This window comes from Eubalaena glacialis, chromosome 19 (genome assembly GCF_028564815.1).
Source record: "Eubalaena glacialis isolate mEubGla1 chromosome 19, mEubGla1.1.hap2.+ XY, whole genome shotgun sequence".
Classification (NCBI taxonomy): Eukaryota; Metazoa; Chordata; class Mammalia; order Artiodactyla; family Balaenidae; genus Eubalaena; species Eubalaena glacialis.
In genome coordinates, this window is record NC_083734.1 from 56,828,091 (window position 1) to 57,101,783 (window position 273,693).

Sequence of the window (273,693 nt, forward strand, 5' to 3'; positions counted from 1 at the left end):
TAGAGCTTTGAGGGCCACATCCAGGGGAGCCCAGGCAGGCAGCTGTGCGGAGCAGACAAGAGGGTGGACCCCTCAACCCTGGGGGCAGGTCAGACGGCGCCCACCACCTCCGCGTGTGCCTCTCCCCCACCTAGCCAGCCCTTGATATGCATTGTTTAAAAATGTATTCAATTAGTACAAAGTTACAGTAACCAGGACAGGCATAAGGGTAGACAAATAGATCGGTGGACTAGAATTGAGAATAAACCCTTACATTTACAGTCAGTTGATTTTCCGTTAAGTGTGCTGAGACGATCCGGGGTGGGAAGAATAGTGTTTTCAGCGAACAGTGCTGGATAGCTGCATGTAAAAGAAAGTGATTGTGGTTGGACTTCCACCTCACACCATTTAAAGAAAAAAAAAAAAAAGGATTACAGATAGAAATGTAAAAACTAAAACTGTGAACTTTTTTTAAAAGATTTTTTGATGTGGACAATTTTTAAAGTTCTTATCGAATTTGTTACAATACTGCTTCAGTTTTATGTTTTGGTTTTTTGGCCGGGAGGCAGATAGGATCTTAGCTCCCCCACCGGGATTGAACCTGCACCCTCTGAATTGGAAGGCAAAGTCTTAGCCACTGGACCACCAGAGAAATCACTGAATTCTGTCGAAGAAAGCACAGGAGTAACTCTTCATGACCTTGGAATTAGGCAATGGATTCTTAGTCACTACACCAAAAGCACAAGTGACAAAGGAAAAAACATAAATTGGATGTCATCAAAATTAAAAACTTTGGGGGAATTCCCTGGCGGTCCAGTGGTTAGGATTCCACGCTTTCACTGCCAAGGGCCCGGGGTCAATCCCTGGTCGGGGAAATAAGATCCTGCAAGCCACGTGGCATGGCCCCCCCCCCCAAAAAAAACCTAAAAACTTTTGTGCACTAAAGGACACCATCAGGAAAGTGAACAAATAACCCTCAGAATGGGAGAAAATATTTGCAAATCATATATCTGATAAGGGACTTGTATAGAGAATATATAAAGAACTCTCACAACTCAACAGTAAAAAGACAAATTAACCCCATTAAAAATGGGCAAAGGATATGAATAGATATTTCTCCAAAGAAGATATGCAAATGGCCAACAAGCACATGACAAGATATTCAACATCATTATTCATCGGGGAAATGCAAATCAAACCCACAATGATTTACCGCTTCCCACCCACTGGGATGGCTTAACTTCTGGATGAATGAGGTAGGAGATACCCTATCAAGTTGTGAGTCCATCTTAAACATAAGTCATTTTTGTGCCTGTGGTTCGTGTTCTTGCCAACAGTCACTGCGCTGGGTTGCCTCTTACTGGGGGCATATTCAGCTTAGCCTGAGGTTCCCTGGATACAAACTTTGGGAGGAGGGGATTAAGGTTTATCCCATGGTCCCATAGGGATGGTCCCAGGCCTTGAGAGGTCCAGTGTGGGGGACAACAGGGATCATACTCCAGGGTCTGCACCATCTCATCACCCCTTATCTCAGCCTGGCCCAGTACTGAGTGGCAGTAAGACAGGAGGGAAGGGGGCAGGGCACAACCATTAAAAGAATGACACAGCTGAGGATACAAAAAAACTGGTTAGAACCAACTAGGCCCAAGGACTTCTCGCAGACCTGGAGCCTCATTATACACTTACTGTAATACATTAGCAGGCTAAATGACACACATACCAGTACCATGACAGTTCCGAGGCTGACCATAAAAGGCCAAAAGTGGGCGGTGGCCCAATTCCTAGAAATCCCCACCCCTTCCCCAAAATAGCTGGAATAATCTTCCCACTTGTTAGCCCATGAAATTACCCAGCCCATAAAAACTAACAGCCCCATGCCCCAGGGCCCCTCTCACCTTCTGAGAGGGACCGCTTTCTGTCTATGGAATGTGTATTTTTCTAAATAAATTCGCTTCCACTTTACTATGGCTCGCTCTTGAATTCTTTCCTGCACGAAGCCAAGGACCCTCCCTTGGCGGCCCATCCCAGGAATTCGCCCGAGACCTGGGACTCGACTGTTCTCTTGTGCCGCATTCTCCTGCAACAGCAGTACCTGCCCCAGGTACTCAGAACAGGCTGGATGTAGCCCTCCACCCCATCCCTGGGTACTCTGGCAGGACCCAGGGGCTTAATGCCCAGGGACTTCCTGGAGGCTCTTACCCTCTCTGAAAAAATCAAACCAAGAGGTTTTCCAGGACCTCACTATTCCCTGGGGATCCCCACCCTAATCTTCGACCTCTACTCATCGAGATGAAATTGAGAGAGCTGTGGGGATACCCCCTCCACCATCCTGGACTCTGGGTACTTCTCCAGAATGAAGCCCCCACCGGGTTGGGGCATAGTCACTGTGGCTGCAGAGCTCAGAGCCAGGGTCTGTGGTTCCCACAGGCAGTCCCCACAGCCTTCCCCAGCCTTCCTCTGTGACTCTGTACCCTAAGTGTTGGTCTGAGTGCACAGCCTGGTCACCAGGCCCAGTTTTGTTAGGGCCCATGACAGCTGTCATGAGGGGTGGGTGACAAGGGACTCAGAGTTGGAAAGGTCCTCATCCACAGAGAAAGCAAACTGAGGCATCTTCTCAAAGAGAGAGGGAGGCACCTACTCAAAGTCGTAAATCTTTAAGAATTAATAGTAAGTAATTAGTAGTTAATAACACAATTGCCATACATCACTAAGAATAACAACCACTACATTCATTGCTCACCTGCCAACCCCCCTGAGATCTTTACACCTGCGTGGTTGTTCCCTTTCCCTGAAACACTCTGTCCTGATGATCCTTTTTTTTTTTTTTTAACCTGGTTGGCCCTTGGTTGGCCTGCAAGTGTCAGCTTAGAATCTCCTTCCTCCAGGATGGCCTCCCAGACCTCCCATGTTGAGGCATTAATCCTGCTGAGTGTTGGGCAGCTCCCCCACTAAGCTCCCTGAGGCTTAGGAGCTTTCTTGCCCAGTTGATCAACACTACCCCAGCACTTAGCACAGTGTGTAGCACAGGATAATAATAACTATAATAAGAAGGGTCAACATGTATGGATGGAGGTTCTCACTGCTGTCCAGATACTGCCTCATTGGCTGAATGAAGGAATGGAGTATTGCCCGTCCAAGTCACTCCCCCATTCCAGGATCTTATCACCCCCAGCCCAGGACCCGGCGTCCTTTAAAAATATTTTAATTACTGGAAAGCTCCAGGATGTGGTCCTGGTTCCTCTGCCCCTCTCTCCAGGTCTTGGCCTCTGGCAGTGACCCTGTGGTGTCCCTGGCATGGACAGAGTGCCGACTGCTGGGATAATGGGGACAGTCTGTCCAGGCTTTTCTGGATGCTGTTGGCTCTGGGCCCCTGGGTGCCTTCCTGTTCGAGGGCCCCTTTCCTTCTCCACCAGCTCTATCCTTTTTCTACCCTCTGCCTGTCACACCCCTCTGCCTGTCACACCCCTCTGCCTGTTTGTCCTACTCTGCCAGGGCATGCGGCAGCTTGTCAGCTGGCCCCAGAGGCCTAGGCCGTGCCACCCAGCTGGCTATTTCCCCAAAAGACCCCCTGAACTCAGATCTGAGGTGCACAGTCTCTCCCAGGGCTGGCCATGGCTGCGGGCCTAATGTTGGGGTACATAGTACCCTGGCCCCCTCCACTCCAGCCCCCACCTCCTGGGGGAGCAGAGATGCCCTGATGGCTCCCATCGAGGGGCAGCAGATCGCCCAATGCTGGGGCCAGTCTGGGGAGCAGGACAAGAGAAACCACAGGGTGACCTCCTGCCCCCTGATTTGGGATCATCACTGTGCTGAGCCTTGCCCTGATTTCGGGTGTGTGGGGAGGGGCAGTGGTCATCGGGCAGGCAGGCACTGCTAGAACCATCACCTGGGCACAGCCCTTGCTCCGAGACCCCCGTTGCTTTGGGCCACCCCTCACTCTGAGTCCCCTCTTCCTTCTCCCTCTTTCTCCTTTTACCTGTCTTACCCAGACTCTCTCCTCCGTGCCACCCTCCTCTCTGGAGCTCCAAGCCCTTCTCCTTGAGATTTTCTCACTGTCACCGGAACTGAGCCTGTCCCCACACTGCTCACACCATCTTCTCCTTAGACCAGGCCCCTCCTCTGTTCTCTGACTCGATCCCATCCAGGGCCTCCCTCCCTCCCCTTGGCCTTCATCTTCATATCCAGCTGATCACAATTCTACAGACTCTTCCCTTTGCGATTTTGCTCAGCTGTCGTCTCTCTTCCTGATGCTGGGGCCCCTTCAGGCCCACACTCAGCCTTGATAGATCTCTCTCCTCAGCCTCCCTGCCTGAAATACCAGATCCATCTTGCAAAAGCCTCCCCCACTTTTCAGGGCTGCATTCGAAGGCCTTCCGGCTCTGAGTTCACAGATCACTCTGCCAACACCCTGGCAGGCCTCCGCTCTGCACACTCGTTTCCCAATACGCCCAGCCCACGTGCCTGGCACCTCACCCTTGGGGTTCGTCTCCTCACCCATCCCTACCTCATGTGAATTTCTGCTCTTACACCATCCCCTCCCGAGTCCTCACTTCACCTCCAGCACACTTCCTCTCACTCCCACTCAGCCTGGCCCTGGTGCCCAGGCCACACATGGTTCTCCCCACCTGGGCTGCCCTGATACCCTCAAAACTGTCCATGTAAAAACAAGCTGGGGGGGACTTCCCTGGTGGCACAGTGGTTAAGACACCGTGCTCGCAATGCAGGGGGCCCGGGTTCGATCCCTGGTCAGGGAATTAGATCCCACATGCATGCCGCAACTAAGAGTTCACATGGCATTTAAACAAGCTCGAGTCTCTCCTAAAATGAAACAAGAACAAAAATCTACCCTCCCTCCCCTCACATCCCCCTCGGGTTCCCGCCCCCGCCCCTCCACATCCTGACTTGGTGGGAGCAGCATCTCCTCCCACTGGGTCCACACCTCCCCTCCCCCTCCGCCCTCTAAGGAAAACTTCTGCCCCTCTGGTCATTCCCATGTTGCACATCCAATCAGCATGTTTAGTCTTGATCTGCCTGAAGCATCGGACCACACTGATCCCTCCCTCCTGGAAATTTGCTCTTTCCTTGGCTTGCAGAACATCATTCTCTCCTGGGTTTCCTCCCATGTTTCTGGCCACTCGTGCTGTTTGCTCTTGACCTTCAAATGGCCGAGTCCCACAGGCTCTGACCTTCACCCTCTCCTCTTCTCACTCTCCATCTGTAGCTCCAACCACCACCTTTACACTGATCACTCCACATGTTCCATGTCCAGCCCATATATCCAAACTGGCACCTTCACGTGCGTGCCTCAACAACCCTAAAGCCCGACATCAGCCAGAACTTGCCATCAACGCTGGCCTCCACTGCCCCTGGTGTGGCCACAGGGCCCTCAAAGCCTGGCCCTTGCCCACCCTTCCAGCCCCAAGTAGCTCTCCCTCACTTGATGCCCTCCAGCCACCTGAGCTTTCTCTGCTTGTCATGTTCCCCCAGCTGAGGGGTCTTTGCCTCTGCTGTTTCCCCCTGCTTGGAGCCCCATCCTGACCCTCTGTGCCTGGCTAACCCCTGTCACCTCAGATCGAAGCTCAAGCGTCACTTCCTTCAGGAAGCCCTCCCTGGTCTCCCTGCTGGGGCTGGTGCTACTGGTTATTCCTTCTCCTCACACGTCTACTGCTCCGCCTGGCCCTGTCCACCAAGGTGTGTTTATATTGATTTAAATCAGGAGTTACACACTTTTTCAAGGCCAACAGGTAAATATTTTAGGCTTTGCAAGCCAGAGAGTCTCTGTCGAAACTACTCAACTTTGCCATCGTGGGCAAAAGCAGCCACAGACAATATGAAAACAATTGAGCATGGCTGTGTTCCAATAAAGCTTTATTTATGGACACTGAAATTTGAATGTCACCTATCTATCTATCTATCTTTTTTTTTTTTTAATTTGGCCGTGCTGCATGGCTTGCAGGATCTTAGTTCCCCAACCAGGGATCAAACCCGGGCCCCGGCAGTGAAAGTGCCGAGTCCTAACCACTGGACAGCCAGGGAATTCCCTGAATGTAATTTAATTTTCAGGTGTCACCAAATCTAATTCTTCTTTTGATTTTTTTCCCCATTAAAAAAATGTAACAACCTTTATTAGCTTACAAGCTGTACAGAAACAGGCGATGGGCCATAGTGTACTGACTCCGGATTTAAACAATTCTGTGATTAATCTCTCTCTTGCCATCACTAGATCATAGGCTCCGTGAGGGCAGGGACTGAGTCTGTCTCAGCGCATCCTTTTGTCCCCACTGTCTGACCTATGGGAAGAATATTCTTCCCTCTTTTTCTACCATCCCTCACCTCAGCTCAATGAGTATCTGTTGAATGAGTAAAAATAGCCAGGTATGTAGATTGACTCGCTAAATCCTCTTTGAGGTGGGTACTATTTTTTTTTTTTTCAAGTTGGGTGTTTATTATTTCACTCCATTGCTTATGTATATTTGACATCAATTACTCTGTACATATCAAATATTGCATCATTTTACAAAGTGAACTCAACACGCTGCCTGTAAACCTGCTGTCTCTGGGATTCCCCCGTCCTTGAGAATAGTTCTGCCTTCCACATAGAAGACTGGGGCCGCTGGGGCCCTTTCCCTCCCTTTGGCCCGCCCCCTCCAACCCCCCGCCCCCCACCCCCACCAACACACACACTTAATCAAATGCTGCCTCCTGGCCCTTCATACCTTCAGCATCCTCCTGGCCCTTCATACCTGCAGCATCTCCGTCCGCCCCGCCCAGCCCAGAGCGGGCTGTCTTTATCTCCCCCTGAGAGGCTGCATCAGCTTCCTGACCACTCTTCCCGCTCTAACTGATGCTCCCCTCCCTCCTCCAGGTCAGCGCTCTGTCCAGATCCGCTCAGCTACCTCCTGCTGAAACCCCGCAGTTTCTTCCCACTGATCCTGGATAAACCCTAAAGTCCAAAGAGGCTGTTTACAAGACCCTGCGCCATCTGGCTCCACCCACCTCCTCAGATTCATTTTCGGCCATTCTCAGCCTCTCTCCCCAAGCTCCAGTCATGCTGGGGTTCTCCTTGCTTCCTAAAATACAGAGGTAGGTACTATTGTTATTTTGCTTTTTTTCAGTTGATGGATCTAAGGCACAGAGAGGTTAAGTAACTTGTTCAGGGTCACACAGCTGTAAGTGGCAGAGCCAGGATTTGAACCCAGGACGTCTGGCTTTAGAGTCCAGATGCTTAACCAGCACATCATGTTTGCTGAGGACTGTCATGGTGCAAGCTCAGTAATGACGTGGCAATAAAACCGGTCTCCACCCTCCACCAGCCACCACCCCCCTTCCACCTGGCACACCCTCCCCATCTCAGGTCAACTTCTTTTCTTTAGGGACGCCTGGTGTGGGATGGCTCCTTGGTCATCTCTTCCCCTGAGGAGGCTTAATCTCAGTGTGTGGCTAGATACACTCACCACCATGACTGAATTTAGGGTCTGTCCCCTCTACCCCCCAAGCTGCGCCAGGGCAGAGACTGGGTCTATCTTGCTTCCCACCACCCCCTCCGCCCCTCTCCTCCCAGGAGCCCTGTGCCTGGCGCACAGGAGCCAAACAAGACAGATCTGTGGAGCACTGGAACAAACTGGGCAGAAACCTAACCATTGGTGTCATCTCCAATTGCATGTAAAACACAAAAGGCACCAAGGCTTGTACTCTCCAGGCAGGAAGAATCTGTAGCTGTAAATGAAGAAGATTCAGCTTTCAGAAACACTTGGCAGGGAACCAAAAGCCTTTTAATGGGTGTGCTTGGGCTTCTGACACTTTGTGATATTGGCAAGGCTGAGCAGCTAAGCAAACATTATTTAACTTATCATTTGAAGCATCGGTGTACATACACATTACTAACAACGGGGCATTACAGGCGTTTGCGGCATGACTGTTCTGAGCTTGCAGGACAGTTGGCATCCCTGACACCTCGCCCTGGTCCAGCTACTAAATTCCAGACATGTGACACCCCGTCTGGGGTGAGATGAGTGAAGCACTTGCCTGGAGCTCAGAATTTACTGGGACACCAGCAAAACTCAGTAATCAAGATAAATGATAACCTAATAATAATTTAAAGGTAACATTTCTAGAAAATCAGACCAATAAAGTATGGCCAATGGAGTGGTCACTTGGTTTCATGAGTACAGTTTTGTTGGAATCAGAGCTGGGATTAGTGCGAGGGGTATGGAGCAGGTAGTACAAGCAATGGGTCAGGTCATAAACGATGGGTCTTTTTCTTCTTCTTCTTTTTGGCCACGCTGTGCGGCTTGCGGGATCTTAGTTCCCTGACCAGGGACTGAACCACGCCCCTGGCGGTGAAAGAGCGGAGTCCTACCCACTAGATAACCAGGGAATTCCCAAAAGATGGGTCTTTATTTACAATTTTGATATTCTGTCTACCATGGATTTCTGCATTAATTTTGATGTTGCCATATGTCGCCTTCAAATATAATTTATTTTGATTTCTGAGTTTTTTGGCACCTGCTCTTAAATGTTGTGCCCTTGGTGAGGGTCTCACTTGCTTCACCCTAGGCCTGGCTCTACCTGAAACGCCCCCGTTCCCTAACCACCTGCTTTGAGAAGCCCTGGGAGTTGTATAAGCTTCAGCAAATATGGGTGATATCTCGATCCATGCTTTTTTAAAAAATCTGTTATTTTATTTATTTATTTATTCATTCATTTGGCCTTACTGCACAGCATGTGGGATCTTAGTTCCCTGACCAGGGATCAAACCTACGCCCCTTGCATTGGAAGCGCGGAGCCCTAACCACTGGACTGCCAGGGAAGTCCCAATCAATCCCTTTCTATAGATCAGGAAACAGAGGCTGGAGAGGTCTGTGTCTCTCCCCTCACACACCTGCTGAATGGTCCTCAGCCTCAAAGAACCTTCAGGTGGGACTTCCCTGGTGGCGCAGTGGTTAAGAATCCGCCTGCCAATGCAGGGGACATGGGTTCAAGCCTTGGTCTGGGAAGATCCCACATGCCGCAGAGCAACTAAGCCCGTGCACCACAACTACGGAGCCGGCGTGCCACAACTGCTGAAGCCCGCACAACAAGAGAAGCCACCGCAATGAGAAGCCCACGCACCACAACAAAGAGTAGCCCCCGCTCACCGCAACTAGAGAAAGCCCGTGCGCAGCAATGCAGACCCAACGCAGCCAAAAATAAATAAATTTATATATATATAAGAAAAGAAGAAACTTCAGGCTAGAGGGGAGATCGAGATGGAAACCCGGGAGGAATAGGCAGGTCCTTTGCATCTATCTGGATGCAGTGGGTGCGTGGACCTGGCTTCAGGAGGGAGCAAACGGATGGCAAAGGGAGAAGGAAGCAGGTGAGCAGCCATGCCTGGGCCACTTGCACCCAGCCTGGCCTGACCCAGGAATGGATCTGAGTGGCCTCCCACCCTCCAGGGGTTCCTTCAGTCCTTGGGTCAACGTCTATTAAGCACCTGCTATGTGGCAGGGATGTGTTAAGCAATGGAGACAGAGATGAAATACCTGGCCTGGCGCTGGTCTGATGGAGAATTCCCACATTAAACAAGGTGGGTGCGAGGAGGGATGCATGCAGAAGGTGATGGCAGGAGAGGGGGAAGCCCACCTGGCTTAGGGAGAGGAGGGTTCAAGAGTGGCTTTCTGTGACGCAGCACGTCTTAGCTGAGACTTAAGCACTAAGGAGGACAAAGTAATAAGTAATGAGGAGGAGTAAGGAAGGGGATGAGGGTGGAAGAGGTCTCCCAGCAGGGGCGATGGCAGGTGCAAAGGCCAGGAGGCAAGCGCTTTGGAGAGTAGAATGGAGTGGGGGCTGGTGATGAAGCCCATGAAAACTACTGAAGACTGATGTTTGGCAAGGAGCGGGGGTGGGGTGGGGTGGGATTGGGCTAGCAGGGAAGGCTGGAGAGTGTCCACCTCTCCTGAGCTGGTGGGACCTGGTCCAAGTTACCACCAGGTGCCTTCCTCACTGGAAGAGGGAGGAGTTGAGCATAAGCTCTCTTGGGTGAGATGCTCCTGACAGCCATCAGGTACCCACTGCATGCCAGGCAGGGCCTCTGCCAGAGGCTCCCACAAACATCCTCTCCCTTCCACCTCCAGCCTGAGCACACCCTCTCCTGGGGGAGGGAAGGGTTAAGGCTCCTTCCCAAGGCTCCTGCCATCTGATCCTGCTTCCCGCTCTGTCCTCACCTGTGGGATGGGATGGTGAGACGATGGGAACCGTTGCTGCTGCCAGCCTCCTTCAGCTCCGTACTTTAACCCTTCCCCTCCTGAGTCAAACTTGCGGTAACATCCAGGAAGCAACATCTGTGGCTTTGGCTGGGTTGCCACTTGCCACCCACCTCTAGAAGGAATCAGGGAAGGAGTTAAAGACAAAACAAAGATATAGGACAGATGTGTAGGATGTAATATTACGCAGCCAGTGAGTGAACAAGCCATTTTTGTATTTTGAAAGTAACTTTGGAAAATGCACGATACGAGTTGTAACTATCTTTTAGCTACCTACATCTTCAACATCTACATCTGCATTAGAAAAGAAGACTGCAAGGTGGAATTTCCTGGTGGTCCAGTGGTTAGGACTTGCACTGTCGGGTGCACAGGTTTGATCCCTGGTCTGGGAACTCAGATCCCACAAGCCGTAAAGCGTGGCCAAAAAAAAAAAAAAAAAAAGACTGCAAGGAAATTCTCCAGGAGAGGTTATCTCTGGGGGAAGGCAGTAGTGATCTCAGAGAGGCAGCAGTGAGTGGTGGCATGAAGCAAGATCTTAATTCCCTACCCAGGAATTGAACCTGGGTAGCCTGGATGAAAACTAGGAATCCCAGCCACCACACCTGCCCTGCCCTAGGACCCTCCCCAACATGCGTGCACAACTTTTTCCAAGATGGATTACAGCCCAGAGGCCTATGGGACGGCCTTAGCATCACATATTATGGGGTGGTGCTCCCTCCTCTTTGACCCCCAAGGAGCCTTTCTGCACATGTGCAATGTTTCCCTTGCCCCAAAGATGGGAAATATATGACCTCTTGATCTTTCAACAGGGTTTAGCCCCTCTCTGTCCCTGCCATAAAAGCGTCCAATGTCCGGTTATCTACCCTATTCCGGTTGTTTCTTTTTTTTTTTTTCCGGTTGTTTCTTATATCGAAGTGCAGATCTTGAAATACAGACAGGAGTCTGGTCATAAATATGTAGTCCTGGAGCCCGTTTGTCTCTTGCCTCAGGAAATGTAAACAGGGGGCTGGTAATGAATGTCTGGCCTGGAGCCCATCTTCTTCTCACCCCAAGAAGTGTGAACAGGAGGCCAGTTATAAATGTCTAGCTTGGGGCCCACCTATCTCCTGCCTCAGTAGGATCATGATAGGAATATTTTATTTTCTTTTGTGTTTCTATATTGTGTACATTTTCTATAATGAATGTGTTATAGAAGAGGTGGTATAGCATAGTGATTGAAAAAGAAGACTGTCTGGGTTCAAATCCTGGCTCTCCAATTTATGTACCTTCAAGACCTTGGGACAAGCCACTTAGCCTCTCATCCTCAGTTTCCTCCTGCATACAATGGGGAGAATTAATACCTATTTATAGGGTTGTTAGGATTAAATGAGTTCATATTTGCCATGAACATTTCATTTGCCATGAACAGGGCCTGGCACGTAGTAGGCACTATGTGTTTGTTAAATAAAAGCAAAGTTACTTTTGGAATTCCCTTGGTGGTCCAGTGGTTAAGAATCTGCCTTCTAATGCAGGGGACAGAGGTTCGATCCATGGTTGGGGAACTAAGATCCCACACACGGTGGGGCTACTAAGCTTGCATGCCACAACTAGCGAGAAGCAACGAAAGATTCTGCGGGCCACAACTAAGACCCGACATAGCCAAATATAAATATTAAAAAAAAATACAGATTATTCTTTAAAAAAAAGCAAAATTACTTTTATAGAATATGCAAAAAGTTTAATTTAAAAATTATCCAAGTAATACAGGAACACAGTCTTCTTGTAAGGAATAACATGGGAATTTTTTAAGTGAAATAATCCTTGGGGACAGATTAGTTTACAGCCTGTCTGGATTCACATTTTAAAAAAACTTTTTTTTTGAATTTTTTTTTTGTCTTCTTTGGGTCTTCATTGCTACACGTGGGCTTTCTCTAGTTGCGGCGAGCGGGGGCTGCTCTTCGTTGCAGTGCGCGGGCTTCTCAGTGCGGTGACTTCTCTTTTTGCCGAGCTCGGACTCTAGGCGCGTGGGCCTCAGTAGTTGCAGCACGCGGGCTTCAGTAGTTGTGGCTCGCAGGCTCAGTAGTTGTGGCTCGCGGGCTTAGTTGCTCCGCGGCATGTGGATCTTCCTGGACCAGGGAATCGAACTCGTGTCCCCTGCATTGGCAGGCGGGTTCATTAACCACTGCGCCACCAGGGAAGTCCCTAAAAAAACGTATTCGTTGAGTGCTAAGGCAGGAGCAGGAAGGCATGAGAAGTGTGTGGGTGGCATTCCAGGGACAGTCCCCTCCCTGCTCTCTCCACAATGGGGGAAAGGGCAAGGCCAGGATTCACCAATGTGGATTATCAGCACTGGCTGATCCTGCACCCCGAAGCTCCCGCTTTGATATTTTCCCCCAGGAGGCAAATGCTGAGCCAGGAACCCTGACATTTTGGTTTGCTGGCCAGCCTCACTGACATGCAGGCCTACTTGCCATTTGGCTTTTTGAAATATTGGCAAGTATCTGACGACCCCCAGAACTACCACTGTGGATCCCTACGGGCCTAGGAACTTCAAATCAGGAACTGTTTAAGAAAGCAAATGACATGCTTCTGATATGGATTTCACACCAATGTGTGCCTGAGGGCATCACCGTTCCAGCATCACACACCATGTGAAGTGTCTCTCAGACAGGAGGAACTGGCGAGGGTAGCCCCCCCTTGTCAGCTCCCTGATGGGGAAGGACTCAGATCCACGCAGCTACACAGTTACCTTCTTAGCATTTTTTTTTTTTTTTTAATATTTATTTGGTTGCACTGGGTCTTAAGTTGTGGCAGGCGGGCTCCTTAGTTGCGGCTTGCCGGGTCCTTAGTTGAGGCATGCGAAATCTTAGTTGCAGCATGCATATGGGATCTAGTTCGCTGACCAGGGATCGAACCCAGGCCCCCTGCTTTGGGAGCAAGGAGTCTTGTCCACTGCGCCACCAGGGAAGTCCCCTCAGCATTTCTTGACCTCAGCCCATAGATTAGGAAGTGTGCAGCCTCTTGCCCAGGAGGAACAGATTTTGGGGGCGAGGAGGCAAGATTTAAGCATTTTGGCGTGCAAGCTTTCTGTTGAACAAAGGGAAAAAGTTTAGATTTCATTCCTACCCATCCACACCAGTAGCAGCCTGTGAGGATGAAAGTGATAGGACTGGTGCTGAGCGGAGCCTCCAGGGAGGAAGGTCAACATGAGCCACAGCGCAGGCTCAAGGCAGCCAAAGGGCACCCCACCCTGCGAGGCCGTCAGAGCGCACCCAACACCTGCTGCGCGGCCACCCTGCCAGGCTCCACAATGACGGCCCCCCCAGTGAGAAACTAGGGTCACTAATTTCTCCGAGAACAGGCCAGGCGGGGATGGAATTCAGGCACACCCTGGTTCTGGATGACGTTGCCCCAGGGATTTTCTCCCCCCCCCCCCCCACCCCGTGACTTGTATCATTTCCTCTTCAGAGCCAATCATTAACCTTACTGAGGCCCTCACCTGAGAAGCTGCAGGAACAAGTAACTGGCTGAGGCTGGAAATGCCCAGGCTGCCTCCCCAGAGGGGCCGGGTCCCCAGTCACACTCCTGCCAGGGTCGCAGGGCAGGGGCCCAGCCCAGGCCCAGCCTCTCCTGCTGACTTCTACACACCCTGCTGGGCAGGTCAGATGGCAGAGGCCTGGATGTGGACGAAGCCCCTTTGCTTTCGGGCAGTGCTACCCACGGGAACTGAGTGCCGTCCGCTTAGGGATGGGGGCGAGGAAAACAGCTTTCAGGGACACTGGGGAGGGTGCAGGGCGGTTAAGGTTTCCCCGCCCGGACAGCCTCAGTTCCACACCCTCTCCATGCTGTAAAACACCTGCTGTGTGAGAAAGTCTGCTGGGCAGCAGGGTCAGGGACCCTAGCCCCGCCTGGACCTAGGCCCTCAGCCTTTTTTTGGGGGGGGTGTGGGGGTGTCTGGGATAGTCATGGATTCCTTGGCTTAACTTCCCAGCCTCCAATTAGGCCAGTAACACAGACAGAACACCTCTACCCCAGTGGGTCAGGTGCCAACTCTCAGTCTGGCCACCTGCGGGGGAGGAGCCGGAGAGAGGCCACCTGCGGGGGAGGAGCCGGAGAGAAGCCACCTGGTCCGAGCCCCGCCCATTCTCGGGCAACAAGGCCCTGGTGCTGAGTAGCCAGGACCAACCTGGAGAACCTCTGATGGGGTTTGGGAACTCAAGGGCGGGGGAGGCCGTGCATCCTGGTCAGGAACCACCGCCCCCCCCCCCCCGCCCCGGAGGCCACGGGGCCGTCCCCAGTCCCGGGGGCTCTCCATTCTGGTTCAGAGCCCTTCTCCCGTGATGGTGAGGCCAAAGGGGTCGGCCTGTTTTCTGGGATTCCCAGGACCTCCCGGGACCACTGGGCAGGCGCCGCAGGTCCAGTCCAGGCAGCGGGTCGGGAGGCAGGTTGGCCGCCCACCCCTCAGCCACGGGCCAGGGGTCCCCGCGGGCCGGCCACCCTCCCCGGCGCGCCCCTCCCAGCGGGCCAGCCAGCGCTCGAGTCCAGCTTTATTGGCCGCCGCCTACGCCTCCGGGCGCTGCTTTGAGCGTGACCGAGGCGCCGCTGCTGACCATGACCGCGGGGTAGAGCGGCTCCAGGAAGGAGGCCAGGAAGCGGTAGAGGAGGCTCACGCCGCCCGCCACGCCGTACAAGGAGAGGCAGCCGCGCCGCAGTCGAGCGCCACGCCGAGCGGGCGGTGGTGGCCGCCGTGCAGCACCGTCTGCCTGTTGCTGTGCCACACGGAGACCCTGAGCGAGTCCCACTCCAGGCACCACGAGTAGGGGTTGCGGCCCAGCAGGTAGATGATATTGCGGCGCGGGCGGCCGCCGGGCGGGGGGCTGCGGCGGTAGGTGACGCCCAGGCACACCCACGAGTTGGACACCTCGGCCCCCCAGTAGTGGCAGCCCTCCGCCAGGCCGCGCGAGCACAGCACCTGCGCCCACTGCTTGAAGCCGCCGGGACGGGGCCGCCGCGGCGCGGGGCTCCAGGAGGGTGCCCAGGTTCAGCACCGAGTGGGCCTCCTTGAGCAGGAACAGCTCTTCACTGGCCGCGGCGGGGTCGAGGTTCAGGCTGCAATAACCTGGGGCAAGGGGGACGGGAAAGGAGGCCAGGGCCATTGGCCCCGGGGGAGCACTAGAGGCCCGGAGGGGGGAGGGGCCGAAGCCGCATGGCTTCTGCACAGAAGTCACCGAATGCTTCCACCCCCAGCTCCCAGGAGTGGGCCCTCTATACCCGCCTCTTTAAGTCTCCAACTGTGGCCCCCTGGGGGTGCTGACATAGTCCGGAGGAATGATGAGTTGGGTGCTGTCCAAAGGTCTGCCTTCCTAGAGAAGTTGAGAACCAAGAGTCCTCCTATCTGCCACCCCCCACAAAACCCTAACATAATCTCCTTTTTTGTTTGTTCAGGACACAAGATTGAGTGGGACTGAGGGATAGTTAAGAGCTCCTGGAGGAGGTCGCTCAGAAGGGTTCATCAAAGGCAATGCAACCTTGACCCTGGAGATCTCAGAGAAATCACCAATGATTTCTTAGAGAATCACTTGGCCCCTAGCCCAGCCTGGGAGAGGGGCTGCAGGGACATTAAATGAAAAGGGAAATTGGCTGAGGAAGAAATGGACTGGGTCATCCAAGCTGGCTTGGCTAAAGTCCAGGGGAGGTCGGCAGGCACCTAGCTGAGGGCAGGGGTTGTACCATATCAGGGCCACGGGGGGCTGCAGAGCCGGCCTCTGGGTGGTAGGTGAGGCCTTGCCCACCCATGGGGCTGGGACAGGACAGCCTTCTCCCCTTCCTATCAGGGCCTTGGAGTCACGGGCCGAGTCCTTCCGAGGTCTCCAGTCCAGAGTGCGAGGTCAGGGCAGGAGAGGGCTGGCACCTCTCTGGAGCCCTGGCCTGAATGGAGGTAGGGCTGGGTAAGTCAAGGCATCCAAGGGCCCTGTTCCTTTCCTTCCCACCCCTGGGGCTGGACCCCAGTACTGAGGACTCACACTTGAGAAGTGTTTCCCTGTCCACAGCTGGGGGCAGCACCTCACAGGAGTTCATCTTGATGCCTGGGGAAGATGGAGGGGCTTTGCTGAGGACACTTTCACAGCCCAGCATCTTTCCAGAGAGAGGCATGGGCTTCCAGGAGGTTGAGTTACCTGGGGAAGGTGCACACAGACAGGCAGGGTTCTCTACAAGTGCCTGGAATCCCAACCACTGCCCTGTAGGGCCGTCCCACACCCAGAATGCAGGTGAGTCTCCAGGAGTCCCAGGCAACCAGGTACTAACTAACCCTTCAGGAAGAGCTGGTTGATGAAGCTGAGACCCACGTCCACCAGCCGGGTCTGGAGCTCTGCCAAGGTCTCTGGCAGCTGGAGGAAGCTCTGCTTCTCCACACAGTTGGTGCCCATCAGGGGTTCCACGCAGGCCGGGAAGTGCTTCAGCCTGGGGAACTCCTGCATGCAGGGCGGGGCTGGCGATACCACTTGTTAGCCAGGCCCCAAGCAGATTCCAGGAACTCCCGCTTACGCCAGGGGCTTAGCGGTCCCCAGAACCATGGGGCAGGTGGAAAAGCTGCCCATGTTCAAACCTGGACATCTTTCTCCCCTCCTCCTGGTTTTCTGGACATCTTAGGTTAGGGATGTCAAAGGCACAGCCACTGTGGCCTGGTGGAGGTTGTGATGGGCTTGGGGCAGAGATGGGGGTAGGGTGGGGCCTTGCCTGCAGAAATTGCTGGTCGCTCCGGTTGGCGAGCAGGGTGCGGAGCCAGATGCTGTCCCCCTCCAGCTTCAGGAGCCGGTTGTGGCTCTGCTGGATGGAGCCGCCCAGCTTCCCCAGGGCGGCCGCCTCCTCTTTCTCTATGAAATCCAAGACCTTCATCTGCATCTGTTTGATCTCCTGGATGATCTCCGAAAAGCAGGTGTTCACCTCATCCCGAGTTGTCTGGATCAATTTCTGGGGGGTGGAAGGGCGTATAGAGAGGCATCTCTGAGCCCCACGCCAGTACCGCCATTGTCGTCTACCTAGGCATCCCTTCTCTGTCTTCCTGGCCTCACCCCATTCCCTCCAAGCCCTGAGAGGTCCCCTCAGCCTGGGCCGGGGCTGGGGGTGGACCAACCTTACCGAGAGAAAAGCCACCTGGCCCCGGTGCTTTTGGCTGTCAGAGGTGATGATCAGCATCTGGTTCTCCACGTTGGCCTGGACCTTCCGAACCTCGATCTGGGGTGAGAGGGTGGGGTGGAAGAGGAGAGAGCCACTGATTCAGAGAGGTGCCCTAGCAGAAGCCCTTCTGTAAGCAGCCCCACATCAAGCCCAGAAGAGACGCACCTCTTACATTCTTTTTTTTTTTTTTAAAAGAATCAATTTTATTTATTTATTTATTTTTTGGCTGCGCTGGGTCTTCGTTGCTGCGCGCGGGCTTTCTCTAGTTGCGTCGAGCGGGAGCTACTCTTCATGGCGGTGCATGGGCTTCTCATTGCTGTGGCTTCTCTTGTTGCGGAGCATGGGCTCTAGGCACGCAGGCTTCAGTAGTTGTGGCTCGCGGGCTTAGTTGCTCCGCGGCATGTGGGATTTTCCCGGACGAGGGATCGATCCCATGTCCCCTGCATTGGCAGGTGAATTCTAAACCACTGTGCCACCAGGGAAGTCCTCACCTCTTACATTCTTAAGAGGTTTGAATGAGAATGAGGATGGGCAGAGCTAAAGGGTAGATGGCCCAGGGCCACCCCTCTTTTTTTTTTTTTTTTCTTGGCCATGTGGCATGGCATGCGAAATCTTAGTTCCCAGACCAGGGATCGAACCCGTGCCCCCTGCAATGGAATTGCGGAGTCTTAACCACTGGGCCACCAGGGAATTCCCTGAGGGCCACCCCTCTGCTCCTGTTCTCTCACTCCCTGAGAGACTCTCTCCTCGTTCTTAGGTATCAGGTTCTTTGTTCCTGACAGTGATGACCACTGGGTTTCAGATCACAAGAAGCTGCTGCGGAGGGTTCAGTGACTTGAGAAGCCTGAGAGGCAGTGGGGCGAGGATATGGAGCACTTGGCTCCCTGGGCAGCGCTGCCAGGCCCAGGCAGCATTATGTTTCCAAGTTCCACGTAAGCCTTTAGTCTCACCTATTCCAGAGGTGGGCATTGTCATGTTTTACAATCTACTAGAGGACAGTGCTATTCCAAGGGCCTGTCTATGAACTGTTGCTGACCCACAACAAAAGAAGCAGCTCCTGCCAGACTGTAAATCAACGCGCTGCTTCCTTTGTTGAGAAAGTCTTGCTATGAAAAAAGCATCAGCTGAACTGAAGAGTGTGATGAGTTGGCTTACATTCCGGCACAAGCTCCATTCTTGCCAGGGACCATCAACAGGTGGCTACGTTGGAATAGCACAGTTCTAGAATATACATGATAGAATGTCTAAAATATAAGTATTCCATTATAAAATCAACACAAATACAGTAAACAAAATTTGAAAATAGAAAAAAGGGGGCTTCCCTGGTGGCACAGTTGTTAAGAATCCACCTGCCAACGCAGGAGACATGGGTTCGAGCCCTGGTCTGGGAAGATTCCCACCTGCCGCGGAGCAACTAAGCCCGTGCGCCACAACTACTGAGCCTGCACTCTAGAGCCCATGAGCCACAACTATTGAGCCTGCGTGCCACAACTACTGAAGCCTGTGTGCCCTAGAGCCCGTGCTCCGCAACAAGAGAAGCCACCGCAATGAGAAGCCCGTGCACCGCTATGAAGAGTAGCTCCTGCTCGACACAACTAGAGAAAGCCCGCACGCAGCAACGAAGACGCAGCACAGCCAAAAAAATCAATCAATCAATCAATCAATAAATAAGAAAAAAGGGAGGGATTTGCCCAACTGAACATGACATGTTTGTATTTTGATATGTTCTCTTTCAGCCTTTCCTTTTTCTGTGCAAAAAAAATTTAAATAGGATCATCACAAATAATTTTGGATCCTTATTCATTCAACTTGCCAGCACTTTTCATGTCCTGGCAGGACCCTCGTGACCATCTTTTTTTTTTTTTTTTTTGGCCATGCAGCGCTGCATGTGGGGGCCTCGTTCGCAGACCAGGGGTGGAACCTGTGCCCCCTGCAGTGGAAGTGCGTAGTGTCAACCACTGGACCGCCAGGGAAGCCCCATCGTGACCATCGCTGTTAACGGCTGCATAACTTTCCTCCGAGGAAAGGTGTGCCCAGAGCTTCTGAGAGACTTTCACTTTCCGCGGAGGACTCCCGAGTGCCCTGGCTCCTCCCCTCCCCCTCCCCGCAGCCCCCCAGCTCCGGCCTCACCTCCTTGCTGGCACGCTCCTCCTCCAGGGGGATGGTGTCGTGGTTCTTGTGCTCCTTCAGCAGGCAGGCCCCGCACACGCAGCAGCCTTCCGTGCGGCAGTACAGCCTCTGTAGCTTGCGGTACTTCCGGCACAGCCGGCTCTTGAGGTCCCACACGGGCTCCAGCAGCTGGTGGCCCTGGAACACCTGGTCCTCGAAGTGGCTGCGCAGCTGCTTCTCGCACAGGGAGGCCATGCACTGCAGGCACAACTTGACTGACTTGAGCTTCTCTGGGGCACAGAAGTTGCAGGGCACGTCTCTGGGCCCGGCCAGGTTCTGTGAGGCCCCCAAGGCCTGGCCCTCGGTCTGGGTGAAACAGGTCACCATCTCCTCCAGGGTGACGTTCTCGCAGAGGCGAGGCCTGGAGGGGAAGCTCTCTCGGCACTGGGGGCAACAGAGCGTCTCTCCCACAGCTGCCTGGTGGTCCCAGAAGCCCTGGAGGCAGGTCCTGCAGAAGTTGTGCCCGCAGGCGGTAGTGACCGGGTTGCGGAACACCTCCAGGCAAATGGGGCAGAGGACTTGGTCCTCCAATGTGGGGAGATTGTTGTTGTCATTCATCAGGAACTGGCCTTGGGGAGGTCTTGAGGGCTGGGCAGGGGGCTGCAGGGCTGGGACTTGGTCCTGGACTGGCCCTGGGAAGACAGAGCAAAGCTGTGTTGAAGCCAAGGCAGGAGTTGAGGGGCCCTTTGAGAGATACACCAGTTCTTCTCTCGGAAGCAGCTGTCTGCCCATGGGGTACAGGGACTGTGCCATCGGTCAACCCACATGGCATAAATTGGGGCTTTTGTTCTCCTTGTCCCTGTTCTAATTCCTGGATGAGAAGGTGGATGGAAGAAGTCACATCGTGACAAGGGAAAGGAACCACTTCTTTGGCCCTTCAGAAGAAAGGTCAAAGCACAACTACTCACGTGAAACTCTCTGTATGTCAAGAAGAGCCAGAGGCTTGGCTGCCCTATGGAGGGAGAAAAAAGAACCCTTGGGCATTCAGGTGTAGGGGCCTTGCCCGCACTTCACCAGTGCGGGGAGGAGCCCCATCAGTCCAGTGTGCCCTCACCCCAGCCCTTTACATCTCTTGAGGTTTGATGACCACCTTCTCACCTTTCCCTTTGGCTGCTGTTTTGCGGTCTCCCCATCAAGTTGGCCCCCCTCCTGGAGACTGCCTGCAATTTTGCTCCCTGATGTCACAATTCAACCGTGACCAGCCCCAGCATTCTGCCTGTGATGTCAGCAGGGCAAAAGGTGTGCCACCGGACACGCTGCAGTGCTGATGCGTTCTGCCCCGCCCAAGAGATTCTTTGCTCCAGAGCCTTCATCCCAGGAGGCGGAGCCACTGCTGCACCTGGGGCCCCTTGCAGTGGACTTGGGGGACTCGCATTACCAACCAGAGAGGGAAGATGGCAACTAAGTGGCAGTGGGATCTTGGGCAACTGGTTTAATCTCTCGGGACCATGGTTCTCTTGTGAATCAACAGGGTTGTTGTAAAAGATACTTCAAGGCTCCTTAATCTGAAGCTGAGTGATCCAAACATTATCTGATTGGTCATCCTAAAGATTGTTGCTTCCCACTGTGGTTCTGACCCTGAGAAGGAAAAAAGGGATGAATGCAGCGGAAGACTCTTATCACTGTGATAGCTTCTTGTCAGTGTTTCTGTTTCCCAGTCCTTCCAGCCTGACAGGATACCTGCCCTGAAAAGTTTACAATATATCACTCTTTTCCTCCAAAAAGTTAGCTTGGTTCCGCTTATCGGATAGGAATGGTAAACAGAAGACATCCTTCTCTCATTTCCTTATCTCAGAGGAAACATTTTCAGCATTTTTCCATTAAGTATGATGTTTGCTGTTAAGTTTTTTGTAGGTACCTGTATCAGATTCTGTAGACTCCCTTTTCTTCCTGGTTTGCTAAGAGATTTTATCTGGAATGGTTGTTGACTTTTATCTAATTCTTCTTCTGCATCATTTGAGATGATTATAAGCTTTGCCTCTTTTATTCTGCTGATGTGGTGAATTTATATTTATTGATTTTCAATTATTAAACGAACCTTGCATTCTGGAATGAACACTTCTTGGCCATAACATGCTGTGCTTTTTATATATGCTGGATTCAGTTTGCTACTATTTTCTTAGGATCTTTGCAACTATGATCACGAATGAGATTGGCCTGTAATTTTCCTTTTATGTAATGTCCCTATCAAGTTTTGGTGTTAAGGTATGATAGCTTCATAAAACAAGTTGGGAAGTGTTCTTTATCACTTATGTGGAATAATAAGATTGATATTACTTCTAACTTAAATGTTTGGTAGAATATACTGGTAAAACCACCTAGGACTGAAGACTTCCCTGGTGGTCCCGTGGTTAAGACTCCACGCTTCCACTGCAGGGGACGCGGGTTTGATCCCTGGCCAGGGAACTAAGATCCCACATGCTGCTCAGACAAAAAAAAAACAAAAACAAAAAACCCCACCTAGGCCCAGAAAATCTTTTGTGGAAAGGTTATTAATTACATATTCAATTTCTTTCAGAAATTATGTTGTCTATTTCTTCTTGTGTCAATTTTGGTAAATGGTGTTTTCCTAGGAATTTGTCCATTTCCTCTAAATTTAAAAATTTGGGGGGTATAAAGTTGTTCATAATATCTACTTATTTTTTTTCTTTCTATTTTTTTTTTTTTGGCCGCACTGGGCAGCTTGTGGGATCCTAGTTCCCGACCAGGGATTGAACCCAGGCCCTCGGTAGTGAAAGTGCAGAGTCCTAACCACTGGACCACCAGGGAATCCCCTATCCACTTATAATTTTTAACATAACATGAAATTGGCATTTTAACCATTTTGGTGCACAGTTCAGTGGTATTGAGTACACTCACAATGTTGTGCCACCATCACCACTATCTATATCCAAAACTTTTTCATCACCCCAACAGAAACTTTGTAACCACTAAGCAATAATTTCCCATCCCCCCTCCCTCCAGCTCCTGGTAACCTCTAATCTACTTTCTATCTCTATGATATCTCTATCTTTCTATCTCTATTCTAGATATTTTGTATGAGTGAAATCATACCATATTTGTCCTTTTGAGTCTGGCTCATTTTACTTAATGTTTTCAGGTTCATCCATGTTATAGCATGTATCAGAATTTCATCCCTGTTGATGGCTGGATAATGTTCCTGCTGTCTCTATATAAACACATTTTGTTTATCCATTCTTCTGTTGATGGACATTTGGGTTGCCTCTACCTTTTAGCTATTGTGAGTAATGCTGCTATGAACATGGGTATACAAATATCTGTTTGAATCCCTGCTTTCAATTCCCTTGGCTATATTCCTAAGAGTGGCACTTATAATCCTTATAAAGACTGTAGGATTTGTAGTTGTGGCTCCCTTTCACATTCCAGATATCCTTTGTATTTTCTTTTTTCTTGATGAAATAAACTCTCTAGGAGTTTATCCATTTTACTAACCTTCTAAAAGAATCAGCTCTTGGTTTTGATGGTTGTATTGTACGTTTGTTTGTTTTTTATGTCATTGATTTCTGCTCTTCTCTTTATTATTGCTTTTACTTCTTTGGGTTATTCCTTCCTTTTACTTTCTTTATGTTGAATTTGCTTTTCTAAGTTCCTGAGATGGATGTTTATATAACAATTTTTAGCATTTCTTCCTTGCTAATACATATGTTTTCCCATTTAAGTACGACTCTTATTGCACCTTATACTAAAGAGTATTATCATTATCATTCAGTTCAAAATGTTTTCTGATTTCCATTGTGATGTCTTCTCTGACCCATGAGTTATTTAGAAGCATGTTGCTCAGTTTCCAAAAATACAGATATTTTCTAATTATCGTTTTTTATTATTGATTTCTAACTTGATTCCACTATAATCAGATGTTATGCTTGGATTTAAATCCTTTGACGTTTTTAAAGACTTGCTTTATGGATCAGGACGACATGGTCAATGTTGGTAACTTCCACATGCACTTAAAAATTCAGAATGTGGGACTTCCCTGGTGGTGTAGTGGTTAAGAATCCGCCTGCCAATGCAGGGGACACGGGTTCGAGCCCTGGTCCGGGAAGATCCCACGTGCCGTGGAACAACTAAGCCCGTGTGCCACAACTACTGAGCCTGCGCTCTAGAGCCCGCGAGCCACAACTACTGAGCCCACATGCCACAACTACTGAAGCCTGCACGCCTAGAGCCTGTGCTCCACAACAAGAGAAGCCACTGCAATGAGAAGCCAGCGCACCGCAACAAAGAGTAGCCCCCGCTCAATGCAACTAGAGAAAGCCCGCGCACAGCAACGAAGACCCAATGCAGCCAAAAAATGAATACATAAATAAATTAATTAAAAAAAAAATTCAGAATGTGTTCTGCAGTTTTTTGATGTAGCGTTCTACACATTTCAGTTATGACATTTGCCAATCATGTTGTTAAAAGCATCAGTATCCCTATTGGTTTTCTGGTCCTTTTAATAGTAAAAGATGTGACAAAATTCCTAGTATTATTATGGATTTGCCTATTTCTCCTTTTAGTTCTATCAATTTTGAGGCTAGAACATCAGATGCACACAAATTTATAATTATTATGTTTTCCTAGTGACTTGTTTTACCATTATTGATTTTTTATTATTCAATTTCCTCCTTCCTATTATCTGGGTAGTTATACTTCTATTATTTGGGGGGTAGTTACATGAGAAATTATAACATGCATCCATGGCTTATCAAAGTCTAATATTAAGCGTTACTTTAATCTTAAATAATGCAAACCCTTAGAATTCTTCAACTTCATTTACCTCATCCCAACTTTTACTATGGTTGTGTATTTTAATTCTCTTTATATATTTTAAAACTATAAAGTGCTAATAATGCTTAAATGGTCTCTGTGTGTAATCTATATATCTATATATATCAATCCATGTACTTACCATTTTAATTGCTCTCCATTTTTTCCTATGTCTCTAGCTTCTGGGGTCATTTCCTTCTTCCTGAGGAACACCTTTTAGTATTTCCTTTAGTACAAGGTCTGCTGGTGACAAATACTCTCAGGTTTTGGTTGTCAAAGTTGCTTTTATATCATCTTCATTCTTTTTTTTTTTTTTTTTAAACATCTTTATCGAAGTATAATTGCTTTACAATGGTGTGTTAGTTTCTGCTTTATAACAAAGTGAATCAGTTATACATATACATATGTTCCCATATCTCTTCCCTCTTGCATCTCCCTCCCTCCCACCCTCCCTATCCCACCCCTCTAGGTGGTCACAAAGCACCGAGCTGATCTCCCTGTGCTATGTGGCTGCTTCCCACTAGCTATCTATTTTACATTTGGTAGTGTATATATGTCCATGACACTCTCTCACCCTGTCACATCTCACCCCTCCCCCTCCCCATATCCTCAAGTCCATCCTCTAGTAGGTCTGTGTCTTAATTCCCGTCTTGCCACTGGGTTCTTCATGACCTTTTTTTTTTTTTTTTTTCCTTAGATTCCATATATATGTGTTAGCATACTGTATTTCTTTTTCTCTTTCTGACTTACTTCACTCTGTATATCATCTTCATTCTTAAAGGATATCTTCACTAAGGATAGAATTCTAGGTTGGCAGCTATATTCTTTTCAGCACTTTGGAGATTTAATTCCACTGTCTTCTGGTTTATATTTTTCTGTTGAGAAGATGACTGTCGGTCTTATTGCTGTTCCTTTGAAAGTAACCTCTTTTCCCCCCCTTCTGGTGACTTTTAAGATTTTCTCCATATTTTGTTTTCATCCATTTTGGTATTTCTATGTGTGTTTTTATTTATCCTGCTTAGGACTTGTAGTGATTCTTGAATACGTGGCTGCCTTTAAGTATCTCAAAGGGGCTTGATTCTGGCTCAGCATTTCCATCGCCCTGCCTCTGCCAGGTTCTTTTTTTTTCCCCTACTATTTATTTATTTATTAAAAAAAATTTATTTATTTATTTTTGGCTGCATTGGGTCTTCGCTGCTGCACGCGGGCTTTCTCTAGTTGTGGCTACTCTTCATTGAGGTGCGCAGGCTTCTCATTGTGGTGGCTTCTCTTGTTGCGGAGCATGGGCTCTAGGCCCGTGGGCTTCAGTAGTTGTGGCACACAGGTTCAGTAGTTGTGGCTTGTGGGCTCTAGAGTGCAGGCTCAGTAGTTGTGGCGCATGGGCTTAGTTGTTTCGTGGCATGTGGGATCTTCCCGGACCAGGGAATCGAACTCGTGTCCCCTGCATTGGCAGGCGTTTTCTTAACCACTGCGCCACCAGGGAAGCCCTCTACTATTTATTTATTTATTTATTTATTTATCTGGCTGTGCCAGGTCTTAGTTGAGGCACATGGGATCTAGTTCCCTGACCAGAGGTGGAACCCGGACCCCCTGCATTGGGAGTGCGGAGTCTTAGCCACTGGACCGCCAGGGAAGCCCCTCTGCCCAGGTTCTGATGAAGCTCCCTTGGCCACTACAGCAGCTGCTTGGCTGTTTCCTCCCTGCCTCCAGCATTCCCCTCTCTCTCACTGTTCCAGGCATGCAGTGGCTGTGCAGCACATGGCAGCAAGTAAGTGGACGTTTGCTCGAGCCCTGATAGAAGTGACAGAGCTGAGCATCACATCCTTTCTGCACCTGCCAACCACACCCTTCTCCAACTTCAGGGTCTAGTTCAAGAACTCTGTGGAGCCTTCCGAATCCTCCCCCCTCCAAACATCTGCTTACTATCCATCATAATTGCACAAAGCAGGCATATTTTGAGGCTGTTTAGCTCTTTGATTTGCCAACTGCGAGACGGTGCACGTGCAAAGGTTATCAGAATGAAATGTGAGTAGAAGCAATAGCCCAAACTTAGACATAAAGTGATCCAAGAATATCCAAGGGAACTTGCTCACAATTTCCTTACAAGAAAGCTAAGAAATACAAACTATTAGTCTTCTATCCATTTTGTGTCTTGTTAGAATTAACGGAAAACTGACCAGTTAAAAAATACTCAAATTTAGATATGAGTTAGATTTTGAGCTGCCAAATTTGACTTGGGGAAAATAAACACAGAGGAGGTAAGAGCCACAAAAGCAAGCCCACAAGGGCAAAAGGTACAACTCACAAGGGCAGAAGCTCGTGGAAAGCAATGATCTCAATGAAAATATTTTTAAGTGAAAATGAAAATAGAAGAACAATTGAATTGCATTGTATAGAAAACCGACCAAGGAATTAAACTGGCTAAATAGAGTAACAGTTCACTCCAGGGGAAAGCTTTACTGATGAAAATGCTTCTGTGTGGTGTGATTCTTATTAAAAATTTAGCTCTGGGCTGCCACCTGGGCTTTATGACTGAGCAGATTCAGTCAAACTCAAATAATCTGTTGTAAACAGCGCCGTATGGAGCCTCCAGCAAGCTCCAACGGGAGACTCACCATGCAGACTCCAGGGTGTTGGAACAGAACCATGACTCCTTTTACAGATAACTCTTCTTCTGTTGAGGAACAGCTCCAGCTACCGAATCAGGGGAATCAAGTGACCATGTGGCCTGAGCTGCCCATCACAACCCACCAAGCCAATCTGAGGAGTAATTAACACAGCCCAGCAGAAATGGATGTGACGGTCTCTCAGACCTGGGAACAATGACTGTTTGCAGTGTCTTGTGTTGGGGGGAGGGTAAGATCATCTTTGTGTAAAGAGTAGTTGCGTCTTGGGACTTCCCCGGCGGTCCAGTGGTTACGACTCTCCGCTTCCACTGCAGGGGGGCGCGGGTTCGATCCCTGGTCGGGGAACTAAGATCCCACATGCCTCGCGGCGCAGCCGAAAAATTATAAAAAAAAGAAGGAAAGAAAAGTAGTTGCGTCTTGTTACATGGAAGCATAAAGCTGTTCTTATGAAGTTCAAATATGCATAGAAGAGTGCTTATGAATGCGGAGCAGCCACAAAGGTGGCAGAGCTGTGGTTAACTCTCAGCCCCAACCCACCCAGACTGCCCTGTGCTGCTGGGGCCGGGAAGCTGCTGAAGGCAGCGTGAGAGGGAGACCACAAGGCTGGAGGGGGAAAAGGAGACGTGGCCCTTCCTGTTAGAGAAACCACAACAACGCAGCTTTGCTCTGGCAGCAACAGCTGGTCCCAGCAGTGCGGTTCATTTGCGGTTTTCCACACTCCCAGCTCACTGAGCCCTGAGATGGCAGCATCCCTCTCCAGGGCCCCTCCTCCAAGCCTCCAAGACCGTTTAATGCCAACCTCTTCCCTTTGCTCCCCAGTCCTGGAAGCGATAACTGTGTCCTGCGACCACTACAGCTGTGACACCTGAGTCCCCTGGGCCCTCTCCTTTCTCCACCACCTGTTAACGACGGCTGTGGCCTCCCGTCGGAGCTGTTACAGCCACACACCTTGCTCAGTACCTTCCTGTGTATATGCCACCTCCCCAACTGTAAGCGCCCCATAGGAGGGACGACCTAACGCCTTTTGAGGATCCCACACCCCGCCTGACGCCTTAGGGATCAATACTTAACTTGTTGGTGGCTTGATTCTCACCTCACGTTTCTTACTCATCCTCTTCCTTGCAGAGAAGATGGGCACCCAGTCACTTATTCTCTTCCAGGAAGACTTTTTTCCCTTAAAAACCACCTCATACCCCTCCCCCTGTCTCTTTCCGGCTCTCTGGTGGGAAGCCCATCTGTCCCCACCTTCTGTTTCTGGGCCCTCTCTGGGTCCTTTCAGATGCAGTAAAATGAAAGCCAGGAGGAAGAAGGCCCAACACCCCCTCAGGCAGTTTTAGCAGCAGGAGAAATCAGGGCTTTGTAAGAAGCCCTGCTAGAAAAAGGTGCAGTGAGATTCATCTCCTGAGGACAGCCTGAGAATCATCAATAGTGAGTGACAGCAGGAACCTGGGAGCTCGCAGTATCGGAAAACATACACCAAAGGTTTCAAGATTCAGAAGTTTGTTTCATGTCTTTATTGACCAGAGACAGAAAAAAAGGGTCACGGCATTTCAGACTTTATTCAAACACACAAATGGTAACAAAGGGCACCCACAAGTGACAGGCATGGTCCCTAAGGCCTGGCTCAAAGGCCATGCTGGAGGGTGTGGGTGACTTCTCAGCCCTACTCCCTCAGCATCTCTGTCCCTTCCTCCTCTGCACCTCACGGACACCCCTGAGATCAGTTAAAATTGTGCAGAAACTAAGTTACTCTAGAGGAGGTTGGGCCCTGCCTCACTGCCAAGAAAGAGGAACAGGTTCTGAGGAGAAGATGGAAGCGGGCTTCTGGGGTCGTCACTCAGGAGATGCCAGGCTGCTCCCTGGGTCTGGCCTGCATCACCCACGGCCTCGGACCTGGGCAGGGAAGGAAGCAGGGAGACACTCCCCACGTGGCAGCCCTGGGCAGCTGGAGAGTGTGGGTCACTGGTCATGTGATACCCCCAGCCAATGGCCAGACCTCTGCCTGAAGTTACTCTCCCGGAGGGAGAAGGCTTTCAAGAAAAAAACACCAACTAGGTTCATAAAGGGCTTGGGTAAAATACTTGTCCAGAAACCTTAAGAAACGAATCTCTCTCGGATTCCTGGAGCATTGGAACAACTGAAATTGTCATGGGGTTGCCGGGAGGAGGGAAACTTGGTGAAAGGCAGCCCTCTAGTTCCTCAGATCACTTAGCAAGGGGCTCAGCAGTCTTTTCGCAGGCTCCACGGTGGACCTCTGAGAAGCGTGAAGAAAGAAACAGTGCATCCTGAGGGGCTGGCCCACGCCTCCTCGCTCCTTCTCGCTGGCTTGGGACCAGAGGCTGATCATCAGGTGAGCCCCAGAAAGCAAATCTGATTGGGCACGAGGCCCCAGATGCAGCTGCTTTCCCTCCTTTCAGTCTGACGGTTCTCATTCAAATCGGCCAAAGAGCACCTCGCCCATAGTTCTGTCCTACTGAGGGCAGCTTTTCCTTGACTCACTCAAAATCTTTTTTTTTTTTTTTCCCTGAAAGATGACAGGATGGACATCTGTCACCTTTCTGAAGGGGTGACTGTTTTTATTGTAGGTAGAAGTTCCTCTAACATTTTACAACTGTAAAAATCCTGGGCTCGGGCCAGACTTCCGAGGTGCCGACGTGCACGTTCACGTTGGTGCGCAGACATGGCGTGTCAGCAGACGCCCTGGATACACACTTCTACCCTACTCTACACAGACACGTGAGGGCAACGTGTGAATCCTGGAGAAGAGTTAGGCCACCTGGGCAGGGGCAGGTCACAGGCTCAGAAGACATTTGGCATAGTCGATAGTCATTTCCAAAACACCATGACCCCAGACCCACGCAGTAAGCAGCTGAACTGTGGAGCAGAGAGAACCTCAGCTTTGAAGGTGCCCAGGAGCCTTGGGCTTGAGGGGGCTTTTATGGATGGAGCATTCCCCACGGGCACCTCCCCCTCCTCCAGACCATCTGCCACCCTAAGAAAGTCACCCGGGGAAAAGTCAGGATTATCTGGCCCCTTTGCGTTCCATGACTGCTCATCGAGACTCAAAAGCTTAGAGAGTCCAGTTACGAGCTCTGAGGGCACAGCCCAACGGAGGGCTTTCCTCCTCTGGGTCCAACAGCGTTTGATCCTCGACGCCTTGGCGCTCCACAGAAAGGAGTGGTGGTGAGGGCTAGGTCAGAGATGGCAGAGTCCGCAGACTGCCCAGCAAACGCACACACACTATGGGGGACGGTGGGGGATGCTCACTGACGCCGCCCAGGTCAGAAACCAAGAAGAGACACAAATATCGCACTTTTGGTCAAGGCATTTCCAAGAGACGATCACAAAAATGATACCACTTTTTTGGATACTACAACATAACACATTTGGCAACTTTCAAAGAAAACAGCCGTCCCCACCCCAAGCCATCGAGGGTCCAAAGTCCCTTTACCCTCAGCCCCAGTTTAAAAAGTCAGGGAAGGAAGATGGGCCAATGGAGGGCAAGAAAAGGCTGCAGAAGCAGTTACGCCAACTACCTAAAGCGCCCATCAGTCTGTCCGTCTCATTCGGCGCAGGATGCCGCCTGCCTCAAACCTCTTCTTGGGGAGAAAGCAAGCTATCTGGGGGGTCCAGGCTGCTGGAGACAAACGAGGCAAAGCTGAACATGGTAGTAGCTGGGTGTCCCGAATCCAGAGCTGCGATCCCCCGTCTCCAACCACAACCAAGGACACCCTATCCTCCCCCTCCTCCCAGAGGCTTTGTTCATAGGAATGTGGGGTACTCTGGCAACTCTATCGAAACCTCAGTTCAACAACCTGAAGCTAGAACCCTTTGCATCTGCTGCATTATTTTGGGGTGCATGGGCGGGGAAAGATGGTGTTACAAAGCGGCTGCCAACGTCCAACGTGGCCCACTCAGGTGGAAACATGGCACAGCGCAGGGAAAAACCTCTTCGTTTGCTCCAGCTTCCTTGAAGCACAGCATATGTGCAAAGACCTAGGCCTTCCTCTTCCCCTCCCCCTAGCCCTAGATCAGCTCCAGCTGGGAACCCGGCCCAGCTGCTCTTGTAAAGATTTGTTATAACACTGGCTAAGAAAACAGAAGCAGGTACTGAAAAGGTATTCTGCAGCCGGAAGCGGCCTCTGTCTTCCGGCTCCTGTGGGTGGGGCTGGGGTTCCTTTGGTTTTGACCAGAACACTTCTCCACCGGGGGGCCAGGCTCAGCTTTGCTTTGCAGTAGCTCAGTTACTGTACAGGAGCAAGATTTAACTTCACAGAGGTGCTCTGCTGGGTTGCTCTCTCGTCGGTTAGGACTCCGGACTTTACATCCGAGATCCTCTCTCCTGAAGAATCTGGAAGGGGAAGGTGGGGGAGAGGGCTGAGGCTTGGAGGCTGGATGCAGACTGCTTTTGGGCGGCGGTTGCTTACCAGACCGCCGAGGGAAGAGAAAGAGACCCGGAGCCGCTTTCCACTGGACCCCGCGGAGCAGCACGACAATCCCTGTTACCCCAGGAAGCCAGGCAACCGCCCCTGAAGCACTGCAGTTGTAAAAGACTTTTGCTGAACACGGTCAGGCCTAAGTTTATGTGCTGTTGGACCACTTCCCCTGTGAGAAAGGACACGGTCCGGGCTCACCACATGTTGATGATTTAGAAGCATGTATGTGTGTCTGTGTACGAGGGGGCACAGTGGAGGAAAAAAGATAACAGTGTGCAACCATTTTCCAGTAACTTCAGGGCGTCAGGGGGCAGGGGGAATCACAAAGGTAACCAAACACCTTTTCTCTTGAGATGGCAGAGAAAGAGAGAGAGAGAGAACAGTTTCAAAATATAAAGGTAAAATACTTTCCAATTTTGAGTTTCAGAATTCTCACCTTATAGTAATTAATGGTCATAAGCTTTTCTTTTTCATTGATTTGACAGAGGCTAGGAAAAGACTACCCTATTTTGGTTCACGTGTCCTAACTAAAAGCCTCTGTCACTGCTCCAAAAATCCTGATTTAATTTACAACAGTCAGGGGCTCCCCAGGTGGCGCAGTGGATAAGAATCCGCCTGCCAATGCAGGGGACACAGGTTCGAGCCCTGGTCTGGGAAGATCCCACGTGCCACGGAGCAACTAAGCCCGTGCGCTACAACTACTAAGCCTGCGCTCTAGGGCCCGCGAGCCACAACTACTGAAGCCCGTGCGCCTAGAGCCCATGCTCCGCAACAAGAGAAGCCACCGCAATGAGAAGCCCGCACACTGCAACAAAGAGTAGCCCCCGCTCGCCGCGACTAGAGAAAGCCCGCGTGCAGCAACAAAGACCCAACACAGCCAAAAAAAAAAAAAAAAATTACAACAGTCAAAAGGCCAAAATGAAGGGGAAATGCAAAGCTGGCTTGAGAAGGAAAGGGAAGAACCCGTGAGCAAGAGTTCAGGCAAGGCCTGCGCAGGGGCTGGGAGCAAACAGTCAGAGACAAAGTCGGGTGAAGCGACTTACCTTTGCCTTCTCGCTCGGCTCTATGACAATGCCATTGGTAGAATTATTTAATTCTCTGGAGACAACACAGAGGAATTCTGCCTGATCCTCATTTCCATAGTTATAGGAAGATCCGATGCTGATTAGCTGATAAAACAAGAATATGGTGAACATACAAATAGTGATCTTAAAATATTTAAGTGCCACACAAATCAAACCCTCCTCCTCACTCAACTTTTGTCGTTTTGCTTCTCAAAGGATGAAGAGTTCTCTGGGTCTATCAAGGCCCCAGGGGATAACTGGATCTCAGCTGTTCACCAGGCTTCCCCAAAGAAAAGTGTGAGTTCTGCCACTGTCCCCTCACCCAAGCACTTGAAACAGTGCCAAAGGCAGCAGCCAGGATTGATACGGTCACATTATTCCTTCTAGCAAACACTGAGGGGAAATAGAATGCTTCTGTGAATGAAAACGGACACTTGCTTCAGCCAAAACACCTACACGGAGCTGGCTCACCTTTAAGCAGAAGTCCTAGACAGGAGACTGGCGCTCGGGAGGCTCTGGAAAGCACCACGCGAGTCACTGGAGAGCTACTCTAAGCCAAATGCTGCTGGAACTTCTAACCTTTTTGGTGAACTGAACTCAGGCTCTAGTCTAAACAGGAAATACACATGCAGAGAGGGAGAAGCTGAGCCCGAGGGTGTGGTCATCCTGGCAAGTCGCAAGGCTTCAAGTCGGGAGACCATGACTGACTTGCTGTATGACCGGGCTGCGGACACCTCAGCCTTCCTGGGCCTTAACTTCCTCCTCCGTGTAATGGAGTCAAAGGGAGCAGACTTGGTCCTCCCACAGCACATCAATAAGATGAGAAAAAACAGGATAAATTATTCATTAGTTTCACAAAGAATAGTTTTAAAAAGTTGTTATAGGGACTTCCCTGGTGGCACAGTGGTTAAGGATCCACCTTCCAAGGCAGGGGACACGGGTTCGAGCCTGGGTCCGGGAAGATCCCACGTGCCACGGAGCAACTAAGCCCGTGCACCACAACTACTGAGCCTGCGCTCTAGAGCCTGCGAGCCACAACGAAGAGTAGCCCCCGCTCGCCGAAACTAGAGAAAGCCCGAGTGCAGCAACGAAGACCCAATGCAGCCAAAAATAAATAAATAAATTTATATTAAAAAAAAAAAAAAGTTGTTATAATATCCTTTGTCTTTGAAACTTTATACCAGGGAAAAAATACTTCTGGAGTGGAAGTATGGTGACATTTTGAACAAAAACACCTGAACGAGAACTAGGCTGACACATACAGGTAGCACTGATTCTGCAGTGGAAGCTAAGTGTGAGGAATCATCCAGTATTGGCTCTGAAGACAGAGACACCTGTGTGTTTGATCTATAACATAATACTGTTAACACATAGGGTAACTCTTATTTAAGAAGGTAAGCTTATGGTGACAGCTCAGCTGACCTCTTAAACTCTACCTAAAAACAGGCAGGATTCACTGAATTTATAACAGTCACTCTATTCATGCTCAGCCTCCCTGTGTTTTGAAGACAACAGATGAACAATTCTGCCATCTAATGGAAGAAAGCAGTAAAATCCTGGCTCTCAGACACTTTGTTTTGATGCCTCGGTCACAAGCACAAAGCTAAAGAACAGAAACCCACAGAGTGAATGGAAAGGACCTCGCCACCCTGCTTGATGTCTGATCCCTTCACATCACAGCTGTTCACTACGCATGGTGGATGGCGCACGTAGTCGGAATGATGAAGATCTGATCCTGGCATAAGCAAAGGGAGGGTTGTTGCTAAACCCTAGTCTTCTTTAGCTACTTATTCTAGAATGTGTCAACAAAGCACTTTTTTTTTTTTTTTAACATCTTTATTGGAGTATAATTGCTTTACAATGGTGTGTTAGTTTCTGCTTTATAAACACAGCACTTTTGAAAGGAATCCCTCTGAGGGAAAAAAGCCCAGAGAGGCACTTTCAAGCCTAAACAAGATGGCTGGCTCTCTCTGGGGAGAACCACGCAGAAACTCTGGATATGAAGCTGGGAGACACAAGCCTATCCTCAGTTCTCCCCAACTCATCACGTTCTACCGCGCAAAGAATCCACGCGGAGTGGCTCCTTCTCCGTTTTGGAACAGGATCACACCTGGCCCCCACCCAACTCCCAGGGTGATGAACTGGCTACAGACGGCGACTGGCTCCGAGGCTGAGATACAGGGCTGCTCCCACGTAAGAAACATTACCTGTTCGAATTTCCAACCGTCAGACATAGTGGACACCATCTGCGTGAGCTCCTCTTCTTGGCACTGCAGGACTCTGTACACGTGCTTCACGGGGCCCTGTGACAACCACACAGACTCTGAGGACCGGTTTCAAGGGCACAGCAGTTTGCAGCTGCCTCGGGGAGGCTCTCCAAAAAATAAAGACTGGAAAGGAGTTTGCTTGGAATTTTTTTCTTGGCGGCCACCCACTATCCCCTTTGCAAGCAGCACTGTAGTTTTTCAATAAAAACTTACCCAAGAAAGAAAATAAGGGGTCGAAGAACATGAATAAAATAAAATAATCCTGAACTCTGGAGGGATGAATTATGTGAGTGACCATGCTGATAAACTGAAGACTTCATCTATTTCCCAAAGTAGAAAATAAGAGTGAAACTGCTCTGGACAAGAAAGCCACAGTTTCTTCTTCAGTCACGATAGCTGACATGCATGCTGAAAATGCGGACCATATCTTGGTTTATTCAGAATGATACCTTATATATGGGAATAATACATTAAATAGGGACCCCATAATGTACACATGTTCAAGCTATTCTACCCTCTGCTGAAGCTACCTGGAAGTGTTTCAGTGGTACATGGTAACATTCCTGTTATAGATATGCGTATAATAAAAAACAAATATTTGGTCTTTGTTCCTGGTTCCTGGCACATACCTCCTAAAACCTTTGGAAACTCCTGAGTGACAGAAGTGTCTTTTGGGGACTTCCCTCGTGGTCCAGTGGGTAAGACCTCTCGCTCCCAATGTAGGGGGCCCGGGTTCGATCTCTGGTCAGGGAACTAGATCCCACATGCATGCCACAACTAAGAGTCCGCATGCCGCAACTAAAAGATCCCTCATGCTGCAACGAAGATCCAAGTGGCAGCCAAAACAAACAAACAAACAAACAAACAAACGGGGGGGGAGTGTCTTTTGTATGCTAATGAGCTGGTCACCAGAAAGACTGAGGGAGTTAGAGGATTAGAACTTTCAGCCCCATCCTGTGACCCTGGGGGAAGGGGGAGGGACTAGAGATTGAGTTCAATTACCAAAGGCCAATGATATAATCAACCTTCCCTACCACATGGAACGTCCTGAAAAACCCCTTAGCGATGGGGTTCAGGGAGCTTCCAGGTTGGCAAACACACCCGTGTGTTGCGCAGTTGGGGGGTGCCGCGTGCTGACTACACGGGGACAGAGGCTCCTGTGCTCAGGACCCTTTAGGACTTCACCCCATGAATCTCTTCATCTGGCTGTTCATTTGTATCCTTCATAATAAACTATAGTAAGTAGAGCATTTCCTGAGTTCCACGAGTTAGTCTAGTAAATTACTGAACGTGAAGGGGGCATTGTGGGGGCCCCCGAATTTGTCGCCAAGCCAGACAGAGTGCAGGCGGCTGGGGACCCAGACTTACGACTGGCGTCTGAGACCCGTGGAGTCTGACGCTGACTCTGGGTGGTCAGGGTAAGGACAGGATTGAACTGTTGGTCACCCAGTTGGTGTCAAAGATTCAGAGAAAGGCCATTTGCTGGCCAGACTCAACTCTCTAGAACATAAGTTAGAACCTAAAGCCAAAAGGCAGAGCAACTGAAATGGATGCCCCAGAGCCGTAGCACTAAGGCCCCTACACTTCACTGACACTTGTGATCTGGCCCAAGGGGGACGAGACGCCCAGTCACGAGAGAGCCAGGGTGGCTGCAGGGAGGCAAGCTCGCCAGATGGAAGTTCCAGTTCCCAGAAGGACAATTACAGGCGCACAGGAGGACTCGGTATTTAGCAATCTGGGACCATTCCGTGTTGGGTGCAAAGCTGCACACTCACTGCCCATCCCAGAGGGCATAAGGCACAAACAGCAACCCAGGTTCATAACGATGACTCCTGGTCATGGAGAGAGGGGTCAGTTATGTTCAATCGGATTTTAAGGAAATATGGACTGTTGCCTTAAGAATGATGAAAACTTAACACTTTTTCAAAAGGACAAGCTGGCTTCAGCTACCTGGAAAATTAGTTTTAGAACAACTTGGGGAATACTGGATAAATAAAAGCAGCTACTGATCACCGAGTGCTACAAGCCCCAAGTGTTACACCCTTCTCTTCTAGTCTTCGCTGCAGTCCTGGAAGGCAGGCGTTGGCTTCCTTCTACACGTGGGACACTGGTGTTCGCAGCGCAGTATCTTGCCCGAGCTGTACAGCGATTAATCAGATTGGAGGTAGGGCTGGGACTTGAGCCCAGGTCGGCCTGACAACACTACAATCTTTCTTGTACACTTTGTCCTTCTACATGAGGTACAGCTACCATTAAACAAGGTGCTAAGGTAAAAAAAATTTTCTTCCATGTAAAATATAGGACAAATCTTCCGACAATTTCAATTACTCTAGCCATGCATTTCGGAAACAACCAGATGTTTTATATTGTTAAGATGTAGAGCATCCAAAAGACCTGATAGTGGCCACAGCTGTCAAAGTCCCAGGTATTTAAGATATCTGTACTGCCTCTTTTTTATTCTTCTCTTCCAAAGTAAACCACTGGTGCTCTCAAATGCACCAAGATTAATCACCTAGCAAAAAATACTACCAGGGACAGCAGAGTAATAGAATGGTGGCAGCCACTAAAAGAGATGTGAGGTCACTGAGAAAAGGCAGAGTAGGTCCCCCACATCTTGGGCTTCGCCCTATTGTCTGCCATGTGTGTCTCCTTTCAATGCAGACAAGTTAAAGGAGATAACGTGTTTGAAGGGACAGCCATGGAAATCCACACTCAGCCTTAGAGCCACGTGGGACAAATGCAAAAGGGGACGTCATTGAACAACATCAAATCCATTGCCCAGAGTTCCACTAAATAAAGAGGACAGATGGAAAGATCAATTAACATCAAAAGGGTCTTGACATTCCTAGAATAAAAAAGCTTCCAACTGGGTATAAATCCACAAGCCTCAGAATCTAGAGAACTAATTAACTGCTGTCATCAAATAGATGAGCATCTAACGATGCTCTCAAGGAATGTGCTAATGGCAAAGAACTGAGAGTGTTCAGGGGCCATGATTCGAATGGTTTCAAATGACACACTCTACGGTACCATCAGTATTTATATTAAGTAATCAAAGGGGTTTTTTGGAATGTGGAAAACTGAGGATGAGGCAGTATTCTCAGAATGTCTGATCTACTAAGTATCTATAATAGTGAAAGATGCCATGTAAATATACTATGAGATGGCAGAGAGATTGGTGACACTAGATCATATTTCATATGGTAATCTGCAAACCAACTAAAAGTTCATCTTTGAACATTAAAAAGGAGCCTTTCAGCCATTGGGCAGATGTAAGAGAACTAAATGAATAAGCCCTTCTTTCCACCTTTGCAAAGTGCTGGAGATAAAATGTATAAAAGAGTTCATTTTTTATCATAGGTGTCTGTTATTCATCCAGATAATTCCATTTAGAGCCAGAAAAATTTTGATATATGAAGTCTAACAAAGAAAGAGCAAGGAACTATTTTTTACTTTTGAAAAGGAACATACTGCCTTCTTATTTCAAGGAAAATTCTATATTGCAATAGATTAGATCTCAAGAAAGCGACCACCACCGGTATCTGATGGGGTAAGAGGCAAGTCATGCTGGAGTCCAACTCTGCCCCGTTACTGCAGCTAAACTCTCTTAAAATAGAGCCTAAATACATGAAAGGGAGTGTCTGTGTTACTTGCTAGACTTTAAGCTTCTTGAAGGTGTGGACCTTCTATCAGTTGGGGTCCCCAGGGCCTAACAGAAGCTATTGTGGCCACTTACTTAAGACACATGATGGGTGATGCGACATGAAATGAGGTAAGAGTGCCTCACTGCCTTCCGTTCTGTTCTCAAACTATGTGGCAAATTCTGTTTGATTTTTGTTACCATATCTACTAAGTTAACATAAAAATCCAGACTTCATAATAAAAAGAGAAGCTTGATATTATTTTCTTAGAAGCATGATTCACAAACCACTTGCAAAGTCTACGCCATGACTGGTTTCAAGAGGCTGTCAGGAGCTGGATGTGGCATGGTCACAGGCTGAAGGCTGGTCCTAATAAACAGAAGCCAACAGGCGGAAGGAAGCAAGCCCTTGTTTGGCCTCCACGTGGACATGAAGGGAGGCAGATACTCTGCCGGAAAGAACAGGCTTTCAACCTCAAGGGCAGTGGCTCCTCCCACTGCCGAATGGAGAGCAGCCACAACCTCCCGCTCTTCTAAGGGGACACGGGGCTGTTTCGTCTTCTTTGTGATTTCTTCCCCTCTGTTTCCTTGTTCTGAACAAGTCTGGCAGAGTACACGCTGTCTGTCTGGCAGACAGACAGTGTTCTGCACAGAGACCTCCCGCTCTATGGGGAAAGGCAGGGCTCTGGCCAAGCAGCACATCATCCGTTTCAAATCACACCAAGACACGTGGACAAAGAGAGCCACTTGGGGTATTTTCCCCTTAAGAGTTCAAAACCCATTACCTGTGAAGTTCTGTTCTCGTTGTCCCGTATCCTTTCCTTAACAAGTCGCACGAGAGACGCAATGTTGTAAAACTCCGCTTCCTCCAGCACACCTAGAAGGACCAAACTGTAGTTAGATGTGTGTCAATTCCCCAGATAACGGCAGGAAGAGGCTGGAGTTCGTGAGCTTGCTAAGAACTCCATCTTTCAAATGCAAGTCTAGTCTAGCTCCTTCAGCCTGGCGAACGTTTCTTTGCGGTTTGGTGTGCACCCGTGACCTTTTCCCCAACGGCAGTGAGTCAACAGTGCTCTGTTTACTCCGTTTCACCCCTGCAGTTTCCCACCTGGCACCTTCCCCTGCTCTCCCTGCACCTGCCCGTTAGCTGCAGGACACCTTTACCATATGTCACTTAGTTCCTGGAACTAGTCCCACTGGACAACTCTTGAGCTTGCAATTTCTACCCAGTTTGTCCTAAAAATGACCAAAGGTCTGTGTGTATGTGTGTGTAAATTTATGTGGACCAAATTTAACAAGATGCTTATTATTTGAACAATATAAAAGGCAGTCATTGAAAGAATCCCATGCATAGGACTTCCCTGGCGGTCCAGTGGTTAGGACTCGGAGCTTTCACTGCCACGGCCCTGGGTTCAATCCAAAAAAAAGAATCCCATGCTAAACAAAATCAAAGGCCTGAGACAGGATAACTAAATGGGATGTGTGATCCTGCACCAGGAAAAAAATTTACTATGAATACCATTAATGGAACAACTGATAAAATTAGAATATAAGCTATAGTTAAGGTGTTTTATCAATATTAAATTTCCTGAATTTGATAACTGTATTGTGGTTATGTGAGAGAATGTCCTGTTCTTGAGAAATACACACTGCAGCATTAAGGGGTGAAGTCTGTAACCTAGTCTCAAATAGTTCTGAAATAAAAACTAGAAGAGGGAGAGGAAAAAGAGTGGGGAGGAGGAAACAGAGAATCAATTGTAACGCAAATATGACCAAAAAAATGTTAAAAATTGGTGAATCTGGGTAAACGGAGTTCTTTGTACTATTCTTGCCCTTTTCTCTAAATTTGAAATTATTTCAAAATGAATTTTTTTAAGGCATTAGAAAAGATGCTTCAGATTCCTCTTTTCAAGAAACAAGAGTACCCATGAGTTGGTAATTGCTGAAGCTGGATGGTGGGTGGAATTTACTGCACTATTCCCATTACTTTGTATGCATTTGAAATGTTAAGGAAAAAAAAAAGGGAGGGGGCATTTAAAAAAAAAAGAGAGAGTGATTCCTCTTTTGACTGGTTTTAACAGCAGTGTTTTGCAGCCACTTCATTAATTAGCACGGCCATTACAGCTTTCTCACGCAGAGCTAAAGCTCCCAGGTCAGGGTGCCCTGGCTCTAGGGACAGGCCGCAGTCTTCAACTGAATGCCTCAGTGAGACCAAGAGAGGCTTTTATTTTTTATTTTTTTATTTTTTTTATTTTTTAACATCTTTATTGGAGTATAACTGCTTTACAATGGTGTGTTAGTTTCTGCTTTATAACAGTGAATCAGCTATACATATACATATATCCCCATACCTCCTCCCTCTTCCGTCTCCCTCCCACCCTTCCTATCCCACCCCCAAGACAGCCTTTTAGAAAGATTTCTAGACCCACTTACAGTCCAAATGCTCTACAAACCAAAAAGATGAGTCAAATAACGATGCACCTGACAACGGGCTGGAGAATGAATTAGGTCAGATGCAAAAATTTACAAGGAAGCATGAGACCAGTCTTAAAAGAAATGAGGCCAAGCCTTTATTATTATTTTTTTTACAGCTGCAAGTTCAAACTAAAATTGAAAGTATGAATAGCTAAATGTCAGAGATTTGTTGCTTCAAGCTGTGGACATTCACTGCTAGTAATAAGTAAATGTAAAAAGGGGTCCTGACAATTCTGCAGGTTCAGAAAAAACTCCAAAGCTATCTCCAAAGCTGAGCTACGTAGCTTCCTTCTCCTGAAGGAGGCTGAAGCGAACCAAAAGGGGCTCCTTCAAGACCCTCTCAGACGAGACTAGGTAATTGGAGGCTCCCTATTTATTTTCGTAAAGCTTTCCTACACTATCTACTGCACATGAGCTTGATGAAAACCTCAAAATTCAAATCTCAGGACTTCCCTGGCGGTCCAGTGGTTAAGACTTCTCGCTCCCAATTCAGGGGGCACGGGTTCAATCCCTGGTTGGGGAACTAAGATCCCACATGCCGCATGGTGCGGCCAGAAAAATAAATAAATAAATAAAATCTGTGGGAAAAGAATTTTCAAATCTGTGAAACAGCTTTAAAGATTTGACCTGAACTTTGAAAACGCCCAATGCAAACATCGTTCTTACCTTCTTCTGCCAACTCCTTCGTAATGATGAGCTTCCCATGGCGGAGGTAGTTCAGGATAGGACCAAAGTAGGTAGGGTCCCTGTCAATCAGATAGGCCCCTGTCTCGTCCTGCCAACCAAACATAAGGGTATCATTGTGGAGCTTTCAGACTAAGTCAGGGCAGGGTTTCCACCTCTCTGTCACAATTCACGAGTGAGAGGGCAAGTTTTGCTAGATACTTATCACAAACTACTGGCAAGAAGCCTAGCTTTATGTATCTTGTACTTCAAGATAATTTCAAGGAGGGTGTTACAGATGTACAGTCATATTCATCATCTAGGCGTTAACTTGAACTTCTAAAATTTTTACTCTGACATAATTACCAACATTCTTCCTTTGGGATACTTGTTATAAAGAAACGGAGGAAGAAAATGCCATAGTTGCATGATCTAAATTTTTGCTTGAGATGGACATTCTGACTTCTCTATTGTCCCTGAATCACATTCCTAATTCTAAGAAAACCCCTGTTCAGGTGGCAATGCTCCAGAGCTCAGGGCCAACAACAGTGGGAGTCTGCATTGGCAGCTGTAACTCACACACTCCAGATCTGTGCCCACAGGAAGCTTGGCACAGCCAGGACTTGGCTCTGAGCAGTTTTAGTCCTACTCATCTTTACAGTAAAGGGAACAAGAAGAAACTGGCTTCTACTGCAACAAGGAAAATTTAGGGTAGATCAAATAATTCCTTTAGAATAAGCAAGGTTTTGGAAACTCTTTACAGTTAGGGCAGGACAGGTTTCCTTCAATCTGAGATTTATTACAGGAGAGGCAGGAAATGAATAAATGAAATCAACCAATGTTTACCCAACCCTAGCTCTGTTGCAAGGTAACTTAGCTCTGTTGCTAAGTGCTCTATGGGATATAAGGCGCTGTAAGCAATGATCAATGCTTTTAAGTCGGAAACTAAAACATGAACGTTTAAAGTTAAAAAAACAACTCAGACAACAGCCCAAACTGAAAACGGGTTAGGCGTCTTGTCACCTCTCAACTCTCTGCTTAGCAGCCATGCATCTTGCCCAACAGCACTCTTTGGGTTTCATTTTCCCTGGTCTTAACGGGTCAGCTTAGGTTTGCACTGGCAAATGACAACCTCTTTCCAAGGAACGTATCTGATCTCAAATATCGACCTAAAACAATGACAGTTACCAGATAGGAGCTCAGGGACCAGGACCACAGGAAAGAAGTGTGATATCATGAGAAGCACTTCCTGCAGCTGTCGAAGCCATCATCAGACCCAGGCTTTCACCCAACTTGGCAGAGGGGTCCGAGAGGAAGTCTGAGAAAGCTACAAAGATGCCTTAGCTCACCCTGACCCAGTTCTGGATGCATCTGGCACAGGCGGTGAGGGGCTGACGAGGAGCCAGGGGAAAACTCATGCAGACCTGAGGGGCTGGGATGAGAGGTGCAGAGAGGAATACGGAGAAGGGGTGTGGAGTGGGTTCTCGTGGGTGAAGGTGGGCACAGTATGGGGAAGGAGCCGCTGAGAACGAAGGGTGGCGTCAGAGAGAAAGCCCGCGTGCGCCTGAGGATGGGGGAGAATAGCCCCGGGGGTTAGCCTGGCGGGGAAAGAGGAGGAGGAGGGGGTCCCGGCCCGAGTTGCCCGCCAGTGAGAAGCGTGTTGCAGGAATCGGGGGACAAGCCTAGGAGGAACGAGGGGGTCCGAAGGCCGGGGGCGCGCCCGAGGGCGGGGCACACCTTGTCTGAGTCCAGCTCCGGGTCCTCCTGGCAGCAGAGGCGGCAGAGAAAAGACTTGGGCTCCCGGCCTAGGGTCTGCCTGGTGGTCACGAAGTAGGTGCCGCCCACGTTCAGCCGGACCCAGCGGGCGGCGCCACCGCCCCCTGCCCGCTCGGGCGGTCCGGGACCCGGCTCCAGCGGCTGCGCGGCGGCGGTGGGCTGGCGGCCGTGCCCGCGGGGCGTGGGGCCAGCGGGGCGAGGGCTGGGGGGCCCGCGACCCGGTCCGCCCCCGTCGCCCAGCCCACTCCCACCACCCCCTCCCAGCCCCGCCATCGCCGGGTCCAGTTGCAGCTCCGCCATCTTGGACCGCCGCCGCCGCCGCCGCTGCCCGCGCGCCGCCGGGCCGGCCCATCTCTTGGCAGGGAGAGCCGGGCCGGCCCATCGGCGGGGGAGGGGCCGGCGGAGAGGGACGGGAGCGCCCCCAACCAGCTCCCGGGGACCCTGGCAGTAGAGGCTAGGCGCCCGCCTTCGGGGACGGGACTTCCGGAACCAGCGCCCATCGCCATTGGCTGACCTGATAAATAGGGCCCGCCCCCTTGGCTTTGGGGCTGGCTGAGGGGAGGCTTTCCGGTGACCCACTTCCGTTCCTTGGTGCTGTGGACTGTGGGTCTCCGGGGTCGGTGAAGGTGAGTGGGGTTTGGGGCTTTGGGTCCGACCCCAGCGGGTTCCTCTGCTCTGCCGCCTGCAAACCTCGGCCCGACCCTTGTCGCGCCCCTACCGAGGACGCTGGGTCCTGCGGTTGTCCCGCTGGCAGAGTGTCCCGGCTGTAGCTGCTGCTCCGCGCTCCCTTCCTTTCCCCTCCCCCGAGCGCGAGGTCGCAGGGGCCAGTCTGTGACCTCGCCGCCTCTGACTTAGGCGCTTCCACTAACCTTGTCTCGTCCAGCCCGACCCCAGCCTGGCCGACTTCAGTAGTCCGGTTTGGAGGCTGCGGAAACGTTGCCGGGAGATAGTTTTAGCTTGCTGAGTGACACCCAGCAGGCTGGACGGCTGTGCCCTTCCCTCCTCCTGAAGGTTTCAGCATTCGAGCGTGTGGAGCTTTCAGAGCTTCTCAAGTGCAGGGTTCATTTACCGATTCAGCAAATATGCACTGAGCACCTCCTGTGTGCAAGATCTGTTCTAGGCGCTGGGGATTCAGCGGTAAATAAAAGACAACAATCCATTTATGAAGCCTGTCTTCTGTGCTTGGAATAGTCTCTGTAAGGGCACTTATTTCTCTGGTGTATTTAAAGGTCACCTGCCCCTCACCTCCACTCCAGGAGACATAAGCTATCCTGAGAGTGAAAGGAAGCGGCAGGTGTTGGACAAGTGTCTTGAGATCCTGGGGAAGATTTCTTCCATCTTCCTTGTGATCCACCCCATAGCTTGCAAAGACCTTTGACATTTCAGTCTTTTTCCTAATGTTTGACATTGATCTTATTTAGTTTAAGTTGACTATTTTCCCATATTCTATCCTGGTTTAAAAAAAGAATGGCTGTAATCACTTTCCATCTTCTCTCACATTCACACATGTATTGAATACCTCTTTTAAGCGTATTGCTAGTATACTCAGGGTATGTGCTAACACTGCAAGGGATCATCAGACATGGATAGGAAGGTGCAGGTGTATTACTAATCTAACAGGGAGGGGGTAGAGAGCCCCTTAAGTTTGTATAAGATTGTAGAGCAAATTGATGTGCACAATTAACATCTGATATTTTTAACAGCCTTCTTAGGTAAGCAGGGCTATTATCCCCATTTTTCAGATGAGGAAAGTCTGGTCGAGAGTCTGCCCTATTTAACTAAGCCTTGTTGAAATGGGGGTATGTGTCAGGTTCTGTGCACTGGAGAATCAGTGAATAAAACACAAACTGAGTGGAAATGCATTTAAATTATTTTATGTAATGCATGACTACTGCATTAGCAGTATTTCCAAAGGTACATGGAGTGCAAACACTAGAGAACTGGGCTTTGATAAGTTAGGAGTTGAGGAATAGAGGGAGGACCATCTAGGGGGGAGAGAATATATTTATATGCCAGGTTGCACACCTTGAATTTGAAAAGGTAAATTGTCCTCCTCTTCTGATTTAGTGATCCTAATTCCTTTAGTTGACAGATATACCCACTCATATGATGCTGAACTATTTCTTAAATACTTGAATATTTCTAAGATGCCCTTCAGACGATTCTCTCCAAGAGCCCTGTTTTGATCTGACCAGTTTTATTTTCTAGGATCTCTAGATGGCTGGACGGAAACTTGCTCTAAAAGCCATTGACTGGGTAGCTTTTGGGGAGATCATACCCCGCAACCAGAAGGCTGTTGCTAACTCCCTGAAATCCTGGAATGAGATCCTCACCTCCAGGTCAGTACCTTGCTGAGAGGGAGTGTCTTAACCTGTCACTTAATGTGGAAACAAAATGTGCTTTGGAATTGCACATGAATTTTTGATGTTCTTCCGGCAGAAAGTATAAAGAAATCCATGCATTTTCCAAATGCAAGTAATTTTTTTGCATTCCTTTGATCTCCCTCCAAGGGAAGAGTGTGATGATAGCCCCAGGCCATAGGAATAAGGAACAGGGAAATTGCTGTGTGAATTTTTTGTTGCTCATGGAACAATCTTAACTTTTGCTTTTCTACGTGATCAGGTTGGCCGCCCTGCCTGAGAAGCCACCTGCCATCGACTGGGCTTACTACAAGGCCAGTGTGGCAAAGGCTGGCTTGGTGGATGACTTCGAGAAGAAGGTGAGACTTCAGGCAACTAAAGCTCTGGTCTTGTAACACGTCCTACTTGGGGAGCAGGACGGTGGAGAATTACACATGCAGGATGACAGGGAGGAAAGAGGGGTGGAATTAACACCCAGAATCCAAAGGAGGCTCAGGAGAGATGGGTGTGGCCAAAGGTCTTGTGATGATAGATTTAAATGGTAAATAGGTGCAGAGACTTCAGGGTTTCTTCATGCAGCAGGTTTCTTATCCAAGGAAACAGTATGGCAGAGCCTTAACCCGGGAGCCAGAGGGCTCTTGAGTTGGACGTTTCTGCCCAACTCTGAGTTCCTTCTTAGCTCCCCACCTGTCTCCTTTTCGAACGAACGTAACATTTTTTTTCTACCCTTTTACTGTTTTCCTCTTTTCTCTGCTGTCTTTTTTACTGTCCCTTGTAGCTGTGATCTCTTGCTCACCTATCCTCTTCTGATGTTAAATTTCAACATCCATAGTTTGTTTGTTGTTTCGGCGGTTGCTTATTGAGGGCCCACTCTGTGCCAGGTGCAGTGCTACGTGCTGGGGCCACAACACTAAGCTGTCTTCGAAGGAGACCACCTCCTCCATCTCCATTATGCGAACGTGATTTACGCCAGTCCACTACGGTTTCTTTTAAAAGAGAAATCAAGGGACTTCCCTGGCGGTCCAGTGGTTCAGACTTTGTACTGCCACTGCAGGGGACACAGGTTCTAATCCCTGGTCAGGGAAGTAAGATCTTGCATGCCGTGTGGTGCAGCCAAAAAAAAATAAATAATAAATAAATTTTTTGAAAAAGATTAAAATCAAAGAGATTTTATATGTTTATCATTAGAGAGCATTGTTACACTGTAGTAAGTAATGCTGAACCATAGTGCAGTGAAACCCGAAGTAATACATTAGTAGAAAAACAATAATTTTCTAAAGCTGTGATCTGGGTAATACAGAGTTGCTACTCAAAATCTAATAAAGCTCTTACTTTGTATTGTGAATTACAGAACACTACTTTTTTTTCTTTTTTTTTTTTTTGGCTGCGTTGGGTCTTCGTTGCTGCACGCGGGCTTCCTCTAGTCGCGGCGAGCGGGGGCTACTCTTCATTGCGGTGCGCGGGCTTCTCATTGCGGTGGCTTCTCTTGTTGCGGAGCACGGGCTCTAGGCGTGGAGGCTTTAGTAGTTGTGGCATGCGGGCTCAGTAGTTGTGGCTCATGGGCTCTAGAGCGCAGGCTCATTAGTTGTGGCGCACCGGCTTAGTTGCTCCTTGGCATGTGGGATCTTTCCGGACCAGGGATCGAACCCATGTCCCCTGCATTGGCAGGCGGATTCTTAACCACTGCGCCACCAGGGAAGTCCTAGAACACTACTTTTTATAAAGCCATATTTTTTTAGGGAAACTTAGGAGTGACATAGAACTGATAAATGTGTAAAGTAAATTTTGCTGGATTTTTGTATATAATCATCTCTAGAACTCTGGACATTGAGGATTCCTTATGCTGTGGGCAACTTCAAATACTTTCCAATTCCAAATATCTCAATGAATGAGCCTTGTCTTTTACAAATATATGCCAAGCTGGGCAACATCAATGGATTTTCTAAAAATAACGTAAACGTCTTCTGTTCAATGTTATTTGAGTGCAATAAAATGCAGAATTCTTAAAAAAAAAAAATCAGAATTTCTTTAGAACTGCAGGGTTCTTTGAGGTCATCAAGTCCAACTCTCTTTATCAAGTGAAGAAACTGAAGCTCACGGTAATAAAGAATTGTCCAAGGTCTCCAGTTAGTTAGTGATGGGGCAGAGAAGAACCTTGAGCTTCCATTGGTAGTCTAGTACTCTTTCCACTACGACGCCCTAGATGCATGCTGGTTTCCTCCCCAAATGGAGAATGTGCTTTTATATGCTCTATTACGATTAACAGCTTTGAGCCCTTTTTGGGGGCTCTTGGTTATATTAACGACAACTCACTGTCACTGTTTTGTAGTTTAATGCCCTGAAGGTTCCTGTGCCGGAGGATAAATATACTGCCCAGGTGGATGCTGAAGAAAAAAAAGATGTAAGTATTTGAGGCTCTTATTTATTCTAAAATTCTCTTAATTCCTGACAGTTCTGTTTCTTCCTAGTAAGGTTAAGGTGGAGTGACTTTAAAGGATCAATAAAAAGGAATGAACTATTAATAAACGCAATAACATGGATGAACCTCAAAATAATTATGTGAGTGAAAGAAACCAGCAAAGGAGTACATACTGTATGATTACATTTCTGTAAACAGAATTTCTCCCTTCTCTTAAAAGGTGAAAATTTGTGCTGAGTTTTTGTCTCTCTCTAAGACCAGGATTGAGGAATACGAGAAAGAGGTAAGGATGAGCCTTGGCCTTTGCCTATATTTCCTCTCTTTCACGGCCACACATCTTTCACCTAGTGGGGGTAACCTGCCTTGGATTCTTTTTTGCATCTCTGCAGCCCTATTTATCTTAACACAGTTCCCGTCTTTTTCTAGCTGGAGAAGATGAAGAACATAATTCCATTTGATCAGATGACCGTTGAGGACTTGAATGAAGTCTTCCCAGACACCAAATTAGATAAGAAGAAGTATCCCTACTGGCCTCACCAGCCAATTGAGCAATTATAAACTTGAGTCTGGGAGAAAGCTCTGGCCCTTGAATTATAAACTCTGGACATTAAAAATAATTGTATAGTGCTGTGTGTGTCTGCTCCTTTGCGGTTGAGATAGTTAAACTCTGGAGTTACCTCACTGGGAGCGGAGTTTTTGTTAAAATGGAAAGGTATGCCCATAGGTGTGTGCTGTTGCCTAATGGTGAGGGCCTGTAGGAGCCAATTACTGAGCCCCCAGGGCTGCTGAAATCTTAACAAATAACAGTAGGGTTGATGACAGTGTTTTTCACTGGAATATGGTAAAGAGGAATCATTATCTACTGATTGCCTTGAACTTTCTCTTTGCTTTCAAACCACTGATTCCTAGGGAGTGCTTCCTTCTATGTGTCCATCAGTAAGTCACATGCAGATGTAACAGCAGGGCGAGTAGCAGCAGGGATCTACTTTTCTGTGCTTCAGCTCTTCAGTATAAATGTGGTATAAAAAGAAATTTTGTCACAAAGTTAAAACCTGTTATAGCTTTGTATATGAACACAGGAAATTATTTTAATTCCATCGTTTCATTAAAAAAAATCCTAGTATTGACTGTAGTTAGCAGGACTCCTGAGCAATGCCAGGAAATGTAGGTGGTTTAAAGTAAGATGAGGTGGTGGGAAAAGTTCTATTGCCCTTGAAGTCAGAGGACCTGGTATGCCTATTGCTTATGCCTGCCCTTGGCCATTTAGTTGCTGGTTCTAGACTAATCGTTTACCATCTCGGGACTTTCCTTTTCTCATTTACAAACATCACGATTGTAATGAGAATTAAATGAGATAACCTGGGAAGTTTCTTGGTAAGAAAGTGATCTAAGCAAAGGCATCTGGCTTGATATGGCTTAAATCCTGTAGGAAAAACCTACCGAGGGGCTTCCCTGATGGTACAGTGGTTAGAAATCCGCCTGCCAATGCAGGGGACACGGGTTTGAGCCCTGGTCCGGGAAGGTCCCACATGCCGCGGAGCAACAAAGCCCATGCGCTACAACTACTGAGCCTGCGCTCTAGAGCCCGCGAGCCATAACTACTGAGCCCGCACGCCTAGAGCCCGTGCTCTGCAACAAGGGAAGCCACCGCCTGCGCACCACAACAAAGAGTAGCCCCCGCTTGCCATAACTAGAGAAAGCCCATGCGCAGCAATGAAGACCAAAAAAAAAAAAAACCTACCAGGGGAAGGGTAATGTGCACAGGCCAACAATTTTGTGACACTTCCACCAGAGATTCCAGAATTTACTGGAGAAGATCAACAGTTGCTGATAACGCTCAAGAAAGTAATGTAGTCTTAAAGGACATAAGCAGAGGAAGCCTGGGGCACCATCACCCCTAATTTGTAGGGCAGGGGCTAGGCCGAAGGTAAACTGTAATTGAGGGGCAAGGCATGTTCCACTTAGAGCTGCTTTAGTCGTATTATAATCTGATGTTCAGCAGTAGTTCTGCCAGAAGGACTTTAATGCACAAAACGAGTACCATTCGCTCCCTCCCCCCAGGCTGTGAAACATTGAACTGGCAGCCAGCCATCCAGCTGAAGATCCAGGGATTCAGACAAGTGAAAACATGGGAATCTTAGAAAAGGCCATTGAGTTTGCTTTTGGAGTGTGGTTAGAACGTGTGTTCAAGGGAAGAACCAATATGAGTCCTATGAAAGTTTTGTATCATAAAGGGAGGGGTCCCTAGCACTTGAGGGAGAGCCTCTGGAAGACTCACAGGAAGAAACAACAGTGAAAAACTGACAACGTGCTTTCAGTCCAAGGCATTTAGGAAGGATTGGGGCACTTTTAAGTTTTATATCCTGAATCATTTGAAGTTTTTGCATTGAGCATGCATTGATTTTACATTAAAAATAATCACTAGTAAAATAGGATTATGGGGCTTCCCTGGTGGCGCAGTGGTTGGGAGTCTGCCTGCCAATGCAGGGGACACGGGTTCGAGCCCTGGTCTGGGAGGATCCCACATGCCGCGGAGCGGCTGGGCCCGTGAGCCACAATTACTGAGCCTGCGCGTCTGGAGCCTGTGCTCCGCAACAAGAGAGGCCGCGATAATGAGAGGCCCGCGCACCATGATGAAGAGTGGACCCCCACTTGCCGCAACTGGAGAAAGCCCTGGCGCAGAAACGAAGACCCAACACAGCCATAAATAAATAAATAAACCCAAAGTTTAAAAAAAAACAACAAAAAAAGAATTTCCTCTTTAAAAAAAAATAGGATTATGCTTTTCAAATCACAAGAGAGAAAAGTACATCCTATATGGCAAAAGTTAAAGAAATCAGCAAAAACATAAGCATAAATACAGAACCAAACATACTTAGGATGATTATGGATCAGTAAAGTCCACTATTAGAAGACAAAAATTCAAACTGGGTCAGCTAAAATCCAACTACAAGCTGTCCATCCTTTAAAAAAAAAAAGGTAATTCCCTGGTGGTCCAGTGGTTAGGACTCGGTGCTTTCACTGCTGGGCTGGGTTCAGTCCCTGGTGGGGGAACTAAGATCCCACAAGCAGAGGCGTGGCCAAAAAAAAAGTTAAAGAAGGATACATTGGCTATATCAAGGGTTCCAACTCCTTACTCTAAAAACTGGCATTGAAGGAAAAAAAATACGCATTTATCCTGCTTTAATTTAAACAATGGTATTTCAGGATAAACTAATAGACCTAGTTAATGATAGAAAGTTCTTTACAAACTATGTGGAAAGAAAGCAACATTGGAAAAAGCACTATTTTGTAATCCCTAATGAAATACAGTTGACCCTTGAACAACACGAGTTTGAACTGCATGGGTCCATTTATATGTGGATTTTTTTCAGTAAGTACATACTACAGAACTACACCATACAAGGTGGGTTGAACCAAGCTTGGTTGAATCTGTGGGTGGGTAGGGCCAACTGTAAACTTAGATTATTTGACAGAGGAGGGTCAGCAACCCTAATCCCCAAGTTGTTCAAGGGTCAACTGTAGTTTATTCAGGCAAAGATCATTAATGGATGAGACCATTATATGAAAGTTTGATGAAGCACTTGACAGTGATCAGGCTGTCACCTCCTGATGCCAAGCTCATATTATGTACCTTCTGACATACTATATTAAATACACAGCACAATTTGAAAGTATTTTTGCCAAAAAGTTGAACCTGAATTTAAAAATCAAGGCATTAAAAGTAACTTCCAATTTAGAAGAAATAGCTGGGATAGAGGAACAAGTTAAATGACACCACAAAGAAGATAAATCCAAAATGTGGGACATTTTACAGGAAATCTGACCTTTTGTTTTTCAACATGTCAATGGCATGGGGCAGGAGAGGAGGGAAGGAGGGGCAGCTTTAGGTTAAAAAGCGACCCAGGGAGGGGGAAGGGTAAGATGTGACAAAGTGAGAGAGTGGCATGGACGTATATACACTACCAAACGTAAAATAGATAGCTAGTGGGAAGCAACCGCATAGCACAGGGAGATCAGCTCTGTGCTTTGTGACCACCTAGAGGGGTGGGATAGGGAGGGTGGGAGGGAGGGAGATGCAAGAGGGAAGAGATACGGGAACATATGTATATGTATAACTGATTCACTTTGTTATAAAGCAGAAACTAACACACCATTGTAAAGCAATTATACTCCAATAAAGATGTTAAAAAAAAAAAGCGACCCAGCATCCAAATCCTGTGTGTTTGGACCTTATTTGGATCCTGATTTGTACCAATCAACTGTAAAAAGATAATTAAGAGATGATTATTGAAGTATGTAGGGATAAAATGATGTGATGTCTGGGATTGCTTTAAAATACTTTAAAAAGGGCTTCCCTGGTGGCGCAGTGGTTAAGAGTCCGCCTGCCAATGCAGGAGACATGGGTTCGAGCCCTGGTCCGGGCAGATCCCACATGCCGCGGAGCAACTAAGCCCGTGTGCCACAACTACTGAGCCTGTGCCCTAGATCCTTCGAGCCACAGCTACTGAAGCCTGCGCGCCTAGAGCCCGTGCTCCACAACAACAGAAGCCACCGCGATGAGAACCCGCGCACAGCAACGAAGACCCAACGCAGCCTTAAATAAATGATTTTTTAAAAAATACTTAAGAAAAAGAAAAGGATAAAAGGGATTAATGGAGTGAATGCAACAAAATCTTGATAACTGATGGATCTAGGTTGGTTCATTTACTATTCTCAGTTTCTGGGTATGTTTGAAATTTTTCATAATAAGAATTTTTAAAGCATGGGCAAAAATGTAGATTTATAATATTACTATCTAGCAAAGTAGAATTCGAGACAAAAACATGACATGGGTCAAACGCAGCTCTTAAATAATAAAGGAAACCATTCACATGAAAAAAATAGTGATTGGAACCTTGATGTACTGAAAAAAATAACATTAAAACCGTATAAAGCAAAAAAGTTAAAAAGAAATTTCTAGAAACAATTTGTAAAGATTTTAACATACCCTTCTATTTTTGACATTTGCAAGACAAGTGAGACTAGAGCAAACTATAATAAAGACTCATTTAATAGCTTATATACTAAATTCTATGTCATACGAACAGAATAACTGGAAACCGATAACATTAGACTATAAAGAAAGCTTCAAATTAAAAAAAAAAAAAGAATCTGCAGTATACATCGACTGCTCCCAGAGCAAACATTACATAAAACCAATAATTAATAGCCACAGTATAAACTACAATAACACAAAACAATACAGAAATGCAGCCACTTGGAAACTGAAACTCTCTCTCCTAAATCTTGGATCAATGAGAAATCAAATATGTAATTACAGAATGTTTGGAAGAAAAAATAACATGAACATTTCATATTAAAACAAAGCAAACTGATGGCATTAAATTGTGTTGTATAAAAACATTTCATTACACAATACATTTTGATTACAGAAAAAAAATCAGAAGATATAGATAAGAAAAATAGAAAATACTGAAAAAATTAATAAATTGGGTTATAAATTAATACTCTCATATTAAGTATCATAAAAAGCTAAAGAATAATTAGATCAATGGAAAAGAACAGAACGTTCAGGAAAAGTCCATACCGTATTAGGATTAAGTACAGTTTACCCCTGTACAACCAGTATTTGAATTGCAGCTCACTTTCACGCAGATATTTTGAACTGTAAACACTACAGGTCTACATGATCCGGGTTGGTTGAAGCTGAAGCTCGGCGCCCCTAACAACCCCCCACCCCACCTGCGTTATTCAAGGTATATGCATATAAGTATTTACTAAATAATCTAAGTAGCATTTTGAATCATTGAGGAAAGGCACTGATCTAAGTGTTTAAATATTTGTAAAACAGGAACAGATCCTTACTTGACACTTAAAAATAAATTCCAGTTACAGATGTAAACGTTAAAAAAAAAAAACTCACAAGAAACAACAGGAAAAATTGTAGGTGAATATTTATATAAACTTCAGGTGAGAGAATTTTTCAAACACCAAAGCAGAAACCAGAAACTACAATGAAAAAAATGGATAGATTTGGGCGGGGCAGGGCGGGGAGCGGGGATCAGGCACTTGGGGATCCTGCAGGCATCTTCAACTTGAGATAAGCAGCCCTGAACTCATCCCTTCCCCATCTGTCTTGGGGGGGGTGGCACCATTGTCCCCCCAAATCCTGGGCACCATCTTGGGCTGCTTGTCTCCCTCATCCCACAGCAGTTAGGAACCAGATCCACAGATTCCATTTCCTGAACATCTGTTTTATTTCCTTCCTCTTGGTATCCCTGCTATCGCCTCCATTCATGGTTTGCTTATTTCTTCCCTGAACCATACATCTTTCCCTAAGGGGTCTCTCTGCCTGCACCCTCACCTGCCTCTAATTCATTCTTTTTTTTTTTTTTTTTTAAATATTTATTGGAGTGTAGTTGATTTACAAGGTTGTCTCTAATTCATTCTTTTTTTAAAAAATAAATTTATTTTTGGCTGCGTTGGGTCTTCGATGTTGCTCGCGGGCTTTCTGTAGTTGCGGCGAGCGGGGGCTACTCTTCCTTGCGGTGCACGGGCTTCTCATTGCAGTGGCTTCTCTTGTTGCAGAGCATGGGGCGCGCAGGCTTCAGTAGTTGCATCACATGGGCTCAGTAGTTGTGGCTCACGGGCTCTAGAGCGCAGGCTCAGTAGTTGTTGTGCACGGGCTTAGTTGCCCCAGGGAATGTGGGATCTTCCTGGACCAGGGATCAAACCGGTGTCTCCTAGCATTGGCAAGCGGATTCTTAGCCACTGCGCCACCAGGGAAGTCCCTCTAATTCATTCTTTACCGTGCTGCCAAGGGGATCTTTTCAAAATGCAAGTATAGTTATTTTGCTCCTCTGCTTAAAACCCTCTGCCCGCAAGATCAAATGTAATTTCCTTACTCCAGGGTTCTCTCTTCGTACACTGTTCTCCTTCCTCCATTACAGCCGTAGCAGATTGCTAACTGCCCCTCTCACACGCCCCTTACCTTCAGACATTTGTGATTCCGGTTCCTAATCCTAGAAGGTTAGGAAAATCTAGAGGATTCTAGAAGATTCTCTGTTGAGTGCCAGTACTATACCTTAGTCATATTTATATTTCCCAGGGCTTAGCACTGTGCTTGGCATTTAGGAGAATCTTAATATGAATTCCTTATGAATGAAAGAGAAGAAATGTAAGATGAAATTTGAGCCTTCAGGGGTTCACGTCTGATAGGAAAGTATCACACAAAAACCTTGAATAATGGAGCAAACTAGTATCATAGTAAATGGTGATGACCATGACTTACAGAGCACACACTACGTTCCAGGGACTGTCCTAATCACTGAGCATAAATACTCCTCACAATAACCCCATGAAGTAGGTAGTGTGTCACCCAAGATATTAAAGAAGTCCTCTGAAGGTGACAAGATTACCAATGGTACCTTTGCCATTCTGTACCCAGAAGCCTTCTGACTACTCAACTAATAGTTTCCCATCACCCTCTTTATTTTGAAATCCTCCTGGTATTAGTTTACTGTCTTTTCTCTCACTTGAATGTAAGCTCCGTGGACGCAGGGCCTGGAGGATGGTTTTAGGAAGAAGTGAAGCCTGAAGGCCAGAAGGGAAGCAGTAGCCCCAGCTTTGCAGGCTAGGCCTGTGATGCTGCAGCCACGCGGCAGGGCTTGGGAGCCAGAGAGAGCTGGAAAGTAGCATCCCTAAAACTTGGAGGCTGGCTTAGAGCAGAGAGAACAGGAAGAATTCTGGATGACTCTGGAGAAGGGAGAGGGGGATTCTGTACTTCTAGTTTGTTATTTCTTTTTTCAAAAGTAAAAGGAATGGTGGTTTTTAAACTTTTTTGGGTCAAGGACTTATGAAAACCTGATGAACAATACAGCCTCTCCCCGAGTAAATACAGCATCCCCAAAGGGCACACAGTGCGCTGGTCAACTTGGATGCACACCCATAGCTCCTCAGGGCTTCAAGGTTAAAAAAAAAAGATCCGAGGAGGAATTCGGAGGAGGCGCGAGGCCCGGTGCTCGCGCCGCGCCCGGGAGCCCGGGAGCCCGGGAAAGAGGCCGCCGGCGGCGGCGGCGGCATGAGGCAGGCGACGCGGCGCCTGTGAGCAGCGCGCGGCGGCGGCGGGGAACCTCAGCGCGGGGAGAGCCGAGCGGCCGGGGGCTCCCCTCCCCCGCTGCCGGGCGGTGATTTGCCGGGCCTGCTGCGCCCCCCGCCCACCCCTCGCCCCAGCCGCCGCCTCGCCGCTTCCCTTCGTCGGAGCGGCCGCTCGTCCGCCCGCCCGCCCGGCGCGAGGCCCGCGGGGAGCGCGGCGCAGTCCGTTGGCCCGCGGGGGGGCGGCCTCCCGGCATCTTCGCGTCGCCCAAGGACGACCAGGAAGGGGAGCGGCCGGGATGGCGCGTCCGCGGCCCCGCGAGTACAAGGCGGGCGACCTGGTCTTCGCCAAGATGAAGGGCTACCCGCACTGGCCGGCCCGGATTGATGAACTCCCAGAGGGAGCTGTGAAGCCTCCAGCAAATAAGTATCCTATCTTCTTTTTTGGCACCCATGAAACTGCATTTCTAGGTCCCAAAGACCTTTTCCCTTATAAGGAATACAAAGACAAGTTTGGAAAGTCAAACAAACGGAAAGGATTTAATGAAGGATTGTGGGAAATAGAAAATAACCCAGGAGTAAAGTTTACTGGATACCAGGCAATTCAGCAACAGAGCTCTTCAGAAACCGAGGGAGAAGGCGGGAATACTGCAGATGCAAGCAGTGAGGAAGAAGGTGATAGAGTAGAAGAAGATGGAAAAGGCAAAAGAAAGAATGAAAAAGCAGGCTCAAAACGGAAAAAGTCATACACTTCAAAGAAATCCTCTAAACAGTCCCGGAAATCTCCAGGAGATGAAGATGACAAGGACTGCAAAGAAGAAGAAAATAAAAGCAGCTCTGAGGGTGGAGATGCCGGCAATGACACAAGAAACACAACTTCAGACTTGCAAAAAACCAGTGAAGGGACCTAACTACCATAATGAATGCTGCATATTAAGAAAACCACAAGAAGGTTATACGTTTGGTTGTCTAATATTCTTGGATTTGATATGAACCAACACATAGTCCTTGTTGTCATTGACAGAACCCCAGTTTGTATGTACATTATTCACATTCCTCTCTGTTGTGTTTGGGGGAAAAAAGACATTTTAGCCTTTTTTAAGGTTATTGATTTAATTTCATGTTATTTGGTTGCATGAAGTTGCCCTTAACCACTAAGGATTATCCAGATTTTTGCACAAGCTTATACAAGTCTAGGATCCTTTATCAAGGCAGTTATGTTCATCAGTCTCCTGCCTTTACTCCACCATCACCAAACACTCAGTTAAATATAAATTAGCATTTTTTAAAATGACCACTCAACATAATGCTTAAGGGATTTCCTCTCTGTGACAGAACCCAGGAACCAATTCCTAGATACACAATGTTGGCATATTGAAGATAAACTTAAAATTGTTCTTCAGTTTTGAGGCCATGTGTAAAGTTTAATCATATTGTAAAATATCTATTCCGTATTAGAAATAGCTAGTTGACAGCTTATACTTCTCAAAACTCATGTTGTTAACGTACACAAACTCAGTTTCTATATGTGAAGTTAGTGAGTCTTTTGTGTTACTCCAAAATAAAGGCAATGATTTATTTTTTCCCAGTCTCAATACAATTTGAGCTAATCACTCAAGCTGGATACTTTACATTTTAAAGCTGGAATCAGCAGTAGCCCTATGGGAAGTAAGACAAAGCATTGACTTTTAAATATAGACTTTTAAAATGATCTGTTGTTTTCTTTTGGAACTAGAATTAGAATAGTTAATACTCATCCACAAACCATTATTATGTGTACATTATTGTTGCAATTGTGATAATAGAAAATTTTATTTATTTTTATGCCAGCTTATATTGTGAGAACACATTTAGTCAGTTTGGGTTTTATCAATCCTGTTATGCTTGTCCTTGGAACATCTTTCGCGTATTCGAGGTTTGTAGTTGAAAAGTTTACTGTAAAAAAAAAATCAAAAACAAAAAAATGTATTGTTTTTACAGAATAAATTTATTGGAATGTGAAAAAAAAAAAAAAAAAAAAAAAAGATCATCCCTGGTCAGAAAAGTACAATTAAAACAAAAATTAAACATTTTACCAAAGGATAATTATATATATATATATATATATACACACACGCGCGCACACACACACACACACACAGGAGAGTGTGAAAATCATAAACGTACATCTCCCCGATAATCCCTTTTTATTTTTATTTATTTATTTTATTTATTTTTTATTGAAATATAGTCGATTTTAAATGTTGCGTTAATTTCTGCTATACGGCAAAGTGATTCAGGTATACATATTATATATACATGTTATATATATATACACACATACTTTTTAATATTCTTTTCCATTATGGTTTAATCACAGGATATTGAGTATGGTTCCCTATGCTATATAGTAGATAATCCCTTTTTATTTTTATTTATTTTTTATTGAAGTATAGTTGATTTTAAATGTGTTAATTTCTGCTGTACAGCAAAGTGATTCAGATATATATATATTATATATAGACACATTCTTTTTAATACTTTTCCATTATGGTTTAATCACAGGATATTGAATATAGTTCCCTGTGCTATACAGTAGGACCTTGTTTACCCACTAATCGCTTTTTAAATACACCTGGGATCACCCGATGTGAGCGTGCCATCTTTTCCCTGCGGGACTTGGGTATACTCAAGAGATTGGCAGTTATCCCCACTGTCCAATGCGCGTGCTGTACACACGAGCTTCCTTGCACCCCTCCTGGCCCCTTAGCACAGGGCAGCGTGGTGGGTGCCCTCTCAATGGAGACAGAGTCCACACCAGGACTGAGGACATGGAGGTGGGCGGCCCCACACCCCGCCTGCCCGTCTCCCGTGGCGGCTTTAGGGGGCAGGGAGGGACGGGCTAAGGTGTTGCCCGATTTTAACTTTATAGCGGTGGACTCACACAGAACACGCTCGCTTCTTTTGCACAGGGATTTGTAGCTTGCAGAGCCCTTTCACCACGTGTCTGTTTAGATGCCAGCCCAAAGAGGCAACAAGAAGTGGGGAACCATTTTCCCTCATACCGGTTTACCTTTAAAAGTATAGTCAGGCTCGATCAAAAAGAAAGGGCAAATTAATTGCTGCAGAGACATACACACACACCCACATACACACAAATGGTCTTAAAAAGAGAAAATGTGCAGCATGAGTTTTGTATCTTAAAAGGTAGATATAAAAGCAACGTTTAGTGGTTAAGCCGCCTCACCCCAGATGGGACTCGAACCCACAATCCCTGGCTTAGGAGGCCAGTGCCTTATCCATTAGGCCACTGGGGCTTCTCGCAAGCGGCGCCAGATCACATGCCTCTTGAACTATGAGGCCGCATGGCTGCGTAATGACGTCAGCCCGGAAGTTTCCAGGTGTAAAGCCCTATTGGACACGAGCCCTAACTACCAGGTCCAGGTGACGGAAGTAGCTGCCGGGAGAGGGTCCGGAGGGCTCTACGTGTCTAAAACAACGGCAAGGACTGGGATTTGGTTGCGGTACAAGCGTGCTATCCTCTTTTCAGGACTAAAACGTTTCGACCACGAAGGGGCTCAAACTGTTAATCCGAAGTCAGACATTTTATTCATTAGGGCACGCGGCCTCCTCGCGAAGTAGGAGTCATCCGTAGATTTATTTGGTGACCCAAGGCCGCACCAGCGCTGACGCCAGATGCAGGGACCGCACTGTGGTTCTTCCTCCGCCACACCTGGGACGGACCTTGTGGCCAAACGCGCACGGTCGTTTCTCGCGCCAACGCCACCTTCAAGGCGGGGTGCACTTAACTATCACATTGCGAGGTTGTGAGCGTGGTGACCGCGTGGCCTAACGGATAAGGCGTCTGACTTCGGATCAGAAGATTGAGGGTTCGAGTCCCTTCGTGGTCGGCTTAGTTTTGGACGAGGGGCTCCTGGCTTTGGTGGCTTAACAATCCTAACCCGCTTCGTTTGCGGTTTTATCGCCCTCTTCCCGCGTCCTTCGGACTTCTTGGCGCTCTCCTTCCTGCCCCCCGGCACTGCGCAGTCGCCTCACCTTGAACCTTAACTTTTCTCGTAGCCCCGCGGGTGTGCCCTCCGGTTGTCCTGCAGGCTCCCCAGGGCCGGCCCTCGTTCTTCGGGTCCACTGTGCGGCGCGCGTCATGGCGGGCCCGAGTGAGGCCTGTGCGCGTGCGGCTGCACGTTACCATGGACCACGTGGTGTACCCTTGTTATCGAGCCCCAGTGGCCTAATGGATAAGGCACTGGCCTCCTAAGCCAGGGATTGTGGGTTCGAGTCCCACCTGGGGTGGCGTCAGGGTGGGCCCAAAGTAACTTTTGTGCCTGCATTGCGCGGGCCTCCGAGCCTGCAGCCTAGGGATCTAGGGACCCAGGGGCTCCCCACCCGCCTGCTCTCTGCTCGCCTTCTGCCGTGCAGCTTACCAGGGCCTCATTTGCAGCCAAGTAGTTGGCGCGTCCCAGCCTCAGGCTCAGTGTCCGTCACTCCCCCTTCGTGTCCTGGTGACGTTACACCCTTACTCCGGCCCTTTATCCTCGGCCTGTGAGCTGTCCAAAAGTTGGGGGCTTCCAGAGGCGCAGGGGTGTAGTCACTGGCTTCGGGATCTCTTTTTGTGGAACCGGTTGTTCGGTCTTCCACCCGCGGGCCCGAACGCAGTGTATTCGGAGTATTCAATGCGGTGGAACCACAGCGTAGGAATTCGAGTCCTATACAGACGGAAGGAGCCAAAAAGGTACCCTTACCCCAGGTGGGACTCGAACCCACAATCCCTGGCTTAGGAGGCCAGTGCCTTATCCATTAGGCCACTGGGGCCTGCATTTCTTTCTTCCGGCATCTCTCCCCTTAGTAGGCGGTCCGACCCCGGGCCTTGCAAAGCACGACATAACGGGGTGCCGGGGCCGCGAGAGGGTAGGCTCTCAGGTGCTCACAGTCAACCGTTAGGAAGAAACCACGGTGGGAAGTGAACTCACCACCTTCTGCCACCCGCACCGGGAAGCACAGTGGGGCCTGGGAGGCCGGCGCTGAGGCTGCCGGACACCTGGACCATGGATGGCGGGTGAAGGCTGCCGTTTGTAGGCATTTCCAAATTTTACCCCCATGGCCATTTTGTCCACCTCTACAGAACTGACAGAAAATCCAAGAATTTTAGGAAAAGGTAGTGTAGGAAGGGAAGGAGAACAAACTAGTATCAATCACGAATACTGAAGCACAAACAGTGAAAATCCCCCATTATGAAACGATGTACAACGGGGAGGAACAAATCATTCCAGTCTTAATAGTAGAAATATATACGTACGCAAATATACAATATACAGGAAAGAAATGGATCACCCAACTGGATACTTCACTCTAATATTTTGTTACTTTAAACTGTTATACAAAAGGTAATACAAATACAGAAAAAGCACATTTTAAAATGTTACACACGTTTAAAATCCATTACTAAAATTCATGCGTATCTGAAAGATGTAACAGGAGAAGCTTTAGCCAAGAGCAGTGTTCACTCCCTGTGGTGCCTGCGTTGAGACCTTGCCTTCTAGGGACTTGGAGACATTCTTTTTTTCTCTCTCCCACGTATAGAGTCCGCACAAACCCTTAATACCAGCAAGAAAGAGGAATGTACCCCACCTGGCTCCAGTCTCCAGCCTTGAGAATGTCCTCCTTTCAGTTACTAATTGGTCTGTTTGCTGAGGTGTAACATCCACGCAGTAAGCTGTACAGATCTTAAGGTCATGGCTGGATGAGATACAGAACAGTTCCAGCGCCGCTGAAGGCTCTCTTATATCCCCTCCCCATCAGTCACCACTGCCTCCGAGTAAATACTTCCCTGACTCTCATTACCATAAAGCAGTAGTTTTGCCTGGTTTTGAACTTCATACAAATGGAATCATATTCTTTTATAATCTGGCCTCTATCACGTATCATTGTGTCTGTGAGTTCACCCATGTTCATTCTTTTGCCCTCAACCTTTTTTTTTTTTTTTTTTTTTTAAATGACAGGTCCTGCCCTTGTGCTCCACTCTTTGTCCCCTGGCTTGTTTTGTTTCTCTTTACCTCTCCTTCCCCTCCTCCGTATCTCAAATGCTTTTCCAGGTCCCTTCACATGCCACCAATGTCTTCTGAGGGCCTCACAGGTCCAGCACTAGGTTCCAGAGTTTAACCAGAGAGACGCCCTCTCTGGTTTCCCGCCACCATCATCTTACCAAGCGTCTCCCTGCCTTGCCTCATCTTCAACTGCTCCTCCGTTCCCAAGACTCTACTTGTGCCCTCTGTCCTGCATCTCCAGCTTTGACCTCACTCCCCAGCTCCAGCTCCGTTCCCTCTCCTGGGCATCTCCACCTAAGCATTCCTCCTCAGGCCCCACAAAGTCAACTCCTCGAAGGCAAAACCATATCCATCATCCAACCATCCTCCCAAGCCTGCTCCCTCGGTGACTTTCCTGGCTGAAAGCTCAGCACCACCCCCTTGTCACACACCAGCTCGCATTCCACCCAAGCCAATTTTCTGTCCCCGTAACCTTTTTGCATCTGCTATTTTCTCTCCATGCCAGTAGCCACTGCCCTAGTTCCAGGATGGGCCCCTAACTGCTCATGTGGGTCCGTCCACCAACCTGTGTCCACTTCCCTGCAGTCTTTTCTCATTCAATCACAGTCAGATTAATCTTCCCCTGACAGCCTCTGTACGGGTAGAGTCTAAGTGTCTTAGCTGTCACATTTAAGGCCTTTCTAGACCTGGCTCCCTCTCAAGGTGGCAGGTGTGTCTTCCACAGCGCCTCACCCCCTGGCTTCCAGCCAAACTGGAACTGTTTAATCATGGCTAAACTGTCAATCATGGCTAACATTCCCTGGGTACAGGCTCAGTGCCACTAACCACTACCACCCTACGAGGTAGACACTAATAACATCATCCCTAGTTTATAGATGGTGAAGCTAAGGTTCAGAGAGGCTGAGTAGTTTGCCCAAGGTTGCACAGCTGGGGGTGGTGGAAGTCAGGAGCTGATCCAGGGCAGCTGGCTTCACAGCCCATTCTCTCAATACTATGGTTTACTGTCCCGGCCACAGGCAGGGCCCTTGGCCATCACTGGAGCCTCCAGGTGACAAGCTCTTACCTTGCTCCCTTGGCCAGCCCCTCCCCTTCTTCCATCCCATCTCAAGCACATCAAGCACATCTTCACTGACTGTCCAGCTGGAATTAGTTCCTTCCCAAAATCTATTTAGACCTTTCTTGTGTTATTTACCATGTTTTAGGTCATGTTACCCTGACAGGAATCCATTTTTCTTCTCAGCTTTTATCATCCTCTGATCAAATGGAAGTTCTCTAGAAGAAAGGACTTTTGTTTTGTTCATTGCTGATTCCCCAGGACCTGGCCCTTTGCCCGGTATTCAGTAAGTATTTGTTGAATTAATGAACCAAAGAATGCTGCACTTCCTTGTATATGAGCCTCAGCTCCCTACTGGGCTGAGTCCCTTGAGGACAGGGACCCTGTCTCCACATCTTTTGTATTTCGTAAGAGTCATTTATCGGGACCTCCCTGGTGGCACGGTGGTTAAGACTCTGCCTGCTAAGGCAGGGGACACGCGTTCGAGCCCTGGTCCGGGAAGATCCCACATGCCATGGAGCAACTAACCCCGTGCGCCACAACTACTGAGCCTGTGCCCTACAGCCCGTGCTCCACAGCAAGAGAAGCTACCACAGTGAGAAGCCCGCGCACTGCAACGAAGACCCAACACAGCCAAAAATAAATAAATAAAAATAAAATTTAAAAAAAGAAAAAAAATCTAAATTCCTCAATTTGAACTCGAGACCCTGCACCTTGAACTTCTATCTCCCTCTCCAGACTCACCTCTCACAACGAGACCTGCACGAATTCCCCATTCAGATGGATTCCTCATCATTTCCTCCACCCCAGCCTTTTCTCTGGTCTCCTTTATTCACACTGTTCCTTTCAACTGGCATGTCCTCCCGGCTCTCTACTGATTAATATTCTACCCCTGTCTCCAGGCCCAGTTCTGATGCCCATGCACCTGTCTCAGCCCTTCTGCCCTTGTGTTCCTGAAGGGCTCATCCCTCTGTGCCCCGCCCCGGGCTGTACAGTCAGTGCCAGTCAATAATTCTTAGGCAGATTTCAACTGAGAGAAAAGGGAGGAATTCTGTTCTGAAGCATTCTGAGAAGCGGAAGCCCACTGAGTTTAGAACTTTATTGCAACAAATACATTAAATGGATAATAGAGGTTTGACAACACGGTAATTGCCTATAAAGACCTCTGCAACCAGTGCCTACAACCCTCATTCCAGATGAACATTCTTGAGATGGTTGCAATGTTACAGACAAGCACTGACAACAAACAACACACACGTCTCCTGATGGTGTTAGAGCTCCCTCGGTGGCAGCTGCCTGGAGGCCCTAAAGAGGGTCTTTGCCAGCTAGAGGGCATGATTTCAGTCCACATCTACCCTCCTGCTTGTCTTTATGGCAGAATTTATTCTCTTTTTTCTCAGCCTTTCCCGATTCATGTTTTCTACCCTGAAAACAAAGAAGAACATAATTATGCCCAGATGCCCAATCAGTGGTTCTCAAAGTGGTGAGAGGAGCTAGCAGCTGAGCGGGAAGCAGAGCAGCCGAAGCCGCAGGCGCCGGCCTGGGAGCCTCCACTCCGGGTCCGAGTTGCTCCCGTTCCTGGAGCTTGTCCACCTGCCTGCTGGCAGGTCGTGGGCTTCACCGTGCCTCCTTTCTTCCCTGGGTAGCCCCTTGTCCACACGAATTGGTTTACAGAAGCTCAGGGAATTTTCCAGTACCTGATTTTCTGAAGTACAGCATCTTCTCTGGATGGCTCCTTGGCTGGCTGGCTGGCCTCAGTAATCATGTCTCGAATTTTCTGTAGGCAATCTGCCAGATTTCGGAACTGATAGCGGCTGCATTCAGAGGTAAGGATCAACTCTCCTGCCCTGTTGATCTTATTTCTGTGCTGCGGAGAACAAAGGCAAAACCAGAGTTCTACAGAGTAAAGGCTTAAAAGTGACTGAGGGTTAAAGAGAAAGGAAGGGCCCGTGGTTACCGTGACCGCCATCTTCTGCCGTACAGGCTCTGCAATCCACTCGGCGCTGGCCAGGTGGAACCTGACTTCAGCCTTGGAATTCACTGTAAATAAAGGGAGCGGGCACGGGTCACTGAGACGCTCGGGCAGGCTTGGTGCCCGGGTGGCTGGTGACCACCGGATTCTGAACCACAGGGAGGTGAGACACCCACCCGGGGCTGTTTCTATCCTGTATGAACTCGGGGATGCAAACCGGGCTACGGAATGAGCCTGCAAAGACAGTGAGGCACATCCAGACAAAAATAAACTTCCAGGAACAAAATGCCTAGGGCTTTCTTTCTCTTACAATGTATTGGGTTCTGAAAAGAATGTGGGGAGGGGGGAGGGGGGGAGGTGGAGGAGCAGGGAGGGGGAGCTCCATAAGAATGAAGGAAACCTGTTCTTGGAACTGGCTGCCAACTCACAGTGTGACTTCCCTTTGCTTAGACTCCCAAGCCAATCCTAGTCCTAGCAACCCACAAGTGAGAGTCTGAGAATCAGACCACATTCAAAAGAGTAAAGAGGGTTATTATATAAACTGGCGGTATTTAAGCTTCTGAAAAAACAATCCCTTTATTGCCACATGAATGTAAACACAGAAGTCCTCAAGTCCATCTCTCAGCAAAGTTTCAAATTGAAAGAAAACAAGGCACTGTCGTACCTTTGTTAACATTCTGGCCCCCAGGACCACTACTCCGACAATAAGATATTGTCAAGCGATCTGAAAAACAGAACACACACCAACAAAATATTATCACAGGGCAAAACATGCAAACTGCTAATTTACCATCAACGTCAGTATCCCTATTCCTCTCTCTTTCAATGACGTAACATTCAGATCAGTAAAGTCAGAGATTATTTACAGATGTCAAAACTAAAATCAAGAGTCTCCCAAGGCCACACACAGAGCAGAGGAGGTAAAATTACAACCCAGGTTGTCTGCTTCTGGTCTAGTACATTCCAGTAGGTCTGACTGCCCTCGCTTTTTGCTGTTTGTTGGTTTTAAGGAAAGGACTCTTGGGCTTCCCTGGTGGCGCAGTGGTTAAGAATCCGCCTGCCAATGCAAGGGATGCAGGTTCGAACCCTGGTCCGGGAAGAAACCACATGCTGCGGAGCAACTAAGCCCGAGCGCCACAACTACTGAGCCTGCGCTCTAGAGTCCGTGAGCTACAACTACTGAGCCCGCGCACCTAGAGCCCGTGCTCCGCAACAGGAGAAGCCACCGCATCACTGCGCACGGCAACAAAGAGTGGCCCGCTCGCCGCAACTAGAGAAAGTCCGCGCGCAGCCACAAAAACCCAAAGCAGCCACACACACACAAAAAAGACTTATTAAAAAAAAAAAATAAAGCAAGGACTCTTTCAAAAGCTAAAGCTAAGGGACAAACTGAGTTCAATGTATTTTGAAATGCGGTGGATGTGGACTCCCCAGAGGGGAGGTGGGTCTCATTCCTCGTGAGTTGCGCGTGCACCCCCGGGCCTCGGTCGCGGTCAGTGGATGAAAACACCTGCTGGGTGAATGAGCGCTCCATTTGGAGCTGGGAGCCCCGTCTTCCAACACCAGCTCGGCACTGACTGACTTTGTGACCTCCACGAACTCCCACCGCTTCTCTGGGTCTTGGTTTTGTTGGTCTGTTTTGGATCTGTAAAATGAGGTTTCTTCCTTCTATTTTTGTAATTCATGAAAGGCAGCCTCGTAGTCTCTGAGGGAAGCCGGGAAGGCACAGCAGCAGGAAGGTTTCAGAAGACTGGATGGTGAGCTGCAGGAGCTTTGGGGGGCGAGGAAGTGCGGCCCCGTGGCGGCGGAGAGCGGGCCTCAGCGGGCAGCGGTGACCTCTCCAGATGGCTTCTGAGAGGCTTTCCTCCCTTTGAAAAATCAAATGAACTCATTTTTCTGAACAGGTGAGGAATACATGTGGTTCCGCGGGGGCGGAGGGGGGCGGTTCTACCCCGGGGCTGGTGGCCTTGTCTGCATCCGTACAGGCCAGCCAGGCACGGGGAGGCCTGGGACCCTCTCGGAGAACACGGGCAGAGGCAGGTGAGGAGCGGCCCCTCGGCCATTCCCACTGCCTGCCCGTCCCCCTGAGGCTGTCAGGAGACAGCCTCTCTTCTCTCTGGTTCTCGGCCTCCTCCCGCCTCAGGGCACAGCTGCCGGCCTCAGGACGCCGGCTCCTCTGCTTTAGACGGTGGTCACCTGGCCTCCTTGTTTCAGGGTCACCCTGAGCAGGGGCCACCGGGAGCCGGCACCTTTGGCTGCTCTTCTCTGTCTGTGGGCGCCAGAAACTCTCTGAATCTCAGGAGGGTTGCTTGTTTCTTTACAGGCCATGCCTTAGGCTTGATGGGCACAAAATTATGAAGTTAAGCAAATGGTTTACAGGGAGAAGTCCCCACTCCTGTTCCCCAGCCACCAAGTTCCCAAGTTTGTCCCTTCCCCTCCTCTCCCCATGGCAGTCCCTGTATCCAGGGTCCTCCACATCCTCTCAGATCTATGTGCACATCCAGAGATGTGTCTTTCAGATATATATATATATAAGTAAAACACAAATGGTAGCTCACTATATAGATGCTTCCGTACCTTACTTTTTTCAAATAACAATCAACTCATCTATCGTAAAGACTGTTCCACGTCACAAGACCATCAAGAGCTCTCTGTTCGTGCTGGGCGCCGCACAGCACTCTGGAGTGGCTGCCTCATCACTTCTTTTTTCCTTCCTAGTCTCAACAATGCTGAAAGGACTCTGCTTTTGTAACCCCAGACAGCTTCTTTACTTTCATTGGTTTGGAGAGACCCGGAAGGAACGCGTGAGGGGTAGAGAAAATGACTGATTTTTTATAAACCCAAACTACTCACCTATAGGAATGTCATTGTTGGCTTGCTCTGCATCATCCTGTAATGTAACATATACGGTGTCAAATAAATATTACCTACTGGGCGACTCCTGACTGGTCCAGGGCAACAAAACAGAAATGATGTACAGCCACGACATGAATGTAATACAACTATTTTCAGGTCTCCAGCAAAATTGTATCAGGATGACAGAAAAATCTTCCCCAGACTCCAGAGGTACCACCTCAGAAACACTCCTCCAGGAAAATGGAACTGACTTCTCCGGCCTCCCCTGCTGCTGCCCCCTGACTCCACTTAGCTAGTGTCGGGCACTACCAGCGCCCAGGGGAGGGAAGGTGCCACAGTACACGTGCATCAGGCAGACTCCAAAAGGAACACGCTCTGCCAACCTGGAGCAACAAACCCTGGGTCCCCTGTTCCTCCCCAGACCACGGCAGGCTCGCATGTGAGGCTGTCTGCCTTCAACAGTGATTAGCACATCTGCCTTGAGGGTCTGTGTCGAGCTGACCTACTCACCCCAGGACCTCTCACCTTCACGTCTCTCCCGAGTTGTTCTTCCGAAGCCTTAAATCCTCACATCCACAGGCCCGGTGCAAACAGTACCCACTCTGAGGCTCTTCTGGCCCCCCAAGCTCAAAGTGTCTTCATCTGTCCCCGCTCTGGCTGCCTTCATCACCCACCACCCTGTTTTTGCGGGGGGGAGGGGGGGCCCCTGGCCCCACCCCTGGCCCCACCCCTACCCCCCCGCTGCACCGCATGTGGGATCTTAGTTCCCCCACCAGGGATCGAACCCGCGCGCCCTGCACTGGAAGCTCGGAGTCTTAACCACTGGACCGCCAGGGAAGTCCCTTCATCCCTTTTCATCTTAGAATTATCTGGGGGTGAAATCCTCACCCTACTCCACCTCTGCATCGTAGAAGACCCTGGACTGCGCCCTCTTTGAAGCACGCTCCTCCCCCTCCTGCTGCGCTGGCCTCTCCAGTTTCCTCTTACCTCCCCGTGACTTTCTCACTCTCCTTTGCTTGCTCTTTGCAACCTTTAAACACTGAAATGTCCTGAAATCCTTCCTCTTCTCTCTTTCCCTAGAACATTCCATCCATCTCCTTTGAAAATACCACCTTTGGGAATTCCCTGGCGGTCCAGTGGTTAGGACTCAGTGCTTTCACCGCTGGGGACCCTGGTTCGATCCCCGGTGCGGGAACTAAAATCTCACAAGCTGGGCGCCACCAAATTAAAAAAAAAAAAAAAAAAAAAAAAATCTTTGTTGATGACTCCCAACCTTCTGGCTCAAACTCAAACCTCTTTCTTGAGGTAAAGCCAACTGCTATTCGAGGTCTCTCTCGAGCCTCAAACCTCCTCACAGAGGACTTCCCTTCCTAACAACCTGAAGTAGCTCCCTGGCTATCACATCCAAGCACTCTGGTCTATTCATGACTTCTCGCTCTCTGGTATGTTTTCCCCATTTGTTTACTGTCTGCTCCTTGCGCTAGAACATAAGCTCCATGAAGTGGGAACTCTGTTTTATCGTGGTGGTATCTGCAGTGCTTGAAACAGTGTCTGACACAGTGGGTGCACGAGAAACTTTCTGTTGAATGAATGAACAGACAAACGAATGCTATTACCATTCTGTCGTCTCCATTAATGGCAACACAATCCTTCCATTACTCAAGGCCCTAGACCTCAATTCCTCTCTTAATCTCACTTCTCAGAGAAAATCCATTAGCAAATCCTGTAGGCTTTCCCTTCAAAATTTATCTAGGACCTGACCAATTCTCATGACTCCTATTGCTTCCACCCTGCTTATCATCTCTTGCCTATATTATTGCAATCTCCTCACTGGTCTTCCTGTTCTTGCCATTCTGCAATCTCTTCTCTAGAACAGTGATTTTTGTAAAACTAAGTTGGATCATTCCGCTCTTCTGCCTCCATCACATTCAGCGCAAAACTAAAGGCCTGTAAGCCCTATACAAAGGCCTCCCCTAGCCTTCTCCCCTTCAGCTTCATATCTGACCCCCCTGCTCAGCCACACTGGCCTGCTTGCTGTTCCTTGAACCAGCGGAACATGCTACTGCCTTGAGGGGGGTGGCACCTGCTGTTCCCTCCGCAGGGATGCTCCTCTCCCCGCTCTTCTCACGGCTCGCTGCTGCCTTGTTTCTCCCGAGTCTTTACTCAAGCATCACCTTCTCAGGGGCTTCCTCGAACCAGCCTACTTACAATTGTAACCCCACCCCCTACCTTAGCACTCCTTCTCCCTTCCGGACTTTATTTTCTCCGAAGTACTTATCACATACTCTATGTTACTGATTTTATTCATTGCCTGTCTCCCTCCATTAAGCAGATAAGCTCCACTAGCATTAGGATTTTTGTGTTTTGTTCACTACTCTGTCCCCATGCCTAGCATCGTGTATACACCATGCTTTCAACAGAAGTTTAAGTGAGTGAATGAATGAATAAGTGAATGAATGAATAAGTGAATGAATGAATAAATGAATGAACGCTCTCTTCCAATCCTGTAGGTGGAAACTCCATAGAACTGGGTGGGTCCAAACTCTCCAGCTCCGGGCCCTGATACAGCGCCTGCACACAGCGGGCTGTCAATAAAGGTATCCTGAGGCAACGAACCAGAAGCCCTGTTTCCTCAGGCGTGCCGGGGTTACTAGAGGCTAAGGACCACGTCACTTGCTAAAAGGCTCCAAAAGGGAGCTACTTGGCAGCTTCCTGCCTTAATTGTCCTCTGTGGAGGGCACTTTTCCCTTGGGACGAGCATTTGGGCCTGAGGGACGGGGAATGAATGCGGAAAAGCGGGTGGTCTTGTAAGAAGCATAGCCAGCATGCTCTCCCGGCGCCGGCACACCTCGAGCCACACGGGGTGCCGCCAACCGCCCAGCCGCCCCACTCCCCCGGTTGCTCGGGCAACCAGCCTCCTCCCGCGGCGACCGCCATGTTTCAGCGCGTCCGTCTCTTGGATTAGCAGCACGCCCGGCCAATGGGGCCCGGGCTGCCCGACGTCACCCAGCAGCGTCCAGGGAACGCCCCTTCCGTCCGGCCCTCCCGGCTCACCGGAACCCTCCAGGCGGTGTCCGAGCCCCGCGATTTGGGGTAGAGCTTGTCCAGGCTGTAGGTGCTCTGGAATTCGGTGCCCTCTACCTGTTTGTTCAGAGTCCGGTGGGGGCAGCGCGCGGGCGGCGGGAGCAGCCAGGATTCGGCTCGGTTCAGGCCCCAGCGCAACCACCGGACGGCCGCCATCTTCGGGTCTCGGGGCCGCTTCCGGTGGGCGCTTTCTTCCGCGGTCCGTGAGCTCGCTCTTCCCTCGAGACTTTGGTTCCGCTAGACCTTTAGCGCCTGCCATGGGGAGGAAGCGAGCAGAGCTCCCGGCGTTGCTCTCGCGCGGAGCTTATTAGAGGCTTCTGGTCGGCCGCCTTCAGGAGGCCTGGTTGGTGCTTTGAGGGCATCTGCTGCGATGGGGAAGACGTTGGCCAGACAGCGAGCTCTCAAGGGAGCCTCCTGGTGAAAAGAATCCGTGGATGCCGTGTCCCCCAGAAATACCACTTCTCTCCCTTTTGGTCTGTGCTTTCCTGGACCTATGTTCCCCCAAATCTCACAGCATCAACGAGGCATGCCCAGGTTCATCTCCATCCCCTTTACTCCTTGCCACTTTTTTTTTTTTTTTCTTTCACATCTCTCAATCTTATTTTTCTGTCTGTTGCCTGTTTCCCAGCCGGAATGTAATCTCCAGGAGGGCACTGGCTCATTGCTGGATCCCCAGTACCCAGAACCTGGCACGTCATGGGTACTCAATAAATATTGATAAAAGGGATCCTTTGGGAAGGTGTTTTTGAAAGTTGAGTTCCCCCGGAGCTGAGTTTTAGTAACTTAAGGCTCATTCACAAGGCAGCCTAAAAGCAAATCCCTGCTGAGCACCTGTGTGAAGGCTCTGTAGGACAAATACCAGGACGGAGGAGAGGCGGGCAGGTAGAGAAGGAAATACTTTAAAAAGTGGACATCCCCCCACCCCCCGCCCCAGCCCGCCTACTTTGTGGAGCTTGATGGCAGTTTCTCCAAGCCAGGAGATGAGGGGAGGATGGGCAAGTAGGTAGAGATTCAGACAGCCACAGACAGGCTAAGCAGAGCCCTTTTTACAGGATTGCTAAAAAATGAACTTGAAAACTGAGAAGTTCTAACTCTGAGAAAGGTTTAAAATAGAGCAAGCAGTGTTTGGAAACAGGTAAATGTTAGCTAAGTTGCTTTGTCGAGAGGCAGTGTGGTCAACGAAAACAGAGCTCAATACATGTTAGTGATTATTAGTAATCCTAGTGGTTATTTCTTAATGGCGGTTTCTATTTTTAGGAAAAGCACAATTACCTAGAAAAACATGCCCCTGGGAATGCGGCTGTTTGAAATAGGAGATTGTCATCAAGTCAAGGCTTTACCGTCTTAGCCTCATTGATAAAGGCAAATTCTTTAGGAGGGAAAACAATACTTCCCAAGCACTGGCTTTGCAAACCCGGACTAGGAAGGGAATGGCAATTGACATGCGCTTTTGGGGCTCTAGGCTTTAAGGGGAGTCTCCTGGGACCCTCCCTGTCTGACTTAATCCCAAGACCTCAGAGGGAACAGAGGCGTCTCCATGGTGACTGGAAAAAGCTGCTCAGGGGAGCAAAGCTAGGGACTTGCCCAGGTTGACGGCTCAGGGATTACGAATAATAAAACCACCATCCCATGGCATCACTGCTCTGAGGCTGGGCTCCAGCTTTGCGCCTGACCCAGAGTGATAGGAAAAGGAAGCTGCAGGTTTCCATGGCCCCAAATAAACACAGCCTGCTCAGGCCATCTGGTGGCCTGGATTCTGGGAGAGGAGGGGGTAGAGGAGAGAATGGAACAAGCTACCCTGTGGTGGATAGAGGAGCAGCTGGCAAGCTCCTTTCACCTGCTGCTGCCATGAACCATCCAGAATAGAGGCCCTTCTGGGAGAAACAGTCCTGAGAGGTGCCACCTGTTCCCTTAAAAAGGTGGCACTGAAGGCTGAGGCCAGCCTTCTTCCCTTCTCTGGTTCTCCATAGGTTGAGTGGGTGCTTCAGGAAGGGGACATGCATAGGGGCGAGAAGAGGGGAAGAAAAGATAAAGGATCATCAAGCCATTTCTAGTAGCTGAGGAGCTTGCAGACACCAGGCCTTCTCTATAGCTGTGAGTTGGGGTACCACCCCCATGTAGAGGGGGTCCACAGGATTTTCCTTTCTTCTTTTCTGGAGTGCCCTAGGTCAGACTGGCTCTTAAAACTCAACATTACGTGGAGGTAGGGAACGTGCAGTATCACACAGTGGGATTGATCAGGTCTGGGTTCGACTATTTCTATGTGATTTTGAATTACTAATTTAACCTCTAAGCCTCAGGATCCCCATCAGTAAAACAGAGATTTTACCACTGCCTCATGAGGTTGCTGAGGGCAAGGGTTATTTAAAAGGCAAAGGAAGGCTTCCCTGTTGGCGCAGTGGTTAAGAATCCACCTGCCAATGCAGGGGACACGGGTTCGAGCCCTGGTCCCGGAAGATCCCACATGCCGCAGAGCAACAAAGCTGGTGAACCACAAAGCAGGTGTGGGTTGGGAGGAGGGATTTCAAAATCAGTACAGCAAGGAGGGTCCACCCCACGGGGTACCCTGCAAGGCAACGTGACTGGCCTAGCTGGTACTCAACAAATATGGAAACTTCCAGGAGCCTGCTATTTAGAGCTGTTCGGCTGCCAATCACGGGGGTGGTGAAGCTCAGGCTGTGCCCCTCCCCCCCATAGATAGCTGTGTGATGGGAGGCGGGTGTAATGAGATGCACAGAGACAGGACCATGGCTCCATTTCTGGTTTTAGATTACTGGTGCGTTTTTTATTAAAGAAGAGAATAAAGCATTTGTAAATATATTTCTCTCATGTATACTTCAAAGATGACGCTGGTCAGCAGCTACAGAACTGGGGAGCAAACAGGCAGAAGCCCTTCCCCCACCCGTTCCATCCCACCCCACCCGCTCCACCCTAGATGCCGGAGACACACGGATGGCTGGGAGCTGCCCAGCTCCAACGGACGAAAGGTTCCAAGATGTGTGAATGGAAGGACCAGCTGACAGCTCTCATCACAGTGCCGCCCGGAAAGCAGGGTGGTGCCTCCAGGGAGGTTGGGCAGGCTTGTTAAGAAAACCCCTTTACCCCTTAGAAACAAATAAGGCATGAAGGTTCCCCACTGGGCTCCCAGCACAGAGGCCAGGGCTACCGACTTCCACTGCGTTGTATGGCTCCTCTGATTTCTAGGGTCTCAGGAAGAAGGAACTGGGAGCCCTGAAGAATTTCTCAGGGCAAGCTGGGGACCTGGGCATCTCTTAGCTGAAGCTCTTAGCTGAAGCTGGACCTTCTGAAGCCTTAACAAAAGATTAAACCCCTGACCCAGGTGGGTCCTCAAAGGCAGGCATTGTATGGGAAGGAGGAGACATGTTCCCCATCTGGTCCCATTTCAATACCGCCCAGTGTGGGGTGAGACTCTTGGGCTGGCCCCAGTAAAGGGGGGCAGGGGAGGATGCTGGGACCATGGGCTGGTGGCACACATCCAGGACATTCTGGGGGTGGCAGGCATGACCTGCGGTGGGGTGGGCCTGGGGGGAGCATGGGAGTGAATGAGACGCATCATGGTCCCTGAGATGGGGACAGGCAGAGGCCAAGCTCGGTGAGTCAGAGGAGGCATGCAGAGATAGGGGGCTCCCACTGCCCAGACCCCTGGAAGGCTTGATACCCAGAAGGCATTTCCGGGGCTGGAACCCGGGGAGGCTGGCTCTGAGCTGATTGGCTACAGATCTGCAGTGGGCTGAGGATGTCCAGGGAGAAGCCCGCCCTCACCAGGGCTGGAGTCGGGGCTGCTCGGGCCTGGTTCAGGCTTTCTTCTCTGCATGGCAGGGGCCGTCTCTGACCTGGTCAGGACCCTCGAGGTGGGACAGCTGGTGCTAAGGGAATGACAGCACGTCACAGCTGGAGAAGCAGTGGGTGGTCCAGGAGACCCCTGGAACCTGCAACAGCTGGCTCTGGGGTCCCCCTTCAAGTGTTTCCAGTTGTGGTGAGGGGTCAGGGAGACCCTGCCTTGCAAAAAAAAACTTGCAAAAAAAAAAAAATAAATAAATAAAGAGAACTTTGGGAAAAAAAGCCAACTGGTCCAGAATGGCTTTCAGAAGCCTGGCCACAAATCTGAGAGCAAGGCCCAGGATCAGGGAGTGGGGGCTGGGAGAGCGGGGAGTGGGGACATTTGGCTTGCAGACTCTTGGCTGCGCCTTTGGGCTGGCGCGGGGTGGTGGAGGGTTCTGGGAGGCAAGAGGTGTTGACAGCCTCCCCCCGTCAGCAGGGAACGGGTGTCCCCCACGTGCTCCCTGGGTCAGAGAGCAGCCTCCCTCTGGGGTGTATTGCTGCTAAAGGGCTCCCTCTCTCACCAGAGGCTGCACAGCCCAGGTAAGAGGGACCCCACGGCCTGATCCTGGGGGAGGCCACTGGCCGGGGAACCTTCACTTGCTGCTGTGTGTCTTGACTTTGGTGGCGTTGATGTCGGCCTTGGTCTTCTGGATCCTGGAGAAGATCTCCTTGAAGAGCGCCTTGTACTCGGGCTGGCTCTGCTCCAGCCGCTTGTCCACGGCCTCCACGTGCTGGCTCAGGCTCTTCTCGCCCGCCTTGGCCTCCCCCTGGCCCTCCTCGCTGCCCCGCAGGTCCCTCCAGGAGCTGTCCCGGGAGACGGGCCGCGAGGTCTGCACGCCCGCGTGCCGCACCCCCGCCCCGTGCTGCCGGCACTTGCTCAGCAGCTCCTCGTACTTCTCCAGCAGCGCGTGGTACTGTTCATCCACCTCGCGCAGGATGGACATGCCCCGCTTGCGCACGCTGTTGGCGTGCAGCGTGAGATGGCCCACGTGCCGGCTGGCCGGGTCTTTGGCCACGATGGCGTTGAGCGCCGTGTCGCTGCAGCTCTTGCGCACGGTGTGGCCCGGGGACGCGGCCGGAGAGGAGAGCCCGTCCTGGGTGCCCGAGTCGTCCCCGCTGCCCGGCTGGGGGTCGTCGGCTTCGGGCGCCTGGGTGAGGGGCGCCAGCAGGGCCTCGGCCAGGTGGTCCTCCCGGCCCAGCAGGTAGGTCTTCGCCTGCTTCATCTGCTGCAGCTCCAGCAGCTCGGCCTCCAGCTCCTGCACGCGGAGGCGGCAGCCCTCCAGCTCGCACAGCTGCCGCTCCAGCTCCGCGTACTCCCGCAGCACCGCCGCGAACTCGCGCTCCGCCCGCTCTCTGCGCTGCCGCTCCTGGCTCACCTGGGAGCGCAGCACGCCCACCAAGGTCTGCAGCCGCTCGTTCTCCTGCTCCAGGGGCCGCGGGCCCAGCTCCAGGGAGGAACTGTGCAGGCGGAAGGCATCCTCGCACCTGGGAGGGAGCAGGGCCAGGTGGGCAGAGGGCGGTGGGCACGGCCAAGGCCCCGGGAGCCCAGCCGCATCTCTTTCCCCGACGGGGTTGGATAGTCTGCCCCCCTAGAGTCGCTCTCGGCCTTTCTCCCCCTGCTCTCTGCCCTGGGAGGTTGCCCTTAGCTTCCGCCAGGTGTCCTGGCTCTCTCTTGGGTTCAGCCAATGGGAGGCACGGGCAGGAGGGCCAGGGGGATGGGGGCAGAGGGAAGTCATGGGGAATGTCTCCCCCTGGGCTCCTTCCCTGGTCACTGCAGGCCAGACAGCGCTCTCCCTGCCTTCTAGGTTCCAGTAACCTCCCTTCTCCTGGTCCCTTCAGGCCTCAGGATGGTTAACAGCTCCTTGCTATTGCAACCCCAGGGTGCTGCAGTGTCCCCCTGGTTTCCCCGCACCTTGCCCACACCTCTTTATTAAGCACTCCTCAGTTACTCTGGGCGGAGGCTATCTGTCTTCCTGCCAGGACCTTTATTGAAACACCCACTAAATACACCGTGTGTACAGTATTCTTACATTAGGAAGTCATCCTATTCAAAAGACTTAATGAGAACTGAAAGGTATAGTTGTTAACCCCTCCTGGGTGAGAATTCTGGCTTACTAAACAAACAGGTGACCTTGGATAAGACACATGGTCTCGGAGTCGCGATTTCCCCCTCTGAGTAGTGGGGACGAGAAACCACACCTTGCGGTCCTGCCGTGAGAATTAAATCACTTAGCAGAGTGGTGGGCACACGGCCAGTGCTCACAAGTGCCATCAGCTGCTGACTGTCGTCAGCGACGGGAGCAGCCTCTCCGATAGCCTGGACAACGCGGCAGCTCTCGTCCCCACCTGCTGCCTGGCGCCTACCCGCCCTTCCCTGCCATCGTTGGCAGCCCCGGGCACTCGGAGACGCGGTCCAGGGTCCGGGCTGCTGCCCTCGAGGGGCACCCTCACCTACCGGGGGCTGGCGCACAGCTCCTTGAGGCAGGGGAAGGTGTGGATGGTGCGCCGGCGCTCCCACTTCTCCCGCCGCACTCGCAGGTGCTCCAGGTCCCGCAGCTGCTCCACCTGGGCCTGCAGCTCCTCAACCTGGGTCTGCAGGCGCTCGATGGTCTCCGTCAGCCTGGGGATGGGGTGGGGGACACACACATGGGAGGGACTTTAAGGGGACGGGGCCAGCCCTCCTCACTGCAGCCCTAGGGGGACTTGGGGGTTGGGGACAAACAGGTGACCTTGAGCCATGCTGCCTGGTGCTGAGGTCAGACAGGGAACTCCTTGTATGCCCAAGGACCCACTCTTTTCCCCCACCTCCCAGGCCAAGCTGACGATTTCTCCTCCGTGTCTCCTCAGTTCCTTGTACACCCATCTAATCACTCATCACCCTGCACTACAATAAAATATTTACATGTCTGCCTTCCCTCCCAGAGGGCGGGACAGTGTCTTTGCATCCCCATCACTGTATTCCCCAGTGCCTAAAACAGAGCCTGGTGTGTAGCTGGTGCTTAAAGAAGGTTTGTGTCCTGAATGTTAAGCCAGCCCAAATCGACAAGGGCAAACTCACTACCATCCCAGGTTCCCAGACCTGGGCTTCTGAAAGAAGGAGCCTGAGTCATACCCACTGGTCAATATGCACACATGTACCCCCAGCCCTGGGCCCCTCCTTGGCCATCCCCAGCCCCCGGCTCCCAGCCCTCCACCCGGCCCTCACCCATGGATCTTCTGCTGGGCAGCCTTACTCTCCAGCACCAGCTTCTGGTTGGTCAGCTCCAGGTCTCGGGCCGCCAGGTCCAGCTGTTCGTACACTTTGGCGTGCTGCTCATTCACGTGCCGCAGCGTGTCCAGCTGTTTGGTCAGGTACTGGGGGTGGGGGTGGATGAGTAACCTTTCAGAACTGTGTTGGGGAAAACGTCTCCGCCTGGGCCCTCCTCCCACTTCTAGGAACGGGTTTGCTTTGGGGTATTCGTCTGCAGCAGAGGGAGGGGTCAAGATGGTAGTGCAATAGGGCTGCCTGGGACGGTTGTGTAGGTTGTGAACTGCACAAGGCTGTTGGGCCAAGGCTGGGTCTGCTAAGAGGGCACCTTTTCCTAAGCTGCACAAAGGTACACACGGGCCAAGGGGTCCTTGACGGGTGGCGGAGCCTGTGCAGGGCCCGTGTGGCCCCTCACCTCAATCTCCTGCACTTGCTCCTCGTTGGTGGAGTACACCTGCTGCAGAGACTCCTCCAGCTCCTTGTTCCTCTCCAGCAGCGTCTTCCCCAGCTCCGCAGCTAAGTGCAAGTCTGGGGGGGAGGGGGCAGAGGGTGGGAGGAATATGAGCAGCTGAGAATGAAGTTGGAGGACCCCCCCCGCCATTCCTGTTCTGAGCATTCATTCTGGGCTGGGCCTCTGGGGACCCTGAGAGAACCAGGACCCAGGGGCCGCCCTTGGGGAGACTCCAGGCCTGGAAGGGGATGTAAGCCACAAGCTAAGCCTGTGCATTGGCTGTCACTTCTGCCTGGAATGTCCTCTCCCCAGACACTCCCAGGGTTCACCCCTCTCTGCCTTTAACGTCACCTTCTCCAGGAGGCCTTCCTCAGACATTGACCTCACTGACCTCAAAATTGCACCCTCCCCCATGCCCCACTCCCTCCCTGCTTCATTTTTCTCCTGAGCTCATATCACCACCTAATTTACCAAACAATTTGTACACTTATCTTGTTCATCTCCCTTGACTAAATCGTAAGCTTACAGGGCAGGGATTTAGCCTGTTTCGGTCACTGATGTTCCTAGGACCTAGAACAATACCTGGCACAGAGCAGGTGAATAAGAAATCTTTTTTGAAAGAATGAGTGAGTGGAATGTGATAAGAGCATCAGCAGACATAGAGGCAAAGTGCCCTGGGATGATAGGTAAGGGAGAGTTCACACAGGGGACAGTGGGAATCTCAGGCAATGAGCAGCCTTGGAGTTGGGTTTGGAAGGGCGGCTGGAGCTCACTGAGAGGGGGAGGGGCAGAAGGGCTTGCTGGGTGTTACAACTGGACAAGGCTTCAAGGCTCTTTGGCCCAGGACTTCCCGGGTGGCACAGTGGTTAATCCGCCTGCCAATGCAGGGGACACGTGTTCGATCCCTTGTCTGGGAAGATCCCACATGCCCCGGAGCAACTAAGCCCACGCGCCACAACTACTGAGCCCACGTGCCACAACTACTGAAGCCTGCGCACCTAGAGCCTGTGTTCCGCAGCAAGAGAAGCCACCGCAATGAGAAGCCCGCGCACCGCAACAAAGAGCAGCCCCGGCTCGCAGCTGGAGAAAGCTTGTGCGCAGCAACGAAGACCCAACGCAGCCAATAAATAAATAAATTAATTAATTTAAAAAAAAAAAAAGAGAGAAAACAGGAAAGTAAAAAATGGTGCAATAAAAATAAATATTAAAAAAAAAAAAAAAAAAGCTCTGGCCCAACCTCCTTATTCTATGGATGACAGGTTGGAGAGGAAAGAAGAATAACCTACCCAAGGTTTCATTACCTGGGTTATAGCCACAATGGAAGCAGAATTCACATCTCCTCACCCCAGGTGGGTACCATTTGGTCCTAGTGACACACGCCCCTCTCCAAAACCTTCTCCTTTCCCTGGGCAGCAAAACCAACCTCTTCCCCCAGTAGCCCCGATTCTTGTACCCCGTGGGACCAGAACCTCCTCTCCCCAATCCCAGCCAAAGGTAAATGAACACCTATCAGAGAGGTCGGGAGAGAATCTGGCCTGTCTTTAGGGGGCTGTATGGTGGGAAGGGGGAGGGGTTAGAAGGGAATGGTAGGTGCTGGAATCCCTAAAAATTCTCTCGGTGGGTCTGAAGCTGGGTGAGGGTACCTAGACATTTGGGGTGGATATTTCCCCATATATAGGCCTAACTCCTTTTAGAAGCAAAGGGTAATATATAAAATAGATAACTAATAAGGACCTACTGTATAGCACAGGGAACTCTACGCAATACTCTGTAATGACCTATATGGGAAAAGAATCTAAAAGAGTAGATATACATACATGTATAACTGAGTCACTTTGTTGTAGAGCAGAAACTAACACAACATTGTAAATCAACTATACGCCAATAAAAATTTAAAAAAGAAACAAAAGTTAATATGTTTGTAAATATAGTATTATTTATATTTAAATATATAAATATATGTCTAAGGGAAGCCTAGGATCAGACTGTGGTCTCAAAGAGGAGGTCAGATCAATTTATGTTGTGTGCTTGGTGGAAATTCAGCAAGACCACCCCTAGTTCGTGACGAGGGAGGCACGCCAGCTTCCTGCTCTCTGTAATGGGATGGCGGACATTTGGCTCATCCACAAACGCTATCAAGTAATTCATGTATACATGAAAAAAAACAGAAGGTCACACTCATTAACTTTTTTTTTTCCCCTTGGGAACTGTCAGGTCGTCTGTGACGAGGCCACTGCTAGGGATGCTACCTCCTGCACTGGCGTGGGAGGACAGGCTCTGTGGGTGGCCTGCATGAAGCCCCTGAAACTTAACCTTGAGTCCAAGGTCAGAGGCAGAGTGAGGAAAGGCCAAGAACAACTGCACTTTATGTTCTTCCTTCCAGGTGAGCATCTGAGCTGTGTGTGTATTCCTACTGCCAGTGGGGTGGGCTGGGGCAGCTGCCAAGTCATACTGTAAACCGGGGATATTGAAGGCAGCGAATGTGACCCGGGCCGCTTAGCGATTCCGAGATGGGGAGGAAGGGAACACAATAGAAGCGGCTTGGGGAGAATCTCAGAGACTGTCTCAGGGAAACGGGATCACAATGCAAGCTAAGCTGGTCCGAGCTGCCAGGAGGGATCATGAGAGAAGTCTAGAAGCTGCAGGGCAGGGCGCTGAGTGGAGCCAAGTGCTGGGGAAAGGACACCAGCTAGATGAGGGCTGGGCACGGCTTCGGGGAGGGTGCAGCTCCCCCTGGGCCAGAGGGGGAGGGAGTCCTGGGAGTGGGAGAACGGGGGAGCTGGCTAAGCCAGAAGTGGAATGTGGAGTAATAAACAGCCTGTCACAGCCAGATTAATGGTTACACTGGACCAGGCCAAGGAAGGTACTGAGTCTGAACTGGCATCTCCCCTGCGTGGACCCCAGCATTTTCTGGGGTCTCCTGCGGTAGGCTGCAGCAGTTTTGCCCTCTGAATGCCAGCAGAGGTGTTGCCCAGGGGCAATGCCCCAGAGCCCTAGAGAGAATGGCTGGGAGCCAAGGGGATGTCTTTGAAAAGAAATCCTGAAATACTACTGTCCCTCCTGGTTGGGGTCACGGTGGGACCCCCTAGACTCCAGAGAAGAGAGGTAGGAAAAGGACAGAGGACAGACATAGGGAAGAAAAGACAAAGATAAAGGGGGCAGAAGGAGGCCAGCTACCACCTGGCAGGGCTGCAGGGGTCCTGTTCACAACCTCCGGGGCACCAATGTCAGGAACCCTGGGTCCGCAGAATTGGGGTCCGGTCACCTCCCTCCCCTCGCCATGTCAGAGCTCTCCCCTGAGGCTGAGACTCAAGGTCAGGAGCCCAGGACCTCAATTCTGTGACTCAGCAGCCATCTCTCAGCCTGGAAAGAGGTACCCACAGGGCCGGCCACACCTCGTCCAAGGTGGGGGAGGGAGGCAGGCAGAGAGAGAGTGCCAGCGCTTAATAATTAATGGTTTTTTCTATTTTTACAGGTGCTCGTGGCAGTGGGCAGAGGGAACACAGTGAGAAAGGAGGACCCTGTTTGTCCCAGATGCCTGCCTCCACTGGGGCGGAACAGCATCAAAGTCAAACAGGAGCTTGATGGCCAAGCATCTGAAAGTAAAGTTGGGGCCCGTCCTCAGGGGAGTTGGGGCTAGCTGAGAAAAACCATGTCCTGGGACACTCAGAGGCAACTTGGGGGCAGCTGGGTGGGAGAGAATTTGGGGAGCGGGTGTGCGGAAGGGGGGGAAGGAACAGGCACGCGATCCCCCACGTGTCTGGCCTTCGGCCCGCGCTCACCCGACCATCCAGCCCTCCGTGCCGGTCCCCGTGGGGTGCCGCAGCAGCTGTGCCTGGGACTTCCTCCGACCCCCACCCCGGCACTCCAGATAATTCCTACTTTGCAGTCATGCGTGGTCTTTTCACATGGCTCTGTGCCTCGGTACAAGCACCCCCTCCACCTAGACTGCCGGCCTGCCTTCCTCTGCCGGGGCGGGGCAGGAGGGCCCTCTTCACCCTCCAGCTCAGAGGGGTGTGTAAACCTTTACGCGTCTCACAGCAGAAGGCCCTCACGTCTGTTCTCACTGTCCGCAGGGGCTCACTGCTGCAGAACCCCTGTCGCTCCATCACAGGTGCTAGTCTGATCCCATTTCTGCCTCCTCTGCCGGACTGTGGAGACTGCGAGGGTGAAGATCACGTCCCAGGCTCAGCACAGCACCTGGCCCACGGCAAGCAGACGTTTGGCTTCTGGCGGAAAGCTCCAGTTTCTTCTGAGACTGTCTCATTTCTGGTTTCCCTCCTCGTTCCTTGGCTCTGGCTGCTACTCAGGCTACAAGGCAAGGCTGACTGCTGCAGACCAGTAAGGCCAGAAAAGCAGGGGCCTGTGGGGCCCATTCCCGACCCCGGACCCAGAGCATGGCTGCCCGGCCCAGCTGGAGTCTCGACATCTCTCTCCCTCTCCGGATGCAGCACATCTCCCACCCCTATTCCCTAGCTCCTTCCTCCCACATCTGGGCCGGGCACAGTGCCAGAGACTTCTTTAGGGGTGCGGGAATGAAATGAGACAGCAACAACATCAGCACCTGCCTCCAAGGAGGTCATCTTCCCAGGCACGCAGCTTCCAATCTTTCCTTCTAGGCCCTCCTCTTCCATGAAGCCCTCGCACTGCATCCTATCATCCCCACTCAGTTACAAGCCCAACTCCACCTACTCAGATGCACACAGGAGGCCAGGGCTGGGACTACTCCCAGCTCCCAGGCTAGTGTCCGACACTTAAGTGGAGCCTGATACGTGTTTGTGTAATGTGAGGTTTTGGGGGTAGTTGCCCAGGATGGGGAAGGGGGTTGTTGCAGCCAGGACTGGCCATTTCACTCCAGGCAGGGAGGCTGAGGGTAGCCTCCAGGACACAGAGGCGCGGTCCAGCCCAGCACCACCCCCCCGTCCTACACTGGTCCCCCAGAGGCTCTGATTAACCCACGGTCCTGAACACAAGGGCAGCGCCTCATCTACCAGCAAATGTGGCCACGTGGGGATGTGGGTCAGGGCCGGAAAACAAAGGCTCCAGGATCTGGCTAGATGCCTCACATGAGGGCAAAGGCAGGCGTCTGGGCCCCATGGATGGAGACCCAGAGCAGAGGGTGTCTGCACACACTGAACCAGATTGTGTCCACACCCACCAGGCTTGCTGGGTGACTGTGGTCACTTCTAGAACATGTTTCCTAGCCCCTCCAATTCTGACCATCCAAGAAAGAGGCACTTTTCTTGGGAGGAGAGGTTGGATTTGATCTCACTCCAGCAGGCCCTGGCCCTGACCCTCTTAGGCCTCCTCCTCCTTCCTGTCCTAACAGCCCCGCCCCCTACTTGGAGTGACGTCACCTCGGCCACCTCATCAACCCCCTTCCAGTCGCCCTCTCTGCCCTCATATGGGAGAGAGGGGAAAGTGACTCCCTGTTTACTCAGGCTCTGATCTGGGGCATTGCTCAGAATTCCCAGATCTGATCCCCTCCAAACCTTGAGCCATTTGGGAGAAGGCCAGCAGGGGAAAGGACCAGGGGACTCCTCCCTCTGGAAGGCAGATTGGACTCCTAGTAGCCTCCGCTTCTCCATCGGCAAGGTGCCGGCATCCCCATCACCTCCCTGGGTAGAGGGGAACGGAGTTGGGGAAACTTTCTAGGAGCTCAGGAATCCTGGCAGGGAAGTGTGCCGCTGGATTTGGAATGGGGATAACTTCCTCCCCCCTCGGCCCCCCAAAACCCCTCTCAGCAAAACATAACCAAGGAGCCACCTCCTGACCTCCAAAGACTTCCAGCCAGTACTCTCAGACCCCCCCAACAATATCCGGGGCGCCTGGGCAGTTCCTGCCTCTAAGATGGGGTGGGCGAACTGGGTAAAGTATGCCCCTGTTGTTCGGGGAAAGAGGAAGACCGCTCCCCCCATTTTTGCAGGTCTCCACGGGTCTGGTTCGGGTCTTCCCGGGCAGCGCCTTCTCTCTCCACGTCCCTATTCTCCAGACGCATCTCCTCTCTCAGTCCGGCACGCCGGGTGCAGCCCAGCCCTCCCCGGGGTGATACCGCCCGACAATGGAGAAGCGGACAGGGGTCGCGGGGCGCACCCCGCTTTCCCGCCCCCTTTGCTCACCCTGCTCCAGGTCCTGCTGGTCGTACCAGGGCTCCTCTTCCTCTGCGGTGAAGTCCTCCATCCTGGCGGCCCTCCGCATGGCCCCGCAGGCGGCGGGCTGCAATTGGGCGCTGCGGCGGCGCGGCTCAGGGCCGGGGCGCGGGGCCTGGGACAATGCGGCGGAGGCAGGCCGAGCCTCCCGCGTCGCGGACTCGGGCTGCAGTGCCCCCGCCCGCGCCGCGCCCCCTCGCCATCGGCCGCCGGCCTGGCGCCCGCACGGGGCTGGCTCGCTGCCGCCGTCTGGCCCGGCTGGGGTCCTGCGGAGCCTGGGGCACCGGGCGGCGGCTGCACAAAGGGTGGAGGGGCGGGGACGGCGGGCGGGACGGCGGCAAGGAGGGCCCAGGCCCGGCCGGCAGGTCTGGGGCGCTAGGAGCGAGCGGGTGCCGCGGCAGGCGCCCCCTGCCCGACTCCGGCCCGCGCAACCCACAGCCCGCCCGGCGACACCCCGAGCCGCCGCTGCATCTTCGCGGGGTCCGCCCCGCGCTTCCCGAGCCGCCCACTCCGCGGGGTGGGGCCAGCCGCCGATGGCCAATCAGGAGACGTATGCAAAACTGGAGGCGGGGCCGAGGGCGGTATCTCCGCAGCGTCGAGGTTCGGCTTTTGCTGAATCAACCCCACCTTCCCTTCACAGCCGACTCCAGTTTACATCTCAATGCCTAAAATCATTTTATTTTGTTTACCTATTGTTGTCTCTCTCTCCCCGTAGATCTCCTGAAAACAAGGATCTTGTCGCTCTTGTTCACAGCTGGCTCTTCAGTGCCTAGAGCAGGCTGACCTACTGCTACCTTCCATGGACATTCTTTGAATGAATGAAAATTAATCAAAAATTACCTTTAAGAAATTGTGTTTAAATGCCTGTGGCCTGAAACCTCACGCCAGGAGTAGTGAACTTTGACTGTTACCTGCATTCTGGGCCTTTCCCTTTAAGGTCCTGTTTCCCTCTCCCTGGGATTCATATCCTATACCCAACTATACCCATTAAACTATATACAGTGTCACTTATCCGAGCATTCTTTCCTTAAAGGAGTTTTCAGACTCAAGTATACATGTAACTCATTTTTATTAGGCCCCATCGTGTGCTGGTACTGTTGAAGCACCCTGAGTATAACCGACTCTGAATATATGTGGCAAATACATCAAACAAAGGACTTGTATCCAGAATATAGAAAGAACACCTGCGAATCCACAAGAAAAAGAAAAACAGCCCAGTAGAAAAGTGGGTAAAAGACTTGACCAAGCACTTCACAAATGACCAAAATGACCCAATAAACATGTGACAAGTTGTTGAACTTCTTGAGAAGGAGCCACGGTTGTTTCTGTAACAAATTACCCCAAATTTAGTGGCTTGAAACAATACAAACTTATTATCTTACAGTTCTGTAAGTTAGAAGATTGACATGGCTCTCGAAGACTGAAATCTAGTTGTCTGCAAGGCTTTGTTCCCTTCTGGAGGCTCCAGGGAAGGGCCTCTTTCCTTGCCTCTTCCAACTTCTAGAGAGGCTGCCCACGTTGCATGGCTCATGACTCCCTTTTTCTATCTTGAACGCCATCAACAGCAGGTGATCCTTCTCACACTGGATCACTCTGACTTGTCCTACCTCCTTCTTCCACTTTTAAAGACCCTGTGATTACATTGGGCCCACCTGGATAATACAGCATAATTTCCACATCTCAAGATCCTTAATTTAACCATATCTGCAAAATTCTTTTTGCCATGCGAAGTAACGTACTCAAAGATTCTGGGGATTAGGTTGTGGCTATTTTTGGGGGTCAGGATTCCATTTACATAAAGTTCAAAATTGGCAAAACAAATCTAATCAGGATAGTATTTGGCCTTGGGGAGACATGTGGGGGAACTCTGAGGGACCAGGAGTGTTTTACTTCCTGATCTGGGTGTTGGTTACACACAAGTGTGTTCATTTGTGAAAATCATTGACCTGTATACTTATGTGCACTTCTCTGAATGTTATACTTTAATAGAATAGTTTACTCAAGAAGAAGGAAAAAAACACCCTATGGCTAAGACACACGCAGTTTCTGCTCTGGTGTAGCTTACATTCTAGTGGGGATAAATAAATGATTACAACCTGCAATGTGCTGTGAAGGAAATGAACAGGCTTCTGTGAGAGAGTCTGGGGGAAGGTTCAGGAAAGACTTCCCTTAGAAGGTGACATCTAAGCTGATACCTAAAGGATAAGATGGTGCCAGCCATGCCAAGCTCTGGGGGGAGATTGTTCCAGGCAGAGGAGACAGCAAGATCAAAGGCTCTAAGAGCTCGACATATATTAGAAACTGATGGAAGCCCAGCATAGCTGGCGTGGAGAGGATAGAAGACAGATGAATTGGAGTTAGGGCCATGGGAAGGAGTTGGGATTTTTTTTTTTGTTCCCAAGTAGACAGAGAGAACCAATAAAAGGCTTCTCGTTTTCAGTTGTGAAATATCACTAGCAAGTTTGGAGCATGGATTGGAGGGGAGCAAGAGTGGAAGCAAGAAGGCCAGTTTGGAGGCTTTTGCAATCATCTAGAAGGGAGGTAACGGTGGGATGGGCAAGGCTGGTGGTAGTGGAAATGGAGCGAGATGAGAAATATTTGAGTTGTAGAACTAAGATGTGCAGATGAATTGACTGAAGAATCAGAGTGATGCTTAGACGTCTGGCTTCAGTAACTGGGCGACAGTGATGCCATTTATTGAGATGGGGACAAAATGAATCTAAGGGACAAGCAGGTTGGGTGGCTGTTCCACAGGGATCTGGTCACATTCCAAAACCACCAAATCCCTTCCCATGTGTTCATTTCTTCATTCTGCAGCTGTGTGGAAATGGACCCACAGGAGCCAGGGAGTTTAAGGAGTCCCCAGAGGAGAACAGGGGCAAAGGGCTGAGGGCCACGTCCTGTGCAGTGAGAATGCTAGCAATGAAAGGCAACCCCTCAACCTGAAAAGTCACCGCCAACCCCTGCAGCTAAGGTTGGTTTCAGCGATGACTTAGAAGACCCCCATGTTTGAAAACATCCAGCTCCTGGGTCATCTCTCAGCTTTTGGCCTTTACCACGCTGACCACACCCTTAGCATGACCCAAATACCCTCCCTTCCTGTGGACACCCTCTACCTGCCCCAACCACAGAAGCATTGCCTGGCAAGGATAAATAAATGTCACAAAGGCTGAATTCTTATTGCTGCCTGAGCACGGGGTGGAGTGATTCAGGCTGGAGTCCCTGGATCTCATGGGGCTGGTGTGGGGTGGGAGTGAGCTGAAGCTGGGCAACCAACTCTGCCAGGTTGGTGGAGCCTCCCTGTCCCCTCTGCAGGGGACAGAGGGTAGAGGCTGGGGTGGCTGAGGGGTGTGGTGCCTGCTGCCTGCCAGGCTTGTGCTGGGCCCTTTGCCTGGGTTGGTTCATTTGAACCCCCTGGGTTGGTTCATCAGTGGTGCCCAGTTGGACCACTCCCGGTGCCTTCGGGGCAGACTTGGTATTTTCTAAACTATGCCCTGAGGAGGAAAATCAGATCTACCTTTGAAGAAGGAAATTCCTCAGCTTCCCTGAGCTACCAGCCAACAAGCCCTGGGATCCATTTCTGGCCTTTCCTCTAAGCAGGGCAGAGTCAAGCCCAGGGGTGGGAAGTATAAACTACCCGACCTTGGTAACCCCCAGAGCCTGGTACCTCATCTGCGTGTCAGGCAGACCTATCTCGTGGTGTTCCTTGTCAGGGGCCTCAAGACTCGATGCTGATGGTCAGAGCCTCGGTGGATTCGATGTCCCCTCAGCCTTGGGCACTATGATTCCCCTGGGGTCAGTTTCACACTCGGGCGACCAAGAGCGCTCCCCGAGCTCTCACACGAGCTCCCGAGAAATGCAAGCCCAGATGCTGGATTTGGGACCAGAGCACAGATACGGAAGCCCGGGAGAGCTAGGATCCGGGATTTGAAGATGTAACCGCCCTCCCCGAAGAGCGTGAGCGCTGCCCCCTCCGCCCCCAGTCCAGCCCAGCCCACCGGAAATGACGGCGCATGCGCAGGCAGCACTGACGTTAGAGGGTCCCGGCGCTCCCAGGAGTCACCCTCGGGGAGGGGCAGGGTGCCCAGCCCGCGCCTCTGCGCCGTCGGGCTATCCACTGACACCACACGCTGCGCATCTTGGGTGCTCCCACCCCTGCAGGCCGCGCTACCCTCCCTGTCCCCAGACCGGTGATTTTAGCGCTGGGCTTACATTGCACTGACTGATCTCGCCCCATCTGTCCCCTCCACCATTCTGAGGTCAGCGCCTGGCGGGGAAAGGCACTCAGTACATTTCAATGAGTGAGGTCATCTGGTGTCCAACCCCTCTTCCCCCGTACACCATCGGAGTGTGTCCCAGACAACTGTCTGTTCTGAAAGGGGAATTATGTTAGAGTCTCCCAAGTCCTCGTGGTCCGGAAGTGCTTCTGTGTGTCTACCCCAAATCCCTGCAGTTTAAACCCTCCAGGCCTGTCATCAGCAGTGACCTTTAGGATGCTTATGCTGAGGGTGTCCCTCCTGTGGGGTCATTCTTACTTTTCCTCCTTTGATACCTCCTCATGGGGTTGTTGGGAGGGGCTATAAACTCTTGGTCTGAGTTAACACAGGCCAAGGGCTTAGAACAGTGACTGGGCCATATGAACACTATTCAGTGTTTGTTCTTAGGATCAGTATTATTGCAACTTTTTTTACCTGGAGGATCCACTCCTTGCCCATCACTACCCCTCTTCTGGCGGGGCTCCTGACGGGGGGGCTGGGGAGACTGTCCAGGGACTTTACCTTCCTGGTGGGGGGTCACGGGGGCAGGTCAGGCCTGCAGTCAAGGCCTGAGACACAGGCCTAAGAGAACTGTGGAGAAGCTCCAGGCACATTTGCTCACTGCTGGCTGCCTGGGCTCCCACTGCAACACAGCACTCGGTCCCCTGTATGGGATCCATCTGGCTCCCAGCAGACTAAAAGCTCCTTGAGGGCAGGGACTCCAGCTGGCACAGAGCAGGTACCTGATGAAGGAACAAATGGATGCTCTAAAACCAGTGGCAGAACCATATTCCTTGGCCCTCCTTCTTTATCCATCTCCACCCCAGAACAGATCCACTTGCCCTACCTGAAAGGCTCCTAAAGGCACTAAAAAATGAATCTGAAAAACAGTGGGTGAAAATGTGCCTTTCCTATTGACTGAAGTGGATTCCCAAAGTGGCTCCATCTTCTGGGATCGCCCAGGAGTTCTCTTCATTCAGTTATCCACTGTGTGCTAGGCCAGTGCTAGGTGCTGGGGATGTAGAGAACAAGACAGACCCAGCCCCGGCTCTCATGAAACTTGCATCTCAGTAGGAGAGGCAGACCTAAATCAAGCAAAAAGGCAAAAACATTTAAGATGGTGGCAAAAGTTTTAGGAAACACACTGAAGGATGAACTAACAACAGGTGGGGATGGGAAATCTCTCAGGGAAAGAGACTTTTAAGATAGGACCCTAAAGCATGAGAAGGGGACAGCCGCGTGAAGAGTGGGAGGAGGGATGTCTCAGTCAGAAGGAACAATTTGCACAGAGATCCCGGGAAGAAAGAGCTTAGAGGGTCTGAGCAAATAAAAGAAGACCAGTGTGGGTGGAACCTGGGGGTTCGGGGGAGGGGGAGCAGGGCCCAGATCATGCAGGGCCTTGGAGGTCACAGTGGGACCCAGAGAGAATTGACCCTAACAATGGGCTCCCAGGTGTTTTCAGTGGGGGAGCGTTGTGAGCTGCAGTTTACAATTCCTCAGGCTGTTCTGCAGAGAATAGATTAGGGGAGGCAGGAGTGGTGGTTGTGGTAGACAGGAGATGGTGGGAGCCCTGGTAAAGGTGGGGGCGGCAGAGATGAGGGAGGTAGAACTTATAATATATACGTCTGGGGGATGACATCATCGGGTCTTGGTGATGGACTGGAGGAGGGGTTGACAAGAGGAGAAGCATCAGGCTGACAATGGATTTCTCGTTTGAGAACCTGGGAGATGCCATTTACTGAGATGAGAAGACTTAAAGACAAACGTTAGGAGAGAGATGGATTGGGCTTGGGAGGAGGAAGTGTGGAGGATAGAATTGCCCACAATGTGGCAGTTTCAAACATGGCGCCAACTTCTTTGACACGTCTTCCATGGGGAGGTGGATCCCCTCCCCTTGAATCTGGAGGGCTTGTGATTGCTTTACCAATAGGTATGGTAGAAGTGACTATATGTATTATTCCCAGGCTGGGTACCAAATGGCCATGCAGCTTCCTCCTCTTTCTCGAGGGACACCCTTGAAAATTATTTATTTATTTATTTATTGGCTGTGCCACACAACATATGGGATCTCAGTTCCCCGACCAGGGATCGAACCCATGCCCCTGCAGTGGAAGCACAGAGTCCTAACCACTGGACACCAGGGAATTCCCTAAATCACCCCTTGATTAAACTCAATTTGGCTAATCTGTCCACTTGTCCATGGGTGACCAATAATATCTCGGTGCCACCTGGAGTTCCTGGTTGCAAACCACAGGAATGGCTCGGAACAATGGGCAAGACCAAAGCGTTCACAATTAATCCCTTGGAATGGCCGGTTAGCACCTGCTCTTGGTGTTTGTATTTTTTATTGAAGTGTAATTTACATACAGTAAAATTCATCCCTTTTAGGTGTATAGTTACATGAACTTGACAAACATATACAGTCATGGAACCACCACCACAATCAAACCATAGAATGTTTTCATCAATCCAAAAAGTCTCCTCATACCCTTTCAACGGTCAGTCCCCTCATCCTGCTCCAGCCCACGGCAACCACTGATCTGTTCTCTGTCCCTATATTTTGCCTTTTCCAGAATATCATATAAATGATATAACACAGTATGTTGCCTTCTGTGTCTGACACAGCGCTTTTGAGATTCATCCACATTGTTGCTGCCTGTACCAGTAGTTTGTTTCTTTTCATTGCTGAGTACTAGTCCCATCGTATGGATGAACCACAATCTGTTGATTCACCAGATGATGGACATTTGGGTTGTTTCCAGGTTTTGGTGATTATGAATGAAATTGTTATATGCATTATGCAGGCTTTTTGTGTGGATATATGTTTTCATTTCTCCTGGGGAGATACCAAAAGTGGGATTATTGGGTTGTATAGTAATTGTATATTTAACTTTATTTTTATTTTTGGCCGCGCAGCATGCGGGATCTTAGTTCCCCGACCGGGGTTCGAACCCATGCCCCCTGCATTTGAAAGGTGGAGTCTTAACCACTGGACTGTCTGGGAAGTCCCTATATTTAACTTTATAAGAAAATATAAATGCTCCCCATCCTCACCAGTATTTGTATCCTCAGGTTTTGTTTTGGTTTTTAACCTATTCTAATAGGTATGTAATAGTTATTGTATTGTGGTTTCAGTTTGCATCTCCCTAATGAATAAGATTCAGAGTTTTTAATGTCACTCTGGCCTGGACTGGGGCTGGGTGATTTGTAGGGTGGACTTGATTTTTTTTTTTTTTAACGCCAAATAAAGGTACTATTCATTTGTTATCTTGAAGTGATTAGAAAAGCCATGGAGCCTGTCCAAGATTTCATCCAGGGCAGGGAAAACCCACCTCTGGAGCAAGGACAGAGCTATCCTGTCCAGTCTGCTCATTCAGTGACATGGTGACATCCCCGTCTCCCTCCTCCCTACCTCCACACCTGTCCTACCCTGCCTTTGTACCTAGACGGTGCACCCTTCATTTTTTACTCGTGGAGTTCCAGTTTAAACTAAATGTCACCTCCTTTTGAAGAAGCTAGGATTTCTAGAAGCTTCCAGACACACCATGCAAGACGATATTATTGAAAAAATGCAGCCTCTTTTGGGGCCAGAATTGAATTTGCTTTTTTGGCTTTGTTCCTTACCAGTTATGTGACTTTGGACAACTTAACTGCTTTGAGCCTCAGTTTCCCCTAGTGTAAAATGGCTATAATACCTATCTCAGAGGTAGGTTTTTGTTATGTAAGAGATGCTGTTGTCACTATTATTATTATTATTAATTTGCCTCTATCAAAGCCTCACTGGGCTGAACCATGGCTAATTCTTTCCTTGTTTCTCTCCCTAGCTAATTGCTCTTAAAGGGCAGACCCTGTTACTTAAGCCCCCTCTGCCCCCGCCCCTGACACAGTGTTGGTAAATACTAGTCCCTCAACCTATTTGTTGAAATGGATGAACCTAAAAGGATTCTCAGGGAAGGCAGGTGGCCAGAAGGGAGTTGTGGGACTCGGAGGGACCTCTCGCTCTCATTAGACCGCGGAGCTGCTTTCTTGGAGCAGGGGCACTGAATCAGGGCTTCTCTTCCACAGAACGCAAGGCTGAGGGCTTGTGACTGCAGTAACAGCGGGGCCGTCTGGACATGTGGGTTTGACAGGTCAGAAAAAGGGGAACTAAAAGAAAGGATGCTCAGAATGCGAGTACAGGGACTGACAAGGAAGAAACTGGAGAGGGCTGGCTTTGAAAGTGTGGGCCCAGTGATGGCGTGGGGACCAATGGTGAGGATGGGGGCAGGGGACGGGAGGCTGGGAGGGTTGCGGGCCCTGGGGGCTGGGTGGAAATGGGAGAGACCGAGGGAGAATAACGCTGCCACGCAGAAGAAAGGGCGCAGAGGCAACCAGTCCGGCTGGGAAGGACCCGGGGAGTGGGGCAGCAGTGGATCGGAGGGGCAGACCCCGGGAGCCGGGAATGGGCGGTGCGCGGAGCGGCAGGTGCGGGGGGCGGAGCCCGGAGAGGAGGAGCCAGGAGGGGGCGGGGTCGACGCCGGGCGAGCAGGCGGGGTGCGCCGGTCCGCTCCTGCGAGAGCAGCTGGGCCCGCGGAGCTGGAGCTGGATACCGAGCCGGGGCCCGGGCGGGAGTCGGGGCCAGGGCCGGGCCGGAGCGGGCTCCAGCGATATGGGGTCGGCCGACTCCAAGCTGAACTTCCGAAAGGCGGTGATCCAGCTCACCACCAAGACGCAGGTGCGCCCGGGGCCCCGGCCTCCCCACCCACCTGCCGGGCTGGGGGCTGGGCAGGGCTGGGGGACTGCAAGAACTTGGCTTGCCGGGAGATAGGGGGACCAGATGGCCAGGAGGGTGACGCTGAGGCCAGGGCCGGAGCGAGACCCCTTGGCCTGTATCCCAGGGCTCCATCCCCTAGCCCCCACCCCCAGCCTTCTCTCCCGGGAACATCCCTTTTCCCGCAGCTGCTGCTGCCACCTTAGGCTGACGTGTGCGTACTCTCCAAGCTGGCGTCGCCGCTGTCCGCCCCTCTGTCCACCCCCCCAAGCCCCTCCAGCCTCGCATCTCCAGCCTCCTCCCCCCCCAAAACACCTCCCTGCTCTCCTCCCTGCCCCTCGGTGCCCGCGTGTCCCGGAGGCACAGACCCGGCTGACTCAATGCAAACAAAGCCGGCCGGCGCCCTCCCGGATCCGCGAAACAGCTGGTGCGCGGCAGCGGCAGCGGCCTCGCTGGGCCCAGGTCGATGCCCACGGCCAGGGAAGGCCCAGGTCTTGCTGGGAACACACAGAGTGGCGGGCACCGCTGCAGCCTGGCAAGGGGACCTGTTCCCAGGTCTATGGAATCCAGGTTCCCAGCTGGGGACCACTGCTCCAGGGGGCTCCCCCTTTGAGGCCCAGCGGTGGGGTTGGCTGTGTTTGCAGGTACCCTCTGTTCTCTGGGTCAGGGCTAAGAACCGTCCAGGCTGCCCTTGATACCTGAGGGTATCTTTCACCCTAGGCCATGCTTGCACACTCCCCTGAGTCCACAAGTGGCACAGAGGCCACCTCCTTGCCCCCAGCACAAGGACCTGGCCCCAGCAAGGCTTCTTCCCTGCCCACCCCTCTCTCCTCACTCTTTGAGCCAGGCTGCTCTGGCCACAAAGATGCCCAGCTCTCACTCCTCAGATACCCCGCTTTCAAGGGAGTCAGGATCTGCTGCCATCTAGGACTTTCCTCCTACCCCCACCCCCAGGGCTCTCTCTGGCTCTAGGCAATTAGAGTGGGTTCAGGGGAGCCATTTCCCCACAGCCAGCTGGTCACAGCTCCAGAGGCCAGACCTATGGTCCCACACTCTCTCGATCCCACAAGAGAAAGGTCAGGAGCCCGGCAAACACCCACGGCCTCTGGAGAGTCCAGCCCCAGCTGAGAGGCGTTTGATAGAAACCAGGCCTTGCTTCTCGCCACTTCCCCCATGGCTCCTGGTTATTTCTGGCGCTTGGCTTTCTTGGCATGGGGCTTCTAGATCTGAGGGTGGCAGGTGGGCCAGCCTCTCAGTGCGGGGCCATAGGGAGAGGAAGGGAGGGAGGCCTCCATGTTTACCTACCTCGGGAGGGAACACCTTGTTGGAGGAACGAAATATGGGCTGTAGCCTCAGCAGCCAGGGTCCTTTGCCAGGCCTACAGGGCCAGCTCGGCCACGTCGCAAAGGATCTGCGTGGACAAGATTCCTACATGCTTCGGTCCCCTCCCCGAAATACAGTGTGCCTCCATCTTTCCCTGGCTGTGGCCCTATGACAGGGCTGACTGAGACGGTGCTGTCTCGTTTCCCAGTTGGGGACAGTGAGTTGGCTTGGGACAGGACTGGAGCCAGAGACCAGCCTGGGTCTCCCTCTGGAGGGCCCTGGGCCCTGCAGGTGGGAGGGGGCCTGGGCTGCTTGGAGGGAGAGACCCTCAGGAATGAGGCCACCTGCCCTGTGTAGTGACCTGGCTCGGGCAGCTCAAGAGTCGGGACCAGATCCCAGATGGTGTTTCCAGACCTTGCTACTCGGTGTCCCCAAGGAGATTCAGGCCAGCTGTGTCCACAAGGTGTCCTCCTGTCCCAGGCCCTCAGAGGCTGTGCTGTGAACACAGATTTTTGCTCTGGGCAGCAGACAAACCGACCCAGCACCGTTTCCCGTGGCCTGGGCCGGAGCTGCCACCGCTCGGCCTTCCCTGCCTTCCTGTGCTGCATCCTGTTTTCTTCCTGCCTCGGGCTAGGCCTGACCCTGGTCCTGAGGGCCAGCAGCTTTGGCTGTGTTTCCAGAGCCTTTCCTGGTGTGGGTGGGGCCCTGGAGGGGGCACATTCCTGGACCTGGGACCCTCTCCTAGATCCTGCCCATTTGGAGATTGTTTGCCGTAGGTCAGATGATACTGGGTGGGTCCATGTTTACATGTGTGCAGATGTATGTGTGTGTGAATGCCGTTGTGACATGGTCCTCTGGTACAGGTCACCCTTAGCAGGCTAGAGCACTGCTGGTCCTTCCCTTCTCCCCGCCACCAGAGAGGTTCAAAAGATGCAGCTGGTCCCCCAGGCTGGCGGGGGCTTTGGCCTGAGCAGGTCCTGGTAAAGCTATGCTAAGAATATCTGGTTTCCCACCAGGGTAGCTCAGTGTCCCTGGCAGCATGGGCCTGCCCACCCCCAGCAAAGAAACTGGCTTGGATTTTAGAAGCTTCCTTGTGTTGGGTGGAGCCCAGCTCGGGTAACTGAAGCAGGGGCTAAGCCATGTCCCCCTTCCAACAAAAGTTCCAGTGACCCTGGCAGTACCTGTAGCATCAGGTTAGCCTGGTATGGTCAGGTAATGGTCACCAAACTGATGTCTGAGCCACAGCTGGGACCAGGTGGGGAGGCCCAAGTTGGGGATGGGGGAGGTGAAAGTCTTCTCTCCTGAAGTTCAAGGCCAGCTCCCAGAGCTGGGACTTTCCTCTGCTTCAGGTCTGGGCTGCCCTGGGGCCTCCCAAGTTCCGTCCTAAGGCTCTCTCCTCATTTTGAATTCAATCCCCAGGTGACACTTACCTAATGAACTAGGTCAGAGGTCAACTCCACTTGATGAGTGTCTGCCCCTTTAAGGGGGTAGTGGCTACGTGGGAGGTGGGGAAGGTGGCTTCCCAGAGGTGTTCCCAGATGGTGGGGGGCTCTGCACATTTTCTGGGATGTTCCTTACCCACTCCCACCCCGGCCACCCACACGGGGATGTGCTTCCCCTGGATCCCAGTGAGTGTCAGAGAGCTGTCTGGACTGAGGGCATGAGGGCCAGCAAACCCCAGCCCCAGTGACCCTCCTTTGGTCTTTGTTCCTCTCCCCCAGCTAACTCGCTCTACCAGTTCTGGAACTGAGCACGTCCTGGTGCCAGGCCTGCCCTGAAGGCCATGGCCACATGCTGCCCTGTACCTCAGAGGGGGGCATTGTTTGGGGGGTGGGCTAGGGTAAACCTGGACCTTGGGGAGGCTTGTGGCCAGGCCTGAGTTTGGGCAGCCCCACTGGCGCTCAGCTCTGCCCCGTGACGGGGCTGAAGGGATCTCTCTCTAGGACTAATTACAGCCTTTGGCTGAACAAATATTGGCTGAGTGTCTGCCATATGCCTCAAGTGCATGGTCAGGGGAGAAGGTCTGATGGCCTAATGGGGCCTCCAGGCGAGCGCACCCAGACCTGTTGGGAACTATGATGGGTGACTGAGGGGGGTTCCAAGGTGGGAGGGAGCCCGCTGGTCAAAGCTCTGGGAGACTTCTTGGAAGAAGCGGCTTCAGAGAACAGAATTATTTTTTAACAAGATTCATATTTTTTTCTGATGGTAAGACTGATGCATATTGCATGCGGGTTTGTGGTGGGGTAGCAGGGCTCCATTATTAGCCCTTTCAGAGAAGGCAAAAGTCTAGGTTGATTGGAGCAACCCAGGAAGATCTCTTGCAGGAAGTGCTATTCAGAAGGGTAAGAGTGTCTTGGACGCCCCTCAAACAGATGAACATTCAAAAGGAAAAAATAGTAATACGTGCGCTTACAGAAAAATATAAAGAAAATAATAACCACCCCATGAGATAATTGCTGTTGACATTCTGTCATTTTCTTCTAGGCTTTTATTCCTGTATAATTTAACACAAAATTGTGATCATCCTATAGTTAGTTTTATATCTTGCCTTTTTCACATAATGTTGTACTGTGAGCATTTTCCATTCATTCATATTCTTTGAAGACGTGATTCCGATGGCTGTGTAATATTCCACTGTATGCGGGTGCCTTAACTTTTCAAGCATTTCCCCAATTGTTGGTTATTTAGGTTGATTCCAACTTTTCACTGTTATCAACTCTTCAGTAAACATCCTCATACCTGCACTTCTCAGATCATTTCCTTAGGAAAGATTTCTAGAAGTGGAGTTCATGATTCAAATTGGTTGTCTATATGACTGACTATATAACTTAAAAGGCATACGTGTGTTGAAGGCATGTTACCTTGATAGGACCGGTGGGACTTTGGGATGTGTTAGAAGGGGCCGGCGCGCTGGGAAGAGGGGGCAGTCTGAGCAAAGGCAAAGAGAAAATATGGCAGGGTTGTGTTGTTGGGATAGTAAATACAGGTGTGTGTGCACACACATACATGTGCACACTTGTGTATGTACATGTGTCCGTGTATGTGTACGTGCACGTGTGTGGCTTGTATGTGTGTTCAGGTGTGAACTTGGCTGACTCTCTGGCCGAGGTCTGGACTCTGCAGGCAGTGGGGAGCCCTAAAGATCTTTGTTGAGGGGACAATGCCTTTGGTGCTGTGTTTTGAATTCGTGTTGGGGGCAGCGTGGAGGCGGGATTGAGGGGGTGAATTTGGAGGTGGGGCCCTGGCAAGAGTGGCCTGAACTGCAGCACAGGTGGTGGGTACTGAGAGGAGCAGGTGTTGTCAGAGAGCCGTGGGATGACTCCTTTAGATTTGGCATCTGTTGGGTATACCAGCAGAGGGTGGAGGCTGGGGCCGAGGGGGCAGCCTGGGTGAATGGAAAATGAGCATATGTCCCCTTGTCTTCTTCCTAGGGCGAGGGGCACAGCCTGGCTCTGGTCCCTGGGCGCTTGACTTAGGGGTGTGGCCTGGGGAGGCCCCCAGGTAGGGAGGGCCTGCCAGAGGGGGATGGTGAGTTACTCAGGGTCACACAGTCCCTCAGGGACTGGGCTGGGCTTTGGCTACTGGATTCAGTGTCCGGCTGGCCCCTGACCATCTGTGTCAAGTGTCCCCAGCCTGCCTGTGCCAGCCGGGGCTCATGGTGGCTGAAGGATGTCTCCCATGTGGGAAGGCTCCTGGCACCAGCAGGGATGGAGTAGGGGGGCTTCCCTTTCGGGGGCTCCCTTGGCTACAGGGTAGGCAAACTGTGGACCTGCTGGCAAGAGACCGTACGGCTCTGGACACTGCATCTCCCTACAGCCCGTGGAAGCCACTGATGATGCTTTTTGGGACCAGTTCTGGGCGGACACGGCCACCTCGGTGCAGGATGTCTTTGCACTGGTGCCGGCAGCAGAGATCCGGGCAGTGCGAGAGGAGTCACCCTCCAACCTGGCCACTCTGTGCTACAAGGTGAAGGGTGCCCGGCCCCTCACTACCACTCCTACCTGAACCATTTCCCACCCTCCCAGGGAGGCTGGAGCTGGCCCAGCCCTGTGGTCCAAGAGGACAGGCACCCAGGATATCCTCCACCCAGGTTGGAGTGGTCCCAAGTCTTCACCCACTTCTCCCCCTGGCTGGGCTCTGGGGGAAGTGATGGTGGCAGTGCCACCTGTGAGGGCTGCCTGTGGGTGACACTTTCCATAGGTCAGCTCATGTAGCTCACCTGTGCGGTTGGTACTGTCAATGTCGCCATTTTACAGATGAGGAAACTGAGGCCCAGATGGCTGGTCACTTAGCAAGGTCTCAGCCAGTGAGTGGTGGGCTGGATCTCGCTCCCAGGATGCTCTAGGCTGCTCCCTGGCCCACGTCCCATCCTCCTGGGCTGGCTGACCCTGTCTGGAGAGGCGGTCCGGTAGGGTGGCCCCACTGTCTCTCCCCCTCTGAAGCCTGGGGTGCCCAGCCTGACCCCAAGTGCCAGGGCCCCACTCCCCACCCTGCCAGCGTGCCTCTCTGCCCATCCTCGCAGGCTGTTGAGAAGCTGGTGCAGGGAGCCGAGAGCGGCTGCCACTCGGAGAAGGAGAAGCAGATAGTCCTGAACTGCAGCCGGCTGCTCACCCGCGTGCTGCCCTACATCTTCGAGGACCCTGACTGGAGGGGCTTCTTCTGGTCCACAGTGCCCGGGGCCGGGCGAGGAGCGGTCCGTGGACCTGGCCGGGGCTGGGCGGGAGGTGGAGTTGTGGTGACAGGGAAGGAACCCCTTCAGGGCCGGCCACATTCCTCCAGACCTCTTCTGGGGTTTGGGAAGGGCAGATGTAGGGGCAGTGCGGGTGCTGCTGAGGAGGGGGGCCAGCTCTTCCTCCTTGAGCCCTCGGTTTCTCTCCCGTGGGGGTCTCTGCCTCTGCAGCTGGGCAGAGATGGGGGCAGGGCAGCTGGGCCCTCCGCCCCCGCCGCCCCACCCCCTCCCTGGGTTTCTGTCCAAGTAACCGGCAGGGGGGTGGGGAGGTGGGCGGTGATTCCCAGCAGGGCTGAGGCTCTAGGGTTTAGGGGACTCACCTGTCCCCTCCCAGTCAGTGGGGAGGTCTCACTGGTCCCAGCTCCGCTCCCCACTCTGTCCTGCTTCTGCCTTGGGAGGTTTGGGGTGATTAGGGGTCTACTTCCTGTTCCTTCTCCCACCTCTTCCTCCATCCCTCTGCCCACGAGTGTCTGCCTGGGCCCAGACCCCATCCTCCTCCCATCCCCCCTCCAAGTCCTGGGGCCACCTCTCCTTAGCCAGCTACGACTGAGGGGGCCTATAGGTGCTGTGTCCCAAGCAGGGAGAGGACGATGACGAGAACGCCCGGCCCCTGGCCGAGTCCCTGCTCCTGGCCATCGCTGACCTGCTCTTCTGCCCAGATTTCACCGTCCAGAGCCATCGGAGGAGCACCGTGGTGAGAGCCCCCCAATCCCCGCCCCTGGGCCGGGGAGGGCTCTGGTCCCAGGTTGGGGCTGGTTGAAATTCCCGTGGGCAGGGGCTGCTCCAGGAAGGCTGGGCTGCCTGGCACGCATGGTCCCGGGGAGGGGGTGGTGGCTGGCACGGCTGGAGGGGAGCCAGCTGGTGCCCGGCCCTGCCCCCTGCATCCAGGAGGTCGGGCACAAGCACCCATTGTCTTCGCCTGGGCCGTGGGTGGAGAAGTGGGGCTTACACACAGGAGCCCTGGCCCTCTCACTGCCCTTGGACCCGTGGATTGGACCTTGACTGTTCTCCGTCCCCCCACTCCCACGCACCACCAGGGGCACCTGATTCCGTTCTGCTCCCTCCCTGTCTCTCTCTCCCTGTCTCAAACTGGATTGAGCAAGTACCAGACTGAAGGAAAAGGAGCTTTCAAGAGGTTGAGAACATTCATTTCTTCCCGTGTGCATTAGCACCTGGGGCATTTTGAGGGTCTGTCTTTAGGAGAATATGAGGGTCTTTGCCCCCAAGGATAGCGGGGGGCTTGGGTTGGCCTGATCTCTCCCTGACCCTGTCCCCAGGACTCGGCGGAGGACATCCACTCTCTGGACAGCTGTGAATACATCTGGGAGGCTGGTGTGGGCTTTGCTCACTCCCCCCAGCCCAACTACAACCACGACATGAACCGGTGAGCTTGCTCAGGATGTAGCTGGACCCCAGACCTGGCCCCCTGAACAGTTCAGAGCGGGAACCATGCGTGGGGTCTTCCAAGGAGACACTGCCCACTCGTGACCCAACTTCAGCCTCCCAGGGATAAAATGGAGTCATTTCTTTTCATGGACCTGAGCTGGGGCCGGGCAGGGTGGGCGCGCCCTCCTACAGGAGAACTGGGATCCTCAGGTACTGAACCCTCTCCTCTATCCTCCCTGCCCAAGGATGGAGCTGCTGAAACTGCTGTTGACGTGCTTCTCTGAGGCCATGTACCTGCCCCCAGCTCCAGACAGCAGCAGCATCAATCCATGGGTGCAGTTTTTTTGTTCCACAGAGAACAGGTGAGGGGCCCCTGGCCTTTCTTTCCATTTCTCCTCCTCTTGGTTCTAGGCAGCCCAGCGCTGAGGCCCTTTGCCAGCCCTGTGAATCTTATTTGAGGGGATGTGCTGCCCCCTCGTGGTGGTGACCTATAAGAACAGTCACACCTTACGCCAGCTCTGTCCCATGTCCCATTGGGGGGCCCTGGATGACCCATGCCTGGGTCCTCCATCTAGAGCCCTGCTATCCAGCAGAAATATAATGTGAACCACACAAGCAACTTAAACATTTCTAGTAGCGACCTTTAAAAATAAAAAAGAAATAGGTGAAATTAATTTTAATAATGTATTTCGTTTAACCCAATATATCTGAAATATTAGCATTTAACATGTAATCACTATACAAAATTATTGAAATGTTTTGCATTCCCTTTTCATAGTAAGTTTTCAAAATCAAGTGTTTAGTTTACATTCACAGCACATCTCACTTCAGACCAGCCACATTTTAAGCTCTCCATAGCTACGTGTAGCTTGTATTGGGCAGTGCAGTTTATTTTATTTTATTTTTATTGGCCACACTGCGGGGCTTGCGGGATCTTAGTTCCCCAACCGGGGTTGAATCCGGGCCCTCGGCAGTGAAAGCACCGAGTCTTAACCGCTGGGCCGCCAGGGAATTCCCTGAGCAGTGCAGTTTATTCAGTGGGTGGGGAGGGGGCGTGATAAATACCCCGAAGGGTGGGGAAGCCCCGCCCACATGGGGGCACTTATGGGCAGTGGGGGGCATAGGAGCCCATGGAGGTGTCCCATGACTGGATTGAGTATTTAGAGCAGGTACACATGCTCCAGCTGTGCAGCTCCAGCTGTGCCCACGGCTGCGCTGGCTGCACAGGGGTTAGTGCCCCTCAGTGTCATGGTTCACCCTCTTCTAGACTCTGATTCCCACATGGCAGGCCTCATCCTTCAGGTTTTGCTGGCTGCCTGCCTGACCTTTCCCCCACCCCCGCCCCCAACTCCCAGAAGGAACGAGAACCCAGGCGACTCCCTCCACCAGGCACAGTCAGAAGCTGGCCAGAGTTTTCTTTCTCACCAGCCTTATGGGGCAAATGGCCACCTTTGCCACTTGATTAACCTCCTTGGGTCTCAGCTTCCTCATCTGTAAGATGAGGAGCTTGACCTCTGATGTCTTACGAATCTCGGAACGGAGTCATTCTGTGGCCTGGGAGCTTGGGGATGGGGCACATGCTTTGCCTCCCAAGGGGAAGCCCGCCTTCCCTGTGGGCCCTCCAACCCTTCTCTGAAGCCCCAAGGAAGGGTACCTGCCCCTCAGAAACGTCAGGGGCATGTCCTTTATACATTTGCCCAACGCTGTAGATCATACAGCGTCAAGAGTGAACCCTGGGGACTTCCCTGGCGGTCCAGTGGTTAGGACTCAGTGCTTTCACTGCTGAGGGCCCAGGTTCGATCCCTGATCGGGGAACTAAGATCCCACAAGCTGTGGCATGGCCAAAAAAAAAAAAAAGAGTGAATCCTGATGTAAGCTGTGGACTTTGATCTGTGAAAATGATATGTCGATGTAGGGTCTACTGTTGTAACAAGTGTGCCACCCTGGTGGGGGATGTCGATAGTGGGGAAGACTGTGCACGTGTTGGGGCAGAGGGTACACGGGAAATCTCTGTGCCTTCCTCTCAATTTTGCTGTGAACCTAAAACGGCTCTAAAAAATATTTTAAAAAATAATTAAAGGGCTTCCCTGGTGGCGCAGTGGTTAAGAATCTGCCTGCCAATGCAAGGGACAGGGGTTCGAGCCCTGGCCCGGGAAGATCCCACATGCCGCAGAGCAGCTAAGCCCATGTGCCACAACTACTGAGCCCACACGCCACAACTACTGAAGCCTGCGCGCCTAGAGCCCGTGCTCTGCAACAAGAGAAGCCACGACAATGAGAAGCCCGCGCACCGCAATGAAGAGTAGCCCCCGCTCACCGCAACTAGAGAGAGCCTGCGCGCAGCAACGAAGACCCAACACAGCCATAAATAAATAAATAATCAATAAATTTTAAAATTAATTTAAAAAAAACAATAGGCTTCAACCCCTGGGGGTGAAAATCTAAGGGGTGTGTGCACGCTATCCTACAAAGAGCCCCTCAGGACTGGCCATCCCTCTCTTGGTAATAAATTCCTTCTGGCCTCGGCCCAGCCTGGCCTGGGTCCCAGATGCAGGCAAGGATGAGGAGGGGGTCTCTCCTACGGGGGAAGGGATGAACTCCTGGTTCTGCTTCCTGGCCCGAAGATGGGGGCCTGGCACTGAAACCCTTGTGGAATGAGGGGGCTGGCCTGGCTGACCCTCCCACCTAGCCACGGCTGGGGGCGGATGGAGGGCTGGGCTGGTGGGTGGTGTCTCTGAAGCCCCGCCCCTCCTCTCCTGCCGCAGACACGCCCTGCCCCTCTTCACCTCCCTCCTCAACACCGTGTGTGCCTATGACCCTGTGGGCTACGGGATCCCCTACAACCACCTGCTCTTCTCTGACTACCGGGAACCCCTGGTGGAGGAAGCTGCTCAGGTGCTCATTGTCACCTTGGACCATGACGGCGCCACCCCCACCGTGGACGGTACCACCACAGGCACAGCCATGGATGATGCTGATGTAAGGACGGGAGAGGGAGGGCAGCCAGCCCTGCCAGGCTGTGGGCGGGTGGCACCCCCTCTAGCGGAGCTGGGCAAAGGATATCCAGTGGGCACCTCGTGGGGGTATCTGGGGTCAGAGGGGGTACTGCTGCACTGCCTAGGCCTAGGATAGGGGCAGGGGGTGAAGGCACCTGCTCACGCCAGGCTCTGCCCTCCGCAGCCTCCAGGGCCCGAGAATCTGTTTGTGAACTACCTGTCCCGCATCCATCGTGAGGAGGTGAGTCCAACGATGCTCTTGCTCTTGTGGGTTCTTGATGCCCACCCTCCACAAAGCTTGTGGCCTTGCAGGGTGTGAGGGGATGCAGATGAGATGTGGGTAGGGAGAGTCCTGACCCCTACATGAAGGAACCACGGTCCCCGTGGACTCAGGCCACCGCGGGTGAAGTAGTGATGGCAGGACCGCGAGGGTCTTGAGACTCAGAAAAGGGCTGATGGCCTCAACTGTGTGAGGGTAGCCGGGAAGACTTCCAGGAGGAGGTGTCTCTGATGTCAGGTTTGGTGGGGGAATGACAGTGGACGGAAAGGCCAGTCAGACCTGAGTTCCTGTGTCTTGTGACCTTTGGGGAGGTTCTTGGCTCCCAGAGCTCTAACCTCTGCAGCTATGACATGGGGACAGTAATTGTGCCCTTGCCTTGTAGTGAGGATTAGCTGAGAGCACAGTTCAGCAGGCAGCAGGTGCTCAGTGAATGACAGCTCTTTGAGGACAGAATGCTCCTCACGTGTCACAGGGCGATGGGGAGGGGTGGAAGGATGTCACCTGGCAACAAGGAGTCCAGGTGGGCAGGAGTCCAGTGTGCATGTGAGGAGGTCACTAGGAGCAGATGTGGACCCTGTGGTCTGGCGGAGGGGCAGGGTCCTCTCTAGACCTGCCCTGGACCCAGCTTCTGAGGGGCTGCCCCCAGGACAGCTGTTGATGACACTGGCATCTGGGCCCCTCCGGCTCTAGAGGTGGGATCAGGCCCTGGGGGGCTCGGAGGCATTTGTGGGAGGCCTGGCCAGGAAGCCTGGATTGTAGGGAGCCGGACTGAACAGGCCCCTGCCCTTCCCCCACCCAGGACTTCCAGTTCATCCTCAAGGGCATAGCCCGGCTGCTCTCCAACCCCCTGCTCCAGACCTACCTGCCCAACTCCACCAAGAAGATCCAGTTCCACCAGGAGTTGCTGGTCCTCTTCTGGAAGCTCTGCGACTTCAACAAGGTGGGCCGGCCTCGGGGGCCCAGGCTGGCGGGCAGTGGTCTGCCTCAGGGATAGGGACAGCGTCTGGGGAGACTCCCAGGAGAGGGAGAGGGTGGGGCAGAGCTGCCCCTCCCCCTGACTCTGCCCACCTGTCTCCGCCTCCCCCCAGAAATTCCTCTTCTTTGTGCTGAAGACCAGTGATGTGCTGGATATCCTGGTGCCCATCCTCTACTTCCTCAACGATGCCCGAGCAGATCAGTGTAAGGCTGGGGTGGGCTGAGGATCCCTGGGGGGTTCCTCGCGGAGGGGCAGTTTCGGCCAGTCTGTCCTGCCTCCCAGCAGCTCAGGCCTGGTGCCCCGACCTCCAGGGAAGGGCTTCTCCCTTTACCCCCAAGATGGATCCCTGCCCTAGGCTCCCTTCCTCCCCTCCCCGCCCAGCGTGGTGACCCCTCCCATGCCACGTGCCGCAGCTCGGGTGGGCCTGATGCACATCGGCGTCTTCATCCTGCTGCTTCTGAGCGGCGAACGGAACTTCGGGGTGCGGCTGAACAAGCCCTACTCAGTGCGCGTGCCCATGGACATCCCGGTCTTCACCGGCACCCACGCCGACCTGCTCATTGTGGTGAGGGAGCTCCCGCCAGGACCTGGGGGTACGGTGTAACGTCCCCTCGGCTGAGTCTGGAGGCGGCAGGGACCCCATGGCTGCTCCTCTGCCTCCACGCACAGGTTTTCCACAAGATCATCACCAGCGGGCACCAGCGGCTGCAGCCCCTCTTCGATTGTCTGCTCACCATCGTCGTCAACGGTAGGGGGGCCCAGAGCCCGCCTTCCCCATGCTCACCACCAGGGGGCGCCAGGCCACAGGCTGACCTGCCGCTGGCTCCCTGGTTCAAACCGGCTGGGTACAATAGAAATATTAGGGCAGCCAAGTATGTACGGGTCAGTTTTCTAGTAGCCACATTAAAAAGGAAGAAGGAAAGAAAGAGAGAGGTGACAATAATTTTATTATATATTTAATTTAATCTGTTGTATCCAAAATACCATCATCTCAATATGTAACCAGAATACAAAATTATTGAGATGTTCTACATTCGTTTTTGAATCCAGTCTTCCAAATCTTGTGTGTGTTTCATGCGTGCAGCACACATCCATTAGGACTACGTTTCTAGCACTTAATGGCCACACGTGGCTTGTGGCTGAGGTATTGGACTGCGCAGGTTTGGATGAGGGCCCCGCCCACCAGCAAGGGCTGTAGACGGCTGCCTCCGAGCTGGGAGGGGCCTCAGGCTGACGGGGGCGCTGGACCCAGCAAGGTGGGGGCCCAGGGCTGGGGCAGCGTGACTTCCGCGCGGCTGCTTTTTGGAGAGGAAGGTCCTGAATGGGAGGGGCTGACTTCTCCGTGGTCCGGTTTGGACTCCAGGGTGGGTGGGATGTTGTAGGGCCTTGGTGACCTCTAGCTGCATTGTTGGACTGTGAGTTCTGGGGCCAGAACCTCACCTTCCATCACTGGCTCCACCCCACAAATCTTCACCGAGAATGCATTTGTGAACAAGATAGCCACCAACCCTGCCCCATCCCGAGGGAGAAAGACACAGGGCAAGGAAGCACACAGATCAATCTGTGACTTCAAGCCGTGTGCAGCCTCGCATTTCCGACTCCCCCTTCACAGGCTGTGCAGAAAATCTCTATCTAATTATACGTGGAATATCAGCTTGATATTCTATTAAAAATTTTTTAAATAATATTTTTAGTTTTTGGCTGCACTGTGCAGCTTGTGGGATCTTAGTTCCCTGACCAGGGATCGAACCTGGGCCCCCAGCAGTGGAAGCTCGGAGTCCTAACCACTGGATCACCAAGGAATTCCCAGCTTGATGTTCTAGAAAGAGTTAAAGATCCTGTGTTTGTATCGCTGCCCAATCATTTTATAACTGGAGAACTTTGGACAAGTTTATGAACCTCTCTGAGCCTCAGTTTCCTCATCTGTAAAATGGGGATGATTTCCTCTCTGTCCACCTCCCTCTCAGATGCGGGGAGGAGTGGGGGAGATGAAGTGTGTCAGTGGCTTTGTAAACGGCGCGGCTGTCCACAGGGGAGGGGCCAGGGTGGAGCCCTGGGGCTCTGCAGGAGGCATGGCCAGTGTGGCCTTAGCCTCTGGCGCTTGGTCTTCCTGACTTTTCCGGGGACTTCACAGGCAGGGGGCAGGGAGGGTGTGGGAGCAGGAGCATCGTGTCCCACCCAGGCCCAGGTTATGCTGGGGTGGTTGGTGGGGGCCCCAGGAGTGAGCTGACCCCTCCCCTGCAGTGTCCCCTTACCTCAAGAGCCTGTCCATGGTGGCCGCCAACAAGCTGCTTCACCTGCTGGAGGCCTTCTCCACCACCTGGTTCCTCTTCTCTGCCGCCCAGAACCACCACCTGGTCTTCTTCCTCCTGGAGGTCTTCAACAACATCATCCAGTACCAGTTTGACGGTGAGGCACTGGTCCAAGACCCTGGCCTGGCCTCGGGGGCAGGAACCAGAGTGGGCAGTGGGCGAGGACACCTCCCCATCTGAGGAGGGCACGGCCCTCCACCCCCCTGTTTGTTTGTCCAGCGTGCATTTATTGAGCACCTACTGCATACCAAACCCTGTGCCAGGTGCAGGGGATTCACTGGGGAACAAAGCAGAGTGCTCCCTGCCCCGTGGAGCTCATAGCTGGGGAGGGGGCACGGAGGGGGACTGTAAACAGATGGTCACCCAGACAAACAGCATCTTAAATCTGTTGAGAGGGAAGTGCAGAGTGGCATGGTCCTGTTGGGTGTCACAGATGCTGGGCTGCCTGGTGTCAGTTAGGGTCTTGCCACTTAGCTCTGTGACTGTGTGCACGTAACCTCTCTGAGCCTCAGTTTCTTCGTCTGTAAGATGGTCATAACGATAATTCCAGGAGTCCGCATCTCAGAGGGTATTGAGAAGATTAAGTAAAATAATCCCAAAAAAGCACTTAGCACTTGCCTGGTGAACTAAATATTAGCAGTTATTATTATTTCCCAAATAATTAATATCTGTACTGATCTATGAGGGATGAATGGGGGTGGGGAGGGGTAGAAAAACGTGAGGGGAGCACAATATATGCAAAGGCCCTGGGGTGAGATGTGTTGAAGTGGAAGCAGAGCAGGGTGGTGAGAGGCAGGGACCAGAGCGGTGGATGGGGCACTGAAGGCCCAGAAAGCGTCTGTTACCTCCCCGGGAGCCAAGGGTGTTCAGCGTGGGCGACAGAGCACAGGCACACGCCATATCGTCCTTCTTCCCGGTGACCTGACTTGGGGGACAGTCAAAATACTGAACAGCTGGCTTGGTGGGACACTGACACGCTGGGCCCGCCCCACTGTGCCAGCTGTTACCCCTTAGTGCTGGGTGGTGAGAGGGTCCGGAAGGTACCAGGGAGGGGCAGGGGCGGAGCTCAGCCCAGAAGCTCTTTTACCGAAAGGTAGCATCCCGGTGTAGCCTCAGACCACACATGCTGCCTGATGCCAGCCCTGCCCAGCTCCCTCTCTTCTGTGCCCTGTGCTGTCGCCTCCCCCTGGGGTAGACACTCTCCTGTCCTCCAAACTCCCCCTCCCAGGAAGACACCCAGGTGAAGGGGGTGGCAAGGGGGCCTCCCCGAGACACGCTTCCTCCCCACAGGCAACTCCAACCTGGTCTACGCCATCATCCGAAAGCGCAGTGTCTTCCACCAGCTGGCCAACCTGCCCACTGACCCGCCCACCATCCACAAGGCGCTGCAGCGGCGCCGCAGGGCGCCCGAGGCCTTGTCCCGCACCAGCTCACAGGAGGGCGTCTCCATGGAGGGCTCCCACCCCGCTGCCCCCGCCGAGCCGGGCACCCTCAAGACCAGCCTGGTGGCCACCCCAGGTCCGGTGCTGGCGAGGGGCAGGGTGCTGTGCAGAGTGGCAGCAAGGGTGGGGGTGGAGGTACGGGGGGCCCAGGAGGGGCAGCTTGGTGGGGGGACCGGGCCTCGGGGCTGAGCGTGGGGAGATCAGGCACAGCATCTGTGAAGTGGGGGGAAGTTGGAGACTCTCGGGGCTGGCCCCAGGCAGAGGCTTTCTAGGAGGAGCACTGTGGCAGGAGTCCTCACCGCTCCCCACCCCACCCCCCAGGCATTGAGAAGCTGACGGAGAAGTCCCAGGTGTCAGAAGATGGCACCTTGCGATCTCTGGAGCCTGCACCCCAGCAGAACTCGGCAGAGGGCAGCCCAGCCTCGGAGGTACGTGTGGGGGACTCTTGGCAGGGCTGGGGGGCGAGGCTGGGTGTTCCCTTTCTCCCTGGCCTCCGAGGTGTAGGCCGGGCTAGAGCACTCTGCAGCAGAGGGGCAGGTACCCAGTGCCCAGGGCATCAGGATTGGCACTGATGACTCTCTGGGGGTGGGGGTCCTTTCACAGACCCCTCCCTTGTTTATTGGTCATGGGCTCAATCCCCTGGCCTTGAGATTCCTCATCCATCAGCCTTATCTAGGCTGGGCTAGCCTTTACCCGGTCTGCTCAGTCAGCTCCTGGCCCTAAACCTGTCACTGGGCTGGGCAGGGTCAGGCAGGGCCTGGGACCCAGGGCAAAGGTGCTAGGCTGGGCTATCCTCTCCTTTGGGAATGAGCCCCCTCCCTGCAACATGGGCCAATGGGGAGACCTCATTGCCCTCCCGGTTCCAGACTGTGGGAGGAACTGGGAAGAGGAGCTGCCCTCCCGCCCCCCACCCACCCCCGCACCCTCTCCCCACATCCCTCTCTCTTATTCCTTCCCTGGGACCAGGAGCCCAGCCAGGCGTGGCGGGAGCAGCGGCGACTGTCCAGCGCATCAGCCGGTGGGCAGTGGAGCCCAACGTCGGAGTGGGTGAGGGTGGGGCAGACGGTACGAGGTGCGGGGGTGGGTCCGGGGCTCCTGGCCCTGGGAACAGCTCAGGAGAAGCTTGGATGGGAATGGGTCCAAATCCAAGGACTGGCCCGGGTCAGGTTAGGGGTCAGTCCTGTCTCATGACCTTGGCCTCTCTGGCTTGGTTGCTTCCTCTGTCTACACTGTCCCAGAGTTTGTTCCCCAGCAGGGTTAAGCTTCAGTTGTCCACAGCCCTTTCTTAGTAAATCACCCTTTCCAGCTTCCTTCCCCAAATCACTTGCCCACCCCGTTATATGATTCCTGAGATCACCACTAATTGCCTTTGCACGGGGATAATAAATGTCCCTACCTCATCACGCCACTGTGAGGATCAAAGGGGATACTTTCTGGCACATAGTACATGCTCAGTGAGAGGCCCCCACTCTTCCCATGAATAGCAGTCACTGTGTACGGGCACTGCGCTGTGCCAGGCCCTTGCTGTGATGAGCGGGGATGCCTTCTGCCTTGGGGAGTCCATGGTTTCAGGTCAGGGGTCAAGCCTACGCCACAGCCTCTGGGGGCTGTTTTGCCAGCCCAGGAACCCCAGTCCCTCCCCCAGGTCGTCTCCTGGAAGTCGAAGCTGCCGCTGCAAACCATCATGAGGCTTCTCCAGGTGCTGGTTCCCCAGGTGGAGAAGATCTGCATTGACAAGTGAGGCTGGGGACGGGGCTGGGCGGCTGGGCCCTGCGGGGCCCGCCCAGGCTGCGCTGGGGGTGTGGCCGGGAGTATGGGCCTCGGGGGTCCAGGGTGAGTCCTCTGCTCCCCTTGACCTTCAGAGTGGGCACATTGGAGACCCTCCTCTCCCTGGCAGGGGCCTGACGGACGAGTCGGAGATCCTGCGGTTCCTGCAACATGGCACCCTGGTGGGGCTGCTGCCCGTGCCCCACCCCATCCTCATCCGCAAGTACCAGGCCAACTCGGGCACGGCCATGTGGTTCCGCACCTACATGTGGGGCGTCATCTATCTGAGGTGGGCCCCTTGGGGGTGGGGCGGTTACCGGCCTGGGTGGGTCTGGCATCCACCCGAGGGTCAGCTCAGTGCGGCTGTGCCCCACTAGGGTAGTGGGGTTAATGTTAAGACAGTCAACCAGGGTGGTCTTGTCTGGTGGAGGGTGGACACCCACTTCCCCAGGGGAAGGGGGCAGAGAACATCAGGGTGGGAGGACGACAGCCTCGTTCCTCCCCAGTCTTTCCTGCAAGGCCTCCCGGCACCTGGGTGACAGCCCACTCCCTCTGCAGGAACGTGGACCCACCTGTCTGGTACGACACAGACGTGAAGCTGTTTGAGATCCAGCGGGTGTGAAGATGGAAGCCTGCAAGGGGCAGGGACCAGGGGAAGGCGGGGACCCCGGTCCCCCGATGTTCCCGCCGACCCACCATTCTGAGCTTTAAATTACAACGATCAGGGCTGGGGGCTTGAGTGGCTGAGTCCTGAGTGGCAGACCCCAGAGGCCCCTTGTGGCTGGGACGGTGGGGACCGGCCCTGCCCCCTGCCTCCAGGCTGGACTGAGAGGAACCTTCTGTCTCCAGGGCTGCAGCCCGCCACCAGGGCCCCACCTCACTCTGGCTCCCCTTCGGGACCCGTTTCTGTGCTGACCCTCAGTGCCCGCCTGGCTCCTGAGCTGCCCAGCCCTGGAGGCCACCAGGTCACTGTGCCCTAGTGGGCTGCCCAAGAGGGGGTCTTGGGTGGCCCCTTGAGGCACCTGGGCAGGGTGAGGGGACCCTTTCCAAGCCTCCTAACCTGAAACCACCTGGTCCAGGCCCGGCTCGCTGCCAGGACCCCGGGAAGAAGGAGGGTGACCAGACTGCTTGTGGAGGAGGCTGGGGGCTGACAGACACCGAAAGCCAGACGAGGGGACCTCGTGCATTTTAGGGATTTGGAGTGGGGTGTTGAGGGTCTCCTGCTATATTTTTCTGGGTCAATGAATATAGCCTGGCTGGCTCTTATACAGTAATAGGGACGAGGGAATGGGGGCGGGGGAACAGCTGATCAGTCCTCCCTGCCCCTGCCCACCGCCTGATGACTTGCGGGGAGGGGGACCAGGATACCAACGCCCCATCCTCCTGATTCTGGCCTCTTGGTCTCCCTCACCCCACCTGTGTCAGTACAATCTTTGCTCTGTACAATCGGCCTCTTTACACAATAAAACCCCCTCTCCATGCCCTGCCCCTTTGTGCTTGGAGGGGAGGGGGTCAGGCCATGGCTCTTGTTTTCAGGGAAGCTGGGGACTCTGCCTCCCAGAATCAGGCCCCAGAGGGCCATCGGTGCACACCTGGGAACCAGCGTTTGTCATTTTCTTGGGTGGGGGAGCGGAGGGTTGGACGCCCCAGGCTGTGGTCCCCCTGAGAGAAAGAGTCCACACAGGAGAGGCAAGGGGCCTGCCTCCCAGCCTTCCGCACGGCCCCCAGGCAGCCACTGAGACAGCGCCGGGGGTCCAGCACCCAGCTGCAAGGGGTACAAGCCTGGCCTGCAGGGTCGGGGGCTGCCGTCCCTGGGCCTCACCCTGGGCCTCACCCTGGGCACAGTTCACTGTTTGCGCTGGGCACAGGGAGATGGATGGGCTGTCAGTGCCTGCCCTCCCCACCCGATGGCTCAGAGGATCGGCAGGCCTGGGGTGAGCGGCTACAGAAAGTCACCGGGGGCTCCGTCCTGGGGAGAAGGTGTGCTGGCGAGGGGTGGGGGGATGCGAGAGCCCTGGCTCCTCTCTTCCCACCTCCTCCCATGGATCAGACAAGGGGAGGACCAGACAAAGGGTTGAGACCCCTCGTGGCCCAGAAATAGGATTGTCCCAGCCCCACAGCCCCGCCCAGGAGGACTGTCCCTTCCCACCATATACACAGAGTGCCTTCTCTGTCCCCGGGAACAAAATGCCACGAAGCCCGAACGTAATCGATCAAACAAACAGGGTTTATGTCAGCGGGAGAGAGCTGTTGAACCCTGCCTGGCAGCTAATTAACCAGCTCATTAGGAGACAGGGTGTGTGGGGAGAGAAGGGCAGGGCTGCCTGCCGAGCTGCGAGCTTCCAGATGTCCTGGGCTGAGCTTGGACCATGCAGGAGGCAGACCCGCAAGGCCTGGCTGGGTAGGGGTGCCCCTCCCCAGACTCCCCGGAATCATTTAGGGCTGACCGTCCCCGAGAGTAGCTGTGTGGGCTTCCTGGGGCTGCGCTGATGGTGGTGGTGAGCGGGGGCAGGTACGTGCTCAGTCCTGGGTGTGGGCCTTAAGAGCTCCGTGTCCAGGCCCTGCCCTTGGCCTTGGGCTGCGGTGACCACCCACCCCAGTGAGGTTCTGGGGAGGAGGAGGCTTTGCGGAATCCAGGCTGGTCTAGGTCCCCCTGGAATGGGGCATCTGGGTTACATTCTCCCCAGCCTTGGCACTTTGGGGGTGTGCAGGGGGTGGGTTTCTTGGGCACTCTCAGGCCCCCAAGTAGACCTCCACCAGCACCCCGACAGAGTGCATGCGGTAGAAGACCCCCAGAGGCAGGCCGAAGTTGACGATGGTGAACCATGTCTGGTAGCCATAGAAATCCTTCTCCAGCCCGTTCTCAAACTCCGGGTGTATGCCAAAAGCGGGCATCATCCACAGCTGGGGGGGAGAGGAGGTTGATGAGTGGGGGAGGGGCTCTCCCATCCCCCAAGGCCCTCAGCTCAGGGGCGGCCCCAGAACCTGCAGCTCCTCCAGCATACCCCCCACCCTAGCAGCCCCTCACCCTTAGGCTTTCAGAACCAGCCCCTCTCCCCCTATATCCCCCTCACCCCATCCCACAGAAGATCTCAGCCCCCTCCTTGGCCTGCCTGGGGCCAGCCTAAACTCCAGCTGGATCCTGAGACCCCAGGCTGCCACCACCACGGTACAACCTGCTCCACCCGGGCTCCCCTGGGCCCTCATTTCCATCACCTTTTTCTGCTCTGGGTTCATTCTTCCGCTGTCATGACTCTCTGCCCGCTCCACGCTGACCCTGCCTCCTGTCCTCTCAAGGCCCAGATCAAACTTTCACAAAGCCTTCCTTGGCCACTTGGGCCCACACTTACTTCTCTGAGCTCCGACCACACTTTAGGGCCAATTTATTACTTATGATGCTCTGTCTGGACCAGAGGTTTCACCCTCTGAGGTGTTTCCAGCACAGCTATTACCAGCATGGGCTAAAACAACCTGGAGTTGTCCCGGGACTGCCACTTGCAGGCTGTGGGAACACGGCAGGTCAAACAGCCTAAGCCTCAGTTTGCTCATCTGTTAAATAGGGACAGTAATAGTGCCTGTTGCATGGAGTTAGTGTGATGATTCAGAGAGATGCACGGAAAGGTGGACTTGGAACTTAGCAGCTGCCGGGCACTGAGCAGTCATTGTCAATACCTCCCCCTAGAGATTCTTTAGAAAAACAGGCACCTTCTGATCTCTTCCTTTGACTCAAGTCAGTGGACAATTAATTATTTGGTAATTCTCTAACTGGTCCCCCTGTGTCTCCTCAGCTAAGCAGTAAGCTCCCCGAGGGTAGAAATCCTATATGTATGTTTGTAAATAGCACTTAGCTACATGCTTGGCACATTCATTCATGCCAGGCACCTGGCAGGGAGCTGGGGGACACTCCCTACTCTCAAGCAGCATCAAGCTAGTTGGAAAGGGGCCTGTGTCCTTGACAATCAAAGGGACAAGCCAGTCGCCCTCGGGACAGTCAATGCACCATGAATGCACCTTGATCCATTCCTTCCTGAGTGAGGCTTTCTGGGGCCTCCTTGCCAGCTCCACTCCCATGCCTCCCGGCCCCGCCACTCACTGTGATATTGCAGAGGATGAGGAAGAGTGAGATCTCCTTGAGGGCCCGCCGCTTCCAGTTGAGGTGGCTGTAGGAGTGGATGTAGGCCAGCGACGCCTGCCGCAGGTCCTGGCCCAGCTCCAGCAGGGAGCCCCTGCGGGGAGGCTCAGCCTCCCACTTCCCCGCCAGGCTCTCAGGAGCTGTCTCCCAGAGCGGGCGCCGGTGCAGGCCCTCGATGATGAAGAGGTTCTGGGCTATGTGCTGCAGGATGAGCAGCAGCGAATAGGCCAGGATGAGGTGATTGAGTAGCTCGTGGGGGCGAGTGGCCACGATGGCCACGATGGAGAAGTAGGAGATGCCCATCTGGCCCAGCGCCGCGCCCATCAGCAGCACCACGTCCAGGCTGCGGGTGGGGTTCTTGAGCGTGTCTAGCTCTCGCTCCTCCAGCCCATGGATGGCCGTGCCCGCCAGGCACGCCAGGCTCATGGTGGGCAGTGCGGCTGCATAGAAGGCGTAGTAGATGATGAAGTACTGGCGCGCGATGGCAGGGCCACTTGCTTGGATCTGGAAGAGCACGAAGACGCACGTGCCTGCCACCAGGACCAGCAGGCCCAGCAGGGGTCCTAAGATGGCCCCGTGCAGGTGGAAGGGCGGGGTGCTGGGGTGGGAGCCCGGGTGGGGTGCCAGGCGGCGGCCCACGTTCTTCCACATGACGAAGAGCATGCCACAGCAGATGAGGGAGTACTCGGTGCTGAAGGGGTAGAGCATCAGGTAGCCCTTCTGGAAGACCTCACACATGGTGACATTGAGGCACAGACAGGTGTTGGTGGTGTTGCCTGGGAGGGGGCAGGGCAGGAGGGGACAGACGTTCAGGTGGGCCTTGCTCTGAGGAAACCAGATGCACAAATCAATCTGTTCACCTCCTGGATTATGGCAGGAGGTGGAAGGGACCCAGCCACCCATTTTACAGATGTGGAAACTGAGGCCAAGACAGAGACGTCAGAAGGAGAGAGAAGTCAGAAATCACAGGATGGTCATTCTTTTTTTTTTTTTTTTTTTTTGCGGGACCTTAGTTCCCTGACCAGGGATCGAATCCGTGCCCCCTGCAGTGGAAGCGTGGAGTCTTAACCACTGGACCGCCAGGGAAGTCCCCAGGATGGTCATTCCTTGACAAAGGGATTCTAGACCTCAGGTGCCAAGCTTAGGCAGAGCATTTGACACATGATGTCTTTGGTGCCAAATGTCACCTCTACAGATTACTTGCTGAGCACAAGGGGAAGCCTGTAACCTTATACTGGGAGGATCTGGCTGATACACCTGGACCATCAGCAGCATCCCCTGTGGGGCAGACATCTTGCCTTGTGATGAGGTGCCCTGCAAAGCACACAGTATCCGCTGTGGAATGTTGGTGTCCAAAATGCTTAACCCAAATCTAATCAACACTTTGGTCCATACTTCCTGTTTCTAGGAAAAGCAGGGGATTTGGGAACAAGTCAAATGCCACCTCGAGGAAGCAACCTGACAAATCTCAATGTCATTAGGGGAAAAGAGACTTAACTGAGCCACCAAATGTACTGCATGTTTGAACAAACCATCTTTAAAAGACATTTCATGGGCTGATTGGAGAAAGTCGAATATAGATTGATACAGAGGATGGAGATGATGTTAAGGCATTTTGTTAGAAATTACAATGGCATTGTGCTAATGTAGGGAAATACATTATTTTAAAGACATGCATACTGAAATATTCTGAGATGAAATGCCAGTATTTCTGTAACGTAAGTAATTCAGCAAAAATATTGGAATAAATATGGCAAAATGTTAATAATTATTACATCTAGGTGATGGGTATGTCCTGTCCTTCTACTCATCTGTATGCTTGAATTGTTTAATAATAAACAATCCATGATGTCATTTGCCGAAAATTCTCCTCGCACAGGTCTTCTGAAAAATGGATCTGGAGCATAAAGAATGCCCACGGTATACAGGCGTGCTGAGATTTATGCAATGGATGTGTGAATACGTGAGTCTGCTGGGAAGGCTTGGCTGTACACAGGTCAGGATGGTGATGCCACCCGGGGCGGGGGGAGGTGTATACATACAGGTGTGGCTGAATCCCACAGACAGCAATGTTCCCATGTAGGTTTACGGGACATGGCCTCTAAGGGCAGACTGACAGGTAGGGCACTGGGTACATGGAACAATCCAGGGAGTTCTTTCTGCCCAGGAATCTTCTGTTCTTCCTTATATGTCCAGGTACCTACAACTGTGTTAGGAAGACATTCCTTTCAGTCTTGAAGGCTTTTTAGTTTCTTGCAAGTAAAATGCAAATACCAGGGGTAGAGTGCATACCTGGACTTATCAGTGAATAGCTCAACCAGGATTAGTGGTTAGCTTACTGATGGCTAGATGGATGCCTGGAGCGGGCTTGCAGAGTGCCAGCACCTGATGGGGCAGGCCCAGAATGGGGGCAGGATGGGTACCATTGGCAAATGTCAGTTTCCGTTTAGTCGTGATCTGGCCTCTAGAGCTTGCTCCCAACTCTGCAGAGTCATTGAGCCTCACCTGTTTGAGGGAGTGTAGCGTGCACGCACGTGTGTGTGTGTGTGTGTGTGTGCGTGTGTGTACATTCAGGGATCGGGGGGCAGTCACGGTCTCCTCTGTACCTGAGAACTTATCCATGAGGGCGCTGAGCTCAGTCTCGATCTCATGGTGCATGGAGTCGTTGGTGACAGCCAGAAGCCACAGCAGCAGATTCGTGGCCAGCGTCAGCATCAGGCCACACCTGGAGGAGGTGCTACACTCTGCCACACAGCCTAGCCGGCTTCCCGGGTGCCCCACGTTCACCATCACTGCCTTTGGGGTGACCACTCTCTCCCAAAGCCAGATGCCATCTGCCATTAGAACTTCAGGAGGGGCAGCCCTAGGGGCTACCCGGGACCCATTCCCAGACTAACCAATAGCCCCAGGGCCACGCTGTCCAGGGAAGCTGTTGGGGGGCCAGCATGAGTGGGGGACAGGGGTATCCCAGGAGTTGTTGGAAGGAGAGAAGGTGCCGCATCTTACCTAGTGAAGTTGGTCTGGATCTGAACGCAGTCCTTAGAGTGTTTCCAGAGCACCCAGGTCTGAAAGAGAAAGGGCCTTGAGCCCAGGGGCTAGGGGTGGGGCAAAGGTTGGTGGTGGGACTATGGGGCATGTGTTCCAGTTGCATGTGTGTATTTACAGTGGAAGGGACAGTGAGGAAGCCTGGGTTGGATTCGTGGCTCCAGTGTTTCCTCGCTGTGTGGTCTTGGGCCAGTGGAAAAACATCTCTGAGCCTTAGTCTCCTCAGCTCTAAAATAGGACTAAAATGTCTATCAGGGGTATGCCTACTTATTGGGGCAATAAAAAGGATGATGCAAACAAAACACATAGCACAATGCCTGCAGATCAGGAACTCAGGAGGGAGTTGGAGATTCATTAAGAGTAGCTCTGGGGACTTCCCAGGTGGCATTAAGAATCCACCTGCCAATGCAGGGGACACAGGTTTGAGTCCTGGTCCAGGAAGATCCCACATGCTGCAGAGCAACTAAGCCCGTGCGCCACAACCACTGAGCCTGCGCTCTAGAGCCTGCGAGCCACAACTACTGAGCCCATATGCCACAACTACTGAAGCCCGCGCGCCTAGAGCCCGTGCTCCGCAAGAGAAGCCACCGCAATGAGAAGCCCGTGCACCGCAACAAACAGTAGCCCCCGCTCGCCACAACTAGAGAAAGCCCGTGCGCAGCAACGAAGACCCAATGCAGCCAAAAATAAATAAATTAATTAATTAATTAAAAAAAAACCCCTTCTTTAAAAAAAAAAAAGTAGCTCTGTAGGGCTTCCCTGGTGGTCCAGTGATTAAGACTCCATGCTTCCAATACAGGGGGGGGCCCCTTGGTCAGGGAACTAAGATTCCACATGCCGCTCGACCAAAAATATAAATAAATAAATTGTATTTAAAAAAAAAAAGGAGAGTAGCACAGTATATCCGGGGGATGTAGATTTAGGTACACACGGGTACGTACAGGCAAATGTATCCATAGGTGCCGGCGTTTCAGTGACACAGTGTGTGTGCTGATGCTGACACATGTAGGTAGCATGGGTGTGGGCACACAGAGGCAGGCATGTGGAGGGGCGCTGTGGTATGTGTGCACATACTCTGGGCCGTGTAGGTATTTGCTGACGTGGCTGTTTCTAGGCATAGGCTGGGGTGTGTATGCATGCGGCGAGGGGGTGCGAGAGGCGGGTCACCTGGATGCCGATGAAGATGATCTCGATGGCTGGGAAGATGAGTTCCAGCTGTGACTTACAGTGGATGTGGCTCATGCCGTAGCCCACGCGGAAGACGTTGAGGCAGACGGTGCAGCTGCCAAAGAGCACCAGGGAGCCTGGCCGGGCCAGGGCGCCGTTGGCACCTCCCCTGGAAAGAGCCCTCCCTCCCCACTCCTCTGCATCCACCCAGGCGCCCCGACACTCACCCCGCACCCAGGCGGGTCCTGCGTGCAGGTCCTGGTGGAGCACGGCTTGCGGCCGGCAGGTGGTCCTGGTGGTGTAGTAGAGAAGCCAAAGGAGGGCCAGGGCCTTCAGCGCGGCCAGCAGGATCCACACGTCCCCCAGCGTGATGGCCACGTTGTTGAAGATCATGCTGCAGATGAAGGCTCCGCCCAGGAACACCATGTTGAGGGCCAGGAGCCCCGAGAAGAGCTGCCCGGCCTTCTGGGCCTGCCGGTCCCGGCGCAGCAGCAGTGAGAAGTGCCGCACCAGCCAGGACCTCTTGAGGGGCGAGGCGGGGGCCCTTGTCTGCTCGGCACCCATGGCCACTTGGTTCTCCTTGGCCGGGGTCTCTCCAGTCTCCTGTGCTTCTGGAGAGGCCATGGGTGGAGCCTCAGTAGGGGCTGGGGAGGGAGACAGGGTTCTGGTTGGCTGCCAAGCCGTCCTGGGCTCAGTTCCGCTTCTGCCTCTAACCGCTGTGGGACCTAGGGCAAGCTAAGCAACCTCTCTGGTCAGGACATTGGAAATAATAGCAGCTGCCCCATCTGCCTTACAGGACCCGAGAAGATTCAGACAGACCAGGGGATATGGAAGCCCTTTGTGCTCCACATAAACATAGGGTTTATTTCGACTGGCTTGAGGATCACCTTCCCCCCACCCCTATCCTCCTGCATCAGTGCTTGATCTTAAGGTGGAATAATGATGTCTGTCAAGGCAGCCAGGGGTATCTGCACAGTGCTTGGCCACTGGGCAGTTTCCAAGGCTGTGACTTTTCACCACCAAAAGGCAGTTTGTGCCCTCTGTCTTCTGGAAGGAAATTCACTCCTCAAGTCAGGGAGAGCAAGTAGGTGTCCTCACTTGTTCTGACTCTGATTAGTTGGGCAGTGGTTGCTTAGAGTGTTGGGTTGAGAAGGATCCTGAGGCTGAGCGTGGGCTTGGTGGGAAAGAATGCTGTGATCTGAGATAATACTCTATTTTGGGTACATATGGGTGTATATAAAATTACTTTTTAAAAAAGTCTTTTTATTGACCTTGTTACAATATTGCTTCTGTTTTATGTTTTTTGGTTTTTTGGCTGCGGGGCATGTGGGATCTTAGCTCCCTGACTAGGGGTCGAACCCACACCCCCTGCATTGGAAGGCAAAGTCTTAAGCACTGGACTGCCAGGGAAGTCCCTAAAATTACTTTTAAAAGATCTAGAAGACACCCATCAAGTTCACAATAGAAGTTTCTTCTGGGGAAAGGAGGAGGGCACTAGCATTGGGAGAGGTTTAATGTTCTAGTTTTTTTTTGTTTGTTAAAAAAATTTATTTATTTATTTATTTATTTTTGGCTGCATTGGGTCTTTGTTGCGGTGTGCGGGCTTCTCATTGTGGTGGCTTCTCTTTGTTGTGGAGCACGGGCTCTAGGCATGCGGGCTTCAGTAGTTGTGGCTCGCGGGCTCTAGAGCGCAAGCTCATTAGTTGTGGTGCACGGGCTTAGTTGCTCCGCGGCATGTGGGATCTTCCCGGACCAGGGCTCGAACCCGCGTGCCCTGCATTGGCAGGCGGATTCTTAACCACTGTGCCACCAGGGAAGTCCCTAGCTTTTTTTTTTTTTTTTTTTTTTAAAAAAAAAAGCACATTACTGGGATTTCCCTGGTGGCGCAGTGGTTAAGAATCCGCCTGCCAATTCAGGGGACGCGGGTTCGAGCCCTGGTCCGGGAAGATCCCACATGCCGTGGAGCAACTAAGCCCGTGCGCCACAACTGCTGAGCCTGTGCTCTAGAGCCCGTGACCAACAACTACTGAGCCCGCGTGCCACAACTACTGAAGCCCGAGTGCCTAGAGCCCGTGCTCCTCAACAAGAGAAGCCACTGCAATGAGAAGCCGGCGCACCTCAACGAAGAGTAGCCCCTGCTCTCTGCAACTAGAGAAAGCCCACGTACAGCAATGAAGACACAATGCAGCCAAAAAATAAACAAACAAACATTACTTACGTAATTAAAGTTAATTTTAAAGCACATTAAAGGCTTAAGGAAAAAGTTCTGAGATTGATTGGCAATGTCTGCCATGAGCATGGGACACATTGGGATGAGCATGAATGCCATGCCCTTGACTTTCTTTTTTTTGGCTGTGACGCACAGCTTGTGGGATCTTAATTCCCTGACCAGGGATTGAACCCGTGCCCTCGTCAGTGAAAGCGCAGAGTCCTAACCACTGGACTGCCAGGGAAGTCCCACGCCCTTGACTTTGATAGAACTGACTTCCATCTGTACCCTCCCTCAACTCCTTGAAGTCTCATGAATGTACAGCTCAACATGGGGAACACCATCCTGACCCTTCTCTTTCCCTGAGTGTCTCCTGCTACTTTCTCACTTGCCCCAAGCTTTCACTCAGGCCGACCCCTTTGTTACCCTTCACTTGGACCCAGATCTTGGGTCACCCCATACCTGCAGCTCAGGACCCCTTCCTGGAGTCCAGCACACTTCCCCCATGGGCCCTTTGAGTACTCATAAAGCTGCACTGGAGTGCAGGGATGCCCCACTGGTTCTGGGTGCTGTCCTGGTGGGAAGGTTCCTTCACCACCCCCTGCTGTCCCAGGTGCTCTCCCTTGGTCCTGCTGCTGCCCTGGCATCCCTGGTGCTCTGGGCTCAGGGTCCTAAGTGCACACTGTCCCCATTGTTCAGGCTGCAGGAGGCCTGCTTTCTAATTCACTGTCTCAGCAAGCGGAGTCTCCATCCCCATGTCTCCCAGCAGGGAACCACGTGTCTGCCTTGCCTCTCCCCTCACCCCTGTGCATTCCAGCTCAAGGACTGCTCTGAGATTTTTCTTTACCACAAGCACTACCCTGGTCCACGGCTCCCTCGTCTCTCTCCTGGACTGGTCTCCCTGCCCACTGTACCTCTCCCCTCCTTCCCCTGCAAAGGCAACCAACTGTCCTCACTGTAGAGTCCAAACTATCTAGCATGGTCTGCATGGCCTTTCAGAATGAAACAAGGCAGTGTACGTTTAGTATGGGCTTGGGGTACACAAGGTGATCAAGGCAGGGTAGCCGCTGTTGCTTCCTGGTCTGGCCTTAACTTTCCTCTCCAGCCCTGTCTTCAGACCCCCACTCCCTTGCCCATGGACCATGCCATCCTGTTGCCTAGTTCCCAGAATGCTCCTGCTTTTGCTCACTTCCCTGTCTTTGCCCACACCCTACCCTTTGCCCGTCATGCCCACCCACTTGGCACTTGGATGACTGCGGTGTGCCCTCAGGACTCAGTGGAGCCCCACCTCCTCTAGGAAGCCTCCCCTGAACCCCTTCGCCAAGGCTGGACTAGGTGCCCCTCTTGGTACCCCCACTGCACCCATGCTTGTTGCTGAAGCATCACCTATCATGCTCTATTTTATGTTATTTTTTTTGTTTACTTCTTTTTTAATTAATGAATTAATTAATTAGGCTGCGCCAGGTCCTTAGTTGCAGCATGGGGGATCTTTTTTTTTTTTTAATTGCGGCACGCATACTCTTAGTTGCGGCACGTGGGATCTAGTTCCCTGACCAGGGATCGAACCTGGGTCTCCTGAATTCAGAGTGTGGAGCCTTAGCCACTGGACCACCAGGGAAGTCCCATATCATGCTCTATTTTATTTTATTTTATTTATTTTTAAAAATTTTTGAATTTTATTTTATTTTTATTTATTTATTTATTTATTTTTGGCTGCGTTGGGTCTTAGTTTCTGTGCGAGGGCTTTCTCTAGTTGCGGCGAGCGGGGGCCACTCTTCATCGCAGTGCGCGGGCCTCTCACTATCGTGGCCTCTCCTGTTGCGGAGCACAGGCTCCAGACGCGCAGGCTCAGTAGTTGTGGCTCACGGGTCCAGTTGCTCCGCGGCATGTGGGATCCTCCCAGACCAGGGCTCGAACCAGTGTCCCCTGCATTGGCAGGCGGATTCTCAACCACTGCACCACCAGGGAAGCCCCTATTTTTTTTTTATACAGCAGGTTCTTATTAGTCATCAATTTTATACACATCAGTGTTCATGCTCTATTTTAATTAGCTGAGCTTTGCTCTGTCTCTCCCCTTGGACTCTGACCTTTAGACTATCCCCCTGTGTAACTACCAGAAGACCCTCAGCACATTTGGCTCTAAAATGCAGCCTCTTCAGGCCCTCATTCTCCAAAGTGCAACCTGCCCAATATTTATACCTCCTAAGGTCCTCTTCTGGGGCAAATAGAATAATAAAACTTGGTACTCTTTTAAAGATTCTACCAATGCTTCCCCTCTTCCCAGTCCTCCACGTCATTCTTGCTCCAGTTCTGCCCCCTCCTTGTCCAGCCCCCTTGTCACACTCTAGGCACCTGCTCCCCGCATTCATCCAGGCCCAGCCAGAGGCCTCCCCATTTCTCATGTAGTCTCAGGCCCCCTCCATCACTCCTGGAGCCTGCTCTTCCTTCTGCCTCTCCTGCTACCCTCCACCAACGGCTCTTGCCCATCCTCACCACCCATCTTAAGCGCTTCTCCTGGGAAGACTTCTCCCGGGAAGACTTCTCCCTTTGCCCTAACATCTATCGAGAGCGGGTGTGCACTGCTGTGGGTGTGCCTGGTGGGCAGCGACCAGCTCCTGCTTACCTCATCCCCCGTATATGGCACAGGCAGGACACTAAACCAATGTTAGCTGACTGACTCTGGCATTTTCTGGGGAAATTTCAGCACCAGAGCCATGGACAGAAACCCTTCCCATCAAACCCTTTGCATCCTGGTCCAGTGGAGGCGACTTTCCAGATGATCTTTGTCTTTCTTCCCAGGCTCCCCCACCCAGGTTGAGCACATCTGAAGCTTACAGGGACACCCCCCTGCTCCTTTTCTCCCAAACCTGACTGCCCCATCTCGCCTTCCCAGAATCTACCCCAAGGCAGGAGGATAGCCTAGTGCCGAATTCTGGCACTTACTACCTGTGTGATGTTGGTCAAGCTACTTAGACTCTCGGTGCTTCAGTTTCCTCATCTGTAAACAGATACACGACTATAGAATAGTACCTGTTACATAGTAGGTGTTCAATAAAGAGTTCTTGAATGAGTAAATGAAGGAGTTAAGTCATAATACCTACCTGATGGGGATTTTTCAAAATTAAATGATTTAACACATGTAAATGCATGTAGAGACATGCCTGGCATAGAGAACGCTCTCAGTGTTAGCTGTTTATGCATTTCCTTCCTGTTCTGTCCAGGTCCTGGAGAGGCCGGAAGGGTCGGGATTATTGGTGAATTACAGGGCCAGGTTTTGATTGGACTGCAGGCCTAGAGAGGACGCTGGAGGACAAGGTCCTGTCCTCCAGGGTCCTCACCTTGACTATCTTCCCCGCCCCCACCCCCGGGTCCAACCCTCCATCGGCCGCTAGAGGGAGCGCTCAAAGTGGAGGATTGGGTCCTCCGCTGGGAAGGGTGCGGGGATGCGCAAGCAGGGGTCGTGGGAAGAGGGTGAGGGCTCCCTGAGTGACAAGGAGGAATCCGCCACCCTCTGGCTCGCCCGTCCTCGCGACGCCAGTTCAGGGGAGGGCCCGGACACCAAACTGGTTTGTGGGTCGCGATTAGAGCCAGTGATGAAAGCTGCAGAGCCGTCGGGGCGCGGCGCCTGGCCGGATCCGACGGATGCTGCTGAGCACTGGTCGCGGAGCTACGGGATTTCTTTCCGAGCCACTCGAGGGACTGCGAGGCCTGGGACAGGCACCACACGGGTGCCTCTGACTGGGCATCCCAGCAACCCAGCCCCACACCCCTTTTTCCAGCCGTGCGGGCTTTTAGCTTCTTCCCGGCTTCGGCGCCCCCTTTCCGCTGTGCGCGCTCGGACCCAGCTAAGGCGGGGGGTGCCCTGCTGACCCCTGCGCGCCCCCCGCCCGCGGAAAGGAGACGGGGTGCGGAGCCGGGGTGGGGGCAGAGGGGGGCCGCCGTTCGGGTCACCAAGGGTTGACCTTCCTCCCGTCATCTCGCCCTCCCGCCCCAGTCCCTGCAGCCCCCGGTCTCTGACCCTCGCTTTGGGAGCGGAGTAGGTGTGAGTGTCGAGGGTGGGCTCTCGGGAATGTTCCTCCAGGGGTCAGAGGGCGCTCCCGGCCCTAACGGCGCCGCCGGGGAGCCTTACCTGAGGCCTGGGCAGGCATCGCCGCCGGCTGACCACCGCAGCGCGGATCGTCTGCCCGGGTGAGGCCCCTGGGCCGGACCAATGCCCCCGACGCCCTGCCTCCGCGGGACTGCGCAGCCGCCTCTCGGGCTCCGCGGCCCATTGATTTTTCTGTTGACTTTGGGGCTCTCATTAATCCTTCGTTAATTACCCCGCCGGGGTCTCCCCGGGCAGCTCAGCCAATAGCGAGGCGGCTGGACAGGCGGGCGGGGCCGGAGGCGGTGCAGGCGCGGGGCGCTGGGTCAGGGGACCCACGAGCAGGCCCGCTTCCGGGGTAGGTCGGGGTGCAATGTCCTTAGGCCGCAATAGAGGCCGTGTAGGGTTCAGGCCACACTTGCCTCTGGCGGCCCAGCAGGGAATGGACCCTCCCCCACAGATCCGGGGTCACCTTCTCTTGTACCCCACGTAGCACCAGGCCCGGCCCTGCCGCAAGCTCTCTCTCCCTAAGGCAAACGTGAACTTGGGGCCAAAGAGACCCGGTTCTGACACGGCAGGAGGCGCCCCCTGCGGCCCTCCTCAGTTCTTCCTGCAGCCTCTTGAGACCTGCCCACCTCATCCTGCTGGTGGGGTCCTGGCACATTTTCCTCTAAAGTGCCCTGTGCTCCAGGTGCGGCTGATCCCACACTCCCGCACAAAATGCCATCTCCTCCCACCCCAGGCCCCACCCCAGCCTGTGCCCCTTCACCTGACTCGCTGGCCACCAATTCCGCCTCCCCTTCTAGCTGTTGGTGCCTCCTTTTCAATCTCTCTCTGCACCGTCTGACTTCCTCAGTCTCTCTGAGTCCATCTCTATATCCCCCCTCCCCACCTTCTTTTGGATCAAACCATTTTATTGAGGGGCTCCGGAGAGGGTCGAAGGGCTGGGAAAACAGTGACATCCCACACCCTCTGCCCTGCCAGGATCTCCCCAGCTTCACAGTCGCCCCGTCTCTGTATCTCTTGTAGAGTAGAAGCCAGAGGGCTTTGGAAAGGAACCTCAGGGACCGCAGGGAGTGGGGTTGTGGGTAAGAGGAGGCCCAGGGGGTGAGAATCTGTGCCACCCAAGCCCTGTTTAGCTATAACAGCCCTGTTATAAATTATAACAGCCTATGAATTGAAGTTGCGTTCCTGAAATGTTTCATTTGAGGGGAAAACAAAAGCTCTGATGCATGAAGAAAGTTTGAAAATTATTATTCTTAGTAGAAAGGTACTGGCTCCCTTTCGCTGTGTGACTGTGGGCAAGTCACTTTACCTCTCTGGGCCTCAGTTTTCTTCTTTGTAAAATCGTAGTTGGATTAGGTGAGTCCTTCCTAACCTTTCATGTGTCATGGAATACATTAAAAAATGTATATGTCACTTGAGGATAAAGCGAAGAGGAAGGTGGCAGCCTGGGTACTCCGCCCAGCCCCTCCCAGCCACCCAGGTACGAGTCTGTAACTAGTCTGTGACTCAGACTTGGCTAACCCACAGAAAAGCCTGAGACCTGAATATCTCCAGGGGCCCTTGCAGCTCCGACCCCAAGACCCCCTCCTGTGATCATCTTAGATGTGGCTGCTGGACACGAAGTGGTCACAGGGTGGGGCAGGGAGAACATCAGGTTTATTGGTTTCCAGCTCCAGGCGACAGCACTGGCCAGGACACGGGGCTGGGGTAGGGGTGGAGCTAGAGCCTAGGACACTTCCAGATCTTGCCTGATCCTAGAAAGGGTGCAGGGAGAGGTCCTCCTCCCCCGCTTGCTCCATGCTCCAGGGATATGCATGTCCTGATTGTGATTTAAAAACTATCCTGGAAAAATAACTTCTGTGAAAATTCCACTCTGGGGCTGGCGGGGGAATGGGTAGTTACGTGGCATAGTGACTGCCAGCCTGGGGTTCATTCCCCGGGGGTCTCTGGGTGGGTGCATGAGCTGAGCCCCTCCTCCCCATGTCTCTAGTGGGGCTTCAGGACAGTATGTAGACCTCCAGCAGGCTGGAGACAGCATGCATGCGGTAGAAGATGCCGAAGGGCAGGCAGATGTTGACGATGGCTGCCCAGAGGGAGTAGCCATAGAAGTCCACCTCCACGGTGTTGCTGAAGTGAGGGCGGGCCCCGAAGGCGGGCATGATCCACAGCTGTGGGGACAAAGGGGTGTCAGGACCTGGCCCGGACTCGTGGGCTTTGGGCTTTTCCGTGGGCTTTGCTGGGTGGGGTGGGGGCAGGATGGGGGTCCCAGCCCTCTGGTTTTGTGGACAGCGAGGGCTGGGTGTTGCTGAGTGGGGACCTCCAGCATCTTGGGCAGGGCCTGGCACTCACTAAGGAGCTCAATAAATGTGCCCAACTGAACCTGCCTACCCCCCCAGCCTAGGGCTCCGCCTGTGATCACATCTCCCACCCTCAGAATGGCCCACTTGTGGGACTGGGGAAGGGGAGAAGAAGTCTCAATAGATGCTGTGAGAATTTGGAATAAATGGCTAAATCAGTAGCTCTCTCCTGGAGAGATGTGTGCAGGGTGGTGATGGTAGAATCACACAGGCCCAGGGCAGGGGTTCCGGATCCTGCCAGAAGGCTCCCCCAGCCCGGCCCTCTATGAGCTCTGCTCTCCAGCTCTGGCCCAGCACCCCACCCCCTTCCCGGGTCTGGGAGGAGGTTGAAGCTGGAATCCTGCTTCATCCCTGGCTATGAGCTCAGATAGTTCACATATGGGGTGTGAGGCAAAGAATAAAGGCTTCTAGGTAACGCCCCTCCCCCCACCGCAAATGTATCACATCCTTGGGCACAGCACAGCCCAAATCTGAGCCTGCTTCTATCCTATAAAATGAAGGAGTTGGAGATGATGCCCTCAGAGTGGATCCAGGCTCAGACACCTGGAGCAAAAGCGGCCTCCCAAGTGACTCCCAGCCTGTAGGCTCGGCCTTGGGAGAAGGTGAGGGGGTGCCAAGGCTGGGGGCCGCACCAAAAGTGGCCCAAGACAGGAGGAGGATTTGAGCTTTATTGCTTCTACTGGTAGGTCAGAGATGGGTGACGACTCTTTTTTTTTTTTTAAATAGGTTACCTGTAGGAGGGGCAATATTGGCAGTGGGGACTTCACCAAGGATGCACCTCAATTAGGGCGTGTATTTCATGTAGACCCCACTGGGGTGGAATCCCTCTGGGGATGTGTTCTATATTGGGATATACCCACATTAAGGCTGTTTTCTATATTAGGGGTATTTTTCTATCAGAGGTTATAGCTAAAAGGACTGACTTTACATTGAGCAAAACTTCACTGAGGTGTGCTCTCTCTTTCGGATGTACTCACAGGGCTCCATGTTTCTCTGTTAGAGATTTCCCTCCTGGGGATTATATCTACACTGGGGCCTTTCTCTGTTAGGTTGGAGCTACACTAGGAGTATTTCTCTGTTGGGATGCACCTTCACAAAGAGTGTTCTCGTACAGGGTGTATATTTGTATTGGGTGAAGTCTGCTGCTATACAGAGGAGTTTCTCTTGGAAAGGGGCTTTGCTGAATCGCCGGGGAGGGGGCGACTGCTGTGGATGCCTCCCTCCCAGCCAGCCCACCACTGTACTCTGCTGACAGACCCCTCACGCTTATGCTGGTCTCTGCCACTTCCTGTCGCTGCTCCGATTATTCTAAGAAGCAGGCTGGTCACAAGGTCCCGGGAAAAGTCACACCTCCCACCCAGGAGCAAGGGCCCCCACTCAGCTCCGTCTCGCCTCCTCCCAGCCTGCACGTCAGCATTCCCTAAGACCCCTCCAGCTCTGCCTAGATGCCAGAATGCCGGGATCTCATTCTCCCTGTGCGCCCTGAGCTGCTGTTCGCCCCCGGGGCTGCACCTGACTCTCCCTGAACCTGCTCCTTTCCTAGAGAGCCAGATGACGCTCGAGTGGGCTGGGGGCAAGACAGAGAGGGCCAAGTGAACAAACCTGAAAGAGCATCTTTCCTCGGCCTTCTCTTCCCCTCAGCCCACCCCCTTGTCTGCCCAGTTACTCACGATGATGTTGCAGAGCAGGAGAAACAGAGAAATGTCCTTCAAGCACCGGCATCTCCAGTGGCCCCTGGGGGCCGAGATGATGCTCACTGCTCCCTGAGGTCCTGCTGGGCTGGGGCCAACCAGCCTGGGGGTGGGTGGGAAGGCAGGCAAGGTGTGGAGGGTGTCCAGGCTGGCAAAGGTGAGGCCGTGGCAGGGCTCCTTGGGGGGAGTACCATGAGGCTCAGCCCCGGGGGGAGCCCGGTGGAGGCTCTCAACGATGAAAATGTTCTGGAAGGTGTGCTGGGCAATCACGAGCAGAGCGTGGGCCAGGCTGAGCCCCGCCAGCAGCTCCCTGGGTGTGCCCGCCACTGCAGCCACGATAGAGTAGTAGGAGATGGCGTACTGGCCCAGGGCGGCACCCACCAGCAGAGCCACGTCCAGGCTGCGCGTGGGGTTCTTACGGTGGTCCATGGCCCGGCGGTCAAAACGGTAGATGACTGAGCCACTCAGGCTGACCAAGGTCATGAGCCCCAGACAGACGATGTTGAAGCCGTAGTAGATGACCAGGGCCTGCTGGGCGCGGCCTCTCTCCCCACTCACTTGGACCTCGTAGACGATGAAGACGGCCAGCCCCACCACAAAGAGCATCAGGCCCAGGATCGGGCCGGCAAAAAAGGTCTCCCGGAAGAGGCTGAGCAGGGACGGTGTGTGGCTGTGGCCATGGGCAGAGGAGGCCAGCAGCCTGCCCACGTTCTTCCACATGACGTAGAGCATGGTGGAAGCAAAGAGGCTGTACTCGATGTTGAAGGGGTACAGGTAGAAGTAGCCCTGCTGGAAGATCTGGCAGACGGCCGTGTTGCAGGAGCAGACTTCTCCGACTGGGCTGCCCGCACGCGCCACTGTGGAGAGGGGGATGCGGAGCTGCACTGCCCTCCCACCTTCCTGGAGGCCCCCACCTGAAGAACCTCACCCCTAGACTGTGACCTTTAGAAGGGCAGGGCTGCTATCCGTCACCACCATGTTCCAAATGCCTACACAGGGCCTGGCACGTTTGTTCATGCCACAGGTATTTATTGAGCACCTACTACGTGCCAGAAACTGTGGGACACACCGGTAAACCCTAGCCAGGACTCGATTAAGAAAAATAAAATCTGAACTGCAGAGTTGCCCGCTTCATCCTGTCCCATTCCTGCAGAAAAACACTCCCAACCCTTCCCCACCAGTAATGACCCCTGGCTGCCCAAGATAGGCAAGGCTCTGGTCCTAATAGAAGGTGGCCTGCTTGGCAACCCTTAAAATTCAAGCTGCCTCGCAGCTCTCCCCAGCATCTGCTTCAGCCAGAAAGCAGCTGCTGTGCCCAGGTCTCAACCGTGACCTCCTGTCACTTCGGTTTGTACCATACTGATAGGAATCTCATCCTGCATCCAGAGTGTGCTCTGCTCTGTAAGATTCCTCGGGCCTTGGCAGACAGCTCTTTTGATCCCCAGAACTATCTCAGCTGGTTTTGCAGAAGAAGGAACTGAGCCTCACTCAGAGAAAGTGGCTTGTGATGGCAGAGCTGACACAAATGACGTGACTCTCACCCCTGAGGCAGGTACCTCTCTGCATGTAGGGTCGTGCAGCCCTAGCACATAAGGTCGCCCACCTCCCTGGGCTGGGTTTAACCATCCTCAGGAACCCTCTGTATGTGGAGAGTGGCCCTTTTCAGTTCCGCTGGGCTGGGATCTCCTGTAGGCCTGGATCCATGCTTTCCATTCCTGGACCCTCCCATACTGGGTGTGCGTGTGTATTCAGGCAAGGTCCACGTGGACTTGGTCATCTAGTCTGATCCTGGCTGGTGGCGGGGGGGAGAGGGGGCTAGAGAAGTCCAGAGAACCAGGACCAGGGGGACTGTGGGCTCATTCTTCTTCAGCATAGCATATTGGTTCAAAGCAAAGATGGATCTCAACCCTAGTTCTCCAATTTCAAGCTCTGTGACCTCGGGTAAGCTACTTAACCTCTCTATGCCTTAGTTTCTGCATCCATAACATGGGAATACTAATAGTACCCATCTCATAGGGAGGTTGCAAGGGTTAAGTAAGATGGTGCTTAAGACACTTGGCACAGTGCCTGACATATAGAGCTCAGTGAATTGTCACTGTTGTTATCGCGATTATTACTTCTACCTTCTCCTCCTTGTCAGGCACTCCCTTCTGATCCCACGCTTCCACCATTGAGCCACCCTGCCTCCCTTCCCCTCTTTCTACCTTGATCACTCTTGCCCTTTCTTCCTGGAGCATGAATCCCTTCTTTGGTGGGATGGAGACCTGGATAGTGGGACCAAGGCTGTACTGTCCAGGATGAAAAAATGCTCCCCTACACTCTTCCTCCTGGGTCACCCACATCTAAACTTCTCCAGAGGCATAGCCTGGAGCAGGAGGAGGTCCCTGGCCTCCACCTTTGCCTCCGTGCCCTCTACAAGCCCACAAAGCACCCAGCCCGAGGCCTGGCTGCCACGGGACCAGGGTTAGTCTGAAGTGAGCACTCACCGTCCAGAACGCGGCGGGTATGGCTGGTGTTGCCGTGAGAACTGCTGAGGGAATGGGCCTGGTGCACCGATTCGTCCACCACGGCTGCCATCCAGATGGCCAGGTTGGTGGTGAGTGTGAACATGAGACCACATCTGTTTGGGGAGGGAGAGCAAAGAGGCCAGTGAGAGTCTTTGGCTCATGTTGGGTCCCCGGCGTGGTGGAGAGCTGGGGATGCTCTCCTGGGAGATGGTGCTGAGAAGCAAGAAAGCAGGCAGACCCCTGTGTGAACAGGGAAGCTGAGTTTGGAAGGAACACTTAGCCTGGCTGAGATGCCTCCCAAAAGAGGGCTGGGGGTGTCATGGGGTTCAGCACGCCATCTCACCAAGCACATCCCCCATACCCCCAGCAGAGGGTGGTGGAAATCAGGCCGACAAAGCCAGGGGGGCTTGGCTGAAACCCCACCTGGGGGCAGAAGGAGGACCCATGCCCCAGGTTGGGAAGCGCTCATCTTATGCCAGGTGAGCCCAGCCCCTGGGCACGGACATTGAGCCACGGACATGGAGCAGGCACTCACCGAGTCAGGTCCAGGTGGGTGTGAACACAGTCTTTAGCGGAGATGCAGAGAAAATAAGTCTGTGTTGAGAGAGAGTGGTGGGGTCATCTACTCTGCAGACGGGCTCAAGCCGGAGCGCCCGGGTCCATGCCCAGCACTATGTTCTTACCACCTCAAGAGCCCTCTTACTACGTGATCGAGTTTATTTCAGCTTTACAAAGTGAGATGTGAGCTTTTCTCTCTTTCTATTCTCTGGAGCGATTTGTACAAAATAGTTCTCTGTTCTTTAAAAGTTTGCAAAATGCCACCTGTAAACTCTCTGGGCTTGGTGTTTGTTTTCTGTTTCTTTGTAGGGTGGAGTTTTGACTGCCTAGTTATTTATTCCTGGGAGCGAGGCCAGCCTCAGAAAGAATCTAAGGGACTTCTCAGCTCTCTCTGGCAGTATCCCTGCCTCACCCTCATTCTTTGTTGCCCTGCAAGTCCTCGCTCTCACCTGGCTGCCCACAAATCCTTGCTGTGGTGTTTATTGATGTTGGGGTGTCTGTATGTCCATTTTGCCTGAGTATTCTTTAAAGTCATAAAATGTAAAATTAAAACTATATAAATGCCAAAGTCATAAACGTGTTAAATTGTGGAAACCTGGGCAGTAGGGGTGATGTTTCAAGAGAGGGAACCATACACGTGGTCATTCTGGGCTGGGGAGGGTTCGGGTCCCACGTAAGACCAGTCCTGCCTCAGCTCAATCAGAAGATCTTTTCAAGTGTTATTCATGCAACAAATAAAAACGTGAACTTGTTTGAAAAATCCCATATACAGGATACCCTATTTCCTGAAAAAATACAGAATATAGGGAACATGGCTGGGGCCAAACTGGCCATGCCCACAGCAGGACGCTGAGCTGAGACTGATGCCCTCTATGGGCACCCAAGGAGGGCAGGTCAGGTTCCAGGAGACAGAGCAGCTGCCACAACTGACACCTCCTAGGTGTTAACTACTGGCACTGCTTAAGTTGAAATGAAATCGCAGGGCCCCTAAGTAGGCACTCACATTTGCATATTACTTCATTACCAAGTGCTTCCAGATTTATGGACTCATGTGATCTGCACTACAGTCCTATCCCCACCCTAATCGATTGCGCAGCGTAGAAGCGGAGTGGAGCTCAGATCGCCTAACTCCAAGCCCCGTGTTGGCTCTTTTCCACCACACTCAGGGACACTCCTCCCACCCACCTGGACAATGACAAACACGGCCTGGGTCAGAGGGTACAGGATTTTGATGGCTGACTGGCACTCAAAGGAACTGGAGTAGTAGCCGGTCTTGAAGACATCCATGACGAGAGTGCAGATCCCAAACAGCACCAGCCCACCTGGGAATGAGGGGTGGGGGGTGGATCAGAGAGGCAGGAGAAAATGATTACAGATTTGAGGATGGACGGCCAAAGAGTTGGATGATTGGGTGGATGGATGGATGAATGGGGTAAGTGAGAAGATGGATGGAAGGATGGATGGAAGGATAGGTGGATGATGAATGGGTGGATGGAAGGATGGATGGAAGGACAGGTGGATGGTGAATGGGTGGATGGAAGGATGGATGGAAGGACAGGTGGATGGTGAATGGGTGGATGGAAGGATGAGTGTGTGATTGAGTGGGTGGATGGATGGATGTCCTATTGAGCCCCCATCCCTTTGGGGCTGCATAGATAAAGGGAAGGGCCCTAGAGAGGCTCTTTCAACTGCAGCTGTCATCTGTTTTCTGCTCTCCATCAAAGTCTCTCCCATGGCTACCCTCTTTCAATCTTTAGGAAGGGCAGAGAAGTTCCATTCCATCCCTCTCTTCATCCCTCTTCCAGGACTCTTTCCCTTTCTCTTCTCCCTCAGTCACAGCCCACCTCACTCTCAGACACATCTAGCCTTGGGGGGTGGGGACTTCTCACCGGTCTACCTCGAAGGGCACCCAGCAATTCCTGCGGGAGCCCCAGCCTCCAGCTCCCCGCCTGGGCCACCCCACCTCCGCCCACACCTCCCCTGGCACCTCGGAGCCAGATGGGGCCCGCGTGCGCGTCCCGGTGGGGGATGGCGTCGGTGTCGGGGCAGCGCACGGTGCGAAGGAGGTAGAAGAGGATCCAGAGCACAGCCAGCAGCATCATGGTGGTGAGCAGGGCGAACACGTCGGTGTCATACACCGCCACCTTGTTGAAGGCGCCGCCGCTGATGAGCGTGCAGGCGAGGAGCAGCACGTTCACGGCCAGCAGCACGGACAGCAGGCGGCCGCCCTTCTTCCACACCTCGCGGCGGGCTGCCCGCGGTGCCGGCGGGCTCTCCTTGGGGCCCGTGGGCGGCTCCTCGGACATGGCAGAGGCGACTGGAGGAGGTTGGAGGGGTCACTGTCGGGGAGGAGCGGACAGGACCCCAGGTCAGCCTCGAGGGCTCTCCTTCCTCCATCTTATCCCTAGATTTGGGGACCCGAGGGGCGGGGGCTGCGGGTGGTGAAGGAAGCGCTGGGAAGGGGAAGAGAAAAGCCGACTGTGCCGGTCTCGCGCTCGACGGGAGGAAAAGAGAAACGGCTGCAGCCCCGTCGGACCCCGTCCAAGGTTCCCACTCCCCAAATCCGTCGGCCGGCTAGCCAGGGGCACCCACCTGGCTGGGCCGGGAGCCCGCGCTGAGCTGGGGGTCAGGGGGCGGCGAGTGCGTCCTCTCTCTAACGCCGGGATGGACGGGCGCTTTATACCGGGGAGGGCAGGATGATTTACAGCCGCGGGAGCTCAGCTCCATAAACCTCTCAGTCTCACTCACATGATCCATCTTTTTCCCGGGCTGAATTTAGGGAAGAGCGTGCGGAGGCAGACAAGGTGAGATTTATATTTACCCGTTAAGAGGCGCCCCCTCCCCCGCCGCCCTGTCACCTCGGCGCAGCCAGCCTCGGGCGCGGCCCGGCACTGCGGCACCCAGCGGGCACCCCGCCCCCGGCGCCCAGCGCGCCCTGGCGCCCCGCTCTCCTGACGCCCAGAGCCCTGAGAGCTGACGCTCAAGAGACGCCCCCCCAAGGGCCCGCAGGCACCCCGACGCCCTCCCAGCCCCCGCGGCCCTGTACCTTTGTGCTCCTCTGTTGCTGCCCCAAGATCGGGACCCTAATGCCCCTTCCCCGACACCCTCACAGTGATCGAAGTTCCCTCTTCCGCTGTCCCTTCCCCTGGTTCCTGCTGCGCTGGATGCTGCCGAGTCGGACTTGCGTACGAAGTTCTCGGCCAGTCTTCTAGCGCCTCCTGCTGGAGCGCGGCTGGCCCACCTCGCGCGAGACTGTGGCAGCCGGGACAGCCGTGTCCCGATCGCTGACGGTCTGGCTGTCGGTCCGCATAACCCTCTTAGGCCCATTGTCCAAGGGGTCAGGACTGCCCTCAGACATCCCTCTCCAGCCCTTGGCCCGTTCCCTTGACGCTTAGAGACATCGGGGGCCGCAGCGCCGCGGCTCTAGTGAAGACAGACCTCGGATTGTCCCCAGACCGGGCCTCACGGGGCGGGACGCTGGGATGGGCACTTTTGGAGAGAGGCTGGGCCCGGTGTGCTCGGGAGCAGGGAGTTTAGGACCCAGGGGCAGCCCGGGGCGGCCCTCTGGGCAGCGGGAGATCCTCCCCCAACCTTCCCCGCCGGCTGAGCGGCTCAGATGTCCGAGTAGCGGCGGCTCTGGCGCTCCGCATCCTCTGTCTGCGGCGGCGGGGGCTGGCGGCCTCGGCCCCTGCCCGGCCCCCTCCCCCAACCCCATGCCTCAGCTCTAACCCCGCCGCCCTCCCCCGCGGGGGGCATTTCCCCGGGTCCCCTGCCCGCCCCGTCCAAGTCAGGCGCCATGAACGACCAGTACCACCGGGCGGCTCGGGACGGCTACCTGGAACTCCTCAAGGAGGCCACCAGGAAGGAGCTGAACGCCCCCGACGAGGATGGCATGACCCCCACCCTCTGGGCTGCTTACCACGGCAACCTGGAGTCACTGCGCCTCATCGTGAGTCGAGGGTGAGCACCCCCCTGTCCCCGCCCAAGCCCCGCCGGGGAGGACTGAGAGTCTCAGGGCCGCTCTAGGCCCCTGAGACGCCACCCCCCAACTCCATGGCATCTCCCCCCCCCCACCCTCTGCTGAGCCACCCTCTTCCCTAGGACAGACCCTAAGGTGGAACCTTGGAGATTGGCAGTCGTGGGAGGAGGAAACAAACGGAGGCCTGTGACATTTGTGACCTGGATGTGGGGCTAGGAGGAGAGGGACTGGGCCTTGGGGGTCCATGATTGTGGGAGGGGCTTCAGAGTGAGGAGAAGGTGGGAGGGATCTCCTGGGTGGGTAGCACCAGGAAGCAAGAGTGAAGGGCATAGTGAGACTGGGAGAGAAAGAGCAGACGCCTCAGAGGGGCCGGAAGGGGGGCTGGTAAAGGAGAAGCTCTTCACTGCCCACCCCCAGCCTGTGGTCCAAGGGGTCCAGCCGGCGCCCACACCTCCCCACACACTGGATTTCACACAGCTCTCTCCCTGCTCATTCCTGGGATTTGCGGGCACTGTCCACAGTACCAAATGTCACTCGGTTCAGCCACCCCATTAACTCCCTCTGTGCCCCTCCCCCACCACGGGCTCCATCACCCTCCCTTTGGAGTTGTCTGGGGGGAGGAGTGGGCATTGAATCCAGGTGTCAGGGCCAGGGAAGGGGTTCGGAAGTAGCAGCTGAGGAACGTGGCGTCCAGGGCCACTGACATGGGCTCCCTACGGCTGAATGACCCTGTGGACAGCTTGCCAGCCCCAGCGGTTTAATAAAGAGAAGTCAGGTTGACCTGGGGACCACGGCGGCCTGGACAAGGAAAAGGGATGTACGAGATGCCCCAGGAGGGTTAACGTGAACATCTCAGGCCCTGGGAAATCATGGTGGAGGGAAAGGGGCCCAGCTGGCCTGGTGCCAGGAGCTGGCCTGTGGTTTGAGCATGGGGTAGGTGGGGAACCCCCCTTTGCCCTCCCTCCACAGCTGCTCCCCGGGCCCAGCAACAGGTGGAAGCAGCCCCTAAGATCAGGCAGCTGAACCATGTTCCAAGACGCCGAGACTGGCCGCTATCCACGCGAAGAGGGCACACAGTGATCTGCCATCCTGCTCCCCCCTTGGAGAGATTCGTGGGAGGAGGGGACTAGGGGGCCCCCCTTGGTGCACCAAACACCCCAGCTCCTACAGAGGGTGAGGGTTGGCGCTTGATGGGGTGTGGGCCAGATGCCCAGTAGCTCCTGTCTCGAAGGACTTGAAGACCAGTAAGGGAAGTGGGGAGGGGAATGCGGGGGTGGGGGGCTGGGGAGTGTGGGCAGGAGCTGTTGAGACAATGAAGTGATTCTTCCTTCAGCCCTGCGGGGTGGCCTCCTCATTAGAGTGGGGCAGAGGGCCTGAGCTAGGTCCCTGAGGGAGGGGCAAGCTTGGAGGAGCCAGGGCGAGGGTGCCCAAGGGGGGCACAGTCTGGCGCGGAGGGTGTTGGAGGGGGCTGCATGGGTCCCTCGGACCTGCCCGAGCCAGCCGCCTCACAGGGCTCCCAAAGATGGGGCCGCCCCGGGAGGGGAGGGCAGCTGGGCCCAGGCTGCAGGCTGCCCTTCCCCTCCCCTCCAGTCCTGGCTGCCCCCATGCTCCCCTCCTGGCCCAGGCCAAGACCCGACACCTGCTCTCACACGCGGCCTTGCCAGGCCTGGCCCTGCTCCCTGCAGACGTGGCCGTGCCCGGCGACATGCAGGCGTGCACCCTCACACACTCCCCCAGGGCTCAGGCCCAGCACACACAACCCTCTCGTCCTCTTTTTCGGTCACTCCTGCACAGGCAGCCACACTCGCCGCCGTGCCTGCCTAGAGACCCAGACTCGGCCCTGGCCCACCACCTCTCTGGACCAGCTCCCCGCCGGGCCCCATGAATAATTCACTCCTTTCTCTCTGGGCATTAAATATTTATCCCCTGAGATTCCCAGCCCTCAGTTCTCTTGGGGAAGGCCCCGCCCCGGCCCCGCCTTCTCTGTCGCCCCACCCACTGCGAGCCCGGAGCCATCTTTAACCCTGGGCTCGCTCGAGCTGCGTCCGGTGGCTCCGGGCTGCGTGTCTCGCGGAGTCAGAGGAGAGATCTCAGGCCGTCGAGTCCCTCTGGTGTGCCTGTGGGGAAGCTCATCCAGGCTGGGCGCTCCCCGCCACCGGCAGCCGCTGCCGACTGCCTGCCTGAGCTTGCGATGGCTCATCACCCCTCCCCGCGTGTCCTCCCTGCAGGGGTGACCCGGACAAGTGTGACATCTGGGGCAACACGCCCCTGCACCTGGCAGCTTCCAATGGCCACCTGCACTGCCTCTCCTTCCTGGTGTCCTTCGGGGCCAACATCTGGTGCCTGGATAACGACCTCCACACGCCGCTGGACATGGCGGCCATGAAGGGCCACCTGGAGTGCGTGCGCTACCTGGACTCCATCGCGGCCAAGCAGAGCAGCCTCAACCCCAAGCTGGTGGGCAAGCTGAAGGACAAGGCCTTCCGCGAGGCGGAGCGGCGCATCCGCGAGTGCGCCAAGATGCAGCGCAAGCACCACGAGCGCATGGAACGGCGCTACCGGCGCGAGCTGGCCGAGCGCTCGGACGCGCTCAGCTTCTCCAGCCTCACGTCCAGCACCCTGAGCCGCCGGCTGCAGCATCTGGCGCTCGGCAGCCACCTGCCCTACTCGCAGGCCACGCTGCACGGCACCGCCAAGGGCAAGACCAAGATCCAGAAGAAGCTGGAGCGGCGCAAGCAGGGCGGCGAAGGCACCTTCAAGATCTCCGAGGACGGCCGCAAGAGCGTGCGCTCGCTCTCGGGCCTGCAGCTGGGCAGTGACGTGATGTTTGTGCGCCAGGGCACCTACGCCAACCCCAAGGAGTGGGGCCGCGCCCCGCTCCGGGACATGTTCCTCTCCGACGAGGACAGCGTCTCCCGTGCCACACTGGCGGCCGAGCCTGCGCGCTCGGAGGTCAGCACCGACTCAGGCCACGACTCCCTGTTTACCCGCCCGGGCCTGGGCACCATGGTGTTCCGCAGGAACTACCTGAGCAGCGGGCTGCACGGCCTGGGTCGCGAGGACGCGGCCCTGGACGGCGCGGGCACGCCGCGGGGTCGGCTTCAGAGCTCCCCCAGCCTCGACGACGACAGCCTGGGCAGTGCCAACAGCCTGCAGGATCGCAGCTGCGGGGAGGAGCTGCCCTGGGACGAGCTGGACTTGGGCCTGGATGAGGACCTGGAGCCCGAGACGAGCCCGCTGGAGACGTTCCTGGCCTCCCTGCACATGGAGGACTTCACCTCCATCCTGCGGCAGGAGAAGATCGACCTCGAGGCGCTCATGCTGTGCTCGGACCTCGACCTCCGCAGCATTAGCGTCCCCCTGGGACCCCGCAAGAAGATCATGGGGGCCGTGCGGAGGCGAAGGCAGGCGCTGGAGCGCCCGCCGGCCCTGGAGGACACAGAGTTGTGAGTGCCCAGAGCCTCGGCGGGGATGGGAAGATAGGGCTTGTAAGGCCCTGGGGTGGGCGTGGATCTGTCTGCCTTTTCGGGTGGGGGATAATTAGGTCGCCGTCAGTTCCAAGAGGCCCCACTTATTTACCCCCAATTCGGAAAAAGAAGCTGCCAATTTACATTGCTGATGTCAAATGCACCTCGATTTTGAAGAAGTCAAAATGCAGGAAAATGGGTGTCTTTGTATGGATGAGACACAGTAGTCATAGTGATCACAGCCGGGACGTTTTGAGCCCTCCCATCTCCTAGGTACTGGAGTTGCCCTTGCACAAGTCCTCTCATGTGCAGGGACTATATCATCCCCATTTTACAGGTGAGCAAGTGGAGGTTCAGAGGCTTAGAGTAGCTCACCCAAGGTCCTGCTGCTGCTCAGTGCAGAGCTGGGCCTGATCCCTGGTCTGTGTGGCTCTAGAGCCTAGGGAGGACAAGGTGACTCCCGTGGGATGGAGGGTGTGGCAGCCAGTCATCTCACCAAATGCCCAAGCCCTCAAGGCAGATATTTTACCTACTGGTCCCTGAACCTTGTAACCAGAAACATGAGCAGATGCTCTCAACAGGGCCAACAGTGGCCTTGAGGGCAGAGTTGTCAGGTTCAAAAAGCCATCATGGGGAGCCCAAGGCTGCTGTCAAACTGGCAATGCTGTTGGCCCATCCCTGCCCTGACTCTCCATCCTGGCATCCCACAAGCCCAGCAAACACTGCCGCCCCCTTTTGGTATCTATGGCCTTTACCCTGCATGGCTGGGCAGGGGTGGGTTTGGGAGGAAGTCTGGTTTAGAGTTTGGGGCCAGCGTCCCCATCCCTGATCATCAGTCTGCCTAGAGAGGGTAAGTGGTCAGAATATTTGGTCCTGGCTTAAAATGCTGTCTCCAAAGGCCCTTATCTGAGGTCCATTTCTGTTTCTCTCTCCACAGATAACAGGGGCTCCTATCCCCATACCAAAAAGAGTTGCAAGTTGCCACAACCCACGGTGGGACCGCGAGGTCCTCACAGTTGCCAGCCCTGCGGTTCCCCAGCCGCTTCCCGGGAGCAGGGACCATGCGGCTCATCTCCCTTGAAAGCCTGTCCCCACTCTGCCGCAGAGGGTATGGCCTGGAGGCACTTGGAAGGCCAAGAGAGTGACTCAGAACATCAATACTGAGGGGTCCTGGGGCCCCTAAGCCACCTCTCTCTGAGTGGCTCTAAAGCACGCGTGCATTCGTGGAAGGCCAGCCCCAGTGCCAGGGCAGGGGCCACTAGATGACCAGCCCATCAGAGCTGGATGGGAGCGTGTGGTGCGAGTGGGCATGGCTTGTCCTGGGGCCGTTGTCTGTCCCCACCCCTCCTCTAAGGGTCCTGTGGTCTGCTCAGTCTGGAGACTCCCCTCCTACATTTTTGTGCAGGAAGCGTTTGGGCTGCCTCCCCTCCCCCTGTACACCCCAGAGGGGAGGTTCCCAGCTAGACTCTTCAGCCAAATGCCCCAGCTTTAGTCCCCACCCCGCCCCAAGCACGGCCGGTCCCCTTCTCCTTCTCCCACTGGCCATGCTGGGGAGGTGGAGTGCCAGGCTGGGCTGGGGTGGGGGTGACCGGTGCCCTTCCAGCCTACCCCAGGGTGGGGCCCAGCCTGACTCCGCCCTCCCCGCCCTATCCTTCTCCACTCACTCGCTCCTTGGTTGTGCAGCCCGGTGCCCCCAACCCCAGGGACCCCAGAGGGTCAGGGCAATAGATCCAAGGTGCTAGAGCGACTGGCTACAGTATTATGGCCTCGAGGCTCGGCGGGCATCTCTGGGCTGGGGAAAGGCATCTGCCAACTGGCTCAGTCTCCCAGGCCCAAACCAGGCAGAGACTGGTTGTGGCTGGGTGTCCAGCCTCATGTGGGCAAGTCCTGCCATGTGGACACGGGAGCCTGAGGATGTGGACAGTCTAAACTGCTGATTGTCCCCAGGTCCCCAGGGCTCTGGGCAAGGTCTGGAAGCAGCTGGGTGGCTGCCTGATTCTGCGTGGGTAGCGGGTAGGGGGGAGTTCTGCACGGGTCCCTGCTCTGTGATGCTGGTGAGACCAGGGGAAAGGCCAGCCTCAGAGGGTCCTCAGACCAAGGTCACGGATGTGGGAGGGTCACTCAGGAGCCCACACTGTGTGCACATATACACCGCATGCAGATGTGCACTTCCTCCTCTGTCAACAATGGTGCCCCCGTCCCTGACCTTCAGCTTGGGAAGCAGCTCCTACCGGGAGCATTGCCACAGCCCCCAGCTCCTTCCTGGGCCCCCCTTGGCTGGTGCAGGGGAGAGAGAACCCCCCCCAAAACGCCACAGGCCTCCCTCTGGTGTGTCTGTCTGAGCGTGGGTCCCCGGGCACACACCTGCTCAGAGCTGGGGGCGTGATGGAGGTGGTCCCTGTCCCCACACTGAAGGCTTGGTCACCTGCCACTGCCACCCTGAGCCCACCGCAGTCCTTCCCCCCGTCCTCTGGGCCTGGGGCCACCCCCAAGTGCCGACTTGACTTTCCCGGAGCCCCAGGTGCTGCCCGTTCTCTCCTGTTCCTTGTCCGTGTATGGCCTCAGCCCCTCCCTGTTCTCTCAGTGCTGGGGTGGGGCGGGCTCCCCGATTCCCACCACTGTACAAAGTACCCCTCCCTCAGGCTCATTATAATTTTTGTAGAGAATGTCTCCATCCTTGTCATGCCTGTGTCTTGTTTTAATCATTTGGGGGTGGGAGACGGGTAGGGTGAAGAAAGCAAGAGGGTGGAGGCAGGAGAGGGAGAGGGTCTTTTTGTGCCTATGAGGACTTGGTCCTCTTCCCTGGAGGGGGTCCTGGGATAGATGGTAGGGCACTCCCCCACCCCATGCATCTCTGCAGGGCCCTCCCTCATCCCCGAGTCTTCACCTTGCTCTCTCTCTGGACCCAGAATTTAGACCTGAGGGAGAGGGAGGGTTCAGAAGAACTGGGACAGGAGACCCCCCCAGCAGCTGAGTGAGGAGGATGGTCCAGGCCTGTCCGCTGCAGCTGCTGAGGGCAGGTCAACACTTCCTGCCTTCCCACCAGGTCCGCCTGAGCTTCTCCAGACATGGGCAGACGCTGTACACTAGGAGTCTGTCACCTATCACCAAGGTCCCATAAGCCCTGATCTCAAGGCCCCAGCCCACCCCTGGGAGGCCTCCAGTGGGGTCTTCATGTCCCTCATCACCCCAGGCAGCTCATGTGGCAGCCCTATTTAGAGCCCTCCTTTCTCCCAGGGGTAACGCTTCCCCTTATGCTGCAGGACAATGGGCTCTGTTTTCTTAGTCAAGTCTGGGAAGGGGCCCTGGAGTCATTTTGTTTCATTCCCTAAGGCTGCTGGGTCAAGTGCTTCTGCCAAGGGCACTTCAAGACAGCCTGTTCCCTCCAGCATCATCAGAAAGGTCCACAGGACGTTAGTGCAGCAAGATGGCCTAGCAACCATCCAGTGATTCTAGGCCACCTCCCTCCACTTTACAGATGGAAAACCTGAGCCCTATGGAGGGGAAAGCCCAGACCCAGAACGCAGGCCTCCTGACTGCTGCCATGCCCTCCTTACCCCCAGGCTGCCAAGGGGGCCAATAAAGACGCGAGATTCTTCCCTCGGATGCTCCTCGTGGTTCCTCCGCCCTGCGACCCCTACTGGCCGTCCTGGTCACTGCACCTACCTCACGAAAGACCAGCCTCCTGGCGCCGGTGGTCCAGGGAAGGACATGGGGGTGAGGACTCGCAAAGACAAGATAGAGGAGGTCGGAGCTTCAGCGTGGAGGCAGAGACTAACCGGAAGCAGTGGGGGCTGGAGCTTCCATGGGTCAGTGTAGCTGGAGGGTAGAAGACTGGGGTGCAGGAGCAGGTGTGGCTCCAGGAAGCCTGAGGGTACTTTAAACACAGTGAAGGGAAGAACTTTACTCGGTAGGGACTCAGCTTTCTCTACTCGTCCCCCTAAAAATTTAGATGGAGGTTAGGGAAATTCTAAAAAGCTAGAATAATCAATGATTCTTCGCTTTTGGGGATTAGAATCTGGTGCCAATATGGACACTTGCCCTGGGAAAATGCACGTTGAAATACATATACACTCATATACAACTTTCCTCGTAATTCCAGACAGCTCCTGAAGTGCGGAGAGGTCCGGGGACCCCAGGTCAAGAAGCATTAGTTAGACTGCTGTGAAGTTACATCATAAATGAGATTACCGATTTGTTGGAGGTGGGAGTGGTGGAATGAATCAGAGGCAGGAAGGACCTCTGGGTATGTGGCACGGACTTCTCTCTCTCTCTCTCTTTTTTTTTGGCTGCTCCGGGCAGCATGCGGGATCTTAGTTCCCTGGCCAGGGATCGAACTCCTGCCCCCTGCAGTGGAAGCACGGAGTCTTAACCACTGGACTGCCAGGGAATTCCCACAGACTTCTCATTTTACAGATGAAGTAACCGGGGCCGCATGGCAAGGGGCTGGCCAAAGATCACAGAGCAGTCAAGTGGGCAAAGTGACACTAGGTCTCATGATGTTTCCCATGGTGCCAGCTGCCTCCTGTCCCCAAGTTAGACCAGTCCTGGACAGCACCATACCCCTGTCCTCCCAGCATGTGCCTGTGTCACCTTCTCTGAGACAAGCCTGGGTTGTACCGGAGGTGGCCATACTCAGGAGACAGCCTGATCTGGGCAGCAAAACTGGCTCTGCCCCTTTTTAGTTGTGTTGCCTTGGGCAAGTTACCCAGTCTCTCGGAGTCTGTTTCCTCATCTGCAAAATAGGTATTACAGTTTATTATAATATATCAATAAGTGTTAACCCCACAGGTCATTAGGAGGGTGAAATGATGATGCACGGAAAGCTCTTAACATGCTGCCCGATATTTACTGCACATCAATTACTAATGATCACAGTTATTGGTGGTCTGAAACAGGCCCATGGGACACTCCTTGCATCTGTGGTCCCAGCCACCCAGTAGGTGAGTCCTAGGCAGTTCCAGGGAGCAGTCCTGCTTTTCTGACCCCTGTATAAGAGTGAACCCCAGCCGCACCAATCACACTAGCTTCTGGAGACGGCTCTGCGGGCATCCTCATCTGACCAGCAGGGGGCGTTGACAATCCAGCCAGCGGTTAAGAAATGGCTAGCCCCCATCTAGTGGAAGGACCCAGCGAGAAGCCAGAGCTGTTCCTGAGGTGCCCAAGGAGCTGGGTATCTTTTATGGAGGGGGAGTCGCATACCCACTGGCCTGGGCCCACATCATGCTACTGTCTGAACTTTACCAAGGCAGGTGAGGGGTTTTAGCCTTCATAGGTGAAGATATTGAGTATCAGAAAGGTTTTCTGATGTGCCCAAGGTCCCAGTAAATTAAGAAAAGTTCAGGATCCCTGACCTTTGTCCCTTCTGCCACCCCTATGCCCAGAGGTAAGCTTTCAAGTTTTTACTATCAATTGTTGAGAGCTTGTAAGGTGTCAGGTGCTTATGTTAAGCACTTTATATACATTTACCCCTCACAATAAAATCACAACCCTATAAAACAAGGACCATATTATGATTATTATCCCCTTTGACAGGTGGGGAAACAGAGGGTCAGAGCAGTGATATGACTTGCCCAAAGTCACAGAGCTATTAGGTGGTGAACTAGGCCTCAAGGACAAATGTCCGTGATACTGAAACCTGCGGGCCTAAGCCTGCGGACCTGACCACGGTGCTGTAGGCCCCCATGCACTTGTACTGTACCCTTTGGTGGGGGTTGTCCTTGATCTTGGGTCCCCTTGACCTGGGCATGCCTGGTCCTGAGCAGGTGCCAGACTCAGCCTGAGGTGGGGTGGGGACATGCTGGCAGCTCCAGCAGCACAAGCACATGGTCCGAGACAGCGCTCACCTGCCCTGGGGGGAGCTGGGCTGAGAGAGGGCAGGTTGGGTCATGGGGCCACCGGACGGGATACTGCAGGACAGTGTGGGAGGGTAAAAGCTTTGTGTCTCAAGCCTGCCGAGATGGGGGAACAGGCCTGCAGAAGTACTTCCTTCCAAACAGAGAGTCTGCCTGCTTTCTTTTTGTCCTCTTGTCTCTTCGTCCCATTTCTCCCTGAGACACTGGGACTCCTGGTGTTATCCTCTCTCCCCCTCTTTCTATTATCTCATCTCTCCAGGCCTCAGTCTCTCTTGGTGTCTGTGACATAATCAGAAATAGATAACTGGTCTCTGCTCCTGGCTCCTGACACAGAGCTCCTAAATCCCTTGGAATTTCCTGGGATGACAGGAGCATCTTTTGGTCCAATGGGGTGACTCTGGGTGGGCTCTTTGATGGCTTCAGGATGGGGCTGGTCACCAGAAAGACCAGGCCACGATTAGAAGCTTGAAACTTTCAGCGCCACCCCCCATCCTTTGTGGGGAGGGGAGAGGGGCTGGAGGTTGAGTTAATAATTGATCATGATGAAACCTCCATAAAAATCCCTAAACGACAGGGTTCGGAGAGCTTCTGAGTTGGTGAACGCATCCACGTGCCGACTCCACGTGGAGTTGGGTGCAGAGGCTCCTGAACTTGGGACCCTCCTGTACCCTATGTACCTCTTCATCTGGCTGTTCACGCATAGCCTTTATAATAAACCAGTAAATGTAAGTAAAGTGCTTTTCTAAGCTCTGTGAGCTGTTCTAGAAAATTATCGAACCTGAGGTGGTGGGTTGTGGGAACCCCCGAATTTGTAACCAAGCTGTCTCAAGCCGAGTCAGGCTGGCTCCCGCTGTGCCGTGTCTCATCACGATGGAGGGCATTTACTGAGCGCCTGCTGTATATCAGCACTTGACATCTGTGATTTCGCTGAATCCTCATGACAGCCTCATTTAATAATGACAGGGGATTATTAAACCCATTTGACAGAGGAGAAAACCGAGACTCCAAGACACCAAGTCGTTGCTCAGGTCACATAGCCAGTTAGAGCACAAACAGGGCCTGACTCGTCGTCTGTGTGACCCTGGACTGGCTACCTCTCATCACCCCCTTTCCTCCAGGAAGGTTGAGGGCAGTGAGCCCTCCCTGGGTTTCTATCGCTGAATGACTAAGTTCTATGGGATTTGGAGCCCGAGGTGGGGAAACTTCTGGCAAGTCCATTCAGAGCCCCGAATGCTTGGTCTTTCGAGAAAGCTCTTGGGGCATGCAGTGTGGTGAGCCCTGGAAAGCTGCAAATGCCCCGGGCACTATTTCTACCTTCATCTACTCTGACTTCTTTATTCCACAGACCCGGGAAGGTCTGCATGGGCAAGTGTTCTGAGGGCTGCGGGACCCTCTCCCTGCTCTGGATGTACACACATCTGGAAGGTTGCCCCACTGGATCCTGAACAGTAACGGGTGGGCAGGGGAGGGGGCTTTCTCCGGGGCAACAGCAGCTACCAGTGGAGGCTGGCCCCTGACCTCACTGTCCCACGGGGGCTCTCTTTATCCCACAGAATCAAACTGCCCCTCACAGCACTGTCTCTTCAAGTCTCACCACAGCCATCTGAGCAGGGCAAGGGCAGGAAGGCATTATTTACAAGCCCCATTTTCTAGATGTGGCCACTGAGGTTCAGGGGGGCAATGACCTGCTAGGAACTGCGTAAGCCAGGATGGCTAGTCTGGGCCATTCGCACTGCTGCACGCGGCCAGCTGCCTTCTCAGAACACGTATCTAGCACTTTCTACATACCGGGCACAGCAAACCCATGAGAACGGTACCACTGCCCTGCCTCACGGGTAAGGAAACCGGGGCTCAGGCAGGTTAAGTCATTTCTCCAAGCCTCTGAGTGCAGAAGTGTCAGGGCTGTGGGATTCACACCCCAAACTCTGGCTCTTTCCGTGGCGGCCCCAGCCTCCCCCATTCACTGTGCCGCCTCCCCCGGCGCTCACCCTGCACGAGGGCGGCTCAGGGGCTCCCCAGGTCAGAACAGGGGCTCAGCTGGCCAGGTCTGGGGAGGTGGGATGGGGGACAGGTGGCTCTCACTGCCTCTTCTTCCTCCGTTCCTGTTGTCTCCTCCTGCTCAGCCTCTCAGCTGTACCACGGATTGCTCTGTACCCATGTGTGTGCGTGTGTGTGCATGTGTGTGTGTGTGTGTGTGTGACGTGGCGAGGACCCTGATGTGGACCCATGCATGCATGGGGTGGGTGTAGTGGACCCAAAGCTTCCCCTGAAGATTGTATGTATTTGTGAGCCTGAGTGTGCTTGTGTGTCTCTGTAGTTTTGCTCATTTATCTTTACTTCGGGGTTTCCAAGATTCCCAGAGGAGAGGTGTGTGCACGTGTGTGTGCATGTGAGTGTGTGAGCACACACTCACAGAGGCTCCATGACTTTGTCTAGAGTCTATTTTAGACTCCTCCTCCCACCTATTATCTGCTTTTAGGGCCCCAGCTCCTTTAGACTGGAAGTTTGAAGCTCTGGCCGCCCACCTCCCCGGCCCCATCCCTCACCTTGAACTGAGGGTTCCCGCAAAGCTCCCTCCAGGCTCCCTCTCGGTGACAGGCTTGTTGGGGTCAGAGCCCCAGGGAGGGGGTGGGCGGGAGGGGCAGAAGGACCAGTGGTCCAGAAGGCAGGGAATGGGGTCGAGACAAATCTACCTTTTGGGGCAGTCAAGGTACCGAGGGGCCTGGTGGGCCCTTCCCCTGGGTTGCGGTACCCAGATTGGGCTCACAGCTCCGATACTTGCTGGGAAGGCCAATTTGTTATTCCAAGCCTCGATGTTTTTCGTCTGTAAGTGGGGATAATTATACCCCACATCATAGGCCAGTTGTGTGGATAAACTACATAGAGCACTTATCGGAGCCTTGACACCCAGTAGGTAGAGGACCAGCCCGGGGACCTGGTGGAAGGGAATCTGGAGATGGGGGAGGGCTCAGTGGGCACCAGCCAGGCCTGGGCATCCCTGAGCTGGTGGCAGAGAGAACTGTCATGCTGGGTTGTCCCCCAAATGCCCCTTTTCATGCTCGTCACACCTGAACAGTATTGCAGAGCAGAAGTGGGAGGAGTCATCACACTCCTGAAGCCCAGCCCTCTACACACACACACACACACACAAAATGTGGGCAAGGAGGAGAATAGAGGGAGTGAGCATGTTCAAGCCCTTTTCTCACTGGAAATGGAAGCCATTTATGAGTATCATTACTGATACCAATATATGTTAGATTTAAACCATAACAATAGCTAACGTAACAATAATGTTATAATTACAATAGCCCAAGAAATGGCATTACCTTGGTGATAATGCATCTACCTTGAGCATTTGCCCTTTTATTACCTACCTGGTAAAGTACATAGTATCACCTTCATCCACTCCGAATCACCCTCTCGGAAAATTGAGGCCCAGAGAAGCCAAGTGATTTACCTAAGGTCACACAGCAAGGACGGGAACCTGGGGGTGTCTGTGTCCAGAGCCCCCCTTCAGACACTGTTCTCATCTGCCTCCACACTGTGCAAGAGTCTCGGCCCTTACTCCCCCGTCCAGCCCTGGCACTCACCCCACCAGGACCCCAGACCCCCTTCGGGCTGCTGCATACCCCAGAGTCACTCACACACACCGGACTGTGGTGTTGCCCTGATGCAGGGGGAGGGACCAGATGACCCTTGGAAAACCTCATGAGGCGGCAGTCTGTGTGGCTGAGCTCCAGCCTTGGGTTTTCTATTACCTAAGTTGCTGAGGAAGCCTGGGCCTCAGTTCCTGTAAGGTGGGGACAGACGGATGGCCCCAGAGCCTCAGCAGCACCCCCGCCAGCTCAAGGTCGGGCCCTTTTCCCTCACCCCTCTCGCTCCCTGACCTGCCTCTGGGCCATCACCAACCTGGCTGTGTCCCCGCAGAATGGCGAGATAGAGGCCGCAGGTAACTACGGAAGCCTGGGGGAGGGTCCTTGAAGGTGAGGCTGTTGCTGAGACACCCTGTCTATGTGGCCCAGCCCTGCTGGAGCCAGAAGCACTTGGGGGGCTAGTCCCACTCTCGGCTGACCAAGATTTGAGCCAGAGGCCAGGCCACTTCTCCCCTAGCTCACTCAGCCCCACCCCTGTGAATAATGCCACTTGCCCCACGGAGCTGGGCCTCCCTGGGTTTTGATGATTTGGGGGGTGGCATCCATGGGTGGAAGACAAGAAAGGGTTAAAGATCCATTCACCTAGACTTAGAGCACAGAAATGGCTATATTGCTGGCAGGAGGTGCCTTTCTAATCCACCATGTGCTCCCCAGCCTCCCAGTCCTGACCCTCCAAGTCTCCAAATCCATCCCTGACTCTCAGGATCCCCCCTCCAGGCCCTGGGGCCAGGGCTGGTCTCCCTCCCACCCTACACCAACCACAACAATAATTAACCCCAATGAACCCCAGCAAATAGAGATCTGGATCGCAGAAGGGAGGACTCATCACTGCCCCGGGGTGGGGAACTCCGGAGGTCCCAGGAAGGCCAAACCCAGCATCATCTAACACCACAGCCCCCATGCTATTGATGCCTGGGTAGGTCCATGAGCACCCAGCCTCTTGGGGTCAGAGAGGAGGGCTCACTTGTCTCAGGCTTGGACTGGAGTCTTCTCCACCATCTATTTTTTTAAAAAAGATTTATTTATTTATTTAGGCTGTGCTGGGTCTTAGTTGTGGCATACGGGATCTTTTTTTTTTTTTTAGTTGCAGCATGAGGACTTCTTAGTTGAGGCATGCATGTGGGATCTAGTTCCCCGACCAGGGATTGAACCCGGGCCCCCTGCATTGGGAGCATGGAGTCTTACCCACTGGACCACCAGGGAAGTCCCTACCATCCATTCTTTTTTTTTTTTTTTTTTAATTTATTTATTTTTAATTTTGGCTGTGTTGGGTCTTCGTTTCTGTGCGAGGGCTTTCTCTAGTTGCGGCGAGCGTGGGCCACTCTTCATCGCGGTGCGCGGGCCTCTCACTATCGCGGCCTTTCTTGTTGCGGAGCACAGGCTCCAGACACGCAGGCTCAGTAGTTTTGGCTCACGGGCCCAGTTGCTCCGCGGCATGTGGGATCCTCCCAGACCAGGGCTCGAACCCGTGTCCCCTGCATTGGCAGGCAGACTCTCAACTGCTGCGCCACCAGGGAAGCCCCCCATCCATTCTTTTTAAAAAACTTTTTTATCTCTTCCTTCTATTCTCTTGAGTCAGGTTTCCTAATCTTTCCACGCAACCATCTAATCATTTATTCAACAAATGTTTACTGAGAACCTACTATGTGCCACTCACTGTGCGAGGCCCCAGGGAAGCAGTGCCGTCCAAAGAACAGGAAGGACCTGTCTCTCCACCAAGTCCCATCCCCTTCTCCTTCAGGCAGCCTGTTTTGACTCACACGAGCCTGTCCATCAGCTAGTAAATGTTGAGCTCTGGTACAAGACACTGTGCTGGGCCCGATGGGTGTGTGAGTATGTGTTGGGGGGCAGGCAGGTTAGAAGTTATGGAGGAGGTTCAGGGAAACATAAGGAAGATGTGTGCAGGGTTGGTGCCCTCGGGAAGCTCCCAGTGCAGTTGGCGATGGGACCAAGACTGGCTGCGTGGCTGTTGATACCACTTGCTCTTCCTGGGCACATAGGAAGGCTACAGTCCCAAGTCTATCTGTAGTTATACAGTAAATCCTTGTTGCCTATCTATTTTATGTATAGTAATTTGTATCTGTTAATCCCATAACACAGGGAACTATATTCAATATTTTGTAATAACCTATAATGGAAAATAATCTGAAATGTATATATGTGTATATATATATATACACACATATATATAACTGAATCACTTTGTTGTACACCTGAAACTAACACAATATTGTAAATCAACTAGTACTTCAAGCTTTTTTTTGATTTTTAATTTGCATTTCCCTAGAGACTAATGACATGGAGCATCTTTTCATGTGCTTATTGGCCATTTGTACATTTTCTTTGGTGAACTGTCTATTCAAGTCTTTCGGATTTTTGTTTTTCCCCCCATCTCCCAACCCACAGCCCCTCCCCCTGCCATCTACACCCAAAGTACCCTCTTGTTCTAACTCTGTTCTAAATTAAGTCTGCTTCTCTCCAAGGAGGCTACCAGTCAGCCCCAGTCCACGGGGATTCTTTGCTCCTCTGAGCTCCTCTAATACTTGTCTGCCTCTGCTCCTGTTCGACACAGCATTTGCCTCCTTCCAGCACCACTTAGATGTCCAGAGGGCAGCCCAGGTCTGGAGAGGGGCTTCCTGGTACCAGGACGTTCCCCAGTCTATAGAATAAAAGCAGTAGGATTCTGCCCTTATAGAATTACAATGTTGCATGTTAATATCGAATATCCTTTTAAAAATTGTAGGTATCGGGCTTCCCTGCTGGCGCAGTGGTTAAGAATCTGCCTGCCAATGCAGGGAACACGGGTTCTAGCCCTGGTCCGGGAAGATCCCACATGCCGCGGAGCAACTAAGCCCGTGTGCCACAACTACTGAGCCCGTGTGCCACAACTACTGAGCCCACGTGCCACAACTACTGAGCCTGCACACTGCAACTACTGAAGCCCGTGCGCCTAGAGCCCGTGCTCCACAACAAGAGAAGCCACCGCAATGAGAAGCCTGCGCACCACAACGAAGAGTAGCCCCTGCTCGCCGCAACTAGAGAAAGCCCATGCGCAGCAATAAAGACCCAATGCAGCCAAAAATAAATAAATAAAATTAATTAATTAAAAAAAAAAATTGTAGGTATCCCCTCCCTGAAAATGCTAGTATGTTTGAGAAGGAAGAATCTCTGATAAAAACAAAAGATGATTGGATTTAGAGGAGACTTCGTGGATTTGAGTTCTAGTTTTGCCATTTAATAACTGTGGGGTGACTGTGGGCAGATCTGGGCCCCCATCAATTACATGGGGATGATGTCGTCCTCACAGGGTTGTGGGGAATACACCAAACCTAAGAAGTACCTGGAAGTCAGTGGTAAACTGTAAGGAGCCAGACGTGTGTGTGGTGAGAATTGGCCTATTAAATTGTTAGCCCTTTTGAATACCGACCTGGTAAAGAAATCTTGCCCTTTTATAAAAAATTGGAGGGATAAACTCATAAGAAATCGTGAAGGAAAACGCCAAGGAAGACAGAAGAATCAAAGTCTTAAGTGTTCCTGACCCTCTTTCACAGACTTCTCCTCCATCTCTTCCCTCCCGCCACCTTCCCCTCTTCCTCCTCCTCCCCCTCCCCCTCTCCAAAGGTGTCCTGAGGCCGGCGCTGCTGCCCTCACCATCCCAGACCTCATTTTTAAAGGGACTTCAATATAAAACCAGGGGGAAAGTTAAACAAAAAAGAAAAAGGAGAAAGGACCCTCAGAAGCCGAGAAGGGTGTTTGCGGAACACAGTGGCTTGTGCTCCTGGGGCCAAGGCCAGCCTCCAGCAGCGCTGGGTCAGGGCCTGGGCTGATGGGAAGGGCTAGAACGGGTGCTGCTCCCAAGTCTTGGCCCGAGTGAGCGGCACTGCAGAGGGACCCCACCTGGAATGGTGAGCTCTGAACGTGTTTTCTCTATAGCTATCCCTTCTCACCCCCAAAGCCACTGGGCTGGGGAGCCAACCCTCCACGGGTCACCGCTGCTAAAGCCGGATTCAAAGGGGTGCCCCCACTACCCCACTGGTCTGGGCAGAGTGAGGCCTTGAATTTTCTGTCTCATGAATTCAAAAGTATTTTCGTGCACTGTTTAAGGTACTGAAGATACAGCTTGAGCAAAATCGGCACAGTGAGGCCTGTCGGCACCAGCGTCCAGTCTGTCGGTGGAGACAGGGGACAAATGTCTGTGTCTTGTGTGGGAGAGTCCGCTAAGTGCTACTGAGAAAAATACTTAAGCTATGGGATAAAAATGGTACCACAAACCCGAGCGGGGTGCGGGGTCCGGGAGAACGCGAGGGAGTTATTTGAGATCAGGCAATCAGGGAAGGCCCTCGGGGGTCTCCCCTGGGGTCTCTGTGCCCCCGCCTCGTCCCGCCCCGCCCCCGCCGGGGCCCCTGGACCGCGAGCTGCTTCTGGCTCCGGCTGGCCTCCCCACCCCCGCGCATCTGCGCGCTCCTCCTGCGGCGATTCTGGTCCTGCCCGCCAGGAGGGTGGCCCCGGGCCGGGTCGCCGCCGCCGCGCGCGTTAGGAGGAGCCCGGGCGCCCGGTACGCGCCCAGACACTGGGGGCGGGTGATCCCAGCCGCGCGCGTGACTCCGCCCCGGCCCGCCCCAGCTCGTGCTCTGCGCCTAGCCCGCCCGGCGCCGCAGACGCTCCGGGTCCTCCGAGTCCTCCGAGTCCTCCGCGGGCGCCGAGCCCGGCGCGCGGAGCCCATGGAACCGGCGCGGGGCGCGCTCCGTGCGAGCGGCGGGGCCGAGGCGCTGCTGGGCGAGCTGGAGGTGCGGGTCCAGGACGTGGTGAGGGTGAGCTCGTGGTGGGAGCGCCACGGCGTGGACTGCGCCATCCTCGCGCTCAGCCTCCTCGCCTTGCCACCCGGTGAGGGACACGGGGCCAGGGCGATCAGGGGCCCGGCTGGGATGGGGGCGGTGGGAGGCGGGGGAGGGAGACGGAGAGGGCTGGGGGGCGGCGGGGTGGGGTAGACGGCGCGTGCCCGGGACCCCAGGACAGAGGGTCAACCCCGAAAGTCTAGTTGGGGTGTCCTGCCTGTGTCCCCAGAGGAGCCCTGATGGCACAAAGGGCAGTGGAGGAGAAAGTTGAGCCGAGTCAAGGAGAGGCAGGGAGGGATGAGGTGGCCTGGGGAAGGAGAGGATGCTCCAAGGGGACACCAGGGATGGGGTGAGGGGAGTGAGAGGGAGGATGGGAGCGTTCCCTGGACTTCTCCTGGCCTGGACTCCCCACCATGCCCTCCACACCATCACTCCTCTGGCTGGGGCGCAGAATCAAGACTCCCAGCGTCTCCTTGGTGAGTCAGTGGGGCTGTTTTGTCCCAAATCCGGTAGAGAGAGCCAACCCTTGCCCCTCAGGCCATCATGGGACCTGCCTCACCGCTGTCTGTGGCAGTCCTCAGGACTGGGCCCGCTTTGGCCTGGGCTCCCAGGGGTGCGGGCTGGGTTGTTTGGGCCCAGATCTCCAGGAACCAGAGAAAGGCCCTGCCCTTACCGCTCCCCCTACACCAACTCTCCCTTCTCCATGCAGGGTTCCTGTGCCTGCGCTCTGAGAATCTCCTGGTCTTTGCCCTGGGCATCACCATCCTGGGTGTGTGCCACTACACGCTCACTGTCAAGGGCAGCCACCTTGCCACTCATGGTGCCCTCACCGAGTCCAAACGCTGGAGCAAGATCTGGGTGCTTTTCTTTGTGGAGGTGAGCCTGGGACTGGGTGGGAGCAGCTGCTGGTACTGTGTGTGAGAATCCAGGTGTGTGCAGCTGTGTGTGCCCTCGAGGGCCGGCAGCTGCAGCTGTGGTCTGTGGGCCCAAGTGTGCAGCCTTCACTGTGGTGGGTGTGTGTCTGTGTGTGTGCACGTCCCCAAGCCCTTGAGAGGGTAGAGGGCTGCATGAGGAATGATGAGTATTTAACTGTGACAGCCGATGTGCTCTGAGCACCCGTTTCTCCTGGGGGCACCGGCTCGCCTCTCTGCAGCCCTGGGCCAAGGGTGGTAGAGCTTCCTCCTCCCACCAGGACACCTGTGGTTGGCAGGTCCTGGCTACACCTTCGGGGCCTCCTGGTTTTGCAATCAGGGTTTAGGATGTGAACCACGGACCAAAGGGCAGGCAAGCAGGGGACTGGTGTCACAGCACCCCAGCTCTGCCATCTCCCGACACCTGGCAATGGCCAAGCCATCCTAGAAGCCCCCTGCTTCCCCAGGGCTGTACCAGGAAGGCGCCTCCTCTCTCCTGACCCTTGCCCCCCCTGCTTCCACCCCCTCCCCATGCTGCCTCAGCCTATAGGCACGGTCAGGAAGGCAAAGGTTTCTAGCCACGTTGCCCTTCTCTCTGGACTGGTCTCAGGCCTCCCAGTTCTTCTGAGAGCCCCTTCCCTCCTTTCCAGGCGGCCTCTCCCGTGGCCACCCAGGTCCCTTATGAACTAATATGAAAGCTGGTACCAGAAACAGCCCTTTTTTGCCAGGAACTGGTTACCATGACCAATTAACTCAATTATTAACTTTTTTAAAGAGCTTTTGTTTATTTATTGGCCGCGCCTCGTGGCATGCGGGATCTTAGTTCCCTGACTAAGGATCAAACCCGTGCCCCCTGCAGTGGAAGTGCGGAGTCTTAACCACTGGACTGCCAGGGAAGTCCCTCAGTTACTAACTTTTAATAAAGTTATATAACTTTATAAAACTCTACGTAACTGTACATACACACACACACGACGTTTTATAAAATTATACTGCATCGGTTGGGTGAGAGGAAGCATTTCCTACCCAGAACTCTCCATTGCCCTCATTTTCCCCAAACCCATCTCTCCCACCTGCACACATTTCTCTCTTTTTTTTTTTTTTAGTATTTATTTATTTACTTGGCTGCATGGGTCTTAGTTGCCGCTTGCAGGATTTTTTTTTTTTTTAGTTGGGGCGTGGGAACTCTTATTGCGGCGTGTGGGATCTAGTTCCCTGACCAGGGATCGAACCCAGGCCCCCTGCATTGGGAGCGCAGAGTCTTAGCCACTGAACCACCAGGGAAGTCCCTTGCACACATTTCTAAAGTGCCAAGGACATGGGGGAACCAATGGGTCCTCAGGGTCCATTTCAAGACACTCTCCTTAGCGGGGACCCCTGGGCACTGGTCCCAACCAGACTCTAAGGTGCAGGCCCAACCCTGGAGCCAGGGTCAGATGCCCCCTAAGTTTGTCATCACAGGCAGGGGAGGAACCGGGCATGTTAGGCAGTCACATGGGACACGAGAGGGAGGGTTAGCTCTCTGTGGATTTGACAAAGCCGTACTGAGTCCCAGGGGCCTGGGGGCAGCTGAGAAGGAGGAGTCTTCCCAGGCTCCCCAGCTGGAGGGCTCCAGGCGAACAGAGCGCGTGGCCCACCCTGAAGGACCCAGGCAGCCTGGTGGCTGCACCTCCTCTTGTCCCCTGGGACCCAGGGCAGTGGCCTCATCTTTGCCTCTTTGTCCCTTTAGCTCCTGGCACAGGGCTGAACTCAAAATTTGTTGACGATGACCCTGCAGGTGATGGGGGGACAAGGTCCAGGGAAGAGCCAGCTGCAGGAGGGTCACAGCCTAGAGGTGGGTGAGCCCCCCCACAGTGGGGGGTGGGCTTGGCTGCCACCCCCGTGTTGTGACAGAGGCTGCTATGCTGCAATCAGCTGCGGGCAGGTCACAAATTTCTCAGAAGGCCAACCTGAGTGGGAGGCCTCCACTTTTCCATGCCCCCATCAAGGCATGGCTCTGGCCACCCTCTGGGGAAGATCCAGCGCCCAGTGAGAAGGAGGGGTGGCTCCACCTCCTCAGCCCATGGCATGGGTGGGGCGAGTGGAGTCCTTGGTCTTGTCCGCCAGGCAGGGGACAGTGTCAGGAACACTTTGGACACAATGGCTGCCTTTGGACGAGCATCTAAGTGTTAGTTTCCTCACCTAATAAATGAGAATAATAACGTTACCTCCCGTGTGAAGCCAGCATGAGGATTAAACGAGACATCCTAGATCTTCATTTAGGGTTTGGGCCTGACTCTTCAATGTTTGCTTCGAAGTAACAAGTTTCTTTTTTTTTTTCCTCTGGAGGGAACACAGTCAACTGCAAGGAAAGGGTTAGTAATTTAAAAAATTTATTTATTTATTTATTTTGGCTGCGCGGGGTCTTAGTTGTGGCACTCGGGATCTTAGTTGAAGCATGCGGACTCTTAGTTGCGGCATGCAGGATCTAGTTCCCCGACCAGGGATCGAAGCCGGGCCCCCTGCATTGGGAGCGTGGAGTCTTACCCACCGGACCACCAGGCTAGTCCCAGGATTAGTGATTTTTGTTGTTATTTGTTTTGTTTTGTTTGTTAGCGGTTTATTTTTAACTGAAAGGTTGATCAACTTATGCAAAGCTCAGTGGAGCTGTGTGTGTGTGTGTGTGTGTGTGTGTGTGTGTGTGTGTGTTGACGGGGCTGTTTGTTGAGGCCCTGGACCACCACCTGTCCTTTGCATCACGCAAAGGACCAGCTCTCGACGTGCAGGATCTCAGTGGACGACCTGGGACCCTCGTGGATCCCTGGCTCTCCCCGTCTGCCACGTCCTGTTGTCTCTCTGTAATCCTCCTCTTGTTGGCTGCCTGTGCTCTTCCCAAACCGTGACCCTCAGGAGGCAGCATCACTATAGAAGAATCTAGTCCTCTAGTTGCAGCCTCAGGTGTCAGCTGAACGTCACTGGCTTTCCTGGGGCACCCAGCTTTTGCCTGGTTTGTCTGAAGGTCTGCTGTCAAGAGCTGGGGGTGAGACAGGTCACTCTGACCCATCAGATCTGAGGGGAGGAGCGGGCAGGATGGAGGGGGTGGCTGACATCCACGTGGCTGTTGTTTCTCTGCAGAAGTATCCAAAATCATACGCCAGGGAGTTCACCCACACCAGGATGGACCTCCCTCTGAAGACCCATTTCCAGTCTACCCCAGAATGTTCCATTTCCCCTACCAGTGTACTTCTGACCCTCTACCTTGCCCACTGATTACCCTGGCCTGGGCTATGTCATAGGGACTACTAGTTATATTCTTGGGGACTGCCAGTCAAAGGCCACAGGAATGTGGGGGGCAGGCTGGGGCGGGCAGGCCCCCATGGTTTAAGTGCTGAAGCTTGGGAAAGATTTTTTTAAAATTTATCTTATTGAAGTATAGTTGATTTACAATGTTGTGTTAATTTCTACTATACAGCAAAGTGATTCAGTTTTCCATATATATATATATATATGTATATATATGTATACACACACACATTCTTTTTCATATTCTTTTCCATTATGGTTTATCACAGGATATTGAATATAGTTCCCAGTGCTATACAGTAGGACCTTGTTGTTTATCCATGCTATGTATAATAGTTTGCATCTGTTAATCCCTAACTCCCAATCTATCCTTCCCTCATTCCCCCCTCCCCCTTGGCAACCACAAGTCTGTTCTCTACGTCTGTGAGTCTGTTTCTGTTTCGTAGGTAAGTTCATTTGTGTCACATTTTAGATTCCACATATAAGTGGTATCCTATGGTATTTGTCTTTCTCGTTCTGACTTCACTTAGTATGATAATCTCTAGGCCCATCCATGTGGCTGCAAATGGCATTATTTCATTCTTTTTTATGGCTGAGTAGCATTTCATAGTATATATATATACCACATCTTCTTTATCCATTCATGTGTCACTGGGCATTTAGGTTGTTACCCTGTTTTGACTATTGTAAATAGTGCTGCAATGAACATTGGAGTGCATGTATCTTTTTGAATTATAGTTTTCTCCAGACGCATGCCCAGGAATGGGATTGCAGGATCATATGACAACTCTATTTTTAGTTGGGAAAGATTAACTCCTGCAGTCAAGAGGGCTTTAGGGACTCCCTTGCAAGTCACTCACTATCAAGATGTTCCCCTGAGTAGGAGCGAACAGGCTGTACCAGTTACTAAGTTCCACTGTGTCTCAACTTCAAACCCTCCTTCTGAAGTCGGCTTTGTGCTACGGGGGTGGAGTCACAGATGGTCCACAGAGAGCACAGGCCAGCCCTGCCCAGGGGGAGGGGTGTCACCCAGGGAAATGCCGTCACCTTCGTTCCAGTCCCGTGTGGTGGTGGTGGAAACAGAGCCGAGAACCCCCAGCCTGGTCATGATGCTCGAATGCTCTCTTGCCACGAGTTCAGGGTGGCCGTTATCCTCTGGGCCGCCTCTGATCTTCTTTCTGTTCGGCCCCTCCCGCCCCCGAGGGGTGGTAATCTGAGTTTGCACCGCTGTGATTTTTAAGTTTTTTAATTAAAAGAATTATTTAGCAGGCAAGCTCAGATCTGCAGTACAAAATATACTTTAAAAAAAAATAAAACCTTTTTATTTTTGAAAAAATTATAGATTCATAGGACATTGCAAAAATAGATCAGAGAGGACAGAGGTCCAGTGGATCCTTCACCAGTTTCCCCCAATAGTTACATTTATGTAAATGTCATTCAACAGCAAACCCAGGACGTTGACATTGGTGTGTGTTTGTGCCATTTTATCACATGTGCAGATTTGCAAAATGTACTTTTAAGGGTTCTCGTGGTGATTCCAACTCCTGAGGGTCTCTAAAAGCCTGCCTCTGGGTGGGCTTGCCCACGGGCCCCCAGAGGCCGAGGACCCGGGAGCAGGATCAGGTGGTCGTCTGTGGGTGGCAGCACTTAGTCTGAGGAGTGTCCCTAGGGGGAGGGGCTTGGAGGGAAAAGGGTGGGGCTGCTCCCAGGGGCCCAGTGGCTGCCCAGTTGGGAGGGGAGATTGGAGGGAGGCTGGGTTTGCTGCGGAGCTTTGGGGGCCGAGACAGTGTTGGTCCCAAATGTCAATAGTGCCGAGAACCCCTGGTGAGAGTGTCCAGAGGAGACACTGCCAGGACAGGGCTCCTGCTTCCGGGCCCAGAAGCGGGAAGGTGGCTGCAGGGTGAGCAGAGGTACAGACAAAGGCACGGATCTGGGAAGAGCATAGTGCATGAGGGACCCACAGAAACCCGGAGTCACTAGAGTCTCATGGGGATTCTGGAGAAACGGGGACAAGGAGGCCCATGGGCCAAGCAGAGGAGCTGGGAGTTTCTAGGGACGAGGCCTGAAAAGGGAAAGAATTTCATGAGAGCCGCTTGATAGGATCGGCCCGACCACATCCAGGCCGCTCCCAGCAGGACGAGGCACTCCAGGCTCCTCTGGCTTCCGCCCTCACCGCTGCCCCTCTGTTATCCAAAGGTGCTAACACATCACTGTTAGCGGGAGAGCCTGCATGGTACCCGAGGACTCGCGCTCAGGGACTTGTGTTCTCACTGAGTAGGGCTGCCAGATGTAGCAAATAAAAATCCAGGATGCGGGACTTCCCTGGTGGCGCAGTGGTTAAGAATCCGCCTGCCAATGCAGGGGACCATGGGTTACAGCCCTGGTCCGGGAAGATCCCACATGCCGCGGAGCAACTAAGCCCGTGCGCCACAACTACTGAGCCTGCGCTCTAGAGCCCGCAAGACACAACTACTGAGCCCGCGGGCCACAACTACTGAGCCTGCGTGCCACAACTACTGAAGCCTGTGCGCCTAGAGCCCATGCTATGCAACAAAGAGAAGCCACCACAATGAGAAGCCTGTGCACCTCAACAAAGAGTAGCCCCCGTTCGCCACAACTACAGAAAGCCCGTGCACAGCAATGAAGACCCAACACAGCCAAAAAAAAAATCCAGGATGCCCAGTGAACTATGGTCTTCAGATAAACAAGAAATGCAGGCAGTGTTTGGGATATATGTCTATAAAAAATGACTGGTTGTTTATCTGAGATTCTAATTTATGTGGGTGCCCTATACTTTATCTGACAAACCAATTGCTGAGGCCTGTGGAGCCTCAGAAGCACCCCACCACCCCGCAAACTCTGAAGCCAGTGTGAAGGGGTTGCTCAGCCCCGGGATCAGTGAGAGAGGGTCTGGAGGGAGGAATGGAAGCTGGGCAGACTCCAGCCTGGAGTCCCTCCTGCCTGAGGGATGCTGCCGCTGCGACGACCCCCCAGCCCCTCTTTCTCACCTGGTCCATGCCTGTGGCCCTCTTCTCCTGCCCCATCTCTGGAGTGGCTCCACCATGCCCCAGGCCTTGAGCTGGAAACTTGGCCTTTGTCTTGATGCCTCCTCCTCCTCCCACTCCTCACCCTTCCCCCAGATCCCACCCTCCATCCCTGCTCTTCCACTCCTCACCTCTCTCAGTGGCCACACCTACAGCCTCTGGCCCATCACCTGCCTCGTCCTGCCCCTCTCCTTCCAATCCAGTAAAGTGACCTATTTGAAACCCAACTTTGTGTCATAATCTTATAATGATGGTGTTTAATCCTGCAAAGTATTGTTTGTTTAAAAAATAAAAGAGGAGAATATTAGATAACTACCTTTGGCTGCTGGCAGAGGTCTGAGCATGCTTAAGTGAAAAAACAACTAAATGAAAGAATGAGAGGTCTGGGGCCTCTGATTTTAGCTGAGGGGGGATGTCCAGAGGAATTATACTGACATCCGCCCCGCACACACTCTGGCCACTTGCAGAGCCTGAGTGCGGCTAAGAGGTCTAGGCTCTTAAGTCTTCCTGAGGGTACAGAGGGTAGCGATATCAACAAGCTTCTGGAACTTTCTCTGGGTCCGGATGGGAGAGCCTCTTGGGTGAGACCTGTTAGTAATCCTGTACGGCAGGATCGTCTGTAGCACGTGGCTACGTCCTCCCGCCCCCTGATGGGTGCAAGTGAGACACACCGCAGTCCACGTCCAATCTCTCCTTCTCCCAAACCCACCGCGTTCCTTCTTGTTCTGGAAAGAACATCTAGATGGGAGGGAGAATTCCAGTCTTATAGAAACAGCCTCAAATCTCTTCTTAGTTATACAAAAAGGCAAAGCGCACAGACTGTGGAAGCCTCTGCTGAGTCACAAATCATGTGTTACGTCGGACCACACAGGTGGCTCATCCCCGCCCCCGCCCCCCATTCCCGCGTCTGGGCACGTGGCTGAGCACCTGGCCCTACCAGGCCCTTGAGGGTCAAGTTCTTACCAGGCTTAGTAGGGTTCAGGCCCCAGGTCGTTTCTGGCCTTGCTACTCAAAGTGTGGTCAGCGAGGAGGTGTGGAGCTTGGGCCAGAAGGAAGAGCAGATCGCTGCATTCAGCTGACGTTTCTTGAAGAAAGAAGCAACGCAGACAGGATCGGCCCCCAGAGCAGAAGTACGAGGAAGGAGCAGTTAAAAACAGTCGCTTCTTCTGGTTACAGAACCATGAGATTCAAAACACACTTGCAGGCCTTGGACAGAGGCAGACCCCGGCGGAGGCCCCTTTGTTAAACCAACTGCCTGGCCCTCTTGAGCAGCAGGTCCTTCCAGACCAGCAGGCCTGGAAGAGACATCACTTTAATTGACAGGTTACCTGCCCACCTTCTGCAGCCTCCCCCAGGTTCTGTCCCTTTGCAAGGTTACGAAACCAGAGCGCAAACCCACCCCTCTGTGGGTTACATCATCTGAGAGCAAAGCACCTCTCCTGTTTTTGTGAACTCCACAGGCACACTGTCGCTGAATCAGCATTTACCTTCACATCCTCTGCCTTGAGAGGGCCCCGTACAGTGTTGGTTTGACTATCTTCCCCTGTCTGTTGTGAAACTGCCGTTGTGACATCATAGCCTACTTTTCGGCTTCATTTCGTTCCAAGGGAGAGAGTCTCTGCAGACAGTGGGAAGACAGTGTCGTTCCTTATCTGTCTTCTCGCGGTTTTGTCTCTGCTGCCTGGACTCCAAGCCTGGGTTCATGCTCTGTTGCAGTAAGTGACTCATCCCAGGGGTTTTATGCCTTATCTTGGATGGAACCAGGGTTCAAATCCCACTTCTGCCACCTACTTAGCTGAGTGAGCTGGGGTGGGCACGTGGCCTCTAGCTCAGCTTCTGCTCTGTCAGCTGTGAATAATAACAGCACTGATAATAATAATAATAATAATAATAACCCTCCCCTACCCTGCCAGGCTTAAGATTAATGAGTTACACGTGTAACGTGCAGAACGCTGAACACTCAGCTGAGTGTGTTCTGCCGTCTGTATGGGGCTCACAGTGACTGGCATTGGGAAGCCCTTCACGTCCTCCTGGAAACAGGCAGGCAGCATCTTCAATAAAATTAGCAACATCTTCTGGCTTGGATAAAATATTGGAAGAGGCTGATGGCTGCATGTTCATTTGCATATATTTGCATAAGAAACACCTTAGCGCCTCTTTTACATTCAGAATGACCTGCTCTTGGAGTCAGAGCTGCTGCTCACTGCCAGCTTCAGAGAATCCCACAGGGGGTCACGCCAGAGAAGAGTCACCCCTAGGAAGAAGTGGACTCTTGGCCCCCACCAGGGCACCCTCATGGACAGTTCAGAAGATGGCCTTTCTTCGCCCCCAGACCACTCCTGCACCCCTCCCCCCACTGCTGTGGGCCCAGAATGCAAAGCAGTGTTATGAAGGTACAGATGTTTCAAAGATAAACACTCACAAAGTAATTGGCAACACATGCCAGGAGCTTTACCTGCAGCGTGTCCAGTCCTCAGGCTTGCAGGCTGCAATCACGGGGGGCTGTGCACGCCAACTGCTTTGCACGCCAAGTGGACGCAGTTGCTTTGACTGGCTGCCACTCTGTGGTCGTGGATCCCTGAGAGTTGATGGTCAAGGCTGATGAGCTGTGGGTGGAAGGCAGGAAGGCCCTGGAAATGCGTGGTCTGGGGAGGGAGGGTGTTTTCAAGGCTCCGAAGAGCCTGCTTTGCTCGCCTGTGCCTGATACGGACCCCAGCGCCCTTTCTGGCTCCCTCCTCTAGGTATGCACGTCCTTCACTGCAGAGCACGCCAAGTACGCACACGTCAAGATGCACCATGGCTACACCAATGTGCTGGGCCTGGGGGACTCGAGCACGTGGAGGCTGCCCTGCCTCAACCGCTACGTCTACATGTTCCTCGCTCCTCTCTTGATCCCCATCATAACCCCGCTGGTGGCTGTCGGTGAGTATGCCAGGGCTGGGCCCTGCGAAGATCTGGTTCCCCCTTTCCTTCCTTCCTCTCCTGGCTTCATGGAAGAAGTGAGAAGCCCTGAGTTAAGACTGGACAGAAACTTTCTGAGACAGCCAGGCAGGGTGGAAAGAACCTTGGTCCTGGGGCCAAGTCTGGCTCTGCCACTTACTGGCTGGTGACCACAGGCAGGTAACTTAACCTCTCTCAACCTCAGGTTCTTACCTGCTCGTCAGAGATGGTGTGAAACAATTCCACTTATTATATGAGGTATCTAAAGTAGTCAAACTCATTGAAGCAAAGAATAGAATGGTGGTACCAGGGGCTGAGGGGAGGGGAAAATGGAAAGTCCCTGTTCAATGAGCATGAAGTTTCAGTTATGCAAAATGAATAAATTCTAGAGATTTGCTATATAACACTGCGCCCATAGACAACAGTACTGTATCGCACACTTTAAAACCTATGTGGATAAATCTCATGTTAAGTGTTCTTACCACAGTAAAATAAAATAAAAATTTAAAAAACTCTGTGGCTACCTGAGAAGACTAGAAAGTTGCATGGGAAGGCATCAAATGCCTAAATAAATAAATGAATAACCTTTACTCTTTGTATTTGATATACAAGCCTCATTTATCATCATCTTGTTGTCTGTTTAATAATCACTGATCATGTTATAAACATTCACTGGTGTTATTGTTTACTAAATACGTTTTTTTCTAAAAAAAAAAAAAGGATGGTGTGAAAGCATAATGAGGTCATAGATGTAAAAATGCTTTCTAAATGCCTCACACTCTATTGCATGTTATAATTTTTAGTGTCATAGGAGCAATATCATACGGTGGAAAGAGCAGGGGCTAGGGGACAGCCAGACCTGGGCTCAAGTCCCAGGCCACCACTTACTATCAGACTGACCTTGGTCAGGTTGCTAAATGCTCTGTTTTCTCATCCATTAAATGGGTGAACCAAAAAAAAACCCCAAAAAACAAAAGGGAATTCCCTGAATGTCCAGTGGTTAGGACTCGGTGCTTTCACCGCTGGGGCCTGAGTTTGATCCCTGGTCAGGGAACTAAGATCCTGCAAGCCGCGCGGCCAGAAAAAAAAAAAAGAAAATGGGCGAACCTACTTTTCAGGGCTGTGTATGGATGAACTGAACACCTCGGTCACCCTAGTTTGCACTATTGAGCCACCAGGGAGCCAACTCATGTTGGATCGGAAACTTGCCGACCCCTCCCTCTATTTCTCACCCCTTCTGGCAGAACGGCTGAGAGAGGTGGAGCTCAGGACGGCCCTGCGGACGCTTGGCCTGATTTCCCTGGGCCTTTATTCTCACTACTGGCTGCTCCTGAATGTGTCTGGCTTCCAGAGCCCCAGCTCAGCCCTGGCCTGCATGCTCATCACCAGATCCCTGCTGGCCCACCCTTACCTTCATGTCAACATCTTCCAGGTGAGGCCTCCCCCACCCTGAGTGCTGGGGGGCTACAGGGATCACTCTCCAGGGTGCCTGGCGCAGGCTGGACTCTAGGTTCTGCGGGAAGAGAGAGGCCACCTGAGGAAGCATCCCTCCACCTCCCGCGCCCACCCTCTCTCTTCCTTTCTCTCTGTGGGTCATCACAGAGAGTTTTGGTCCCAGGTAAGGAGCTTCTCTTCAACACTGGCTGCCATTCACACACAGATCAGAGATTTATTAAGAAGCTTCTATGTGTAGGTTACTTGATTAAGCTCTGTGGGGACACAAGTGAATAGGACCCCAGCTCCTACCTCCAGGGCTCTTACTGTGATAAGCCCAAGGGCCATCGCAGAGGTCCCAGCACACACGTGTCGAGGCAGGCAGATGGAGGAGCTGGAGACGAAGGTCTTCATGGGAGGCCAGCAGCTCAGCACTCAGTTCTGGGCCATGTCCAGGGATGGTCACCTCCCTGCTCCCGGGACCCGTGAAGACCCCGGGTTAGAGCATCCTGCATGTGACCATCCCAGCACTTACCACACTGCCATTAATGACTGAATCCCATGACATAATCCCATAGTTGTGTCCCATCTGCTTGTCCTGCTGGAGCAGAAGCTCCCGTTCGCTTCCGCATCCTCTAGACCGAGGACAGTGCCTGGCAGAGCAGGCGTTTATACATCTTTGTTGTTGTTGTTGTTTTTTAATACATTTATTTATTTATTTATTTTTGGCTGCGTTGGGTCCTCGTTGCTGTGCGCAGGCTTTCTCTAGTTGCGGTGAGCGGGGGCTACTCTTTGTTGTGGTGTGCGGGCCTTCTCATTGCGGTGGCTTCTCTTGTTACGGAGCACGGGCTCTAGGCACGCGGGCTCAGTAGTTGTGGCGCACGGGCTTAGTTGCTCTGCGGCATGTGGGATCATCCCGGACCAGGGCTAAAACCCGTGTCCCCTGCATTGGCAGGCGGATTCTTAACCACTGCGCCACCAGGGAAGCCCTATACATCCTTGTTGAATGAAAAAATACACAAGGATGCGCAAACTTGATCTTGAACCACGAGCAGGATTTTGACTGGTGAAAAAAAGCAGAGAAGGGTCTCTTTGGGATGCAGGCACAGGAACATGAGGGACAGCGGTGGGCAGTCGTGGGCTTAGAGGACCACGAGATCAGAGAGGCACCCAGGCCAAGCCCTTCACTGCACAGATAGGGAGAGGGACCCAGACACAGGCGAGACTCAGCGAGGGGCACAGACAGGGTCGCATCGGAGCTGGGTGGAGAACCTCAGCTTCCTCACGCCTCTACTGGGTCCTGCTGGAGTGGGAGGTGACGAAGGCAGAAGAACCCACGGGTCCCCGGGTGCTAGCTGAGGATGCCTGAGGCAGGGTGGGGAGGCACAGGGCTGCCCGGCCCAGCCCCAGGGCGTGACCCTTGTGTCTGTCACAGCACATCGGGCTGCCCATGTTCTCCCGGGACAAGAAGCCCCAACGGATTCACATGATGAGCCTGGGGGTGCTTAACCTGCCCCGGCTGCCCGTGCTGGACTGGGCGTTCGGCCACTCCCTCATCAGCTGCCACGTGGAGCACCACCTCTTCCCCAGGCTCTCCGACAACATGTGCCTGAAGGTAGATGAGGGTCGGGCTGCGGGGGGCTTGGATGAAGAAACTGTCTCAGGGTGGAGGGGGAGTCACCTTCGGAGTTCTCTAACCAACTGGCCTGGTCAGAGGTTCCCAGGAAGGTCAGTCCAGGGTACAGGCAGCAGTGTGGGTTTCTGATCAGAGACACCTGGTTTTCTTACTAGCCGTGTGGCTCTGGGCAAGTTAACTGAATGTCTCTGAGCCTCGGCTTCCTCATCTGTAAAATGGGACTAAGTAGTGACAGGCTTACGTTGACAGGCTTTGAGGATGAGATGAAGAAATGGATCTGAAATGTTGGGCCCACCGTAGGTGCTTGGTGAAAAGGAGCTGTGGTTTATCCCCCTGTGCAAAGGAGGACGCTCACAGATTCGGGAGCTCCAGAGAAGGGTGCTGGGGAGAAGCCCTCCCTTTCCCTTGCCTGCTGGAAATGGGAGGCGGGAATTCTCCAAGCCCCTCAGCTCCTCCGGAGCATCACGGGACACAGCAGACAGGAGCGGGGGGCTGGGCAGAGGAAGGGTCCCAGTGGGGATGGGCCTGCCCACAGTCCCGGCTCAGCGGCCCCTCCTCCCGCCCACCTTCTGGCAGGTGAAGCCCGTGGTGTCCCAGTTCCTCCGTGAGAAGCAGCTGCCGTACAACGAGGACTCCTACCTGGCTCGCTTCCGGCTGTTTCTCCACCACTACGAAGAGCTCATGGTGCAGACCCCTCCCATCACAGAGCTGGTGGGGCTGCAGTGAGGGGCGGCCGGCACAGTCACCCCGCTCTCCCTTCCGGGCCCACCCCCGGCTCTCCTGCCTCTGCTGGCCATCCCTGGGGCTGGGAGGGCGCAGGCCCTTGCCCAGTGGGTGTGGCTTGGTTACCTGGAGTGTGGAGGCGCGGGGTGGGCAGTGAGGCGGGGAGCTCATGCTGGGGGGCCTGGGGGTCACCTGCCCTGCTTGCTTTCCCGGGTCTTGAGGAATATCTGGAGGAAAGGAATAAAGGTGGCTGGGCGTTCTGGTCAATCTGGACCTCAGCCAGCTTCATCTCAGGGCTAAACAGCTGGATTCCTCCCCTGCTTGCTCTGAGCCTCGGTAGGGCTATAGGACCGGGGTAAGGAGGGGCCCTATGTAGGGGGCAGGCTAGGAGGGGACACCGAGAGAGAAGGGTCCGCTCCCTGGTGCCAGGGAGCCCCACACTTGGTTGGCCACTGCTTCTTCCTGTGCCCTTGAGGTTCTGGCCCCTAAGGAGCCCTCTTCCCAGGGACCACAGGGAGAGGTTACCTTTGGCAGACCTTCCTAATCTTTCAGCCCGTAAGCCTGTGCAAGACACTGGCTCAGCAGCTCCCAAGACCCACAGCATCTGTGAGATCAGAGTGTGTGTTTTGTGGGGAGGGCACTCCAGGCGAAATAAGGGGAGAAAGGGTATAAATAGCTTTGAGCGTGACCTTGGCTAGCTCTAGAAGTCTGCATTGTTCCATGATGTTTACAAGGGGTGGAAGAATTCACAATTGGAAGAGAGAGAAAATTACTGGGAGGGTCGCTGAGGCTGGAGAGGGGTTACGGGAACAGGGTCTGGAGGTCAGATGGCCTTAGAGAGGAGAGGAAGGAGGGGAAGGAGTGTGTGTGTGGGGTGCGGATACAAGAGCTGGGAGTCCAGGGCTAGGCTTGGCTGTGAAAGGATGGTCTGCAGCCTGGGAGCGAGGTGGGAATATAAGAGAACTACCGGTGCCAGCCGCAGGAAGAGGTCCAGGTACTGGGGACACCACTGAGATTCAGCCCAAAGCGGGCAGCCTTGAGAGAGGGCTGGGAGCTGCCCTGGCTGGAGGCTGGATTAGAGGGTGGGAGGAAGGCCCGGCTGGAGGCTGATGGAGGAACAGAGAGGGAGGCCCAGCCTGTGACAGGAGGCCAGAGCAGTTAGTTTAAAACACGGTTTCTCACCTCAGCACCATGACATTTTGGCCAGATAGTGCTTTGTCGCTGGGGGCCTGTCCTGTGCATTGTAGGGTGTTTAGCAGCATCCCCAGCTTCTATCCACTGGGTTCCAGGAACCCAAGTTGTGACCATCAAAAATGTCTGCAGACACTGCCAAATGTCCCCTGGGGGGCAAAAATCATCTCTGGTCGAGGACATGCAAGTCTCTTCTGAGCACACAATTGCCTTGTTTTTCAGTGAAGTCCTTGGATGAGGTGAAGGGTGTGGTGACCCTGATGATGGGGAGGCTAAATGCCAGCAAATGGGATGGGCTGAGGGGTCAGAGGGCATTCTCTGACCTCTGAGGGGTGAAGGCATTCTCTAAGCCGGGTCCTGTTAGGGAACCCATCTCTGGTGTGGCCTTAGGTGGCTCTGCTGGGTAGCTGCCACTGGCCCGTCCAGAGCCATTACCTTCACCTCCACCCTGCGCTCCTGTCCCGAAGCCCACACCTCCTGTCCGGCGCCCTCTCCTACAGCTACAGCTCTCACTACTTCTGAAACAGTCCCTCCTTTTGCTCCTTCCGGGCCTGGGGTGGTAGTGGCTTCCAGCTATTGCTAGCCCTAGAGGGGCTTCACCACAACCTGCATCCTGCTACACCTCTGCACAGAGTTCCTTCATTAAACTCTCTTCAGTCAGCCCCTCTGAGCACGCCGTCTGTTTCCTGCTGGGAGGCTGGCTGATAGAGCAGAGGTTTGGATCCAAGCAGCCCTCTTGGAACGAGGCAGGCTTGGCAGCCTCCCCCGCCTACTTTATATATATATATATACATATATATATATAAAGTATATATATATATACTATAACATATCGCTGCTCTTTTGAAATGCATTAGCGACTCAGACATGGCCTTAAGGACTGGGAATGTGATTAATCAAACTGCTTATTCTCCACATGAAAAATGCAACATCAGAAAAGGCCCCATTGCACACTCCTGGCTAATGATTAAAACCATCCTAGGGCTTCCCTGGTGGTGCAGTGGTTAAGAATCCACCTGCCAACGCAGGGGACACGGGTTCGAGCCCTGGTCTGGGAAGATCCCACATGCCACGGAGCAACTAAGCCCGTGCGCCACAACTACTGAGCCTGTGCTCTAGAGCCCGCGAGCCACAACTACTGAAGCCCGTGCGCCTAGAGCCCGTGCTCCACAACAAGAGAAGCCACCGCAATGAGAAGCCCGCGCACCGCAACAAAGAGTAGCCCCAGCTCTCAGCAACTAGAGAAAACCCGTGTGCAGCAGCAAAGACCCAATGCAGCCAAAAACTAAATAAATGAATAAATAAATAAATTTATTAAAAAAATAAAGATAAAAATAAAACCATCCTAATACAATCAGGGACTCATTGTCATTGATCTGGGCCTGAGTGGGGAATGGGCTGTACCTGGAGGCCCTGGTACCAGACTTGGCTGTACAGTAAGCACCCAAGAACACTCCATCACTTTGAAGCTTGATTTTCTGTTACGCTGGGATTGTGGCTGGGATTGCGTGGGGCTTAAGAAATGAGGGGAGATGACAGGAGTGAATGAAGCCCTTCTAGGGCTCTGCAGAGACCTAAGGTCTAATTAACAGAGGTGTATCGGAGGTGATAAAGTTTACAATGATGATGATGATAGCTAACATCAATTCAGAACTTACAGCACATTTTTACCTATGCTATCTAACTTTAATCTTTACAAGAAATTGGTACTATTTTCCCCTCACGTTACATATTGTGAAGATAAGCCTTAAAGAGATTAAACTTATCAATGTCATATAGCTAGCAAGTGGAGGAAGAAAGATTCAAAGCTGGTGTGTCCAACTCCAGAATTCCTGCTCTTAACCACCAGACATACTACCTCTGGGTGGGGAGCCCTTTGGGGCTTTCTGGGGTGTCAGATCCTGAATCTCCTTCTCTTCCTCCCGTCTTAATAAATGGATCATCAAGACAAACTCTTTATGAACATCCATTATGTGCCAGGCACTGTGCAAAGCTCTGGGGATAAAAGAGTGAGTGCGATTGGGCCCCAATCTCCTGGAGCTTACCGTCTAGTGCAGGAATTGACAAACTTTTTCAGTAAAAGGCAAGATGGTAAATATTTTGGGCTTTGTGGATGATACGGTCTCTGTCACAACTACTCAACTGTGCCATCAAAGTGCAAAAACAGCCAGAGACAATATGTAAAGAAATGAGCATCGCTGTGTTCTAAAAAAAAAAAAATTATTTTTTGGCCATGCCGCGTGGCTTGCAGGATCTTTGTTCCCCAACCAAGGATCAAACCCGGGCCCCGGCAGTGAAAGCGCCGAGTCCTAACCACTGGACCGCCAGGGAGGTCCCTAAAAGAATTTTGTTTAACTTTATGTAGTTTTCACATGTCGCAGAATATTATTCTCTACAGTTTTAGAAAAACTATTTAAGAATGTAACAGCCATGAACTTGTGGGTTATACAAAAACAGGTGGTGGGAAGGATTTGGGCTGCAAACAGTAGTTTGCCTACTCCTGGTCTAGTGGGATGAGCACAAAACACAATGACTTCTTAGAAATCAGAGCAGTATTTACCTCTGAGTACGAGGGAGGGGAAGTGACTAGAAGGGGCACAAGGCGCTCCTGGGGGTGCTGGCCATGTTCTACTTGATCTGAGTGGTGGTTACATGGTTATATTTCGTGGTGACTCATCAAATAGTACACTTATGGTTTGCGCACTTTTCTGTTCATTGTACTTTGTAAAGAAAAAAATGTTGCCTGCCATTCCAGTTCTGCAAGAATCAAGCCATTAGCTACTGCAGTCACCCACTGACAATGATCCCTAAGGGGAATTCAGGATGGGGAAAAACAGGAAGCATTCTGTGCTTTGGATATACTGGCCCCTAGATAGTTAATTTATATATCTAAGGAAAAATTTCAGTGACCCCATATTCTTGCATCTTACATGGAAAAGCACTAAAAGCAGTAACTCGAGATGTCTGTTCTTTGTGATTAGCAATAATCTTTTTTTGCTTGACTACATGTTTTTCCCAGCAAAAAAAGTTCATATATATCCTGGCTCCTCCCTTACCTCTTTGGAGCAGTTTCTCAGAGTAATCTGAGAGGCTGTCTCCTGGGCTACAGTCCTCAGTAAGGTCCTGGAATAAAACTGAACTCACGATGTGTACATTGTACATTTTTCTTTCAGTCGACAACTTCAATAAAAAAATAATAATTTAAGAATGATAGGGACTTCCCTGGTGGCGCAGTGGTTAAGAATCTGCCTGCCAATGAAGGGGACATGGGTTCGAGCCCTGGTCCAGGAAGATCCCACATGCCGCGGAGCAACTAAGCCCGTGCACCACAACTACTGAGTCTGAGCTCTAGAGCCCGCAAGCCACAACTACTGAGCCCGCGAGCCACAACTACTGAAGCCCGCGTGCCTAGAGCCCGTGCGCCGCAACAAGAGAAGCCACTTCAATGAGAAGCCCGTGCACCGCAACGAATAGTAGCCCCCGCTCGCCACAACTAGAGAAAGCCTGCGTGCAGCAACGAAGACCCAATGCAGCCAAAAATAAATAAATAAAATAAAAAAAATTTATTAAAAAAAAAAAGAATGATAAAGCAGTGTAATAGGTAATGATGGGCTGGAGTGTCGCAGGGACAAAAAGGGGCTCTAACCCAGCTTGGGAGAGGATGGGTCAGGAAAGGCTTCTCCAAGGATGTGCTTCACAAGAAGGCCCTTGGGGGGAAGGGTGTGGGAGGCAGCATCAGGATCACTGGGTCAGATGTGCCTACGGACCCGTCATTTAAAAATACATCTCGTATTACCATATGATCCAGCAATCCCACTACTGGGCATATACCCAGAGAAAACCATAATTCAAAAAGACACATGCACCCCAACGTTCACTGCAGCACTATTTACAATAGCCAGGTCACAGAAGCAACCTAAATGCCCATTGACAGACGAATGGATAAAGAAGATGTGGTACATATGTACAATGGAATATTACTCAGCCATAAAAAGGAACGAAATTGGGTCATTTGTAGAGTCGTGGATGGACCTAGACACTGTCATACAGAGTGAAGTAAGTCAGAAAGAGAAAAACAAATAACGTATATTAACGCATGTATGTGGAATCTAGAAAAATGGTACAGATGAACCAGTTTGCAAGGCAGAAATAGAGACGTAGATGTGGAGAACAAACGTATGGACACCAAGGGGGGAAAGTCGTGGGGGGGATGGTGGTGGTGGTGGGATGAATTGGGAGATTGGGATTGACATATATACACTGATATGTATAAAATAGATAACTAATAAGAACCTGCTGTATAAAAAATAAATAAAATTAAATTCTATAAAATAAATAAAAATACATTTTGTTCATTGTGGATTTTTTTGCCTTAATTTTGATCTTCTGAAACATTGCATTACAAGATTATTACTTTGATTACTGAGGTTTTTGGCGCCCCCTTAAATTTTGCACTCCAGGCCATTGCCTCATTCGCCTCACCTTATTCCAGCCTGCTGGACAGGAGTGGGAGATCTGGCTCTGCCCTTGGTACAGAGGGCAAGACGCTCCTCTCTGTTCCCTCACCTATGTAAAGGGGAGGACGATTAAGCAACAAAATCTCCAAGGTTTAAAATTCTCCCTGGCCCGACCTGGACAGCATCTTGTCGGGGTCAAACCTGTGTAACGCCCGGCGTCGGAGAAAGAAACGGCCACAGTCCCGCCTGGAGACCCTTTTTCCAGACTTCCGGACTCTGTGGTTATTACCCAATGGGCGGGGAGGCTCGCTTGAACCTGGCTTGTGATTGGCTGAGACGGAAACGAGCTGGGGTACGCTATCAAATGGGAAAGGCGTTGCGTCATCAGAGAGCGACGACAGCTTCCGGGGGTGGGGTAAGTAAAGTAAGCTCCTTTCTAATTGGCTCCTTCTTTCAGGCGGGATTGAAACAGCAATGGGGATTTGCTCTCCTCCAACTCTAGGCTCCAGATAATTGGCGGGAGGGTAAAGATTACGGAGCAATTTATTGAGTCACGTACGGCCCGGAAATCCTGGGGGGGCGGACCCTCAACGGAAGGGGGTGGACGGTGGGGGGGGGCAGGCTTTTCATTAGGGCGGCGGGATTCTTTCGGTTGTGGGAGTGGAGCCGCCACGCTGTGCTTTCCTGGAGCGGGGGAGGCGGGATTTGGGGCGGGACTGCGATTGTGGGCGGGGTCACAGGAAGGACGGGGGCGGAGCCGGAGCCGGCGCGGGAGATCAGGGCAGTCAGCGGGGTCGGGTCCGCTGGCTAGTTGCCATTTCCAGGCATGGCTCCGCGCTGTTGGCGCTGGTGGCCCTGGTTGGCATGGCCTCGGACCCGGCCGCCTCCTTCCGAGAGCACCCAGAGTAGGAGCAGGGCACCTCTAGGGCTGAATGGGAGCGCGGGGAGGCCTGCGAGCGCTAAGTATAGGAGTAGGAGCCGAGCTGGTTGCAGGGCTGGAGAGGGGAGAGAGAGGGGACCAGGGGCGAGACTGGAGGGGTCCATTCATGCAGATGAGATGGGGGTGGTGTACAGGGGCAGATGGCGGCCTGTGCGGTAATATGTGAGGCTCCTGCGGTGAGACAGGGGTCAACAAAAGTGAGAAGGGGAGACCATGATGTCCACAGAAGTGAGAAGGAGTGAATGGGGGTGATAAGGAGGTCTGTGGGGCAAGAGGGAAGTCTGAGGCGAAACAGGGGCCTATATGGGCAATAGAGGGCTCTGTGGAGAGAGAGGTAAGAAGAGGTAAAATGGGGCCTTGTGGGCAGATCCACAGGGGCGATATGGGGTCTGTTGGAAGGATGTGGTATTCTAGCTGGGTGGGTTGGGAACCCGGTGAGAAAAATTAAGAAGTGCTGAGCAGGGAAGCTTCAGGGGTGATGGGGATTGTCGAGTAGGCCATCTTCAGCGGCGTAGTAAGTTCATGGGTGAGATGAGGGCTCTGGATGGAGACACAGCCTTTGGGAATTCAGATGAAGTAAGGGACCCTGCAAACGCCAAAGCTTTGAGGAAAAAGAGAAGGAGGGCACAGATGAGGGTGAAGCCTGGGAAACTCCGTTTTCTGTTGGACACTGAAGTTGGGGTTTGGGATGGGGAGGGAGTCTTGAACTGACCTTCCTCGCCGGTCCCCCCTGCCCTAGGCTTCCGCCAGCAGTTCTCCACACAGGAGCAGACCCCCCAGATCTGTGTGGTGGGCAGTGGCCCAGCTGGCTTTTACACTGCCCAACACCTGCTAAAGGTAAGCCGCTTCCTCCTGGTTCCTTTTCCCATGATTCACCTGCTGCTCCAATCCTAAGGGCAAGCTCCACTCCTTTGGGTTTTAAAAGCACTCCTGGATCCCTGAAGGGGAAGGGGCTCCCAGCCCATCTAGACGGGACATTTCCTGCATGCTTTGTCACCTGGGGCTCCCCACTCTAGGTCCTCAGCTAGAAGAGAAGTGTGTTTGTCTCATGGGTGATGGTCAGTGGTCTGTGGCAAACGGTCAGCTATGCCTTCTTGGCCAAGTACTCCAGGGAGCTTATGCAGACCTGCATGATGACTTTGTCCTGCCCCTCATCTTCCCTTCTTTCTCCTCTGTCTCCACTCTGTCCCGAACATCCTGCATCTTGAGGCCACCCCCTCTTCTCAGGGATTTCTGTAACTTTAGGCACCTCACTGCACTCTCCTCGCCAATAGCTCCAGCCCTCCCCATGCCGTGCTGGTCTTCCGGCCTGCTCTCCACCCTCCATTCCACGCCTTCCCCTCACCCCATGGCCGGGGTCTCAAGGTTTATAGTATTAGCCTTGGCGGGCAGGGTCCCAAGGTTGCTGGTTACCCTTGAAACTTCGGCAGACCTTGGCGGGAGGGAGGAGGGAGGGAGAATCATGGGTTGGCGTGAGTTGGTGGGGGTGGGGTGGGGGAGGGGTGCGGGAGACCTAGGCTGACTGAGACGTAGGACAGTGACCTTGCCGTGGAGAGAGAGGAGAAAGGATGAATATATTCATTACATGCACACACATGCACACATATACAGATATTAATACTTAAAAAGTAGGGTGATCAACCTGCTCAGTTTGCCCAGGATGTAAGGCTTTCAGTGTTAAAACTGGGAGGGTCTTGGGGAGGCCAGGATGCGTCGGTCACCCTGCCAAAAAGTGACCTAAGCACAGCTTCCAAGCAGCACAGGGGAAAGAGCTAATTACGATGAAGTGACCAGCATGAGCCCAGTTGGGTGGGGTCAGTCAGAAAGTGCTTCCTGGAGAAGTGAGTTGAAGGAGGCCTCAGGCTCTGGAGAGGGCATCCCGCATGGGCGCTGGCAGGGAGACCAGGGATCTCCGAGAGGCTGGGGAGATCCTGGAGGGCTCTGTGTAAGGGGCACTGTGCGAGCTGAGCCTGAAATTCGGAGAGGGAGGAGGGTAGGCCTTCCAGGCAGGATTCTCAATGTCCCCAGTGTGAACAAAGGCTCTGGCCTGCACATACTTTCCCTGGGGGAGGTGCTGGGGGATGGGCACCGAGGCCAATTACAAGCTGGTCCTTGCCCACTGGGAGCTCCAAGCGACTGGCTGTGCTCCCGCGGCGGGAACACGCGCAGCACATTTGGGACAGTGGCACTTAGCCGAGTCAGGCACTGTCTGTACAGCATCTCATCGCATCCCCAAGACAAGTTGCGAAGCAGGTGGCATGACTCTTGCTTCACAGGTGAGAACTGAGCGAGGCTGCCCAAGGCCCCTCCTTTGAGCAGGGAAGGCCTGGGTTCTGAGCGTGGGCACTCCGATGGCAGAGCCCGCTCTTAAGCTCTGCGCTGGGCCATTCAGTAATCAACCACTGGACACTGACATGATCCAGGCACAGCTTGGCACGGGGAACATGGGTGTGAGCAGGACAGACGTGGTCCCCATGCTCAAGGACCTGACAGTCTACTGTGGGAGGTTGTGGAGTGGTGGGAAGAGGGTTTACGCAGTATTCTAGGGCTCTGATGCGGGTGGGGGGGGCAGTGGGCGTGTACAGGAGGGGCACCTAACCCAGCCTGGAGGAGGTGACGTCCAGATTGCTGTCTCAAGGACAGAAGGAGCAGCCCGGTGGGGCAGGGGGATGGGTAAGAGGCCAGAGGGCCCCAGGCACGGAGAACCGTGTGACAAAGACCCAGAGGAAAGAGAATGCGGCTTTGGGGACCGTTGAGTTCAGGAAGGTGGGCGTGTGCAGTGAGGGTGGAGGGGTGAGAGCAGAGCCTGGAGGAGGTAGGTGGGCCCAGATCCTGGTGGCTGGGAAGCCACTGACCAGCTTGGACTCAGGCAGTTTCTCTTGGTGCTGTCCACCCCTTCCCTCCATCAGAGTTCCCTGGGGGACTTGTGAAAATACACATTTCTGGGCCTAGTTCCCACCTAATCAAACTGTGGCTGGGGCCCAGGAATCAACATTTGAAAACAAACCCCTGCCTGCTGCTATAGGTGGTTGGCTTCAGTGAAGGGTTTTAGGCAAGGGACTGAAAGCACCCCGTTTTTGATCTGGAGCCCTCTCTCTGCCTGCAGGGCAGACAGCAGAGCGAGAGGCAGGGCTGGTGGCCGAAAGAGCAGTGGGGAGGATGGGGGTCTGATTGGACAGGGTAGAGGGGAGTCAGGGAGGAGCCCCAGCTTCTGACCCCGGAGCAGAGAGGGAGAGGTCTGGGGGAGGGGGGGACTGACTTTCATCCCAATGGGTGTGAGGTGTCTGGGGTGCGCTGTTCAGGGGTCTCAGGCTTGGTGGGAGGTCTGGGCAGAAGAGAGAGAGTAGAATGTCATCAGTAAGTCCAGGGGAGTTTGAGGTCACAGGAGGGAGCAGATGACAATTCCCCAGGGAATGTGTGCCGGGGCAAGGGAAGGGGGGTCTCAGATTGGAAGAACCTCAGAGAATATTCTTGTTAGAGGGGGGACAGAGGAAAAGGGGCCTGGAAAAGAACAGCCAGAGGGATTGGAGGGACCTGTGAGAGCTAGGGAGGAGGGGCGTCCTGGAAGATGAGGCCAGTCCTGTGAGAGAACCAGTAAATAGGTCCAGCGGGTTGAGCCTTATGGAGGTGGCCTTGGAGAGAGCCCTGTGAGCTGGAGGGAAGGCTCCACAGCTGGAAAGAAGGGAAGATAAGATGGAAAGGCGGATAGTGTCCGGTATTGACCTCCAGGCTCAGCAGTTTGAACTTTGTCCCACGGCAGGACAGCCAGGGAAGGTTTGTGAGCAAGGTGGTGACATACAACTACCACAAAAACCACAGTGGCGGTAATGACAGCTTTTGATTGAACACTCACAGCGGGTCACTCCCTGGGCTAAGGGTGTAAGCTTTGCTCATTTCATCCAGAACCCCACACCAGAAGGAATGTTCTGTGGTCCAGTAAGGAACATTCCAGCGGCACAGAGTCTGATAGCAGTGGGGCTGGGTTGGCCCTGCGGCTGTTGACTCCAAAGCTGCAGGCCTTCAAGGGCACAGCGATGTCAGCGGGGCTTGAGGGGGATGGGGAGAGTCGGGAGGCACGATGGGCGCGTGGGGGGCCGGGACTTGGGTGCAGGCAGTGGTATGTGGACAAAGGTGACGAGCTGAGTGTGAGGCTTTGTTGGGGTGAGGGCTGCTGAAGGGCGGGAGCTCATTTGCCTCGAGTCCCACTGAATCGGGAGGGCAGAATCGCGCAAGAGGCTGATGGGGGCGTGAGGCAGGGTAGTGTCATCCACGGGAGCCCCAACTGCTTGACCCTGAACCTGCTTGTGGCCCAGAGTCTCACCGTCCTGACCTCTGGGATGTTTCCCAACAACCCTGAGAGGGGCGTGTCATCCGTCCCAGTTTACAGAGGAAGAGACTGAGACCCAGGCAGACGCTGGGACTTGCCGGGGCCATGCGGCTGTTTGGTGGCAGAGCTACACCACACTTGTCTGCCCGACCCCCAAACCTGAGCCTTCCCCACAGCCCCTCTGGGTGCCCCGGGGTGGGGGGCAGGCAATGTGGAACCGACATATGAGTGAGATTGTTTTTTCTAAGACTAGGAGTAGGGCCACTTCCATCCCCCTGTGCTCCCCTCATGCCCCAGCTGTGCCTCTAAGTCTCTGTCCTGCTGGTCCGCTTTCCAACAGGACGGTCTTGGAGGCTAGAGCTAAAGCAGGTATGAGTTTCCAAGGGTGGTTCTCAGGTCATCTACGGGCTGGGCACTTCTAGAAGTGTCTGCGGGTTCTAGGGCAGGGCTGTGTGTCACGTCTGACCCAAGTAGACGAAGAAGCTCCCCTGATACAACTCCAGTTGAGGGAAAACTGCCGTCTTCCTTGGTTGACCAGAGTTCTCGCCATCTCAATGGGCTGGCAGTCCTTGAAGTCTGGCCTTGGCTGCCCTGGCGCTGTGCTGCCCACTCCTCTAGCCCGGCTCTCTAGGCAGATGGGGAGTCGTGGGCCTTTCTCTCTCCTTGCAGAGGGTCGAGGCCACCTTGTTAGCCCACTGAGCTGGGCCCTCCTGCTTTGTCCTGGGAAGGACAGGACCCACAGGGGCCTCCCTCGGCCCCACCAGCCATTGCCTTCTCCCCCAGCACCACTCCCGGGCCCACGTGGACATCTACGAGAAGCAGCTGGTGCCCTTCGGCCTGGTGCGCTTTGGCGTGGCGCCCGACCACCCCGAGGTGAAGGTGGGTCTCTCTGGGCTCGGAGCAGGGCTTTGGAGACTTTGGTCGAGGTGAGGAGGGAAGGGAGGCTCCCTGACAGCATGGAATGACCCCAGGCCCTCTGGGGGGATGCCACCCCGGACATTGTGGGGTGAGGGTGGCACAGCCGCAGGCCCTGGAGCTGCCCCGCCCTCTAACCCCTCCCACTCCGGGCCCCGGCAGAATGTCATCAACAGTTTTACCCGGACAGCCCACTCTGACCGCTGTGCCTTCCACGGCAACGTGGTAGTGGGCAGGGATGTGACTGTGCAGGAGCTGCGGGACGCCTACCACGCCGTGGTGCTGGTGAGCACAGACAGGGGGGGAGGGGCGAGGGGCAGGGCCACAGCAGTGGTTGGTGGCAGCGGGTGGAAGGCCTAGGGGTGAGGGCCACGGCGGAGGCTATGGAGGAGGAGCCGGAAGGAGGCCGCTGGGAGCCTGGCGGGGGCTGCCTGGCCCCTTAGCTGCTGCTGAGGCCTCTGGGTCTTTCCTCAGAGCTATGGGGCAGAGGACCATCAGACCCTGGAGATCCCCGGAGAGGAGCTGCCTGGCGTGTTCTCAGCCCGGGCCTTTGTGGGCTGGTACAATGGGCTTCCTGAGAACCGGGAGGTGAGTTTGGGGAGCACTCCCCCTGCCTCTTCCTCCCCACTCCTCACCGGGGCCAGGGGCAGCTCTTGGCTGCCACAGCTCGGGGAAGAGGGAGACACAGGCCTGGGAAGCTCGCAGTGAGATGAGATGCGAAACATCAGGCTGACCGAGGGGGGAGGCCTCTGGGAAGAGGGGCCGCCGGGTCGGGATGGAGGGACCTGAGCTGAAGCTCAGGGTGGGTGGACTTTCCGAGTGTAGGGGAGCCTGAGGGTGCGGCCGGGGACTGGGCATGAGGCTGAGATTAGCCTGACTGGGGCCGAGGTTAGGGGACCCGTATCCAGACCTCTGTCCTCCAGCTGGCGCCGGACCTGAGCTGTGACACGGCCGTGGTCCTGGGGCAGGGGAATGTGGCTCTGGATGTGGCCCGGATCCTGCTGACGCCACCTGAGCACCTGGAGGTGAGTGGGTAGGTCAAGGGCTGGAGGGGTGGAGGGGGGGTCACACCGAAGAGAGGGTGCCCCTGCCTGCAGGGTTTGGGCCTCGTCCCTCCATGCTGAGCCTCTGTCTCCCCTTGGTGCTGGGCAGAGGCCTTCTAAAAGGCAGCCTGTGAGCTTCGTCTCATACCATTTCCCCCTTCACTTTCTGCAGCTACATAGGCTTTTCTAGAAAAAGTTTTCAGTATACACACACCATTCCTCTTGCTCAGAACCCTCTCACCTCACCTCCTGCCCGTTAACCTGTTTGCATCTTTTAGTTCTTGGTTCAGTTGTCCCTTCCTCCAGGAAGCCTCCATGGACCTGAATAGGTCCATTTCCCTGTAATACTCTCCTCCCATAGACTTGGCTACTTCTGTTTCAAAGCATGTTGTCACCACTGCAATTTTATACTTTTTATTGAATATTCGATAAGTCTCTCCCTCCACCAGATCAGAAGCTCTGTGAAGGCCGGCACCACGTCTCTTTTGCTCACCATTCACACCCCCCCAACCCATGCCCTTTGCACAGTGCCTGGCACGTGGTAAACACTCAGTAAACACTTGTCGAATGAAGAGCGTGGGCCTGGTTTGCTACTAATTGGAGCCATTTGCAGAATTGGCAGCAGTGCTCCATCTGGCCACCGGGGGGGTGGGCAGTGGTACCATCTCAGGCTGCCAACCTTCTCACCGCCCAGCTAATGGAGAGGCCCCTTCTGCTGTCAGTGTCGAACGACTTTAAGGTCCTCCTTTTGTGCCAGAAAACGGATATCACGGAGGCTGCCCTGGGGGCACTGAGACAGAGTCAGGTGAAGACGGTGTGGATAGTGGGCCGACGTGGAGCCCTGCAAGTGGCCTTCACCATTAAGGTGCTGGGGCCTGAGGGAGAGGGGCCAGGGTCCCAAGTAGATGGTCTGCCCCTTGGGAGGTGTGGCAGGGCAGAGCTGCCTGGGGTGGAAGAGGGAGAGCCAGGCAGGCCCCCCTGGGGCCCAGTGCCTGCCTTCTGGCGGGAGCTGGTGGTGTCTCCCACCTGGGCTGGGTTCTGGGGTGGGCTCAAGAGTGGACAGCGCTCTGGGCCTGACTCCTCCCCCACTCCCCGCCCACACCTCCAAGGAGCTTCGGGAGATGATTCAGTTACCGGGAACTCGGCCCATTTTGGATCCTGCGGATTTCTTGGGCCTTCAGGACAGAATCAAGGGTGAGGGGCCCTGGCCTGGCCCCCCGGCTCACTAGGGAGGGGATGGTCTAGGTCAGAGAGGGCTCGGGGGAGGGCATTAGGGGAGAGGGCTGTAACCCGGACACCGCCCTGAGATGTTCTGTGTTGCTAACAGAGGTCCCTCGCCCAAGGAAGCGGCTGATGGAACTACTGCTTCGAGCAGCCACGGAGAAGCCAGGGGTGGCGGAGGCTGCCCGCTGGGCATCGGCCTCCCGCGCCTGGGGCCTCCGCTTTTTCCGAAGCCCGCAGCAGGTGCTGCCCTCGCCAGATGGGCGGCGAGCGGCAGGCATCCGCCTGGCAGTCACCAGACTGGAGGTGAGTCTTCTGTTACCCAAAGACACCCCCATTCTCAAATCTCCCCAGCCCCAGCCTGGTGTTGCCCACACTCTCCCCACAGGGTGTTGGTGAGGCCACCCGGGCAGTGCCCACTGGAGACGTGGAGGACCTCCCCTGTGGGCTGGTGCTGAGCAGCATTGGGTATAAGAGCCGCCCCATCGACCCCAGTGTGCCCTTTGACCCCAAACTCGGGGTCATCCCCAATACGGAGGGCCGGGTTGTGGATGTGCCAGGTGAGAGGGTGCAGTGGGGGACAGGGAGGCTGGTGTCTCCCGGGGCCATTCACATTCATTCATTCATCTGGTGACATGCATTGAGAACCTGCTATGAGCCAGGCCCTGTCCCAAGACCCTGGCCCTGCCCCAGCCTCCTCCTGGCCCTAGAGGAAGCTCCCAGTCTAGCTGAGATGCCCACATATATGTCTGGTTATTAAGTCATTCAATTTACTGAGGCCTGCTCTGGGCTAGGCCTAGTGCTGGGACTGGAGATGAAGGAGCAGCCCCTTGGCCTCAGCGAGCTTCCAGCCTGATTTAACATCCACATACCTGTCTAGTCATTAATTCATTCAGTCAGTGTTGACTGAGAGCCTGTTGAAACAAGGTGGGCAGGACCCAGCTCCTACAGGGAGCTCCTGGTCTACAGGGACACTGAGGTGTAAGGGGGGACGGCATGGTGAATACAGGTTGGGAAGCATTGAGGGCAGTGGGCCAGCGGCCAGAGTGGGCCCAGCTGATGGATGCTGGGAGGCCGTGGGGTGTATGGAGGCGTGTGCACATGTGTGTGTACTGAGGCCCAGGCTTGCCAGGGGTGTCCAGCCAACTCCCCATTGCTTACCCCTTTGTTACCCCTCTCCAAGGCCTCTACTGCAGCGGCTGGGTGAAGCGGGGGCCCACAGGTGTCATCACCACTACCATGACTGACAGCTTCGTCACCGGCCAGATTCTGCTGCAGGACCTGAAAGCGGGGCTGCTGCCGTCTGGCCCCAGGCCTGGCTATGCGGCCGTCAAGGCCCTGCTCAGCAGCCGAGGTCTGGGCCCTGTGTGAGCTCCTGGGAGGCGGGGTGGGGGGCTCCCTGGGCCTTTCACTGTTTGGAAGGGGGCTGCTCTGGGCTGGGGTAGAGGAGGAGGTGAAGGCAGTGACCCGTCTTCCCTCTGCCGCAGGGGTCTGGCCTGTGTCCTTCTCGGACTGGGAGAAGCTGGATGCCGAGGAGGTGTCCCGGGGCCAGGGTGTGGGGAAGCCCAGGGAGAAGCTGCTGGATCCTCAGGAGATGCTGCGGCTGCTGGGACGCTGAGACCAGATCCCAGGCGGGCACGGAGAGGAGGAGTGCTGTGCGGGGGAGAGGGGTCTGCACCACAGCTGCATCGCCTGGCCGTGCTGGCGTGGGGCCTTGGCTGCCCCTTTTCCAGGGGCCTCTGAGCGCTTCCTCGTGCCAGAAGGTCGCTCTTGCCACTGTGGGTAACTCTCAGCAAGGAGATAACCTTAGTTAGGGATGGGTGCAGGTGCAGGCTGACCTTCCTCCCTCCTGCCTATCTCCTGCTGGACTGTGGAGGGTCACCAGGTCAGAAATATGCTGGAAATAAAACACCCGCAACCGAGGGACAGTGGTTGATGTGCGACTTCTTCTGAGGCCCGGGGTCACCTTCCAGCTGCAGCTCCCCTCCAGTCACCAGGTGGCGCTGCAGAGCCAGCTCCCTGCTCAGGGGCCTCTCGGGGGCTTGAGGGGTTTTGGCAGCCAGTCCTGGCACCCACCGTCTTTTTCTCAGCTTGGCCCTGCTGCTGCGGCCTGCCTGCCTTCTGCCCACACGGCAGGCACCCTGTGACCCCAGCCTGCCTGCCCTGCTGGCCCTACTGCTGGGTCCCCTCCCTGGTTAGTCCCCAGTGCAACCCAAACAAGAAAAGTGAACAAGAGGGAGCTGGGCAGCAGCTTGCCGCATCTGCTCCCTGTGGCCCCTCTGTCTCGTGCGGGTCCCCCACTCTGTCCTTCCCGCCTTTGTTGGTTTCCAGCCAGATTGACAAGCCTTTAAAAAATAGTACCTCAATGTCCGTAGCCTGTTCACCATCTTTTACACCAGGCCCCAAGATGCTGGCCTCACTTCATAGACTGGGGGATTCTCGGAATTAACCGGCCCAAGGTCACACACCCAGTGAGCTTCGGGCTCGAACCCAGGGTTCCGGGCAGCCTGTTTTCTCCGAGGTTGCACTTGGCCCCGAGTGTCCTATCGGGTCTGGTCTGGGGACACAGTCGTGGGGAGGGGAGAAGGGACGCGAGGGCGGGCAACAAGAGTCCTAGAGCAGCTCGGGAGCGGGCGGCGGGGTGGGCCGGCCGAGGCGGGCCGGGGCGGGGCGGAGGCTGCGGGCCCGCGCGGGTGGCGGCGGCGGCAAGCGCTCCGCCACAGCCGGTTGGCGAGCCCTGGAAGCCTGGGAGCGGCGCGCAGCCCAGCCCGGGACGGAGCCGGGCGCCGAGCGGGCCACTAGAGGGGCGCGGGGGGCGGGCCCGGCCCAGCCCGCCAGGCCGCGCCACGGGCACCGGCCCCGCGGCGCCCTAGCTCAGGCGCCCGCCGGGCTAGGACAGCACACGCCAGCGCGCTGAGCCGAGGCGCGGGGACATGCAGCGCGCGGGAGGCGGCCGGCGCGGGCTCTGGGCGCGGGCGCAGCGCCCCTTCCCTCCGGTGAGTGGCGGGCGCCGAGCCGGGGGCGCCAACTTCGCCGCCAACTTGGGGCTGGGCTCAGGCGCCGCGCGGGCAAGGACGGCGTAGACAGATGGCGCGGCACCGGGGAGAGGCTGGTGGGCGCAGGGAACCCCAGGAAGGGGGCGCCGGGGGACCGGGACCCTCGGGGACCGGGCCTGGGGTTTGGACCCGGGCGGGCGGAGAGGAGGTGAGGAAGAGAGGCCGAGGTGACAGGCGCGCGGCGGGCGCGAGGGAAGGACGCGGGCGAGGCGCCCAAGACGTTCGTCTCCTGGGTCGCCGAGCCCTCCAGCTCTTTCGCCCGGCGCCGCGGCACCGCAGGGGAGGGTGCGGTGCGGGGACGTGGGAGTCTGGGCTGCGGGCCCCGAAACTGTTGCTGCTGGAAGCCGGGCGGGGGCTGGGGAGCGGGGCTGGGAGCTGGGGCCGCGGCTGGGTTCGGCCAGAGCGAAGGGGGCTGGAGAGGGCACGGAGCAGAGAGGACGAAAGGGGGCTGTCGGTGGCTCCAGGAGCCCGGCCCCCTGCTCCCGGAGGTCTGCTGAGCACCTACCGCGCGCAGCTGCCTTCACACCCCCGCCCCTTCACCGGCTGTAAGTCCCCCAGGTCCTCCCCTCCCAGCTCTCCTTCGGTAGAGCGCTCCCTCCTCTGACCTCAGGAAATCAGCGTGGGCTTCGCCGGGTGGTGGGCTCTTCCCAAATGCTGGCCCCGCGCCCGGCGGACCCAGGCTCCGAGGAGGGGAAAGGAAGGGTGGGCGAAGAGGACCTGGGAGAGCCGAGAGCCCGGGTGCGCTGGGCCCTGGCTGCCCCACCAGCGTGTTGCTCTGGCCCCCCGGGGCTTCGACCAGGATCCCCGACGGCGGGGAAGGGGAGCCACTGAGCCTCCTGCGGCAGAAGGCGGTTCGTGCCAGGCCTAGGTGGGCAGGGCCAGGGCCATAGGAAGGCAAAAGCACCCAGTGGCCAGAAAATCCCCAAGGGTGCGTCCCACGGCCCATCCAAGGTCCTGCTGGGTGAGCGAAGGGGGAATTGCCGCGGGGCCCTGACGCTCACCCCACTTGTCCTAGCCCTGCTCACCCGTCGGGACTTCGGGCTCAGTCCCCAGCCCTCTGATAGTGGCACCGCCCTGGCTCGATCCGACCCGGGCTATGGAGAAACTGAGGAAAGGAACTTGGGCGGGGGCGAGGAGCTCGTCTGCCCCGTCTCAGAGCCCGTCTAGTTTCTGGCTGCGCCAGTCCGTTTCCAACCTGCTCCTAAACCCCGGTAGGAATTCGAAGAGGAACGTGAAGGGGACTGCGTAGGTCGGGAACCGGACTCCTGGGTTCGCCCTAGGGCAGGGCTGGGCTGGTACCCGCCTACAGCCCCGCCTGCCAGGCGAAGTCGGCGCCCCCCACCCGCGGGGCTTGGGGTGGCGACCCAGCTTGGGGCAGTGGGGATGGGGGCCTGGGAGCCGGGACCCCCGCAGAGGGTAGCAGCGAGGCGGGGGGCGCGGAGTGCGTGGTGCCCAGTTTGGCCGCCAGGAGGCGTGGCGCGGATCCCCGCGCCCGGAGTTGCCGCCGCTGCTGCCGCCGCATCGCAAGTGTCCTTGAGCCGCGGGTGACGGTGGCTCTCGCCGCTCGCGCCCCCTCCTCCCGCGGGGGGAGCCCGATGCCACGTTCCCTATGAATTATTTATCGCTGGCCTAAAAATACCCCGAACTTCACAGCCCGAGTGTAAGAGATTCCCCCGGGGGTTCCGGGAGGAGTCAGCTGGGGGGGGGGGCGGGTTCGTCTCGGAGGAGGGACACGTCGGTGACCGCGCCAGTGGGGGCAAGGTGGAGGGGTGGTCTTCTCCCCTGGCGCCTGGGTTCAGGTCTTAGCTCGGCAAAATGGAGGGAGGGAAACCCGACGGCAACGCCGAGGCCGCTCACTCGGAGGGCAGTGGATCCAGAGGAGCCGCGCAGCCGGGGTCCCTGGGCTCCCGGGAAACAGCGCGGTTGGTGGGTTAGGCCGACTCCTGGGACCGAGGCTCCCGGCCTAGGAGAGGGGGCGGCCATCAGATGTCTGGAGCGTGGGTGCGTGTGCACGGCCGCGTGCGGGAGCCTGCCTGGGACTGGGCGAGCGGGGGAAGAGAAGAGCCCTAGGCTCGCGCAGGTGCTGAGGCCGCTCAAGGTGATGCTGAGTGTCCCGGAAGTGTCACCATTGCCGCTCTCCGCCGGGCTTTTTGGCGGTCCGGGTGTTCATCAGATATTAACAGCACGTTTGTGAAAGGTGCGGACGGCAAGTGGGTGGGCAGAGGTCCTTAGGACAACAGGCCAGCATGGGGCGGGGGCATCATGGAGTGGGCAAATTCCTGCAACAGGGGGCAAAATGACGGAGGGAGCCATCGCAGGGGCATAGCCAGGAGCTCCCCAACCCAGGAGGGGGGGCTGGGGGGTGGGGGAGAAGGGCAACTGGCTTAGAGCCAGACCCAGACCCTCTGTCTTCTCACCCGTGTTTCCAGAGCCGCCAGGCACTAAGGCAGGTGCTCTGTGGGAGAGGGATTTAGGTGGGGCTCTGAAAATTCTGGAATTTGTCCTGTAGACAAGAGAGAGGCAGTGGGAAGAGAACATTGTAGCCTGAGGGAACAGCAGAGCAAAGCCCTGGGGATGATGACAGCGGGAGCTGTCTGGCCACCAGACTGGAGGGAGTGTGGGGTGCACGGAGGGGAGGACAGTTGGGGTGCGTGGGGCTCTGTCCATGGGACCCAGGTGTCTGGACTTCATTTGTGGGCACCAGGGAGCAGCTGTGCTCTTTGAGGAGGGGTGCAGTGGCCAGAGGACTGTTTCAGGCCAGTGGGGCAGGCGGGGGTGGGTGGATGGGAGGCGGAGAGGTGGGAGGCCAGGGGGAGGCAAGTGGGAGATTGGATCAGGCCAGGGCTCGGGGATGACCTCCTGCCTTGCGGGGGAGGCTGGATGCCACGTGGTGCTGAGACTCTGGAGCCTGAATCTCTTGGAATCTGCCCATTGCTATTTGAAGCTCAGAGACTGGCCTGATTGGGGCCCCTCCCTCCAGGAGCATTCCGCAATCCCTCCTGGGGAGAGGCAAGACCTGCACCAACTTCCTCTCCTCCTCAACTCCAGTCCTGGAGGACACCTTCCCAGCAGAGAGAGTTTCTAGGGGCAGTTCCCCCCCTCGGAGTTGAGGGAGGACCTGGGTCCTTCATCTAGAGTCACGTGGTCCAAAAGAAACAAAACGAGAGCCACATGTAGGCACATTAGAAAAAGGAAAAAGAAAAGTGAAATGAATTCTAACACTATATTGTTTAACTCAATGTAGCTAAAATATTTCTTCAACATGTAATCCATATAAAAATATTAGTGAGAGATTTTCTTTTTGTAATACAAAGTCTTCACTCTCCAGCGTGCATATTACACTTCACAGCATACCTCAGTTTGGACGAGACACATTTAAGTGCCCAGTAGTCATACGTGACTGGTGGCTGCTGTATTTGACAGCACGGTTCTAGCGCTCAGAGCTGGGAGGCATAAGTGGGGGAAGCTTCGGGCTCCCCAGAGGACGGGGAACCTACAGAGGTGGGCAGAGATGAGCACAGAGAGGCCTTGCAAAGGAAGAAATGAGCCCGACTGTGCTCTTTGCAGGTGTGATTTGAAATCCCTGATTGGAGGTAGTGGTGGGCACGGCACGCTTAGGTTCCCACCCTAGAATCACACGCCTCCGGGCTGACGTTCTAAGTCAGTGTACCGGGAAACCATACACAGGGGGAGATTTCAAGGGCACAAAAATGAGCACTCCCCTGCCAAAAATCCTGTCTTCTCATTTTGAAATGAAACCAAGCCCAGCCTGGTCACCATTTGGCTCTCCCCTGTTCAGAAGTTTCACTGGGGATGTGATGGAGTTGGAGAGGGTGGCAAAGCTGTGGCCGATGGCCAGCTGGGAGGGAGAGCTGCATCCATGGGTACCATTCACCGGTGTGGCTGTTTGTCCAAAAGCAATGACGTTTGTTTCGCAGGGATACACGTCAGGCCCTTGGGGAAGGTTAAAAAATCCCTCACACCAGCGACGGCCTAGGGTGGCAGGTCATGTGTGAGATACCTCGGGGTTTCAGGTGACCCCGAGCCCTGAACAAATCAGTGGTGACACACTCCTGCTGTGGAAGAGCTGCTACTAATTGAGGCCACGGAGGGTAGAGTAGGGATATCCAGTGCCCAGGAGGAGGGGGCTTTGTGCCAAGTAGGATTATGAAGGGCGGGGCCCTTGGGGATGTTAGATTCAGTTTAGGATGGAGAAGGTGTGTGTGTGTGTGTGTGTGTGTGTGTGTGTGTGTGTGTGTGTTACAAGAGCTGCCTTCCTTTACCTGGCTGTGGGGCTGTCACCTATAGGATAAGGATACTGATAACAGTGGTTAGCCCTCCCACTGCTGTGAAGTAGGTCCTGTGATTACTGCAGGCAAGAAATCATGGCTCAGAGAGGCTAAGCAACTTCCCCAAGATCACACAGTTAGTAAGTGGCAGAACTGGGACTTGAACTCAGGTCTCTCTGACTCATATCCATGCACTTGGTACCAGGTTAGCATTTTTTTTTAAAAAATAAATTTATTTATTTATTTTTGGCTGCTCTGGGTTTTCCTTGCTGCGCCCGGGCTTTCTCTAGTTGTGGCGAGCGGGGGCTACTCTTTGTTGTGGTGCGCGGGCTTCTCATTGCGGTGGCTTCTCTTGTTGTGGAGCACAGGCTCTAGGCGCACGGGCTTCAGTAGTTGTGGCACGCAGGCTCAGTAGTTGTGGCTCGTGGGCTCTAGAGCGCAGGCTCAGTAGTTGTAGCGCACGGGCTTAGTTGCTTCGCGGCATGTGGGATCTTCCCTGACCAGGGCTTGAACCTGTGTCCCCTGCATTGGCAGGCGTACTCCCAACCACTGCGCCACCAGGGAAGTCCCACCAGATTAGCATTTGCTGTGAACCTTCCTGGGTCAGAACCCAGATGGATGAGTTTCCAAAGGTCTGGCCTTTCTAGCCAAGCCTGATGTTCAACAGTAGAATGGAAGTAGTGAGCACCTATTCTGGTCACGTTCTTCCCAGGTCCTGCCCTCTGGGCTGCGCTTGGACGCTCAGCTAACCTCTCTGTCTCTTTCTCTTTGTCTGTCTGTGTCTGTCTGTCTCTCTCCCCCTCTCTCTGCCTCTCTTTGTGGAGGGAGGTTTCTCCCTCTTCTCTTTCATCCTCTGGGTGTGTGTCCCTCTGACTCTGGCCTTTGCCTCCTCTCTGTCATTCATCTTTTCTCTCCGTGCCTCTGTCTCCCTCCCTGTGCCTATCCTGGTCTCTCCGCAGGACCCTCCAGTGGACATGGGTGGGGCCCTGGGGCCGGCCCTGCTGCTCACCTCCCTCCTCGGTGCCTGGGCAGGGCTGGGCCCGGGGCAGGGCGAGCAGGCTGTGACGGTGGCCGTGGTGTTTGGCAGCTCGGGGCCACCGCAGGCCCAGGCCCGTACCCGCCTCACCCCCCAGAGCTTCCTGGACCTGCCCCTGGAGATCCAGCCACTCACTGTGGGTGTCAACGACAGCAACCCCAGCAGTCTTCTCACCCAGATCTGCGGGCTCCTGGGCACTGCCCGGGTCCACGGCATCGTCTTTGAGGACAACGTGGACACCGAGGCCGTGGCCCAGATCCTCGACTTCATCTCCTTCCAGACCCACGTGCCTATCCTCAGCATCAGTGGGGGCTCTGCTGTGGTCCTCACCCCCAAGGTGCCCATTCAAAGTCATGTCCCTACATCCCATGAGCCTGGAGCCAGGCTGGGGCTGGGGGAGAGGGGCTGAGTCTGGGCCAGGGAGACACTTAGGTCCTGGGAAACTGGGATTGGGTGGGCCCAGCAAGGGGGTGAGGGCTGAGGGAGGCATGGGTGAGGGAGGAGAAGGCTGTGGGAATGATGTTCCTATGTTCTAGAAGATAAACTTTCTGAGCTGCTTTCACATTTGTGTCTGGATGAGGGATGGGCAGGTACCAAACCCACCTCTGGTTCTGGGGCAGCCCTCGCCCACCTTCTCCCTGTTTTTCTGGCCTTCCGTGGTCAGGCTCCAGGCCCAGAAGTGCAGGGCCAGGCTGGGTGTGGGATCTGATGTAGCTGGCCTGCAGGGGAGAGCATCCAAGGGCAGGTCACGCCCTTGCTGTCCTGTGGGGAGAAAGTTCTAAACACACATTCACCAGCAATCACAGCTGGGATCCTAGTCCTGAGGGAAAAACACAGGATGCCCCGAGGGAGTCCAGTGGGACCCCTTCTGGGTCTGGGGTTGGTCAGAGAAGGTCTCCTAAGAAATGACACCTAAGCCGAGACCTGGAGGATGAGGGGGGTTGACAAGGTATGTGTGTGGGGTGGACTGGGGGAGAGTGTCCCAGGCGGAGGGAGCAGGTGGTGTGAACACCCAGAGGTGAGAAGGAGCACAGAGTTTTTGAGGAACAGAGAGGAGCCTGGAGAGGGAGGTGAGGTCCCAACCACACGGGAAGACATTTGGGTTTTGCCCTAAGTACGTGAGGAACTGAAGAAGGTGTTGAGGGGAGACTGATCTGATTTGCCTTTCTTTTATGATTATATTTTTATTATGGGGAATTTCGAGCATACATAAAAGTAGAAGAGTATAATGACCCCATGTATCCCGTATCCAGCCCAGGCCAACCATGCCTCATCCTTACCCCCACCCACTTCTCCTCTTCTGTTTCATTGTGAAGCAAGGCCCAGACACAATATTTATTCCATCCATAAATACTTCAATACACATCTCTAGATGATAGGACTTTACAAAATAATAAAACCACCATACATCATCACATCTAAAAAATAATAAAAATTCCTTAACATCATAAAATATCCAGGCAGTGTTCAAATCTTCCTCATTGTCTCATAAATGTTTATTTTTATGTCTGTTGACTTGAATCAGGAGCCAAATTAGGTTCCCACGTGGCGATTGGTTGGTATGACTTAGGAGTCTTCCCTCTCAAGGCTCCTCCTCCATCTCTCTCTTTTTTCCTTGCAGATTTGTTTGTTGAAGGAACTGGGTTACTTGTCCTGTAGAGTTTTCTCGGAGTTGCTTTTTTAAAAGATTGGGACAGTCGCAGTGTGGTGAAATCTTGGAGGGGCTGCAGTGGCAGCAGGGAACCCACAGCTAGGAGAGGCTTGCGCTAGCCCAGGCTCGATCTTGCAGTGTCCTGGGCGTTTGTGGTGGCAGAGGCAGTAGAGAGGAAGAATATTCTCATCCCCAGGGCCCCACAGAGGATGGTGCTTTCCCAGTTACCTGTGGGCCTGACATTAGCTCTCGGCACGGTGGTTCTCCACCCTCACAGTGCTTTAGAAAAGTACAGACACCCAGTGTACCATTTCTAAGATTCCCATTCAGTTGGTCTGGACTAGCGGGCTCAAGAGTCACCTGAAGAGCTTGTTGAAATACAGATTCCCGGGCACCATCCTCAGGGATTCTGATCCAGCAGGTGTGCACTGGGCCCGAGAATTTGCATTTCCTACAAGCTCCCAGCTGCCGCTGCTGGTTTGCGGTCCAGCCTTGGTCAGGCACGAATATTTAAAAAATCTCTCCAGGCCATTCTAATGGGCGGCAAGGCCTGGGAACCACGTGCGGGGCGGGCGGGCGGGCGGGAGGTTATCGCGAGACTAGGGCTCCCGGGACGCCCAGCACCTTCCGACGCAAGGGCGTGTGGGGGTTGACGGAGGGGGTGGAAGTTGGGGCGGGGCGGGACTCGGCTCGCCCCGCCCCCCGCTCAGGCCCCACCCCTCCCCCTAGGAGCCGGGCTCCGCCTTCCTGCAGCTGGGCGTGTCCCTGGAGCAGCAACTGCAGGTGCTGTTCAAGGTGCTGGAGGAGTACGACTGGAGCGCGTTCGCCGTGATCACCAGCCTGCGCCCGGGCCACGCGCTCTTCCTCGAGAGCGTGCGCGCCGTCGCCGAGGCCAGCTACGTGGGCTGGCGGCTGCTGGACGTGCTCACGCTGGAGCTGGGCCCCGGCGGGACGCGCGCCCACACCCAGCGCCTGCTGCGCCAGCTCGACGCCCCGGTGCTGGTGGCCTACTGCTCGCGCGAGGAGGCCGAGGTGCTCTTCGCCGAGGCGGCCCAGGCCGGCCTGGTGGGGCCCGGGCACGTGTGGCTGGTGCCCAACCTGGCGCTGGGCAGCACCGACGCGCCCCCCGCCGCCTTCCCCGTGGGCCTCATCAGCGTCGTCACCGAGAGCTGGCGCCTCAGCCTGCGCCAGAAAGTCCGCGACGGCGTGGCCATCCTGGCCCTCGGCGCCCACGGCTACCGGCGCCAGCACGGCACCCTGCCCGCCCCGGCTGGGGAGTGCCGCGGCCACCCTGGGCCTGTCAGCCCTGCCCGGAAGGCCTTCTACAGGTGGGCACCTGCCCAGGGCATAGGATGGCCACGAGTGGCCGTGAGTTTGGGCTCACTGGTCACACCTCCCACTAGGTGTGTGCCTGGGGCCAAGTGACCTCACCTCTCTGGGCCATTGTTTCTTCATCTGAGAAAAGAGCGGGGTGTGAGGGTGTGGTGAGGATCTCGGGGGTCAACACAGGGAAACAGAACAATAATTACACAAATGCTACCTGTTGGTGGCGGTGATGAGGCAGAAGATGGGGGAGGGCACATCTGGTCCTGGTCAGGGCTAAGGGGACCCTGGCTTCTCCCCCCTCGCAGGCACCTGCTGAATGTCACCTGGGAGGGCCGGGACTTCTCCTTCAGCCCTGGTGGGTACCTGGTCCAGCCCACCATGGTGGTGATCGCCCTCAACCGGCACCGCCTCTGGGAGATGGTGAGAAGGGGGTGAGCCCAGGGGCCCTCGGTATCCTTTCATTTTATCCCCCCCTCTTGTCCCACAGCTGAGCAGAGAGTCCCTTCTGTCCCTCATCCAGCCCCTCATCCTTCAGGTCTCAGCTGAAACATTTCCACTGAGAAGCCTTCCAGGTCCCCCAGGGGGTCTGAGGCAGCCCTGCTCCGGGCTCCCACAACACCCTTCACTATAGAACTTATCAAGCACTCTTATTACACAGTCCTGCCCCTGGAGGAGTAACCCACAGCTGTGCTGGCTAGACGGACACGTAAACAAATAGAATCTGGGGAGGTCAGTGCTTAAGAAAAAATGTTTGCAAAGCATTATGGGAGTAGAGAGGAGGGGCAGAAATTAGTTCTGCCTTCAAAGGAGGAAACTAGGGAAGGCTTCACAGAAGTTGGGACATTTGGGCTGGGCTGTGGATGGTTGAGTAGGAGCCCATCGGGAAGGGATAGTAGCCTGGTATAGACTGAGGGGAAGGAGGGTTTAGAGTTTTTTTGTTTGGGTTTGGTTTTGGTTTTGGTTTTTGCCATGCCACGCAGCTTGTGGGATCTTAGTTCCCCGACCAGGGATTGAACCAGGGCCCATGGCAGTGAAAGCGCCGAGTCTTAACCACTGGACTGCCAGGGAACTCCCCTGGAGCATTTTTAAGTGATGCGTTTGGAGGTGTGGAGACTGGGGAAGAAGGGTAGGGTGATGGAGATAAATTGGACCCGTGAAGGGCCTTGAGTGCTGGGCTAAGGACTTTACGTGAAGCTTGGGGGAATGAGTGCGGTGTGACAGGCTCGGGTCTGGGCTTTAGGAAGATGCCGTGAGCCAGCAGCAGTGTGGAAGCTGGACGGGAAAGTGCGGGGACCAGAAGCCGGGGAGGCTGCAGGGATCCCTCCCCTTGCCCAGCCCCTTGCCCCGACTCTCCTGTTCTCCAGATGCTCCCGCCCCAGGCCCTGCTTCGTCCTGCCCCAAGTGACCTTAGGTGTGGTGGGGGGATTCTTGGTCCTGGCAGGCCTCGCCCAGAGGCCCCACCTATAGCGTGGGCTTAGTGGGGCTGAAGGTCCCGGGCTGAGGCCGGTCACCCTCTGCAGGTGGGGCGCTGGGACCATGGTGTCCTCCACATGAAGTACCCGGTGTGGCCTCGCTACAGTGCCTCCCTGCAGCCCGTGGTGGACAGCCGGCACCTGACGGTGGCCACGCTGGAAGAGCGACCCTTTGTCATCGTGGAGAGCCCCGACCCTGGCACAGGCGGCTGCGTGCCCAACACTGTGCCCTGCCGCCGGCATGGCAACCACACCTTCAGGTCCGCGAGAACACCCGGGAGGCCCAGTGTGAGCCGTGTGCCACCGTGTGATGGCGGGCGTTGTGTGTGTCTTATGCTTGGGTATAGGGGTGGGCGTCCACCCGCCAGGCTGGGAGGAGCTGCTGGCTCTGACCCCTGCTGGTCTCTTGGTGGCAGCAGTGGTGACACGGCCCCCTACACCAAGCTTTGCTGTAAGGGCTTCTGCATCGACATCCTCAAGAAGCTGGCCAAGGTGGTCAAGTTCTCCTACGACCTGTACCTGGTGACCAACGGCAAGCATGGCAAGAGGGTGCGCGGCGTGTGGAACGGCATGATCGGGGAGGTAGGCCCGCCCCCAGGCCACCTGAGCCTGCCCACCTGCCCACCTGCTGCCCTGGGCCCCATCCATCCGTCAGCCACCTCCCTATGTTCCTTAGGTATTTCCTCCTGTTCTGGGGATCAGTCAGGGTGGGACCCAGGCCCAGCTCCGAAGGGTCTCCGAACTGGCAGGGGCACTGTGCTGGCACCAATGATGACCCCTGGGGTCAGTACTGAAAGTGGAGCTCTGAGGACCCAAGTGGGAACAACTGAGTCAGCTGGTGGGTGCTGGATGCGGGGCTGGGAGGGGAGTGGGGGAGTCCTCCAGCCTGCGGGAGCCCCTCCTCTGATCCGGGCCTGACCCCCAGGTGTACTACAAGCGGGCAGACATGGCCATTGGCTCCCTCACCATCAATGAGGAGCGCTCCGAGATCGTGGACTTCTCTGTGCCCTTCGTGGAGACGGGCATCAGCGTGATGGTGGCTCGCAGCAACGGCACCGTCTCCCCCTCGGCCTTCCTGGGTGCGGCTCGGGGTGGGCAGGGATAGTGCAGAGGGGCCCACGAAGTGGATGTGTGGAGTATGGGTGGAGATGGGGAGCTTGGGGTGGACCCTCAGAGGGCAGCACTGCAGCCTTGGGTGCCTTGGAGGTTAGCCAGAGGCCTGAGCTATAATAGGTGAGTAGAACGGAGAGGGAAGAGGTGACGTCCAGGTTCAGTCCTGAGCCTGGGTGCTTGGTAAGGGCGGGGGATGGGGAGAACGGGGTAAAAGGTGGTGCCATCGTGAGGGACAGGAAAACCAGGAAGGCAGGCTGCCTTCAGGAGGTGCCTGGTGGGCTGGGACATTGTTTTTTGTTTTTTGTTTCATTTTTTGGCCTCATGGCTTGTGGGATCTTAGTTCCCTAACCAGGGATTGAACCCGCACCCTCAGCAGTGAAAGCGCAGAGTCCTAACCACTGGACCGCCAGGGAATTCCTGGGCTGGGACACTGGGACAAAGGGAGAAGATTCACGGGGAGTTGGAGGAGCCAACCCAGAGCATGGGAAGCCGGGCTAGTGTCTGACTTGATTAGGAATTCAGCATTTCTTGGGCAGCTCCCTTGTGCCAGGTCCCATGCTAGGTGCTGGGATCCGGCCATCGTCCTGGCCTTCCCAGAGCGCCCAGTCAGAAGTTCAGGTGGGACTTGCAGTGTGGGATGGTTCAAAGAGCCCTGAGGACAGGTGAGCCTCTCGACCAGGAGCAGAAGAGGGAATCCCAGGTCTGCCTCTTCCTGCTGTGTGGCCTTGGGCAAGTCACTGAACTTCTCTGAGCAGGGTTCCTCAGCCACAGGGAAGGCAACAAACTCCACTTCGCAGGATGGGCATTGTATCAAAGGAGCAAATGCTTTGGGCAGTAATGACTTCTCACTCAGGGAGACTGAAATGATTTTGTCAGAAACCTCAGGTCGGTCTCCCCAGCCCCTCAGGCCTCGGTTTCTGTGTCAGTAGGATGAGGGGTAAGACTTGGCTTCAGAGCTCTGATTCCAAGCAGCTCACCCATGCTGGGCCCGGGCGGGGGTGGGGGTGGGGGGAGTTCCAGACCCAGGAGCGTGGGCAGCGGTGCTGGCGGCGAGGAAGGAGAGGAGGAAAGCAGAGGGCCTGCCCCTGAGCTTGCTCCTGTGGCTTTGGGGGGCCACCCTCAGGGGCTGAGGGGTGGAAGAGGTTGCAGGCAGGGGCAGGGAGATGGGAGAGGAAAGGGAAAGAACATGGGGTGCTGGCCCTCTTTTGTGAAAGGAAATGGGGGGAAGAGGGAGAATGAGAGCCAGGGGAGATGTGGAATCAAAGGGAGGTTTCCTAGGTTGGGTGATGGGTGATGGGACCCTGGCCCAGGGCAGATGGAGGGGAGAGACCAAGAATGCTGGGGAGCCTGACCTCCCTGGGGGATGGCGTCTCTCCTGGGGCTCCACTGCTCTGAGAGTCAGAGACCCCTCAGCTCAGTCCACGGGGCTGATGACCACATGGCCCCACCTGTCTGCACCCAGAACTCCTGAGCTGTTGGGGGGAGAGACAGTGCCGACGCCTCTCAGCCTCCTCCCTCTGTTCCCAGAGCCCTACAGCCCTGCCGTGTGGGTAATGATGTTTGTCATGTGCCTCACCGTGGTGGCCATCACCGTCTTCATGTTCGAGTACTTCAGCCCCGTCAGCTACAACCGGAGCCTCACCAGCGGCAAGAGTCAGCTCCCACCTGGGCCTGGGAGCAGGGGCAGGGCTGGAACTTCCAGGAGGGGTGGGTTCAGGGCCAGGGGGGCATCTCAGAGAACGCCCCGTGGGGGAGGTCCCTGGCCTTCAGACAGTATGCAGGGGGCCAATCAGATACATGAGAGAGAGAGAAGCAAGGTGAGTTGACGTGCCCGGGGGTGGGGATGGCCGGGGATGGGGTCTCCACCCGGGACAGAGCGGAGCCAGGAGCCGTGGAGTCGGGTGGGCTGAACCTGATCCCCTCTGTGCCGGGCAAGAGGGGCACCAGTGTCCCCCCTTTCACCCCCAGAGTCTGGGGGCCCGTCCTTCACCATCGGCAAGTCTGTGTGGCTGCTCTGGGCACTGGTCTTCAACAACTCGGTGCCCATCGAGAACCCCCGGGGCACCACCAGCAAGATCATGGTCCTGGTCTGGGCTTTCTTCGCCGTCATCTTCCTTGCCAGCTACACTGCCAACTTGGCCGCCTTCATGATCCAGGAGCAGTACATCGACACTGTGTCTGGCCTCAGTGACAAGAAGGTTCTGGAGCCCCAGAGGGTGCTGTTGGAGGGTGGGGGGATGCCGCAGCCAGGGGCAGGCCTTGGGTGGGACACAGGACAGTTGGAATCAGTGGAATTTGAACTGGAGGCGGGAGCAGGAAGAAGCCGGGGAGCCTGGGGAGGAGGGGGCTGGGGACGGGGACGGGGAGAGACGGCTCAGGTCCATGGACTAAGTGGCCTTGAGTAAGTCTCTCCCTGTCCCGGCCTCAGTTTCCCCATTTGTAAAACACAGGCGTGGGCTGGACAGTCTCTAAGACCATGCTGCGCTCGCTATTCAAGTCCAGACTAGGGGGATGGGGTCGGGGCTGGGGGCGCCTGGAGGGTCGGAGGAGGGGTTATGAATGGCGGCTGCCCTCTGCGCGCAGTTCCAGCGGCCTCAGGATCAGTACCCGCCCTTCCGCTTCGGCACCGTACCCAACGGCAGCACGGAGCGGAACATCCGCAGCAACTACCGTGACATGCACACCCACATGGTCAAGTTCAACCAGCGCTCAGTGGAGGACGCGCTTAGCAGCCTCAAGATGGGGTGGGTCCGCAGTCCTGCACCCACCCTCTGACTGTCTCTACCCACGTGTCTCCCCGAGAGACCCCAGGTGGGACGGTGAGACTGGGTTGCCATGTAGGACCCCCGGGGAGCGGAGGAGGAGGTCTTGGGGCAGAGTGAAGCTTGAGGACGCCCACCAGAGCCCAGAGACGCAGCTGTGGTATTGACCAAGGTTCAGCCTTGCCCTCAGGTGTTGGTTGTGACCTTCTTAGGATCTTTAGGGGCCTGGAGGGCAGAGAGGGTGTGTCCTCTGGGGGCAGAGTGTCCCCTGGCCTCTCTGAGGAGGAGGGTAGGTGGGGTTCCAAAGCTGTGGGAGGGGGCTTCTCTGCACCAGGACCCCAGAGAACTAGAGAAGGCTCTGCCCATCCATCCCTCCTGGGTGGTGGTCAGTGGGCTCACGTGGCCCAGACCCCTGTCAGGCTCCAGGTTTGGTGCCCTGTACCCCACTTGATCCCTGGCCTGAGGGCTTAGCCTGTCCCCAGGAAGCTGGATGCCTTCATCTATGACGCTGCTGTCCTCAACTACATGGCGGGCAAGGACGAGGGCTGCAAGCTGGTCACCATCGGCTCTGGCAAGGTCTTTGCCACCACCGGCTATGGCATCGCCATGCAGAAGGACTCCCACTGGAAGCGGGCCATAGACCTGGCGCTCCTGCAGTTCCTGGGGGACGGTGGGTGCAGCCGCTGATGGGGGCTGGGGCGGGTCCCAGGTGGGCCACAGAGCCCGTGGTCGGGACAGCTGCCCGATGGCTGGTCAACATCTCCACCAGTGTCCTCTGAGTGCCCAGGGCCGGCGGGCACAGAGAGAGGTCTCTGGGGGTGAGAGGTGGGTGCAGTGGCTGGGTGCGGGGTATTAGGAGCAGCTGGATGGAGACGTGGGGAGGGATTGGTTTGCCGGGAGGGAGCAGGAAATAGCTGGGGAGTCCTTGCAGGATGGGAAGATGGGCCACACAGTGGAGGTTGGGGGCATCTGAACTCCTTTACTTTCCCCCAAGACCCCTCCCCTCCATTGCCATCTTGAGATGACCTGGGGTAGTGCCAACAGCCTGCCTAATCCCAGAGCCAGAACCCAGGTTTGCCTTGGTACCCCGGGGGCTCACATGTGTGAGCGGTCCGGCTGGGCTGCCCCAACACCCAGAGACAGCTTTGAATTTAGAGTCCCAACCCTATTAGATAAATAACTGTCTGGTTTTCCATCAGTGCCATAGAATAATGCGAGTGATAACAATGAAGGTGCTTGCAGCCTCCTTGGGGGCCTAGGCCTTTTGTCTCTGTATGCCCAGCTCCATGCCTGGCATGTAGGTGATCAATAAGTATTTGATGAATAAATAAATGATAAAATTTATGCAGTCAACAAGCCTTTGCTGGGCATGTGGAGTGTGGGCTTGTGGGAGGTGGGCATGTCAGAGGCTGGCATTCCCCCCCCAGCTCCCACTCTGCTCTCTTTCTTTCCTGCTCATGGACACCCCCTCCCCCCATCCTCCCCTGCTGGGCTGGATCCCTGTGTGGTCCTACAGGGGGGTGGTACCCTGGCCCCAGACCCCTCCTCACTCCAGGCTTGGGTGAGCACCGGAAGGGTCCTTCCTGAGCCAGGTGTGCCTCGCCCCCACCAGGGGAGACCCAGAAGCTGGAGACGGTGTGGCTCTCGGGGATCTGCCAGAATGAGAAGAACGAGGTGATGAGCAGCAAGCTGGACATCGACAACATGGCCGGCGTCTTCTACATGCTGCTCGTGGCCATGGGGCTCGCCCTGCTGGTCTTCGCCTGGGAGCACCTGGTCTACCGGAAGCTGCGCCACTCGGTGCCCAGCGCGTCCCGGCTGGACTTCCTGCTGGCCTTCAGCAGGGTGGGTGCCCACTCCACCCTAGACAGGCCCCAGCTTTAGGGGCAGCAACCCAGCTAAGTCAGAGCTGGCCATGGCCCCATTTACAGATGTAAAAACTGAGGTCTGGAGAGGTGGCATGGCCTGCCAGCATCACACAGCAGGTGAGAAGCAGAGCCCTTTTCCAACAGGCAGGGCAGGACTTTGGAGCCAGGCTCACCGGGGTTCGAGTCCTCACTGCCATTTACAAGCTGTGTGACTTTAGGAGGAGTTACCCTCTTGGTGCCTCAGAGAGCTCCACTGTAAACTCTCCCAGCAGCACACAGTAGGCGCTTAACAAATGTTAGTTACTTCCTGGGGCTTAGAGACACCTGGGTTGATGCTTCCCACCTGGGCGTGGGGCGTGGGGCGTGGGGCGCGGGGCGTGGGGCGGTCCCGGAAGGGCGGGCGCCGCTCACGCCGTGTCGGTCTCCTGCCTCCCGCCCAGGGCATCTACAGCTGCTTCAGCGGGGTGCAGAGCCTGGCCAGCCCCGCGCGGCCGCCCAGCCCGGACCTCACCGCCGGCTCGGCCCAGGTCAGCGTGCTCAAGATGCTGCAGGCGGCGCGCGACATGGTGACCACGGCGGGCGTGAGCAGCTCCCTGGACCGCGCCACGCGCACCATCGAGAGCTGGGGCGGCGGCCGCCGTGCGCCCCCGCCGCCCGCCTGCCCCAGTCCGCGGCCGCCCACCCCCGGCCCGTCCCCCGAGCCGAGCCCCACGGGCTGCGGGCCGCCGGGCGGGGGCCGCACCGCGCTGGGGCGTAGGGCCCCGCAGCCCCCGGGCCGCCCCCCGACGCCCGGGTCCTCCCTACCCGACGTCTCTCGGGTGTCTGGCCGGCCGGCCTGGGAGGCGCGGTGGCCGTTGGTGGCCGGGCGCGGCGGGCGGCACCTCTCGGCCTCCGAGCGGCGCGCGCTCCCGGAGCGCCCTCTGTCGCCCGAGCGCTGTCACTACAGCTCCTTCCCTCGAGCCGACCGGTCAGGGTGCCCCTTCCTTCCGCTCTTTCCGGAGCCCCCCGAGCCCGAGGACCTGTCGCTGCTCGGGCCGGAGCAGCTGGCCCGGCGGGAGGCTCTCCTGCGCGCGGCCTGGGCCCGAGGTTCGCGCCCGCGCCACGCTTCCCTGCTCAGCTCGGTGACCGAGGCCTTCGCCCGGCCCAGCTCGGAGCCCTCCCGGTGTGCCCGCCCGGCCTGCGGGCGCTGGACCCAGGCGCAGTCGATGCGGCTGCCGTCCTACCGGGAGGCCTGCCAGGAGGGGGTGTGGGCAGGGATCCCCCCCTGGCCGCACGGACAGCACGCCTGCCTCCACGCCCATGCCCACCTGCCGCTTTGCTGGGGGGCTGTCTGCCCTCACCTCCCACCCTGTGCCAGCCACGGCCCCTGGCTTCCTGGGGCTTGGGGGCCTCCGGGGCACAGGGGCAGGACCCTGGGGCTGAGCACAGAATACAGGGACACTGGGGGGCTGGAAGAGGTCAGCAGGGTGGCCTGTGGGGTGCACGGCTTCCCCCGACCTTGCACCTGGAGGCGGATCTCCAGCTTGGAGTCAGAAGTGTGAGGTGTCAGATATTCTGGTACCTGCTCAGCTGGATTCTCCGCCTGGCACTGCCAGCATTAGGGGGTAGGTGGGCTTGGGCTTTTCTGGCTTCTGCCATGAAATCCTGGCCATGGGAACCCAGTGACAGATGATGTCTTCCATGGTCAGCTCAGCGACCTCAGCAGCCTCAGGTCCTGGTGTGGGCTGGGCTTTTGCTGTCTTCTTATGCAAATCACTTCCCACCTGGCCTGGAGTCACGGGGAGCAGTGAGGTCTCCCTGCCCTGCTGTGAGCCAATCCCTGGTCATGGCTTCTGGGGGCTTGGTGTGGGAGCATGGAGGCTGGAGCTCGGGGTTGGGGCAGGGCGGTCCTGCTCCTGGCTCCAGCTGGCTGGAGTTTCTTCTCCTCAGAGTGCTGGGACATTAAACAAACCTTTTACAACCCACTGGTCCTGGCTGCCTCATTCTGCATCCCTGGAGGGGGCACACCAGAGCTGGTAGGCAATAGGAGCATCATGGGCGTATCCCAGATGGGGTGTCTGCCTAGAGCAGGTGGGCAGCTCCCTTTGTGGAGTATCCGGGAGGTAAGGCTGAGAGAGGGCTCCAGGCAGCAGAAGCCACTTGGTATTCAGTGCCAGCTCCCGCCCGCCCTGGTGCCAAATGAGACAAATGTGCTCAGCACGGGGGCTCTGGTGGTGATGGATGGAGCTCATCCTTCAATCTCCTTGAAAAGAAGGGCTCATGCCAGGGGCTCTGGGGGTTCTGCCCTGCCAGGGGCCCCCATGGGAGCCTGACAATGTTATGGTGGAAACGGCGGAGGGAGGTCTGTTGTGGGGAACCTGCTGGGCTCTCCTGGGCCCTGGCCAGCTGTGTTCACCCTGTGGTGGCTGTGCAGGGCTCGGACTGCCTGCTGGCTCTGGAAGCCTGGCATGGGTGGCTTCCGGGGTCAGGCACGGCTCAACCTTGGGAGGGAAAGATCTCCAGGTCAGAGAATCTGTCCCACATCTCAGTTCTCTGTCCTCCCTCTGGGGCTCTCAGCCCCACCTCCTTCCTCTGTCACATGTCACTGGCTGTGAACCATCTAAAAAGATGGCTCTTGCTTACCATTTTCAACGCTTTCACTTCTGTGATTACATTTAGCCCCACAATGACTAAAGCAAGCCAGCACTCCTTCCATCCGTTCCACAAACACGGTGAGCATAATTGGTACCGTTAGAGCCTTTTCTAACTGTGAGCCTGTGAAGTCCAAGGCCTTGTTGTCCCCGGCAATTTGGGTGAAGCAGGGCAGAAACTTAACTCCATGTAGTAGGGGAGGGGGCTGGGGAGGGCAGTGCTGGATGCCAGTACCACGTGCGGCCACGGCCCAGTGCCCTTACCCACACGGCTCCTTGCTGGCTCCCAGGAGGCTGGGTCCCCTCTCCAGTCTCCAAATATTCCACTGCTGGGGCTGGAGCCATGAAAACTGGAAGTTTTTTTGTTTGGTTTTAGGGGTGAGAGCCGCTGAAATGGTAGAGTGGCGGAAATTGCCAGTACCCCTCCGTTCCTGGCTGGAGGGCCTGACAACCGCAAGAATGGGTGCCCCCCCAGCCCATTATAGTCAATTTCACATTCTCTGCCCCATGGATTTTCACGGATCCAGGTCCAGGATCAGGGGGCTCAAAAACAGGTTGTGAGTGTGAGTCTAGGGGGATGCTAGAGGCCAGTGCCGCAGAAGGGAGCTTGACCTCGGTTGCAGCCACTGGAGGTGAGAGGGTTAACTGCTGGCCACCAGCCCCTGGACCTGAGCTCCCTGGGTCAGGGTCTGAGCACAGCGCTGGGTGGAAGGCTGCAGCAGGTGACGCCTGGAGGAGTTGTGAAGTCCAGGCTGCTCTCTGCTCACTCTCCAAGATCATTAATAACCAAGAACTGGAAAGATAATTAAGAGCCACGTGTGGAGCTGAGCCTGCTGCCGACTGGCTCTAAGGAGGGGCCAATCCTGCTCCTGGGGCCGGGCTCCTGGCCGCCTTGCTCCTTCTCTAAGAATGTATTCTGAGGAGAAGCGAGTCCCATGGGGAGTGCGGGCAGGAAGGATGCCTCCTGCCCCTCTGCGGGAGGATCGAGGAAGGGTCCTGCACTATCAAGGGGAGGACAGAAAGCCTGCAGGGGAGGAGGGAGCCGGCTGTGTGGGAGAGTGAAGCCACAGATGTTCAGTCATCACACACAAGGGTGTGACGGTGTACCACAGCCAGCTGAATCCAGACACCAGACACCCAAATGCTGGGTTTTTTTTTTATTTTGGTGGGACACAGGGAGAGGCCTTTGGTCACATCTCAGCAGAAGAAGTTCCTACTGTCTTCCCCCGTTCCCTCCTGCTGCTGCCATCGCTGTGTTTCTTCCTCTGTCTTTACTGAGTGGCTCATGGTCCACACCACCTCTTTCCTGGGGCCCATGTGTGGGGAGGGGGCACGATGCCCTCACTTAGGATACTTGAGCTTCAGTCTTGGCTCCAGCTTCAGTCTTGGCTCCAGAGCTCCACAGCCTGGCCTGAGTGTGGCTCTGTGACGGGGGAAGGCTGTCCTTCAGTTTCCTAGGGAAGTTGGGGGACCAGAGACCACCCCCTCCCCAAAGCCCTAAAGAATTCAAGTCCATTTCCCGCTTCTGAATGGTGGCAGGCGGTTGCTCGCAAGAAGCCTCTTGACTCATCAGGAGGCTATGAAACCGGTTAGGTGCCTGAGGACCCAAACCAGGGGTCTTCAACTAGTCTAGAGGTATGTGGTACACGTGCAGTATGGCTGGCAAGGGACAAGGGAGCTGGGCTCAGTACCTAAGAGCTTTATTGAACACTTCTGTGTCAGGTACTCAGAACTTTAGCCCCATGCGGGTCAGTGACGCAGGTACTATCCTCCCCATGTTACAAAGGACAGGAGGGGAGAGCACGGGGTTTGCTGCCTGCAAGTGGCAGGTCCGACTCCTCGGTCTACGCTCTTAATCCGCAAGTTATGCCACCACGGTCCACGTGGAAAGTGCCCAGCACCGTGCCCGCACACACCAGGCACTAGTAGATGTCACTTCCCCCTTTCTCCAATCGACACCATGAGCCCCAGGCCCCGGGGAGAAGGGATCGTGAAGCTCCCTCCTGCAGCTCTGGATCCTGGTTGCCGAAGAGCCAGGTGTCAGCCCTGATCAGGGACCCGGTCCCTAGACAGGCATGGCCTCAGCCTTCGCTGGCCCAGTGTCACACACACGCCAGGCTCTTCCCCTGGGCTGGTTCCCCATGAGGTAGGGGCAGCCCCTGCCCTCCCCCCACTCTGACTTTAGCCTCTGCCCATTGCTGAGGCCGCTCCTGGTCCCCATTTGGCGGGAACAGGTGTGTGTCTGAGGGCCTGGCGAGGTGCCCGCTGCCCACCTCCCACCGCTCAGCAGTGCCTCCTGGCCTGTCACCCGCCATCTGTCCCATCCATAAGCCCGCAGTCATCTCTCTGGCCTCAGGTGTGGGAACAGCCAGGAGCCGCTGGCGCGAGGGCACGAGGCTCCAGCGCTTCGGCAGGGAATGAGACAGAGAAGGCTGCCTCCCACCTTGACCTGGCCTGCCCTCGGGGCCAGTCTGGGGCAGTGCGGGTGAATGGCGTCGGGTGGAGCCTGCTGAGTTTATGTTCTCCTCCACAGCGACACTTGTACCTGGGCCAGGTTGGGCTGGCATCCTCTTCTGGCTTCCCCACCACAGACCACAGGGCCCATCGGCAGAACGGAAACCATGACCCAACTGGCCCACCTCCGCAAACTGATGTAAAAACTCACAGGCAAATGTGCTGCATGGGCAAGGTGAACAAGCATCACCTGGGAACGTCTAGCTGTCAGGGTCCTCGCGCCCCCTCCCCCAGGCCATGAGCAGTAGAGAGGAAGTTGACCCCATTTGACCTCTAGCACGACAGACAGCAGGCAAACACCAAGGAGCAAAGGAACCCAGTGACGTGGTCACCTCCGGCCAGTTCCTTCCAGGACTGTGGTTACCCAGCTCGGAGGTGGAGGGGAATGCAGCCATCCGGCTCCACTGCTGCGTGGCTCCAGACTGCCACATAAATCAAACTGGCTTTATCATGCTAGTAAATTTGTGTCCAAAATTTGGATTGGAGCCTGAGGCGGCGGGATGATTTAATTTGCTTTGTCCTTAAGCAAGAGGGGATGTAATTGGAGAAGGGTAAGTACAGATGTTTTAATTGAGTTTTCAGCAAACAGCCCGGCAGCTCCAGGCGGGGTCGAGCCACGGGGGGCGGGGCCTTGTGGAGGCCCCGCCCACCCCGCAAGGCCTCCTGGGAAGCAGCCACGATGGCAAATGGGGAAGAGGCGTCCTTCTTTCACGAGGATGGAAAATAACAATACGCCGGATGAGCTGTGAGAACTGAAGATGTGCGGCAAAAGAGAGACAGCAGATCGCGGCCGATTAGGACACGGGACTCTCACAGGCCGGGGCTGCCAGGGGGCCACAGGGGAGGGCTGGGGCCGCCTGCGGACTCCCCATGTTCTTGCAAATCCCATGTCCCCCTGCCCTGAGACTACCGTGGGCCCCAGGAGACCTGGCGTCCTCGCTCTGTCCAAAGTTCGATGACGGTGAGATGCAGGGGGGAGGCTGCAAGGGGTTCCCTGGAGAGCTGAGGAAGGCACTGAAATCAACGGAGGGAGGGGGAAGGGCCGAGACCCCATCCCAGAGGCTGCTCCTGGTCGAGCTGCTCTGGGCTCCAGGACAAGTGGGATTAGGCCCAGGGCCGGGGCCACACGAGGGAGGGTCAGGAGGAGCCCCCAGGCCCTGAAGCAGGAGAAGGCACATTGAAAATGCAGAGTTCTTTAGGGTCACCTGTGCCTCGAGGAAGGCGGGCCCAGCAGGTGCATGCATGATTGCTGGGGGGAGGGGAGTACGTGGAGCTGGTGAGGTGCCCGGGAACCTGGCCCTCCTTCCATGGGAATGGTGGCCGGGGCCCCGTCTCACCCCACAGCGCCCAAGGGACACGGAGAGTGTGAACGCTGAGCACCCACAGCTCGGCTCCGGAGGGAGCCACCGTTGGTGATGGAGCGGGGGCAGGGCCGGGGCACCCCCACAGCTGCGCTTTATTCAGACTGAAATGTAAATGGTTAGGGTTTTGCTGGAGTCTGTGTATGGGTTTCTCAGGGTTTTTTCTGTAAGGTAAGAACTTCTGCTCCATGTGCTGGGGGGCAGGCCCAACCTCTCTCACAGGCTGGGAACCACGGGCTCCATGCCCGGGGCGCTCCCAGGCCACTGCGGTGACAGCTGGGGGTAGCTCCCCTCTGGTGGCCCTTGTACGCTGCACCCCCCCCCCCCCCCACCGCCAAGAAGCCCGAGGCTCCCTTTCAGGAGTCGCGAGCTCTGGGCTTTAAACCCTGTGCGTGGACTGCTGTGCCCGTGTGGAAAGCCTGCTCCCACCCGCTGCTCCGGAGTCATCATGGGCTCCGGAGCCCAGGACAGGAGCTGGCGCCCACAGCAGGGCCCTCCCAGCTCTGGTCTGGGGGCCCTGGTGCCAATTAGCACTTACGGTCCTTGTCGTCAGCTGGCCAGGCACTCCCCTAGGAGAGGCACTCGGCACCTCCAGGCCCGGTGGGAAGGTGAGCCCTGCCAGGCCCAGTGGAGAGGAGGGGTAGGGCCTGGGGTTGCCCTAATGGAGATTTCCCAGACAAGGATGCAGGAGGGACTGGCAGAGCGGGGTAAGGGGTGGGAGGACACGTGTCTGGTATAAATAGTGGCAGTGCCAGCACTGCGTCTCCACCCTTCCGGGGGAAAGAGCCCGCCCTGGTGGTGGGGTGTGTGAAAGCAGAGGGCTCGATCCCAGTAACCAGTCCTAGAATCTGGGAGCAGCCGTGTGCCCCGGTTGTGGGACTCGGCTGGCTGGGGGCAGCCCCAGGCAGGAGGACCTGGAGGAGGGTGACCCCGGCGAGTGAGGCGAGGTGCAGACTGTGTGGAATCCTGGGTGGGGAGGAGCCCCCCAGCTGGAGGCGTGGAGGGTACCCTCCAAGAGCCCGCGCCTTGCCTGCCCCACGGAGACCTGGGAGGCAACTAGCACTTGGCCCTGCCAGCGGGGAGGGCGGGTGGCCCCCACCCCTCTCGTCACCAGACTTGTCCTGCCATCAGAGCTTAGTCTCGCTGAGGACGATGTTGGCGGTGACAAAGAAGAAGCAGGAGAAAGCCCAGAGCAGCACAAAGCCCACCCAAAAGGTGTGGCGGAAAGGGGACCCGTGCTTGTTGAGTGTCCCGTAGCCGAAGGCCAGCTGGGTGTCCTTGCGGCAGAGGTACACCAGGAAGGCGGGGATGACGTACTGGATGCCCGTGCCCGCGTAGGCCCCCGTGATGCCCACCAGGGACTCCAGGTCGTGGGTGCAGAAGGCCACCAGCACAGGGGGCAGCAGGGTGATGGTGGGGAACACCACGCGGTCCACCACCCAGGGGTATGTGCCCCCCTCTCGGTGGAAAAGCGTCTTCCAGTTGTTGCGCAGGGTCACGGCGATGATGGGGAAGTTGGTGCTGATGGTGAAGACGGGGAAGAGGCCCAGGAAGAAGCGCACGGCGGCCAGGCCCACGACATCGCAGCGCGCAAAGTTGAGGGTGTACATGTCCAGGAGGCTGTCCCCGCGGAAGCAGAAGATGGCGGTGAAGGAGAGGAGGCCGTAGAAGGCCAGGATCAGCACGTAGTCCAGGAAGACCAGGCGCGTGAGGTGGCGCTTGGAGGAGACGGGGGTGACGAGGGACGGCAGGGAGTGCTGGCACATGAAGGAGTAGACACACACGCCGAACAGGTTCCGGACCCCGGAGAAGTCGGCCAGCGGCGGGTGCCCCTCCCCACGCCCATGCCCGATGCGGACCAGGGCCAGCACGATCATGACGGTGAAAGCTGGAAAACAGGAGGGGAGTCAGCCAGGGAAGGAGGGGCAGCCCTACCTGGGACAGTCTCTGGTCTGGGGGCGCCTGCCGAGGGACCCGAGCCCCATGAGAGAGAACCATTAAATTCCTGTGGCCGTGAGGGTCACACTCTGGGGCAGGTCAGCAGTGGCTGCTGCTGCCAGGGACATGCCGTGCACGCCCCACGCCAGCAGGTGAGGGAAGGTGTCTGGAGGTGAGGGCCGGGCACGACAGGGGGGCTGCACGGGGGGGGGGGTGGTGTCAGCAGCGGAGCCACGCGCTGTCTTCTCAGAGGAGTGCAGGCTCCTGGCCAGGCACTTCCCGGCTCCCTTACCGGCCCCAGGGGTCTGGGGGTTGGGGGGTTTCCTGCCAGCTTCCTGATTCTCCTTTGGCTTAAAGAACGTGTGTCTGAGGAGCAGGGGTGGAGGGGTAAGGGGCACAGAGCACTTGGGAGGAGGTGTCCTCCTGGGCCAGGGCACCTGCTAGGGACAGCTAAGGGGCGACAGTGAAGAGTGCGGGCAGGCACTCAGGGGCCAACACCGGGAAGGAAGGTACCTGGGGTCACTCGAGGGAAGAAATGGCACCAAAGCTCAAGGCCGGTGGGAGCTGAGTCCAAGGCTGGAGGCCAAGGGCATGTGGCTCTGTTCTCCTGGGCCTGGTGGCACAGGCAGGAGGCACAGAATTACAGGGAGTAACTCTGACCCGGGTTTGCTGCAGAAGCGGTAGGGGACCCATGATCTATCTGTTCAGAGCAAACAGAGCTCCAGGCTGGCTGCACCTCTTACAGCGGCCCTCCTGTGGGTCTCATACCCAGAGCCGGGCTTCCCAGCCGGTGCTCCCAGAAGACAGACATACTTCCAGATCGAGCAGTCTCTCTCTGAGTCTCTGGCTTCTTGCATCTGTTATCCAGATCTCCCAGAACTGCCACCCGTAGCCACTCGGCACACCCAGGGCCCACCGGTGTCCCTGTCTCCAGTGTTGGGAGTCCATAAACCGCTGCTGTCTCTGTTCAGACCAGACCTGACAGCCCCTCCAGCCCGGGCACTCATCGCTCAGGTAGAGCCCACGATGACACCTGACATTTCTCGGGGAGTGACACAGGCGAGCGTGAAGGAACAGTGGCTGAAGAGACTGCCTGCCAGCTGCGCAGGTCCTGCCTGCCGGCCCGTCGGCAGCTCAGGGCTCCTCCCGAGTGGGAGGCTGGGGGTCTCCCCACTGTCCCCTCGGGCCACGTCATACCCTCCCCGCTCCCTGGAAGGAAGAGGCCTTTCTTCCAGGATTCACGGGGAGCCAGACCAATGTTTTCCCACAATGACACTTGGAAGTGGGCTCAACGGAAATGTCATCTGTTACTTTTCATCAGAGCTGCTGACACTGCTGGGGACAGGATGCGGGGAGGGGAGCCAGGGAACAGGCCTGTGAAAATTGCCAATAAAGACGATGATTTGTTTCTGATGCTCTCACCCGGCTCCGGCCCCGCCGCCCCTGATTCCCAGGGCCCCACGACTGAGGGGCATCCCAGATCCCGTCAGCTCTGGTCAGTCAACGGGCAAGCGGTGACCCAGTCCCTCCCTTGAGGTCTCAGTCCAGGAGCTGCCTCTGGCTGAACCCTCTCGGGGCTGGGACAGGACACCCCGTGAGGGCCTCCCTGTTTCCTCGGGGACACCCAGGGCCCCGGCAGCCTGGCTCGTCACATTTCTCAGGGTGGGTGCGGGAGGGGTGTGCGGGCCAGAGATCTGTGTGGCAGAACCGCACCCAGGAAGTGCACTGGGGCAGGATGTGAGGGGGGCACCCAGGGGAGAGGGTGGACGGGGTGAAGGCGGAGTCCCCCGTGTGCCAGGGGGTCTGTCCTGGGCCAGAAAGGGTTACGAAGCAGAGCTGAGCGGGTGGGGCGGCTACAGCTGGCCCCGGGCTGCCTGCTGATTAGCTGTTCACAAGGCTGCAGCTGACACTTCTGCCAGCAGAGGTGGGCCACCAGGGTCGGGGCAAAGGAGGCAGCTGCTGTAAGACAAGAGCTCAATCCTGTCGTGCCACTACCGGAGTGTCCCCCAGTGACCCGGCGCTACTCCTGGCCCAGGCTGAGGCCAGCACGGACTGGCGAAGAGGCAAGTGGGGAAATCCTCTGTTGCTCGGCCACGGGGCCCTGGGTCTGGTGGGCGTGGAGGAGGCAGGGAGAAGTTGGCTGTTGGGACGTGAGCTCATCACTGCTCCCTGCAGCTGGGATGCTGGCTGGTGCTTCTCTGCTCATCTTCCTCCTCAGCCCTACATCTCCAAGAGGCTGTAAGAAACGCAGGCAGAAACTGGCTCGCTGACTTCAAGGCGAGCTGTCTGGACAGCCCTGACCGGCGGCTCTGACCTTGAGGGGTCCTGGCACCAGGGCCGCGAGGACTAACTCCCCACGGCCGCCCGGCCCTGCCCTCTGGACCACACTCCTCTGCTCCCGGCCCTTCCCTCCCCTCATTGCCAGGGAAGCAGAGTTCAACAGCCATCTCCTAGATTGATCGTCCCGTCCCTGGGAGATAGCTGCTCCAAAAACTCATTAGGTCTGATAATAAATCAAGATGAAATGAGGATGACAGGTTGTGAGCGACAAACGCGGCCAGGAAGTTCGGCGGAGAGCAGGGCTCTCAGTGCACACAGGATGCCCAGGGCTCGGGCGCGGCCACTGGCAGCTCGCGCCACCTGGTCGCGGCCGTGTGGGAGGCGGGGGTGGCCGCTTGGGAGGGGGGGGCAGGGCGCGAGCGGTCCTGACGTCTGGGTGAGCAGGCCTCACAGTTCCCCGAGGGCAGGGCGGGCTGGGCTTCTCTCTGAGCCTCACAGGCCGTGCTCAGGGAGCCCACATGATGGACAGGGTAGCAGTCCGCGCCCACCTGCATCCACCCGCATCCCACACAGGAGTCCTGCTCCAAGGGGTGAGGAGGTGCGAGTTGCCGGGGAGGATGCTGTGGGGGGAGGAGGTGAGGGCCTGACACATGTCACCCGAGAAGTGGCTGACGGCCTCGGAAGATGCAGCTGCCGGGTGACGAGGGGGATCAGGAGACTTCTTTTTTAATACCTGCGGTAAAAGCCCATGTAAAAACAACTGCGCTTGTTTTGTGTGGCTCAAGGGGCTCACCAGGACCATTCATTCATTCATTCATTCGTTCATTCAGCAAAGATGTACTGAGGGCCCACTGTGCTGATACTATTCTGGGCATCTGGGGATGGTGCTCTGAGCCCGCAGTTATGGTCCTGGTCCTCTGGAGCCTACAGTCGAGGGGGCCCACCGGGTGGAACTTACAGGACACAAATTACTACAAAAGAAAGAACTGGCTAACAGCCACTTGAGCTGCAGAGGGGCAGGGGGGTAGATGGGGAGATCCCTGTCTCGGGACGTCCAAGCCCAGGGAAGAAGACCATCTGGGGGTCACAGGGGAACCGGACGCCAGAGCTGATGTGGAAGAACCTGTCGGCTGTCCCCCTCGCGGTGCAGGAGGGAAGGAGCAGCCTGGTGAGGGCAGCGACAGGGGGTCAGCACCCCGGGATTTCACTACTTCCGCCGCAGCGTTCCGCCCTCAGCATATTCATCCACCTGGAGCTGCTCCCCGCTCTCCCCACATGCGCTGCCTTGGGAGGGAGGGAGAGAGACAGGAGCGGGAGGCAAGTCCTAATCTCGGTACAAATCCTGAGCCCTGAGAGCACAGCTTAGAGAACACATCTTTCTGCCTCCTTTTCTGAGGAGGTCAGGTTAAAAGTAAAATTTACACCAGGAATGGCCCTCCAGCACAGGCACGTCCGGGGTGACAGTATCAGGATGGTGGCAGGTCAATGGGGTCATGTCAGTACTAGCTTTCTGTCCTGGGGACGCCAGCAGCCTCAAGTATGGAGGTCGAGGTAATACTTTACATCAAGATGCATTCTCACGACATTAACGAGTCATCCATGAGTTCCCTTGAGCGGTCAGAGGAGAAACGCCGCTGTCCACGGAGGCCTCCTGCTCCTCCCTTCTTCGTGAGCAAGAGTCAGATGAGGGGCCCCAGCTGGGAGCCGTCTTGCCTCACGGCTGTCTGTCTATCTGACCTCAGAGCCTCTCTCCTCGGCAGAGAGTTGGGCCGGTGAGCCGACACCCTCTGAACTCCTGCCAAAGGGTAAAGGTGGTCCAGACTTATAAGGGGATGAGAGTGAAAAAACAAACGACCCTGAATGTGGACTTCTCAGCCCCTCCTGGTTCCTCCCTTTGCTCTCCCGGATGCCCCTCCACCCTGGGGCCTCGGCGGCATAAAGAGGTGAACTGGCCCAGACCTCACAGGAGTCGGAGTTGACTCGTTCTTGGGGCCAAGTGGAGATAAGCAGGGGTCTGAGGTCTGGGTCCGGGGCTCTGGGAGTCCAACCAGCGGCCCCAGTATGCCTGTCTTGGGGCTGTGGGTCAAGGCAGAGATCAGAGTGGTCAGAAGCCAGTTCCAGCCTTTGTGCACTGGAACCCGCCCTTGGGTGGGTTGCGCTGGCGCTGGAGAGGGGAGAGTTCCTTCCGGGCCTCTGCCTTGGCCTCTGGGCCGTGGTGGGGCTCTCCCAGGCACTTGGAGTGGCAGTGAGGCTGTGCAGAGCTCCGCCTCCCTTACAGAATTCTGGGGTCTGTGTGGGGCTGGCATGAGCCGGGCCACCTGCCTGAGCATCACCGGAGTTGGGGAGCTCGGGCCAAGACTCTCCCTGCCTGGAGGAGGGCAGGGCAGAGCTCTCCCAGGAGCCCCCTGGCCCCCCCCCCCATTAGGCTGTCACTCTGAAAGTGTGATGATGGGACATGGGATCCCTCATGATGGTTTTACCATTCTGCTCCTTCTCCACGACTGGCTTTGGAATTATGCATGGGCTACCTCTGGGCATGCTGAATGCTTCTGAGGGCCCTCCTAGCAGGTGGCAGTAAAACCCTCGAGCTCTGAAGGAGAAGCACGTGCAGCTGTGCTGTCCGCCACGGCAGCCATGAGCCACAGGAGGCTCCCGAGCGCTTGAATGTGGCTGGCCCAAAATGAGCCATGCCGAAGTCTAAAACACACACTGGATTTCAAAGACTCAGTGTGAAAAAGGAATGTAAACTAGCTCATTCATCATTTTCGCATATTGGTTCCATGTTGAAAAGGTATTTCTGATATCTTAGGTTGGATAAGCATATTATTAAAATTAATTAAATATTCTGATGTGACTACCACAAAATTGAAAATTCCCCAGTTGGCTCGCATTATATTTTGATGGGGCCACGTGGGTTTACTGTGACCGTGTGCTCCGTGGCGGTGTGTGAGTGAAGCACCTGACCTGTTGGGAATCAGAAAGATCTCTGCCCCCTGCCCCCAACCTCGGCCCACGTCTCCTCACTGTAACCCTTGGTCACCTGCCCTGATTTGCACGAGACACTTTAAACCTAGGCCTGAGGTGTGATACTGGGCCAGTCTTTAAAAAGCTAAAGGAAAAATAGGCTATCAGTTCCCCAGGCTGTGCCCACCAGGGCGACCTGCCCTGCAGAGGGAAGGCACTGCTGGGTGGGGCTGGGGAAGTGGCCTGTGGTCCTGGGTCATCGAGTAAGACGGACATTCTGGTGGAAGTTCGAGCTGGAACAGAGCTTCTCTAGAACGCAGGAGGGCTCTGCCCAGTGGCCCGTGCCTGGCCCTGACCCCTGCTGTGTCCTCTGCAGGCAATGGAAGGAACACAGCTGTCACGGAGGAGAGGGACACATGTCCACTAAGGCCAGATCCCTCATCCTTAATCCCTGAGGGCCCCGGATCACACATATATGTGAAGCTGTGATTAAGAGCCAAGGGCGAAGCTGACGGACTCTTCCCAGCAGCGCCCCGGGGCCCGTGTCAGCAGCCCCGGGCCCTCCCCACAAGCCAGCCCTGCAGCGTGCCTCGCCCGGGTGGGCCTGCCTCCTGGGGAGCCGCCTAACCCCCTGAGCTCTGGACTGGCCCTGATGCTGCCCCCAGACACCTTGCTGTTCTCGGAGCCCTGTAAGTGGCTCTGCTCTGACACGTGCGAGGTGGAGGCCATCTGTCAAGGCGGCTGTCAGGGGGACGGCGCTCTCTTCTCCAAGAAGGGGATCAACATGCCAGGGCTGATGCTAATGAATGGCCGGGGGTGCCCATCCCAGCTCGGGCACTGGCGCTCCAGGCTGGGAGCTGGGTCCGGGGGAGGATCCGGCACCAGCTTCCTTCCTCACCACCGCCCTGCCCTCAGAGGTGCTGGGGCATGCATGTGTCTCTCCTTAGGCTGGGTCATCAGGCCGGGGCCCCCGAGATTCAGGAAAGCTGGGAGGAACTGACAGGGTAACGTCAGCCTGAGCTGAGAACCACTGAAGACCAAGCAGTTGCTCGGCCCTGAAAGTGGAAGCAGGCGGCTGGGTAACCGTTCCTTAAAGAACAGGACCGACTGCGAACAGAGAGCCACTGGGCAGGCTCACAAGACCCACAGGCCAGGGCTGTAGGTGGCAGCTCACCTTGCGAAGCTCTAACCCCTTGGAAAGAGCAGGAGAGAGGGAGAGAGGTGGCCGCTGCCCTTCTTCTAAACAAGCTTAAGTTCTCAAGTTACGCTGGGTTCAACTCCTGATTCTGCCACCGAACTGTGTGATCCCGGGGCAGTCACTTAACTTCTCAGTGCCTCTGTTCCATCACCTTTAAAAAGGGGGATGCTGGGCTTCCCTGGTGGCGCAGTGGTTGAGTCTGCCTGCTAATGCAGGGGACACGGGTTCGAGCCCTGGTCTGGGAAGATCCCACATGCCGCGGAGCAACTAAGCCCGTGTACCACAACTACTGAGCCTGCGCGTCTGGAGCCTGTGCTCCGCAACAAGAGAGGCCGCGATAGTGAGAGGCCCGCGCACCGCGATGAAGAGTGGCCCCCGCTTGCCACAACTAGAGAAAGCCCTTGCACAGAAACGAAGACCCAACACAGCCAAAACTAAATAAATAAACTAAAAATTAAAAAAATAAAATAAAATAACAAATGTTCAAGTACAATTGGTGTCTAAAAAAAAAAAAGAGAGAATTTCCCCACCCTTGGTATCAAATCAAGTTCCTTTCTACCTCCCCTTGATACCTAACCAAAAAAAAAAAAAAAAAAGAGGGATGCTCATGGGTGCTGGGAGGATGGAATAAGATGGTACAATGAAGAACAGGGGCAGGGCCTGGCCCACAGCAGTTGCTCAAAAACGTGTCAGTCCCTTTTATTGTCGCAAAAACCTGATTTCCCATCCAGAAAGCCCAGGCAAGCAGGAAAACTTGTCAATACCGAGTTCTCCCCTAATTTTCCTTTTGCTCCAAGGAGGGTACTGGGGTCATCCTCGTGACCCCAGCCGGGTCGAGCCACAGTCATGACCCTTCCCTGCTGAGCGTCTCTGGCCCAGGGGCCAGCTGATCTTTGGGGCTCTGGGGGTCAGGAGGACCCCGGGCTGCTCATATCTGCTCTGTGAATCAGAGACACCTCCCCTCCCTCCACTGAAGGCCACACAAGGCTAAGCTGTCCCCTCCACCTGTCATCTGGGGGGAGTCGACACGTGCTCTCTGTAGGGGGCTGGGCGAGGCTGGAAAGGAATTCTGTTAGGGTTCTTTGGCGCTTGTGTTGATCCATCCTTCCTGTGTCACCACCCTCCCACCTGAGCACAGGCTGTGGTCGGGGTGGGGCCTCCTTTCATGCTCCGAGAAGACAGGACACACTCTATCTCTGGCTGGGAGGGGTTCCCTCTGGGGAGAAGGGGAAGCTCCCCGTGCAGATGCACTCGGCTCCAGAAGCATCTTGGCCCTGCGTCGGATTTCACGGCAGGTCGATGAGACATTCTGTGATTGCTGCCCTTGCAAAAAAGTCACCTGGGTTTCCACTGAAGGGAAGAATTTAAAGCCAATCAGACTACCTTCCCATGCAGGATCAGCCCCCGTGGTTTCTGGAGGATTCTAGCTCTGTAGTTGTCATCGTCGTCATCATCATCATCATGGAGGCAGAAGAGAAGAATGTTTACATAATCAACTTATGGGACTGAGATTCTACTCCAGAAGGACTCAGGGCAAAGCCTCCCCGCCTCCAAGTGTGTCAGGAGGCACAGGTCGTTGATAAAGGGCAGGTATCTGAGTCTCTGAAGCAATCAAGTCTTAAGTACGAAATCAAGAGTTCTGGCCTTTTCATCCTTCAACTTTCCGCACTCTCAAGGCATGGCAAGTGGCGCCTGGGACGGCAGGCTCTCAATTCTTCATTCTTAAGCTGTCAGAGCCAGCTCCATTTGTAATCGCTGGGAAAGCGCAGCCGAGGGGCCTCTGGCTGCTCGTGGACTAATCTCCTTCCCAGAGACTGGAAATATAAAACTTCCACACCGCCACCTTTCCTGAAGGCCGCTCAGTCCTTTCTTAACCCTTTCTTCTTGCCACTGTTCCCCCTTCTGATTCGTATGTCGAAGCCCTAATCCTCAATGTGACTGTATTTGGGGACAGGGCCTCTAAAAAGGTATTACAGGTTAGATGAAGTCATAAGGGCGGACCCTAATCTGATGGGATACGTGCGCTTTTAAGAAGAGAAAGAGACACCAGAGTACGTGCTCTCTCTCTGCACACACAAAGGAAAAGCCATGTGAGGACACGGTGAGAAGGTGGCCGTCTACAAGCCAGGCAGGGAGGCCTCACCAGAAACCAACCCTGACAGCACCTTGATCTTGGGCTTCTAGCCCCCAGCACTGAAAAAATAAATTTCTGCTGTTTAAGCCGCCCAGCCCGTGGTATTGTTACAGTAGCCTGAGCTAAGACAGCTGTTAAGCAGTGGCTGGATGCAGAGAGAAAACAGGAAGGCAAGGAAGAGGAGAGGCAGTACTGTGACAAGGGCGTTGGGTTGCCCTGGTCTGAATGTAAACCCCGGAGCTCCAGGGTTGCCCTGGGCCACACCAGCTCTGTAGACGGATATGGCTGCCTGACCTGGTTGCCTGCCTGGGGTTTACCCTGGCTTGTGTGCAGCCTGATTCTGAGCAGAGGCGAGCCTGTAACCATCAGTGTCCGTCAGACACCTCGCCCCGCCTGGGCCTCACCCTCTCTTTCCTTGCCAGAGTCCAGGCAGCTGGCCTGCTAACCTCCTGGTGGAACAGGAGTCCCTGCCTGATGGCCAGGTCAGCACACGTGTCAGCCACACGCAGAGTAGAGCTACTGACAACAGAGGCCGCTCAGAGGGGAGGTGTGGCCGGGAGATCCATGGCCTCTGCTTGGGGCCAAGCGGAGCTCTCAGGTCAGTCCTGCCGCTAATGAAAGGGGTCATTCGGCGACACGTGGCTGGCCCTTCAGCAAACTTTGATTAAGTGTCCACTCTACCCTAAAACCCTTAAGACAGAACCCTTCAGTTCCTCTTCTTTCAACTGACCTTTGCATCTGCAGAGAGAACTTTTAGAAAACCAAGAATAAAATTAAGACTGAAATGAAATGTACATAAAAAAGGTTTCCTGGATTCCCTCCACTGGCTGTGTAACAAGGGAAAGCCGGACCCTTAATGGCCCAGGAGAGCCCTGGAGAGTGGCCTAGAGAGACGGTAGGCAGGGCAGCAGCAAAGGCTCAGGACAAAGGCTGGCTGGAAGGTCAGAGGGGGCCCATGTGCTACCTTCATTAGGGAGCGGGGGTCCTTCCTGGTCCCCCGAGAAGCACCAGTTGAGAGTGAGGGGACAGCAGTGAGTGACCATGAAGGAATTCAAACGCTGAGCTGGCACGCTGAGCCAACAGGATGTGGGGAACAGACGGCTCAGACGTAGAAGACCCCAGGCTGCCGGTGGTGACAGGTCAGAGCAGTGCCACCAGCAGACACCCAGCTGAGATCAGTCACGGATCTGCGGGGGAGGAGGCCACGCGGCCACAGATAATTCTGAGGACAGGTAAAACCAGAGCCCTTATGTTCCCAGGTGATGGTCTCCTCCTGGGGACCTTCTGCCACTCGGGCTACCACCACCGGGTCCCACCTCTCCCTGCTGGCTCGGTCTGGAAGACAAATCTGGGGCACCAGCCAGGGGGAGGTGGGGCGAGCAGGGCCAAGAAAATTCAGGAGGCAGGCTCAAGTTTATCCACCACCAGTCGGGGAGGACGGCGCCTGACCCACTTTGAGGGGAGCACAGAGATGGGAATACTGTGCGTGCTGCTCTGAACACACAATCAGAGGGAAGGCAGCCCTGTGGGTCCCTGACAACCCAGACCGAGGAGGGCTGCCCTGAGCCAGAGCTGCCTTTATTAGAAAGAATCGTTTTTTTAACAACGCCAGATGGGGAGCCCCGAGCCAAGCCAGCTGTTCGTGTCCCCGAGTGGGAGGCGTCTGCGGGGGTGGGGGTTGGGGGGCTGGTAATGGGAGTGAAGTGATGATGCTGCCGCAGCCCCTTCCAGCCTGAGAGCTCCCTGCTGGGCGGCCCAAGTAGAACAGTCCACAGTGGTCCATTTCGCGGTTTAGGGCTCCAGGCTCTGGTGCCACAGCTGCTGGGCCTGTGGACACGAAGGACAGCACTGTCGTCGGCGTCTCCTAAGTGTCCCTGGTCGACCTATGGCTGACAGTGAGAGCTGGAAGTCAGGAGGAAGCCCAGCCTCTCTGTGAGGTGGGCCTGCATCTCATTTCTCTTGGGCTCAGGCTTCCTTGAAGACGATGGGGGTGGAGGCTGGTGGGGGCAGGGAGGCTCCCCGCCCGGTGTTCCCCAGGTACACACAGCGCTGGGGTGGGGCGGAGGGGAGGCCATACGGAGGCAGCCGGTGATGCTCCAACGTCTCTCCAGGGACCATCCAGCAACACAGCTCTTTCTGGGGGTGGCTTGGGCCACGCCCCTGATCTCCGGGCCAGCCCCAGGGGAGGCTCACTCTGAGGCCACCCCCAGGACGCAGTGGCCGGAGACGCCCATGGCAGGGACGCGCACGGGGCTGACGTCTGGATGCTGACCCGCTGCTGAGCGCTCTGCCAATAGCGCTTTCCACACAGTCCCAATTTATCTTCCGGCCTTCGCCACCGCCCGACAGGGAGCCTGGCCCGTCAGTGCACACCGGCGACGGACGCCGGCCGACCTGCGCACCCGGGCCGGAGCCGAGTGTTCAGGAGCCAGTGGACGGCACGGGGGGCAGGTCAAGGAGTCTGCTGAGGCCTGCACAAGTTTCACCTGCCGGGATGGCAATCGATCGCTCTCGTCCACACAAATTCAGGGGCATTTGCAAACCGGGTCTCCCAGACTCAGCATCTTGGTCTCTCCAGAACTTATTTGATCAGCAAAAGACACGAATCGATGTTGGCGCGTGTCAGACATGTTCTGACATTTTCCCGACAAGCGGCTATTTGCAAAGGCCATCCAACTTTTAGATCCCGTCCTGGCAGCACCAGGGGCTTCTGGCAGAGGGCATGGTGAACACCCTGGAGGAACCAGCTTAAAGGCTTCTCCGCTTGTCTGGAGCTCCGCGGGCCCCTGCTCGGGGTGGGGTCCCTGCAAGTCTGCCCCAGCCTCATTTCAACAGATGGCAGAACAAATTCCTGATTACGCACAAGAACGTTTCCGGCTCAGCACGTTTATTTATGATTTTCCGGTCCCTTGGTGCTCATTCTTCCCTTTTGTCTTCCTGGAACCCAAGCCAGCTTACTGCCACCCTGAGCTCCCTGCTCGGCTCTTTTGGACAGTCTGGGCCCTAATCTGGGCGGCGGGAAGAGGCAGGGTGCGTGGGAAGGAGGGAGGTCGGGGGGCACAGCCGCACAGCTGCCGTTCAGAAGCAAAATGAAGAGGGAGCTCATTGCAAACTGACAACTTCGCGCAAACCTGAGAGGACTAACGGGGCCTTGGTGCTCACTGCCTTTGGAGGAGTTCTAGAAAAATCACCTGGGATCAGCTGGGGCCAGAGGAGACACCCCCCTGGGACGTCCCGTGGGCAGGGCGTGCTCCCTCCCACAGCGGGGCTGCCTGGGGGCTCCCCGGATTCCACAATCTTCGCTCCCTGCCCCCCCTCCTGCTGCCGCCCGCTGCCTGGGGTCAGGACCAGGGAAACTCCTTCCACCAAGTCTACGAAGGAAAACGCCCAGGTGTCTCCACTGCCCCAGGCTGGGAACTGAACCCCGGGTTCAACTACATGTTAGAGAGTTGACTTCACTGGCCGATTTGTCTTCCACTTGAGAGGGCTTTGTGTCAGAGACGGGTCTACTTTTCAAGCTCAGAGGCCTGAGTCCCTCATGGAGACAAACGACTGGTCTGTGCTGTCACCCACTGCAGCTGTCACCCACTGCAGCGCCTCGGGGAGAAGGTTCGCGGAGAGGCTGCTGCCGCCTGATTATCTCAAGGATCAGAGGGAGGAAAGAGGCGAGTGACTCGCAGAGACAGCCATGTCACCACCAAAACACGAGCGCAGACGACCCTCACGGGCTGGTCTCCACCGGGTGCCCTCTCTCAAGGCCACGGCCGCCTGGCTCTGTCGCACTGCAAGGGCTGCCACCGAGGGCCCAGGAAGTTGCAGGTGGGAGACCAGAGGAGTCCCCCTGCAGTCCCCTTGTTGCCCTGTGAGAGGGGGGCTCTGGCTGGGAGGAGAGGCAGGATGGGGTCACCGGGGGCCAGGGTGGCCTGTGCCACGGGAAAGAGCAGCTGAGTTTCTAAAGCAACTGAGCCGCAGGTGACACTCCGTGAGCCCGGTTCTGGAGGAGGAGGAAGAGAACTCCAACGGCAGAAGCAGGAGGGGCCGCTCGAGGGGCCTGAGGACCCTGTGCCCAGCTAGCGACGGGAGCTCAGTGCCACCTCTGCAGGTGGGAGCTGGGTCTGACCTGAGCCTGGGGGCACCTGGCGTCCTGTGCCCAGACAATCGCTCTCTATTTACTGTCAGCCTCCTCCTCTCCCTCTTACAACCTTCTCCCTTTTAACAAATGCATCGCTCACCAGACGCGGAGAGGACCTCGTCATGCTAAACAGGCCCCAGGTGCTATGGAAGCCATTAACTGTCATTACCCAGGTGGCTTCCCCCGTGGGCTTACTGGGAATCCATCATGTCAGCTACAGCACATCGTCCCCTCCACCTCCCGCACCCTGCTCTGTCCCCCTGACGACGGAGCCAGCGCTTAACGAGCCCCTTCCACCGCTGATGCGGCAGGTCAAGGACAGTCAACCCCGAGCCGGGCAGGGGCCAGACCTCCAGGACTTGGGGACCCGACTTCAGGGAGTGGAGGAGTTGGGGCAACAGAATTGGGCCAGGGAAGCGAGAGGGAGAACGTTTTTCTCCAAATACAGCTCACCGAGAGAAAACTTTTCCTTCTGGAGGTCACCAGGGCTTTCAAATACTTCCTATAAGCGGACTTACAAGGAGAAGATTGGACGGCCAGTAATTCTGATCCCAGTTTTTGGACACAACCCCTCCTGATACCCACGGAGGCTCCCTTCCAGCTTCTTACCCTGGAGCTAGCGTGATCCTTACGTTCTAAGGAAGGAGTTTGCATTTTTTCCCCAGGTGGTCATGTTAGTTTAACCCAGGGCTTTGGAGCTTGTGAATGAAATTTGGGAAGAGCAGCCTATAGGGTCAGACCAACTGGGTGGGCTCAACAAGGACTCCTGCCCCATCCAGGTGTGACGGGGGTCATCCTGCTCCCTCGTCTCAGCCGGACGGTGAAGGGCAGCTCATCGAGCTACAGAGGCCCCAGAGCTCACACACTGGACGGCTCGGTCCTGCTCTCATTTCCTTGCAGGAAGGACCAAGAGTGGGAAGAAGCTACAGGCTGGCGAGTCTGGCTCAAGACGAGGCACTGGCAGACGTCCCCTCAGGTGCAGCAGGGGCCTTCCCCCTTCGTGAGCTCCTGGGTTGGAGGCTGCCCGCCCCGTCCTCGAGCTGCAGCGCCTGCCTCTGCAGAGAGGGGGCTGGGCTGGATGACCTGGCACCTTCCAAATGGAGATGCACCAGGACTCCTGGGACGCCGTGGCTCCTTACGCTGGGATCTTGGAATCCTGGAGTGAGGGGAGCCAGGGGCCTGAAGGTGCCAGACATGCTGGAGACCATCTGGATCAGAAACTGTCCTGAGCTCGTCACGATCTAGCGCCGAGTGCCAGCATGGAATGAGGAGCAACGTGCACCCCGAGTCCTGATCAGGGCGGGTGCAGCAGCGACGGGAGCTGGGCCAGAGGGTCAGGAGGAAGGCCTCCCAACCTCGGGTTCCTTGGGAACCTCCGTGCTGATGGGCAGTGGGGATCCTGGGGAGCACCCCGCGGGGGTCCTGGAGGCTGGGCAGACCCCCCGCCAGGCCCGTCAGCCAGAACAGCAAGAGCATCTTTGTTTTTAGACCAAAACAGGCATGCAACTGATCCCAGAGCACCTGCCGGTGGGGGGTCAGCGGTGACTGCACACCCTCCGGTCACGGGTCCAGGTGGGTCAGCAGCCTGGCCCTTCCGGGTGGCTGGCAGGACAGTGTCGGGGGTGACCAAGCTCCTGGCCGCAGAGCTGGTATGGGGGAGAAACCCCCAAGCTCCCCTGAGGATGGTGGCGCGCTCACTCAGGAGGGCGTCAGACAGTTGGAAGGTACCACAGATGGGGTGTCTCTTCCCGCCCTGGTGGCCGGGGACACAGAGGTGGCCGCCATGGCCCACGGGGTCCTATGGCTGTGCCACACGGTGCGCCCATGAGAACAAACAGCAGGCTTCTCCCCCGCCCTGAAGGGGGCTGAGCCCGACCCAGGCCCCCAGGAGCCCCGGAGCCCACCTGCAGGTTGCAAGGGGACCCAGCACGGTTGGAATCAGCAGTCCAGGGCTGAGCCCCGCCTCTGCCTGCATTACGGGACCTTGAAGTGACTTCTCTTTTTTGGTACTAGATTTCCCCACCAGTAAAAAGGCACAGAGCACCTGCCGCCTCCTGGCCCGCGGGAGTCCACAGAAGCCCTTGCCACGTTGCAGCCCTGGCCGTGAGCTCATGTGGCCGCGGCCCACGTGGCTGAGGACAGGAGGAGGGGAGAAAGGGCAGACCCGAGGTGTTTCTCAGACTCACCGATCCATCTCATCAGCGACGTCAGGATCTGCAGGTACTTGGTCTTCTGGACATCAAAGAAGGTGAAGGGTCCGAGGAGGAGAGTGAAGACAGCCTGGTGATGGAAACAAGAGTGAGAGGGCGCAGAGGCTGGGCGCACACGGCACATCGTGCATGTGGGGAGGGCACACCGTTCACACAGCCCCCGGCCACCCCAGGGCCGGTCCTAACCCAGGTGTGCACCTGGAACGGCAGAGGCTCCCTGGGGTCAGAAAGCATCACCTGGCGAGTTCCCAGGGCCAGGGGTGCAACAGAAACTCAGAGCTGTGCTTCTCTGCTGTTCCTCACACTTACTGCCCTGAGGCTACTTTCTAGGCAAATCCGAGGTGACATCCTAGGGACATGGCCCCGCTTGCTTCTCTTCAGCAAGCACTGCCTGAAGGGTTGAGGGCCCGGCACTGAGCTGGCGCAAGCACGAGTTAGGAAGGTGAGGCTCCGAAACAAACACCAGACACACCCTGGACCCGCTCGGTTTACTGGGAAGAAAGGACCAGGGGTGGGGTGGGGGACGCAGGGGCCCTGATGACATGGCACAGTGGGAAGGACACCATCCTGAAGGGTTCAGAGGAAAGGATCAATCAGGATGTCGTTCATCAGCAACGTCCTGGACTTCAAGAGAAGGGAAAGCCTGGAGAACCAGAGCCAGTGGCTCCCAGGGCAAACCCGTCAGAGAAACATCCTGGACCAGGAAGAGCAGGGGCTACCCCAGGAAGCTGGGAGTGAACAGGGGTAGGGGTGGGAGCCCAGCCAGAGGGGTGGGAGCTGCTGGCACCGGGCCCCTCCCTATGCTTCCTCTCTGGAGAACAGGGGAAAGCGAGCGTTTACTTAGGAGGAAAAAAGAGAATCCAAACCCTGCCTTAGGGAACTGGTCTGTGGGAAATCTGAACCCGCTCTGCAAAGGAAAACGGGGGTAAATGTGGCACTGTAGAGACTGGGGCTGGGAACCGAGGGAAGGTGAGGACCTCCATGCCAAATCGGCTGCTCCGAGAGCAGAGGAATTAGAAGCTGCTGGTTGGAGTTACGATGATGGTACCATTTCCGATCTGCCACTCGGAAGCAGCGGAGGCATCAGACCTTATTAACATTTACACTGTGCCATTTTATCACGGTACTGCTAATGACACTCGCCAGAGATGCGGCTGACTGCGCCAGGCCTGAAAGTGGGGAGTGGGGCCCACTTCGGGGAGTTGGGTCTGGCCCTGTGATGCGGGTGAACACCTCCCGGCTGCTCGGCCTGGCTCCCCCGAGGCGGGCTGAGCCCGTCTCTCCCCTCCCTGCCTGCAAGGAAAGCAAGATGTGGGAGAGGCTGTGACCTCTCATCCAAGTCCATTATCACTGCGAGAATGAATGACAGGAGAGACTAAAGCGCTGCTTAAAGAAAGGTTCTAATTAGCTGGGGTGGGCAAGGGCTCCTGGCAGGCGCCCGGGCTGGGAGACTTCGGGAAAGAGCTTTCTCCTGGGGGCTGACAACCAGCCCTGCTTCTGCTCTGGAAGGAGCTGCATCTCCATCAGGCGGGGGTGACGGGGCAGGCAGAGGAAAGGCGCTCTCTGGGCAGCCCTCGCCAGTGCCCCTCTGGCCCGAGGACACAGCGAGGTACGGCATCAGCAGCCCTTGGCCGAGCAAGTCTGTATGCAGCACCAGCAGCAAGTCATTTAGGAAAATTACCACTTCAGGGAAACTTTCCACTGATGAACTTCTCTTTTGAAGGATGGGAGAGGGACACGTCACGTGGAAGAACACGTACAAAGCCGCTTGTCACAAACATTCCCAAACGGCCCTGGCCTGCTAGAAACTGGACTCTGGGGCACCCGGGCCAGAGGCTGGGGTGTTTCACCTCTGACCTGCGACGCCCCCTGCTGAAAACACGGCGCTCCAGCTGCGGGCGCTGGACATTTTCTTGGCGGGTGGCTTATGCGGGAGGTCAGATCTGACCTTGGAAGCCTCAAGACTGGGTTTTAGAAGGTTCCATTGCTTGAAACCAGGGAGATCACAGAACCAGCCCCAGAGGCAGGCGGGGAATTCTGCGGCTGCTGGCTGCATGGGGCCTCCTCGCCAAGAGGGAATCCATCTTCAGCCTCCTCCTCGGCAGACGTTTATCAACATCCTATTATGCACGGGGCCCCATTTTATATGACCCTGTAGGATGGGACCCCGCTGAGAGCACCCCTCGTTTAAAGGGACTGAGCACACAGACACACTCCCCAGGATAGAGTCGGAAGCGTATGTGAGGTGCCCACCGAGTGCCGGGGAGCGTGAGTCGAGCTGAGAACGAGGGTCCGCTGCCGCCGGGCTCTTTCAGGTCCAGCTCCGGGACAGCAGGTCTGTCCCCAGGGTGGGGACTGGCGGTGAAGGGCTCTTTTGGAAGATTTGGACGACAGGCTGTGACATCTGTGGCTGGACGGCGGCTGGGATGTGCTTTCTTTTTTTCCGCTCAGGAGCCCAGACTGAGCGCAGGGCTCGGGAAGGCGCAGGGCCGACAGCCAAACAGCAGCCCTCGCGCGGGGCGGAGCTCATGCAGCACAGGGAGCCCAGACCGAGACGCGGCACAAGCTGAGGCTAGTTAAGGAACGGGTGTCCTCTGCAAATTAGTTCCAGCCAGACTCGGCATCCGGGGTGGCGAAGGACAGAGGATGCGGTGCGGCGGCATGTCTGGCCTCACCGTGGTGTGGATGCGAGGTCTGGGGGACGAAACGGCCCTGGTGGCCCGATGGTCCAGCGGGGCCAGTGCTCATCTCTGAATGCCGACCAGCCAAGCTTGGCACCTTCTGTTTTTCCCTTTTCTTTTACAAAAAGAAGAAATTAAAAGCCGAGAGACAGCCTGTCCTCCGGGGTCTTCTTTTCCAGCCTGTATGACATTATAAATCACCTGGCTCCCGAGCAATTTCCAACGCCCACATGCCATTGATCAGTTCAAGCTCGGTCTCTGTTCAAGGGCTCTGCGAGCCCGACTCACGACAGGAGGAAGGGACACCAACTGCTGTAGCCGAGTGTCCTTTTTTTTCTATAAATTTATTTATTTTATTTATTTATTTTTGGCTGCGTTGGGTCTTCGTTGCTGCATGCGGGCTTCCTCTAGTTGCGGTGAGCAGGGGCTACTCTTCGTTGCGGTGCGCGGGCTTCTCATCACCGTGGCTTCTCTTGTTGTGGAGCATGGGCTCTAGGTGCGCGGGCTTCAGTAGTTGTGGCACACGGGCTCAGTAATTGTGGCTCACGGGCTCTAGAGCGCAGGCTCAGTAGTTGTGGCGCACGGGCTTAGTTGCCCTGCAGCATGTGGGATCTTCCCGGACCAGGGCTCAAACCTGTGTCCCCTGCATTGGTGGGCGGATTCTTATCCACTGCACCACCAGGGAAGTTCCGAATGTGTTTCTTTAAAAAAAAAAAAAAAAGAACAATTCTTTGGTTTCTAATGAAACCTTCAAACTGGTCACTGGGAGCAAACTCTGAGACAGACCCGGAAGGGTGCAAACGGGGCCGCTCATGTGCCTCTCTCTTCTGGCTGCTGAGTTTAGATGTGCCCTGTGGCAACCCTGCTGGTCCTGATGGACAGGACGCAGCTCACGTCCTCAGGCACGGCCGGCGACGCTTGGCCACGGCTCTTACAGTGTCCCGGTGGCACTGTGAACTTGACACGGAGTCTAGAACTCAATGCTGCCTCGCCGCCCACATCCCCGGGCGGGTTAAGGGCACCACCCACCTCCAGCTGCTCCCACTCCAAACTTCCAACCACCCCGACTCCTTCCTCACTCTCTGTGCTGATGTCCCATGACTGCTGTAACTTGGTGGCTTAAAACCACAGGAACGTGTTTTTTGTAGTCCTGGAGGGGACACAGGGAGCACGGAGCAAGGGCTCCTACCCAGCCTGGGAGGGGCCGGGGAGACGGGGGACACAGGAGTAACAATACATAAAGTAAGAGGAATCAGGTGGGCAGAGGGCTGGGGGCAGTTCAGGACTGGGGAGCTGTCGGGTCCCTTTGTCCCTGTCCTCTCCCTCCTAGGCCCGAGCCAGCTGGTGCCAGGGCCGCCTCCCCACAGTCAGCCCCAACCATACCTGCCCGTGTTCAACTCGTGAGGGCTCATCATTTCAGAGGACAAAGTCCAGTGGCCCCATGATCTCGTGCCAGCTGCCTTTCTCAACCTCGTCTCTGGAGACACCACCCCGAGAGCCTACGGCCCAGCAGCCTTGGGCGGCGTGAGTCCCCAACGTGCCCGGCCCCCTCCGGCTGCTGGGCCTTTGCTCGGCAAGCTTGTCACACCATTTCTGCGGGTCAGAGTTCCGCTCAAAGTCTGCTCCTTCACCCTTGTCTCCTGAGTCCCCTCACTGGAGTGGGCAGGGTTTTCCTGCACATCTGTGTCCCCCATGGGACTGAGCAGACCAGGCACATGCCTGGAGGGCAGGGTGGGCAGGGAGGAGCCCATTTCTCCAGCCTCTGCCAGAAATGAGACCCGGCGACAGGGGACTAAAGACAATCCTAAACTAACTCCCAGCTCCCGGTCCACCAGAGGCAGGAGTCAGTGTCTGAGAGACGCGAGGAAGGCCAGGGGGGCTGCGCTCCGAGATGCCCGGGACAGGAGGTTCCCCGGACAGGACGGCGGCTTTGCTGAGACCCCGAAGTACAGACGCTCAGGCCCGCACGAGCCGGCTGGCCTCGGGGAACCCAAGGCTCGTCTCTAACTGGAGCCACCGCCTTCCTCTTGGCAAACAGCCGCAGCTACGGGACGGGAGAGAGGAACACACGCTGTGCTGCTTCAGAGAGCATCTTTCAATCAGGGTCCCTTGCTCAGAAGTGCGGAGGCTAAGCTGCGCCCACTGCCCTCGGAGAGGAGAGACCCCCAACGCAGCTCAATCTTGCTTCACACACAAAATGAGCCCGGGATTGGCCACGTGCTATGTCCTTTGCTCAATGGTGCAAAATGAGAAAGCGGGAGCGAGTCAGAATCACGGCAAAGTAGTAAAGCAGCTTGCTGCCCGTCTCCCCACCCCCAAATTTCTCTGCAAGTTTAGCTGGCCAGAGAACGAAAATGTTAATTTGGTGGGAATCCCAAATTAGATGCCAGGGGACCTGGGTGCCAAGTCTCTGGGCTCCGCCTTCTGCCTGTGGATCTGTCACGTCAGCCTCAGCCCTGTCCCCCCAGCTGCCGCTCCTGTTAACCACCCATCACATCAAAGGGGTCCCGTGATGAGCTCGCTGCCCAGGGCCGCAGACGCCCCGAGCTTCACAAAGTGCTCACACATGCACGGTTTCGCATCACGCTCACTGCCATCTGTGAGGTCACCAGGCAGCTGACGATGTCTCATTTTACTGACAAGGGGGCGGAAGGACTGGAGAGGTTGGGTGACAGGGTAAGAAAGCGGCAGAGGGGACTGGGCATCTCCTGGCCCTCTCCCCCGCCCGCTGAGATCCACACACTGCGTCCTACGTGAGGCTGCTTTCCCCTCTGACACCTCCTCTGCCCACATCAAGCTACTTCTCACCCTCATGCCTTTACCCTCGTGATTCCTCCTGCTGGCAAAGAATTTCCTCTCTACCTTCCTTATTCCTATCGCCTTTCAAGCTCTGCTCAAGTGCCAGTCTCCCCTGCAAGTTTCTCCAAATGTTTTATTCCTCCCTGGGGGCTCCTGACTGAATCGCCAAACGCACGGTCGGTACCACATCACTTAATTCTCGTAGGTTCTGTGTCGCTCCTTGTTCATGGGTTGGCTGTGCCATCAGCAGAGGGTAAGCACCATGATGGCAAGCTCTGCATCTCTCGGCACATGTGAGATGCTCAGTAAGTAAACATTTACGGCATACACTGAATTTGGTGGAGGAAGTGCCTGATAGAGGAAGGTTTACTCCTGCAGGGTGGGAAGAGGCCACCCCAGTCTTGCTGACTCGCCTTGTACCCTCTATCATGGGCAGCATCTGAGCTGGCAGAGCAAGTGGCATGTAGGTATGCAGAAGTCACCCGCTCTGCCGGAAAGCAGTTCGCTTTGTCAGGGAAAAAACTCCCTTCCCAAAACAGTTGTGAAATCAACATGCTTTGATTTAGGAAGAGTGCATGGAAATGGCATTGCTCCGAGCATGCAGCTGGTTCCAGGGGAGGGTTATACGCAGCCTTGATGAAGAGGAAAAGGCCCGTCTGAGATGAGCTCAGGTACTCGGCTGCCTGCCGTCAGTAGCATCTCCCAGGACCCCCACTAAGGAAGGGGCGATGTTTTAGAAGAAACCTAAAGTCAAGAACCTATAAGCCTTCAGAGGAGTGGCTCTTCCCACTCCTACTTCTGGGAGACAGTGGATTCATGGTTCCTAAATAGCCATACACTGGCCACCCACCAGTTCTTATAAAACAAAACGAAAGCCCCCAATCCTGTTTGCTGTCATCTTTCCTCCTGCTGGGAAGACACGGAGGGGGCCATAGCTTGCTTTTATTTATTTATTTATGGCTGTTGCTGCACGCAGCCTTTCTCTAGTTGCGGCGAGTGGGGGCTACTCTTCATTGCGGTACGCGGGCTTCTCATTGTGGTGGCTTCTCTTGCTGCGGAGCACAGGCTCTAGATGTGTGGGATTCAGTAGTTGTGGCATGCAGGCTTCAGTAGTTGTGGCTCACCGGCTCTAGAGCTCAGGCTCAGTAGTCGTGGTGCACGGGCTTAGTTGCTCCGCGGCATGTGGGATCTTCCCGGACCAGGGCTAGAACCCGTGTCCCTTGCACTGGCAGGCGGACTCTTAACCACTGTGCCACCAGGGAAGCCCGGGACCACAGTTTTTAATTAGAACTTAAACGTGGATGAAATTCAACAACACCCGTAAGTCCATCTCACTCTCCTCAAAAAAGGGGTGGGGCGAGGAGATAGAGGGCACTCTCTTCTTCGAGGAAAGGGAAGCAGGAGAGAATGATGTGCTAAAGTGATGGCCACCGTACAGGACAAGCGTCCTAAGAGCCTCTGGGCAACCCCATGGGACAAAGGGCGATACACCAATCACCGCCCCTAACAAGTGACAGTGAGAAAACATCCTAGAAGATGTTTCCCTCCCAGCCCTGTCCCCGACGTTGGCGTGAGCGAAGGGATAGGATCTGGGGGAACAAAGGCCAGATGGTCAGGGAAGCCAGCAGTGGCCCTCAAAGCACCAAGGCAACGCTTCTGTGGTGTCCCATCGTTCCCGGGCCGAGAGAGGGCTTGGAACTGAAGGAGGTAACACCCTGCCTGGCTGGGTAACGGGCTGGACGGCCAGTCCTTGGAGTGCCTGCTTACCTACTTATTTCCCTCTAAAAATAAGCATCTTTTTGGTTTGTATGTGGCTCCCATGGTGTAGTGAGATGGAGCTTCCCAGAGACAAGAATTCAGGCATCAGCAGCTTTCTCTCACTTCAGCTGTCGGTTCCTGACTTTCAGCATAACAGAGCAGCAGGTCCGCTTGGAGCCTTCTTGTCCTAGGGCTCTGGGAGGACTCCGACTTCTCTCGTGAACCTAGCGGGGGTGACGAAGCAAAAAGTCTTGGAAGGGCGAATGGCGCTATGCTGCCTGATCTACCTAAACACACAGGGACCCGTGGGGCTGACTACCCAGTACATGGGGCCCCAGGGAGCCAGTTCACTCAGAGGTGGCCACACACCGAGGCCACGGCTGAGCTCTGTGCACTGGTCCTGGAGGTTACTTCAAATGACAAAGGAAACGGACGCCCTGCTGACAGGGCTGTCCTTGGTGGGCGCTAAGGGTTAAGAGTTAATTGGGGTTAATGGAAACTCAGCACGAACCCGTTCCTAAATGGGAGCTGAACTTTCAACACGTCCTTGAAGTGCACTGAAGAAATGTTCAAGGATTCTATTTTTATTTCTAAGTGGCTGTGAACGTTTTGGTTTGGGAGTTTGTATTTTCCCAACTTGAATGACAATGTCTGGTGATCCAGCCATGAGAAGGAGGTGTGTTCTGAGGCAGTGAGGGACAGCGGAGGGACCAGAGGCTTCGGGGTCACATGCTCAGGGCGGGGGTCTGAATCCTAATGTTGTCCCAGCTAACAGCGAGACCCTGGAGCGCTCGTGAACTTTCCAGAGCACGTTACATGTGCAGAGAAGGTACTCAATAAACATCAGCCGTGGCCATGTGACCCCAACAAGGATCAGCACACCCTCGCGTTATCACAGCCCACCTGTTCTCCCAACATCCCGGGAGGGGGAATTCGCAACAACTTAAGCCAAGTGACGACCTCCGGCCACAGAATGTTAGGTCAATACTATTCCTATTGGACTTACAGCACCTCCACCCCAAGCGCTCCTCAGGGGGAGTTCAAGTTCTCCCCACCAAGCATGAAGGATCAGTCATCATGCAGATGCAATGCATGATGTGAGGGAACGAGAACAGGGGGTAGGGCTGAAGCGGAGTCAGCAGCTTGCGCACTGGACCCAGTGAACCATCCATCAGCACAGCCTCTCTGCCAAAACCCTGAGACGAGAGGCATCGTGCCACCTAGAGGAGGTCACCTGAATCCTGCAGGAGGACCGGCACACTCACAGGAAGCTCTGAGAATGAGGTTTCAGAAATGACAACCTTCCCCGACAGGGCAGGGAGGGGCTGACCCCGAGACCGTGAGGAGCCCTGCTGTGGGAGGGGGCTCCTGCCAGGACAGACTGCTGGGCTCCAGACGACCAAGCCAGCCACGATGGGGGCGCTGCCAACCTCTTACCAATCCCTCCAATACGCTTACCTGGTGGAGAAGGAGTGATGGAGACGGATGGAGGCTGGACGCCTCTCCAGCCCCCACAGCCACCTTGCAGCCGTGGCCCGTCTGACCGGCACCCTCCCCGGATGCGCCGCTTAGGGCGAGCCACCCCGTCTTAGTGTTGCTGGGTCCCTCCCCAGCTTCCCCAAACCTCACCTAGAAGGTACTTTGGAGATGCTTGCTGAATGGGTTGAAAGACTGAAAGATTCAGGTGATGCCTGAAGATGAAAGTGGAGGGCTAGGACTTCCCTGGTGGCGCAGTGGTTGGGAATCTGCCTGCTGATGCGGGGGACACGGGTTCGATCCCTGGTCTGGGAAGATCCCACATGCCGCAGAGCAACTAGGTCCGTGAGCCACAACTACTGAGCCTGCGCTCTAGAGCCCGTGTGCCACAACTACTGAAGCCCGCGCGCCTAGAGCCTGTGCTCCTCAACAAGAGAAGCCACTGCAATGAGAAGCCCGCGCACCGCAACGAAGAGCAGCCCCCGCTCGCCGCAACTAGAGGAAGCCCGCGCGCAGCAACAAAGATTCAATGCAGCCAAAAATAAATACATTTAAAATAAATTTTAAAAAAAGAAAGAAAGAAAGAAAGTGGAGGGTTGACGCCCAGATATTCTAAAGCAGCGTGTGATTCTGGAACATAGACGTCAACTCTATAAACCCAGCTGTTATCTCATGACACCCTTCAGCAGAAAACAAAGTCCACTCCTGTCAAACAATTCAGCCCCATTCGGACTGAGTGAGCGCCGAGACTCGTAACATCTGTAGCGCTCATCAAAAGGTGAGCGCGTGCCTGCTGGCAGACACTAAGCCCAGGAGAGCAAGGCGCGGAGCCCCAGGCCGAGGCAATAAAGAGCCAGAAGTGAGATTCCCCAGAGAGTTCTTAAGTAGCCACTGAGCTACAGAACAGAGGCAAGAAACCAAACCCACACGGCAGGAACTCGACCGCCTGTCAGACCCGGGGATCGGGGGGCTGGCTGGGAGAAAAGACCTCTCCCCACGCACGATTCACCGAGAAGAGGATGAAACGCTGGGGCACCTTCCCGGCAGCAACACAGACTGGCCGGGGCGGGGGTGCCTGAACAACCTCTGCTAAGGTACTGGTGAACACGGTCTTGTCTCTGATACCGGGGAGCCTGGGAGAGTGATTTCGGGTAGGGACCACAGAAGGGGTGGCTGCTCCCAACCCCGTGCACACGGGCAGCTCTGGCTGTCGAAGCCCAGAGCGCTGCCTCCTGCAGGGTGTGAGTTCAGTCGCTTTGTGGCTGGGGAGGGGGCGGCCTGGAAGACAACGGCGGAGAGCCCCCCCGGACTGAGCCGAAGCGGCAACTGCACAGGATGAGGGCTCCAGCTCTGAGAGGGGAGGGCTGGACACAGGACGGTCCAGGCCCCCGGCGCATCGATCCCCAGCTCTCAAGGAGCCTGGGTGATGCGACCTCAGCCCTGTCAGCCCGGAGACAACCGTGCACGCAGAAGGCAGGTCTCGGGCTCGCTCTGTGACTCCCCAGACACGCTGACTAAAAGGCTGCCTGGACTGTTTGACAGTTGAAAACATCCCCAGATCCCTCCCTCAAAGCTGCCTGCTTCCCTTTCTTTCAAGGCAGCTGGAAACAGAACAGACCTAGGAAAGAACCCAAATAACTATAACTTCCTTCTCCGAGCCCCCTTCTCTAAACAACCCCCTGCCTTACTCAGATGAGATAGAAAATCCCTACTTAGGGACCTGAGGTTTGTATCCAGCTTTATGGTTTTTGCTCTGGGAGGCCAAAAAAAAAAAAAAAAAAAAAAGAGCATGTCTCCTCCCTAACCCATAGATGGTGAAAAAGATAGGTTGGGAAATTCATCCCAAACTTCTATTATCAAGCACCGCGATGTCCTACCAAGGAGCCTGGCTGCTTCGTGCAGTTTTAGAGATGGTGGGAGGAGCGACCTGGGAGGGGGTCAAATGTCACAGCCTACGGGAGGCTCCTCCAGTGCAGGGTGGCCTGGCATGTGCTGTGCCCACTGCTGGAGGGAGCCCGGGTCTTTCCAGAACATACGCTGTGGCTCCCAGCCAGTGGTCTCCACCATCACATCACAATCCCCTCCCGGCCTTTGGAATCAGGCGGCGTCCCATGCACCTGGTCCAGGTGTCATGCCCACATCATCTCCCACCTGGTCCAGGTGTCATGCCCACATCATCTCCAAGCCCCCAGTTCTGAGGGGATGCTGTTGGCAGCGAGGGAGGGCTCTGCCCCCGACCAGGCCACTCTTACGCCCAGAGCCTTCTCCTACTTCTTGACACTCCCCAGGAGACTAAGCCACCTCTCAGAGAAGGAAGGCTCTGCGCAGGGGTGGGGAAGAAGGAAGCTCAGAGAACCAATGGGCAAGTGAACCAACATTACCGGGCACCTACTGAGTGCCCAGACACGACGGCATCTTCCATCTAAGATCGTTTTTTAATCCTGACACCCTACAAATTGGTTATTGTCTCCAACTTAAGAAAACTGAGGTTGAGGGGGATTAATGAACTTGTCTAAGATCTCATAATAACCAAGACACAGCTGAGATCAGAGCTCAGGTTGTCTGTATCCAAGGCCCAGTCCTCCTTTGGAGCACTTGACTGCCTCCCTTGATTACGTCCTAGAGAAAGACTCTCTCCACCACCTCCTCCATGTCCCTTCCAGGCTGGCTCCCAGGGCCGGGCCAGGAGGGCTGGTCTGGTCTGATGGCATTAGCCTGGCACGGCTGCTGCCGCCCTTGCCCTCTTATTGGAGGACAAGCCTGGGTGCCTGTGTTGTCTCTTTCTCAGCTGAAAAGCCAGATGGTAACCAGTGGTGGGCAGAGTTCCAAGGATTTGATGCCAGAGCTGCAACCCTTGTGATTTGGGAAGAAAAGATAAATATTGTGGAAAACCCACACAGTCACTCACTCAATGATGATAAGCCATCAGGGTTTAAAAAGGACGGCCTGGCTCCTCACAAGTGTGAAAGAGACCGGGGCGGGGGCGGGGGGGGGGTCCACCTCCCCTCCACATCCAGGTGAAAGACCAAGGGGCTTGATCTTGAACTAGGTGGGCTTTAAGGACATTATGACAAGGAGCTGGGGAGGGACAGGGGGTGTGTGAGGATGTGGGAAGTGGGGTGAAACAGGTGGAAGGCTGGGGGCCCTGCCTGGGGAAAAAGACTGGACTTTGGAGCTGGCACCTGTTCTAATACTTCACTTCTCACACTCCAGGTGCCAAGAGGTGGCAGAGAAAGAGATGGGTGGTGAGCCATCCTCGACCTCCTGGCACCTGGACGGCTTTGGACTGCTCCCCGCTATCTGCAGCCGCCAAAGATAGGGGGCCCCTAAGCCCTCGCTGAGGGGCAGCTTCTGTCCCAGCACCAAGGAGCAGAGGATGGCCACGCCTTTGGGGAAGGAGGGGTCAGCTGGACGGGGAGGTTTTCTGGTGGGAGCAGTGGCCGCCAGCTGTGGTGAGCCCTGGGCGTCAGCAGGCCCAAGGGCTGATGGAGGGTCTCGCACCCGTGCCCGGCTACAAGACCCAGTGGCGGCGGCCCGCCTGAAGGGTCTCGTCCACTCAGATGCTCGTGGAGCAACCCCCCTGCGTGCAGCCCCACGCTGGCTCTGGACTGAAAGGTGGATAAGGCATGGCCCGAACCTCGAGGAGCTCACGGTGAGGCCAGGGAACTGAACACGGATAAGAGTCCGATTACCGCCACGTGCGGGTGAGGGGCGGGGGTCTCTGAGCTCAGTCTGGAATGAGTGAGTGCTTGTCGGGCTCTGAAGCGAGGGAAAGGCACGTGAAGGGCACAGGGCCGTGAAAGTACCCAGAGTCTGTGGAGGACAGTGGCCAGCGAGGGTGGGCAGTGGTGAGAAAGTTCCAGGAGATTAGAGCAGACCATGTCGTGTGAAGGAGTTTAGAGCTGCCTTACAGAGAGAAGTTTCTAAAGGATTTTAAGTACGGAGATGGCAGTCAGATTTACCTAAAACCAGGCTGAAAGAATGAAATACTAGAAACAGAAAAGCCTCATGACCTTGGGGCAATCCTCATGCTGGGAGGAGGCAGCTCTCCGCGGACAAGCTGCCCAGGCGCCCGGGCTCCAAGGCCCTCCTCGGAATCCCCCGGGTGGGAGTCCTCCTCTCTGTTCTCACGGGAGGAGATCTGAAAGGGACTTGGAACGTTAGACCTGTAAGTGCTGGGGGCCGGAGGAGAGGAGGCACGGCTGGGACTCCCCGTCCAGCTGGGTGCAGTGACAGATGCATGAAAATGTTGACCCAGGCCCCGGCGGGGAGGCCGAGCAAGGAGGTGCACAAGCCCAGGGCAGGCTCCGAAGCGACCCTCCACGGCAAGAAGAAAACAGGTCTCATGGGGGAGGCAGGGCTCTTCTAACGGGCAGCGGAGTTTGAAAGCTCCAGAAGATGGCGGCAACCTCTCTCCTCGGGCTCAGTGAACAGATGCACAGATGAGAACTTCTTGGGCACCGCAGGCTAGGTTTACCCCTTCCCACTTTTTAGCCACTGAAATCTGTCTGCAGAGAATCAAAACCAGCTCTGTGTCCCGGTCTATTTCTGCTGGCTGTCAAGCAAGGGGAGGGGATGGGTACCTGGTGTTCCTCCCCCCGGGCTGGGTGAACTTACACGCTGCCTCACGGACACGAGGAAGCTGGAGCTACTGGCCACGTGATCCAGGGGCTGGGGAACAGCTGTCGGGGCCAGACTGGAGATCAACTGGGCCTTACAGGTCCTCAGAACAGGAGGACTTGAGGGGAAGAGGGGGGCAGGTAACACTCTATATCGTGGACTGTGTCATGAGTAACGGGGGGTGGGGAGCCTCTGGGCCATTAGCCCTGCCCCTCAGCTCCCTCGGAAAAAAGCACCCACACCCCCAACCACCGGATCCTGTCGAGAACGAAGATGCTCAGATACCCTGGGTGCTGGGCGGGACGTGAGCCCCGTGGACCCTTAGGACCCGCAGGGCTGTTAGCGCCTCCAGTAACCAGCTGGAATCTGACTGCTTCTGCTGGCCCCGCCCCGGGGACACGAGGAGGCGGAGCCATTGCCCTCCGTCACCTCAGCTGCCTGATGCCTGCGTGATGCTCCAGGAGAGGCGCCAGATAATCACTGAGGATGCTCAGGCACCACCCCCCCCAACTCTTCCCGCTCATCTCTGCGCAGGGAGAGCGGGGCCAGGGCTGGAGCGGAGGGAGGGAAGGAAGTCAGGGGCCCGGGACACGGGAGCACTGCAGACAGCACAGGTGGGCTGGCTCCACCCCTCCCCCGCTGAACCCCGACCTTGAAATAGACGGAAGGGAGCAGGATTCTCTGTGGAGTACCCAGTAACCTTGGAGGTGGGGAGGGAGGGGAGCTGGCAAGTCAAGGGGGCTGATTAACGAGCTCCGTGGAGTCGGGTGTAAGAAACCACGCTAATGACCCCCGGCTCCCTCCCTAGTGGATGGTCAGAGGCCGAGGCCTCTCTGTGGGGCTGGCACGCTGTGGGCTCCAAGAGGAAGGGACCGGGAGGGACCTGTTGGCCACAGGTAACAAAGCAGCCGCCAGCAAAGGTGTACTGCTGGAGGCCCTCTTCTCCTGGGGACAGAGTCTGAAACCAGTCTGGTCAGAGCAGGAATGCAGCTGCTCCCCGTCTGCACTGACGCGCCGGAGGCATCAGCTTCAGGCTGAGGCTGTTACTCGTGACGCCGGGCTGGAGACCTGCGATGCCTGCCCCCGTCTCTCCCTGGAGGAGGCTCGGCAGGGCCCTGACCGCTGCCTCTTCAGCTGCAGCTTGGGGAGCAGATCCAAGGGAGACCAGAGCAGGCCTCTCCCCGGGAGGCTGGGTGTCAGCAAGACCACTTATCGCTGCGAGAGGGCCTCGGCCAGCAGACTTTCTCAAAGGGGAGAGGACAGAGAATCACCCTCAGAACAGGTGGAAAATGCAGATTCCTGGGCCTTGCAGTCCTAGGTGCTGCTACATTAGGCCTGGGGTGCGACCCAGGGATCTATATTTTTAATAAGTGCCAGTGGTCCTGGAACCAAGTTCTGAGACCCAGCTGAGGCTATTGCTCCTGACCGGGGTGGGGAGAGGGCTGGGCAGTGTTCCTGGAGGCCGGTGACCCATCCCCCGGGTGGAGCACAGCCTCCTGAAACAGCAGTGAGCAGTTCTCCTGCCAGAACTGCTTGGGTGTCACAAACTGTGGGGGGCCTTCCAGCCCTGGTCAGCATCCAACCTGGCCCGGCAGCCTCTTCCCTCCTCCTGTCCAGGTTTCCAGAGAGCGTCTCAATCCGCAGCTAAAGGAAGTTCTTCCCGTAGCTCAACTCAACATGCCCAGCTGTGCACTGTGACCCTTCCTTCTGGCTTCACACGGCATCTGCTCAGCAATGCCCTCTGCGGTACCTCCCTTTGCACACGAAGGCTTATTAAAATGTACCTTTGGCTTACTCTTGGCTAATCCATGAGACATCCCAAGCTCGTGCTAATTAATCGGATGTCATTATTGATATGCACCCTAATTGTTCAGCTCTGCCTAATCACGCCCGTGTCCCAGGCACCCTTCTGCTGGCTGAGAACCCTTCGGGGTTCTTTGGCTGCTGCTTTCTCCTCGGGGCCAGCCTGCAGGCTGGGGAATGTGCCCGTGGATACTTTTAGTCTCTGCACGGTTTGCTGGGCCTCCGGTTGGGACACCCGCCACACGGAGAAGCACGCTTATTACTTTAGAATGAGTGCTTTATTTAATTAAACAATTACTGCCAGGGCCCTGGGACACTATTTAGAAAGACAGCAGATTCTGTTTATAACAGACACTCTGTAACAGACAGTAAGCATCGTTCAGGGGATAGCACAGCCTCACAGAAGTCAGCAGGGCCGTCGCGAGGATCACGGACTCAGCCATGGAATGAAAGCATCAGAGAGACATGGAGCGAAGGAGGAACGTGGTTCAGCGTATACAGTTTTGATCCTCGTTAGCACAAGATATTTAAGAACATTCCATGTTACTCTTAAGACAACTGGAAGGCTGCTGTATTTCCTATAGTTCTTTCCTATACTTTTTGGGAAAGGAAGCCAAAAAAAAAGAGCGGGGGAGAGTAAGGATCTGAAATTGACCACCGGGACATTTCCTTAAAGAATACAAAGTCATTTTTTGAGCTCTTTGCCCAGAAATGGGAGGTCTGCAAGCAGAGGGGATGCAGAGTCTGGAGATGGCCTCAGCTGTAGCGTTTTGGGAGTTTGCCTGGAGCGGCTTCTGAGGGGACCAAAAACACACAGACATGGACACACACACCTGGGTCAGTGGCCAGGACCAGCCCGGGGAGCTCATGAAGCAAGGAACAGCAGCTTTTCACCCCCGATCACGCTGCGCACAAATAAAGAAGCCTCCAGCTTAGGGCGTGCCCGGGATCAGTGTGAAGTGTGGGTAAAAATGGTCCTGAAAGAGCACAGTGCAGAAGGTCCCCAGCAGGGATGAACGCTCCTCACGGAGACTTATTTGGAAGTTTCCCAACCAGATTGGCCTGTGCATGAGTGTGGGTCGTGGGTATATTCTTAACAAGCTCCGTGACGCTTTCCCGGCTTGGGGCCCTGTGTGTGTGCACGTGCGTGTGTGTGTATCCGTCTGTCTGTGATGTCCACGCCAACCCCATGTCGGCCTATTTCTCCGCGAAATGGGCTCTGGAGTCCTGCACTTTACACACAAACATGTGGATACGCTTTACCCGAGAGATGGGTCTCTAGAAGTTCTATTTATAAATACTTAATTTCCACAGAATAACGTTTTAAGCGCACTAGGGAAAGTAAGTACTCAAGAGAAACCTGCAGCGAGCCCTTCTGTAAAGTAACAAATTGTTTTGTAACAAATAAATACCCGCTGAGTTCGTTTCATACTTTGGGATTTTCACATCATGGGGCTTCTTACAAGCCGAGCCTGCTGGCAGGGGTGGTCCGGTTCTGGTCCGGTTCCGGCACACAGATAACTTTCCCCATCGCAGTGCCCTTCCCTGAGTGAACTGGGGAAGGGGGCAGGGAGAAAGGACGAGACACCAGACAAACCAAACTGACAGTTTCCCGCGTTCCCAGGGTAAAAGTGGCTTGTGCCCTGGGCAAGTCCTATGTGTAAGGATGTACTCATTACTTTCCAGACGACGGAGACGGGGCTCGAGATCGAGGACATTCTAACAGGGTCAGAGAGACACTCAAGCTGCCACTGTGAGAAGGGGGTCTGGGCAGTTCACCTGGCTCAGGAGCTACAACCGAGTTCCCTTCATCCATTAGGACGGAAGAAAGGCCAGAGGACTCAAGCTCAGCCGGTGAGCAGCTTCCAGGGCTCGGGGAGGGGGTGGTGGGGACTGTCTTGTGATCCTGATGCCCGTCACCTGCTATCTTTACCGGGAGCTCGGAGCGGATGGCACAGGGGAGTCAGCGCCGTCCTCTAAGCTGGTGTGTCAGGCATCAGCCATCGCAGAGGCAGGACGCGGGGCGTGATGGATGGCGAGCTTAACGCTGGCAGACAGAACCCATGTCCCCGAGAGCCGCGTTAAAAATAAAAACAGTCCTCCCACTGAGCTGGAGGGAGCTCGGGCCAAACACCCCAAGGCACTGGGGGTCAGGGAGGAGGGGGTCACCGTGGTCCAGCGAGGCGCTACCCAGGTCTCCTCGGAAAGGTGAGGGCTGGTCCTGAGCAATGCTGGGCAGCAGCTGGGCTGGCACTGGGGACAGACCGGAGGCTGTGCCCAGACACCAGAAGCAGTGGGGGGGCGGTGACGGGGGTGCCCCTGGGGTCCCTTGGCAGGAGCTGGAGGGACAAGCCATAGTGTCAGGGTGAGTGACAGCGTGATCTGAACTTCCTTTAGAAAGGGCTGGGGGGATGGAAAGCACAACAAAACACAAGCAGCCATTCCCTGGATGAGCCATAGAGACAGCTTCCTAGGGAAGGAAGGAAGGAAGGAAGGGAGGAAGGGAGGAAGGAAGAAGAATGCAGGCCTGTCCCTGTATTGTTGATATCCTTGAAAAAGAAGAGACGAGCTAATCCTTTAAAGTCAGTCATTTCTACCTGAGCGCCGGTCACTGTTTGGAGTTAGGATTTGCTCAGCATGAGTGCCTGTCTGCGGAGCGGGAACATATGCCGTTTTAGGGTGTTGGGCAGAAATTCTTTCTTCCTTGAGACCCAGGATCGTGGGCTGAAAGCAGAGGTTCGGCACTTGGGGGGCTAGCACCCTGAGACACAAGGCCTCCCGGGGGGCCGGAGGAGCTGGCAGACGACCGCAGACCCCCACCAAGTCGGGGTGGGATGGGCCCGGGTCGGGAGAGCTAATCTGCTCGCCGCACCTGCAGGGGGTTGCCCAGCATGACCGGCGTCTTCCCACCGGTGAGCGGCGAGGAAAGGGTGAGGCACAACAAAACTGACCTTCCGGGAGCCTCCAGAACCAAATGAGGAGCTGATATCGGGGTAGGAAGGGAGGAAAGGAAGGGAAAGAAGACGGGCTTCCCTGGTAGCCCAGGTAGGTCCCCAAACAGTCCCCATCCTATGAGGGAGGCGCCTTGATGTCCCAGACCCTGTAAGCAACCCCCTTCTTGCCCAGGTGGCCGGGAACCTCCTCTTGGCTTGTTCCACTTTGGTGCTGGGCTAGGTCCCAACCCATAGGAGTCAGACAGGAGGGCGATGTCCCCAAAGAAGGGAAACTGCCACTGGTCCGTTTACTGTGCTTAGGGCCCTGCTCTCCATCTGCGGATGGAGCCAACCCATTAGACTCCTCCATGAAGATGGCCCATCCTGGGAGCATTGCGCCTGCTCTCCAGGACCACCCTTCCTGTCTCTCTATGGCCTCTGCTTCCTTCCGAGTTCCCCACGTTGTGCAAATCCAGGGGCAGCGCTCACACTGTCTCTTATTGGGGCTGTGCTCTAGGGGCACAGGCTGGTGCCCCTGGAGGTGTCCCCGAGAGTCCCCAGGTCCCGTGAAGTCACTACTGCCGCTGAACCTTGTTGTTTCACACTAACTTTCCCTCCTCACTGGTCCTGAAGGCCTCTAGACCACCTCCTGCCCCAGAATCGGTAAGAATAAATATTCAAGCAATGGCAGCGGTGACCCACTTTTTAGCAGATGCCACAGTTCCAGGGTACCGTGGTTGCTACTGAAAGAACAGAGAGAGAGACCGTGGCAGGGAAGGGAGACGTCCTTGGGCAGACGCTCTGAGTTCTAGCGCTACTCGAGCGAACGGAAGAAGCCCATCTCGCTACCTAGGAGTGAGGGGCGGCAGGAAGACAGCAGGTCAATCAGGCAGGTGGGCAGGATGCGCAGACACAGGTCACTGAGCAGATGCCATCCTGGGGCAGCGTCGCCCCAACCTCTGCAAACGTCAGGCTCCCAGGGCTGATGAGCAGGCGTGACCTGCCCCCTTGTTTCTGGGCTCTCATCTCTACCTCAGCTCAGTGACCCTGGGGAAGTCACGGTCTCCAAGTCTCAGTTTTCTCTGCTGTGAAATGGGATGAGGCTACAGACCTTACTGTTCGGCTGGGAGGACCAAAGCGGAAACGAGAAAGTAATGGGTAACTTGCTACACTGACGCAAACCACACAGCAGGAAGGACCTGGCAGCGCTCGGCCTGGCGCCTCCACTCGGGTACGTCACTCCGTCCTCCACCCCCCAACACAAAGGATGTTTCTTCCCTTGAACGGTACCATTCTAGAAAGAGACTGTTTGGTTTTAAAAAGGGGATCATGTGGGACTTCCCTTGTGGTCCAGTGGTTAGGACTCTGTGCTCCCAATGCAGGGGGCCCGGGTTCGATCCCTGGTCGGGGAACTAGATCCCACATGCCCGCATCCCGCAACTAAGACCTGGAGCGGCCAAATAAATAAATAAATAAATAAAAATAAAAAGGGAACCGCGTGCTGTTTTAAACGTCGCCAGTGGCAGAGGCAAGTGTTGCCGTGTAAGACTGAGACAAGATGGATTCAGAAAACAGCCCCCTGCCAGAGAAGGAGAGACCAGGACCCTGGGTGAAGGCCCAGAAGGACCCTTCACCGCTAACCTGAGGCCAAATCAGACTGACCTGCTCCTTTAGGAAGAGAGTTCAGCAGGCAGAACCCCTCCTGCAGCCCCCAACACATACCCTGTTTCTTCAAGGGGTGTCCGGAGGGAGAGGCCCCTCTGTCCGGCAGAGGGTGGCAGGTCACCTGCCAGGCACCTGCAGGCTGCACCTCTCTCCCAGCTCACCCAGACCCCGGAGGTGGATCTCACAGCTCCTGCGTTCAAGGCAGCATGGCAAGCCAGGGTGACCTTGTCCTGTCTCAAAGCAGCCCACGAGGGGCCCCCTGCCCAACGCTGCCAGTTTGCGGCCGGGTCTCCAGCCAGGATGAGCTCCGCTCTGCCATCTGCGGGCCCGGCTCTGCCCGGCTGGGGCCTGCTGGGCCGCCGGTGCCGCAGCAGCATCTGTCCACCTGTAAGCTGTGGAGGCCGCTCCTGCCGGCAGTGAGGAGGCTACAGCACTCGGGGAGTCCCGCTGTCCCCCCAGGACTTCCCTCTGACACTCTCCAGGAGGCGGTACCGACAGGGCCCGGGGTGCAAATGAGGCCAGACGGCCCTGCAGGAATGAGGAAGGAGAACGAGAGCACCGGGCAGCGCCCTTGACTCAAGGGGACAGAGACACACGTCCTGCTTCCCAGACGCTCGGGATAGTCCGATTCCTGGACGGAACTCATTTCCATATGACCCTGCCGTTCACCAGCAGCTCCTGACTCTTCCTCACCGTGTAGGAAAATGAAATGCTAAATTCTGACTTTGTTTCCTACTGAAGCCAGAGATGCTCTGCAGAGAGAATCCCAGGACGGTCCCCAGCCTGGAGGCAAGGTTGCGGGTTTGAAAGCGCTGGGGCATCAACACTGTCCCACTTGATCCTTCAAAGGAGCAGGAGGGGTGGGCGGTGGGGCTCGGAAGATCAGATCCTGATGTTAATTCTCATGGGCCCTCGTGACGGGGGCCCAGGTCACTGCTGGCTCCAGCTGTGGCGTCTTGCTGGGACGCCCTGGGGGCACGTGTGACTCATGGGACCACCCCCACCTCACAGCGCCCTGCTCTGCGGCTACTCCAAGGACGGGGAGGGAGACACTGACTCATATCAGCTGCATGGGAATCACAGGATGTGGACGGAGGTCACAGGCTACGGGAGGGGAGGAGGAATTTTCCACTCATTAAGGTCAAGGGCTCTGGGAGGCGACCGGTAGCTGGTGGTAGAGAAAGCTCCCTTCTGACAAGTAATCATGATGCTACACAGGCCGGCCTCTGGAGATGGTTAATATCCCAAATATTCTCATTCTGTGTGTGCATCTCAGCAGCACTCCCGGGAAGACAGAAGAGACTGCGTCCAGAGGACTTTCTAACAATTAAACCGTAAAGTTAAAGCCAGAAAATACTGTCCTGGAATAGAAAAGAAGTGGCTATTAGAGGTCCTTTTGAACATGCAGGCCAGACAGGTGTATCGTTTACCTGAGACAAAGAAGTGGCTGTGCCTGGGGTGGGAAGGGGGCTTTAAACCCGCCCGCCTCCATGGCCAACGCTGCAGCAGCAAAACAGCTCGTAGAAAGAGGCGCGACGGGAATCTCTAGGCGGGATGGACAATCTTCCAAACATGAATGGCTGGGGGGCGAGGGGAAAGGATGCCCCTCTTCTCCCATGATCTGAAGGGGCCAGTTGGTGGAACAAGGATGCAGGGATGAGCCCCGCGGGCCGGACTTGGGAGGGGAAGATGCTGTCAGCACCTGTCACAGAGCGCCCAGGAAGGAGGAAGGAAACCCACGTCTGCCAACCCCCTCCTTCAGTCGCTAGGCCGCTTCCGAATCACTAAGATGGGGTGGCCTGCAGAGGGACAGAGCCCCCCCCGGTATTTAGGGTCAGGAGGCGCAGCTCTGCGGAAGCCGCGGACCCCGGGAGCCACATGCAAAGTTGTAAAGTAACTTCTGAGACAACGCGAAGGTCCACCTGCCCTGAATTTCTCCAAACCAGGCAGAAGAGCACGTCTGAACTGAAAACCTTCTGAGCAAACTGAAGTCCCCGGCAGTGGGAGGGTGTCAACAACCCAGAGAGAACGGGCTCTGTTTCTGCTCAGCCCCGCCCCCTCCTATTTCGCGCAGCTTTTGTGGGCCTGGTGGCAATTAGCTTTACGAGTTATAAGTGCGATATCTGGGAGACGAAGGCAGTAATTAATGCCTGTCTGCTTTCCTGAAGGGTTCCTTCTGTTCGGTCAGACATTTATTGAGATTCGGGCAGGGAGGCTTCCATCATGTGGCAGGTTTATAGGAATGAGAGGAAGAACAATTTAATAAGGCAGTAATGATGCTGCTAAATAATTCATCGGGCCGATGGCAGCAGCAATATTCCCAGCGCTCCATGTCTCTTCTGCCGATGGGCGGGGGAATGAGCCAGGCAGATCCTGCACAGCCTCCAGCAGCGCCCCCGGTAAAGACCTGCCTGAGGGGCTCCGCCGCTGACCCTCCATCCTGGACCTGCTCCCGGGTCTGTGCTGAGCCCCTTGGACCCTTTCTTCAACCTCCTCCTTCTGCCTGACTGTGCCGGTTAGAGACCCAGATGGGTCCTTACAATTACCAACACTTTTGCTAATTGTATCAATCACGGTTTGTTGAAATGCTGAGAGGCTAACAGGCCTCCGCTCTCCAGGGTTCTCCTGGTGGCCCTGCTGAGTTCTCTGCCTGCCCCCAAGGCTGGGGAAGTGGGGAAGGGGCTGGGAGATTAACCTGCCACCAAAGTCCCATCGGACCTCAGCTGAGATACAGTTCTCCTAGAAGACACCCTCCTAGCCGTAGCTGACCACCCGACTGCTCCAGAAACGCACAGAGGAAAACAAATCTCTCCCGGCGCTGGGGCCACAGGACTCCTGGGGTAGGTCGATAGGGTGGGACTCGGAAGGCGAAACCACCATTCGGCTGTCCTTGGGGTTAACAAATTCAGAGCCGAATAACACAGCTGGCGGGGCCGGGGGAACCTCTGCCAGGATAGGGATAATTAAGTCAAGAGGCTGACTCCCTAAGACTCCCTGAGAGGCCGGCTGTCTCGTGTCCCGCGTCCCGCTCCACATCGGCTAAGTGGCCGCGTGTCAAGCTGTGTGTCACCTAATGCACCTAAATCTGTGTCAGGGCTGAGGCGGACCAGGAGGAAGCAGAGAGTATTAACAGACACCACACAAGCGAAAGGGAACCATTTCTGAGTCGCGCCTGCAAAGCAGGCAGAGACAGACACCTGCCTCTGGTTTTGCGTCTTATTCCCAAGACCCGTCGGACGCGTTATTCAGCTCCAGTTCCCCCCTCCGCCCACCCCCACCCCGCCCCCAGCACAAAGCACTCAAGACGGAGCCTGGACATTCGTCTTCTTCCCTTGTCTGCGAGGAGCAGGGGAGACTGGGAGCGAGCTGGGCTGATCCCTCCTGATCTGGAGCGCTGTCTGTAACTGGGGTCGGCCGTGAGATGGCTCAGTCCCGCCTGCCTAGCCAGCAACCCCGGCACCCACTCACGCGCTCTTGGGCTGGCCGGGAGTAAGGTCAAAACGGGAAGTTTCCGGAAAGCCAACCCTGGCCCTCTTACAGGGCTTTGCTAAGCATGCCCCTCAAACCCCGAGATGAGTTCATAAGAGTTCACGGCCCTGGAGCTGGCGCCAACCCCAATGCCAACTCCAAACCACATACGATGGAAGCCCGGTGGCCGGGACGCTCTGGGGCTGGCACTGTAGCCACGTGATCCACTTTCTGCCCGGGACCAAAGCCCCAGTAATTAGCCAGGCTGTGGAGCTGTGTAGACTCTCCTCTCTGGGGAAAGTTCTAGCCGAGAGTGCAGGCAGCTCCCAGGCCCCTGGTCCCCCTGGTCCCCCGGCCTGGCCGGCCACTCACCAGGTAGATGCGGTAGGCGTCCACGCGGTGCAGGGGCCCCCAGCACAGGTCCGTGTCGTTGTACTTGGCATCGGCCTCCACTCCGCAGGAGTCGTTGCCCAGGGCGCTGCTGAAAGAGAACAATGGCTCAGTGTGGGCTTCCCTGCCTGGCCGGAAGCAGACAGAACCTGCCGTTACTAATCAGGGGCAACTGCCGCCCCCCTCCCCGCCTCCCAGCTGCAGCTTCAGGTCCCACGCTCTGACTCTCCACAAGCCACGTTTTTCTGTCTCTGGGGGCAGGCACCTTATTCCTGCTGCACTGTTTCCCGGCCACCGGTGGGAATCCCGGTCACCTTCCCAGCGGGGCAGGGATGGGGTCAGCGGTGAGCAGTGTCTCCAAAGGCCAGGACGCACAGCTGGCTGTGATGCGTGCAGAAAAGGGCCTCAGACATGATGGACTCGCTTGGTGTTGGGCTTCTACCCTGAGAAAACACTGCCCCGACTGCCCAAGGAAGCCCCTCTGGCTGCAGCTGGTCTGGGGGGCAGGGGGGACACTCACCAGGTCACCTGCATGAGAGAGAAGGGCACGGCGGCAGCATAGATGGCCAGGTCCCCATACAGGTAGATGATGATGCAGAAATAGAACAGGTTGACCCCCACTGAAAGCAACAAAGCCATCGGTCAGGGAGCCACAGGGAGACGCCGGCCTGCTTTTTTGATGACTACAGCTCTACCTCATCCACGGCTTTCGTTCTCCAAGCGGAGTGGGAAAACAACCCCCCAAGTCCTGTTTCTCATTCTGGCTGCCTACACTGAGAGGCTGGCGGGAGACACATCTGCTCGTGACTGTCGCCCGGTGGTGAGCGGGACTGGATCAGAGAAGTTCTGCATCCAGGGCGAGTGTGGGGCGTGGACTGGCCAGGGAGGACCCGGAGGTGTCTTCGCGCTCGGGACAGGCTGCCCGGAGGGGAGAAGGAGGGATGGCCTGAGTCAGGGGCCTGAACCCCCGGGCTCGCCTGGACCAGGGTCTCCTTCGCAGCCGCACACAGGGCTCTAAGACGAAAGACTGAGGGATTGAAAAGAAGAGAAGAGGAAGCGGCCCAGCTCCGGAAGCTGAAATCAGGAGGGTAAAAAGCCCTTGATTTCCAGAGACCAAGTGCCTCATTCTGAATGTGGCCCATCACCAAGCGCCCAAGAGGAAGAAGGGTGGCCTGGTGCGCTGGGGAGGGAGAGTGGCAGGAGTGGGACGGCTCACTTCCCTCCTTACAAGAAGCGTCTGCAGGGGAGGATGCTGACTTTGGAAGGGACGGGATGTGGAAGCTCCCTCTGCAGAGGCGAACCTTGGTCCCCTCTCCCTCCAGGAGGGGCCTGGACTAGGAGGCGGGAACTCAGGCTCTGCTCTTCATCCCATCGGCCTCTTCTCCTGACCCTGGCAAGTCCCTGACCGTCTCTAATCCTATGCAGTGAGAATTCAGCCAGTGCTAAATTCCATACGTGATTCCAGCTACAAAGATCACGGGTAAAAGTGCTGAAAAAAGCATCCGGGCCTTACAACCTCAGGGTCGTGGCCCCAGACGGCCAGTCTCAAACTCCCATTCAGACTGACTGCTTGTTTTTGGTTTCACTGATCTTAAGCTGCTGGAGTCTCCGAGAACAGAAAGAAAAATGAAGTGACAGTTCCCTTCTAATCCAGGTGGCTCAGATGAGCCTCTGGGTCCCCGGGGGAAAGCCAGGGACATGTTCCTCCTGGGCTATTTGAGGTCGGCTCTGCTCCTAGGAGCCTAGGCGGAAAAGACTCGGAAGATATGATTCTTGAAAGAACGCTGGATGTCCAAGCTCAGTGGCCCCTGGGGTAGCTGCCACTCACCCCCAGGCTCCGAGCCCAGCCCCCGCCCGTCTTTCCGCTCTGAGCCCACGCTCCTGCAGGGAGGCACCGCCCCTCCCCACTCCCAGCCTTTTCTCCACCTGCCGTGGACTCATGTCCGCTGTTTATAAAACTGCCACTGGCCCTCCCTGATCAATAAATTTCATTACGAGACACAAAGTGGGAGGATCAATGAACTTCCTTGAGGGCAGCAATGACCAGGACTGGCATTTCTCATTACAAGGACTGAGTCTGGACCCCAAGGGAGCCTTGTGTGGAGTGTGGCAGCCCTCCCAAAGGCGAAGGTGACAGTCTATGAATTAGGATCGAGCCGAGCAGTGGTTTCAACTGGGGGTGATTTTGCCTCCCACCCCCTACTGGGGACATTTGGCAAAGTCTGAGGACATTTGTGATTGTCACGACTGGGCGGTGCTACCGACAACTAGTGGGTAGAAGCCAGGGATGCTACTCAACATCCTACAACACACAGGGCAGGCCCTGCAATGAAGGACCCAGCCACACAGCTATAGTGGCGAGATTGAGAAACCCAGGAGCAGGTGGGAAAAGAGCATCCTTTAAGTCTGAGCTGCTCTTGTACGAACGTGTTTATTTTCTATCAGATTTGGGTAAACTAGGAGCCTAGTCTGTGGGGCACACACACACACACACACACACACACACACACACACACACACACACGAAGACAAAACAAAACCAGGGCTTCCCTGGTGGCGCAGGGGTTAAGAATCCGCCTGCCAATGCAGGGGACACGGGTTCAAGCCCTGGTCCGGGAAGACCCCACATGCCGCAGAGCAACTAAGCCTGTGTGCCACAACTACTGAGCCTGTACTCTGGAGCCCACGAGCCACAACTACTGAGCCCACGCGCCTAGAGCCCATGCTCCACAACAAGAGAAGCCACTGCAATGAGAAGCCCGCGCACCGCAACTAAGAGTAGCCCTTGCTCGCCACAACTAGAGAAAGCCTGCACGTAGCAATGAAGACCCAACACAGCCAAAAATAAATAAAATAAATAAATTAAAAAACCACAAGTTCCTAGAATTCTTAAAGAAATCAGGGCGGACTGTGAAACATGAAAATTAGGAAGGACGTTTAAGAGGTATATGTCTCCCCTCCAATGTGCATTTTATTTCAGAAGCTTGCATTTGGGAGGAGGCTGTGCAGCAGCCAGAAGGAAATGTTTGCCTCTCTGATCTGAGTCTAATGAGACGGGGAGAGATAGAAATGGAACAAAGGAAAAGCACAGAAGTGGGCCAGACACAACCAATCTGTTTTGGTTTTTTTAATAAATATATTTATTTTTATTTATTTATCTTTGGCTGTGCTGGGTTTTTGTCGCTGCGCGCGGGCTTTCTCTAGTTGCGGCGAGCGGGGGCTACTCTTCATTGTGGTGCGTGGGCCTCTCATTGTGGTGGCTTCTCTTGTTGTGGAGCACGGGCTCTAGGCACACGGGCTTCAGTAGTTGTGGCACGTGAGCTCAGTAGTTGTGGCTCGCGGGCTCGAGCACAGGTTCAGTAGTTGTGGCACACGGGCTTAGTTGCTCCGTGGCATGTGGGATCTTCCCGGACCAGGGCTCAAACCCGTGTCCCCTCCATTGGCAGGCAGATTCTTAACCACTGCGCCACCAGGGAAGCCCCCAATCTGGTTTTGATAAATTCTGAGAACCCTCAGTGAGGCTGGTCTGGTGGGGAGGATGGAGGGAGGCAGACCCCAAGGCAACCTCAATCAGGATCTTCCGTCACATCACACCATGGTGATAAACGGACCGCCGGATGTCCTAAGAAGCCATTGAGAAGATTCTAGATTCTAGTTTCCACAATTCCCCTTGGCTCTAACTTAGTGCGGCCACATTCAAGACAGGAAAGAACCAAGGGAGACGCTCCCCTCTGCAAACAGGGGCTTTGACGAAGGGGCACAAAATCTCCCAAGGTAACAGCAAGGTCAAGGAGTTTTTGAGACGTGTCTGACTTTCTGTGAAGGATCGAACATTTTAAAAAACTAAACCCTAAATAGCTCATCTTCCAAAAGAACAAGATTTGGAACGGAGGTCTAAGCTATTGTTGCCGGAACCAACAAGGCAGCACCCGAGCTGGGTGCTATCCTTCCGATCCCACCGAGCCGCAGGTGGAGCACACGGAGAGGTCACGATTAGATGCGCAGAGTCCAGAGAGCAGTCCTGAGCGTGGGCTCCTAGCGCCCTCTGCTGGCCACCAGGAAGACACGCAGACACACACACACACACACACACACACACACACACACACACACACACACACACACACACACACACACACACACACACACACACACACACACACACACACACACACACACACACACCCCCCCCCCCCTCCTACTGTCACAAGGTGGTTGCTCTGTCCTGTCCTAAACAGAACAGTCCAGAAGAAAAGAGAAGACAAGTCAGAAGTAATCAAGCAAGAGGCACAGAACCACCAGCCGCCTCCACTGGCTTCCTTCCTTGGAAAGCTGCTTGGGACTCTCAGCCTGTATGAGCTGTAGTCGCTAAGTAGCTGCTTCTTTATTCCTGATGCGCTGATGAACGGGGAGGAATCCAAGAAAACACCTTGAAGTGGTTCAGGCCTCTCAGCGAGGCGGTTTCGCAGGCTGAGGATCTGCTCCTCCCCCTCGCCTGCCCCGCCCCTAGTTGAGGCAGAACCCCCGCTCCGGCAGCCCCGGCCCCCAAGAAGGCACCAGCTCTCCCCCTGCCCCTGCCCCACCTGGAGAAAGCACTCCCACCTTTATTGAAGAACATGGAGGCCATCTGCCCCATCTCCACCCGGTCTGTGATCTCAAAAAGGTTCGGAGATCCGTGCCTCTCTGTGGAGCCAAGAAGAAAGAGGAAGCGGTTTTTTTTTTTTTTTTCTCACGAGGAAAAGCTCTTAGAAGGGGTGCTGAGTTCACTGAATCCTCCAGAAAAATGACATCCCAAGGGGTTCAAACTCTTGAGAAAAGTTTTCCTAATGTTTCCTGCTTGAAACATTTAAAAATATCTAGAGGGACTTCCCTGGCGGTCCAGTGGTTAGGACTCCACACTTCCACTGCAGGGGGTGTAGATTTGATCCCTGGTTGGGGAACTAAGATCCTGCAAGCCATGCGGCACGGCCATAAATAACTAGACTAAATTAAATAAGTAAATAAATAAATTGTCTATAGAAAGGGATCCCAGGGATGCTCACTGTGGGGTGAGAGGGAAGGCTGGGATGCTTCACCCTGGCGCAACTGGAGTGTGTGCGTGTGTGAGTGTGGGTGTGTGGTTGAGTGTGTGTGAGTGTGTGTGAGTGTATGTGTGTTAGTGAGAGTGTGTCTGTGAGAGAGTGTGTGTGAGACTGTGTGTGCACGTGTGCGAGTGTGGTGTGAATATATGCATGTGTATGAGTGTGTGTGTGTGTGCGCGCGTGTGAGGGCGTGTGCGTGCGAGTGTGAGTGTGTGTGTGTGTTGGGATAGGAGGAAGGACAGAAGTCAGAGACCTGACATTTACTTGAGCTTCCAGGGGCCGAGGTGAAGGGACCTCCCCAAGCTGCAGACGCCAGTTAGCAGCGGAGCCAGCAGGGCCGGTGCTCTGCTCTACTGTTCCATGGTGCCTTCCTCGGATCAACCCTCAGGTGGTAAATGCCAGAGGGTCTCTGTAGGCAGACCCCCGGGCCCTCTCCACGAGTAAGGGAAACCCCGCGGACCAGAGGGAAGCACAGGCCAGCCCAGAACCTCAAGACTTACGCACAGACAGGATGGGCCGTTTCTCTGCCCGCTCGTAGCTGTCCTGGATGAGGACATCACTGTCAGAGGCCGTGGAGGAGTCGTCGTCTTCTTCCTCCTCCTAGGAGGGGGTGGGATGGGGAGGATGAGAACAAACAAGGAAAAAGAGGGGGTACACAACTCTACAGCAAACCCCTGGGACAGCCAATGGAGAGCCTGTTTCCTTTGTAATTTCTTTCTAGAAGGTATCTGATTAGGAAGCTTTCAACACTTCCCTGCTGTCACATTAGAGGGTCAGACACACTGGGAGGGAGAAGCTGCGGCACAAAGGTTCAGAATGACTGAGCCAGCTCAAGGCCGGGGGTAGGAGGGACCAATAAGGGGATGTTAAAAGAGCAGAGACTGCGTTTGTTCTGTAAGCTGACAGGGCTGTGAGCTTCAGCTCCGGGCTGGGGTCCTGGAGCAGCGCTGCGGTCAGGAGCCCTCCAGGCGTCAGGAGGGAGGGGACTGGCTGCTGAGGGCCACCTCTGTGCACACGACTGCCTGGGGGCACTGCCCGGAGCCGAGAGCAGCACACACACCTGATGGGTTTCCATCCTCTTCCAGCGGAGCTGAGCGTTGGCTGCCGCCATGGCCTCCACCACAAAGGTAGTTGTCACAAAACTGCAAGGAAAGGCCACGTGTTAACTGCGAAAGGCAGGGAGGAGTTTGGAGAAGGTACAAAATAAAAGGAAAAGCCATTTAAGACCTGACCCGACCAATAAGCCCAAAGCATTCTCTCTCCTGAGGAAGGGATGACAACTTCTGAGATGGGTCTGACCTGATAAAAAAGCATGTGTGAATACGTGGTGCCTCTCATGCTCTCCCTGACGTCTGTCTATATTTAGAATGTATTTCCAGTGCACTGGAGAGAAGGGTGTGAAATAAGCTGATGGGAAGGAGAGAGAGTGAGCCTGGGGGAGAGGTGCTCCCTTGCCTGGGGGGCAAGGTGGTACTGCTCCCCAGAAGGGGCCTGTCGGGGGGGCAGAGGTGGGAGAGATGGGAGGACGGACACCAGGTAATGCTCTAAGCTGGGAAGAGGAGGCTGGTCCACAAGGGGGCCCTCCCAGAGCTTCTGGGAAGGGCAGCAGGCAGTTCTCACCTCTCCTCGCTAGCCAAGCGGTCAACCCCCAGTTACACACACTAACGGACGGAGCACAGGTGTGGATATAATTGAAAAGGGGGACTTCCCTGGTGGTGCAGTGGTTAAGAATCCGCCTGCCAATGCAGAGAACACGGATTCGAGCCCTGGTCCGGGAAGATCCCACGTGCCGCGGAGCAACTAAGCCCGTGCACCACAACTACTGAGCCTGTGCTCTAGAGCCCGCGAGCCACAACTACTGAGCCCACGTGCCTACAGCCCGTGCTCCACAGAAAGAGAAGCCACCGCAATGAGAAGCCTGCGCACCGCAACGAAGAGTAGCCCCCGCTCACCGCAACTAGAGAAAGCCCGCGTGCAGCAACGAAGACCCGATGCAGCCAAAAATAAAATAAATTAATTAAAAAAAATAATAATAATAATTGAAAAGGACACTTGGCTCTGGAATCATCCCCTCCTTCTTTTTTGGGGGGGTACCTTTACTTTCCTAATAATCTGGTTAGTATTAAAATAACTGTTACTTCAATATTAGTTATTAAAATAAACTACAATATATTAATGCATAATGTATTTTTAAAAATATTAATTAATTAGTTAATTTGGTTGCGCTGGGTCTTCGTTGCAGCAGGTGGGCTCCTTAGTTGCAGCTTGTGGGCTCCTTAGTTGTGGCAGGCGAACTCTTAGTTGCGGCATGCATGTGGGATCTAGTCCCCTGACCAGGGATCAAACCCGGGTCCCCTACACTGTGAGTGCGGAGTCTTAACCACTGTGCCACCAGGGAAATCCCAATAAACAATGTATTAATAAGTTAAAATATACCAATAAATTAATATATTTAATAAATTAAAACATATTAATAAATTAAAATATGTTCACATTTTAATTTCCTAATAATCTGGTCAGAATCAAAAGGGAAATTGGGAGGTGGCACCAGACGTTTGCTGAGAAGTCAGGCTGAGTGAAAAATCGTCTTTACTTAAGGAAACGGGAGAGACACGGATGACAGCGGGAGGGCTCTCGTTAGCAGCCGGTAGTACAGGGGAGGGCCACTTTCCTGCTGATAAAACCTGAGGAACGACTCCGTCCTTGCTGAAACGACCCGGGGTGGAACATGCATCTCCCTGTTTCTTGAAGCCACCCGGCAGGCTCTGCCGCCAGACTCGACCCCAAGCCCCTGCCTCGGGTGCTGTCACCTGCTGCCAGCTAGCTGGCTGCCTGGTCCAGCAGTCAGGTGGCTGGCGGGGGTGGGGGGGGGACGACACAGAGGTTAACCCACACCCACTCTATCTCGGTATGGGTGGGACAGCCGTCTCTGAAACTCCCACTCCAGCTGCCGCAGCACCTCCTAGAAAGGTTTCTCATTACCTTGCCTAAGTGACCGTTTTAAGGGCTTTAGATTTCCCCTTCTTTTGGGAAGTAAAACTAAAATCAGTCTTAAGGCATAAAGAGGCTTCTCCAGGTTGCACGAAGCCAGCTCACTGAGCAGGTCTGAACACAGATGGGTTGAGCGGGGTTGGGGCGTGGCGGCCCCTAGCTGGGGGCCCCCAATAATCACTTCCCGTTCAGGTGGCTGCCTGAGCTGCAGGTCCTTTGAAGGGGACTGCAGGGTCACAGAAGGACAAGGACTTCTGGGGCTCTCGGTTGCCAGGGCTCGCAGTACGTAATGAGCCAACAGTCCCTCCAGGCTGGCCACAAAACCCCCCAGAAGAAAACGTGGGAAGAAACTGAAAAACACGGGTGTTTTCCCATCCTGTGCAGCCTCCTCTAGGTCTCAACTCACTTCAGCTACTAAACTGTTTCATTCCTCCACTAGTGCCCCCTCCTTTGTCCTTCCAATCTGCTGCCCTCCATGGCCATGGACCACCTACTTCAAACCGTGGCCACCCCAGTCTCCTGAACCCCTCACCTCGCTACACGTTTTCCCCTTATCACCCATCACCTAACGTACTCTACACCTGTCATCTTCACTACTAATTGTCCGTCTCCCTGGAGAAGGGAGGTAAGTCTGCGAGGACAGGGATCTCTGCTCTGTTCAGTGGAGCAGAGCCCCACGCACCGAAGAACAGGGCCTGCTGCCGCTTCTCTCGGGGATGGCACCCCTTGGGGGGGTGGTGCCAGGTGTTCCCTCTCCCTCTTTTATGCAGCTTTCGGATTCCTACCAGCTTGAGGGGGCTGGAAACGCTGAGCCCTAAATCCCTTCCTAGCCTGGGGCACCTGCCTGTGAGATCCCCGAGGAGTCGTCCGTAGAAGCACCAGCTGGTGGATCCCAGGTGAATCCCACACACCTGCGCAAGGTGCGGGCGCCCCTGAAGGCTGAGGCAGGCGCTGGCCTCCTATTTGCTGCCGAGGACAAAGCCAGGCGAGATTAACACCTAACTGCGCGCACCTGCGCGTTTATCGCTGACTCTGTGGAACTATCTTAGACAAATTCTGAATTCCAAACTGATTTCCCGTTATCTCCTGAAACATTCGTGAGATTCTCTTCTGTGGTTAGGTGGGACTTTCTCAGGGAACAAACGTCGATGGTAACATTAAGAAAGGGTACAACAGGGGAGGCAAAGCAGCTGGGTAAGAAACACACGAGCACCACGGTGAGACACCCCACAGCCTAACTGGAGGTCTTCACTTCTCAGTGACTGGGGGTGGACAACCGCTCCATCAGAGCGAGCCCCTGAGACCTCTGGGCCTCCTTTCCTGGCTCCGGGCACCTGTTAGGACTCGCTCACCACAGACGTCTTCCCCCACACTGATGGAGAGAGCTCGGGCTTCCTGGGCAGACTCCCCCAGCTCTGCCCCCAGCCCCCCGGGGGTGGCCTCTTACCTCATGAAGCCCAGGAACACCAGCAGGACCAGGCTGACAAGCCACCCAGCCGTGGCAAAGGCCTTGGGCATGGTGAGCGCACCAGTGCCCACGATGAGGTTAAACATATACACCAGTCCGACCTGGAAGCAAGAGAGGTGACATTCGAGCCCAGAAATTAATGAGCCTCACCCCCGAACGGCTCCCAAGGGTGACCCTGGGCAATGGCAAAACCGTGGAGGCCAGGAGGCCAGGCCTTTGCCAGGCGAGCAGGTAAGCAGGGAGGGTTCCACCCAGGTTCCAGGGAGGCGGGATCTGCAGCCGGCTGCTGGGAGCCAAACGTGAACACCTGGAAGACTGAAGCCCCGCGTCCCATCAGTCTTTTCAAAATGCCCCTGGCGATGGGTTTGATTCTCCACTGTGGCTGTCATCAGCCCCATCGCCGCCTCAGTGCACACCGTTCAGAGCTGTGTCTCACACGACAGCTCTGTGCTCAACCGGCCTGCAGGTTTCCTGAGGGCGCGCCATCACGTCCGGGGTACCCGGCACATGGATCAACCCATAGTGCTGACCCCCCAAAAAACTCCCACTTTGCCAAGGCCACTGAGCACGCGACCCAATCCTCCTCTCCGCCCATTCTTGCCACCAATGCCCTTTGGGACGTCGACGTTCATGCTGCTTCCCTTTTCCTGCCCTCTTCCCCGTGCTAACTTCAGGGATTAAAAAAAAAAAAAGATAATTCACGTGCCATAAAATTCACCCTTTTAAAGTACACAGCCTTTCAGTATATTCACAAGTTCTGTAACCAGCATCACCATCTAATTCCATTTCATTACCCCACAAAGAAACCCCCTACTCACCGGCAGCCCCTCCCCCTCTCCCCTGGCAACCAACCTCCCAGCGGAACTGCTGGGTCACTGACTTCAGGTTTTAAACTTAACTCACACCAACTTGACTCTAGCTCAGCTAATTACAATTATTCCCTTCTCGGGCTCTCGATCATGAAATCCCTTTCTCTGACCTGAAGCCCCTGCCGCCTACAGCCCTGTGCACTCCCACTGACCCGCCTCTGTCCTCATCATGATGCCCAGTCCCCCCAAACCCTCCCTACCCAGGCCACCACCTCCACGGCGGCCTGACAATCGGCTGGTTGCTCAAAGCTCGCACTGCCCCGAGCTCCCCACACCTTCCCCGTTCTAACCTCTCTGGCCCCCAGCCTCAGACGACCCGGCACCCGCCTCCTCGACTCCCTAATGGGAAGCTGCTAAAGGCTCCTGGAATTATTAAAAAATTCTAACCATGAGTCCCCTAACAGATGGTCTCTTCACCTGCGGTCCGGCAGCAACAGATGTTCTTTACTCCTCCCTGTGGACTTGCGAGTATTTCCCACGCACGTAAAGGCTCCAGACCTCAATCTCCAAGTCCCAGACCCACGGCTCCCATCTCTCCCAGATGGAGGCTGCACCTCCAACGCTACGGAGGGGACGGAGACCATCTGACATGCGCTCCCCAAGCCTCGCTCCTTCCGAGCTCAAAAGCCGGTGTTGGCCTCCCCTCTGCCCCACTCCCCATGTCTGGGGGAGCACGGGTGCTTCCTCTTCCCTGACAGGCTCAGCCCTGCACCTGAGCTGGGCTCGGCTCTTTCTGGAATATCCTCCTCCTCCTAGCTCTCTTCCCCTCTGACTGCGAACGCTCTCGACACCTTTAAAACGTTGCCCTCTCACTTTCCCTCAACCCGACTCCTTGAAGGAGCAACCTATATCCTCTGCCTTCATTTCCAACTTCCTGTAGTTTGTGATTTCCATCCCCAGAACTCTTTTGAAACTGCATCCTTAAAAATCACCAATGACCTCCTATTTGCCAAATCCAATGGCTTTCTTAGACTTAATCTTTCTTGCACTTCTGACGTTGGCGGTCTCTTTTTCTCTCTACGTTTCTTTTCCTCAGCAACATCATTCAACCTCAAGGCTTTAACCATCATGGCAGACTGTATTTCTCTTAGTACAAGCCTTTCTGCAGACCTCAAATCCAACTGCCTGCTGGTCACCTCCACCTGGACACCCCAGCGTGGCCTCAGCTCCCCCCTTCCCCTCCATACCCCAGTGCTAGTGATTTTATTTCTGAAGAGTCTTTTGTGGGTGCCTCTGGCTCCTATTCCATTTACAATTCAAGTGAACCATTTCTGGCCTGGCCTATGACAGTAGGTTCCTAACTAGTCTCCCTGTACTCCACTAAATTGGCTGACTTAACAGTTTGCTTTACCACTTGTTTCTGGTCTTTAGAAGACAAACACCAGAAACACCTATCCATCGCTCGTTTTCACCTCCCCTTTCTGAGAAATATGCATTTTTCAGTATTTAAATTTTTTTCCAAGATAACCATGTGCTGCATTCTTAATCAGAAACACACAAATTAGGGCCCATTCTCAGAACAGCCTCAGTCAGATCTAAAAAACAAGACGAAACAGAGATAGGGAGCATCGGCTACCATTCTGGGGCCCTTGACAGGGAGGGACAGGATTCCGGGCAGGTGCTGACTGGCCATGTGAGTGCTGGACAAACGGGAGGGCGTCCTGTAGAGAGGAAACAGCTCTGCCCAGAGCCCATGTACACTTGACACAGGGCACCAAGCCCTTGTGCCTCCCACCCAGCCCCTCAACTCCCACCCACCATGAGCGGCCCATTCAAACGCCTGTCCCACCATAAAGCCCTTCCCAGTCTCCCAAACCCATCTTGCTCCCTCTCTCAAAGCAAGAACACTTCTTACGCCCTAGTTTGGGTTTTTGATGTTGATGTGTTTATCTTTTCCCCACTATTAAATCTGAGGCTCGTTGTGGTCGCAACCTGCATCTCACTTCTCTCTGCATTTCTCGGGGTGCCTGGCACACGGCCTCAAGATGGGGGTCCTCAACGGCTCTGGCTCAGGTCCTCTCTGCCGTGAACCCTCTCTGCCTGAACCTTCGTCCCCTTTTAAACATCACGGTCTCACTCTGATCCCCCAGGCAGATCCCAGAAGAATTAAGACAAGTTTGAATCGTCTTCCTCTAGCTCCTGATTGGATCACAAAACCATGATGTGGTTCCCCTGCCAGGAGTCTTGGCCCAGGGTGATGTTATGAGAATAAATGTGAGGGTGACAGCTGGCCTTCTGAATTGACTTTTCACAAATGGGAACGTCTACAAACTAACTTTGACTTTTGTTGGGTTTAACTTCAATCACCGGCACTCTGAGGCGAGTACATCCAGGTGTGGGCTCGTTTGCTCACTTACTCAGCAGCTACCGAGAGCCTTCCACAGTCCTGGCCCTGTGCTCAGAGCCCAGGGAATGACAGCGAGCAAGACGGACAGGAGGACACAGACAAGAAAACAAACGATGATTACCGCCTCGGAGAAGCGTTCTGAAGGAAAGAAGGGGCTCCATGGCAAAGAATAGTGGGTCAGCACTTCAAGTAGAGGACGGCCTCGTGGTGACACTCAAGCCGGGACCTGAAGGCCGAGCAGAAGCCACCCAGGCAAAGGGCCAGGGGAGACACTGGCAGGTAGGAAGGCCTAAGGTGGGAGAGGGGGAGGGATGTTCCAGGAACTCTGAGGCCAGCGTGGCTGCAGCATGGCCAGCCAGGCTGCAGGCAGACTCCCGGGCCCTGGTGCACAGGACAGGGAGTTCGGCGTCACAGGCAGGGTTGTAAGCAGGACGCTAAGAGACCAGGCCCTGGTCGATGACCTAACGTCTGATCTCCCGGCAGCTTTGTTCTCTGCGTATCGCTTTTATAAGCTGTAACACTCTGAAGGGCAGAACCTTATTTCTTTATGGAAAACAGCCCTGGTGATGGGCTCGTGACAGAAGTTAAGAGAAAGCAAAGAGGCCTAAGAAAGGGATGGTTCTCAGCCAAAAGTTTTATGGGGATGGGACTTCCCTGGCGGTCCAGTGGTTAGGACTCTGCGCTTTCACTGCAGGGGGCATGGGTTCGATCCCCGGTCCGGGAACTAAGTTCCTGCAAGCCGTGGGGCGCAGCCAAAAAAAAAAAAGTTTTATGGGGAAATTAAGTAGTACAAGAAGCATTTGTGAACTCAGGGATGCCTGAAGGTCTTGGGATGGAAAAGTCAAGGGTCTACTGTCAAGCAGCGTTTCTCAGCCTGAGTGCTGCTGACATTTGGGGCCAGATCACTCTTTGCTGTGGGCCTGTTCTGTGGATTGTAGGATGTTTAGCAGCATCCCTGGCCTGTACCCACTAGATTCCTGTACCCCCCACCCTGCCCTTGTGTTGTGACGGTCACAACGTCTCCAGACATTGCCAAATGTCCCCTGGGAAGCAAGACTGCCACCAGCTGAGAACCACTGCTGATAAAGACGCAGTGAGGGGCTTCCCTGGTGGCGCAGTGGTTGAGAATCTGCCTGCCAATGCAGGGGACACGGGTTCAAGCCCTGGTCTGGGAGGATCCCACATGCCGCGGAGCAGCTGGGTCCGTGCACCACAACTGCTGAGCCTGCGCGTCTGGAGCCTGTGCTCCGCAACAAGAGAGGCCGCGATAGTGAGAAGCCCGCGCACCGCGATGAAGAGTGGCCCCCGCTTGCCGCAACTAGAGAAAGCCCTCGCACAGAAACGAAGACCCAACACAGCCAAAAATAAATAATAAATAAATAATAAATAAATTAAAAAAAAAAGACGCAGTGACATAAACACACTTCCAATGGAAACTTCAAATAAACCTCAGTGAAAAAGACTTTTTTACGAACTTGACAAGGAAGTTAATTAGGGACCAACTATTGGCAGTTAGGAGCAGAAATGAGTAATCACATTTGTCTTGGGTTGTTGCTATTTTTTAGTTCTGAGGCAAGCACTCCGGGCCTGGTGGTGCTGCGGGGAATCCCGTAGGGAAACGTACGCCTTCTCCACCTTCCTGGCCAGAGTTAAACCCTCCTTGCTTTCAGTAACGGGGATCAGTAAGGACCACTCCCAAGGAGCAGAGCACGACGCAGGACGCAAACCTGAGCTGAGCCGCAGGCCGGGTGGAAGGCAGTTGTGAAGCAGGAGGAAACGGGGGAGCGAACTGCTCTTCTGCTTGTTAGGTGACAGCTCTGTGGGGACAGCCTCCAGGGAGGCATGACCAAAAGCTGTGAAATAGAGCCCTGCTGTGGTCTCAATAAAGAAGGCTATGCAAACCGAGCTTCCTCCTGTTCCGGACTCTTCCTCTGTGGCTGAAGCGGAGAAGGCACAGTGCCTGTCCCTTGGGGCGGCTGACCCGCTCCCCTGTGCTCGAGGGGGTCCAGTGCAGCGTTCCCGCGGCCTCACCCACAGGTGTGCATGAGGCAGGGGTCACGGGCATCTTTCAACAGCTTCCCCAACGACAGTTGTCAAAGGAAACAGAAGGTGGCAGAGATGCGGAAGCAACAACTAGGGTTTCAGACCGGGAGACAAGCCCTCTTTCCTTCGAAAGCACCCGCGTCGATCTTCCGCGAGACCGGCCAGCAGAAGGCAGCCTCAGCAGTTATCCTTAGGTAGGCAGTGACCCCCTTCTTCCTCTATTTTGATCACACGATCCCTTCAGTGCTGAGCCCCTCGTGGTCCCCATAAATGGGGAAACAGACACGCCTGTTCTGAGATCACTTATGGGGGGGATGCATGGGCCTAAACCATGCTCCTGCGTCCAGCACTATCCTTGAGAGGGTTTGTCATCCGAGTCCCCTGCGAGGCTCGTCTGCCCATTACACACAGTTTATGCAGAAGAGTGCAGGCTAAGGCAAACACCCCTGACACCCAGGAGGGGCAAGAACTCACAACAGGGTACCGCAGAGGTAGGGAGAGGCTTGGTGCTGGGAATGACCGGGTTACGGGCTGATGCACCGCTCAGGGTCACGGTCTCCCAAGGCAGGCAGAGCAGGTTCCGCCCACATCGTGCTGAGCAGCAGCTGCGGTAAAGTCCATTCCGCAGCCTCTCTGGGCTCAGGGGGTGGTGCACCTCATACCCTTCTCCTGGTCTCACAGGGGACCAAGAACCATTCTCGCAGGATGGCAGAGTTAAGGAAACCTCAGGCAGAAGGTGTGTTCTCGGCTCAAACCGAGACCACTAATCCCGGTTAACGCCACCTCATCCTCAGCACCATCCACCTTTCCCCTGCCTCTCGCTTCACCGGCAGGACAAGAGAATACGAGCAGTTGTTTACGGCCGGTGCCCAGAGTCCGCCCTTGAACACATGCCTCAAACAAAACCGAACACATAGGAAACGGAGGAAAAAATTTAAAAAAAGCAGAACCCGCTGAGGCTTTTAGGTCTCACTGCCCCATTTCCTGTGGGCACATGCTGACATGTGAAATGATTACTGAACAGCTGGAGGCACAAGAAAAGTGGGCACATCAAAGGTTTTCCTTCCCAACACTCAGCTACAGAAATAACTCATTTCCTCGCCTCTAAGCTTACAGATGTTGTAAGATGACGCAGGAACCGCGGTGACTTTCACAGACAGTGTGGACATGTCACTGCTGATACCAAGAGGAGGCTGTGAGCTGTTACGCAATTCCACTGATGAGAGGGGCGTGACCTGATTCATTCCAAGGCTCAGGAAAGACTTCCCCGGACTTCCCTGGTGGTGCAGTGGTTAAGAATCTGCCTGCCAATGCAGGGGACACGGGTTCGAGCCCTGGTCTGGGAGGATCCCACATGCCGCGGAGCCACTAAGCCCGTGCGCCACAACTACTGAGCCTGCGCTCTAGCGCCCGTGAGCCACAACTACTGAAGCCCAAGCGCCACAACTACTGAAGCCCACGCGCCTGGAGCCCGTGCACCGCAACGAAGAGTAGCCCCCACTCGCCGCAACTAGAGAAAGCCCGCGCACAGCAACAAAGACCCAACGCAGCCAAAAATAAATAAATTTATTAAAAAAAAAAAAAAAAAAAGAAAGACTTCCCTGATAAATTACTGAGGTGAAGGAGGTTCCCTTGGAGCCACACACAAATGGCACAGACCCAGCAGGAGGACCCTAGTGTGAGGGTTTTTGCCAGCTGTTCTCAGAGGTGCTTCCTTATGCATCACACCCCAGCTCTAGAGTCTACGAAGCTGGCAGAAACAGAGCATGGATCCCCAGGCAAGTGCAGAGCAGGGCAGCTGTTGAAGGTTAGGTACTTTCTAGAAAGAGGACTCTTGCTACTTAAGGCAGTGCTGCCTTTCTCTGGGATACCTGGTAGCAACATGAATCAATCATTTGATTATTCCAATCCTCCAGCTACTCATCCAAGCAAGAGGATTCCGTGATGTAACCATGACCAATCTCATATTACACAAAGAAGATAAACTGAGTGTACGTGTGAGGGGTGGGGGTAAAGCAGACCCAAGACAGTGAGAAATCAACCATTCTAGTTGTCCTAGTTACAGACTCCACCCAACGGCAATTGGAGGTCTCTGTATGCTTTCTCCGCCTCTTACGCCATCCAAGACTATAAAAGTTGTGCAACTTAAAATTCAGCTGAGAACCGAAGTGGTTTCAAACTGCTGAGGGGAGCAGAACCCAGAGTCAACAGCCGACTGCCTTCACCCATCTGAACTGGCCTCAGTTTGCAAGTGCTGGCAGCCCTGAGACAAAAATAACGAGCGAGCAAGTCCGTTTTCCTTTCTTGACCACTCTCTGATCAACACGTGAAGAGTGAACAAACCTGACTCTCATCATACATTCACCGTGGCTGCTGCTGAAAGGGGTTCCCAGACCGCGGCTATGAAAGCCGCTGGACTCACGAGTACAGTCCACAGGAAGCAGTGTGCTTCTCCAGAAGCCAAGGGCACTGATGTGGGCAAAACAGCTCCAAAAGTAAAACTCACATAAGGAGAATAGAGCTCCCCGGTCTCTGTGATTTCACCCGCCATTTCCAAAAGCGAGGAAGGGTCCCTCGGCTGCCAAGGTTCCTTCCGTGCCGGGGCGGCGGCGGCGGCGGCGGCGGCTCCCTAGGAAAAGAACAGACTTCAGCTTTCTGATGGACCTAGACGCGGGCGGAGGGATGTCTACAGCGCCACCCCCTCCCTGTCCTTTAATCACAGACACTTATGGCCTTATCTGTTAAAAGAGAGCCCGGAGGGAAGGACCTCCCTGTATGATGACACCTGGGTGGTTTCTTCTAACTTTTTCCTGTCTGTGCAAGGCATGTATTCACTGCCGCTCAGACTCCAAGTGATTTAAGGGGCCTCAGACGCCACTAAGAGTCACCACCACAAGGGTCCCCTTTACACACTCTGGTTATCCCCCTTTTAATGCCAGGAACAGCGAGCTCACTACCACACAGGGAAGCCAAGTAACTGCCTGCCTCCTCCGCCTAGAGCAAGGGGCTGGGGGCTTTCCTAGGTCGCCCCCCAACCCAACTCCTTGCCCCAGAGCCTCTCCTTTTTAACGGGGCCTCCACGTCTCCCAACCTGCCTTAGGGCTCTCCACCCTCCAGCCTCCCCCTCTTCCCAAGAGGCCCTCTCCGAGCCTCTCCCCCATTTCTTCCTCCCTCCTGGAGGAGCCCCGAGTCTGGCACCACCCCATTCCATCCCACCCTCCCGCTCCGACACCTACAGCGAAGCTTGCTCCCGCTGCCGCGGCCGCTGTCTCCGACCCGGGGTTGCTGCCGGCGCCAGCTGTCCCGCACCAGCGCCGGCAGCACGCATGCGCCCGCACCGGGAGCCCACCTATTTTGTGCGTGCCTTGGGCGGGGCGCACGGCGCTGATTGGGCGTCTCGCGGAGGCGGGACCGGGATTGGGCCCCGGCGGCTGCCGTCTGCGTGGCGGAAGTGGGCGGGGTGCGCTCCCACGCGCATGCGGGAGGGGGGCCCGCCTGCCAGGTGGGAAAGCGGGGCTGGTTGGAAGGGGTGGATCGCACCTGCTGGGGACACGTTCGTCGGCGAAGAGTGGGTGTGAACTTGGCCGTGCCGGGACCCCAGTGGTTGTGGGGGTTCGAGAAGAGTAGCCTGTAACTCCTCACAAAGGGGAGGGGATTGAGGCCTTAAGCCTGCCTCACCCAAGAGTGGCCAGGGAGGCCCCGATGGCTTGGGGGGGGCAGGAAGAGGGAGGGCCCGAGCCCAGTGGGGTGGTCGCTGGGAAAAAGGGTTGGAAATAGGTTTAAGACAGGGCTGAGAAGTAACCGTGGGGCGGAGTCTCAGAACTGGGGCGAGTAATGGGAGTTCTGGTGATGAGTCTTGGTGCTTGAGTGTGGGGCATCGAGGTTCCGGGTGATGGGGCTGAAGGGGCTGGCAGAAAAGGCAGCCCATATTTGGCCCCTTGAGATGCGAGCCCAGGATTGTTTAATCATCTTTCACCAGCCGGGTTCCCTTTCTTGCCAAGGGTTTAAAGTCCGTGTTCTCTGAAGTGTTTGGAAAGGAAGAAGGACAGAGGCTCTTCTGACAACTTAGCCCCCGGAGGCATTTAGCGAACTGAGAGCCGGGGCTCCCACCCTAAGTGGGAGGAAACTCAGGTGCTGAAATCTTTGCCCTCCCACCCGCAGGCTGCTACCATGAGGTTAAATCAGAACATCTTGCTGCTGGGAAAGAAGGTGGTGCTGGTACCCTACACCCCAGAGCATGTGCCTAGGTAACCGTTCCCCTGACATGGGGTGCAAGCCAGCTCTCCAAGGTGCAGCGAGGAGGGTGAGCCTGTCTTAACCCAAATCTCAGAGGCTGTTTTTTCTGAGAAGGAGAAACATTGGTGTGAGAAGTAATTGCATACAGGAAAAAGTGAAAACTGAAACAGAGGGCTATGACCTCCCTGGAAGAAGACATCCATCCCCCTGTTTCTCCCTTCCATCCCCTCAGCTTCCTTTTTGGCCTTTCAGCCAGGAATTCTTTTATGTAAACTACATGTGTGCAAGAAAAAAAAGATATTGTCTTCTAATTATAAATGAGTGCCATTCCTCTGATGCCAGTAAATAGGCTCAGTTCTTGGAAACTAAATGTTAGCTTGTCATAAAACTGAGCAGGTGGGTTGTTGTGAGGTATACTGCTTGGAAAGGCCAGGACTGAGTCGCAGGGTGGGACTGTTGTGGGCCAGGTGACGAATGTCTGGTAAACAGGGATGCTGGTGCTGTAGGCACCAGCTGTAGGTGTATTCTCTACTTGTAGTTTTCCTTTTGGGGGTTCCTGGTGCCTGGGCTTTGTGGAGATCTGTCCAGCCTTCTTTGCTGAGTTTGGCTTGCCATTACTTCCCCTCGGGAATTTGAGGAATGTTTAGCTTCAGACTGCTCCCCCGCACTGACCCCTGAGGTAGGAGTGGAGGCTGGATGGATAGAACTGCCTCCTGCTGTTCTCTTTAGGACTAGCCTGCCTCTAGTTCTTGGGCCTGTGGCCTCCTGCCATAGGAGCCATTATGACCCTTTCTTGGGGTTCTTCTCTAGCCCTCTGTTAGCCCTGGGGGGTTCTCCTCTCAACCATCCATTTCTTCATCTCATAAAGCGTCAGACTTAGGCTTCTGAATTTGTTCTGCCTGCCAAAGGCCGACCCTCCGTCCCTGCAGGTACCACGAGTGGATGAAATCAGAGGAGCTGCGGCGTTTGACAGCCTCCGAGCCGCTGACCCTGGAGCAGGAGTATGTGATGCAACACAGCTGGCGGGAAGATGCAGACAGTGAGAAGTGGAGGCCCCGGGCTGTGCCGGTCATGGGAGGGCTGATTCCAGAGGCCTTCCCGGGTTCCCACCCTTCCCTGTTCCCAGCTGTAGCCCTGCTGGGGCCACAGAAAGTTTGCAAAAAACACTTCGTGAAAAGCTTGGGAGGTGCCTGAAGCGCTCAGGCTGTGATGCCCCCTGAAGCCCTCAGGCTGTGATGCCCCCTGAAGCAAGTCCCTGTGGCTGACGCTTCTGTCCTCTTCCCCACTCACCGCACCAGGCGTGAAGGGATTTAGAGAAAGGAAAGCATTTGGGGCTCTGGCTGTAAATCGAGGCCCTGCCCCTTGTGCCCCTTGCTGCAAGCCCCGTGTGGTTCGTGCTCTCTGAGAATACAGTTGCTGTTTGCAGAAGGCCATTGTTTCCTGCATGAAGCCGATTTAGGCTTTGTAATCAGCTGAAGGAAATGCTGGCTCCCTTTTTCTGCCAGACTCAGAGACAGTGGTAGTTCTTTGCAGTTCTCTGGCTGGGGTAGGAAGACTGGCCTCCCTGCACTCCTTTGGGGAGTGTAGGTGATAATCCCGTCGCCTCCTTCCTCAGAGTGTACCTTCATCGTGCTGGATGCAGAGAAGTGGTGGGCCCAGCCAGGCACCGGCGAAGAAAGCTGCATGGCAGGAGATGTGAACCTCTTCCTCACGGATCTAGGGGACCCCTCCTTGGGGGAGATTGAGGTCATGATTGCAGGTTTGTTCCACCTGGCCCTGCCCTCCATCCCTCTGGTCCTGCCCTCCATCCCTCTGGTCCTGCCCTCCATCCCTCTGGTCCTCAGATCCGCTGAACCTGAAGCCACCGAGGCTGTGTAGGACACTCAGAGAGCTCCATGGGCAGCTCCGGCCTTGGTGAGCCTAGCACCTGGCTGGGCAGACTGTCACTTGGCACCCTGTTAGCCTTGTGGCTCACCCCTGGTAGTTCATTTTATTCCCTTCTCATGCTTAGGTGTGAACTTAACCTTTGGTTTTAGGGTCTTCAAACTGCAGTCTGCCCCATCCTTGGGGTGGACTGGGGACCCTCCAAAAATAAATGATCTTCCCTGGAGCATCTCCCCATGCCGTGGGAGGAGCCCCTCCAGTTTCTGTGTCCATCAGGGTCCTCAGCCTCTTTCTAAGGGGCCGTGTGACTGTCCTCGTGGGGCAGCACACTGAGCCGAAGGGGTCAGTTTTGGGGTCAGGTTGCTGGGTGCCTCTAAGCTGTGCGACCCCAGGCGAGTCATTTAACTTCTCTGGGCCTCTGTCTCCTCATCTGCAGAATGGTACCCATATTTGCGAACTTCCTAGGGTTGTGAGGATGACGTGAGCCGGGCACGCACTGTCAGTGACTGTTGTCATTCCTCCTAGAGCCCAGCTGCAGGGGTCAGGGCTTGGGCACCGAGGCCGTCCTCATGATGATGTCTTATGGTAAGGAAGGCCGAGCAGGCCAGGTTGGGGAGAAGTGGCCAGGCCCCAGGAGAAGGCGAGGGCGTGTTGGGAGGGAGCCTTCAGGCCTGAGGGTGGGAGCCGGTGACAGGCGTTTCCATCGCAGGCTGGGACAGGAGGGGCCGAGGGTGCCGGGGAGGTGGGGGAGAGCTTCATCCTGCAGCTTATCCCTCTCTAATCTCTTCTGGGAGGAGTGACCAAGCTAGGTCTGACCAAGTTTGAGGCTAAAATTGGGCAAGGAAATGAACCGAGCATCCGGATGTTCCAAAAGCTTCACTTTGAGCAGGTGAGGATGGTGCCAGCGAGAGGGTGAGGCCTGGGTCTGGGCGGGCCCAGTGCTGCTAGGACTTGGGCCTGTAACTTAGCCGGCCCTGCTCTGTCTGGATCACGTAGGTGGCTGTGAGCAGTGTCTTCCAGGAGGTGACGCTCAGACTGACGATGAGTGAGCCGGAGCGGCACTGGCTTCTCGAGCAGACCAGCCACGTGGAAGAGAAGCCCTACAGGGCTGGGGCGTCGGAGCGCCGCTGACAGCCGGCCCTGCGGACCAGCCACCCTGTGTGGATGGGGGTGTGAGACCAGAGCCCTGCAGCAGGCAAACAGAGGGGGCCTGTGGGGCAGAGTGCTCTGGCCTTGCTCCAGCCTGGGACTCTCCTCCTGGGGCCCTTCAGACTCCGGGCTGGACTTGCCTTGGCCTCCCTCTGGCTGGCCTTGTGGCTGAGCCACTCCAGGGCCAGCCCCTCCTCCTGGCCAAACCTGGACTCAGACTCTTGGAGTCTGGAGCGGACGGCATGAATCCATGGGAAGAGGCAGGGTGGAGGTGCAGCTGGAGACGAGGGGGCGCCTGGTGAATGGGCAGGACCTCCCTTTCCCCCGGAGGGCCAGAGGGGCCGCCGAGGCTCTGGCGGGGAGTAAAGCGCACTGCACACAGCTTGCCCTGTTCTCTCATTGGGCCCGTGTGGAGGTGAGCTGCCAGGAGGGCCAGCCTGCGGCATCTGGTCCAGCGGCGTAGCGACAGGGGAGGGGTAGCTCGGTCCTCTGTCATCCAGCAGAAGCAGGCGGGTGTGACCCCGGGAGGCCTGGAAATGATTGAGTTCGGCCCTGAAGGACAGACAGGTGGCTTGGAAAGTGGGCGAGTGTCCTTGCTCCTTTCTCTTTGTAGCCAGTTTCGAGGGTGGAGTAAGTTAGTTTTGGATGCAGCTCCATGTGGCTGGAGTACCCCCCCTGCTGATGAAGCTTTGGGCCTCCTGCTCAGTTGCAGGGTCTTCCGAAGGAAGCGGAGGCCACTGAGCGGTGTCCTCCTGAGGGCACCTGCGTCCTCGTGCTCCACGCCTCATCCCTCCGCCTCTGGGAGCAGCTGCACCTGCAACGGCCACTGGGGGGTGCCAGAGGCACAGGTTTGGATGATTAGGCTGCTTGGCAACCGGGGCTTAACAAGCAGAGCCGGGCCAGGTCTCCCCACCTCAGAGCGAGGGGGGACACCCTTTGACTTCTAACCCCGTCTCATGCCCTGTCGTAATCTGGGGTGGCCATCAAGAAAAGTCAGGCATGTTTCAAAACACAACTGGAGAAGAGACTCTTGAGGGCACCTAGGACGTTTTCAAGGGGAGGAAATGGTCCCAGGCAAGTTGAGGCACTTGCCCAAGGCCCCAGAGCTTTTGATGGCAGAGCCAGAACTGTGGCTGACGACTCCCAGCTCGCAGGCCTCTTGATCCTGGCCTCTCACACCAGACTACGCATGTGGAAAACTAGAATCTAAAACATGCCTGAAGCTAACACACAAACTTTGCTTGCTGGGGCCCCCAGCCCCTCTGAGCCACGTGTTCCTTCCACCTGTCCCCAGCTTAATCAGAGTCAAAAGTCCTTAGGACTTCCCCACCCAGCAGGTGAGGTAGGGAGGGGCCCCTCCTCAGGCCTGCTAACCTGCAGGGGGCCTCCATCAGGGGTCAGAGGGCGGGCTGGGGGCAGGCCAGGCCCAGCCTAACTGCTGCCAGTGGTGTTGTGATAAGGGTTTTGGAAGGTTTCTCTTAACAATGGTGGGATCCAAACCTTAACAGGTCAGATAGCGATGGCCGGATAGTGACCTGCCCTTCTCTCAACCCCAGGGGCTCCACGGGTCCCCTCCCTGGTTCACTGTCTCCCTACTTGTTCTCCTCAGTCCCAGGAACCTGGCTTCTGAGTGGTCTCCTGGTTGGGTGGAGAATAGCCCAGGGCCAGCTTCCCTTCCTCTGAGCACCTGTCCAGGAACCTGGCCCTGGCAGGCCACCCTGGCAGATCTCCAGGATGTGGCTTCAGGGGCCAGAGGTATAAGGGACCTGGATCTCTTATGGAGGAGCAAGGCATTTTGCTCTTGGAGAGTCCCCTCCATGCCACCTGCCACAAGCACGTCCCAGGGCTCGGTGGGCCAGGTTTGTTTTCCCCCAGTCCCTCCAGTCAGGTCCACGGCCAGAGAAGATGAGAGTATCTGGGACCAGCTCAGGCCACTCCTGGGACTCCTGTACCTCGCTGGCTGTGGGTGGAAAGATTAAAGCCAAAAGCCTTCTCTTTCCAAGTCTGGCTCCATCGTGAATTCAGTTTCAACGCTCCTGGAATCCGAGGTGCCTTCTCGGCGCCCTCCGAGCACGAGGGTTTAGCTCCCACTTTCCCTGATGAACGTCCCTCTAGGGCAGCCCCAGTGAGCCAAACACACGGGGTGGGGGGGGGGGGCACGGCGGGGCCACCCAGCAGCTACAGGCTCAAGGCCCTCGGGATAAAGCCACCCCACCTCCCGCTCCGGGCTGGGGCTCGGGCTCACAGGGAACCCTGGACCATCCCCTCCCTCCAGCTGTTCCCTACCCTCTCCGCCAGAGGCCATGCCGGGAACACCCATGGACAGAGCTCCAAAGGAAAACACAGAGGCCAAGGCGGTTTGGAGAAACCAGTTGAATTTCGATAGCGTTTCCTTACAACTGTGCCTGGCTCAGAGCTGGGCAGCGGGTGGCCAAACCCTCCCCGTGTTGCCCAGGTCTCTGGGGGGTGGGAGCAGAAACAAAAAAGTTTTAGGCTAAGGCCGCTGCTATGTCCTGGATGCAACAACCTGGAAAATCATGTTAATCAAGGAAACGAAAGTCCCACTAAAGTGTGCGGTACTGCACTCTTTAAAAAAAAAATCAAACAAAAATAAGATGCCCAAGCCACAGCTTAGGATGATGGCCCCCTGTCCACTCCGAGATGTTGCTGTGATCTGAGTCCTTGATCAATCCTGGACCCAGTCATCACTGAGGGTCATGTGGGAAGGTGACCTCTCGCCCAGTCCCACGATCCTTGCTCGGTGGAGGTCCCGGTGATGTCCCAGGAGGGTGGCATCGGGACACCTGGTAGGCTGAAGCACCCAGTGGGGGACAGTCTGCTTTCTGATTGGGGCCAGGACAGAAAAACAGTCACCTTCCCTGAAGTAAGAACACAGTTCTCTAGAAAAGTCAGATTTGCCAAGAGAGGAGATGCTGGTGCTGATTGGTGTATCGATTTGGGGGTAAGTGGGGAAGAGGGAAAAGGAGTCGGGCCGGGGTGTGTGTGGGGCTGGCCAGCCTTCCTGGCGGCTGGTGGGAGGGGCGCTCAGAGGTTGCTGAAGAGTTCGTTTTTCTTGCTCCAGTCCATCTGCGGGGCCCGCTTGCTGCTGCGCTTCTGGTGGGCCCTCTCTTTGGCCACGGCCAGGGAGATGTTGAAGTCCAGGATGGGGTCGGAGGAGGAGGAGGAGGTAGATGAGGGTGCCGTGCAGTCCTGTTTCTTGAGGCTGTCTTGGGAATTCAACTGTAAAGAGGAGGGGGCGGCAGAGAGCGGGAGTTAGTGCCTTGGCGAGGTGGCTCCCTTGGGGCAGTGCCCGGGGAAGCCAGGTCACAAGAACTGAACGTGGCTCAGCATGTGACCTCCACACAGGCTGGTGTGCCAGGAACAAGTGTGGCCTGGGAACGGACTTCCTGTCACCCAGTGCCACCCCCCCG

The 273,693-nt window shown here is 54.8% G+C and overlaps 16 protein-coding genes and 4 non-coding genes across 32 annotated transcripts in view; 10 read left to right on the forward strand and 10 right to left on the reverse strand.

Moving 5' to 3' along the window:
• Positions 1 to 14,241: 14,241 nt before the first annotated feature.
• Positions 14,242 to 20,534, reverse strand: LOC133080879 (E3 ubiquitin/ISG15 ligase TRIM25-like). The gene is given in 10 exon segments (XM_061176958.1): positions 14,242 to 14,268; positions 14,768 to 14,913; positions 14,916 to 15,207; positions 15,209 to 15,321; positions 16,226 to 16,288; positions 16,513 to 16,675; positions 16,941 to 17,174; positions 17,343 to 17,438; positions 19,512 to 20,182; positions 20,459 to 20,534. Coding segments are annotated over 10 exon segments (1,881 nt in total).
• A 7,906-nt stretch (positions 20,535 to 28,440) lies between these two features.
• Positions 28,441 to 43,705, reverse strand: KCTD2 (potassium channel tetramerization domain containing 2). The gene is made up of 6 exons (XM_061176846.1): positions 43,230 to 43,705; positions 41,496 to 41,604; positions 39,140 to 39,231; positions 34,655 to 34,750; positions 32,427 to 32,552; positions 28,441 to 31,298 (listed from the first exon to the last, which is right to left on the reverse strand). Exons 1-6 carry the CDS (start codon positions 43,566 to 43,568, stop codon positions 31,269 to 31,271), a joined length of 792 nt encoding a protein of 263 aa, XP_061032829.1. The 5' UTR covers positions 43,569 to 43,705; the 3' UTR covers positions 28,441 to 31,268.
• A 99-nt stretch (positions 43,706 to 43,804) lies between these two features.
• Positions 43,805 to 48,674, forward strand: ATP5PD (ATP synthase peripheral stalk subunit d). The gene is made up of 6 exons (XM_061176848.1): positions 43,805 to 43,894; positions 45,477 to 45,607; positions 45,891 to 45,987; positions 47,958 to 48,029; positions 48,268 to 48,330; positions 48,474 to 48,674. The coding sequence occupies exons 2-6, from the start codon at positions 45,486 to 45,488 to the stop codon at positions 48,603 to 48,605; spliced, it is 486 nt and encodes a 161-aa protein (XP_061032831.1). The 5' UTR covers positions 43,805 to 43,894; positions 45,477 to 45,485; the 3' UTR covers positions 48,606 to 48,674.
• A 7,674-nt stretch (positions 48,675 to 56,348) lies between these two features.
• LOC133080728 (hepatoma-derived growth factor-related protein 3) lies at positions 56,349 to 57,186 on the forward strand. Its single transcript, XM_061176847.1, has one exon. The coding sequence runs from the start codon at positions 56,444 to 56,446 to the stop codon at positions 57,053 to 57,055; it is 612 nt and encodes a 203-aa protein (XP_061032830.1). The 5' UTR covers positions 56,349 to 56,443; the 3' UTR covers positions 57,056 to 57,186.
• Positions 57,187 to 59,367: 2,181 nt separating this feature from the next.
• On the reverse strand, positions 59,368 to 59,440 carry TRNAR-CCU (transfer RNA arginine (anticodon CCU)). The gene has a single exon. It is a non-coding gene; the product is annotated as a tRNA-Arg (tRNA).
• A 521-nt stretch (positions 59,441 to 59,961) lies between these two features.
• Positions 59,962 to 60,034, forward strand: TRNAR-UCG (transfer RNA arginine (anticodon UCG)). Its single transcript has one exon. It is a non-coding gene; the product is annotated as a tRNA-Arg (tRNA).
• Positions 60,035 to 60,361: 327 nt separating this feature from the next.
• Positions 60,362 to 60,434, forward strand: TRNAR-CCU (transfer RNA arginine (anticodon CCU)). The gene has a single exon. It is a non-coding gene; the product is annotated as a tRNA-Arg (tRNA).
• A 446-nt stretch (positions 60,435 to 60,880) lies between these two features.
• On the reverse strand, positions 60,881 to 60,953 carry TRNAR-CCU (transfer RNA arginine (anticodon CCU)). The gene has a single exon. It is a non-coding gene; the product is annotated as a tRNA-Arg (tRNA).
• Positions 60,954 to 64,324: 3,371 nt separating this feature from the next.
• MRPL58 (mitochondrial ribosomal protein L58) lies at positions 64,325 to 71,338 on the reverse strand. Of its 2 annotated transcripts, none has more exons than XM_061176160.1 (6): positions 71,209 to 71,338; positions 68,065 to 68,101; positions 65,876 to 65,935; positions 65,197 to 65,279; positions 64,937 to 65,106; positions 64,325 to 64,664 (listed from the first exon to the last, which is right to left on the reverse strand). In XM_061176160.1, exons 1-6 carry the CDS (start codon positions 71,305 to 71,307, stop codon positions 64,580 to 64,582), a joined length of 534 nt encoding a protein of 177 aa, XP_061032143.1. In that variant the 5' UTR covers positions 71,308 to 71,338; the 3' UTR covers positions 64,325 to 64,579. The 2 variants fall into 2 exon arrangements, with proteins under 2 accessions (XP_061032143.1, XP_061032142.1); XM_061176159.1 differs by having other exon boundaries at positions 71,122 to 71,338.
• A 2,578-nt stretch (positions 71,339 to 73,916) lies between these two features.
• CDR2L (cerebellar degeneration related protein 2 like) lies at positions 73,917 to 85,004 on the reverse strand. 4 transcript variants are annotated; one of them, XM_061177036.1, is made up of 6 exons: positions 84,812 to 84,895; positions 84,185 to 84,310; positions 78,657 to 78,769; positions 78,200 to 78,348; positions 77,450 to 77,614; positions 73,917 to 76,479 (listed from the first exon to the last, which is right to left on the reverse strand). In XM_061177036.1, the coding sequence occupies exons 2-6, from the start codon at positions 84,192 to 84,194 to the stop codon at positions 75,588 to 75,590; spliced, it is 1,329 nt and encodes a 442-aa protein (XP_061033019.1). In that variant the 5' UTR covers positions 84,195 to 84,310; positions 84,812 to 84,895; the 3' UTR covers positions 73,917 to 75,587. The 4 variants fall into 4 exon arrangements, with proteins under 4 accessions (XP_061033019.1, XP_061033017.1, XP_061033018.1 ...); XM_061177034.1 differs by lacking the exon at positions 84,185 to 84,310 and having other exon boundaries at positions 84,812 to 85,004; XM_061177035.1 differs by lacking the exons at positions 84,185 to 84,310; positions 84,812 to 84,895 and adding an exon at positions 82,893 to 83,128.
• Positions 85,005 to 93,605: 8,601 nt separating this feature from the next.
• Positions 93,606 to 112,537, forward strand: HID1 (HID1 domain containing). 2 transcript variants are annotated; one of them, XM_061175383.1, is made up of 19 exons: positions 93,606 to 93,811; positions 98,987 to 99,136; positions 99,693 to 99,863; positions 100,480 to 100,593; positions 101,177 to 101,283; positions 101,531 to 101,647; positions 104,051 to 104,264; positions 104,466 to 104,522; positions 105,361 to 105,501; positions 105,650 to 105,740; positions 105,951 to 106,102; positions 106,207 to 106,285; positions 107,782 to 107,946; positions 109,140 to 109,367; positions 109,613 to 109,719; positions 110,258 to 110,338; positions 110,937 to 111,028; positions 111,189 to 111,347; positions 111,617 to 112,537. In XM_061175383.1, exons 1-19 carry the CDS (start codon positions 93,746 to 93,748, stop codon positions 111,678 to 111,680), a joined length of 2,355 nt encoding a protein of 784 aa, XP_061031366.1. In that variant the 5' UTR covers positions 93,606 to 93,745; the 3' UTR covers positions 111,681 to 112,537. The 2 variants fall into 2 exon arrangements, with proteins under 2 accessions (XP_061031366.1, XP_061031367.1); XM_061175384.1 differs by having other exon boundaries at positions 100,480 to 100,590.
• Positions 112,538 to 113,791: 1,254 nt separating this feature from the next.
• Positions 113,792 to 124,993, reverse strand: OTOP3 (otopetrin 3). Its single transcript, XM_061176959.1, has 7 exons — positions 124,987 to 124,993; positions 119,630 to 120,127; positions 119,403 to 119,539; positions 118,197 to 118,255; positions 117,797 to 117,915; positions 115,152 to 115,966; positions 113,792 to 113,962 (listed from the first exon to the last, which is right to left on the reverse strand). The coding sequence occupies exons 1-7, from the start codon at positions 124,991 to 124,993 to the stop codon at positions 113,792 to 113,794; spliced, it is 1,806 nt and encodes a 601-aa protein (XP_061032942.1).
• A 2,705-nt stretch (positions 124,994 to 127,698) lies between these two features.
• Positions 127,699 to 135,120, reverse strand: OTOP2 (otopetrin 2). The gene is made up of 6 exons (XM_061176344.1): positions 134,802 to 135,120; positions 134,000 to 134,136; positions 132,792 to 132,850; positions 132,236 to 132,369; positions 129,729 to 130,606; positions 127,699 to 127,869 (listed from the first exon to the last, which is right to left on the reverse strand). The coding sequence occupies exons 1-6, from the start codon at positions 135,118 to 135,120 to the stop codon at positions 127,699 to 127,701; spliced, it is 1,698 nt and encodes a 565-aa protein (XP_061032327.1).
• A 1,398-nt stretch (positions 135,121 to 136,518) lies between these two features.
• On the forward strand, positions 136,519 to 140,243 carry USH1G (USH1 protein network component sans). The gene is made up of 2 exons (XM_061175120.1): positions 136,519 to 136,774; positions 139,022 to 140,243. The coding sequence occupies exons 1-2, from the start codon at positions 136,611 to 136,613 to the stop codon at positions 140,241 to 140,243; spliced, it is 1,386 nt and encodes a 461-aa protein (XP_061031103.1). The 5' UTR covers positions 136,519 to 136,610.
• A 2,402-nt stretch (positions 140,244 to 142,645) lies between these two features.
• On the forward strand, positions 142,646 to 168,602 carry FADS6 (fatty acid desaturase 6). Its single transcript, XM_061176960.1, has 10 exons — positions 142,646 to 142,813; positions 143,824 to 144,069; positions 148,066 to 148,134; positions 150,043 to 150,064; positions 154,092 to 154,652; positions 155,313 to 155,479; positions 164,582 to 164,762; positions 166,025 to 166,212; positions 167,650 to 167,829; positions 168,427 to 168,602. The coding sequence occupies exons 1-10, from the start codon at positions 142,646 to 142,648 to the stop codon at positions 168,574 to 168,576; spliced, it is 1,932 nt and encodes a 643-aa protein (XP_061032943.1). The 3' UTR covers positions 168,577 to 168,602.
• Positions 168,603 to 174,957: 6,355 nt separating this feature from the next.
• On the forward strand, positions 174,958 to 184,585 carry FDXR (ferredoxin reductase). 4 transcript variants are annotated; one of them, XM_061177114.1, is made up of 13 exons: positions 174,958 to 175,126; positions 175,718 to 175,836; positions 175,927 to 175,998; positions 180,272 to 180,367; positions 180,566 to 180,688; positions 180,878 to 180,991; positions 181,327 to 181,428; positions 182,204 to 182,311; positions 182,556 to 182,640; positions 182,774 to 182,973; positions 183,056 to 183,227; positions 183,851 to 184,021; positions 184,155 to 184,585. In XM_061177114.1, the coding sequence occupies exons 1-13, from the start codon at positions 175,048 to 175,050 to the stop codon at positions 184,283 to 184,285; spliced, it is 1,572 nt and encodes a 523-aa protein (XP_061033097.1). In that variant the 5' UTR covers positions 174,958 to 175,047; the 3' UTR covers positions 184,286 to 184,585. The 4 variants fall into 4 exon arrangements, with proteins under 4 accessions (XP_061033097.1, XP_061033094.1, XP_061033095.1 ...); XM_061177111.1 differs by lacking the exon at positions 175,718 to 175,836 and having other exon boundaries at positions 175,901 to 175,998; positions 182,186 to 182,311; XM_061177112.1 differs by lacking the exon at positions 175,718 to 175,836 and having other exon boundaries at positions 175,901 to 175,998.
• Positions 184,586 to 190,971: 6,386 nt separating this feature from the next.
• On the forward strand, positions 190,972 to 203,013 carry GRIN2C (glutamate ionotropic receptor NMDA type subunit 2C). The gene is made up of 12 exons (XM_061175072.1): positions 190,972 to 191,385; positions 193,429 to 194,027; positions 194,331 to 194,445; positions 195,546 to 195,757; positions 195,914 to 196,079; positions 196,423 to 196,576; positions 198,138 to 198,263; positions 198,579 to 198,808; positions 199,194 to 199,354; positions 199,855 to 200,042; positions 200,985 to 201,217; positions 201,681 to 203,013. The coding sequence occupies exons 1-12, from the start codon at positions 190,987 to 190,989 to the stop codon at positions 202,779 to 202,781; spliced, it is 3,684 nt and encodes a 1,227-aa protein (XP_061031055.1). The 5' UTR covers positions 190,972 to 190,986; the 3' UTR covers positions 202,782 to 203,013.
• Positions 203,014 to 206,858: 3,845 nt separating this feature from the next.
• TMEM104 (transmembrane protein 104) lies at positions 206,859 to 266,310 on the reverse strand. Of its 2 annotated transcripts, XM_061175735.1 has the most exons (10): positions 266,230 to 266,310; positions 265,500 to 265,622; positions 257,714 to 257,835; positions 254,336 to 254,417; positions 253,776 to 253,875; positions 252,797 to 252,877; positions 248,715 to 248,814; positions 248,177 to 248,285; positions 224,578 to 224,671; positions 206,859 to 209,633 (listed from the first exon to the last, which is right to left on the reverse strand). In XM_061175735.1, the coding sequence occupies exons 2-10, from the start codon at positions 265,542 to 265,544 to the stop codon at positions 208,873 to 208,875; spliced, it is 1,494 nt and encodes a 497-aa protein (XP_061031718.1). In that variant the 5' UTR covers positions 265,545 to 265,622; positions 266,230 to 266,310; the 3' UTR covers positions 206,859 to 208,872. The 2 variants fall into 2 exon arrangements, with proteins under 2 accessions (XP_061031718.1, XP_061031717.1); XM_061175734.1 differs by lacking the exon at positions 266,230 to 266,310 and having other exon boundaries at positions 248,177 to 248,282; positions 265,500 to 265,616.
• A 173-nt stretch (positions 266,311 to 266,483) lies between these two features.
• On the forward strand, positions 266,484 to 270,644 carry NAT9 (N-acetyltransferase 9 (putative)). 4 transcript variants are annotated; one of them, XM_061175193.1, is made up of 7 exons: positions 266,484 to 266,565; positions 267,155 to 267,240; positions 268,159 to 268,268; positions 268,845 to 268,988; positions 269,639 to 269,698; positions 269,908 to 270,002; positions 270,110 to 270,644. In XM_061175193.1, exons 2-7 carry the CDS (start codon positions 267,164 to 267,166, stop codon positions 270,242 to 270,244), a joined length of 621 nt encoding a protein of 206 aa, XP_061031176.1. In that variant the 5' UTR covers positions 266,484 to 266,565; positions 267,155 to 267,163; the 3' UTR covers positions 270,245 to 270,644. The 4 variants fall into 4 exon arrangements, with proteins under 4 accessions (XP_061031176.1, XP_061031177.1, XP_061031179.1 ...); XM_061175194.1 differs by having other exon boundaries at positions 266,485 to 266,561; XM_061175196.1 differs by lacking the exon at positions 267,155 to 267,240 and having other exon boundaries at positions 266,507 to 266,561.
• A 1,976-nt stretch (positions 270,645 to 272,620) lies between these two features.
• NHERF1 (NHERF family PDZ scaffold protein 1) overlaps positions 272,621 to 273,693 on the reverse strand; it is a 17,378-nt gene continuing 16,305 nt past the window's right edge. The window contains exon 6 of the mRNA XM_061174954.1: positions 272,621 to 273,502. Within this exon, the coding sequence (XP_061030937.1) occupies positions 273,308 to 273,502 (195 nt within the window). The 3' untranslated portion in view covers positions 272,621 to 273,307. The remainder of the gene's footprint in view (positions 273,503 to 273,693) is intronic.

Excerpts from the sequence above, each read along its gene's own strand:
- KCTD2 (XM_061176846.1), bottom strand. The coding sequence starts at position 43,568 with ATGGCGGAGCTGCAACTGGACCCGGCGATGGCGGGGCTGGGAGGGGGT. Across the intron at positions 41,605-43,229 it reads CGGAGCTGGACTCAGACAAG|GACGAGACAGGGGCCTATCT; the intron begins GTGTGCCCCGCC and ends TTTGGTTGGCAG. Across the intron at positions 31,299-32,426 it reads AGCCGAGCGAGAAGGCAAAG|ATTCTTCAGGAGAGAGGATC; the intron begins GTAAGTCGCTTC and ends TTCCCCTTCCAG.
- ATP5PD (XM_061176848.1), top strand. The coding sequence starts at position 45,486 with ATGGCTGGACGGAAACTTGCTCTAAAAGCCATTGACTGGGTAGCTTTT. Across the intron at positions 48,030-48,267 it reads ATGCTGAAGAAAAAAAAGAT|GTGAAAATTTGTGCTGAGTT; the intron begins GTAAGTATTTGA and ends TTCTCTTAAAAG. Across the intron at positions 48,331-48,473 it reads TTGAGGAATACGAGAAAGAG|CTGGAGAAGATGAAGAACAT; the intron begins GTAAGGATGAGC and ends GTCTTTTTCTAG.
- LOC133080728 (XM_061176847.1), top strand. The coding sequence starts at position 56,444 with ATGGCGCGTCCGCGGCCCCGCGAGTACAAGGCGGGCGACCTGGTCTTC.
- MRPL58 (XM_061176159.1), bottom strand. The coding sequence starts at position 71,307 with ATGGCGGCCGTCCGGTGGTTGCGCTGGGGCCTGAACCGAGCCGAATCC. Across the intron at positions 68,102-71,121 it reads ACACCGCCTGGAGGGTTCCG|GATGATGCAGAGCAAGCCAA; the intron begins GTGAGCCGGGAG and ends GTTACATTACAG. Across the intron at positions 65,107-65,196 it reads GGCAGAAGATGGCGGTCACG|CACAGAAATAAGATCAACAG; the intron begins GTAACCACGGGC and ends TGTTCTCCGCAG.
- CDR2L (XM_061177033.1), bottom strand. The coding sequence starts at position 82,801 with ATGGAGCGACAGGGGTTCTGCAGCAGTGAGCCCCTGCGGACAGTGAGA. Across the intron at positions 78,349-78,656 it reads AGCAAGTGCAGGAGATTGAG|TACCTGACCAAACAGCTGGA; the intron begins GTGAGGGGCCAC and ends CCCCACCCCCAG. Across the intron at positions 76,480-77,449 it reads GAGCTGTGCGCCAGCCCCCG|GTGCGAGGATGCCTTCCGCC; the intron begins GTAGGTGAGGGT and ends GCTCCCTCCCAG.
- HID1 (XM_061175383.1), top strand. The coding sequence starts at position 93,746 with ATGGGGTCGGCCGACTCCAAGCTGAACTTCCGAAAGGCGGTGATCCAG. Across the intron at positions 104,523-105,360 it reads CCCGCATCCATCGTGAGGAG|GACTTCCAGTTCATCCTCAA; the intron begins GTGAGTCCAACG and ends TCCCCCACCCAG. Across the intron at positions 109,368-109,612 it reads CAGCCTGGTGGCCACCCCAG|GCATTGAGAAGCTGACGGAG; the intron begins GTCCGGTGCTGG and ends CCCACCCCCCAG.
- OTOP3 (XM_061176959.1), bottom strand. Across the intron at positions 117,916-118,196 it reads ATCCAGACCAACTTCACTAG|GTGTGGCCTGATGCTGACGC; the intron begins GTAAGATGCGGC and ends CACCTCCTCCAG. Across the intron at positions 115,967-117,796 it reads CCTCATGGATAAGTTCTCAG|GCAACACCACCAACACCTGT; the intron begins GTACAGAGGAGA and ends GCCCCCTCCCAG.
- OTOP2 (XM_061176344.1), bottom strand. The coding sequence starts at position 135,120 with ATGTCCGAGGAGCCGCCCACGGGCCCCAAGGAGAGCCCGCCGGCACCG. Across the intron at positions 132,851-133,999 it reads CCGTGTTTGTCATTGTCCAG|ACTTATTTTCTCTGCATCTC; the intron begins GTGGGTGGGAGG and ends CTCTCAACACAG. Across the intron at positions 127,870-129,728 it reads TCCTGCTCTGCAACATCATC|CTGTGGATCATGCCCGCCTT; the intron begins GTGAGTAACTGG and ends TTGTCCCCACAG.
- USH1G (XM_061175120.1), top strand. The coding sequence starts at position 136,611 with ATGAACGACCAGTACCACCGGGCGGCTCGGGACGGCTACCTGGAACTC. Across the intron at positions 136,775-139,021 it reads CGCCTCATCGTGAGTCGAGG|GGGTGACCCGGACAAGTGTG; the intron begins GTGAGCACCCCC and ends TCCTCCCTGCAG.
- FADS6 (XM_061176960.1), top strand. The coding sequence starts at position 142,646 with ATGGAGGTGGTCCCTGTCCCCACACTGAAGGCTTGGTCACCTGCCACT. Across the intron at positions 142,814-143,823 it reads CTCTCCTGTTCCTTGTCCGT|GCTGCCAAGGGGGCCAATAA; the intron begins GTATGGCCTCAG and ends CCTTACCCCCAG. Across the intron at positions 164,763-166,024 it reads AACCCCGCTGGTGGCTGTCG|AACGGCTGAGAGAGGTGGAG; the intron begins GTGAGTATGCCA and ends CCCTTCTGGCAG.
- FDXR (XM_061177114.1), top strand. The coding sequence starts at position 175,048 with ATGGCTCCGCGCTGTTGGCGCTGGTGGCCCTGGTTGGCATGGCCTCGG. Across the intron at positions 180,368-180,565 it reads CCGACCACCCCGAGGTGAAG|AATGTCATCAACAGTTTTAC; the intron begins GTGGGTCTCTCT and ends GGGCCCCGGCAG. Across the intron at positions 180,992-181,326 it reads GGCTTCCTGAGAACCGGGAG|CTGGCGCCGGACCTGAGCTG; the intron begins GTGAGTTTGGGG and ends TCTGTCCTCCAG.
- GRIN2C (XM_061175072.1), top strand. The coding sequence starts at position 190,987 with ATGGGTGGGGCCCTGGGGCCGGCCCTGCTGCTCACCTCCCTCCTCGGT. Across the intron at positions 194,028-194,330 it reads GCCCGGAAGGCCTTCTACAG|GCACCTGCTGAATGTCACCT; the intron begins GTGGGCACCTGC and ends CCCCCCTCGCAG. Across the intron at positions 195,758-195,913 it reads CATGGCAACCACACCTTCAG|CAGTGGTGACACGGCCCCCT; the intron begins GTCCGCGAGAAC and ends TCTTGGTGGCAG.
- TMEM104 (XM_061175735.1), bottom strand. The coding sequence starts at position 265,544 with ATGGCGGGTGAAATCACAGAGACCGGGGAGCTCTATTCTCCTTAT. Across the intron at positions 253,876-254,335 it reads AGAGGATGGAAACCCATCAG|GAGGAGGAAGAAGACGACGA; the intron begins GTGTGTGTGCTG and ends ACCCCCTCCTAG. Across the intron at positions 248,286-248,714 it reads TCTCTCATGCAGGTGACCTG|CAGCGCCCTGGGCAACGACT; the intron begins GTGAGTGTCCCC and ends GTTCTCTTTCAG.
- NAT9 (XM_061175193.1), top strand. The coding sequence starts at position 267,164 with ATGAGGTTAAATCAGAACATCTTGCTGCTGGGAAAGAAGGTGGTGCTG. Across the intron at positions 267,241-268,158 it reads ACCCCAGAGCATGTGCCTAG|GTACCACGAGTGGATGAAAT; the intron begins GTAACCGTTCCC and ends CCGTCCCTGCAG. Across the intron at positions 268,989-269,638 it reads GATTGAGGTCATGATTGCAG|AGCCCAGCTGCAGGGGTCAG; the intron begins GTTTGTTCCACC and ends CATTCCTCCTAG.